Here is a 288,358-nt window from a genome sequence, read left to right on the forward strand (position 1 = left end):
AAAAAAAATGGACATCAATTTTGTTTGGGTGCAATGCCACATGACCATGCCATTGTCAGTTAAAGCGACGCAGTGCCGCATCGCAAAAAGTGCTCTGATCAGGAAGGGGTTAAAATCTTCCAGGACTGAAGTGGTTAAAGCAATTGCTTTGGCACAATCCTCTAATGATAGTTTACAAAACTTTAAGTGGAGATATAAAGCTTACTTTTTTTTAAAAATCGGTTTCATATTAGAGGTAAAGTGCAACTGCATTGCTAAAAAAAAAAATTATGTAAAATGTGATTCAAGACTTATTTTACATATATTTAACAGTAATTAAAACATTACATTGAAATAATGGGGGTCTTGATCTTCAGTACATTTCACCATTATTTTAATCTTCTGCACACAATACAAGCAACCCCAGTCTTATGCCCAAATTACAGCAGTAAACAGATGCACCTCCACAGTATTATGTGACAATTTTTACTTCTACTACCCTGGCACTGGGCAGCATGAATCAGCTATATAAAAAAAAAAAAATGCTACTATAAAATGGAACCAAAAATTTTAAACCAGGATTTAAAATAAAAATAAAGCCACTAAACTATCACAGAATTAATAAAGTTCATTGTGAATATGACTTAAGATTTTTTTTTTGTCTTTTTTACTATATACATAGCTGGTGTCTTACGTTACCTCATTGCATAACCCCATTTTAATTCAGGAAACTATTATAAATTGTAAAAAAAAAAAAAAAACACTTCATGGCACTTCTAAGCATTTACTGCCAGGTATATGTGGATAAACACATCTTTTTGCCTATGCCAACACTCCTTCTCCTCATATATGTCACAGGGTACAGGTTCAATTTACATGATGTAATAAGAAATCGCCTTACTATAATCAAGCAATTTCAATGAGGAATTATTAGAGAGAGTGCCTGTAAAGATTCAGGTATTTTGTTGTTTTATAACCTTCTCTCCTCTTGCAAACTTTAGAGTGTTTTGCTGGTTACACAGTTAGTAACTGGAAATGGTCAGGCAATTCTCCACATTTCTTTGCTGTGAATGCATGACAAAACCTGGTATGATTCATATGGTAATCCTACAATATGCTTCCTGCTCCCTCCTGAAAGAAGTCCCTTAAATGGGTCTAAAAGCTGGGGGATCGGGTGGTTCACTGGTTGGCTATCCAGGTCACAGCATGATCGGGATCCCATCCTGCCTGCATTCCTTTCAAAAACAGAGTCCAGGGGTGCGCAATGAGCAGTTTGCACAGCCATACCTAGCCTAGTGTGCATGTGTTACCTGGTGGGAGATCAAGGTTAGCTGAACCATTAGAGCACCTGCATTTCATAATTTATAATATTATATATATATATATATCTTTATCTGAGTTAATGCCCAATAGCAATGTCAATAATGATAAAAGATAGATCAAAGCAAAATAAAACCTGATAAGTGTTTTCTGTGCAGAAGTAACGCTGGAGAAAAAAAAAAAAATCTGCAGTGCCCCTTCAAAATCCCTTTTGTTCCCTATTTTAGGCAGTTTTCATAGTATTTAGGCCTTAGCTGCACTATGCTGTCTCTTATTCACATAGGATGCAAAGGTACCAAGTTATTTAATTTGTAAACAATTAAATAAACAAGGGTTTTCAGACATCTGCAAAAAAAATTGTGGTATACCATTAAGTTGGTCTTTGACCTACCCAATTACTGCTAACAATGCTCTGTCGCACTGATAGAGAAAATCAGGTAGAGGACATCCACTAATCTGGAGACATCATGATCTGGACAGATTTATTGTAAGGGAAATCACATTATATACAAGTGGTTTGCAAGAAACCATTTCTTCATAACAGCAAGCATTAGCACAAAGCAATGAAAAGAGGTCTCTAGCCATTAATGCAGTACAATGAATAAGAACATTTAAAGTCAGCATAACTATGTGCTATTATTGTAATTTTATTTAGGGAAGGGTAAACAAACAGTTCCTGAGTTCGCAACTAGACTGCAAACCACCAGCAAGATGTACAAAGTGACAATTTTAGGTCACCTGCTTACGTGGCCACATCTTTTTGATTGTCTCCAACACGCTCGTGGTGCCACAGAATGGCTTGACACACAGTGAAATCTATTCAGTCATAGTCTTGTACCACAGATAAGACTTAATGGTCATTACTATAGGATATTCAGATTTATTGGGCGCTGGAATAAAAACACACAAGTGGCAGTTCAAAGGTTTGCTCATGTGTCCATTCATAAACATACTGAACTGTAGATTAGCAAATGAAGCAAAAGGTGGATTTCATGGGTAAACATGAAAAAATACTTGCTCATATCAAGACTGTCAATAATATAAATGGCTATAGTCAGTAAGTCTTTGGGGTTGCTTAACAGTAAATTGTATACTAGGCATTTTGTTAACTGTTCCATTGAACACTGAAGGCTGTTGGTACACTCACCATAACAGCATAAACTTTTTTTCTTTATTGTATTTCTACACTACTATAGCTGTGCATATTTTTTCTTGTTTGGATGTTCTTGATAAACAGTTTCTCTGTGTTTCTTCTTAAAAAGGTTTCTTTGGTGCTTTACACAGTAAACAAAATAACCTCAATCTGCAATATAAATGGATAAAGATCCATCTTCAGCTAAGGTTTGATATCAGCTAGCATCAATCTGCTTCTAGTGCAGCTGTGGAACAGTTTACAGGACCTGGTAAACTGCAAGGATTAACTCATTACATACGTGGCACAGGAAGAAACTGATAAAAATCAAATACTTTTAGGCTAGTCAGATACTTGTGACCATCAGGCAGACAGGGATAAGGGTGAAATAGGGCCCATAAATGTAATGTCATAGACCCTTTTGCAGATTTAAGATACCTCGAATCCAACCAACAAATTCCAATAACCCAAAACTGCACTTTAGCAGCAGGAAGATCACTTTTGTTCAAACAACTTGTAGCACTATTTCTTTTAATAAGAAAGAAAAATTAACAAAACTTAAAATGGTTCAAATGACAATGATCTCCTTCAGTTTATAAATGTGGCCCCCCAGGGGCTCATGTAAATCTGGAAAGCCCCAAAGATTCTGGTGAGAGAAGGGATTGTTGCAGGGTCCTATCATCATTCAGAATAGTGCATGATTGATTCCACGTAGTTGCCTGGGAAAAGACCCGTCACGCCATTCATGACACCCTCATACCAGCCATCATCATTCTTCTTAATAACATATATGATAGCTCCTTCTTGAAAGGACAGCTCATCTTCTTTGTCCTTTGAATAATCGTAAATTGCCACAACTGGAAGAAAAAAGACAATATTAACAGGGTAAAGAGCAAACCTTGTATCAATGAGGAAATATTTAACGCTTGGCAGTTTGAAATATTTATCCATTTAAGCCCTTGTACACGCGGTCGGAAATTTTGACGGAAAAGGTCCGATCGGATTATATTGTCGTAAAAACCAATCGTGTGTGGGCTCGGACTTTTTCCGTCAGAAAGAAGGACCTCAACTTTTCCGACAACAAAATCCAATTGGACAAAGTGCCACGCATGCTCAGATCAAATTACAAGACCAAAGCTATTGGCTACTAGCCGCAACGTAGTCCCCTCGCAACATCACGTTCCGAACGATCGGATTTTCAGACAACTTTGTCCGACCGTGTGCATGCAACACCAGTTTCGGACAAAAAACTATGGATTTTGTTGTCGGAATGTCCGACCGTGTGTACAAGGGCTAAGACTTAGGTTTGCAAAAGAACATCTTTAGATTCAAAATCTTTAACTGGAAAAATAAACTAACAAGAGTTTCTCCCAAAGGCAACAATGCATCATATATTCCACATTAGTCGATCCAAAATGGTTAGATATAACACAGTATGAATAGACCACAAGATTGGGCACATATAAAGGCTTGTTTACTTCCAGTGTAGCAGGGATGGCTGTAAGAATAAATTGGTTACACCATTACCTTTCTCCAAGTAGTTTCTTGGTGCCCAAGGAGGGTCTTCCTCAGCATATGGGTCACTGTACTCTACTACTGCAGCTTCCTCCTCTTCATAATCTTCTGGAGGTGGGGGTGGGGGAGGAGATTCATCAAATACTGGTTCTTCTGCAGAGGGTGGTGGAGGTGGAGTTTCTGAAACTTAAAAACACAAAAACAAAATAATGCATGTTAAGGGACTCATTTATAACCTTAAGAAAACAAGATGGGAAGAAAAGTAATGCTGTTCATAATGACAAAGCATATTTTATCTTTTAATCCTTAAGAATGTGAAAATGAGAATATGATTGGTCATTGTAGGTATATTAAAATACCTGACTGACTTGTCTCTCTCCCCCCACCCCCCCTTCAGCTGCAAAGGTAGTCTAACAGGGATGTACAAATGGCATGGGAAAAAAAATGATACCCCTTTGGCAGGCATGCCTACAGTTGTGGCACAGGCTTTACAGGATTAAAACCGGCACCAAGCAGGCAAAATATTGCCTCTTTACTGCCTGTTCAAGGCTTCTGTAAAGCAATCCGCATGCGTAAACTTAGTCTTAAAGCGGTTCTAAAGTCAAAAAAGTTTTAATTTTTTTTAATTTTAGCTTAATGCATTCTTTGCATTAGGATCACAAACCCATCTGCATCTCTGCTCTTCCCTCTCTCAAGCTTGGTTGAGAATAGTGGGAGCCATTGGCTTCTGCTGCTGTCATTCATTTACAATACTGTGAAGAGGGAGTAGGGGCCCGGGCTTGACTGAGTGTCTATGGATACAAACAGCCCAGCTAAAGTCACACCCACCGCCATGTATACCATCATAGGAAGCAACTTCCTATAGGGCATATGGAGAAGAGGCAAAGTGGACAGTGTCAGTAGAGGTCTTCCCTTCACAGCCATACCTTACAATGTTAAATTACACAAATGGAACTGAAACTAACATGACACAGAAATAGAAATATATCTACTTAAATTATTGTGTTTCTGCCTTAAGAAAATGTAGAGTATCTTTGTATAACTATTCAGGTAAATATGAAATGCTGTATACAAATATTTTGTATACTTATTTTCAGCCATCAAGTAGATCTAAACTTGTATTTGTAAATTTACAAAAGCTCTTTTCTGCGTTGCGTGAAGGAAAATAAATAAATAAAAATGTTTACTTAGCTAAAAATTAGCTCAAAGCTGAAATGTACCCTCCTGTATTGCATGTTCATTTAATTAAAAAGAAAAATTGTATACATTGTAAAATAAAAAACAAAACCACAGTATAAAAACTTTTAATGGGAAACTGAATTCAAAATACAAAGACACATTTTACTTGCTTAGTAAAATGTAATTAAGTACTTAGTGTTATATATATATATATATATATGGGATTAGGGAAAGATATGAACAGCAGATACTTTTACATCTTTATTGTACTCTTTATTGAGTCTTTTAATAATTATCTTTTTGCTTTGGAGCGTAAACCATAATAAAAACAGCACCGTTATTGTACAGCACTATGGGACTTATTAACCTAGTAATAACAATAACATGGAAACTATTCTTTCTACAGGCAGTGTATCTAAACCAAAAAATAATAATTTAATAGTTTACAGTTTACTAATCCTTCGATGTGGTGGCTGCGTTATTTCGATCTGGTAATCCTGCATTTAACATGCCCATGTCCCTTTGTGGCTACACCCATTTCTTCACTGCATCTATGGAAGGAGCTATGGTTTTCACACAGGTTGGATTACAAATACATCTATCTGCTTTCATCTCCATTATGTGGTGGATTTATGAGACTAGTAGTAGTTTCTTTGCTTTTTTTGTCAATTCAAACAGTTACATAGACACTAGATTTCTGACAAAATCGACTTTTTTTCCTCTACCTGCTGAACATGTTCTTGGCATGAAAAGAGAAAATCAATGCCACAGCACATCTAAGGACTGGTAAGCTGCAATATAACAATTATTGTGTGAATAAATGTACAAGCACAGAAAACAAAGTATACATTAGGACTGCTAATGTTTTTCTACACATCTTGCTACAACAAAGTATCCCCTTTTATAAAACACAACAAATTAGACTCTAAGGCCAGCCATAGATGGAGTAATTTCTCAATTCCTCCATCAACACAGTCAGTATTGATGGAGGAATCTCTCCCGCGGAGCCACTGTTCTTCCAGCAAGAACACAGTGATTATTGCTAGCGGCTATAACGTCAGCTTGGGGACATTCAGTCTGCCCATGCATGGTTCAAATCTAGGTTGGTTCCTGGTGAGCCTGCCAAGATTCAAACCATCTAGTTTGAATCTTGGCTAAGTCCGGCTTAGGTAACTTAATTTTTTTTCTAAATAGTTGTACAGACTAAAAGTTTAGCAGGCTATCTACACACAAACTTACTGTTTTCTTGAACTCTCGCCACAAATCCCATCAGAGGTAACTGTGGAGTTACCTGTAGTATAGAAGGGGGAGGAGGAGGAGCATGTGATACTGTGAGGAAAGAGGACATCATTAGTATTCACAGCTTAAAGTGTGCTTATTACAAACGTTATTAAATTATATTTAACCCATCCAGACATTGGAATTGCATTATCTGGACTGCAAGAAAACTATTATAGTTAAAATATATATATTTAAAGAACATATACTTCTAAAATGATTTGTAGAGAAATAAACACAATATACTCAGTAGCACACAATGTGCAATTTCTGCAGTTTTCAAGCTGATGCAAATTTTCATCTAACCTAGCTTTTTAAAGTATCTAACTGTCCCATGGACTTGGTTATTAAATAGCAAATAGAGAGTGACATCACTCAAACAGGTATATTCAGTAAACATACAGAAAAACTGTCTCATTTGCCACAAACAGATTCCATGGGACAGAGCTTAGCAAGGCAGATAACTGGTGATCTGTGAACCAAGTAGTGCTCCTTCTGTTGCAGTCAGCAGCTAAGCTTTAACACTTTATACATCATAGGCACAGTGGTACAGGATCCACTCAAAAGTGAAAAGCATTCTACTACATATTCAACCTGCCTTCACTGAAATCCAGAAATTTTGGAATTCTTTATTAGTGAACGGGACATGCTGTATAAGGACAGTATGTCTGACCGTCGGTCTGTGGCAAATAATTGTACCATGCACATGCTGAGATTCCATGAACAGAAAAACCTGCCTACATTATTATCTCGTTGAAAAAGTTATTTGATGAATGAAGCACAACCCCCCCCGGCTGCTTTTTGGCCCATACACTTTTACAGGTGAAAACAAAAAAAGTGTACATTGATCTGTACAATTTCATCTATACCAATTGTTGTAGAGTTCATAGGAGCTCTTAAGTACAGCTCTCCACACTTTCAGAGGTCAGCCCTACAGCAATGGGTTTACGTTTTTTTTGTTGCCTTGTGTCATGTTGGGCATGTAATGCACCTTAAAACCACAAATTATGGTACTACTGCATTTTTACTTGCAGTACGCTGCCCACTTTAATGCTGCAGCATTATGAAGGAGTGTTCTCAAATGCCTCTTCAATGTATGAGTATCAACATGTGGTAAGGAACTACTGTGTATTGTGGTACAATTTGTTGGGAAAACCGTAGTTACGCTTTTTGTTCTGTTGTGTTGCAACGATGGCCCATTTAAGTGAATGGGCTGCCTTAACGCAATGCAATGTAAAGAGCAGCATAACGTGCATTAAGGTTTGTGCCTCTATGTACCGCACAATGTGAATGTGGCCTTAAACTCTCCTTTGCAGTTTGCAAGGCCGGACTGACAACCTCTGCAGGGCATTGTACATCAGCTGTGTGTTCCAGCTCCACACAGGTAGGTACATGTGATCAGGATGTACAGGAAGGAGTTGGGGCCTACTTTTGTTGCATCTGTGTGTGCTTTCCTTAACAATAGCTAAAAGCAGCTCCTGATGTGCAAGTTGCTGGAGGAATCTGCTTACCAAAGAGCAGGAGTAGAAGCAATCTGGGCTGGTAAGCAAACCTCTTTGGCACTGAAATGCAGCCAGCACATCGGGAGCTGCTGTCCGCTAGTTGTAAAGGACACAGCAGATGCATCATAAGTTCCTTTGTACCCAGCAGTTGGAATAACCTAGCCCAAGACACGTCAGGCAAAATACAAAGCCAGTGGTCCACGTTTTGGGCACCACGGCTCTATACATTTTAGTGACCTGTATTTTCTTCACCATGCTGTGTCTTTGGACTTGTTTCCAATAGGCCCATTAACTATGCAAGTTTGTATTGTAATATACAGGCGATACTCAAAAAATTTGAATATCGTGCAAAATTTCATTTATTTCACTAATGCAACTTAAAAGATAAAAATATATGAGAAAGACTCATTACATGCAAAGTAAGATAGTGCAAGCCGTGATTTGTCATAATTGTGATGATTATGGCTTACAGCTCATGCAAACCCCAAATCCACAATCTCAGAAAATTAGAATATTGTGAAAAGGTGCAATAGTCTAGGCTCAAAGTGTCCCATTCTAATCAGCCAATTAAGCCATAACACCTGCAAAGGGTTTCTGAGCCTTTAAATGGTCTCTCAGTCTGGTTCAGTAGGAATCACAATCATGGGAAAGACTGCCGACCTGAAAGTTGTGCAGAAAACCACCATTGACACCCTCCATAAGTAGGGGAAGCCTCAAAAGGTAATTGAAAAAGAAGCTGGATGTTACCAAAGTGCTGTATCAAAGCAAATTAATAGAAAGTTATGTGGAAGGGAAAATTGTGGAAGAAAAAAGTGCACAAGTAGCAGGGATGACCGCAGCCTGGAGATGATCGTCAGGAAAAGGCCATTCAAAAGTGTTGGGGCCTTTCACAAGGAGTGGACTGAGGCTGGAGTCAGTACATTAAGAGCAACCACACACAGACGAATCCTGGACATGGGCTTCAAATGTCGTATTCCTCTTCTCAAACCACTCCTGAACAACAAACAGCGTTAGAAGCGTCTTACCTGGCTAAAGTAAAACAGACTTGGTCTGTTGCTCAGTGGTCCAAAGTCCTCTTTTCTGATGAGAGCAAATTTTGAATATCATTTAGAAACAAAGGACCTAGAGTATGGAGATAGAATGGAGAGGAACACACTGCAAAATGCTTGAAGTCCAGTGTGAAGTTTCCACAGTCTGTGTTGGTTTGGGGAGCCATGTCATCTGCTGGTGTTGGTCCACTGTGCTTCATTAAGTCCAGGGTCAGCTCAGTCATCTACCAGGAGATTTTGGAGCACTTCATGCTTCCATCCACAGACGAGCTCTATGGGGATGCGGACTTAATTTTCCAGCAGGACTTGGCACCTGCCCACACTACCAAAAGCACCAAAACCTGGTTCAATGAGCAGGAGATTACTGTGCTTGATTGGCCAGCAAACTCGCCTGACCTGAACTCCATAGAGAATCTATGGGGCATCGCCAAGAGAAAGATGAGAGACATGAGACCAAACAATGCAGAAGAGCTGAAGGCTGCTATTGAAGCATCCTGCTCTTCCATAACACCTCAGCAGTGCCACAGGCTGATAGCTTCCATGCCACATCGCATTGAGGCAGTAATTTCTGCAAAAAGGGCCCAAACCAAGTACTGAGTACATATGCATGCTTATATTTTGCAGAGGTCTGATATTTTATTGATCGCATGTAACATTCTAGTTTTCTGAGAGTGTGGATTTGGGGTTTGGGGTTTTCGTGAGCTGTAAGCCATGATCACAATTATGACAAATCGCAGCTTGAACTAAGTCTCTCATATATTAGTTTCACCTTTTAAGTTGCATTCGTGAAATAAATTAACTTTTGCATGATATTCTATTTTTTTGAGTATCACCTGTATAAACCAAATTGAAAAGCCACAACATTGCAGGAAAATAATGTGTTGGTTGAAACCAGTGCCAACAGCTCCTGAGTCAATGACCCACAACCTGGATGCAAGTAGAGAGTTCAGACTTCACTGGTTGCATATACATTCCAGTTACGCAGAAATATTCAGATGTCAGAGTCTCTGGCATGCCTGCCAAGCAATTAGCATTTTCAGGACAGCATCCATATTTCTCTTGGCACAGATATTCTTTAAATGCAGTGCAAATACATGCATGGGCCATAAATAAATGTGGGAGTACAAGACTATAATAGGCTACAACCACACTGCCTATTCAGCAGGCACTTCCATCCTAAATGTTAAAATCATTTTGTTAATGAAGACATTAGTGCGAGGTCGTATTTAGTTCACTTACTGTGGAACTCCAAGCAAAAGATAGTTACTTTGGGGTTGATTTACTAAAGGCAAATCCACTGTGAACTACAAATGCACTTTGAAGGGCAGTCATTGTAGATCTGAGGGGAAGCTCTGCTGATTTATATCATCCAATGATGTGCCAGCAAAAATGCTGTTTATTTTCCTTGCATGCCCCCCTTCAGATCTACAGCGACTGCACTTCTAAGTACACTTGCAGTGCACAGTGGATTTGACTTTAGTAAATAAACTCCATAGTTAGTCGGGGTGAAAGATGACAAGTCCATATAGTTCCACCAATAAAAACAAATCATACAATCCAATCCCATGGCATATCGCCAATCCTATACCCACCATTGATTCAGAAAAAGGTGAAAAACCCCAGCAAAGCATGATCCAATTTTCTACAGGAGGGGAAAAAATCTTTCCTGATCCCTGGAGAGGCAAATTGGATATTTACTGGATGAACTTGTTAGTACCCAGTTAGATTCTGTACACTTAGGAAATAATCCAGCGTGAGCAATAATTCTAGTGCTAGACCTCCTCTAACTGTAAACAGGAAACCTGTAAAAAAAAAAAATGAAAGCGCTGCCTATGGGGATATTTAAGTACCGAAGTTTGGCACCATTAGACAAGTGTGCGTAATTTCAAAGCGTGACATATTAGGTATCTATTTACTCGGAGTAACATCATCTTTCACAATATGCAAAAAAAATTGGCCAACTTTCATGTTTTTTCCATTTGTTTCTTTAATGCATGACAGTTTTTTTTTTTTTTAAAACACGTTTGAAAAATGACTGTGCAAATACCGTGCTAGATAAAAAGTTGTAACGACCACCATTTTATTCCCTAGGGTCTCTGCTTAAAAAAAACAAAAAAAAAACAAAAAAAAACAACTTATATAATGTTTGGGGGTTCTAAATAATTTTCTAGCAAAAAAAAAAAAAAAAAAAAGATTTTTACATGTAGGAGCAAAAGTATCAGAATTGGCAAGGGTAGCAAGTGGTTAAACAGGTCTATACAGTACCTTGCAAAAGTATTCACCTCCCTTGGCTTTTTACCTATTTTGTTACATTACAGCCTTTAAAAGTTACATTTTTTTAATCTGAATTATATGTGATGGATCAGAACATAATAGTCTAAGTTGGTAAAGTAAAATTTGAAAAAGATATACATAAAACTATTTTTCAGAAATAAAAAACTGATAGTTGGCATGTGCGTATGTATTCACCCCCTTTGTTATCAAGCACATAAAAAGCTCTGGAGCAAGCAATTACCTTCAGAAGTCACATAATTCATGAAATGATGTCCACCTGTGTGCAATCCGAGTGTCACATGATATGTCATTACATATACACACCTTTTTTAAAAGACCCCAGAGGTTGCAGCACCTAAGAAAGAGGCATCACTAGCCAAACACTGCCAAGACGACCAAGGAACTCTCCAAACAAGGGATAATGTTGTTGAGAAGTACAAGTCAGTGTTAGGTTATAAAAAAAAATATCCAAATCTTTGGTCCATCAAGTCTATCATAACCAAATAGAAAGAACATTGCACAACAGCAAACCTGCCAAGAGACGGCCGCACACCAAAACTCACGGACTGGGCAAAGAGGGCATTAATCAGAGAGGCAGCACAGAGACCTAGGGTAACCCTGGAGGAGCTGCAGAGTTCCACAGCAGAGACTGGAGTATCTGTACATAGGATGACAATAAGCCATACGCTCCATAGAGTTTGGCTTTTTGGCAGAGCGGCCAGAAGAAAGCCAATACTTTCAGAAAATAAAATGGCATGTTTTGAGTTTGCGAAAATGCATGTGGGAGACTCCCACAATGTATGGAGGAAGGTGCTCTGATCTCATGAGACTAAAATTGAACTTTTTGGCCAAAGAAAAACGCTATGTCTGGCTCAAACCCAACATATCACATCACGCAAAGAACACCACATCACCACAGTGAACATGGTGGTGGCAGCATCATGCTGTGGGGATGTTTTTCAGCAGTCGGGACTGGGAAACTAGTCAGAGTTAAGGGAAAGATGGATGATGCTAAATACAGGGATATTCTTGAGCAAAACCTGTACCACTGTGTGCGATTTGAGGCTAGGATGGAGGTTCACCTTCCAGCAGGACAATGACCCCAAACACACTGCTAAAGCAACTTGCTGTTCACAATTGCAAACCATCCAACCTGAAGGAGCTGGAGTAGTTTTGCAGGGAGGAATGGGCAAAAATCCCAGTGCTGAGATGTGGCAAGAGACTTATCTAAAGTGATTTAGAGCTGTGATAGCCGCAAAAGGTGGCTCTACAAAGTATTGACTTTAGTGGGGGGAGAGTTAGGCACATAACTTTTTCTGTTATTTTGTCCTATTTGTTGTTTTCTTCACAATAAAAAAAATTTAAATCTTCAAAAGTTGTGGGCATGTTCTGTAAATTAACCCCTTCCCGCCGAGCGCACTTGGCTTCCGGGGAATATACCGGGATGATGCCCGCACCTGCAGGCATCATCCCGGTACCGTTTTTTACAGCGAGCGATTGGCTATACAGCCATAACAACCGAAGCGGCTAAAAGCCGCTCGGCTGTTATGCGGGAGGAGCAGGAGGGGACGTCCCTCCCGCCGCTATTACCGGTGCTGCCGCTCAATCGGGAGCACCGATTCACGATCCGAGGCCTCCGGCTGCTGGGCAGGGACTGGAATGAAGCTGTAATCGGCTTCGCTCCAGTCTCCTAATAGTAAACACGGAAGCAGCGTCATGATGTCACTTCCCGTTTACTCAGCTGCCAATGGCGCCAGTTTTAAAAAAATAAACAGTATTCAGAATTGCCGTTTTCAGCGATCTGAATAGTTTGAAGTGTAGAGGAGGGATTGGGGGTCTTTTGGACCCCCGATACCTCCATAGAGTGTACCTGTCACCACCTATTACTGTCACAAGGGATAGTTACATTCCTTGTGACAGCAATAAAAGTGATCAAATTTTTTATTTTTTTTTTAAACAATTTATTCATTTTAAGATAAAATAAAAATCATCTTTTTTTAAAAGCACCCGTCGTCCCCGCAAGCTCGCGAAGCAAAGAAAATGCATACGGAAGTCACGCCCGCATATGTAAACTGTGTTCAAATCACACATGTGAGGTATCGCCGCGATTGTCAGAGTGAGAGCAATAATTCTAGCACTAGACCTCCTCTGTAACGCTAAACTGGTAACCGTAAAAAAAATGTAAAGCGTCGCCTATTGAGATTTTTAGGTACCGTACTTTGTCGTCATTCCACGAGTGCGTGCAATTATAAAGTATGACATGTTTGGTATCTATTTACTCGGCGTAACATTATCTTTCACATTTTTAATTCATGAAAGTGTCCCTTTTCCCAAAAAGTTGCGTTTAAAACACCACTGCGCAAATACCGTGTGACATAAAATATTGCAACAATCGCCGTTTTATTCTCTAGAGTCTCTGATAAAAAAATATATATAATGTTTGGGGGTTCCAAGTAATTTTCTAGCAAAAAATATGGATTTCAACTTGTAAACTCCAAATGCCAAAAATAGGCTTAGTCATGAAAGGGTTAAATTATGCAAATCCATGTTAATTCCAGGTTGTGAGGCAATAAAACACGAAAAAAGCCAAGGGGGTGAATACTTTTGCAAGGCACTGTAGTTTCTTGGTAAAGACATTGATCCCTTTTTAAATATAGGCACCACATTGGCCCCACACCAATCCAGTGGTACCATTCCAGTCATTAAAGACTAAAAATTTGAAACAATGGCTTTAAAAATGAGAGCTCAATTATTTTAGGATCCGTGGGTGGAAGCCATAACTGTCTCAGCAGTGCCATTACTCCAGTCAATTACTGGGTAGTTAAAATCCCTTTATTATCACTATCTCAGTCCTAGCTATGCAGGGAGCTACATCTTCACCTCCTAATTAACACTGGGAGGTCTATAACAAACTCCAATGATAACCTTTGTAGTACACACACCCATGTACAGTCCCACCCATAATGCTTCATCTGTATCACACTCTCCACATTCGCTTTGAGATCACTTCTCACAGAGACAGGCACCACCATCCCTCTGTTTTACCCTGTCTTTCTGAAAGAAGGCATAGCCAGGAATATTAATAGCCTAGTCATGAAGAATGAAGCCAAGATTCAGCAATACCAATACATTAAATGTTAGATAAAGTGGGGTAGGGTTAAATGACACGTACAACTTTGCTACAGTTTACACCTGTATTTAGAGTGTAACATGCAGCATGTCACTGTTAAGCATCCCCTGCTCACCCCCTTTCCCCCTCTGCCCACACAGGCCTGTCACAGGATTCTGTAAATTAACTACAAGTCTCGTCCAACACTACGGCAAATCGGCTTGTAGTTTGAATGGGCTGCAAGCGCACTAAGCATGCTTATAATTTGTTCACTCTTAGCTTTATGCCCGTATCCCCTTACAAATTTGGAGGAAGAATGTAGGAGCCTGCCACTGCACCCTCAGTCTGCTATTTGAAGGTGCAAAGCTTTTTAGGCTCCTGTAAAAAACAACTTTTTTTCACCTGCAAAATCATGTGCATTTTTTAAAAAAATTTTTTACAAAAATGAACTACACTAATTTAAATTTTTATTTTATTTTATATGGCTCCTGTATACATGAATGAATGAGCGATACATACGAGTAGTATGTCCAGCTGTATGAGAGTAAAGTTCTAATTGCATACATACCCTCCATTAATTGAATGAGAAGAAAAGCACATGACTTGTTTATGTCTCTTTTCTCATAAGGGAGCGCGCTGCAATTGTGCTGATCAGCAGTTTATTCATTCTTCCTCTAGCTTTGTAACAAAGTCTATATGGAAAAACGGGTACAAGCCTAAAAGGAAGAATGTTAGGAGCCTGACATTGGACCTGTGATTGATCGAGGGATAAATGATTTTCAAGCACCTGTAAGAAAGAAAAATTCACTTGCAAAATCATGTGCGTTTATTATTTATTTTTAAACATGAACTTTGCTTTTAAAAAAAAAAAAGGACCCATTCACACTGGCCTGTACAGTAAAACAAATATTTACTGTGCAGGCAGCTGCCAGTTAAAAAGTGTTCTTTTAAGTACAACACACCGTTTACTTTTTCTTCCAACTTTTTTGCATTTTTAAAAGTTCTTAGCACTTCCATCTAGCAGCACTAGGATTATTGGTTACAGTCCCAAACACAGCACTACCTGCCTGAAGTTTGTATGTTCTCCCTGTGTCTGGGTGGGTTTCTTCCAAGTACTCCGGTTTCCTCCAGTTTCCTCCCACACTCCAAAGACATGCCGATAGATTAATTGGCTCAGGTCTAAACTGGCCCTAGTATGTGTATGTATGAATGTGGGTTAGGGACCTTAGATTTTAAGGGCTGCTGTAAAATGTACCATATATATGTAAAGCACTGCGTAAATTGATAACGCTGTACAAATACCTGAAGTAAAAAACAAAACAAAAAAAAAAAACAACAAACAATCTCTATGCACCGCAGCTTGGCTAAAGGGAGTAAAAAGAGACAGTACATGGAGACTTTGCAGTGCTCGGCACCTAGGGGCTCCATGGCAGTGTTAACAGGGCACAGAAACTGTGTGCCCTTGCAGTGACTGGCGTTGATCTGATGCAGGAAAACGTCAGTCACATGTAGTGTTAAAGCGGGAGTCCACCGGGACTCTGCGTTTTTTTTTTTTTTTTTTAAAAGCCAGCAGCTACAAATACTGCAGCTGCTGACTTTTAAAATAGTGACACTTACCTGTCCAGCGCGCCCGCGATGTCGGCACCCGAAGCCGATCGTCTGTTGGGTCCTGCCGCCGCCATCTTGGGTATGGGAATCAGGAAATGGAGCCTTTCGGCTTCATTTCCCGGTTCCCTACTGCACATGCGCGAATTGCGCTGCGCAATAAGGACGCTCCCCGCTGCCTCTGGAAGCTGTGTGTTTCCCAGCAGGCAGCGGGGCACTTGCGGGAAGGGGCGGGCACTTGCGGAAAGGGGCGTAAGTTACGCCCCTTTCTGCAGAGAGCTGTCCCGGAAGTGGGTGCAGTTACCTGGATTATCCAGGTAACTGCACCCCCCTCCCCCCTGAAAGGTGCCGATTGTGGCACCGGAGGGGGGGAGGGTTCCGATGAGCGGAAGGTCCACTTTAGGGTGGACCTCCGCTTTAACAAGTCCTAAAAGGGCTGTCAAAAAAAAAAAAAACACAAGAAGATAAAAAGGATGGTTTGAAACCTCCATCAGGTTCTTCTTGCCGTCCGTATCTCCTTCGGGAACATGTTGCTTCATTTTTCTTTTGTGCCAAATATTCCCTGGGAATATGTATAGCAGTAATAAGCTGAAAAATGTCTTAATTCTTGTTCACTCTATACACAGGTATAGTGCCTGGAACTCTACTTTTAAATAATATGATCTTCGCTGAAGTTTCAAAGAAAATAATCTGAAATATTTATCTACACTAACCTATACTCAGAAAAGTTTTTTCCCAATCCTTTGAGAAAGACTTTGGCAGTTTAATGCCTATAAAGGCATTAATCCACTATGTGGTACAAGAGTCTGCCCAGTTGGTCTCCCCTATATAAAACTAGTTGCCTGATGTATCAATTTAAAATACTATATGGATGTCTAAAATAAATAGATGGAATTATGCGATATTTGTGTCCATGACCTCCAGCTATCTACAACCTCCTGTTTGCTCCCTCCCAAGGTCTCTTGTCAGGGGTTGGTTATGATATAGCTTTCGAAAGCAGGCCATAGATCACTCGATTTTCTTTTGTGGTGGAAGCAAAGAAAGATATTGCTAGATTTTGCCATCAACACATTCAGCATTAATAGGGAAATTTTCGCTTTATGTGCAATAGCCGTCCATCCATCACATGTAGATGGATCAACTTGGGTGCAATCAGCCTGCCCATACATGGATTGAAATTCAGCCAGTTAAACTGAACCTCACTTGATTAAAACTGTTCTCCTTTCCCATTTCCTCCCCCAAACCCCCCACCCCACTAGACTGTAAAGCAGGGATCCGTGCTTCAGTACATTGGGATCTATGGAGAGTTCTGTGCTTTGGCACAGTTTTCACAAGTGAACTGTGCTCAGGGCCACCTCTTCAAAGTAGCCCCAGGCATAGTACATGTAACCGCTCCCAAGCATGGCTCAGAGGACTCGCACTACACAAATAAACCAGCCCAAGGGGGGAAATGTGCTTAGGACCAGTTGAAAGTGGCAGGGTAAGCGCACCATAAAAGAATCAGATAATGATTTCTTTGTTTTTGGATTCAACTTTTCTGTTTTGAATATCTGAAATGTAAATATTAAACATCCGTTCAAAGCATATTAAAACTGAGATCAGATCATAGTCAAGTTTAAAGTAATAGTAGTAGCAGTGAAATTCAGATTCAGTTAACAAACTGGTGGTACAAGTGGACGAATATTCAAAAGAATAAGGTTAAACTCTAGGTAGATATAAGAGGCCTAAATGAATGCAGCTCTGTAATCATTGACACATTAAGTATATTTTACAAATGAAATAATGGTGCGCACCTGAATTTGACCTGATCTCAGCCTCCTGCAGTCCATGTAAAGCAGTATTAAGGCCCATACACACGATCAGCCTTTTTGACAACAAACATGCAAATTAGCTGTTTTGGAGCAACATCCAACCACGTGTACTCTCCATCGGACAAACTTTTTCAGTTTTCATCGGACTTTTGTTGGCTGTGCGAATGGACAAACTTTTTGACAACATAAGTCTGATCGAGCAAAGTCCGATCGTGTGTACACAAAACCATCGGACACGCATGCTCAGAACCAATGCAAAAGATCAGACAATACAGAAGTTGACCAAAGGTGGCGCTGGAGTAATTGAACGTCCTCTTTTGAAGTGTCGTCAGTACGTTGAAACATCATTACGTTCGTGTTTGTTGCCTAAAAAGTCTGATTGTGTGTATGCAATACAAACTTACGGCCAACACCCTTTGTACAAAAGTTCACGGGAAAGTTTTTACAAAGTCCATCGTGTGTATGGGGCTTTAAGAGTGTAAGAGGAATTAGCAACACAATCAATGAATGTGCTGACAAGAAGCGTGCTAATTGGAAGAGAAAGCAGATTGAAAGAGAAAGGACTCATTACTGTGCGTTTCCCCTTTCATTGTCCAATCACAGGTTGGGGGCGGATCCAGGGTGACATGGGCTCAGAAGAAGCGAGTTGGATGTTGCTGGCCCTCTGAGGTCATCTTTGTGGCAGAAAAAGTAAAGTGGGGGGAATTTTCTTAACTAAAAAGGTGAATATTGCAGGAAAAGCTGGTTTTATTATTTTGCCTTTTGATGGACTTTTTTTGTTGTTTTTTTTTCTCCAGCTTATCATGATAGGCAATCTGATGCATTAGGCTCCTTTTACAAACCAAAGACAAGATCATTTCCAAACACAATTTTTCAGTTTACTAAAGTGTTCTAAGGAAATCTGTATGGAAAACAAACAACATTACTTTTCTCCACTGGGGCTAGACAATCCCTGAAAAAAACACCTCTTCAGAGAAGCCTATTGTACCCACACCTACCAACTGCATTTTTATTTTCTCCACTAGTTCATCCCCCACAGTTATTACCTTTTGTTTCAAATGACCCTCCCTTCTAAAAATTGTGAGCTCAAAACGAGCAGGCCCCTCTGATTCCACCTGTATTGAATCTGTACGGTCTGCCCTAATATTGTAATGCGCTGCTGAAACTGTTGGCACTATATCAATTCTGTATAATAATAACCACCACCAAGGAAGTGTTACTATCCATGTTAATACTTTAACCGCTTCAATAAATTTTCACTTTTCAACAGTGTCACAATTTGAATGACAATTGTGTCATGCAAACGCTGTATTCCAATAAATGTTTTATAATTTTCACACAGAGCTTTCTATTGGTGGTATTTAACCACTTCCCGACCGGCGCACGCTGATGTACGTCGGCAGAATGGCACGGGCAGGCATATTAACGTACAGGTACGTCCAATCTTAAATGCCGCCCCGCCATCGCGAGCATGCCGGTTGGGGCCCCCGTGAGTCCGGTTGCGGATCCCACAGACTCGATCGCCGCGGGCATACCCGCGATCGTCTCATGGGGTGGCTGAACTGGGAGATGCCGTTGTAAACAGCATCTCCCCGTTCTGCCTAGCAACAAGTGACGCTGATCTCTGCTCCATGTGATTGGAGCAGAGATCAGTGTTCACTAAAAGAAAGCCCAGCCCCCAACAGTTAGTAAAACGCCCCTAGGAACACTTAACCCCTACACTGCCACTGACTGGTTAACCCCTTCACTGCCAGTGTCATTTACACAGGAATCACTGCATTTGTATAGCAGTGATTGCTGTATAAATGACAATGGTCCCAAAAATGTGTCAAAAATGTCCGATGTGTCCGCCTTAATGTCGCAGTCACTATAAAAATCGCTGATCGCCGCCATTACTAGTAAAAAAAAAAAATAATAAAAAATGCCATAAAACTATCCCCTATTTTGTAAACGCTATAACTTTTGCACAAACCAATCAATAGTTGCTTATTGCGATTTTTTTTTTACCAAAAATATGTAGAAGAATACATATCGGCCTAAACTGCGGGAAAAAAATGTTTGTTTTTTTTTAAAGATATTTTTGGGGGATATTTATTATAACCAAAAGTAAAAAATAATGCGTTTTTTTTCAAAATTGTCGCTCTATTTTTGTTTATAGCGCAAAAAAATAAAAAAGCAGGGGTGATCAAATACCACCAAAAGAAAGCTCTATTTGTGGGAAAAAAAAAAGGACGTCAATTCTGTTTGGGAGCCACGTCGCACTACCGCGTAATTGTCAGTTAAAGCGACGCAGTGCCGAATCGCAAAAAGTGGTCTGGTCTTAAGCCAGCAAAATGGTCCAGTCTGTAAATGGTTAATCACTGCTGGGTTTATTTTTTTGCTAAAAAAAAAAAAAAAAAAAAAAAAAAAAGAAAAAAAGCTAAAACTTTTGAAAATAACGTTTTCGTTTGTCAGAAAATTTTGTAAATAAGTCGTTTTTCCCCCTTCACTGGTGTGTGCCGATGAGACGGCACTAATATGCAGCACTGATGGTCACTGATAGGTGGCATGGATATGCATCACTGATTGGCACTGTTGGGGCTGCACTGATCATCAAGGCACTGATCATCAAGGTACTGATGATCACTGCCCTGATTATCTGTACAGGTCGTCCCTGGGAGGAAATGCCGCTGATCGACTTTCCTCACATGGTCAGTGTGAGGCAAGGAGTGTTGATAACCGGCATTTCCTTGTGTACATGTGATCAGCTTTTGTCCCAAAAGAGAGCACCCCGCACACAGTCATTTGTCTATACGGTGGGCGGGAGGTGGTTAAAGTAGTAACATATTCACATTGTTGGAGGCCCTGGAGCACCAGGACAGTGGAAACACCCAAAAAATTATCAGATTTTGTAAAGCAAACACTCCGTGGTATTTTCGGAAAGGTATAGTGAGTCAGGTTTTTGGAAAATGCATGAAAGAATATGAAAATGCATTTTTTTTTTATAACAAAGTTGTCACTCAAGAAGAGATTTCTAACACATAGGCATACTTAGAATTATACCCCAAAATACGCTCTGCTACTTCTTCCAAGTATGGCGATACCACATTTGTGAGAATTTCACAGCCTAGTCATATACAGGGACACAAAATCCACACAAAGGAAGCACCCTGAGGCATCTTTAGGGGCAAAACGTATATATATCTAACTACCGATGATATTTTTGGGGGTCCTGGAGCACCAGGACAGTGGAAACACCTATAAAATAACCACATTTTGGAGAACAAACACCCCAAGGTATTTAAGAGACATGATGAGTCTAAGATTTTTTTTTTGCCACAAGTTTTTAGAAAATGGGGGGGACTTACATTTTTTTTTTTTTTTTACACAGTCTGCAATTTAAGAAGATCTTTATCACACACAGTATGGAAATACTTAGAATTATACCCCAAAACACATTCTGTTATTACTCCGGAGTATGGCAATACCACATGTGAGACTCATTACACTGTCTGAGCTGATTATCAGACATCGTATCTTGTGTATCACACAAATCAACCAGCATACTTGTTAAAATAAATACGGTATATCAGTTCAGTTAATATTTTTTGTGTGTGCATGTTTCTCACTAGACATGTTTATGCAACTGTACGGGGGATCAATGACCATTTTCCACTTATATATGTTTATGTTAACTGTATGACTTACCTAAGCATTTATTTGTACCAGACTTTGGTAATGCCAATGTACCATTATAAAATAGTTCTGCACATGTATGGGCAGCTTAACCACTTAAAGCATTTACTACCCCAACACTTCATATTCCCGATATGTACCATGTACGACACAGTATCCACTTTTCTTTGTATTGCTTCCTTTATGTGAAATCCCTGGTGTTCCAGCTAGTCCCCTACTTGAAAATGCAGAATCGCGTATATATACAGTATCTTATGAAAGCGAGTACAAATCTCAAACTTTTGTAAATATTTTATGTATTTTCATGTGATAACACTGAAGAAATGACACGTTGCTGCAATATAAAGAAGTGTATGCACAGCTTGTATAACAGTGTAAATTTGCTGTCCCCCCAAAATAGCTCAACACACAGCCATTAATGTCTAAACAGCTAGCAACAACAGTGAATACACCCCTAAGTGAAAATGAGTAAATTGGCCCCAATTAGCCATTTTCTCTCCCCGGTGTCATGTGACTCGTTAGTGTTACAAGGTTTCAGGTGTGAATGGGGAGCAGGTGTGTTAAATTTGGTGTTATCGCTCTCACTCTCTCATACTGGTCACTGGAAGTTCAATATGGCACCTCATGACAAAGAACTCTGAGAATCTGAAAAAAAGAATTGTTACTCAACATAAGGATGGCCTAGTCCAGGGGTGCTCAACCTGTGGCTCTCCAGCTGTTGCGGAACTACAAGTCCCATGAGGCATAGCAAGACTCCGACAGCCACAAGCATGACACCCAGAGGCAGAGGCATGATGGGACTTGTAGTTTTGCAACAGCTGGAGAGCCACAGGTTGAGCACCCCTGGCCTAGTCTATAAGAAGATTGCCAAGACCCTGAAACTGAGCTGAAGCACGTGGCCAAAACCACACAGCGGTTTGAGAGGACCAGTTACATTCAGAACAGGCCTCGCCATGGACAACCAAAGGAGCTGAGTGCATGTGTTCAGTGTCCTATCCAGAGGTTGGATTTGGGAAAATCGACCTATGAGTGCTGCCAGCATTGCTACAGAGGTTGAAGGGGTGGGGGTCAGCCTGTCAGTGCTCAGACCATATGCTGCACACTGCATCAAATTGATCTGCATGGTTGTTGTCCCAGAAGGAAGCCTCTTCTAAAGATGATGCACAAGAAAGCCCACAGTTTGCTAAAGACAAGCAGATTAAGGAAATAAATTACTGGAACCATGTCCTGTGGTCTAATGAAACCAAGACAAACTTATTTGGTTCAGATGGTGTCAAACATGTGTGGCAGCAACCAGGTGAGGGGTACAAAGACAAGTGTGTCTTGCCTACAGTCAAGCATGGTGGTGGGAGTGTCCTGATCTGGGGCTGAACGGCACTGCCAGCACTGGGGAGCTACAGTTAATAGAGGGAACCATGAATGTCAACATGTATTGTGACATACTGAAGCAGAGCATGAGCCACTCCCTTCACAGGCTGGGCCCCAGGGTAGTACTCCAACATGATAATAATGACACCAAACACACCTTCAAGATAACCACTGCCTTTCTAAAGAAGCTGAGGGTAAAGGTGATGGACTAGCCAAGTATGGCTCCAGACCTAAACCCTATTGAGCATCTGTGGGGTATCCTCAAATGAAAGGTGGAGGAGTGCAAGGTCTCCAACATCCACCAGCTCTGTGATGTCATCATGGAGGAGTGGAAGAGGACTCCAGCGGCAACCTGTGAAGCTCTGGTGAACTCCATGCCCAAGAGGGATAAGGCCAAGGTGGAAAATAATGGTGACAAAAAAGAAAAGGAGGGCGCACCGACCTAGTGCATTACCACTAATAGAGCTTTAGTGGTAATTAGTGGTATTAGTGGTAATGCACTAGGTCGGTGCGCCCCCCTTTTCTTTTTTGTTTCTTTTAGTATCTGAATACCCATTATTCTGAGGAGGGCTGCAACACGATAGACATTACTATGTGCAGCTGGCTACACCACATATTGAGGACCTTGACACCAGGGCGCAGGAGAGGTTTTTGCTTTTCTTTCTTGGAAAATAATGGTGGCCACACAAAATATTAACACTTTGGGCCCAATTTGGACATTTTCACTTCGGGGTGTACTCGCTTTTGTTGTCAGCGGTTTAGACATTAATGGCTGTGTGTTGTGTTATTTTGAAGGGGCAGCAAATTTACACTGTTATACAAGCTGTACACTCACTACTTTACATTGCAGCAAAGTATTATTTCTTCAGTGTTGTCACATAAAAAGATAATAAAATATTTTCAAAAATGTGAGGGGCATACTTCTGTGAGATACTGTACATGATTCTGCGCAGCCGACCCACACTGTAGCAGTAAAGTTACAGTGTGCGGTTGGCAAATGGTTACATTACACTGTTAGCATCTGGGCTTTCCTAATATGAATATTTTCGAGATAATGCCAACTAAAGGGCTCCACTGTCATACCAAGAATGATGCTTGCATGCTAAGGAAATGAGCAAGACAATAAAATGAGGAAATGTAAAAAGAATTTCAAAATGATCACGCTTTAGTAGAATGTATGAGGATAAGGACCAAAAGTGCAACTTTCGTTCTACAGTAAACTAGTGCAGAGTGGCTGTAAACTTTTACCCTCTGTTTATACCAGATATTATGCAACCAACAAGGTTTTGGTTTTTAAAAACTGCTATTTACATTTGGACTTCTGTACAGTTCTTTGAAAAAGTATTCACACCCCTTAAAATGTTCCACATTTTGTTATGTTACAACAAAAAAATGTAAATGTATTTTATTGGGATTTTATGTGACCAAAACAAAGTGGCACATAATTGTGAAGTAGTAGGAAAATGATAAATGGTTTTCAAAACATTTTAAAAATATTTGAAAAGTGTGGCGTGCATTTGTATTAAGCTCCCTTTGCTTTGAGATCCCCAACTAAGATTAAGTGGAACCAATTGCCTTTACAAGTCACCTAACTAGCCAATAGAGTCTACCTATTATAAACAGCTGTTCTGTGAAGCTCTCAGAGGTTTGTTAGAGAACTTTAGTTTAGTGAACAAACAGCATCATGAAGGCTAAGGAACAAACCAGACAGGTCCGAGATAAAGTCGTGGAGAAGTTTAAAGCAGGGTTAAGTTTTAAAAAAAATATTCCAACCTTTGAACATCTGAAAGAGTAATGTTCAATCCATCATACAAAAATAGAAAGAGTATGGCACAAGTGCAAACCTACCAAGACATGGCCGTCCACCTAAACTGACAGGCCGGGCAAGGAGAGCATTAATCAGAGAAGCAGCCAAGAGGCCCATGGTAACTCTAGAGGAGCTGCAGAGATCCAACAGCTCGGGTGGGAGAATCTGTCCACAGGACAACTGTCAGTCGTGCATTCCACAAATCTGGCCTTTATGGAACAGTGGCAAGAGGATAGCCATAAGAAGTCTTGTTTGCAGCTTGTGAGAAGCCATGTGGGGGACACAACAAACATGTGGAAGAAGGTGCTCTGGTCAGATGAGACCAAAATTGAACTTTTTGGTCTCAAAGCAAAACGCTATGTGTGGTAGAAGACTAACACTGCACATCACCCTGAACACACCATCCCCACCGTGAAATATGGTGGTGGTGGCAGCAGCATCATCATGTTGTGGGGATGTTTTCTTCAGCAGGGTCAGGGAAACTGATCAGAGTTGATGGGAAGATGAATGGAGTTAAATACAGGGCAATCTTAGAAGAAAGCCTGTTAGAATCTGCAAAAGACTTGAGAATGGGGTGGAGGTTCACTTTCCAGCAAGATAATGGCCCTAAACATACAACCAGAGCTACAATGGAATGGTTTAGATGAAAGCATATTCATGCGTTAGAGTGGCCCAGTCAAAGTCCACACCTAAATTCAATTGAGAATCTGTGGCAAGACAAGAAAATTACTGTTTAGATCCGCTCTCCATCCAATCTGACAGAGCTTGAGCTATTTTGCAAAGAAAAATGGGCAAAATGTTACCCTAGATTTGCAGCAAAAGGTAATTCTGTATTGACTCAGGGGAGCTAAATACAAATGCATGCCACACTTTTCAGATACTTGTAAAAAAAAAAAAAAAAAACATTTATCATTTTCCTTCCATTTTACAATTATGTGCCAATTTGTGTTGGTCCATCACAAAAAATTCCAATAAAAAACATTTACGTTTTTGGTTGTAACATGACAAAATGCAGAAAATGTCAAGGGGTATTAATACTTTTTCAAGGCCATGTACACTTTCAACCACACAGGGCTTTATTTAATGTGCTATAAAAAAAAAAATCACCATCAATGTGTCAAAACAAACAGTACTCCACCTCATGGCTCTTCTCTGCAGTGTCTGCTTAGGCCTCCTGCCTTGGTCCTCCAGACCGTGAAACACACAGTCCCCGTTTACTAAACGCTGAACCTTCCTCAACTCTTACTGTATCTCCTGCAGCTCTCTGCTGCTACAATCTCACAGGCTCAGCCTTTCACTGCCCCAGCATGGACAGTAGGGAGCAACATGCTCCCAACAGCTCCCTTGCACAGACTGACGCCCTCGGGAGGGTGGGCCCACTAACCTAGACTCCCAGCTCTAACATAAGCCCAGCACACACCTGGCTTATTTGTGTGCCTGTTTTATGCAAAACCTGGCCCAAACTGCCGAAACAAACAGTGGCACGGGCTTGCCTCTCTACAATGCCTGGAAGATATATGGCAAGGTGGCATGCACTTTTTGAGCTGGCTAAAAATGTGTGTGCATCATGGATTTGATTTACTATCGGCAAATAGGCTGTTCAGTCTGCAAGAGACTTTTCACCAGCTCTGTGTATGCGATAACAATTCACTTTGCAAAGAATACCCAATTGCGTGCAAGAAACCATATTATTGCTTGCACATGATTGAGTGATGGAAGTCAGAGTTTTACTTGTTCACTAAGCCAAGTGGAAAATTCCCTTTAGTAAATAAACCCCATGGCTCCACACAAGTATCTTTAAACACACTATCAGGTTTTACTGCTAGCAAGGGCTCCATTAAAAGATTTATTCCCACTTACTGTCCCAGTGACATCTAGAATCCCAGTTTTTTTTTGCTGCCCGTGTCCCTGTTGCAAGCGTTTCCTCACTTCCTGTCTGCTGAAATGGCGGTCACCATGACAGCAAGTGAAAGGAATCTCTCATGGAGCCTCAGACAGCAGTAAAACTGACAGGGGTTCTAAACCTTACCCATTGTATCCCAAACTATATATAAGAGTTTTGGCTGGACATACATTTTAAAATACCCTAGCCATGACTTGCACATGGTTGATGACACTTGGAGGACTGTAATGTTTGTGTTGCATTTGCACAATTTTAGGTAAAATTGATGGAAATGGGCTCCGACAAGCTGTCCAAATATTTTTATTAGAGAAAAGAGTTAAAAAAAATAAAAATAAGATAGGACGCCTATATTTGTTTGTAAATTTATTAGAATCATATGGGTCTTAATTGATTATGTGAATCTTTTCTTGACAGAGGTGAATGATAGCAAAATATGAACAATCCAAACATTGGTATTTCCAAACCATCACAGAGGCAAGCAAATGAACATGGGCTGAGGATTAGGAGTCACAAAATAGCAGCAATTTTAGCCTGCTTGGCTTACTTTTATGACGGACACTGCCTAAGTGTACTGTTAGGCAGAGGTGCATCTAACTGGAAGGTGGTCATTGTCAGTCTGGATAACTGGTTTGTACACTAGCACAACTTGTTCTTGGTAAGGACACATCTTACTTGCAGCAATAGCATCTGCAGATCAAAGTCTCTTAATGCAAGCCTAAAGCACACAATTAATGTGTACAGTTCCGGACATGGCAATCCACAGATGTTCCTCCGCCAATGCTCTTCACTGTGCTCCAGTACACTTCAGAACAAAAAGGCTCCATATGCCGAGCCCACATATACACTGTATGAACTTTGCAAACAAAAAATTTTGGACTTGTGCTGGTTCTGTTTTGCACTACCCATGATGAATAAACCCCATTAGAATTCCTTCACATCTTTTAACCAAAATGATAGCAAGAATAATAATAATTATAAATAGCCTTGAGGCTTCCAGTGGGGCCAAAATAACTTAGCTTCAGTCTAATGAAAATTCCGAATGTCGTTTACATGAGACACTGTTAAATCAATGAACGCAACCAACCAGCCAACTAATTCACTTTCTTCTTTTCATATTAGCAAATCTAATATGCTGACCAGGATTAGGTACCCTGAAAAATGCTGTGCCCCAGTAACCAACATAACAGGCAGCTTTGTTTCTAAGAGCCTTGTCATGACATATTATTTATGCCATTTAAAGAACAACTCAAGTCGTATTATTTTGTGAAGGAAAAAAAAAAAAAAAAAAAAAAAAAAAACACGGTTTCATGCATGTATTCCTTCATACAATCATATTAAACATATTAAACTCAATTATGTGGAGTCTGATGCATATAGAAGCCCACAGTTGAAATACGGCTTCTAGTGAGAGTACTTGCCCTGTAGGCTGGCAAGAGGCCACATAGCAAAGTCTGGCAGGTGACTCAAAAACATTTGTATTATTTTATAAACGTTTGGCAAGTGAGAACGTTATGTATATGTGCTTCCGCTGTCTATTTACCTGTTTGGTTACATATGGTCTCTACGACATCCTTTTCTGTCCTGATGATGCAGCGGGAGCGCTAACATAATGCATTCAAATTCCCCAAAATATTACTTTTACTGAAAAAGCATGATACCTTCTTTAATGCTACATTAAAAAACAATTTTTTAAGCCTCGCCATTCAAACTATTTAAAGTAAAACATTGTTCAATACTTGCATGGCATCAGCAGCCTTAACATATTATACTTCAAAAGAGGCTCAAAACCAGACTCAAATGTTAAAACCACCATAGCTGATGTCAGCAGGTTTTATAATGCATTTAATTATGGCAGGCAGCCTTCTGAATGTCAATATGCCATTTTCACACTCTGACAAAGCTGCCACTCTTGGGCAGTTTGGTTTCTGAGTACAGAGTGCAGAGCAATCCACGAGTGTCTGCACATGGATATTTAGTTACATATTTCCTGCATCATGTGCTTGACTTGCTGCATCAGCAATTGGCGATTTTATTTATCCATTACGTTTTGTGTTATCAGCAGAAAAAGCAGTTACATTTAAAGTGTGACTGTTGAAAATGTATTCTTAGAGATTACACTATAATTTCATAGGACTGGTCAATAAAGTGTACTGACCTAGCACTTTTTTCACCCTCACATTTCTTGCAATTGCTGGCTGCTTCATGTCCCTTTTGTTTACCAGTCTGACAAGCATTCCACAGAAAAGAACAGGTGGTCTATCTGTGAGCCAGAAAGTTAAGAGTAATATTAGAGAATTAAAGAGAGCTAGAGAGGGGTAAACAAATGTAGAGCAAGAATTAAGAAGCCAGACAGATATGTGGTGGATGGAGATCCTAGAATGCAGGAAAGCAAGAAAAAGGAAAGGGAATTGTTAAGTGTACAGATGTTTTGGCATATGTGAGACTGATTCACTGAAGTGTGTACGTCTGACATTTACAACACGGCAGTGTGCCCGGCCTTAAAAAATAGTTACTAAGACTTCTAAGAGCAAGCAAATGAAAAAGCATGGCCATTTTTTTTCTAAATGTTATCATTAAATTGTAATGGACAATCACACACCAGTGCATCAAGCCCAACAATTAGTAGCAAAGTCTATAGCAATGTGAGCAAGGTAATAATTATCTTTGATGTGGCTGACAGTGTAGCCTTGTAAGTATACGGTGGGTGTGGTTACAGATAATAAGCAGCCTGTCCCCATTTCAAACATTTGCTTGAAACTCCAGATGAAAGAAGGAAGGCTTATATGTTAAAGTATGCCAGCTTGTAAAAGAACCAGCCCTGCTACTCTACTCACTGAAGAGTACCCAAATATTCTACCATTACTATACAGTATTATATGGGCTATATAAACAATAAAAGATTTTGGTTGCTTTTACTGGTTTAGAACATTATGATCACATACTTGTTCCAACATACATATACAAGCAACATGAAAAAGATGCAAAAATGGCATGTGATGGCAGGCCACATTACTGTAGGCTTTGCTGTAGTCTTGAAATATAGTTCAGTGCATCTGTCTGGTATGCCTAAACGCACTTCCACTTGGTCTATAGTGATCAGCGAGCGTGGCAGCAGATCAACAAGGCAAGAGGTAAATGGGGGGGGGGGGGGGGTCGCAGTGCTCGGCATGCAGTTAGTGAGGACATTTATTATACGGACAGTGGTCTGGGAAAGGAATGCTTCACAGAGGGGAAAATATGGCAACACATTGGAATTGGGAACTCGATATACTGGCGTTGGTGCATCTTGGAATTGCGTGGATGCCTTATTTATACACATCATAACGTTTCTTGTTGTAGCTTAATTATTCTCAAGCTAATAAGCAGAAAGGTGAAAATATTTAGAGAATAAATAAATTCACCTGACCAACAGCTGGGGCTGTACCAAAACTAAAATGTGTGCGCAAGAATACTATGCCCTAGTTATGTATGGCTAAATACATAAGTGTATCCTTTCTGTACAGTCAACCTTATGTATCCGTTTTACATAAAACCCAAGGACAGAACGTTTAAGCATTGTTTGGCCAAGTGTATATTGACACATTCATTTATCAGAACCTCTGCAACATTAAAAGTACAAGAAACATGTTTTCAATATTGTAATACCTATATAGCAACAAAGACGGAGCCTCTTTTCAAGAAATAAAATGGAAGGCAAGTGTAAACAGTCCTAGTTCACAAAAGCTCAAAAAAATTCAACTAAAATGGACCTGTGGCTCAGTACTGCACAAAGTGCAGTGCAAGGATGTTCTAACAAAATATAATGCACTCTAAGTTTGAAAAGTATTTGCCACTTAATCCCAGATGTCTTGTACCTTAAGAAAATATACTGAAGCATATACAATTTAACTTAGCTGAGCAAGCTAAACATAAATAAAAATCCCCTAAAGATAATGTTCTGACAACTGCACAAGGGAAACAGTTATCAGGGAAGCAGTTGTTTCAAGAGACAATTGATATGGAAAGAAAATACATCTAACTTAAGGTAAAGAACACCTTTTCAGAAAAATGTTGAGATAATTTCTTCACAATTGGAACCTTTCGGGAGAGGACAGAATACCTGTCTTTGACAGGTATCCTGTTCCATGTCCAGGAGTCCGGGCCGTGGCCCATGACATCACCGCGGGGCTCTTTCCTCCTCCTCTTCTTGTCACTGGGCCATTAGGAGAGAGAAGCAGGGCCTAGCGCATGCGCAGTAGGTTTCCCGGCATGAAACTGTAAGGCTACACTGCCAAGTACCCGTACCCGCAATGGCGGCGCCAGCACCCAACAGCTGATTAAATCATCAGCTGCGGTGCTGAGATTGCGGGATTCCAGGACGGGTAAGTGTCCTATTGTTAAAAGCCAGCAGCTGTAGTATGGGTAGCTGCTGGCTTTTAATTTTTCATTTTTTGGGGCGGAACACCGTTTTAACAATAACTGGAGCTCTTCCACTTTCTGTAACAGTGCTCTGTGCTGTAATGCTGGATATATGAATATTTACCACAATACAGTAGCATCAAAAAAAAAAAAAAAAAACACACACAACATATAGATGGTAGGTATTTCCTGACCTCACTAAAACAGGATAACACAAGGTTGTCAATATTACGATTCCAAATCTGAAGACGTGGATTACTGTATCATTACCCGAGTAGAGATACAGGTTAGTTTAAAAAAAGTATGCTTGTCTAATCAGAAAAAAAAGCTGCGTCCAATCCTTTGGTACTGGAGGATGCAATGTCTTTAGTGCAGTCTTAATCTACGTTAACTTATTTCTCAAGATGCTGGTAAATGAGGGGTGCACAGAAACACATGTATATGAAAAGGACCAAGACATGCAGAGGAAAAGGAGAAAACATAAGCATCATGCTATCCTTCATTTGGATAGCATGCCTATTTATGTTTAAGCATTTTTATTAAGGTAAGGCAAAAGTGTGCATTATAAATTAGGTACAGAGAGCATGCCACCTCTGCATCAAAGAAACCTCAAGTGGGAGATGTTGTGCTATTCAGATGCAAGCATACCAACCAACATTGCCTAATCTCAAAAAACTGATAGCACACATTTTTACCTTCTATGACAAGTATATTTGGCACCACAAACATATAATTAAGCATAAGACCAAAGAATGCGAAAGCCCAAGCAAATGTTATACTGCACATTGATTACATTAATAATGTTAATAATGTAGATGAGAGAATACAGTAGAAAATATATTAACAAGCAAATAGAATACAAGCACATGACAAGTGAGTGAGATAAACCACAAATGCATTTTTTTCCCCTGTAGCGTAATATGCAGAAACCTTAGCGAGGGACAGTTAAAGGACACTGGCTAATGCTTGTATTTTCACTAGTCTCAAGATAAAAATGCATGAATATAGAGGCTGATGCTAACTGGCATATTACCCTAACCACCTAAAATTGTTCTTAAAGTGATTAAATGCAGAAACTTAGATAAAATGAATCAAATCAATGTAAAGTTAGGATGATTCATAAAAAAAAAAAAAAATGTAATAAAAAAAAAAAAAAGACAAATTATATGGCCCTGTAATCATTAACCTAAAACTATATATTTTAAATGCAAGCAGTGCAAATACTTGAATTTTGCCAAAGTACCTGATATCAGTCTCATACATTCCCTGTATAGCAGGGCTGGCAAGTGAGAGGAAGAAACCACAGTAAGATGGATCCAATCAGTTCATGTGCTGACAAAAGTATGCGCATAAGAGGAGAAAGTAGGGTAACAGATACGAGTTCACCGCTGCATGCTTCTCCTTTCACTGGCCAGCCACAGGATGACCTGGACTCACAGAAAGAGGGCTGAATGATGTTGACCATCAAACCGAAAACATCTAGGGTCAGAAATAAAAACTGTGTTGGAAATCTCTGGATTGACGGTAAATATTGCAGTAAAGCTGGTTTTGCCATTTTATCTTTAACAAGCTATTAATTGTTATCTGGTTGTGTGTGGCTGGAATTGTGATTTAACTACACCAGTACATTTTCTTCTTTACTGTCACAGGAAGTTATTAAAATTAATAACAAATAAAAACATTAGTTTGTACACACATTGACCTGGGACCTATAAATATATTTTACATTAAACCCTTTCACAGCCGATACAAGCAGCCTGTGGATACCAGCAGCAAGAATCAGCAGATTCTTGTCACAGGAATAACCAGGACATACAAATAGCAGCACCTGCTCAGCCTATTTAAACTAATGACAGGCTGACAGCGGCCACTGCTGCTCGCATGTAGCCACACACAGAGCAGTCACCTGCTGTTAGGGACAGATGTTCAAACCTGGATGCAGCTGACTGTGCATGGGCTTGGACAACCATAACCACAGCTATCCACTCTGTGTGCAGCTACATACAGATAGCAGCAGCCACCGTCGGCCTTAGCAGCTGCTGCTGTTCGCATGCCCTGGTTTTTCGAGCCGCAAGAATCTGCAAGTTGCACGTAACCAGCCATATATATGTGGCCTTAAAGCAGTATTAAACCCAAAAGCACACATTGATTATATTGCAGTTTACCAAGTCTTAGATGTGATGGCTGTATTAATTTTCTTTTTTGGCTTTTTTCTTCTATTTTCCTCTTTATGATCCAGCCAGTCAGTCTGTTTTTCAACAGAAAATCTCTCTTGCAGTTACAGGGACGAGACAGACCAGACAGCGGGGGTGGTTAAAATGATCAGGTTTTATGTATGTAAAACCTTTATACCAACAAAAAAAACTGCTCTAACTGATTTTAAAATATCAGCTGGAGTTCAGCTTAAATTTGTTACAGTATTTAAATCTACTAGTACTTTAACAATTCCCCTCCCCCCAAACTGACAAGGCTGCTGTCCAAATTCCCCCCCATGCTCATTCCTCCGGAGTGGTGTCAGGTGTGTTACTGGCCAGATCATCAGGCGAAAATGGGGGGGGGGGGGGGGGTCGGGGGGCATTTGGACAGCAGCAGCATTGTCAGTCAATAGGCAAAAAAAGTAAAAACACACACTTTTTGACTTTTCTGTTGATAAGGCTCACTCTGGTATGACATACGCTCCGACGTTGGGAGTATATGTGGCACATGTGCCATATGACCTGAGTAAATCAATAATTCCTTATGAGAGCCGTCCTAACTGCTGCGACACAAGTTGATCCGACTTTGAAAAAGGTTCCTGCAGTACTTTGGTCTGACTTTGGGTCTTACTCGGCCCATTGGATATCATTGAAGTTGGATCAAAGTCAGACCATCTTAACCCATCCAACTTTCGCATGTGACCTGTGCTTTGATGATCTTGAAGGGGAACCCCACATCAAAAATTTAAAAAATAAAAATAAATGGTCCCCCAAAATCCATACCAGACCCTTATCAGAGCACAAACAGAAGGAGAGCAGCGCCACCTAAGTGCAGCATTATTGCAGACACTCAGGACAGCCCCCACACATCGGTGTACGTCACAACCGGAAGTGACGTACACCGCTGTCTGATGCCGCGTACACACGATCAAAAGAAAAGTCCGGCAAACTCAAGTCCGCCAAACAATCCCCCCGTGTGTAGCCTCCGGCATACTTTTTTGACCCGAAAGTACGGCGGACTTAGAATGCCGTGTTGCACATCAATCTGCCCGCCGTACTCGCATTTCGGCGGACAATCCGGCCGTGTGTATGCCAGTCCGCCGTACTTTTGAAATGAGCAGACTTTTCCCGCCCGGAGAAAAGTCCGCTCATTTCGAGCGGGTCTCCAGGTAGGCGGGGCCCGCGAGGGAGACGTCGCAAAAAAATATCGGAGTGGGGGTCCCCCAAAGTCCACAACAGACCCTTGTCCGAGCACGCTACCCGGCCGGCCAGGAAAGGGGGGGCGAGCGAGCGCCCCCCCCCCCCGAGCCGTACCAGGCCGCGTGCCCTCAACATGGGGGGGTGCCTTGGGGAAGGGGGGCCATGCGGCCCCCCACCCCAAAGCACCTTGTCCCCATGTTGATGAGGATAAATAAAAGTACAAAAAAAAAAACGAGATAAAATACTTTATTGCACAGCTCCGGGGGTCTTCCGTCTTCGGGGGTCTTCTCGCCGGACTCCTCCGCTATCTTCTTGTAGCTCTTTTGCTAGCGGAGGAGTCCGGCTTTCTTCCTCGCCGCCGGCCTCTTCTCCCGACTTTGGGGGTCTTGTCCCCCTCTTCGGTTCTTCTGCCGGGCCACCGCGCCTTCTTATAGCTCTTTTACAGGCGGTGGCCCGGTCTTCTGTCGCCGCCGCCTTCCGTTCTTCTTCTTCTCCTTCTCCTGGAGAAGTTGACTCGACGCTCTCTCCGGCCACAATGCCAGGGACGCACTGCGCGGCCACTTATATAGGGACAAGGGGCGGTGTCACATGGCTTTATTTCACATGGGTTGGTGTCGCATGGTGACCCCGCCCCCTTACGATGTCACAGTCCCATGTGACATCAACCCATGTGACATAAAGCCATGTGACACCGCCCCTTGTCCCTATATAAGTGGCAGCGCAGGGCGTCCCTGGCATTGCGGCCGGAGAGATCGTCGAGGCAACATCTCCTGGAGAAGAAGAAGAAGAACGGAAGGCGGCAGCGGCGACAGAAGATCGGGCCACCGCCTGTAAAAGAGCTATAAGAAGGCGCGGTGGCCCGGCAGAAGAACCGAAGAGGGGGACAAGACCCCCGAAGTCGGGAGAAGAGGCCGGCGGCGAGGAAGAAAGCCGGACTCCTCCGCTAGCAAAAGAGCTACAAGAAGATAGCGGAGGAGTCCGGCGAGAAGACCCCCGAAGACGGAAGACCCCCGGAGCTGTGCAATAAAGTATTTTATCTCGTGTGTTGTGTTTTTTTTTTGTACTTTTATTTTACAGGTGAATGGGTACATTGTACCCCATACTCATTCACATAGGGTGGGGGGCCGGTATCCGGGGGCCCCCTTATTAAAAGGGGCTCCCGGATTCCGATAAGCCCCTCGCCCGCAGACCCCGACAACCAACGGCCAGGGTTGTCAGGAAGAGGCCCTTGTCCTCATCAACATGGGGACAAGGCGCTTTGGGGTGGGGGGCCGCGTGGCCCCCCCTTCCCCAAGGCACCCCCCATGTTGAGGGCACGCGGCCTGGTATGGCTCAGGAGGGGGGGCGCTCGCTCGCCCCCCTTTCCTGGCCGGCCGGGTAGCGTGTTCGGACAAGGGTCTGTTGTGGACTTGGGGGGGACCCCCACGCCGATTTTTTTCCGGCGTTGGGGGTTCCCCTTTAAGTCCATACCAGGCGGCGGGGCCAGCGATGTCTCCTTCACGGGCCCCGCCTACCTGGAGACGCACTCGAAATGAGAGGACTTTCCTCCGCGTGTGTGGGCGAGTCCGTTCATTTCGAAAGTACGGCGGACTTAGTACGCCGTATTAGTCCGCTGAAAAAGTGCCGTGTGTGGGCAAGTAGCCCGTTTGAAAATTCCGACGGACAGTCTGGCGGACGTCCGTCAGACTAAGTACGTCGGACAGACGGCTACGTGTGTACGCGGCTTGAGCCATCCTGAGTGTCTGAAAGCACTGGAAACCACTGGCGTCCCTGGATCCATCAGCTGCCTCTTCACCAGTGAGAAGATCATATTTCCCACGAGAGGATGAACCACATGCATAATAACCACACACATAATCCCACATGCACTGACATCTCATACATCTTGTGAGTTACCAATTGCCTTTTATGGAATAAAATGTCTTCATGCTGCACTTAGATGGCGCTGCTCTCTTTCTGTCCTTGCCTTCCACAGAGTTACTTCTAGCCTGTCATGAGCTGGCAGCGATCCACAGTCAGCTTATCTAAGAACCATCTAAGAACTGTCCTTGTGCCACAAATGTAACTCTCCACTCGATGTGAAAGAGTTCTAAATTACCCACTCTCCCTTTATTCAGCTCATCGAGCGCACAGGATCGAATGTACTTTTTTTTGTCTTATCCAAGCATGCAGCCCTGCAGGTCACGGTGTCACTGCCTGGGGAATGATGGGGCTGTGACTTCACAAAAGTGTAGTGTCTCCGTATAACATTACTGGATGGCCCTGTGTCTATAAAAGGACTGGCAGAGAGCGGAGCTCTCATAACTATGGGAGCTAGCATCGGGAGAAGACCTCAGCGGAGGAGGGAGAAGAACCGAAGAGGGGAGAAGACTTCAGCGGAGGAGGGAGAAGAACCGAAGAGGGGAGAAGACTTCAGCGGAGGAGGGAGAAGAACCGAAGAGGGGAGAAGACTTCAGCGGAGGAGGGAGAAGAACCGAAGAGGGGAGAAGACTTCAGCGCAGGAGGGAGAAGAACCGGCGAGGGGAGAAGACTTCAGCGGAGGAGGGAGAAGAACCGGCGAGGGGAGAAGACTTCAGCAGAGGAGGGAGAAGAACCGACGAGGGGAGAAGACTGCAGTGGAGGAGGGAGAAGAACCGGCGAGGGGAGAAGACATCACCCGAGGACAAGGCGCTTTGGGGTGGGGGGGGCTGCTCCCCCTCCCTTTCCTGACCCCCTGGGCTGTGTGCTCGGAAAAGGGTCTGGTATGGATTTTGGGGGGACCCCATGAAGTTTTTTTTATATTTTGGTGTGGGGGGATTCCCATTTAAAGCCTTACCAGACCAAAGGGTCTTGCATGGTCTTGAGGGGGACCCTATGCAATTGTTTCAATTTTGGCGTGGGGTTTCCCCTTAAGATTTATACCAGACTTAAAGTGGTTGTAAACCCTTACAAACCACTTTGACCTACAGGTAAGCCTAGATTAAGGCTTACCTGTAGGTCCAAGAAATATCTCCTAAACCTACACGGTTTAGAAGATATTTTCCAAAACACAGGCACCGCTGTCTACGGCTAAACATTTTAGTATTTACAATGATACTAAAAGTATGATTTTGGTACAAAGTATTTTTTTTAATTGAAACTAAGGGATAGAATATATATATTTAGAGATGTCTCAGTAGACTTCACATACACTACCAATAACGTAAATCATTTGTGGAATTTCAGTATTCATTTGTTGCCTTTGGCAGGGGCAGTGTAACATGCCCTACCATTCTATCCTGGAAAAAAAAAAACCTTACAAGCATGTTTATTGTATAAAGTGTATGGACATTTCTGTGCTTGCCACCAACAGTGTACACAATGTTGCAGAGACTGAACTATTTGTCATGTATCAAGTTTACCAGACTCAACAGAAGATAAAAGTGTCACTAAACCCAGGACCCTGCATTCACTATACCTGGTTTCCCACAGTACACAACATGGAAATTCATTCTTTTTAGTAACTACAAATGGCTAAATACCTTTTCTCACCAGCAGTATATAGCAGTCTTGTGACTACTATCAGTGTCTGGTTAAAGCTTGTAGGAGTTTTCACACTGCACTGGCTGTCCTATAAGGATCCAGGAATCCTGACCCTCTGTCTGGACAGTGCGGATTACCCTGTCCAGAATCACATGCACACTCCCAAGAAAAAAGAAAAACTACCTAGCAATACACACCAAACTGAGAATGTGCAGTCTGACTCCAGTAACTGTCTTATCTGGACCTGTTTTGCAGTACGTGGAAGAGGAGGAGGATCTGTGCATATAAGATAAAACAGCCCTTTTAGAAAATGCAGAGGATTAATCCCTTAGGCTTCACAGAGTATAATAAGCATGCTTTACTGCATATACACACTTATTTTACTGTTGTAGGTTTAGTAACACTAAGTTCCTTCTCTGCAACATGGTATCAGTCCTGCATAGAAGTAGGCGATTTATGTAGCGCCTGATTTATGGTGCGCCTGAGGCAGCGTAAGAAGACTTTGCATCTGTAAGATCCATGTTAAAAATGTGTGTTGGGTTGGTCCTATTGCCCACTACTGCCAAAAACATGTTATGGTTTATAACTGATCCCAGAAGGGGAAATAAAATAAAAAAAACACATTTTAAAAGGTTTTAAAAGCTCACATTTTTTACCTTCATGCAGTGAAGCACCTACTACTGTCAATCACAGCCAGCGAGCCAATGAGGAAATAGTGGGGGCAAGGCCGATCCATGGTCCGTGTGAATGGGCACACAGAGCAGGGACTGGAGAACGAGTCTTCTCAGGCGCCCCCCATAGCAAGCTGCTGGCTATGAGGGCAGGAAGGAGGGACCAGGAGCACTGGCTGAGGAACCTAGAAGAGAAGGATCAGGGTGGCTCTGTACAAAACCTTTGCACAGAGCAAATAAGTATGAGAAATTTGTTATCCAAGGCCCCTTTCACACTGGGGTGGTGGGTGCCTCGGCAGTAAAGTGCCGCTATTTTTAGCAGCACTTTACTGTAAATTTTGTATCGCTATTCTGCCGCTAGCGGGGCACTTTTACACCCCTAGCAGCCGAGAAGGGGTTAAAAGCACCTGCAAAACGCTGCAGCTTTGCCAGCAGTATTGCCGCGCTGCCGATTGATTTCAGTGGGGAGGAGTGGTATTACACACACCGCTCCAAAGATGCTGATAGCAGGACCTTTTTTTAGCTTCCTGCCAGCGCACCGCTCCAGTGTGAAAGCCCTCGGGCTTTCACATTGGAGAGACAGGAGCGGCTCTTTCAGGGCGCTTTGCAGTCGCTATTTTTAGCGCTGTAGCACCTGCAAAGCGCCCCAGTGTGAAAGTGGTTTCAAATTCAGTGTTTTTGAAAATAAATTGGTTTCACACTTATCGTCAAAGGCAGATTTTTCTTTAAAACGAATAGCGCAGCGAAATTGATGGTAAAGCGTCACTAAAAATAGCGGCGCTTTAACGCCGACGCACCAACCACCCCAGAATGAAGGGGGTCTAAGGGAGAGAGGGCAGGCTCGGGGGCTAAAGAGGTTTTGTATTTGTTGTAGTTATCCATATTGAAACATGAATAATATTGAGAATTGCAAATACATCTTCCATAAGGATTTTTATTTGTGTGCTTCAGATCACAAATATGATACTACACACATAAAACATTAAATGACTCTGCAGGAAAAAAATTACATTCTAGCAAACTATTTTAAATAAGTCTCCTTTAATTCTGTAAAGAAAAATAAAATCTGCCAATATATTTTTCACTTAATTTTATGGAGAAGAATCAGCACTGCAGATTATACTACGCCGTTAATGAGGCAGAAAGACTCCTGGCAGTTTCCAGTATGCGGATTATGTTACTGTGTGAAAGACGCACTAACAACATTGATATCGAATTATACTATGGTGCATAATGAAATATTACTTCTAGATATTTTAGTGCAGTGAAAATTTCTTCGCAATATCCAACCTGCCAATATACACAGCGAACAAAATTGGTCAAGGACCTACACTAATCAGCTAATTTGCAAATAGCATATCTCATGCTTGTTGGATGCATATTATAGCAGTATTAAACCCAAAAGCAAACATACTGCAGCTTACTAATTAGATGAGGTTGCTGCAATAGTTTTCATTTTCTAAGCTTTCTTTCTTTTAATTTTCAGCTGGTGAACTTGCCAGCATGGCTAGGTTCAAATTACCGCAGGCAAATGTTTTGCTCTTTAGCACACAAGTGTGGGTGCCATTCATTTTTAAAGGCTCCCCCGAAGCATCTGCGAACGTAATGGTGTTTTCTGCATGACAAACCATATGGTGCAGCGCTTTCAAGAGAAAAGGGGTCAGGGGACATCTTCTCCCATGTTTCTGTGGGTAGGGCAGCCCACTGAATTAAATGGGCTGTCCTACAGGCAGAGTGTAGCCACATGTGAGCTAAGCCTAAAGCGATTGTAAAAGAAAAAAAAAATTATGTTATACTTACCTGCTCTGTGCAAGGCTATTGCATAGAGCAGTCTCTTACCTCCTCTTCTGGGGTTCAAACACCCTACCAGACTGAGAATGTTGCTGTCCAAGTCTCCCAGTTGCTCATTCATCCAGAGAGTATAGGCACCCTAATATTGGAGGTGTGTTACTGATCAGATCAAGTGAAAACAGAGGGAGAAGCCTAAATAAAGAAAACCAATGTAACCACCCCATATAAAGGTTGTGGCGATTATTACATTTTTAGTTTTGGGTTGAATGTCGCTTTAAGTATCACTGTCTATGCAACCTAACATTATAAATTAATGTAGAATAACATTCCTGACCATGTACTCAAAAGCCATCTTTCAAAAGAAAAGTAAACGCACAAAGTCCATCAAACTAGGATTTTTATCCCTGATATCTCTGCCAAGTTTCAGCAGCTATTTGGAGTTGATAAAATCCTCATCTCTCAAAGCCGCTAACCAGGGTGTCCATGCAGGGATTATGCCTTTACAACTGGTTCATGGCAGATACAAATAGAAAAAAAAGGGCTAAGTTCCAATCTTGTACAGTTCTTGTTTATGCTAAATACATGTTCACTATGAGAACCATCCACCTCCCAGGCACAGGGCATCAACATGTGCACAGTACAACTAAACAGGTAACTTTTTTGTATCCAATTCAAGACCAGCCTAGCTGACCTAAATAAACAGAATTATTCAATAATCCAAACATTAAACAATAAAAAGACAGAATGCCCAAATCTGTGCTATAAAGGAGTTTATATTGAGGAGTGTGTGAAGAAAGCAACTGCCCTGGTTGCTGTGCAGAACACAAACGCATAGGTCTAGCCAGGAAAAAGTATTAGCATGCAGAGTAACATCTTAAAAGTATAAACATGCAAGAAAATTAAACAGGATTACAATATAAATAAAATAAATCTGAATAAAATATATTATGAGCTGATTCTAACAAGAACATGAAAGAACACTGGAGGATGTTGTAACTATCCATGATTGGTCAGAAATATGAAGCTGGGAACACAATTTTTCCCAACTGTACAACTGTATCTACTGCTCCAAAAAATATAGGTACCACCAATATAACTTAAATGAAAACGCACTGCACGCATTAGTAAAGCATTGTGAAAGGAAACTTATGCATGCCATTTGTTTTAATTCCTACTTTTTTTGTATATTCCCCTTTGTTTAAGATAAAAAGGTCTTCCCAGAAGCAAACCATATCTACACTATTTGACTCAATTTGCATTTGTGTTATCCCACCATATTTGTGATGAAACTCCTCCTATAAAGACTAAAGGTCATGTAGGTTGTTATAAAACAAGGTTTTTGATTTCTGCATAAAAAAAAAAAAAAAAAAAAAAGAAAGGATAAGAGATGTAGTGGGCTGCATGCAAATTTTTATGTATACATAATTTTATATAATCGGTCATAAAACAGAACTATAGAGGAATATAAAATGATGAGATCAATATATTGCCTTGTAAAAAATGTCACCTTTCCTTTACTTGGGTTGCTTATTATAAATGAGTGATTTTAAAATAGACCCTGAAATAGGACGGTAGAAAATCTTGAATATAAAAAAAAATGTTGGTTATGTCTCATTATAAAGAATATTTAAACATGATAAACAAAAATGTGTAAATGCAATAAATTGTCAGATACAAATTTGCTAGAAATCTGAATTGTTGGCAAGAAGAAAACAAGTGTGTATAGAATGATACCCTAATATAATTATTGAGGTTGTACCTAAACTACTACTTTGTACCAGAAAGTTTTGAAATATAAAATTAAAGTCCAAATAGGACTTGAAAATGTGTGCTGCTCTGTCCAAAGAGGACATGGGTAACACTCTATTGAGGTTAGATTGCTACAGCTTCACTTGTTTGTCATTGATTTCTTTCAATGACAACTGGAACAGCTGAGCTGGTCACAATCACAAGCAAATTTGAATTGCCTGAATGAATTTGGCTTGTCCAAATAACATGCAATATGTACTGCAATTAAAAATCAGTGGACAAGTTACTCAACCAGCTAACTGATCAGAAAGTTGCAAAAGCAGTTTAAAGTGCAAAATACGATTTAAATACATTAGCGTTTTAACAGAGAAAAAGGAGATTTGTTATCTCACAATACCTTATCCTTCTATGACTTGTTGCATTCAGCCTCTTACCTGGATTTTGGCTATAAAACGGCCCTCCGTTTATCTGATTTTGAAGATTTGGCTGTGAGGTCATAGATGGAGGACGACGATATGGAAGAGAACCTCCTATTGTTGGTGGTGTATGTCGGGACGCTGGTCTGTTCATACTGTAGAACTGAGCAGGGTTACCTAAACAAGCATAAGCAAACAAACGGAGTGAAAAATTACCTAAAACACAAGAACAATTTGCTTTAAATATTTTGCGCAGTTTGTTATTTCCACAAAAGCTACAAACACTGAAATTCTATAAAAGACTGTATGTAAATGTCAACTATAAGAGGCATAAATATGGAGTGGTATTGAGAGATTAATAAAGCTTTAAGAATAAAGCAATCAAGAAAAATAAGTATAAAATATTTAACCTATAGCCCTAAATACTAGCACATGTACAGAAAGACAAGTGGCTAAAATGGCCAAAAGAACAAAATACTTTTACTGTTTTAAAGTGTAATAGCTATTCTTTCATTTTGGATAGTGTGGAAGGGCTGGAATTTCTTTTTTGATGTTCTCCGCGCCCTTGCAGATATCTTTTTGTTTATAGATCATTGCCCCGAGATTGAGAAGTGAGGGAAAATCTGAAATTATGCTTTGTTACTTGGTCTGGAAAATCTTCCAAAGGGGACACTTGTTGTGGTGCCAGCTCAGAGGATTTCCTTTACTTTGGATAAATCTACTCTCACTTCCTGTGTCAGGACATGAAATGACTGAAAAAAACAAAAAACACCCCTACTGGACACAAGCAGCAAAAGAAAGTTTTTGGGTAATTTTAACCATGCTTTAAATGTTAAAAATTGACTTTAGATGTAATGTAAACCCAAAACTGAATCCCCCTACATATATTGCTCTAAAGCAATCAAACTGTATATACTGTATATTAAAAATGACGCTGTGGTTTTATTTATTTTTGCTACCAACTGCAAAAGAGTTGGGCTATGCTGCGCTGACAGTACCTTGAAGTGTCAAGCTGCTGTCCTTACAAAGCCAATACAAAAAAATGTAAAATAAAAAATGAAAAACAGCCAAATGGTTACTTAGTTTTGGTCAGGACAAGGAAGGGTTAAAGCCTCTGCAAATTTTTTTTATAGTTTTTTTGTGTATCCCCCATGGGGATATTTCCATTCTCTCCCTATCAGAGCAGGAACTGATGGGAAATCTCTCAACCGGTGGCACAAACAAAAACACAAAAAATACATTGTAGTGGGGGGAAGAGATAAACCACCAGTTTTTTTTTATTGCTGTTCAGACTATCTTCATCTGGTCATGACTGCTCCCCCTATTTCTTGTATGGGGGTCAAAGGCACAAGCAAATGGGAAAATTTTCCCAATGGGGTCATAGACAGGAATAAACACCTGGCAGATTTCTGAACTCTTCCCTTATCTAGCATATTCTCCAAGTGATTGTCTAGCATCACACAAGTCAACAATGTTTTTTTTGTGTGGTTTTATAGGCTTTTGTTTAAAATCCCATCTACTTCACACAGGAATTGTTTTTGAATGATTTTTCCAGCGACTTGGCAATACAATTTTTTTAGCCTGAGAAGTCAATAAAATGCTGAATACTAGATTTATAAAAGTCATCCTAATAAAAGGAAAAAAATGCTGCATAGAAAAATAATAATACACACCACTAGCTAAAGACTTTTAAATAACCATAGGACAATATTAATGTGGTAAAGCCATTGATATACCTTTGTCTGCTATGTTAAATGATTTTACAAAACCAGAAAACCACATTTACTTACATTGTTAAACTTGATTACACCATTCCTTTTGATAATATATACCAGTTTGTTTTGGCTCACGTTATTCGATGACTGAATCCAAGACATATCAAATATGTAGTAAAACAAATACAGTATATCCCAGATCTAGATGCACTCAAACAGCTTCAATACTTATTAAATGTACCATTGTCCGTACTTCTTAAAACTTTTTTTTTTTTTTTTTTTTTATGAACAGTCCAATAATAACACAAATGCAACACAATCAGTACTAGATTGATGAACGTTAGACTATTATACGTCCAACTGTGTAATGGTACTAAAGTATAAGCATTCACCTATTCACTCGTCCTCGTCAACATGACACCCCCCAATGTTGAGAGCTTGTGCCCCCCCCCTTTGGCCTGCAGGAAAAAAAAATGCTTTAATGTTGGCTCTTTAACATTGATGTAAACTGAACTCTAATGTATATTGAATCAGTTTTTTCTTTGAAAAAAACGTGACTGAGCGGATGTTTAACTTCTGGGCACAGGTATGCTGAATTATCTGCTAGGCCATCTTTCTTTTAACCACTTCAGCCCCAGAAGGATTCCCCCCTTCCTGACCAGGCCATTTTTTGCGATACGTCACTGTGTCGCTTTAACTGACAATTGTGTGGCCGTGCGACGGTATACCCAAACAAAATTAATATCCTTTTTTCCCCGTAGAACTTTCTTTTGGTGGTATTTGAACATCTCGTCATCAAAAATAAATAAAATCGCAATAAGCGTATATTGATTGGTTTGCGCAAAAGTTATAGTGTCTAAAAAATAGGGGGGAGATTTATGGATTTTTTATTTTTAATTATTTTTACTAGTAAGGGTGGTGATCAGCGATTTTTATTGTGGCTGCGACATTGCGGTGAACAGATCGGACACTTGATGCTTTTTTGGGACCAGTGACATTTATACAGCGATCAGAGCTAAAACTAGCCACCGATTACTGTATAAATGTCATTGGCAGGGAAGGGATTAACACTAGGGGGCGATCAAGGGGTGTTTTAACTGTGGGTGGATGGGACTGACTAGGGGAGGAGAGAGATCAGTGTTCCTACTTAGTAGGAACACACAATCCATCTCCTCTTCCCTGAGAGAACTGGGATTTGTGTGGAGCTCAATTTGTCATAATTATCCCAGTCAGTACTGTGAAAGCAGATCTAACCCTGTCTGCCCTAATGAAGGGTTAAAGGTGCAGAGGAAGTACTGTTTGCTGTGGATGTTAAGGACAACCTTGACACAGGCTCACTCTAACACTGTTGAAAATGCCTTGCAGTCAGCCACAATACGGAAAAAATTATATATATATATATATATATATATATATATATATATATATATATATATATATATATATATAGTATAATAATATATTATACCGTATTTATCGGCGTATAACACGTACCCCAAGTTTAGGAGGGAAGTTTAAGGAGAAAAACTTACATTTAAATGTCTATCACTGCAGCCTTAACAGTGTCCATCTGCAACCTTGTCCAGTGTCATTTGCAGCCTTGTCATTTTCAGCTTTGCCATTTAAAAATGGCGCCACCGAGAGGATGTTGACCCAGAGGATGTCCTGTGTATCTCGGTCGGGCATTCGGAAGTTCACAATTGGCGTACCCACGATTTTCCCCCAATTTTAAGGGGAATATCAGTGTGTGTGTGTGTGTGTGTGTGTGTGTGTGTGTGTGTGTGTGTGTGTGTGTGTGTGTGTGTGTGTGTGTGTGTGTGTGTGTGTGTGTGTGTGTGTGTGTGTGTGTGTGTGTGTGTTAGGCATTCTATGTGAATGGGGTTTTCTCACATTTGACTGCAAAAGTGAAAGTATGCTTAACCACTTTCAGACCGGACCAATTTGCTGGTCAAAGACCAGACCACTTTTTGCGATTCGGCACTGCGTCACTTTAACTGACATTTGCCCGGTCGTGCGACGTGGCTCCCAAACAAAATTGACGTCCTTTTTTTCCCACAAATAGAGCTTTCTTTTGGTGGTATTTGATCACCCCTGCGGTTTTTATTTTTTGCGCTATAAACAAAAATAGAGCGACAATTTTGAAAAAAACGCATTATTTTTTACTTTTTGTTATAATAAATATCCCCCAAAAATATATAAAAAAACATTTTTTTCCCTCAGTTTAGGCCGATACGTATTCTTCTACATATTTTTGGTAAAAAAAAAAATCGCAATAAGCGATAATTGATTGGTTTGCGCAAAAGTTATAGCGTTTACAAAATAGGGATAGTTTTATAGCATTTTTATTAATAATTTTTTATTTTTTTTACTACTAATGGCGGCGATCAGCGATTTTTATTGTGACTGCGACATTGTGGGGGACCCATCGGACATTTGACACATTTTTGGGACCATTGTCATTTATACAGTAATCACTGCTATATAAATGCAGTGATTCCTGTGTAAATGACACTGGCAGTGAAGGGGTTAACCAGTGGGTGGCAGTGTAGGGGTTAAGTGTTCCTAGGGGTGTGTTACTAACTGTGGGGGGGTTGGGCTTTCATTTAGTGAACACTGATCTCTGCTCCAATCACATGGAGCAGAGATCAGCATCCCTAGTTGCTAGGCAGAATGGAGAAATGCTGTTTACAATGGCACTTCTTCATTTGGCCGCTCCGTGAGACGATCGCGGGTATGCCCGCGGCGATCGAGTCCGCGGGTCCCGCTACCGGCCTCACGGAGGTCCCGACCAGCGTGGGAGCGCACCGCCGGCCGCGCGCTCCCGATGGCAGGGCGGCAAATTTAAAGGGACGTACATGTACGGCCATTTGCCTGCCTGTGCCATTCCGTCGACGTACATCGTCGTGCGCTGGTCGGCAAGTGGTTAAAGCACACCTTGCAATAGATCAAGAAATTGGACAGTTTTTGGCTATGGAAGAGAAAATTAAAGATGGATAATCTGGCATTACCGAATACTACCTTCTACGTCAGTGATGGCGAACCTTGGCACCCCAGATGTTTTGGAACTACATTTTCCATGATGCTCTGGCACTCTACAGTGTAGTGGAGCATCACGGGAAATGTAGTTCCAAAACATCTGGGGTGACAAGATTCACCATCACTGTTCTAGGTAATGGTTAGGTCACCCATTATGCACTGAACATATAGTGTGTTATTTTGGGTGAAAATGTTGAGATCATTTGTTGAACAAATATATTCTTCCATTAAAAGAGACCAAGTCACCAACTTTTAAAAAAAGCTGGTAAAATGCAAAGAAAAAAAAATTGAGTATTTTAACCAGTTCCCGACGTCGGCAGAATGGCACGTGCAGGCATATTGGCGTAAAGGTACGTCCAATCTTTAATGCCGCCCTGCCATCGCGAGCGCGCCGCTGGCGGGCCATGTGATTGGAGCAGAGATCAGTGTTCCCTAAATGAAAGCTCAGCCCCCAACAGTTAGTAACACACCCCTAGGAACACTTAACCCCTACGCTGCCACCCACTGGTTAACCCCTTCACTGCCATTTACACAGGAATCACTGCATTTGTATAGCAGTGATTGCTGTATAAGGGACAATGGTCCCAAAAATGTGTCAAAAATGTCCGATGTGTCCACCATAATGTAGCAGCCACAATAAAGATCGCTGATCGCCGCCATTACTAGTAAAAAAAAAAGAAAATATTAATAAAAATGCCATAAACTATCCCCTATTTTGTATAACTTTTGCGCAAACCAATCAATCGCTTATTGCGATTTTTTTACCAAAAATGTGTATTAGAATATGTATCGGCCCAAACTGAGGGAAAAAAAGTTTTTTTATATATTTTTGGGGGATATTTATTATAACAAAAAGTAAAAAATAATGCATTTTTTTTTTCAAAATTGTCGCTCTATTTTTGTTTATAGCGCAAAAAATTAAAACCGCAGGGGTGATCAAATACTACCAAAAGAAAGCTATTTGTGGGGGAAAAAAAAAGGACGTCAATTTTGTTTGGGAGCCACGTCGCGCAATTGTCAGTTAAAGCAACGCAGTGCCGAATTGCAAAAAGTGGTCTGGTCTTTGGTCAGCAAAATGGTTTGGGGCTGAAGTGGTTAAATGCTTATTTGCTGTGTTTTTCCATACCACAAATTATTGGTATTCAATTGCAATATGCCTTTGATCTTGCCTGAAAATGTGACTACTCCCATAAAATAAATTCCTCAGCACAGCTGCCTTCCTCAATGCAAGTCATAGCCCTCTCATCTTCTGGGAGTGTCTAATTACTATTATGGTGACTTATTGCCTTTTTTGGAGAAATTAATACATCTACCCACAAAGGGATTTTTTACCAAAAATTCTTTGGACCGATATATTTTTTTCTTTATTGTGATCAATCATCCAGGGCTGTGATTTAGCCCCATTTATGACTGACTGACCAATAATATTTAATAATTCTAATGATATATTAGAGTGGTGTGGACAGCACATCATTCCATTGTGGAGCTTGTACTTATATCCGTATTTACGGGAATACACTGCTCCCATTAGGAAATATATGCTACTTATTTTGTTTACAGGGGGCTTGGTTTATTTTTTTTACAGGTATTATAGGGGGTGCTCTCATTTAGGGGATGAAGGGGTCTGTGGATTGTGGACATTACCCCAGTTGTTCTCCCTGCAATTTTCGGGAGAAAGTTCATGGATTGTAATAGGTTGTCGGTTCTTATCGATATAGGGAAATATAGAACATTGGGGCATTGTTTCAGCTCCTCTCTGTTCTATATACAGGGAATAAACTGGAAATTTTGCTTGCTGTGACTTTTTATATTTTGCTCTTTTTAAGCAATAAATTGTACTGTAGTTAACTCTTTAGGGTGTGTATATATCTAATTTTTTAGTTTTTCTCTTGATTCAGTGTCTAATTACTGTCTGTGCTTGCCTAGCTTCTCTCCCTACATAAAACGTATGTAACTGCCAGAGGAGCAGCAAAGGCAAATGCTATAGTGTCATTTGAGTCACAGTTTAAAGCCTACAGACTATATCTATATCCTAGGCGGCAGTGCCCAGCAGCGGCCTCAGGGCTTTTGGATGTCTACACAAGTGAGGATTTTACATATAAATAACATTCATAAAATACAATAAATTAACATATAATATTATGGGAAGATGTTTGTTGAAATCAATGGTCTGGCAACAGGGCCTTTTTAGGTAATGTAAACACATTATTAAACATTTAATTTCACTGCACTGAAGTTTACAAATATTAGAGGTCAATACCACGTCACCACCACACTGTTAGATTCATCCACACACTCACCTGTAGAAGGAGCAGAGGAAACAGCAGGGGGAGTTGGAGAGGTGAAACCATCAGCAGGGGGTTGAGCTCCTGCAGCAGCATCTGGGGTAGTTGAGGAGGGCGGGGCAGTAGCAGGAGCATGAGGGATAGGGGCAGGTGTGGAGGTAACAGGGATGGGAGGAGTGCCAGCTGAGCCAGCAGGGGCTACGTGGAGAGAGGAAGATGTGAAGTTAATACAGAAAGCATGTTAGGTGGGAACAGAAATGCTTTCATGAAGCTTAGTGTTAGGAATTTAGTCAACAGATCTAGGTACTGCCATCATTCACAGCCAGCAGTGGATGGAATACATGCAAAGGAAAAGACCTGATTCCATATTTTTGGATATTTGTTTGAGAAAACATACAGTGACTCGTGAGCACCAATGATTATCATTACTAAAACAGGCACAGTTTTTTCCCCTGTAAAGGTTACCTTTATATCTATGAAGAAAACAGTGAATGCCATTCTACAGGATCAAATTATATACTACACAACTAAAATACAAAAATGAGCTAAAGATGTATGTAAACACAGCACACAAAAGTAAAATAAAAGCCTGGGTAATGCCAAATATCAATCCCATTTTAGGGATTTTGCAGAAAATACCAATGACATTGAAGATGACACTTGCATTGTGTTCGCCAAAGTCTATACCAAAAAGTTGCACTTTTGTATTTCATCACCAGCATAAATTTATGCTGAATAAAATGTAATACAGTTTACCTCACTGTAACCTAAAAGCACACAAGACCCTTTTCTGGCTGAATATATAGTTAAAGGGATTGTAAAGGTAAATTTTTTATTTTCTACATAGGTTCCTTTAAGCTAGGGCATTGTTGGTTCACTTACCTTTTCCTTTGATTTCCCTTCTAAATGTTTTTTTTCTTTGTCTGAATATCTCACTTCCTGTTTCTCCTCAGTAAACTTCTCACCATCATCCGAGCTGGTGGTTAGTCAGCCAGAACAGCTAACTGAACAGCTTACTGGGGTGAAACAGGAAGTGAGAAATTTAGACAAAGAAAACAAAGAAAAAAAACATTTAGAAGGGAAATCGAAGGAAAAGATAAGTGAACCAACAATGCACTAGCTTATAGGAACCTATGTAGAAAATAAAAAAATTACCTTTACAACCCCTTTAAGCTCTATTCATTGTTTTTTCCCCAAGGGCATAAAAAGGGATGCATAGTCCTAAAATCCCAACTGAATAGCTACACAACTAAATATACGCTACTTTGTGGAAGATAAAGCAGGATCAAATATACTAAGCTTCAGGTATTAGTAAGCCTCTTATTCTTAGCTAACAATTTGTAATATCATACGATGCCCTGTTAGGCAATAGCATTTAGCATGTCTTGGTGCTGCTGGATGTTATCTAGCTGGATAATTACTGCTACTGGCAACTACTTGGCATAATTCATTAATGATTACTGGACATGGGACTTCCGGCAGTGAAAATGCTCAAGTAACTGCTACTGGAGTGAACTGGGGATTTAATGGTGATTATTTCTTGGTGATTCTGCAACATTTTAAACATTATCACACTGGCTATATGAAACTGAATACTACATCTAACCGACTTTACTGGATCACTTTTTGAAACTGGGAGATTAAACGTTTTATATAGGAAAGCCGAATTTTTCCTGCAATTTATGCAGTGTCCCGCTTATTTACAGTCCTTATTTACTAATGTATGCTATACATTACTAGATGACCTAATATGTTGAAAATTAAATATTTCTTATAGGGGACCTAGACTCTTTGGCGTATGCAGGATCTAATGGATTTACAGTCCTTCTCCATCAATGTATAACTGCAAAACTAGTTTCCTCAAGAAAATAACTTATACTAACATTTTTTGATCTTTAAAAAGAGGTTTGCTCTTTTTAAATGTAAAGAATGTAAAGAACAAGGCACGTTCAAACACATATGGTGGGATTGCCCAAAAATAAGACCCTTTTGGGATAAGATAATTGAAAACATACATGATAACCGGAAAGAGGATTAGGAAATGTCCATGGGCTTGCCTGTTCCACGATACAGACATGGGAGTAAGGCAATACAAAGCCACTCTCATCCCTTATCTCTTGAATGCAGCCAAAGCCTTAATACCAAACCATTGGGGAGACCCCCAGGGGCCGACAATTCTTGAGTGGGTGCAGAGGGTGGAGCAGAGTAGACTGATTGAAGACTCGATCAATAAAACCCAGGAGCCAGAAAGTGAAATCCAAGGGAAATGGCAACAATGGCTGACATTCATAGAGAGTGGGAACTGCCATGTCTGATTAATAGGAGCAGGGAACAGGGGAGGAGGGCGAAGGACACGGGCGGAGAATGGGGGGCACAGCTCCGTCCGTTTTTTTTTTTTTTTTGTTATGCCCGAGGGGGGGGGGGGAGGAGGGGGGTTTTTAAAGGTACTAGGTAAGATGAGAGGTGTAAGGAGTTTGTATCTCTGTAATACCCTGTACGACTCCACTCTCAAGATTTGTATAATGATGTTTGAATAATGTACGAAAAATAAAAATAAAGAATATATAAAAAAATAAAAAGGTTTGCTAAAACAGGATAAAAAATGAACCAGGTACAAACACAACAATGTCATACAGCAATGGGTATGTTTACACAAATGATGTGCTTGAATCAGTAACAATATGATGCTCACAATATTTACTACATTGCATCGAGAACGCATGCAAGAATTTATGTATACAAAAAGTAAAATAGAAAAAAAAGCTACTCCGCACAGGAAAAGCATACAAAGCAGAGATCACTAGCATAGCATTTTGTTCATGAGGCAATTATTTTATTTTACTGTAATGCAAATATCACAAAACCGGAAAAGTAAAGAGATAATTGATTTTCTTTAAAACATACCTGGAAAGACACTGGGAGGAGAAGGAGTAGGGACAGCAATCGGGACACCAACACTACCACTTCCACTGTTCTCCCGACTGCTGCTCCGACTACTGGGATGACTTCCGCCACTACTGCCACTGCTGCTACAAGGAGCAAACAGAGAGCCAAAAACAAACAGTGATGCCCATTAATCAGTAAAACAGGACATTTTGCAAAACGACACCATTTACTAATAAACAATGTTTTTGAATACAGAGAGCCTGTTTGATATACAGCAGTGTACATGAAATATGCTATGGCCAGTCAATTCTTAGAACATTTTATTTATAAAAAAATTGAGACTAACAGTGAATTGTATAATACAAGAGGTAATTACTTTGTTTAATTTTGTATAAAGTTTTGTTAATTGGATGAAAACTGTGTTTATAAAAGTGTCCGTACAGTACAGTCCCACATAAAGAGGAACTGCAGTCTGCTCACATAATTTGTAATAAAAATGCTTTGCCATTCTGAAGCTTCCCTCCAACCACTTTACATCTTATTTTATATACTGTGATTCTGTACTTGCCAAATATGCTGCAGAAATCTCCCTCCACTGAGTCTGGCTGCAACCATCTTAACTGTAGGCAGCTGAAGCTGCTGCCTGTTCACTTTCTGGATTTACACAGACACACACCTCCAGCCCTGCAGCTCTCATTGGCCCTCTTATGACCTCCCTTTCTGGCAAACTCTCAACGGAGTGATCTGTGCATGATCTCATAAGCCTAGGCTTTTTACCAGACAAGTAACAAGTAGGAAGTGGGCTGTATAAGGTATTTACTGGCAGAAAAAAAATGTTACTAGCCAAACTTAAAACGACAAGGGCAGAAGAGTTAATAGATTGAAAGTTGAAAAATGACTGAAGGCCCAATTTAAGGGGGTTCCCTTGTTGTGCTATAAAAATTTTTTTTTAGTTTAGCTACCAGTTCTACATTTGCTATTATGGTTAAAAGTCGGCACATTTAAAAAATTAATACAAATAAAAACATAAGTGCAATATGCAGTAAAACATTATTATTATTGTATACTATATTTTAATCTCTCATCATTATAAGGCCATCAGAACCATGAAAAGATTATCCGATTGTTATGGCTCATCTAACTTTTCATATTGCCTTTAGATGATCATATTAATATTGTGATATGAACAGGGGGCACACCTTGAATAGCAAGTTTCAAAAATTAAAGTGAAGAAGTATTTTTATATTGTTTGTACAGGCTCAAAGTCTCTTTTGAGCAAAAAAAGTATGGTTCTGGAAAAAAAAAAAACGTATACGGCATTGAAACCACTGTACCAGTCAATACTTAAAGGATCGAGTGAGAATGGCCGACTGAGCACAGGAGCAATAATGATTGGCCATTTTCATTTTCCTCAATTACTAAGCTGGGATGGCATGCGCTTTCGATCCCCCCCCGCCCCTAGTGCATTCTCAGCATGCATGTAGAGAGAAAGCTAGGTGGTCTTTTTTTAAAGAAATTAGTGGGAAAAAACTGCCCTTGCATAAGATATACGATGGAAGATATTCTGCCCCTTTTTTGGTCAGAGACTGGGAACCTGGCACAACTGACCTGTTTCAATTGGTTTACCAATGGCCCCAGAGAAAATCAATCCACCAGAATATGATTAAGGTGTAACTAAAGACAAAACACTTAATTGCTGTCTTTGCCACCATTAGGGAGATTCACCCTCCCTATCTGTGCCATTTACTGTTATAATCGAAAGTGAAAGAAAACCCCACGTTTTGAGTAGACTTAAAGCAGAATTCCACCCTCAAGTGGAAGTTCCACTCATCGGAACCCTCCCCCCCTCCGGTGCCCCAATTGGCATCATTCAGGGGGGTGCAGATACCGGTTTAATACAGGTGTCTGCACCCACTTTCGTGAATAGCTAGCCGCAGATGCCTCCCCCCATTGTGCTCTGGGAAACACACAGTTCCCAGGACACAACGGGGAACAGTGGAGATGCAGTAGCTTGCGCATGTGCAGTAGGGAACCGGGCAGTGAAGCCGCAACTTTTCACTTCCCGATTCCCTGACAGAGGATGGCGGCGGGGGCAGCCGACAGACTAGCGATTGCTCGTCATCTACTGCTGTCATCGCTGGACCCTGGAACAGGTAAGTGTTCATTTATTAAAAGTCAGCAGATGCAGTATTTTGTAGCTGCTGACTTTTAATATTTTTTTTTCAGGTGGCCATCCTCTTTAAGAACAGTAATAGAGGGGAAATCTTCCAATGAGGACACCTGTTGGTGCCCCTGGGATTCCCTCACTTTAGAGGGATTTCCTCTCACTTCCTGTTTTGGCTATAGGACAGGAACTGAAGGGAGATTTCTGAAGGGGCAAAGATGGCGAAAAAAAAACAAAAAAAAAAAAACACAAAAACAAAACCTACAGGGAGTTAAAACCTTCCCTTCCTCATCTAAAATGAAAAAAATATTTCGCATTAGTTCTACTTTAAAACCATGATATTCTTTTTCAGGCAATTTTCTTTTGGTTATATAATGCAATACAAGTATAATCCTCAAGAGCAGCAAACCTTATTTCAGCTTTGGTCTGGGTCAATACAGTTTGGAAGTTATTGTTTTTCCCAATTTCATATTGTATAACAAACCTTGTTTAGGTACATTTAAAATCACTTAATCCACTATAAGCATATTGTGCAAAATTAAAAATGTAAAAGACATGTCTAACATCAACCTTGCCAAACATAAAAAATAAAAGCAAGTAAAAACATCTGTGCAGGAAACTAAAGAACATATCTGAGAGGGTTGGTACTACATGCTTTTGGGACAAGACACACAAAAGGACTGACCTCAATGTAAAAGACCTACATGGAATTGGGGGAGGGGATATAAAAAAAAAAAAAAAAAAAAAAAAAAAAAAATCACACACAAAAATGCTAAAACACCGGTCACAAACCAAATCTTCAAGCACAGGCAGTGCCAAATACTTTCTGATGCTCTGTAGTAGTGAAGAAGCTTGTAAAATGAAGGGGGTGTATATCTAGCAAAAAGCCCCATTTTCACAAGGGATGCCATCAAAAAGAATGGCAGTGGTTTTAAAAAAACTGAAATTAATGGATTATTTCCTTGTCTTTCTGAAAGTAGAAGAAAGAAACTAAATTTCAGTGGGTCAGGAGATTTTTTGTTGCCAATGAAACTACATCAACTTACAAAAACTGAAGTTAGTATACAATTTAGGTTGTGTAAAATTACACAGAAGAAAATGCCAGTGAGCTCCAATGTCCAATAATAAAAATAACGTTCTAATCAGGAAATTAAATGTGGCCCTTTTTCATCTTATTTAGGACTTAAAAACTTTAGCACTAACTCAAAACAGACTTCAGTAACCTGATAAAAATGTGGTGAGTTGTTTATAGGAAAACGCCAGCCACCATTTGGCACAATTGCTAATATAGCTTACATATACCTGTATGTGCGGTTCCTCTGGTTGACTGAAGCTGTTCTAACAGGGCTCTGTTGCTGTGAGGGAGCCATGTTACGTGTGGGGCTGGGAACATAGTCATTTGGAACGACAGGGGGACGCACAGGCTCCAGTGTGCGATAAGGTGAGTGTCGCCTTCAAGAAGAAAAACAAAAAGTAAAAAATAATACCTCTAGATGATATCCCGAAAATGTGGGACATTAGGATAAAACGTGTTACAGCACCACATCTCAATCTTGCGATGGGAGGGGTTTATGTGTAATCAAAACATCTTTTGAACAGCTTGGAAAACTGATGAAAAAGAATGTAGGCCTGACTCGAACCTCAATTAAGATTCACACGTTTCAACCCCTTCACTGCTAGAACATTTGCAGAGCATTGGTTGAGAACTTAGACCTCAGGCAACATTCAGGCATGTAATGCCACAAACAAAAAGGGATTTGCCACAGAGTGTAGTTCATGAAAATAAAAATGATGTAGACAAAAATGATCTGGGGAACTAGTTGTCAGCTGAAATAGGATAAGCATTGAAAAATTAATTATGTAGATGTGATCTTTCCAATGGGAAAGCTACAAAGGCTATTTACGTAATGTAATATATTGTATGCCTAGAAGACAGTGTAATCTGTCACAGTGGCAAAGCAGTATAATTAGTGCATAAAAGCATGTCCTTGGATTTGATTATTTTTTTTTATTTTTTTTTTTTAAGTAAGCCACTTCTATTATAAGGTGTTCGACTGCTTTCATAATTTAAGGCAGGAAATAAACAGGTATTCATAACTGGTTTCAAAAATAATAATTGTTCTTGTTAACATGCAGAAGATAAGCCTTCTGAGCGTGAAACATAGAACAATTGCTGTGGGGAATAATGACATGCATATACATAACACCGACAGAATTTAAAAATATTTGTGGGACAAAGACTTTGAATTTGAAATGTTTATGAAACATTTAAAAACATTTCCTTTGAAAAGATATAAAAACATATATATAGAGATCAGCTGAAAACTACTTAGGCAACATAACAGCCAGGAAGCCTTTAAGCTTAAGCAGGATACAATGCATCTGTGATGACTCCAGTAATCCCTGTACTAGGAGAGCAAAATAATTACCCAAGAGTTCCTTTGCCGGCTACTGGTGGACTAGGGGGCTTCTGGGTAGGCGGGGTGGTACGTGGCAATCCGCCCATCTTCATATTCTGTGTACTAACCTAAATAAAAATAAAATGGAAGACAATACTGCATTAGAATGGCAATGCCTATGGAGTTTGACAGTGTAAGAATTTGTTTCATAAACAGTGCAACACTTTGAAAACTGTATTTTAAAATGCTCGAGGAACAGATTCCGCAACTGAAAAGTACAATTTGAAAGAAGTTAGGCTCCATGCACACTCGCTTAAAAATCACTGCTTCTAGGAGTGGTGTTCTGCCTGTAGAAGCAGCTCAATGTTATCCTATGTGTCCATTCACATTAGGATGATTACAGGCATATTTTGAGCTCAACAAGGCAGGAAAAAAAAACTTCTGGTTTGTGTTTCTGATTGGAGCTTTCTGACAAAAAAACATTAAACTCTCCTAAACGCATCTAAACTTTATACAAAAAATGCTCTATATGATCAATTTTTTTGCCAAGGGAACTGTCATTATTTAAGCCCAGTGTCCATGGAGCCTTACAATATAAAATATGCACGCACATTGGGTGTTCAATTATGTTTACAAACATGCACAGAAAAATTTAAGTGAAGCAACAACATTGCTTTGTAAACCCCATTTTTTTTTTTTAAAAACAACAAACATGTCATATTTGCCTCCACTGTGCAGTTCATTTTGCACAGAGTGGCCCCTACCTGCGAGTGTCCACATTGGAAAAGGCTCTCCTAAAGGGGAGCCTTAGTGCAGGCGTGCCGAGTCCTGCATCTGTGTACATACACACAGAATGCAGGACTCGGCCCCGCCCCCACATAACTGAATTTGATGGGCAGTCAAGAGCCAAGACAATGGTCAGACAGAAAGAGCGCGTCTCCGCCGAGGGAAGGAACGGGCTCAGGTGAGTAAAACGAGGGAGCCGGTCAGTGTCAGAAGTTTTTTCACCTTAATGCATAGGATGCATTAAGGTGAAAAAACACAAGGGTTTACAACCCCTGCAACTTTTTCTGTGCATATTTCTAAACAATATCAAACACCAAATGTGCTTGCAAAATTTTTATGAGGTTTCTTTATTTACAGTACACCATTTGTTTAATCAATACAGCATTTTTCCGAAAAAAAAAATCAGCAGATCAAGACCACGCATACTCAGAAATGGCAGAATACATTACATAATTTCCGAAGTTGCATTCTGACGTAAGAAAAATTTTGTAACTTAATCTCTTTATTGTCGATAAAGGACTATAAAAAAATAAAATAAAAATATAGACTATATTCTCATCAAGTGTATGAGGTTTAAGATAACCTCTCTAAATCTAAATAAAAATAATAATCATAACAACTCAGATAGGCGGGTAACAATATTACTTACAAATCTTATTTGTGTGTAGATTAATATATTAAGACATTACTTGTCTATCACAGGACACTAAAACTTCACTAAAACAAGTACAAAAAGGTGACATTGGTCTCTACGCCATTTGTAAGATTGGTATTTAGCGCTTTTGTTACTGTACATGATGAATAAAGCTCTATAAAAAACACGAATATTCAAAACCAAAATTATTATTTTTCTTAATTTTGGATAGAGAACTTATATATTTCCCTTACTGTAGAAACAGATGAGTGGTACACGTCTCAACATTAGGGTTCTCGGTTATTATTGCAACAAGTGCCCCTACTGGAAGCCACCCTACTTCATTTTTACACAGTGAAATACAGAAATAAAAACCTGACAGGTCTTCTAAGCTTTCTCTACTCAGATCTTTAACAGCTCCTTTTTAACAAGAATTGTGAAACTTTATTATTCTGCTGCGTAATCTCACCAATAAGCTGAAATGCTTAATGATACCTGTTAACTTTACTTCTCTACCCATTTCAAAACTGCACCAACAACCCAGTACACATGACTGTGCCAAATGCAGCATACCAATCAGAATAACGCTGTGCTTACTGCAGAATACAGACTTCGAAGAAAAACTATTTTAAGAGAAAAATTATGCACTATTCAGTACAATTTAAAGTTTATCAAAACAATAGCTTATATGTATGGTATTGAATGTTTAAAATGTGGTATTTCCTAACTTTACTTCCAGGGTTACCCTGTGAACAAACCATTCTTATATCTTGTTTCATGTCTAAAATGGGACAAACACAAATGAGACATTTATATCATTGAGGCCACCACATTATTATTGTGTTTTTCCATTTCCTGTAATGGGGATAATGATGAAAGGAGTGTTTAGCAGCATCATTTATTAGCCTTCTGGATTATTTCCTTCCAGGATGACACAGAGGCAAATAACATTGCAGATTATTCATAAATCAATTAGTGTTTATTTAACATCTGAATAGTATTTATTTTCAAACCATATATCTTATTTCGGGTATGGTCTATACACTTAACATTTTAGACATTCACGTCTACACAGAGTCTTACCTTAAATCTAAGCAACCACTTTACGTATAAAATGAAGCACACAAGAAGAAAAGAAAGGCAGTTAAAATTCATCATGATTAGTAAGGAAAGAAAAAAATAAATCAGGAAAGCAATTTGCAATTTCAACATTGGTTAGCAAAACCTATACAACACAGAGTACTGATAAAACAAGATTTTTAGAATTACCACAAATTCCTTTTCTAGAAGTTCATTAAAGTGGTTGTTAAGCCACTATACACTTTTTATATAATCTTCTCCGTTTATTAATCCTGTGTGCCCACGTGTGCGTTTTATATAAAATAAAATGCTGTCTATGCCCGATTTCAGAGTGTTGTGACCAGCCGCCTCTCTCCATCTGACAGCTGCAGCGAGAGGGGCCTAGAATCCCCTGCTGATGTCAATCTTGAGAGGAAAGGAGGAGAGGCGGCCGTTCACATGAGCGCCAAACGGCGCTTTGACATAAGGTTTAGACGGCATTTTTTAAATAAAATGCACACAAAGTGGCACACAGGATTAGGAAACAGAGGATTATATAAAAATGTACAGTCCTTTGAAAAAGTATTCATACCCCTTGAAATCGTCCACATTTTGTCATGTTACAACCAAAACAAATGTATTTTATTGGGATTTTATGTGATAGACCAACACAAAGTGGCACATAAATGTGAAGTGGAAGGAAAATGATAAATGGTTTTCAATTTTTTTTACCAAAAAATATGTGAAAAGTGTGGCGTGCATTTGTATTCAGCCATAGTCAATACTTTGTAGAATCGCCTTTCCCTGAAATTACAGCTGCAAGCCTTTTTGGGTATTCTCTACCAGCTTTGCACATCTAGAAAGTGACATTTTGCCAGTTCTTTGAAAAATAGCTCAAATTGGATAGAGATGTGATCTCGGTGAGCATCTGTGATCAGTAATTTTAAAGTCTTACCACAGGTTCTCGATTGGATTTAGGTCTGGACTTTGACTGGGCAATTCTAAAACATGAATATGTTAGGATCTAAACCATTTTATTGTAGCTCTGTCTGTATGTTTAGTTGAGTCGTTGTCATGCTGGAAGGTGAACCCTCACCCCAGTCTCAAGCCTTTTGAAAACGAACAGGTTTTCTTCTAAGATTGCCCTGCATTTGGCTCCATCCATCTTCCCCAGCAACTCTGACCAGCTTCCCCTTCCCTGCTGAAGAAAAGCAACCCCACAACATACTGCTGGCATCATGTTTCACGGTGGGGATGGAGTGTCCAGGGTTATGTGCAGTGTTTTTTTCTACACATAACATTTTGCTTTTAGGCCAAAAAGTTCAATTTCAATTCAACAATGGCTTTTTTCTTGCCACTCTTCCATAAAGGCCAGATTTGAGAAGTGCATGACTAATAGTTGTCCTGTGGACAGATTCTCCCACCTGAGCTGTGGATCTCTGCAGTTCCTCAAGAGTTACCATGGGACTCTTGGCTGCTTCTCTGATTAATGCTCTCCTTACCTTGCCTGTCAGTTTAGATGGATGGCCATGTCTTGCTAGGTTTGCAGTTGTGCCATACTCTTTCCATTTTTGGATAATGGATTGAACAGTGTTCCGTGAGATGTTCATAGCTTGGGATTTTTTTTTTTTTTTTTATAACCTAACCCTGGTTTAAATTTCTCCACAACTTTATCCCTGACCTGTCCGGTGTGTTCCTTGGCCTTCCTGATGCGGTTTGTTCACCAAGGTTCCCCAACAAACCTCTGAGGGCTTCACAGAACAACTTTATTTATATGGAGATTAAGGCTGGTTTCACACCTCTGCGAATAGGATGTGGATTTTCTCCACATCCAATTCGCATAGCTGGAGAATGTGACTGGCTCTCTATGGAGCCGGTTCACATATCTCCGCAGCAGGTCCGGTGCGCTTTGCAGGAGAAACGTGCTTTTTTTGGGCCGTTTCAGGTCCGAATTCAGCCCAAAGTTTTGGCTGAAATAAGACCCGAAACTGTGAACCAGGTGATACCAGACCCCTGCTGTGCGACGGATCTGTCTTAGGTGTGAACCCAGCCTAAAATTACACAAGTGTATCCTTTTTACTAAATGACTTCTGAAGGCAATTGGTTTCACAAAATTTTAGTTACAGGTATCAGAGTAAAGGGGGCCAAATACAAAATGTACACCCCACTTTTCAGATATATATTTTTTTTAAATGTTGAAAACCATCATTTTACTTCCACTTCACAATTATGTGCCGCTTAGTGTTGGTCTATCACATAAAATCCCAATAAAATACATTTCCATTTTTTGGTTGGGACAATGCAAAATGTGGAAAATTTCAAGGGGTATGAATACTTTTTCAAGGCACTGTAAATGGTATTTTAGCTGCAGGAGTGGAGGTGTAGACACTGTCACTAGCTGACAGGCAGGGAGGGGAGAGAGCAGAGGAGAGCTGCGGATGACGAAGGCACATAAACTGATCATGGTGTCAGGGCTCAGCAGCTATGGTAAACCATGGTCAGCTTACAGGGGGGAGGGCAGAACCAGGCATTTCAGGTGATACAAGGGACCAAATGACAGACACTGTGCTGTATAACATGCTTTAAAGGAGCAGGATCTTTCTTTTTTTTTTAGGGTAACAAATGCTTTAAGGAATACAGGGTCAGAAGGAATTCATAACCTAAGGGTTATATTGCCATCTAAAGGAGTACTAAATGCTGGCAACCAAAAAGCTGCTTATCAGCTGGTATAAGCCCGTCTACTCCCAACATGCTTCAGTTTTGTGCAACACCATGAGTGATAATAAAACCCGAGTTCGTTAATGAACTCCAAGCAATTGATATTAAAGTAAAAAATCCTGTTTTCTTAATTGTTCAGTATTAAATCCAAAACCAAAGATGAATTACAATGGAGCAGCAGCATAAATTTTTTATTTTTTTTTCACTCTGTTTTTACCTGGTGATCTGGCCAGTAACGCAACTCAGGTATAAGACTTTTACACTGGGGTGCTTTTGAGGGGTTTTAGCGCTAAAAATAGCCTCTCAAGCCACCCAGGGTGAAACCCTGAGTCCTTTCACTCTCGGGTGGTGCACTTGCAGGACGAAAAAAAAAAAAAAAAAAAAAAAGTCCTGCAAGTAGCATCTTTGAGGCGGTACATGAGTGATGTATACTCTGAAATGAATGGGCAGCGGTGCCGAAGCACCTGCAAAGTGCTTCGGCAGCACCGCAACATGGACGCTATTAACTCCTTCTTTGGCCACTAGCGGGGAGTTAAAATCGCCTCACTAGTGCCTGAAAAGTGCTGCTAAAACTAGCGGCGCTTTACCACCAACGCCGACACCGCCCCAGTGTGAAAGGGGTCTTAGAATGGCTCTACTCCGGATGAAGATGCATAGCAGCATTGTCAGTCAAGGGCATCGTCAGTCTAGGGCAGAGGTAGGCAACCAGTAGCCCTCCTGCTTTTGTCAAACTACATTTCCCATGAGGCATTGTAAGCCTGGCAGTTACAATTACTCCTAGAGGCATGATGGGACTTTTAGTTCTGCAACAGCTGGAGGCCCCCAGGCTGCCTCCCCTAGTCTATGCGGAGGGAAATGTTAGTGCATTTAAATCTGCTAGTGAATCTAAACAATTGTGTCAAACGACACAGTTAACACTTTATAATCAAAAAGGTGGAAGAAAAAAACATACATACTGGTTAAGTTAAAAGGAAAAGACCACCTTATGGGGAAAGAAAACCCCAGGCCTCAATACAACCTTGTGCTTATTTGGAACAAGAGAGCAATCTCCACAAGAAAGTTGCTCACTTAAGGCCTCATGCACACGAGACGCTGTTAAATGCGTGTTCAGATGCAGTTGGACACTTTTTTCAACTGCCCCTGAACTCATTCAATGTTATCCTATGTGTCCATGCACACAGTCTCGTTTTTTGCCGTTTTTATGCAGTTGCGTTTAACCTTGTTTTTCCAGAAGCAAAAAAATGGGTTCAGATGCAAAACGTGGCTAAACGCGGCACACGCGTTTAGCTGCATTTGCGTTTATAAGCGTTTTTAAAGGAACCCAATTTTTTGGACCTGAAAACTCAGAAATATGATCTGAGAATGAATTTTTGCGACCCGACTTTGGGGGCCCATATCTTGGGGCCACTTATTGCCAGGAACCCTAAATTCGGTATGCAGACACTGTGGAACTAGCACTACAACATATACAAATTTGAGGTTCCTATCACCAAGTGACCCCTAGATAGGGGGCCCCAAAGTCGGGTCGCAAAATGTCATGCACTTTTCTGCATCAGAGAATGACATATTGCGACCAGACTTTGGGGGCCCATATCTTGGGGCCACTTATTGCCAAGAACCCCAAATTCGGTATGCAGACACTGGAACTAGCACTACAACATATCCAAATTTTAGGTTCCTATCACCAAGTGACCCCCCCGAGATAGGGGTCACTAGGGGTCACAAAATGTCATGCACTTTTCTGCATCAGAGAATGACATTTTGTAACCCGACTTGTCGGGGTAGGTACGCAGCTGCACATACATGTTTGTGAAATATCCAAAAGACATTCGCTGTCCCATCAACGGATGGGTCCAATATCGACGAGCTCCGAGTCTGCACCTCTCACGAAATTTGCGACGATGTTGCTGTCTCATCAAGAGCAACATCAGGAGCATTTCCTGACATATATTCAATATGGGATCCATTTCACAATATATACCACAGAAAGAGAGGCAAATGCAAGTGTACAACTGCTCTCTATGCTGCTGCTGCTGCTCACTCTGATCAAAATAGCAGGAATAGTTAAAAAAAACATGCTTTGAGAGCTTGGGGAGGGTCTACATGATGTTATCTTTATAAATGCTTATAAACGCAAACGCGGCTAAACACAGCTAAACGCGGCATGCAAACGCGGCAAAACGTTTCTAAACACGTATTTCAGCTTTTTTGAGCAGAGTTTTCCCCTGCGTCTCGTGTGCATGAGGCCCACAAAGGTGATGGCAATAATGAAAACAACCTTGTGGAAGAGTGCTGACAGAGGTATATCCCTGAAAGGTTTAAAAGTGTTGTCTTTGAAGAGACAACAGAACCAGGTTAAGATCTCATGTTACTGGTAGAGGTACAGGTGGAACCATGTGGGCAACACCCTGTAGAAAGGCTGACATCAAGAAATCAGAGGCAAGTGGTCTAGGAAAACGAATCACTGCAGCCAAGATTTGACCTTTGACAGAACTCAAGGTCAAATGTTAATCCAGACCTGATTGAATAAAGGTCAGGATGAGTCTCAAGCAATAATTCCTGAGAGATATATTTTCCCTGCCTCACCCCATGCAAAGTACACTTTCCGAGTGCAATGGTAATTTTGCAATAGGTGGCTTTTCTCGTTTGTAGGAGTGTAGGAATAATGGAATAAGATGAGCCTCAATCTCAGAACAGCAAGCAAAAAAAAAAAAGAAAAAGACCATGAAGCAAAGTGTAGTAATCTGGTTCTTGGTATAAAAAGAGTTCAAGAACTTGTTGATAAATCAGTCAAATGCCTTAATCAACCAAACCAGTGTCTTCCTTGGAAGGGCATAGGTGTGAGGCGCCTTTCACCCATCCAAGCTTTAAGCCATAACATTCAGTGAATTTATATTCAATCAGAACAGAAGGCAACTGCTTTAATTGCTCTGTAACAGCATTATCCTGAAACACAGGGTCACGTTAGTTGTTTATTATCCTAGTTCAGTTGGCTGCAGTTCGACATACTGAAGTTGCAGCGAGAGCTGGTTGTAGGGCTGGGTATGCAACATTATATAGAGAGCCTTTGGGAAAACACAGATGTTGGTTTAGGACAGACAGGAGGATCTACTACAGAAATGGCACACTTCTTTGCAAACTGCGCTGTACAGCGACCAAGGTGTTAAAGCAGGCAGTGAAGATTTTTATTTCCTCCTCACTACCTGCTTTACCCGTTTGACTCTGCACAAGCATGTAGTTGCAGAGTGCTTATAAAGTGGCTCTATTTATTTGAAGAGGTCACAACTTGTGAGTGGTAATGCCCACCGAAAGCGACAGAGAGCATCATTTCTGCTGCAGCAAGTGTACACGCTTGGCTGCTGCCTCTACAGCTAAAAGGGGTAGAGATTGGGGCAGTAAAACTGCAGCTCAACTGCAGGGTTTTACCACCCCCCAACCTCATGTGTGAATGAGCCTAAGCGCGTTGCCATTGAATGAAACTTAAGGCTCATTCACAAGTGCAGAAGGCACTGCTGCTCCTCTGAAAAGAGATTAGACCATGTTTGACAAGTGGCGAGACGGCGATATGTCACATCCTCAGCGCCCTATAATTGCAGTGAAATGCACACGATTGCGCCACAGTAGTACAGCAATTAGAGGTTTAAATTTGTTGTAAAGGTAGAGGTTTATCTTAATACATTCTTTACATTAAGATAAAAAAAAAAAAAAAAAAAAAAAAAACACACCTGTGTGCAGCAGCCCCCCTTATACTTACCTGAGATCTCTCTCAATCCAGCGATGTAGCATTAAATCCTCAAAATGCCGGGGACTCTCCCTTCTTCCTGGACGAGACACTTTAAAATCAGGCGTGGAGGTGGTGACATTGTGCCCTGTGATGTTTGACTTCTCCCGTGTTGTTCAGGTAGATCTCCACCTCTTTAACCGCCCCACATATGTACTGCGGGGTCACGGCTCCTACATGCAGAATCATGCACAAGTACTCGAATTTGCACTTCCAGGTCTGTGGTGCGCATCAGCAACCAGCTCCCGCTGTGATTGGACACAGTAGGAGCTTATCAGCAGGTCCGGTGGACCCACTGTTTGCTGGGACCCACCAATCATTTCTAACAGAGGCAGAACTGCGGTCTGCCTATATAAACAAGGGAGATTGCTGTTCTGTGACAAGGGAATACAGATCCTGTGTTTATGCTAAGCAGGAACACAGATCTCTGTCTTCCCACAGTACAAGCATCCCCCACACCTTTGGTCGCCCCTGATGTTAACACCTTCCCTGCCAGTGTCATTAGTACAGTGAGCATGCATATTTTTTAGCACTGATCACTGTATTGTTGTCACTGGTCCCTAAAAAGTCAGTTTGCGTCTATTTTGTCTGCTGCAATGTCGCAATCCGCTATAAGTTGCTGATCGTCATTACTAGTAAAAATAAAATAAAAATTCCATAACAATATCCCATAGTTTGTAGACCCTATAACTTTTGTGCAAACAAATCAATATACACTCCTTGGGGTTTTTTTTTTTTTTTTTACCAAAAACATGTAGCAGAATACCTAAACTGATGAAGAAATTAGTTTTTGTTTTTACATCTTTTTATTGGGTGTGTTTTAAAGCAGAAAGTAGAAAATATTGCTTTTTTTTCAAAATTTTCTTTTATTGTTTATAGCGCAATAAATAAAAACCGCAGAGGTGATCAAATGCCAACAAAAGAAAGCTCTATTTGTGGGGGGAATTTTTTATAATGCAGTGCCGTATCACAAAAAGTGCCTGGTCATGAAGGGGCGTAAACTAACCTTAAGAGGGATGGTCTCTCCAGACCTCTACAAACATTGTGTAAACTTATTTAAAAAAAATTTAAGCGGTATGTCAAAATGTGGACAGTTTCTCCAAAATCTTTTGAATTACTCTGTCAATATGTAAACAAAGATCTTAATTAACACTTTATCCACTTGGAGTATCTTGGTGCATGGTGGAAGTGGAAGGTGGTAGTGGGTGGGAGCAGCACACGTCTATTTTTGTAACAGGACCGACAAGCTTCAAGCTACACCTCTGAAGATATGGTTAACCACTTGCCTACCAGGCACCAAAATCCCCTTCCTGCCCAAGCCCTTTTTCAGCTTTCAGTGCTGTTGTACTTTGAATGACAATTGAAGTCATACAGAAATAGAGCTTTATTTTGGTGGTATTTAATCACTGCTGTTTTTTTTTATTTTTTACAAAAAAAGGACCAAAAATTTTGGAAAATAAATGTTTAAGTTTTTCTGTCAGTAAATTTTGTAACCAAGTAATTTTTCACCTTCACTGATGTGCACTGATGAGGCTGCACTGATGGGCATTATTAGGCTAAACTGGTGGGCATTGATGAGGAGGCACTAATATGCCTCACTTATGGGCACTGATGGGTTCTAATAGGCAGCACTGATTGTTGGTAGGGGTGCACAGAATGGGTTTTTGGTGCCGAAACCGATAACGAAAATGAAAAAATACACTAGGCCTAAAACCGAAACCGATACTGAAACAGCACCGATACAGAAACATTTAAAAAAAAATATTTTTATACAGGAGATGGTCAGAGACTGGGGACACGGTACAGGAGATGGTCAGAGACTGGGGACACGGTACAGGAGATGGTCAGAGACTGGGGACACGGTACAGGAGATGGTCAGAGACTGGGGACACGGTACAGGAGATGGTCAGAGACTGGGGACACGGTACAGGAGATGGTCAGAGACTGGGGACACGGTACAGGAGATGGTCAGAGACTGGGGACACGGTACAGGAGATGGTCAGAGACTGGGGACACGGTACAGGAGATGGTCAGAGACTGGGGACACGGTACAGGAGATGGTCAGAGACTGGGGACACGGTACAGGAGATGGTCAGAGACTGGGGACACGGTACAGGAGATGGTCAGAGACTGGGGACACGGTACAGGAGATGGTCAGAGACTGGGGACACGGTACAGGAGATGGTCAGAGACTGGGGACACGGAACAGGAGATGGTCAGAGGCAGAGGACACGGAACAGGAGATGGTCAGAGGCAGAGGACACGGTACAGGAGATGGTCAGAGACTGGGGACACGGAACAGGAGATGGTCAGAGACTGGGGACACGGTACAGGAGATGGTCAGAGACTGGGGACACAGTACAGGAGATGGTCAGAGGCAGAGGACACGGAACAGGAGATGGTCAGAGGCAGAGGACACGGAACAGGAGATGGTCAGAGGCAGAGGACACGGAACAGGAGATGGTCAGAGGCAGAGGACACGGAACAGGAGATGGTCAGAGGCAGAGGACACGGAACAGGAGATGGTCAGAGGCAGAGGACACGGAACAGGAGATGGTCAGACTGGGGACATGGTACAGGAGATGGTCAGACTGGGGACATGGTACAGGAGATGGTCAGAGACTGGGGACATGGTACAGGAGATGGTCAGAGACTGGGGACATGTCCCCTATTGCAGCCAGTATGCCTTTTCCCCATTTTGCAGCCACAGTGCCCCATTTTGCAGCTAGCCTGTGCAGGGAAGAGAGGAGAGCCGCCTCCGCCGCCTGTTTGATCACAGCGTCGGGAACATCACAGCTTTCATTTCAATAGCTGTGTGTTCCCGGCCGCGCCGTCACAAACAGCCCCTCCCCCTTGTCCGGGCACTTTGATAGACAGATCATCCGTCCAATCCTGCGGGTGATCTGTCTATCAAAGTGCCCGAACAAGGGGGAGGGGCTGTGTGTGCGACGGCGGCAGCCGGGAACACACAGCTATAGAAATGAAAGCTGTGATGTTCCCGATGCTGTGATCAAACAGGCGGCGGAGGCGGCTCTCCTGCGCTATAGGACACCCCCATGATGGGCGGCACCAGGGGCGGAGGGGCGGACCCCCGCCCCCCCACGCAGGCCATGCCCCATTTTCGGGCGTTTTTCTCTTGTGGCAAATTGCCGAAAAGGGCATTTTCGGCCGATATGTTTCGGCGGCCGAAATTTCGGTGCATCCCTAATGGTTGGCACTGGTAGACATTGATGGGTGGCACTGATGGGCATTGATGGACAGCAGTGATGGGCATTGATGATTGCCAGCATTGACTGGCATGGCTAATGGGCACCGATTGGTGGCACTTGTGAGCAGTGGGGGGCACTGTATTGTGACACGATATTTATTTATTGTAATCAGGGCACTGATGATCAGTGCCCTGATTAAATTCCTACATATCCCCCTGTGAGTAGATGCCGCTGATCGGCTCTCCTCTCCTCACACTCTGTCAGTATGAGGCGAGTTGTTGTTTACATGTGTGACCGGCTGTGATTGGAAACAGCCGATCACATGGTTAAAGAGCCGCAGACGCGGGTCTTTACACAGATTGGGGTCGCGCCATGTCCTAGCAACACAGCGCGGCCACCGTGCTGTGTGCCCCTCGCAGGTGCGTGAGAGAGGCCATTCTGGAACGCCGTCATATGACGGTGTCCCAGAACAAGAGCTGCCCTGCCATCATTTGACGGTGGGTGGGCAGCAAGCAGTTAATCACAGACCGTGAACATTGTGCTCAAGTACATTCTGTAAAATAGGCAGGAAGGCTTTTAAAGGGAGTTTAAATTCCTTCCCCCAAACACTTCTACAAGAGATAAAGTACCACATGCAATGCAAAATACCCTACATGAAAGAACAAGAAATTTGTAGCAAAAGCATAGAATTGTGAATATTAAAAAATAAATAAATAAAAAACACCATCTTAATGGAAGATAAATTGCTTTATAAAAACAGGATATTTCTTAAAGTATTTTTAAATAATTCTGCAAGTAAATTATTGTCCCTAATAAAAAGGTATTGCTTAACATTTTGCATCATTCCTTTTGCCTTCAAGACAACTTTTTTCCTATTAGGCTACAAGAATTAGGTAGAGCTATAAGCAGCAAAACTTTCCCGCTTGTCATACACTATAAACATGTTTGGTTGGCTCATAAGGATATAAGGAAATATTGTGGGAGGAGTATTTCCATACATCGATTGTGACTTCAGGATATGAATGTGATATAATTTAATACAAGCCCTTAAAATATAAAGGAGGCGGTCAACAGACTCCGATCTCAAATATCATTTACAGTCAGAAAAATCTCAAAAGAAGTTTTCCTATATATATAAAACTTTCTTAAAATTATAAAAAAATAAAATAAAAAAATAAAAAGTGCTTTCTATAAATGTATCCTTTAAAATGAACAGCGTATACAGTGCCTTGCAAAAGTGTTCAACCCCTTGGCTTTTTACCCATTTTGTTACATTACAGCCCTTAGTTCAATGTTTTTTTAATCTGAATTATATGTGATGGATCAGAACACAATAGTCTAAGTTGGTGAAGTAAAATTTGAAAGAGATATACATAAAACTATTTTTCATGAAAAAAAAAAAACAATAATAATCAGCATATGTGTATATATTCACCCCCTTTGTTATAAAGCCCATAAAAAAACTCAGGTGAAATGATGTAAACCTGTGTGCAATCTAAGTGTCACATGATCTATCATTACATATACACACACCTTTTCGAAAGGCCCCAGAGGCTGCAACACCTAAGCAAGCGGCACCACTAACCAAACACTGCCATGAAGACCAAAGACCTCGCCAAACAAGTAAGGGACAATGTTGTTGAGAAGTACAAGTCAGGGTTAGGTTATAAAAAAAAAAAAAAAAAATACCCAAATCTTTGACGATCTCTAGGAGCACCATCAAATCAATCATAATCAAATGGAAAGAACATGGCACAACAGCAAACTTGCCAAGAGACGGCCGCACACCAAAACTCACAGACCGGGCAAAGAGGGCATTTATGAGAAAGGCAGCACAGAGACCCAAGGTAACCCTGGAGGAGCCGCAGAGTTCCACAGCAGAGACTGGAGTATCTGTACATAGGACGACATTAAGCCATACACTCCATAGAGTTGGGCTTTATGGCAGAGTGGCCAGAAGAAAGCCATTACTTCCAGCAAAAAACAAAATACAACGTTCTGAGTTTGCGAAAAGGCATATGGGAGACTCCCAAAATGTAAGGAGGAAGGTGCTCTGGTCTGATTAGACTAAAATTTAACTTTTTGGCCATCAAAGAAAACGCGATATCTGTCGCAAACCCAACACATCACCCAAAGAACACCATCCCCACAGTGAAATATGGTGGTGGCAGCATCATGCTGTGGGGATGTTTTTCAGCAGCCAGGACTGGGAAACTGGTCAGGGTTGAGGGAAAGATGGATGGTGCTAAATACAGGGATATTCTTGAGCAAAACCTGTACCGCTCTGTGTGTAATTTGAGGCTAGGACAGAAGTTCACCTTCCAGCAGGACAATAACCCCAAACACACGGCTAAAGCAACACTTGAGTGGTTTAAAGGGAAAACATGTAAATGCGTTGGAATGACCTAGTCAAAGCCCAGACCCCAATCCAATAGAAAATCTGTGGTCAGACTCAAAGATTTCTGTTCACTATTGCAAACTGTCCAACTTGAAGGGGCTGGAGCAGTTTTGCAAGGAGGAATGGGCAAAAATCCCAGTGGTAACATGTGGCAAGCCACCTTTTGCAACTATGACAGCTCCAAATTGCTTTGGATAAGTCTCTATGACTTATCCAAAGCAATTTGGAGCGGTCATAGTTGCAAAAGGTGGCTCTACAAAGCATTGACTTTAGAGGGGCAAATAGTTATGCACATTGACTTTTTCTGTTATTTTGTCCTATTTGTTGTTTGCTTCACTATTAAAAAAATAAAAAAATAAATAGTCAAAGTTGTGGGTATGTTCTGTAAATTAAATTATGCAAGTCCTCAAACAATCCATCTTAAAGCGGAGGTCCACCCTAAAGTGGACCTTCCGCTCATCGGAACCCTCCCCCCCTCCGGCGCCACAATTGGCACCTTTGAGGGGGGAGGGGGGGTGCAGATACCTGTACAGTACAGGTATCTGCACCCACTTCCGGGATAGCTCTCTGCGGAAAGGGGCGTAGATTACGCCCCTTTCCGCAAGTGCCCGCACCTTTCCGCAAGTGCCCCGCTGCCTGCTGGGAAACACACAGATCCCAGAGGCAGCGGGGACCGTCCTTATTGCGCAGCGCGACTCGCGCATGCGCAGTAGGGAACCGGGAAATGAAGCCGAAAGGCTCCATTTCCTGATTCCCATACCCAAGATGGCGGCGGCAGCACCCGAGAGATGATCTAGAGATCGGCTTCGGGTGCCGACATCGCGGGCGCGCTGGACAGGTAAGTGTCACTATTTTAAAAGTCAGCAGCTGCTGGCTTTAAAAAAAAAAAAAAAAAAACGCGGAGTCCCGGCGGACTCCCGCTTTAATTCCAGGTTGTGAGAAAACAAAACACGAATAATGGCAGGGGGGGTGAATACTTTTGCAAGGCACTGTATACTGTGCAACAGATAAAATCTATGACTAAAGCGAACCAATAAATTAAAATATAAACCGCATTTGGCGTAGTGGGTAGCACTCTCGCCTAGCAGTAAATAGGGTCACTGGTTCGAATCCCAACCACAACACTACCTGCCTAGAGTTTGCATGTTTTCCCTGTGCTTGCATGGGTTTCCTCCGGGTACTCAGGTTTCCTCCCGCACTCTAAAGACATGCAGGTAGGTTAATTGGCTTCTGCCCAAAATTGGCCCTAGTATAAGAATTGGGACCTTGGATTGTGGGCTCCTTGAGGGTAGGGAGTGATGTGTGTGTGCAGGGATAGGGACAATTGTAGACACTCACTCAGGTTAAACTGGATGGACTGGTGTCTTTATTCAACCTTACTATGTAACTATGTAACTGGGATCTGAATCAACTGATTGTCAACTTGACTATTCAAACTACTTATCTTAATATCCAATTTTCATATTAGAGTCCTCAGTACCAAATTGGTTACTGCATCCATACATGAATAGTGTATACTGTAATAGGTACAGTTAGTATATGACAACTGAATTATTCTGCAATAAAGATCAAAGCCACGTTTATAGAAACATCAAATCCCCAGAGCATTAATATCACTATTCCTGAAATCATCGTACTGTGCACTTCAAATCAACATCTAAAAACACCAAGAACAACAAACAAAAATACAGGTTTATCAGTTCTCCCAAATAAATTCCAGTGTGCGGCAGTTATACACACGGTTTCTGCAGAAACCGTGTGTATAACAGTTTACATGTAAAATACCTTTCTTGGAGTACATCGTGGGACACAGAGCACCATAATCACTATGTGGGTATATAGGCAGCTTCAGGTGATGGACACTAGTATACCCAACACAGGAAGTTCACGCCCTATATAACCCCTCCTCCTGCCAGGAGTACCTCCGTTTTTGTAGCAAAGCAATATACCTAAATCCCAAAAGAGGGGAGGGACCACTGTGTCCAATGATGTACTGCAAGAAAGGGATTTTACAGGTAAGCTGTTATAAAAATCCTATTTTCTTTATCGTACATCATGGGACATAGAGCATCATAGTAATCACTATGTGGGACGTCCCATAGCAATGCTATTTGAGGGGAGGGAGAGACAACCTGTAGTGCACCCCTAGACTTGAGGACCTATACTGCTGCCTGCAGCACACTGCGTCCAAAGTTGATAGCCTCATGCCTTATTACATTCACCTGATAAAACTTAGTGAATGTACTGAAGACCAGGTTGCGGCCTTACAGATCTGAGTCATGGAGGCCTGGTGACGCACTGCCCAAGAAGCACTAACCACCCTGGTAGAGTGCGCTTTGACTTGAAAAGGTGGAATCTTACCCCTTAAATCACAAGTCTGAAGTATATCCTGCCGAATCCCCTTAGCAACAGTGGATTTCAACACTGCCTGTCCTTTTTTAGGACCCTCTGGCAGAACAAATAAGACATCAGTCTTCCGAATATGAGCAGTCGTCTTTAAATAGACTTTGACCGCTCTCACAACATCGAGACAATGTAGTGACTTCTCTTCCCAGGAACATGGTTTTGGAAAACCAAAGACCATGGCAGGACAATACATCTTTGTTCAGGTGGAAACCCGAGACCACTTTTGTCAAAAAATCGGGACGAGGGCATAACACCACTCTGTCCTCGTGAATAATCAAGTATGGCTCTTTACAAGAAAGAGCAGCCAACTCCGAAACCCTCCTTGCTGAGGATATAGCTCCCAAGAACACTAGCTTCCTTGCCATAACTAGGACTAAAGGAATATGATGTATCGGTTCAAATGGGCGTTTTTGTAACACTGACAAAACTAGGTTCAAATCCCAAGGGTTCAAAGGTGATTAAACTGGCAGATTAAGCATCATTCCTTGCATAAAACCCCAGACTAAAGAATGTGTAGCAAGCGGTCTTTGAAATAAGACCGATAAAGCTGAGACTTGGCCCTTAATCATACTAGGCCAACTTCATCTCTACCCCTAATTGTAGAAAGGCAAGAATTCTGCCTATGATATACCTCCGAGGGTGCCAACCCTTGGATTCACACCAGGAAATATAAGCCCAAGGGACCATTATTCCTCCATTGCCATCTTTACGATTTATGCATACCAGGAACTCCCGGGACATGCTGGGGCTACCAGAATTACCGGCTTTCTTTCCAGCTTGATCCTGCAAAGAAGTCGTGGCAGCAACTGCATAGGGGGGGAATGCTTAAATCAGTGAGAACTGATCCCACGGGGTCACCAACGCATCTGTTCTGCATGCGAGTGGATCCCCTGTCCTGGACACAAAGTTGACTAGCTTCATGTTGAATCTGGACACCAGAAGATTTATGTCCGGAGTCCCCCATCTTTGGCAAACAGCCCAAAAGATGTCTGGGTGAAGGGACCAGTCCCCTGGGAATAACTGCTGGCAACTCAAGTAGTCCGCCTTCCAGTTCTCTACTTCCGGAATGAAGACTGCTGATAGGCACAGAACATTCCTTCCTGCCCCAGTTAGAATATGGGAATGCGAGACTCTTGGTGCTCCATTGGTGATTGATATAGGCCACAGCTGTGGCATTGTCAGATTGGATCCTGACAGGACAATCCCGTAACCTGAAAGTCCAGGCCTTCAGAGCCAGACGCACTGCCTGAATCTCTAGGATGTTGAGGAGCAAGGCTCTTTCGGTTCTAGTACTGCTCCCGAGCCTGAAAAGGCTGGCATCTTTCATTACCACTTTCCAGATAACTGGGCTGAAGGATCTTCCTTTCAGCAGATTCTGGGTTAGTAACCACCAACTGAGGCTTTGGGACATCCTTGGGGACAGGCGCATTGGCAAGTCCAAAGCTTGAATCATTTTGTTCCAAGCAGACAGGATACTGTTTTGCAACAGTCTCGAATGGAACTGGGCATAGGGAACTGCTTTGAATGAAGCCACCATCTTTCCTAACAACCTCATGCAAAAGCGAATGGAGGGATCTCCTTTTGACCTGACCATCCATACCAGCTCTTATGGAGTTGATCTTTGCCTGAGGCAAGAACACCATTTTCGGGGCTGTTTCTACGATCAGACCGAAGTACTCCAGCCTTTTTAGCGGTTTGAAGGAAAACTCCTCTAGGTTGAGAATCCAACCCAGACTTTCTATGTAACTGGGTGTAATCCGCACTCTTTGCTTCAAACGAGCCACCAACTGGTCTATTAGCAATAGATCATCTAGGTACGCCAAGACTGTTATGCCCTGTGCCCTTAACCTAGCTAGAGGTGAGGCCAGGACTTTTGTAAACACCCGGGGTGCTGTAGCTAGCCCGAAGGGCAAGGCTCCAAACTGGAAATGCTGCCATTCTACCTCGAACCACAGAAATATTTTGTGAGCGGGAAATATAGGGACATGCAGATATGCATCCCTGATGTCGATAGATGCCACAAGTTCTCCTCCTAGTAGGATAGACACCACTGACCTGATCGACTCCATGCGAAAAGGAGCAGATCTTCCGGAACCGATTTAGACTCTTTAGATCCAGAAAGGGTCTGACATCTCCATTTAGTTTTGAATAAAACCCCAAACCTTGCTTTTCTATGGGGATTTATATGATCACCCCGAGCCAGTAATCGGTCTAGTGCCCAAAACAGAGATTGCCTTTTCTCTGGATCTTTGGGAACGTTTGACCTCAGAAAATGAGACGGTGGAAACTCCCGAAATTCTAGCATGTACCCTAGGGACACCATGGAGATGACCCATTTGTCCTGAATTTCCTCTTGCCAGACTTCTGAGTATTGCAGAAGTCTTCCCCCCACTCTGGCGAGGGGGGAACCCCTTCATGATGAGGCTTTGGAATTCTGCTTTGCAGGTTTCCAGCCCCAGGACTTTTGTGCCTGGGCCTGACCCTACGGCTTTCTTCTAGAGTCTGACGGCGGAGGCCGTCGCCACTGCCTAGAGGTGGATGCCCCGCCACAGGAGAAAGAGTCCGCTTAAATTAAGGGTGTTTACACTTTTTGACTGGCAAAAGAGTACTTTTCCCACTAGAAATCATTTGGATGTATTTGTTCAAATCATCCCCAAATAGCCAATCCCCATGAAAAGGAAAACCAGTCAGGAGCCTTTTGCATGGTGCTTCAGCTGACCAATTTTTTAACCACATGATCCTACGCATGTGTACTAGCGCAAGCACAAGGCGGGATGCCTGGTGAATAGAATCTTTCATGGTGTCTATGGCAAAACATAATGCCCTTGGCAGTTCAGCCAAATATCCAGGCTTGCTGTGCAGGAACCTCCTTAATTGTCTGTCTAAGCTGGTCCTTTAGGGACTGATAGATGCCTATTGCAGTGACTGCAGGCTGAGTAATGGCACCTGCCAAGGAAAAGGAGGATTTTACCAGGAATTCCAACCTTTTATCTGTTGGATCCTTAAGCATTTGTGCATTGTCTACTGGACAAGTTAGACTTTTATTCACACTGGAAATCGCAGTGTCAACTGCTGGTACATTCCATTTTTTGGTGAATTTCTCCTCCATGGGATAGAGTGCTGTGAATCTCTTTGGAGAGAGAAAATGTTTATCCAGGTGAACCCATTCAGCATAAATAAGCTGTTCTAGTAATGCATGGACAGGAAACGTATGCTAAGGCTATGAAGGTTTTAAGGAACCTTAAGAAGAAATAGAACTTTCAGCTGACTCAGTTAGGGGTAGCTAGAAAGTGCAACGAACCTCTCCTTAAGAGATTGTACCAGCAATTTCTCAGAGTAAATCGGTTTGCCTTTCCTCCTGATCACCTGAGGGTAACACCTCATCCTCTACCCATTATTCCCTTGGTAAAGGGTCTGAGGTGGGGAGAGGGATCTAACACGCTTCCTATCCTTTTGGATGGAGGATGCGATTAAAGCTGCTAAACTTCCTTCTAGGCCCTGCAGAGCGGAGGAAAATGCATCTTCAGTCACGTATACAGGGACTGAGAAGTGAGAAGCAGCTGCACCACCAATTAGTTCCAATGATTCACTCTGGCTTGCCATATCTGATATTTCAGGAGAGGATGACAGTGTGGAGGCACAGCTGGAATTCCCAGCGCCTGGGGGTGGGATTTTTGGTACCTTTGTGGCGCCTTTTTTGGGAGCCATAGTGCTGAGCACAAAAAGCAGAGGCACCAAGTAAATGCACAACTCACTGAGCAATAATCTAGCAAAAACAATGCCACTAAAAGTTCAGTTTTGGTGCGGAGTATAAATGTTATTTCCTGGAATGGAAATGCTTGAATGCATCCTTACATGCTCCCAGTGCTCCTGTGCCCCAGACTGCAGCAGCTGTTAGCTGAGAAGCATCTGTCTCTGTCCCCAGCGCCTGCGCTGAGTGCTCCTCGTCCCGCACACGGCAATGCGCCTTAAGCAACACCCCCGTCATTCAACGTGTCCGCCCTCTGTTTAAACTAGCTGTAGTTTGCGCACACGCGAATGGCATCAACACGCTGCTTTGATCAGTGGGGACCCAGCAAGAGGGGAATGGAGGGAGGGCTGGGGAGGCAGGATCTTTAAAAGTTATGAGCTTCTGTGGGGATAAGCGAACATAGGAAAGCCACCACCGCACCCCCCCCTAGGGGGAGGGCATGGGGGGAGTACAAACTACTATTGTACCTCCCTCCCCTAGGGGGAAAAAAAGAACATGCTGTTCTTTGCTGGATGAGGAATCCCCTGCTGGCTTGCTGAGACCACACACATGCTGTTTAGCTGGGACACTGAGCTGACTGAGAAGCAACGTACTAAGGTATGTGCATTTATGCCTAGTGGAGACTTGAAGGCATGACAACATTTTTACTCATGGAAGAAAAAACCCATAGGTGGACTTTTTACAGTTCCTAGGCTTCTTCCCTTACCTTTTCCTTGTTGCAGGATCCTGCTTTAACAGACAGATCCAAACTTCACCCATCACTGCGGGCTGCATTTAGCAAACCTTCAAGGACCGGGTCCCTTTTTAGAAGGGTTCCACTCCCCGCCAGGAAAAGCTTTAGGTAATGTAAGCATGACCAAAAAGCCCTGGGTCCCAGGGTCCAGCCCTGCAAAGAGGCGTTACAGGCAAAACCTTGTGCTTTGTATACGAGGCCCAGGTACCATCCACCTTGGCCTTAGTGGCACTTTGAATGGATCAGGTCTGTTTAGGCTATTTAAACCCAGCATGGATCCCTCCTGGAGCTCCTCAGAGCACACCTTCACTCGTGACCAATACCTTAGACATTGGCGAAAAAACTGAGATACTCCTGGTAGGAGGAGGGGGTAAACTTCCTGTATTGGGTATACCAGTGTCCATCACCTGAAGGTGCCTATATACCCACATAGTGATTACTATGGTGCTCTGTGTCCCATGATGTACGATGAAGAAAGTTTATAGAATAGTTTTTTTGGAGGTTTTTCAAAGTAAGTTTTATATATGAAACACCACACACCTAGCAAAACCATTAGTAAACAAATAAAACAGCCTCCATGATTAAGCCCTGTGGGCGGGTTGAAACATGTTGGGGGCGTGGCTTTGAATGAAGCTGGCTGAGACTGTTTAACCCGTTTACAAATGGCTTTGCTAGGTGCACAGGGTTTGGGACCTTAATCTATGCATATACACAGTATGTGTGGAGTCAGCACCCATCACAGAAAACAATGGATGGCCTTACAGGTGCTTGAGAGCAGGTCTTAATTTTTATAATGTTACTTTGATATATCGGGACCCAATGACCGGTTCATTGCAAAGACACTCCAATTCTTAGTTTATTGGAATATGAATTTGACAATAAAAATGTATGCAACACTATTACAGAGGTATTTATTAGTGCTCAAGTAAATCAAAGCTATAATATACGGTAAAAGCTGAAAAACAGATTATGGGGCCATAAGTGATTATGCATCCGGTTGTCTGTATTCTTCAACAGTATGCTTTATGCCCATATTCTAATCATCAATAAATCAGCATACTTCTTAATAACGTAAAAGAAATTCAACATACCTTCACCCCATGTCCAGTGTCATCAAGAAATGTGTAGTCAATAGGTTTACGTATATAACGGACTGGTCTCTCCAAATTGGCTGGAGCAATTATTTTGTGCGTTCTAGAAGTGTTTTTGTTCGTTGTCAAGATTCCAATCTCTCTTCTTGCAACTTTTTCTTTATGAATATCCACTGTCTAGAAATTATAGCAATGTAAACATAAAACAAACCACAAAAAACATTACATGGGTTGTTGATTACTAACCATAATTGTAAGGGCAAGCTTTAGTACCTACCGCCTAACAAATACTATAGTAAACACACATCAGTTAACTTAAACGGCACAATCTAACAGCATTTCTCAAACCTTTTTTTTAGTCAAGACACCCTTTAAAAGTAAGCAAAAGCTTGAGGCACCCCAGATGAATTACACCTTTTTTTTTAAAGGACAAAATTTGGCCCTCATTTGGTGGTATACATTGTATATCTCCGGACTTTTTTTTTAACCAGAAAAAATAAATATACACACACACACACACACACACACACACACACACACACTTTAAAAAAAAAAAAAAATTGTCACACTTACTTCCACTGTGCAGTTCATTTTGCACAGAGTGGCCCTGAATCTCCTCCTCTGCGGTCCCTCAGCAGCTTGGGTGGCTCCTCCACACACAGTGTCCACGTTGGAGAAGCAATCTCCTTGGTGGACAGCCTTACGGGCGCGCTCCCAAGTCCTGCATCTGTGTCCTTTTACGCATCATTGGCTTTGATTGACAGCAGAGGGAGCAAATGGCTGCGCTGCTATCAATCTATTCAATCAGGACACGAGACACCAGGTAGAGCTGGTGTGCTCTTCATGGCTGGTGAAAGATCAGGGTCAGGTAAGTAAAGCAGGGGCTCGGGGGGGGGGGGGGGCTGCAGCACCACAGAAGGTTTTTCACCTAAATGCATAAAATGCATTAAGGTGAAAAAACATGAGGGTTTACAACCCCTTTAAGCTGTATATTTTATGCCATTACAATAATGTAAGCAAACACATACGGGACATATAAAGACACTAAGATAGCAAATTTTCCAAGGATGAGGGATGCTCTCCAAGACTTAGACTGGGAGGGACTATTAGCATCAATGAACACAGAACAGAAATGGGAATTCTTCAAAAAGGCTATGTGAACACACTGCAAAAAAATGAAGGAATACCATCATCGTTTAAATGTTACAAAGAATATAACAGAATATGTCAAAAGGAAATAATGGACGCAAAAAATCAAAAACCAACAACAGATTGCAAAAGATAGTAAAACAAACCCCCCAAAAACGATTCAAATGTATTAATACTAAAAAGGTCAGGTCTGAGCATGTAGGCTCATTACAAAATAATCTGGAGCGAGTGACTGGGGACAAAGAGAAGGCATATTAAATAACTTCTTCAGCTCTGTGTAAACAAAAGGAGCATGAGGGAGCTTAAGACCATAATGGGGATGATATTGACACACCCCAAAATTATACTCAAAATGGATATGGTCCAGAAATATTTAGACAGAAAAAGGTGAATAAAGCACCTGGACCGCATGGCATACACCCACAGATCCTAAAAGAATTGAGCTTTTATTTCACAGCCATTGTTTTTAGGGACTCCTTAAGACTGGAATAATACCATGGGATTGGCATAAGGCCAAAGTGGTTCCTAGGCTGCGTACACATGGGCGGACTGTTCGCCCAACTTTGTCCGCTGAACAGTGTTTGGGCGGACAGTCCGCTCGTGTGTGGGCTTTCAGCGGACAGTTTCAGCGGACAGTTTGACGAACAAGGTTTTACGGAATTTCCGAAAAACTGTCCGCTGAAACCTTGTTTCAGCGAACAATCCGCTCGTGTGTAGGCTTGTCCGTCAAACTAAGTTCCGCGCATGCTCAGAAAGGATTTACACGCCGAAAGTTATAATGCAGTGTATAGGACGTCGTATTTTTCGTCCCGTCGTACGTGCCGTTCACGTCATCGCGCACGGTTTCAGCAAACTGTTCGTCCGTCGTGTGTGGCCATGTCCGTCCATGCTAATTTTGAGCGGACTGTTTGCCGAAACTGTTTGACGGACAAAGTTGGGCGAACAGTCCGCGCGTGTGTACGCGGCCCTATAGTTTAAAAGGAATCAAAGTTAGTAACTATACACCTGTTAGTTTAGCTGGTTCCTGACCGGCTTGTGTACATATACAGTGGCACAATGGCACCTCTGCACAAAACCCTGTATATATACACGGGGTTCCTTTAAGTGCAAGTACACTGATGTGTGTGGCTGGCGATCACGTGCACGAGTGCCAGCGCGGGGATTTGTGTGTGCTGGCTCACATCCATCCCCTACACCCCCTCGTCTCCCGTCCTCCCCGTCTACCCTCTTCATCCGTTCCCATTACCTTTACACATCTCCTTGTGTGCTTAAATTCCTTCCACATTTTCCACATCCTTCTATTTCCTCATCTCCAGTATATCTTAGATATCCCATATTGTAAAATATCTTTTTTTTTTTTTTTTTTTTTTTACACCAGCTTCTGATCATGGGACATTCCACTTCTTGCCACTGTCAGGGGATTAAACTTTTTGCTGTGTTCATCAGATGGGGTACCAATGTCCTATTATATTGCTTTATTGACATTTCTACCCCATGAAACAAACACCTCCATGGTTCCTCTGGTACCTCCATATTAGTAATCTCTTTTATCCCTTGCAACACCTCTCTCCAGAATTATTTAATTTTAGGACATGTCCATCATATGTGGGCCATGATTCCCACAGCATTGCATCCACGCCAGCAAAATCTTGATGTCTCACTCTGGTATTTGTGTGCCATCTCTGGTGTTATACACCAGCATGAAGTACATTTATAATTTCAATGGTATTCCCTTCTATTGCCGTGCTGTGTACCATTTTAATTATCTTTTCCAAATGTAAATCTTCTCGCTTTCCCAATTCTCTTTCCCATTTCACTACAAAAATAGCGGTACCTCCAACCCCTTAATTCCCATTAATATTTTATATATCCGTGAGATCCCATCCCTCAGTTGCTGCTGCACGAGCGCTCAAACTGCAATAGGTTCTCGTGAGATCTTAATTGGTTGCGGCAACGTAGATACAAAAAGTTTTAGCTGTGTGTACCGCCATTTATCCATCACCGTTAGTTCTTTTTTGTGTTTTAGTTTCTGTAGTGTATATATTTCCCCTTTTTCCATTATATCTTTTAATTGTGCATTTTCATATTTTTTTTATCCATTTCCCAAACCACTTCCCTTTCCTTGGTGCAAAACAAAAATAAAAAATTGCTTCTCTTAGTGGCATTAAATGTGAGTTAAACTCCCATTTTTCTTGTATGTGTATGTGATCCCAGATGGCAAAAACGGAGTTATTTGGTGTGTATTTTCACTTAATTCTCTAAATTGTGAGGGTATCCATATAAATGTTCCCCAGGGGTTCATTACTAATAATGTTTTCCAATTCCACCCATCTTTTTTCTTTGTTATTTTTTACCCATTGTAACACCCGTGAAGGCAATACTGCGTTATAGCAATTTTTTAAATCAGGCACCCCCATTCCTCCTTGGCATTTATCCCTATTCAAAACCAAGTAACTTGTCCCAGGCTTCTTTCTCTGCCAAATAAACCTTGATATGTTTTTTAAGGATTTAAAATAGGCCTGTGAGAGAGGGATTGGTAACATTTACATTTTATACAGGATCTTCGTCAAAATTACCATTTTAATTATATTTATTCTTCCTATCCAGGAGAGATACCTTGTTGCGGATTTATTTTTTTATTTCGTTCAGTAGCTGTATAAAATTTTCTTGGTACATTTGTCCCTATGCCCGATGCAATTTTTACTCCTAGGTATTTTAATTACTTTTCAGGGACAGCTCTTCCCGTTTCCTCACGTTGAAATTCAAAATTTCTAATTTAGAGGGATTCATTTTAAGATTTCTCCGTAAGACTTTAATAGCTTCATTAACCGGTTCCCGACCAGCGCACGACGATGTACGTCGACAGAATGGCACGGGCAGGCATATTGGCATACAGGTACGTCCAATCTTCAATGGCGCCCTGTGATCGGGAGTGCGCCGCCAGCCAGGCGCTCCCGCGCTGGTCGGGACCCCCGTGAGTCCAGTCACGGGACCCGCAGACTCGATCGCCGCGGGCATACCCCCGATCGTCTCACGGGACGGCTGAATGGAGGAAATGCCGTGTAAACAGCATTTCTCCATTCTGCCTAGCAACTAGTGACGCTGATCTCTGCTCCATGTGATTGGAGCAGAGATCAGTGTTCACTAAATGAAAGCCCAGCCCCCCACAGTTAGTTACACACCCCTAGGAACACTTAACCCCTACACTGCCACCCACTGGTTAACCCCTTGACTGCCAGTGTCATTTATACAGGAATCACTGCATTTATATAGCAGTGATTACTGTATGAATGACAATGGTCCCAAAAATGTGTCAAAAATGTCCGATGGGTCCCCCACAATGTCGCAGTCACAATAAAAATCGCTGATCGCCGCAATTACTAGTAAAAAATAAATAAAAGAAAATTAATAAAAATGCTATAAAACTATCCCTATTTTGTAAATGCTATAACTTTTGCGCAAACCAATCAATCGCTTATTGCGATTTTTTTTACCAAAAATATGTAGAAGAATACATATCGGCCTAAACTGAGGGGAAAAAAAATGTTTTTTATATATTTTTGGGGGATATTTATTATAACAAAAAGTAAAAAATGTGTTTTTTTCAAAATTGTCTCTATTTTTGTTTATAGCACAAAAAATAAAAACCGCAGGGGTGATCAAATACCACCAAAAGAAAGCTATTTGTGGGGAAAAAAAGGACGTCAATTTTGTTTGGGAGCCACATCGCACGACCGCGCAATTGTCAGTTAAAGCGACGCAGTGCCGAATCGCAAAAAGTGGTCTGGTCTTTGACCAGCAAAATGGTCCGGTCTGTAAGTGGTTAAGTTGGGTAATGTTATCCTAGGCCTATCTACATAAACCAAAAGGTCATCTGGGTATGCAGCCATTTTATGTTCTTCCTCTCCTATCTTAATTCCCTTTATATCTGGTTTCTTTCCAATTCTTGCTAGGAGTGATTCCAAGGACAAAACAAAGAGGGGACAGGGGCACCCCTGTCTTGTTTTAATTATGCATATCAAAAGGTAGCGATAATGTCCCATTGATGTTTACCCTGGCTGTGGGGTGGTTGTATAATGCCTTAATCGAATGGGTCCTCCTTGGGCCTATTCCCATTGCCTCCAGAGTACTCATCATAAATCCCCAGTCTACCCTATCAAATGCTTGTTCAGCGTCTAGATCTACTTTCTTTCATTATTTGAAGCAGCAGTACCCTTTTTACCACATTATCTCTCCCCTCCCTCTCTGGGATAAATCCAACTTGGTCAACATTCACCAAATCGTTCATTACTGCTTTCATCCTACCTGCCAACACTTTAGCAAATAGATTTGTGTCGGCATTTAGTAATGAAATAGGCCTATAACTTGAGCATATGGTGGCATCTTTTCTTTCCATTGGGATAATAGTAATTGCGGCTGCTAACGCTTCCCTTCTCATTTCCCAACTTGTACCTATCCCATTCATATATGAGCATAGTCTAGGCAGAGATTTCTTTAAACTTTTTAAATAGTATGTCGTAAGTCCATCTGGACCTGGCTTTTTCCCTGTTGCAGTGTTTTTTAGGGCTCGACTAATTTCTTCTTCTGTTATGGGTTCCTCAAGGGCCCCTGGTTTAACCTCTGGTATTACCTTTAATCAGAGGCGGCTCTCTAATTAGGCAAATTAGGCGATTGCCTAAGGCCCCGCAGTCTCAAGGGCCTCGCAATCGACTAATTTGCCTGTGATCAATGCGGTGGCAGCAAGTGCGGGGAGCGGGACAGTAGAGTCCTCTAGGTGGCGCAGTGGCTGGATGACAGACGGCATGAGGGCGGCATATCCATGTGGGACCCTCACCTGAGCTTCTCTCTTGTGCCGCTCACCAGACCTCTCCTCCGCACCTGCCTCCTATTTGGTTCTGGAGTGGGGGGGGTTGCTGAAAAACCACCCAGCTGGATAGTCCCACCATGAGTGTGAAGAGGGAGGAACTCTTATGCTGCCGACCAGAGGAAAGGTGAGTGCCCATGCCGTGCAGCCTTCCCTGTGTGCCTGAATAGGAGGAGCGGTGGGGAGACTGCACATAGATAGTGGAATTGATTTTTCCATATTACTCCATACAGCCGCTGAATGTCTGCAGGGAGGAGAGGTGATCATTCAGCGGTTGCATGGAGGAATATGGAAAAATCAATTCCACTATCTATGTGCAGTCTTCTCCACCACTCCTATCTAACTTTTTCTGCATCCCCCGTACTCTCCGGCCCCTCTGTGTACTCCCTGGCTCCGCCCCTCTGTTCTCCCTGGCTCAGCCCCTCCGTGCGCTCCCTGGCCCCGCCCCTCCTGCTATCCAGCCCCTCCATGTGCTCACTGGCTGCACCCCTCCTGCTCTCCAGCCCCTCCTTGTGCTCCCTGGCTCCGCCCCTTCTTGTACTCCCTTTCTCCACGCATCCTGCTCTTCACCCCCTCCCTTTGCTCCCTGGCTCCGCCCCTCCTGCTCTCCAGCCCCTCCTTGTGCTCACTGGCTCCGCCCCTTCTTGTGCTCCCTTTCTCCACGCCTCCTGCTCTTCAGCCCCTCCCTTTGCTCCCTGGCTCCTCCCCTCCTGCTCTCCAGCCCATTCTTGTCTTCGCTGGCTCCACCCCCATTTCGCTAGCACCCCCTGCTCTCCAATTCTTTCTGCCTCCCCTCTCAAGCTCCCCCCCAGCACTCTTCACCCCCCACCCTTAGCACTATCTGGCCCCCAGCACTCTCCACCCTACACCCCCTGCGGCTCTCTCTGGCCCCCAGCACTCTCCACCCCACACCCCCAGCACTCTCCACCCTCCACCCCCAGCACTCTCCACCCTCCACCCCCAGCACTCTCCGGCCCCCACCCCCCAGCACTCTCTGGCCCCCAGCACTCTCCCCCCCCACCCCCCAGTACTCTCTGGCCCCCAGCACTCCCTGCCCCCCACCCCCCAGCAATCTCTGGCCCCCACCCCCCAGCACTCTCTGGCCCCCAGCACTCTCTGCCCCCACCCCCAGTAATCTCTGGCCCCCACCCCCAGCACTCTCTGGCCCCCAGCACTCCCCGCCCCCCACCCCCCAGCAATCTCTGGCCCCCACCCACCAGCACTCTCTGGCCCCCAGCACTCTCTGGCCCCCAGCACTCCCCGCCCCCCACCCCCCAGCAATCTCTGGCCCCCACCCACCAGCACTCTCTGGCCCCCAGCACTCTCTGGCCCCCAGCACTCTCTGGCCCCACCCCCAGTAATCTCTGGCCCCCACCCCCAGCACTCTCTGCCCCCCACCCCCCAGTACTCTCTGGCCCCCAGCACTCTCCGCCCCCCACCCCGAGCATTCTCTGGCCCCCAGCACTCTCCGCCCCCCCACCCCAAGCATTCTCTGGCCCCCAGCACTCTCCGCCCCCCCACCCCGAGCATTCTCTGGCCCCCAGCACTCTTCGCCCCCCACCCCGAGCATTCTCTGGCCCCCAGCACTCTCCACCCCCCACCCCGAGCATTCTCTGGCCTACAGCACTCTCCGCCCCCCACCCCGAGCATTCTCTGGCCCCCAGCACTCTCTGCCCCCCAGCATTCTCTGGCCCCCAGCACCCTCCAGCCCCCACCCCCCAGCACTCTCCGGTCCCCACCCCCCAGCACTCTCCGGTCCCCACCCCCCAGCACTCTACAGCTTCTCCCTGCTCTTTGCCCCCCCCCCAGGGGCTACAGACAGGGACAGATCTCTAGATCTCTCTCACCCCCTTTCCTCACCCCCCCATTTCTCACTTCCCCCTCTCTCTCTCTTACCCCCTCTCTCCCCCTCTATCTTTCACTCCCTCCCCCCTCTCTCTTACCCCTCTCCCCCTCTCCCTCCCTCCCCCCTCTTTCTCTTACCCCCCTCTCCCTCCCCCTCTCACCACACTCCTCTCCCTTACCCCTTCCCACCCCTCTCTCTCTCCTTTCCCTCCCTCCCTTCTCTCCCATCCCTCCCTTCTCTCCCATCCCTCGCTCTCTCCCCTCCCTCGCTCTCTCCCTCCCTCGCTCTCTCCCTCCCTCGCTCTCTCCCCTCCCTCGCTCTCTCCCCTCCCTCGCTCTCTCCCCTCCCTCACTCCCTTCCCTCACTCCCTTCCCTCGCTCTCTCCCCTCTCTCACTCCCTTCCCTCGCTCTCTCCCCTCTCTCACTCCCTTCCCTCGCTCTCTCCCCTCTCTCACTCCCTTCCCTCGCTCTCTCCCCTCCCTCACTCACTCCCTTCCCTCGCTCTCTCCCCTCCCTCACTCCCTTCCCTCGCTCTCTCCCCTCCCTCACTCCCTTCCCTCGATCTCTCTCCCCTCTCTCACTCCCTTCCCTCGATCTCTCTCCCCTCTCTCACTCCCTTCCCTCCCTCACTCCCCTCCCTCGCTCTCTCCCCTCCCTCGCTCTCTCCCCTCCCTCGCTCTCTCCCCTCCCTCACTCCCTTCCCTCGCTCTCTCCCCTCTCTCACTCCCTTCCCTCGCTCTCTCCCCTCTCTCACTCCCTTCCCTCGCTCTCTCCCCTCTCTCACTCCCTTCCCTCCCTCACTCTCTCCCCTCCCTCGCTCTCTCCCCTCCCTCGCTCTCTCCCCTCCCTCGCTCTCTCCCCTCCCTCGCTCTCTCCCCTCCCTCGCTCCCTTCCCTCGCTCCCTTCCCTCGCTCTCTCCCCTCCCTCGCTCTCTCCCCTCCCTCACTCCCTTCCCTCCCTCACTCCCCTCCCTCACTCCCTTCCCTCGCTCTCTCCCCTCTCTCATTCCCTTCCCTCGCTCTCTCCCCTCTCTCATTCCCTTCCCTCGCTCTCTCCCCCTCTCTCACTCCCTTCCCTCGCTCTCTCCCCTCTCTCGCTCCCTTCCCTCGCTCTCTCCCCTCCCTCGCTCCCTTCCCTCGCTCTCTCCCCTCCCTCGCTCTCTCCCCTCCCTCACTCCCTTCCCTCGCTCTCTCCCCTCGCTCTCTCCCCTCCCTCGCTCTCTCCCCTCCCTCGCTCTCTCCCCTCCCTCGCTCTCTCCCTTCCCTCGCTCTCTCCCCTCTCTCACTCCCCTCCCTCGCTCCCTTCCCTCGCTCTCTCCCCTCCCTCGCTCCCTTCCCTCGCTCTCTCCCCTCCCTCGCTCCCTTCCCTCGCTCTCTCCCCTCCCTCGCTCTCTCCCCTCCCTCACTCCCTTCCCTCGCTCTCTCCCCTCGCTCTCTCCCCTCCCTCGCTCTCTCCCCTCCCTCGCTCTCTCCCCTCCCTCGCTCTCTCCCCTCCCTCGCTCTCTCCCTTCCCTCGCTCTCTCCCTTCCCTCGCTCTCTCCCCTCCCTCGCTCTCTCCCTTCCCTCGCTCTCTCCCCTCTCTCCCTTCCCTCGCTCTCTCCCCTCTCTCGCTCCCTTCCCTCGCTCTCTCCCCTCTCTCGCTCCCTTCCCTCGCTCTCTCCCCTCTCTCGCTCCCTTCCCTCGCTCCCTTCCCTCGCTCTCTCCCCTCCCTCGCTCTCTCCCCTCCCTCGCTCTCTCCCCTCCCTCGCTCTCTCCCCTCCCTCACTCCCTTCCCTCCCTCACTCCCCTCCCTCGCTCCCCTCCCTCGCTCCCTTCCCTCGCTCTCTCCCCTCCCTCGCTCCCTTCCCTCGCTCTCTCCCCTCCCTCGCTCCCTTCCCTCGCTCTCTCCCCTCTCTCGCTCCCTTCCCTCGCTCTCTCCCTCTCTCGCTCCCTTCCCTCGCTCTCTCCCCTCTCTCGCTCCCTTCCCTCGCTCTCTCCCCTCTCTCACTCCCTTCCCTCCCTCACTCCCTTCCCTCCCTCACTCCCCTCCCTCGCTCTCTCCCCTCCCTCCCTCACTCCCCTCCCTCGCTCTCTCCCCTCCCCTCGCTCTCTCCCCTCCCTCGCTCTCTCCCCTCCCTCGCTCTCTCCCCTCCCTCGCTCTCTCCCCTCCCTCACTCCCTTCCCTCGCTCTCTCCCCTCTCTCACTCCCTTCCCTCACTCCCTTCCCTCACTCCCTTCCCTCGCTCTCTCCCCTCTCTCGCTCCCTTCCCTCGCTCTCTCCCCTCCCTCGCTCCCTTCCCTCGCTCTCTCCCCTCCCTCACTCCCTTCCCTCGCTCTCTCCCCTCCCTCACTCCCTTCCCTCGCTCTCTCCCCTCCCTCACTCCCTTCCCTCGCTCTCTCCCCTCTCTCACTCCCTTCCCTCGCTCTCTCCCCTCTCTCACTCCCTTCCCTCGCTCCCTTCCCTCGCTCTCTCCCCTCCCTCGCTCTCTCCCTCCCTCACTCCCTTCCCTCGCTCTCTCCCCTCGCTCTCTCCCCTCCCTCGCTCTCTCCCCTCCCTCGCTCTCTCCCCTCCCTCGCTCTCTCCCCTCCCTCGCTCCCTTCCCTCCCTCGCTCCCTTCCCTCCCTCGCTCCCTTCCCTCACTCCCTTCCCTCGCTCTCTCCCCTCTCTCGCTCTCTCCCCTCCCTCGCTCCCTTCCCTCGCTCTCCCCTCCCTCGCTCTCTCCCCTCCCTCGCTCTCTCCCCTCCCTCACTCCCTTCCCTCGCTCTCTCCCTTCCCTCGCTCTCTCCCCTCGCTCTCTCCCCTCCCTCGCTCTCTCCCCCTCCCTCGCTCTCTCCCCTCCCTCGCTCTCTCCCCTCCCTCGCTCTCTCCCCTCCCTCACTCCCCTCCCTCACTCCCTTCCTCACTCCCTTCCCTCGCTCTCTCCCCTCTCTCGCTCCCTTCCCTCGCTCTCTCCCCTCCCTCGCTCCCTTCCCTCGCTCTCTCCCCTCCCTCGCTCTCTCCCCTCCCTCACTCCCTTCCCTCGCTCTCTCCCCTCCCTCGCTCCCTTCCCTCGCTCTCCCCCCTCTCTCACTCCCTTCCCTCGCTCTCTCCCTCCCTCGCTCCCCTCCCTCGCTCCCTTCCCTCGCTCTCTCCCCTCCCTCGCTCTCTCCCTCCCTCGCTCTCTCCCCTCCCTCGCTCTCTCCCCTCGCTCTCTCCCCTCCCTCGCTCTCTCCCCTCCCTCGCTCTCTCCCTCCCTCGCTCTCTCCCCTCCCTCGCTCTCTCCCCTCCCTCGCTCTCTCCCCTCCCTCGCTCTCTCCCTCCCTCACTCTCTCCCCTCCCTCACTCTCTCCCCTCCCTCACTCCCTTCCCTCGCTCTCTCCCCTCTCACTCCCTTCCCTCGCTCTCTCCCCTCTCTCACTCCCTTCCCTCGCTCTCTCCCCTCCCTCACTCCCTTCCCTCCCTCACTCCCTTCCCTCGCTCTCTCCCCTCTCTCACTCCCTTCCCTCGCTCTCTCCCCTCTCTCACTCCCTTCCCTCGCTCTCTCCCCTCCCTCACTCCCCTCCCTCGCTCTCACCCCTCCCTCGCTCTCACCCCTCCCTCGCTCTCACCCCTCCCTCGCTCTCACCCCTCCCTCTCTCCCTTCCCTCTATTCCCCTTCCCTTTCTTCTCTCCCTCCCTCTCTCCCTTCCTCTCTCCCTTCCCTCTCTCCCTTCCCTCTCTCCCTTCCTTCCCTCTCTCCCTTACCTCCCTCTCTCCCTTACCTCCCTCTCTCCCTTACCTCCCTCTCTCCCTTCCCTCCCCTTCCCTTCCCTCTCTATCTACCTTCCCTCCCTCTCTCCCTTCCTTCCCTCCCTCTCTCCCCTCCCTTCCTTCCCTCCCTCTCTCCCCTCCCTTCCTTCCCTCTCTCCCCTCCATTCCTTCCCTCTCTCCCCTCCCTTCCTTCCCTCTCTCCCCTCCCTTCCTTCCCTCTCCCCTTCCTTCCCTCTCCCTTCCCTTCCTTCCCTCTCTCTGTCCCTTCCTTCCCTCTCTCTGTCCCTTCCCTTCCTTCCCTCTCTCTGTCCCTTCCCTTCCTTCCCTCTCTCTGTCCCTTCCCTTCCTTCCCTCTCTCTGTCCCTTCCCTTCCTTCCCTCTCTCTGTCCCTTCCCTTCCTTCCCTCTCTCTGTCCCTTCCCTTCCTTCCCTCTCTCTGTCCCTCTCTCTGTCCCTTCCCTTCCGTCCCTCTCTCTCTTCCCTTCCTTCCTTTCCTCTCTCCCTCCCCCTCCCTCTCTCCCTCCCCCCTCCCTTCCTCTCTCCTCCCTTCCCTCCCTTCCTCTCTCCTCCCTTCCTCTCTCCTCCCTTCCTCTCTCCTCCTTCCCTCCCTTCCTCTCTCCTACCTTCCCTCCCTTCCTCTCTCCTACCTTCCCTCCCATCCTCTCTCCTACCTTCCCTCCCTTCCTCTCTTCCCCCTTCCCTTGCTCTCTTCCCCCTTCCCTCGCTCTCTCCTTCCCTCCCTCTCTCCTCCTCCCTCTCTCCTCCTCCCTCTCTCCTCCCTCCCTTCTCTTTCTCCTCTCTCCCCCTCCCTCCCTTCCCTCCCTCCCTTTTCTCCCTTCCTCCCTTCCCTTCCTTCCTCCCTCCCCTCCTTCCCTCTCTCCTCCTCCCCTCCTATCCCCCCTTCCCTCCCTCTCCATCCCTCCGTCTCTCCTCCCCACCCTCTCTCCTCCCTTCCCTCCCTCCCTCTATCCTCCCTTCCCTCCCTCCCTCTATCCTCCCTTCCATCCCTCCCTCTATCCTCCCTTCCATCCCTCCCTCTCTCCTCCCTTCCATCCCTCCCTCTCTCCTCCCTTCCATCCCTCCCTCTCTCCTCCCTTTCCTCCCTCTCTCCTCCCTTTCCTCCCTCTCTCCTCCCTTTCCTCCCTCTCTCCTCCCTTTCCTCCCTCTCTCCTCCCTTTCCTCCCTCTCTCCTCCCTTTCCTCCCCCTCTCCTCTCTTTCCTCCCCCTCTCCTCTCTTCCCTCCCCCTCTCCTCTCTTCCCTCCCCCTCTCTCCCTTCCCTCTTCCCCTCTTGCCCACCCTTTCTCTCCTCCCCCTCTCTCTCTCTCTCTCTCTCCTCCCTCTCTCACCCCCTCCCCTCCTCTTTCCACCACTCTCTCCCCCTTTTGTGCACCCTTTATCTACCCCTCTCTCACCCCCCTCTCCCCCTCTCACTCACAATGTCTTGCTCCCCTCCCCCTCTCTCTCTTTCCCACCCCCTATCTCTCACAATCTCTCTCTTCCCCTCCCCTCTCTCTCCTCTCCTCTCTGTCTCCCCTCCGCACTCTTGCTCCCCCTGCACTGTGCTGGGATCCCCCCGCTCTACTTCCTCTGCAGATATGGAATGGTTCAGTGACATCTCCTCCCCATTCTCCCAAGACACAGGACATTCTTAGAGGGGTTGCCACCTTGGTGGGCCCCAGATGTTTTAATGGCTGCATATGTCTGATGGGTGAGGAGGGTGCCCTGGAAGTGGTGCAGATGAACTTTTTGCTAGATCTGTGCATCTTTTTGCAGCCATTTTTATTGCTTGAATTTTTTTCCCATTATGGGCGTGATTGGGGCCTCATGTGTAAGTTTTGCCTAAGGCCTCACAAATCCTAGAGCCGCCTCTGCCTTTAATCTCGCATCTTTTAAGAAATCTTTTGTTTTCTTTTCTAACCTTCTCTAATTTAGAGACCCGCTTTCCCTTTTGTTTTACTGAGTACAGTTCCCCATAGTATTTCTGGAATAAACCTGCTATTTCCTTTGTTGTATATACCATTTCCCCAGTACTGTCCTGTATTTATGCAATTTGCTGATGTCGTCCTCTTTACCATATTTGCTAAATACTTCCCTGTCTTATTCCCCCATTGATACCTCGCCTTTTTAATTCTAAACACACATTTAACCATTTTTTTTTTTTGTGTATAATACAAAAAAGAAAAACCGCAGAGGTGATCAAATAGCACCAAAGGAAAGTTCTGTTTATGGGAAAAAAAGACACAAATTTCGTTTGGATACAGCATTGCATGACCGTGCAATTAGCAGTTAAAGCAACGCATTGTCAAATTGTAAAAAGTGCTCTGGTCAGGAAGGGGGTAAAACCTTCCGTGGCTGAATGGTTAACATCTATAGTTGGGAAGATACTGGAGAGTTTAATAAAAGACCACATACATGAGTTCTTGCTGGAAAAAAGTATTCTAACAGAAAGCATGGATTCATGAAACACAGAAGTTGTCAGACAAATCTAATTTCCCATATCTTATCAAATTGCGGGATATTACGTACAGTAGCAATTAAATAATCCATTCTTCAAATATCAGCTAGGAGTTCAAGTAACCTAGACCACGGTAGGGGTACATTGGATAGCCAGCAAAGTGGGATAATTCTCTCGACAGCAAAAAGGATGTAGGAAGTCAATCGTTTGACATATTTAGCAATACCAGTAAAGGGAAGACCCAGTAAGTAGTGTATTGGGTCAAGCGGGAGGTGCAGATCTACCACTTTCTGAATAGCATTACCTCATGCCAAAAGGGTTGTATCAGAGGACATTGCCAAAAAATATGGAGCAATAAGCCTACTTTAAGGCCACAGCGCCAGCACATCGCCGAGCTAGAGGGATCATATTTGTAAATGACCTCAGGGGTCTTGTACCAGAGCATCAGAATTTTAATGGATGTCTCCCTCTGCACCACACACTTAGAGGATTTAAAAGTGGAGGACCAGTTCTTATCCCACATCTGGGAGGTGATGGGCCTACATTGCAGTTGTGCCCATCTACACATGTATAAGTGGGTACCTTCAGTAAGAGGGGAAGATTCATGGAGAATGTCGTATGAAGAGGACGCCAAGTGTAATTGGTGTGGACATTGAGCACATAGGTATTCAAAAAGGTGTAGGTTTATTCAGGGGCAAGGGCGAGGACAGAGAGAGTGGAAGTAATATTTTTATTTATATTTGCAAATCAAGCGTATGTGTAGGGATGTCAAACTTTTCCCGAAGTGTATCAAAAGTATGTAACCTACAGGTGTCTGGGTGCACTAGTTTTCAGAGTTGGAACAGGGAAGCCTAAACCCATGGCATTATACGTCCTAAGGATAAACTGTCTGGTATAGACTGGTTGAATAATTTGGGGGGGGGAGACAATGCGAGGAGAGGAAGGATCTCTGAAGACATTTTTCATTGGGGCAGTGTACTTACATTTCAGAATGGGGTCCATGCATGAAGATTGAGACCACAGTAGGGAGCTTGGGTGGACCGGGTATATAGCCCCTTTCTCGATTTCCAAGCAACGATTAGGGGCCTGCAGGTTGGACCAGAGACGGCAGCTCGTAAATATGAAGCATAATAATATTTATTAATATCTGGTGCTCCCCCCCCCCCCCCCCCGATCTCAATGAGAAAACCACCAAGCTTGCTATACGGTGGGTTTTTCCATTCCAGATAAATTTAAGGAAACCCCTTTGAATGGCTTTGAGTTGAGGCAGGGGTATAGCGATTGGTAAGGTTTCAAAACTTTAATCCTAACCAAAAGAGAACGGGAATATTTAGTCCATTATTGGAGGGATCTGGTGATATCTTGGATCGGGTCGGTAGTTTGCAGGGCATAGAGAGGAATAAGTGGGAGTCAGTTGTATTCCTAAATATTTGAGGGAGGTAGAGCACCATCTGTAGTAGTATGTTTGTTCAAGCTGGGTCTGAAGAGCTGGGGGTATATGTAAAAGTAGGGCCTTTGTTTTTGTTGTGTTAACCTTATACCCCGATATGTCACTAAAGGAGGATAGCAGTTTATGCAGAGAGGGGAGTGATGTTAGTAAGAGTCAGCAAAATGTCACCTGCGAACAGTGACAACTTATATTCCCTCTATGAAATAAGTACTCCTGCGCTAAAAGGGAATGTAAGTGTTTAATGTAGGTGCTGCAACCACAGTAGGGGTCAAACTGTTACCCAAATAAGTGAAAAATTAAAATGGCAAGTGGTGTTGCGCTCCTAAAATTCTTCTCCGAAAAATCACAACATAATTGTCATATATCTGAGTGGCAATAACTATAAAAGAAAAAAAGAAAATTATATATTATAATTATATATAAATAATTATATATATATATATATATATATATATATATATATATATATATATATATATATATATATATATATATATATATATATATATATATATATATATATATATATTTATATATTTATATTTATTGTTCAGTTATGTCTTTTGCAATAAAGTGCTATTGTGCAAAATCTGGACAGATCTAATCCACAGTGTGCAAGATATATAATAAAAACAGACGTAAGCAGCAATCCAAATAAGTGCCAGTAAATATATGTGCAAATAAGCAAAATATATAAATACTAATCCACAATGTGCAAAAAATAAAAAACAAACGTAATCAGCAATCCAACTGAGTGCAAATAAATATATGATTAGTATTTATATATTCTTATCTTAAACTTTTAAGTAACCCGGTTTTTAAATGTAGAAAAGAACTTGAATGAGTAGTACACCTTGGCCTGAAGAAAAATATTTTAAACAAAAAAGAAGCCCAATACCTCATCCCAGAGTCATGTTGCACCCCGGTGATCCATTCTCTTCCCAAAATGCATAACAACAAGAACTCTCCACCGAGACAATTGTCAATGGAATAGACTCACTCACTGCTAGAATGGGTGCATACATAGACAACTTTCTACAACCCACTGTGAAAAAACACAAAGGCATATCTACGGGACACCAAACAAATATTACAGATTTTAGATGAATTACCTAATCACGAAGGACCTTGGGTTTTAGCAACTGCAGATGTGTCCTCACTTTATACCATCATTTTCCACCATCAAGCGTGTGAGGCCACGAAATGGGGCCTAAGGAAACATTCAGAACTATCTTGCTCACAGAGATAAACCTTATCAAATGCTTGGACTTCTGCTTAAAGAATAGTTACTTTTGGCTAAACAGTAATTACTATCACCAGAAGACAGGTGTGGCAATGGGCGCTAAATTTGCGCCTAGTGCAGGTTTATTTATGGCAAAATGGGAAGAAGAATACGTCTTTACAAACACACCACCTGAACTGGTAGTGTTTAAATGATACATTGAAAATATTTTTATTCTATGGAAAGGAGAAGGAGGTCATGTAAACTTTTTGGCAAATCTAAATAAAAATGATCGCAATATAACCCTGACGTGGGACATAAGCCAGAAACAAGCAACTTTCCTAGATTTGGATATTATTCAAGGCAGAAATACCCCGAGCACGAAAATGCACTTTAAAAACGTGGATAAAAAAAAACAGTTACCTACCTATGACAAGCTGCCATCATCTTAATTGGTTATTCAACATACCAAAGGGACAACTTATGAGACTACAAAGAAATTGTAGTAAAGAAGAGGATTTTCCTGACCAAGCCGACAAAATAGGCCACAGGTTCATAGAGAACGGTTACAAAAGTAACCTCATTAAAGATAAAAATCAGAGAAGTGAGCGAAATGGACCGCCAAGTACTAATCAAAGATAAAGAGAAGACAGACCCAAGGCCCAATAATGTACCAATTATACTAGATTACAATGCTCAATATAAAAAAGTGGAAAATATTATTAAAAAGCATTAGCAGAATGTGCCAAATGATATACAACTGAAATCTATCCTTCCTCTGGTACCAAAATTCATCTATAGACATGCCCCGACACTCAGACAAAATAGTCAAGAACATACCAGATCCACCTTCTAACGGATTTACGTTTTTCACAGGAAAGGGTTTTTACCCTTGTAAGCGATGCTTTGCCTGCGCCAAAACAAAAAAGCCAGTACAAAAAAAAGTGTTTGAATTTAGATCCACCAGCACTGGGAATACATACGAAATTAGTGATTTGCTGCAACACAGAAGGTGCAGTGTATGCATTGGAATGCAGTTGCAGATTACAGTATATTGGGCGCACTAAAAGACCCCTTAGGGTGAGGATTAAAGAACATGTACAAAACATCATAAAAGGCTTTGATAAGCATAGCGTCTCCAAGCATTTTGCCACACATCATTGAACCTCTCACATCTAAAATTTTGGGGGATTGAGCCATATAAAAAACATTGGCGAGGGGGACATAAGGTCAGGACCCTCAGCCGAACTGAATCAAAATTGATTTTTATTCTTGATACATTTACCCCCCCCGGGGCCTAAACAGAGGTTGACCTTAATTGCTTCATCAGTGATTTTTGAACTAAAAATTCTTATATACTTCTAAAATTTTAAAATTAAAAAATGTTTTCCTTTTTTTATACCTTCTCCATCTATTCACATCAGCCATTATCTCTAGCTATGAATTGACATCAAAAACTATAGATAGATATAGATATATTTTGTCTGAAATTAATTTCATATGTTGTCCATACCTGAGCAGCATTTCTGGAGTCTGTCCCTTATTTTTATCGCCATTTTTTTTTTATTTAATAATTTTTTTTATATAATTCTAAATATATTTTTCTAACATTTTATATAGTTATTCCCAACCATCTTTTTAAAATGTATTTCTTACATTTCCTTTTTCACACACACACACATATATTCTCTCTATCATGGTGGTCTATGCGCTGACACATGCTGACACTCCCAATATGACCAGCGTATATATCTTATATTAACCACCTTCAGACCGGACCATTTTGCTGGTAAATGACCAGAGGTCTTTTTACAATTTGGCACTGCGCTGCTTTAACTGGTAATTGCGCGGTCATGCAATGTTGTACCCAAACAAAATTTGCGTCCTTTTCTTCCCACAAATAGAGCTTTCTTTTGATGGTATTTGATTGCCTCTGCGATTTTTATTTTTTGCGATATAAACGTAAAAAGACCGCAAATTTTGAAAAAAAATGATATTTTCTACTTTTTGTTATTAGAAAAATCCAATAAACTCAATTTTAGTCATACATTTAGGCCAAAATGTATTCAGCCACATGTCTTTGGTAAAAAAAAAGTCAATAATTGTATATTTATTGGTTTGCGCAAAAGTTGTCACATCTACAAACTAAGGTACGTTTTCTGGAATTTACGCAGCTTTTAGTTTACGACTGCCTATCTCATTTCTTGAGGTGCTAAAATGGCAGGGCAGTACAAAACCCCCCCCAAATGACCCCATTTTGGAAAGTAGACACCCTAAGGAAATTGATAAGTGGCATGTTGAGCCCATTGAATATTTTATTTTTTTGCCTCAAGCGATTGAATAATGACAAAAAAAAATATTTTTTTTTTTTTTTACACAAAGTTGTCACTAAATGATATATTGCTCACACATGCTATGGGCATATGTGAAATGACACCCCAAAATAAATTCTGCTGCTTCTCCTGAGTACGGGGATACCACATATGTGGGACTTTTTGGGAGCCTAGCCGCGTACGGGGCCCCGAAAGCCAAGAACCGCCTTCAGGTTTTCTAAGGGCGTAAATATTTGACTTCACTCCTCACTACCTATTACAGTTTTGAAGGCCATAAAATGCCAAGATGGCACAAAACCCCCACAAATGACCCCATTTTAGAAAGTAGACACCCCAAGCTATTTGCTGAGAGGCATGTTGAGTCCATGGAATATTTTATATTTTGCCACAAGTTGCGGGAAAATTACAAACTTTTTTTTTTTTCCACAAAGTTGTCACTAAATGATATATTGCTCACGCATGCCATGGGCATATGTGAAATGACACCCCAAAATAAATTCTGCTGCTTCTCCCGAGTACGGGGATACCACATATGTGGGACTTTTTGGGAGCCTAGCCGCGTACGGGGCCCCGAAAACCAAGCACCGCCTTCAGGCTTTCTAAGGGCGTTACAGTTTTGAAGGCCATAAAATGCCAAGATGGCACAAACCCCCCCCAAATGACCCCATTTTGGAAAGTAGACACCCCTAAATTTAGGGGTACACTAGTGAGACTAGGTAATAAATGGCGGGTGCCCTGAAACTATAAAAAAAATAACTAACCAACCAGCGTCACCTGTAACAGTTATATGGTGATCACTGGTGAAAGGGTTAACTAGGGGGCAATCAGGGGGCTTTATGCGGTAGTATATGGGGGTCCCTGGTGCTATAAAAAGCTGTGGCGAACCTAAATACCTACCTGCCTAACTAGCGTCACCTGTGACACTAATACAGTGATCAGAAAAACGATCGCTTATTAGGCTGGGTTCACACTGGAGCGATGCGGGAACGCCACGAATCCGCGGCGGGTTCCCGCATCACATGCCTCCCGGCGGCAGTTCACACTGCCCTATGCGAACTGCTGGGAGTGTCAGTGAAATGTTAATGACACCCCCAGATCAGTTCGCATATTGCAGTGCGATCTGCAAACTCGGATCGCATGGTGTGAACACCCATGCGATCCGATTCTGCTGCGGACCAAAAAAAGGGTCCCGTGCGAGTTTGCGGCGGGTGCGGCGGGTGCGACACGAATTCAGCCATACTATCTGTATGGCTGAACTCGAATCGCACAAAGATCGGATGTGATTTGCACTGCAGTGCGGTGCGAATCACATCCGTTCTCATAAACCGCTGCAATGTGAACCCAGCCTTAGTGACACTGGCGACGGGGGGTGATCACGGGGTTAAACCTTTATTGGGGGGGTTAGGGGGGTACCTTAGAACTAAAGGGGGCTAACCCTAACTGCCCTAACAGTTATTACAGTCACAAATGACACCCGCCGGGTGATCAGGGGGTTAAACCTTTATTAGGTAATAAATGGCGGGTGCCCTGAAACTATAAAAAAATAACTAACCAACCAGCGTCACCTGTAACAGTTATATGGTGATCACTGGTGAAAGGGTTAACTAGGGGGCAATCAGGGGGCTTTATGCGGTAGTATATGGGGGGTCCCTGGCGCTATAAAAAGCTGCGGCGAACCTAAATACCTACCTGCCTAACTAGCGTCACCTGTGACACTAATACAGCGATCAGAAAAACGATCGCTTATTAGGCTGGGTTCACACTGGAGCGATGCGGGAACGCCATGAATCCGCGGCGGGTTCCCGCATCGCATGCCTCCCGGCGGCAGTTCACACTGCCCTATGCGAACTGCTGGGAGTGTCAGTGAAATGTTAATGACACCCCCAGATCAGTTCGCATATCGCAGTGCGATCTGCAAACTCGGATCGCATGGTGTGAACACCCATGCGATCCGATTCTGCTGCGGGCCAAAAAAAGGGTCCCGTGCGAATTTGAGGCGGGTGCGGCGGGTGCGACACGAATTCAGCCATACTATCTGTATGGCTGAACTCGAATCGCACAGAGATCGGATGTGATTTGCACTGCGGTGCGAATCACATTCGTTCTCATAAACCGCTGCAATGTGAACCCAGCCTTAGTGACACTGGCAACGGGGGGTGATCACGGGGTTAAACCTTTATTGGGGGGGTTAGGGGGGCACATTAGAACTAAAGGGGGCTAACCCTAACTGCCCTAACAGTTACTACAGTCACAAATGACACCAATGCAAAAAAAAAAGAAAAAAAAAAAGCAATTGGTGTCACTGTGACTGGGGGGGCAGGGGTAATTGGGGGGTGATCGGGGGTAAAGGGGGGGTGTGAGTGTGCCTGGCATGTTCTACTGTATGTGGGGTGTGTTGGTGCAACTCACCGAACCTCTCTCCTCGGTGCCGGAACGAAAACTACCGACACGGAGGAGAGAATACATCACTTCCTCTCCTGTGTTTACATTACAGGAGAGGAAGTGATGTCACCGGACATTTTCATTCGCCGGGAGCGATCGCGAGGGGGTGGCCATGAATGAATGGCCGTCCCCTCGTCCGGGATCACTCCCGAATGAATACCGACCGCCGCAGGCACCGGGCGGGGGCCCGATCGGGCCCCCGACCGGCGGGCAGGCAAGGACGTACATGTAAGCCCTTATGCCTGCCCGTGCCATTCTGCCGACGTACATCGGCGTGCGGCGGTTGGCAAGTGGTTAACCTTAGACCACTATAATATGGCCACAGCTGGACCATACTATTACCAATGTTCTTTCAAAGAAGAAAAAAATCCACAGCAAAATGGCCGCAATCGGAGCCCAGGCGACAATCCCTAGGAAAATGGCCGCTCCATTGGTTTGAATAGGGGCTTCAAGAAAATGGTCGACCAATAATAATATCATCCGGACCTATTTAAATACAATCTATTGCCCTCAAGCCTCATCCCAGTCTAAGTCACGTGTGTTGTGACGCAACGCGTAGGATAGCTTGAGGCAGACAGACACCGGAAGAGTTGGTCAGGTACGAACTCGGCGCTCGTTTTTACATTGCGTGATCTACACATGGAAATGTGAGTTCTCAATTATTTCATTAATAAAACTTCACCTTTGTTGTAAATATACTACACCATGGTGGGCTCTTTATCCCCCCCTTTTATATCCTGATACATTGAACATGTGAGTGTTCATAGATATCTAGTCAGCGGAAGGAAAAGGAAGGATCTCCTCTGGCTTTGCTTCAGACATAGTAGAGACGTGCAGGAATACTACAATCTGAAGGGATTAAAACTCCCCCTACCTCCTCTACATGCTGTTTGCCTTACAGCAGTAAGGTAATGATTTAGCACAGCCACGAGTGTCAGTAACACTGAAGACACGTACCGCACTTAAAAATCACACTGACACTGGATATTATTGTATTATCACTCAGTGTTCCTTTAAAACACTGATACACTTGCACAGTGGACCCTGAAGAGCTCCATATCTCACTTTGGACTTTATCTATGCCTTCCTTTTGGCATTTTTTTCTGCATATTTGCACATCTTTATTTGCACATTGGTTTTTGCACCGATTAGCATTTATATATTCTGCTTATTTGCACATATATTTATTTGCACTCAGTTGGATTGCTGACTACGTTTGTTCTTTATTTTTATTTTTTGCACATTGTGGATTAGTATTTATATATTTTGCTTATTTGCACATATATTTACTGGCACTTAGTTGGATTGCTGATTACATCTGTTTTTATTATATATCTTGCACACTGTATTAGATCTGTCCGGATTTTGCACAATAGCACTTTATTGCAAAAGACATAACTGAACATTATATTTTTTTATATTTATTGCCACTCAGATATATGACAATTATGTTATGATTTTCAGAGAAGAATTTTAGGAGCGCAACACCACTTACCATTTTAATTTTTAACTTATATTCCCTCTGTTGCATCACCACCCCTTGAACATCCAGGTGTAATCGGATGGCCTCAGCCTGGGGTCCTAGGCATAGAATAAAAAGCAGTGGGGAAAGAGGGTATCCCTGCCGAGTGCCATTAGTCATGGGGAAGCGAGGCGACAGAAAGGACGACATCTGGACTTGGGCTGCAACTCATGAATACAAAGCTTCTAATGCTTTAAAGAAAGGACCTCAGAATCCAAATGTTGACAAAGTGGAGAACATGTATGGCTAACTCAACCTGTTAAAAGGCTTTTTGGGCATCCAGGCTTAGGACAATGGCTGGGTGGGAAGATCTATTGAGGCGGTCTATTAAATCTATGGTGTAGCGCGTTTTCCCCCCTCTCCCCATGCCTAGCTGGGACAAAATCCACTTGGTCTTTATTAATTAGTTTAGGAATGAACTGGGATAGTCTGGATGCTAGAATTTTTGTAAATATTTTGTAGTCTGACTTTTATAGGGCTATGGACCTATAATTATCAGGAATGGAGGGATCTTTACTGGTTTTAGGGATAACGGAGATATGGGAGTGTGAGATCTACGAGTAGGGGGATTGTCCTTTAAATAAAGTACCATATAGATCTAACATATGGGGGGCCAGGATGTCTAAGAAGGTTTTTTACTAGGAATAAGGTAACCCATCAGGACCTGGTGACTTATGGAGTGGGAGAACTTTGATCGTGTTTGAAAGTTCCTCCATAGCTATAGCTGCATTTAATTTAACTAAATCTGAGGAGGACAGCTTTGTTAACACAAAATCTGAGATAAACCTATCAAAGTTTTCTTGAGTAAATTTAAAATGGTTTTCAGGGGTTAGGCCTTTGTATAGTTTACAGTAAAAGGTTTCAAAAGTCTTAGACATGGTTAGAGGGCAATGGGTCCTAGTTCCATCAGCTTGTAAAAGAAAGTCAGATAAGGAGTGGAAAGGTCGTGGACGTAATTTATTTACTAGCATCCTATGGGGCTTATTAGAGAATTCATAACATTTTTGTTTTGCCCATACCATGGATTTAGCGGTCTTACCTAGGGCTAAGGATTTTATTTGTTCCTGAAGGGATGTGACTTTGTGCAACTTTAACACTGTGACGCTCTGCACCCCTTAAGTCAGCCAACAAGGACTGCAGAAGTTTGTCCCTGTCTTTCTTCAGACGGGAGCCTTCCATGATACAAACACCACAAAAGTAGGCCTTGTGTAGATGAGTCCTGAACAGAGCCCACATTGAATTGGAATAATTCCTCCAACTCTTTCGCTAGTTTAGTTCAGGTAGCTTGTGACTGTAGGTGGTAATCGTTAAGACGCCATTGGCCTATCCTAGAAGAGATCTGGGACAAAATGTCATCCAACATGATAGGGGCATGGTCGGACCATGTGATGGGAGAGATGTCAGATTCAACACTATAGGGGATGAGTGGGGTAGAGGTAAAGAAATGGTCCAATCTGGAATACATTTTATGGGCCATGGAATAAAAGGTGAGTTTCTTAGTGGAGGGATGTTTAATCCTCCATGAATCAAACAATTGATGGGATCCAATACATTTGCAGAAAGAATTCGCTTGAGATGAGACCTTTCGTGGGGGGGGGGGGGGGGGGGGATATCCCAGAGAAGAGCCTGGCTATTTCTATTGGGGGAGATGACCAAATTGAAACCCCCACCAACAATCATGAACGTTTGGGAGTGGTAGTGGGGAGACTCAAAAATCTTGTTAAGAAAGTCAATCTGTCCAGAGTTAGGGGTGTATACATTAACCAAGGTAAAAGAAGAAAACATGTAGTCACACTCCAGGATAATAAACTTCCCGTGAGGATCAGTATGTGCTGTTTTGACCCTAATGGGGCAGGATTTTTTAATTAGAATCGCCACTTCAGCCCTACCCGTGGAATTAAAGGCAAGGTATGAGGATGGGAAGTATTTAGAAGCAAACTTCAGTGAACCCCCACCACGAAAGTGTGTCTCCTGGAGCATGACCACATCAGCCCCTGAAGACCTGAACTCTTTTAAAGCCAATCGCCGCTTTTGTATAGAGTTCAGGCCTTTTACATTAAAAGACAAAATATGCAACGCCATGTTGACACGTCAGCAATAATGGCTCAATTGAGCATATAAAACATAAAAGAGCATAAAATAAAATAATAAAAAAGTGATAAATATATGTAAGACACAGTAAACATACTTGTATGTGTGTAAAAAGCATGTAGACCTCAGTAGCAAAAATGTAACGCGTGACATTAACCTACAGATGATATGACACTTGTACGTGGACATACAGTCATATGAACCTAAAACAGGTACTGAAAAAAAAAAAAACATTAGAAAGACTGAGAAGCAGCTGCATCTCAGGAGGCCTTGGTAGGAGTCAAAAGGCCAAGTAGGGACACATGAGGGTCTCCAGCAGGGAACTCGGGAGGAGGGGGTCCTCCCACTCTCAATGTGAGTGTAATTAACGCGACAAAAGTAAGAGAAAGAAAACCTTTTATAATCAGTCAGAACATCAAAACTCCATGGGAATGGGAGCATTTACCTGGAAAAATAGGCTAACTCTAAACTGGAGTCCAGACCATAACGATAAATAGCCTAGAAAAAAAGAAAAGGAAAGAGCCAGGAATTATTCCCGGCACATCAAGGAGGGTGCTTGGAAAATGGGGAGCGTTAGGGTGTGGAGAAAGATTTTTGACTGACCCTTGGCCGGGGTCCAGATACGGTTGGGGGTAGAAGGTATTGGACAACCTGGTGCGAGGGAAGGTAGCAGGTCCTCATCAGGAAAAGGAAGGAGGTTCAAGCTTTTGATGAAGGCTTCCCCCTCTTGGAGATCTCGGAGACTGTATTGGGCTCCTTCTTTGGAAACAATGAGACGGAAGGGAAATTCCTAGTAGTACAAGTCTTGGTGGTGTCATAGGTGTGCTGTGATAGGGTGAAGATTTCTCAGTTTGGAGAAGGTGATGGAAGAAAGGTCACTAAATATCTGGATCTTTGCCCCCTTATATGTAATCTGGGACTTTTTGTGCGTTGCCAGGGTAAAGCCTCCTTACTGTCATAGAAGTGAAACCATACAATTACATCCCTGAGCCTAGCTCTGTCCGGAGGTTTAGAGCCTAAGGATCTGTGGGCCCTATCCAAACGCCAGTCAACATCCACCACCATGGTGGCCAGTGTGTTAAAAAGGCCCAGGAGATAGGGGCATAGAGTGTTGTCACCAAACATTTCAGGGATACCTCGAAAGCGCAGGCTTCGGCGCCTCTACCTGTTTTCTAAATCATCTTGCTGCAATTGCAGTTGAGTGTTTTAGGGTAGGGTTTTCTTCAAGAACCTGTACATAAATTCACCAGCTCATAAAATGTATTCTCCAATGCATCAGTGCGCTCACCTGTTTGGGCGGTTCCCCACCAGTTCCAGAGAGATCTTGCCCACCTCCGCTGCAATGTTACAGGTGTTTTGTTGCAAAAGGTTCTGCCACTTGTTATCCTCATCTAGTATGTCTGGGGTTAAAATAGTTTGAGAGGGGGAGGCTTAGTCTCAGGTATAGGTTTAGTGGCCGGCGCAGGATTACTGCCTCTCTGTCCCCAAGAAGCAGGTACATCGATGAAGGGATCAGCAGGGGAACTCGAAGCTGGGGATTGTGGCCTAGTAAAGCATCGTTCCATAACTGAGGAACGCTTAGAGGATTTAATTTATTCTCTGTGGAGAAGAGGGGATTAAGGGGGGAAGGATCAATGTGTATAAATACATAAGTGGTTCATATAGTGAACTTGGTGGTGAGTTCTTCACTTTAAAGCAGTTCTTCACCCTAAAGGGGAAGTTCCGCTAATCTGATCCCTCCCCCCTCCGGTGCCACAATCGGCACCTTTCAGGGGGGAGGGGGGTGCAGTTACCTGAAAAATCCAGGTAACTGCACCCACTTCCGGCCAGACCACCGCAGACGCCCCGCCCCCCCCCCCCCCCGTTGTGTTCTGGGAAACACACAGTTCCCAGAGACAGCGGGGGACCATAAGAGACGCGCAGCGCGACTCGCGCATGCGCAGTAGGGAACCGGGCAGTGAAGCTGTAATGCTTCACTTCCCAATTCCCTGACAGAGGATGGTGGTGGGGGCAGCAGCGAGACGAGCGATCGCTCGTCATCTGCCGCCGACATCGCTGGACCCTGGGACAGGTAAGTGTGATTTTATTAAAAGTCAGCAGCTGCAATATTAGTAGCTGCTGGCTTTTAATATTTTTATTTTAGGTGCAGAACCGCTTTAAGGTCATCACAGAGGACAATAGTGCACTCTTTACATCTGGAGGAAAAGAGATTTCATTGACAAATACCGATAGGCTTCTTCACATTAACAGCTGTAAAAAGTGGAATAGACTCCCTCAAGAGCTGGGTCTAGCCAGCTCAGTAGATTGTTTTAAGACAGACCTGGATTCTTTCCTAAATGTACATAATATAAATGGATACTAGCATTTATTATAGGTAAAATTGATCCAAGGAATATCCGATTGCCTCTAGGGGAATTGTTTCCCCTGCTGGAACAAATTGGATCATGCTTTGTTTTTTTTTTTCTTCGCCTTCCTCTGGATCAACTATGGGTATAGGATTGTGCAATTAATAATTATATATATACATACATACACACATACACACATACACACATACACACATACACACACAGTACCTTGCAAAAGTATTTATCCCCCTTGGCTTATTACCCATTTTGTTACATTACAGCCTTATGTTCAGTCGTCTAAGTTGGTGAAGTAAAATTAGAAAAATATATACATAAAACTATTTTTCAGAAACAAAAAACTGATTATTAGCAAATGCGTATATATTCACCCCCCTTTGTTATGAAGCCCATAATAAAGCTCTGGGTCAACCAATTACCTTCAGAAGTCACATAATTAGTGAAAGATGGCACAAAGGTGGACATCATAAGTGTCACATGATCTATCATTACATATACACACCTTTTTGAAAGGCCCCAGAGGCTGCAACACCTAAACAAGAGGCCCCACTAACCAAACTGCCATGAAGGTCAAGAAACTCTCCAAACAAGTAAGGGACAATGTTGTTGAGAAGTACAAGTCAGGGTTAGGTTATTAAAAAAATAAAAATGCAAATCTTTGACAATCTCTAGGAGCACCCTCAAATCAAAATTCACAGACCAGGCAAGGAGGGCATTAATCAGAGAGGCAGCACAAAGACCTATGGTAACCCTCGAGGAGCCGCAGAGTTCCACAGCAGAGACTGGAGTATCTGTACATAGGACAAAAATAAGCCACACGCTCCATAAAGTTGGGCTTTATGGCAGAGTGGCCAGAAGAACTCCATTGCTTTCAGCAAAAAACAAAATAGCTCATTGAGGGTTTGCGAAAAGGCATGTGGGAGACTCCCGAAATGTATGGAGAAAGGTGCTCTGGTCTGATTAGCCTAAAACTGAACTTTTTGGCCATCAAAGAAAACGCTATGTCTGGCGCAAACGCAACACATCACATCACCCAAAGAACACTATCCCCATCCACATAACATGGTGGTGGCAGCATCATGCTGTGGGGGGGTTTTACAGCAGTCGGGACTGGGAAACTGGTCAGAGTTGAGGGAAAGCTGGATGGTGCTAAATACAGGGATATTCTTGAGCAAAACCTGTACCACTGTGCAAATTGAGGCTAGGACGGAGGTCGACCGATATGGGTTTTTCTCTGGCCGATGCCGATATTTAGAAATCATGGCGGCCGATGGCTGATATATGATGCCGTTTTTTTGGGCCGATATGTTAGGCCGATTTTTTTACTTTATTTTTATTTTATTTTTTTATCCCCCTTCATCTCATCAAACCTAACAGACACCTTTCCCACTGGGGCGTTTTTTTAGGCGCTTTTAGGCTAAAAATAGCGCCTGTAAAGTGCCTGCAAAACGGCTCCCCTGCAGTCTGTGTGAAAGAGAGTGCTTTCACACTGATGCGATGCAAGCAGCACGTTTGGAGTGGTGTATACCGCTTCTCCACCACTCCTGCCCATTGATATTAATGGGCACCACTGCCCAAGCGCATGCAATGCGATTTGGCAGCAGTGCTTCACAGGCGCATTTAACCTCTTCTTCGGCCGCTAGCTAGGATTATATGCGCCCCACTAGCAGCTGAATAGCACCGCTAAAATGATGGTAAAGCACTGCTAAAACTAGCAACATTTTACCATCAACGCCTGCCCGCTCCAGTGTGCAAGCAGCCTATAAAATAAAAACAAGTACTCAAAACTTTTGGACGAAAAAAAAAAAAAAAAATGGACTAACTTTACTGTTTTAGTTTTTTTTTTTTTTTTTTAAATCATTAAGTGTATTTTTTTTCCCCCCCAAAAAAATGCATTTGAAAGACCTCTGCGCAAATGCCGTGTGACATAAAATGTTGCAACAACCGCTATTTTATTCCCTAGGATCTCTGCTAAAAAAATATATATACTTTTTGGGGGGTCTAAGTGATTTTCTGGCAGAAAATACAGGACATTTACTTGTAAGCAACAAGTGTCAGAAAAGATTTAGCCTTTAAATGGTTAAATTGAGAACTTCTACACACTAAGATGATTTCATTCATTCAAGTGTAAACATTGTATCTTTCTGTTCTTTTCTTGGCAGGCTGCCCAGAGAGGAGGAAAGACGTTTCTATGAAGACTCAGGCAACTTACACTGACTTCTATTACAGAAGTCATTTCCAAGTCCCGCTGTTCTAAATCTGCCTTTTTATCAGCTCAATCGGCCGACGCCGATTAATTAAAAAACGGCAAATATCGGCCGATATATCGGCCGGCCGATATATCGGTCGACCTCTAAGCAGGACAATGACCCCAAACAATTGAGTGGTTTAAGGGGAAAGATGTAAATGTGTTGGAATGGCCTAGGCAATCCAATAGAAAACCTGTGGTCAGACTTCGAGATTGCTGTTCACAAGCTCAAACCATCCAACTTGAAGGAGCTGCAGGTGATTTGGAAGGAGGAATGAGCAAAAATTCCAGTGGTAAGATTTGGCAAGCTCACAGAGACTTATCTAAAGTGCCTTGGAGCTGTGATAGCTGCAAAAGTTAGCTCTACAAAGTATTACTATTTGTTGTTTGCTTCACAATAAAAAAAAAAAAAAAAAAAAAAAAAAGCATCTTCCAAGTTGTGGGCAGGTTCTGTCAATTAAATGATGCAAATCCTCAAATAATCCATGTTGATTCCAGGTTGCGAGGCCAAGGAGGGGGGGGGGGGGGAGGAACTTTTGCAAGGCACTGTACAATATAATATATATATATATATATATACACACACACACACACACACACACACATACATATATACACACACACACAGTATCTCCCTCACATTATAATATATATTTATTTCATGTGACAACACTGAAGAAATGACACTTTGCTACAATGTAAAGTAGTGAGTGTACAGCTTGCATAAACAGTGTGAATTTGCTGTCTCCTAAAAATAACTGTTTTAATTAAAGAATTATCCTGCCAGAAATGCAGCCTCGTACACACGATCGGACTTGAAATTTTCCTGTGGATTTCTGTCCAAAGGGCGTTGGCCATGAACTTGTATTGCATACACACGGCAGGACTTTTTCAGCCAACTTTCACCAAATCACTTTTTTTCCTGCTCTTTACCGCCACCCTTTGGTCAACCTATTAGTATTGTTGTCTGATCTTTTGCATTGGTTCTGAGCATGCGTGTTTGTACTTTGGACTAAAGTCCGATGGTTTTCTGTACACACAGACTTTTCTCCGTTGGACTTTTGTTGCCGAAAAGTTTGTCTGTTTGCAGAACAAACTTTTGTCCAATGAAAACCAAAAAAGTTTGTCCGATGGACCGTACAAACGGTCGGATGTTGCCATAAAACAGCTAATTTGCATGTTTGCTGTCAAAAAGTCAGATCATGTGTACGAGGCTTTACAGGGGCAGCATTGTATGCTATGTATACAGGAAGCTGTGAGCCAAATGCATTTTTAGCAGGGTATTTTTAAGTACCTGTAAGATTTTTAAAGAGCGAAAACAGGGTGAAATATGCAGTTATTCGAGAGCTGTGCTGAACATGTCGATTTTAGATTTTTCACATATACAGTACAGAGTTCCTTTCATAGGAAAAGCTCCAAAAAGACATCTGGTATAACATTTAATACACCAGCTACCTGGCTCTTGCAATTTGTCCAATCCTGCAACATCCAACAATTTTCTTATAAATGTTGTCTCTTACCTGTGATATATGATTAATGGAGGATTCCATCCTTCTGAGCTGAGAAGCCTGAATATCCAGCATCTGAAGGACATTGTTGGCTAAGGTGTTAATAAGATATGCCACACTAGCTAAGGACTGTGTCGTATAGGCTTTGGTTTCTTCAAGGGCTCGTTGCTTATCTGCAGACTGAAAGTAAGAAAGTCAAATAAGTAAGTCATATTTACAAAATGTTCTTACCGGCGTGTCCAAGAAAAAATAAATAAATAAAAATAAAGAAGAGGCGGCACTCTGCCACTCTGTGCCACAGTTATTAGTCTTCTACAGCTCAGTTTAAACCAGCAAATATTTTACTGGACTTACAAAATGGCAACAGTTTGCACAACACTTTACAGTATAACTGGAGACAGTACAATATAAGACAGAGTAAGGAGGGACAATAGGGCCCTGAGAATGAGAGCTTACAATCTAAACAGGAGGTGCAATTGGTCCATAAAGTAATAAAACAGTTGGGGAGAAGTTGAAGAAAGAATAAAAAAAAAGTTCAGTTTGTTAGAGGGGGACAGGCTTTCCTGAGGAGATGCATTTCCAGGAATCACCTAAAGGAAGGCAGAGGAGACAAAAACCTGAGAGATTGGGAGATTGGGGAATGTTTCAGAGAATGAGAAAGGCTCTGGAACAGTCCTGGATATGAGCAGGAGAGAAGATGACGAGGAAGCAAGAGAGCAGGAGGTCATGAGAACAGCATTATGGTAGATAAACATCAGCCACATAAAAGTTTTTTTTACAAGTCTGTTAATATAAAAATCAGTAAAACAAAAAAAATGAGCAAAGTGTGCCATATGCGGCTCAAAAAATCGTTCCATTCCCACTGAACAGAAAAAAAAATTGTCTATGCCGGGTTGAAATATTTTGGTCAAGCAATGACCTACCAGATATAGGTCACCGTTCGAGGATTCTGAAAGCCACAGGTGGATGTCAGAATACAATAGCCAACAGTGCAGATGCCTCCATCCGTACTGTTTAGCAAGGATGGTAGACTTAAAGGGGTTGAAAACCCTCGTGTTTTTTTCACCTATCTGCCTGGGGTTCTCGGCTCGATTGGATAGATTGACAGCAGCGGATGCCAATGGCTGTGCGGCTGCCAATCAAATCCAATGACGCGGGCGCCAGGGCTGAGTCTGACATTGTGTATGGACTCAAATGCTGGACTTGGCAGCGTGCCCGCAAAGTAAACCCCTAGGGAAAGCGCTTCTCCCAGGGGGTCAACCAATGTGAGGAGCTGCCGGGGGACCCCAGAAGAAGGGGATCAGGGCCACACTGTGCAAAACAAACTGCAGAGTGGAGGCAAGCATGACAGGTTTGTTAAAAAAAAAAAAAAAAAAAAGGTTTACAATTACTTTAATATATACGTGTTGCCATACTCACAGGTCATTTTCTTCATAAAGCAGCCAAAGCAAAAAAGCCTGTCCTCTGCCAGCATGCTGTAGAGAATAACCCCGTAAGTACAAACAATAACAGAGGGGAATAGGTGGCAGTTTTAACGTCTGCTCTGCTTGTTACTCGTCCTATGGGTGTCTGTCCAGTTGCTGCTGTCAAAGTATTCATTTTTTATGGAGGTGGCTTTTTAAAGGGGGAATCACTGAAGATTTACAGTGGTTGTAAATCCACTTTGGAAAAAAAAAAAAACTAACACCTGCAAGATAAAGGCATAATGAGCTAGTATGCATAGCATACTAGCTCATTATGCAATAATCACCTGCGATCGACGCCCTCACGGTGGCCGTCATCACTCCCGGGGGTTACTTCCAGGTATCGCGGCTCGGGCGCTGTGATGAAGTCACTCCTGTGCATGCATACGTTAAAACTAAAGCAACGGCACATACACGTCGTTGCTTCAGTTTGTGACATTGGCACATGCAACTACAGGGAACTACAGGGAATATCTCCTAAAACCGTGCAGGTTTAGGAGATATCCTGGGTAGCTACAGGTAAGCCTTATTATAGGCTTACCTGTAGCACAAAGTGGTCTGTAAGGGTTTAAAACCACTTTAAAGATGATAGCTAAAAGTTAATTGGTTTCAATGCACATCTGTTCCACATTCTGTCTGCATCAGTATTAATAAATTCCCCTCACAGTAGTTTTCTCTTTCTTTAACCTGTGTTGCAGCATCCTGTGATATGTTGTAAAATGTTGCACTGTGTTTAACCTCTTGCCGACCAGCCGTGCACACTGCTGTAGGTGTACATCAGCCACTTTAAGAGGTATAGGGAACGAGCGCGCCAGAGCAATTGTGTGTGGCCAGTGTCCGCGATGTCCACCGGCGACCCACGATCGCTTCTGAAAGACAGAATGGGGATCTGTCAATGTAAACAGACAGATCCCCGTTCTGTCAAGGAAGTAGAGAGAGATCTGCTGTTCCTAGTGACCAGGAACAACGATCTCTCTACTCCCTCTCAGTCCACTCCCCACACAGTTAAAAACGCTTCTCTAGGGAACACTTAACCTCTTCCCTGCTAGTGACATTTATACAGTAATCAGTGGCTATTTATATGCACCGATCGCTGTATAAATGTCAATGGTCCCAAAAAAGGTGTCCGATCTGTCCACCGCAATGTTGCAGTCTGGCAAAAAAAAAAAAAAAGCCATTAATATATATCCTCTAGTTTGTAAATGCTCTAATTTTTGCACAAACCAATCAATACAATAAATATACACTTATTGCGATTTTCTTTTACAAAAAATATGTAGAAGAATACATATTGGCCTAAAGCAATGAAGAATTGTTTGGGGATATTTATTACAGCAAAAAGTAAAAAAATTATTTTTTATTTTTTTCATAATTGTCACTGTTGCATATAAACGCAAAAAAAAAATAAAAAAAAACGCAGGGGTGATCAAATACCACCAAAAGAAAGCTCTATATGGGGAAAAACAGGCATGAGTTTGTGTACAACATCGCATGACCACGCAATTTTCAGTAGTGCCATATCGCAAAAAATGGCCTGGTCACTAATGGGGCAAATCCTTCCGGGGCTGAAGTGGTTAAAAGCAGCATGCTTCATTTTTGCAACGTGTTGGTTTGAACTGAGCCTATTAGAAAGAACAAAATTCAGCTTTTTGTTACAATGGACCTGCATTGAGCAACACAGCCCAGCTCACATGGCACGAATGTGTTGTCTTTTCTAACAGTAGTGTCTCTCAGCTTCTCAGATTGGAAAGTTCTGGAAAGACTGAAAAGTTCTGTACATACACAGATTGGAAAGTTTTTTTAATTTATGCTACAGGATGAAGCAGTGGTGTTAGCTGCCCTAAATCCTGCATTTCAATAGGCTGCCTTACAAACTGCAAAGAAGCTAGCTCATGCACCTTTGTGAAACATTTTACCAATGAATGGCACAATATGTGTTTTTTGTGTGTTTGGTGAACACACACAAAACTGAGCTACACTAGTGTAAATGCACCCCAAGCCCCATTGTCCATGGCACCCCAAATATGGCAAGCAAGGTTTGTGCTTTTTATAGCAAAGTGTGCTGTCAAAAATGGGTGAAGCTCAAAAAGGTGCAGGTTAGTTTCACTGCCATGTTTTTCACTTGTAGCCAATTGAAATAAATAGGCTGTACTATGCATAAAGTGCGTCAACGTGCAATAAAAACTGCATATGCACGAAGCCTGAGAAGCTACATAATGTGAGTAGGGGCCAAGACAAATCAGGGTAAGCACTGCCATAGGTGAAAATCATTGCACCTGGACTTTGGTATTAAAAAGAGAATAAAAAAAGTATAAAAAAAAGTATATAATTACATGGCAAGATATTCAAACTGCTATTCTGATTGCAAACATCAGGTATTTTTACAGTTTTCTTTATAGAAATGCAGAGCAAAGACATTTCTAGAGGAGTCCACAGAGTAATTTTAGTTTTACATTGTCAGCAATTAGCTACTAAACAAATAGCAAGAAACAGCTTCTAAACGATCAGAAAAAATTTATAAACTCCAAGCACCCATTCACAGTTCCAAATCGCATGACGAATCGCATTCCATTGCTGGCAATGGGACCGTTCAGATCGATACTTTTTGCAGATTTCATTGCAACTTGCATAGACTTCTGTTAAATGAAGTCACAAGCCGCAATGAAATTGGCAGTGCAAATTGATCGGATGTGCGGCTTTGAAATCGCATTGAACTAGCGCAAATTCAAAGCTGCACCAGTGTGAACGGGAGCCAAAGATAACCAAATAAAGAAGACTAGAATAGTGACCTAAACGACCAGACAACTTTCGTTGTTTTTAGTACCATGAGACTGTGCCAAGACGCCCGCACTGACCATTTTTAGGGAAAAAAAGGATTGTTATCTTGAATCAATCAGCAAGGACTCTCATTTGCCCTAAAAAAGTCTGCCAGTGCAGACTCATCCTATCTTCAGAGGTATTACCATCAAACGCTATCAATTTTGGAATGTATGCTTAGGTAAACAAAACACCTAAAGCCCCATACACACAAGCAGAATGTCGGGAGGCATTTGCCGGTACAAAAAAATACTGGCCGACATTCTGCCTGCGTGCATGCTGGAAAACCAGCAGCAGGCCGACTCCCAATCAGTGCTCTCAGCCAATGGCAGAGAGCACTGATCAGAGTGTTCTGACAGGAGGCTGGGGGGTCACCCCTCTGTCAGAACACAACATCTCAGTGGTGGAAATTGCTGAACCAACCTCACATGGTTAGTACAGCGGCTTCCATCAGTTCCCAGGTTGAAAAAAAAAAAAAAAAAAAAAACCTGTAGTGTGCAACAGGCTTATCCACTTTCAGACCGGACCATTTTGCTGGTAAATGACCAGAGGTCTTTTTACAATTTGGCACTGCACTGCTTTAACTGGTAATTGCGCGGTCATGCAATGCTGTACCCAAACAAAATTAGCGTCCTTTTCTTCCCACAAATAGAGCTTTCTTTTGATGGTATTTGATTGCCTCTGCGATTTTTATTTTTTGCGATATAAATGGAAAAAGACCGCAAATTTTGAAAAAAAATGATATTTTCTACTTTTTGTTATTAGAAAAATCCAATAAACTCAATTTTAGTCATACATTTAGGCCAAAATGTATTCAGCCACATGTCTTTGGTAAAAAAAAAGTCAATAACTGTATATTTATTGGTTTGCGCAAAAGTTGTCACATCTACAAACTAAGGTACGTTTTCTGGAATTTACGCAGCTTTTAATTTACGACTGCCTATCTCATTTCTTGAGGTGCTAAAATGGCAGGGCAGTACAAAACCCCCCCAAATGACCCCATTTTGGAAAGTAGACCCCCTAAGGAAATTGATAAGTGGCATCTTGAGCCCATTGAATATTTTATTTTTTTGCCTCAAGCGATTGAATAATGACAAAAAAAAATTTTTTTTTTTTTTTTTTTACACAAAGTTGTCACTAATTGATATATTGCTCACACATGCCATGGGCATATGTGAAATGACACCCCAAAATAAATTCTGCTGCTTCTCCTGAGTACGGGGATACCACATATGTGGGACTTTTTGGGAGCCTAGCCGCGTACGGGGCCCCGAAAACCAAGCACCGCCTTCAGGCTTTCTAAGGGCGTTACAGTTTTGAAGGCCATAAAATGCCAAGATGGCACAAACGCCCCCCAAATGACCCCATTTTGGCAAGTAGACACCCCTAAATTTAGGGGTACACTAGTGAGACTAGGTAATAAATGGCGGGTGCCCTGAAACTATAAAAAAATAACTAACCAACCAGCGTCACCTGTAACAGTTATATGGTGATCACTGGTGAAAGGGTTAACTAGGGGGCAATCAGGGGGCTTTATGCGGTAGTATATGGGGATCCCTGGCGCTATAAAAAGTTGCGGCGAACCTAAATACCTACCTGCCTAACTAGCGTCACCTGTGACACCAATACAGCGATCAGAAAAATGATCGCTTATTAGGCTGGGTTCACACTGGAGCGATGCGGGAACGCCACGAATCCGCGGCGGGTTCCCGCATCGCATGCCTTCCGGCGGCAGTTCACACTGCCCTATGCGAACTGCTGGGAGTGTCAGTGAAATGTTAATGACACCCCCAGATCAGTTCGCATATCGCAGTGCGATCTGCAAACTCGTATCGCATGGTGTGAACACCCATGCGATCCGATTCTGCTGCGGACCAAAAAAAGGGTCCCGTGCGAATTTGCGGCGGGTGCGGCGCGAATTCAGCCATACTATCTGTATGGCTGAACTCGAATCGCACAGAGATCGGATGTGATTTGCACTGCAGTGCGGTGCGAATCACATTCGTTCTCATAAACCGCTGCAATGTGAACCCAGCCTTAGTGACACTGGCGACGGGGGGTGATCACGGGGTTAAACCTTTATTGGGGGGGTTAGGGGGGCACATTAGAACTAAAGGGGGCTAACCCTAACTGCCCTAACAGTTATTACAGTCACAAATGACACCAATGCAAAAAAAAAAATGCAATTGGTGTCACTGTGACTGGGGGGGCAGCGGTAATTGGGGGGGTGATCGGGGGGTAAAGGGGGGGTGTGAGTGTGCCTGGCATGTTCTACTGTACGTGTGGTGTGTTGGTGCAACTCACCGATCCTCTCTCCTCGGTGCCGGAACGAAAAATACCGACACGGAGGAGAGATCACATCACTTCCTCTCCTGTGAGGAGAGGAAGTGATGTCACGGAGCATTTCTATTCGTCGGGAGCGATCGCGAGGGGGTGGCCATGAATGAATGGCCGCCCCCTCATCCCGGATCGCTCCCGAACGAATGCCGACCGCCGCAGGCACCAATCGGGCCCCCCACCCGCGGGAAGGCAGGGACTTATATATACGCCCATATGCCTGCCCGTGCCATTCTGCCGACGTATATCGTCATGCGGCGGTCGGCAAGTGGTTAAAGTGGTTGTAAACCTTTACAAACCACTTTGACCTACAGGTAAGCCTAGATTAAGGCTTACCTGTAGGTCCAAGAAATATCTCCTAAACCTACATGGTTTAGGAGATATTTACTAAAAGACAGTCACATAATGCATTACCTTTGCAGGGAGACAAAGAGGAAGTAAACCCATCAGTGTTTACTTCCTGTTTAAGAAAGTCCATTTGTGCCTGAAGAAGAGTGCAATGATCAAAATCAGTCTGTAAATATAATTGAGGGGATCTTTTGGCAGCTGTGAATTTACCCCACTCACTAGTCCAGCAAAGTACTTCCTAGAGATTTTTTTTTTTTTAAAGCATGCCTTGCTTTCACATTATGAAGTCCACCCAAAAGGCAACAATTTAATGTTGCTTGGATAATGAAACATCTGATCAGTGATTCTGACTCAATGAATTCACTATGCCAACTTTTCTGCTTCATATTAACCAATGTGGTTAGAAAATGGAAAAAAGGATGTACAGGCTAAAGCCAGCCATAGACAGTCCAAATCTTGGCCGGTTCAGCAGGGATCAGCCAAGATTTAAAGTCATGCATGGGCAGGTTGAATGTACCAAAGTTCATTGACCGATCAACTTGGGTACAACCAGCCTGTCGGATTTTACATGCGATCAGAAGCTATTATAGGCGCTGGCAATCACTGGGTTCTCACGGCGGGGACAGCTTCTCCCTCCGAGAGAACACAATGGGTTTGCAGGAGTGATTACCTCAAACACAGACTGTGTGGGCTAATCCAAATATATATATATTATATTTTATTTTTTTTTTAAAGAAAAACTATGGACGCAAGGGAAGCTATTGGCTACTGGCTCATGGCTATTGAACTTCCTTTTTTAGTCCTGTCTTATGTCATCACGTTCAAAACGAAACGTTCGTTAAGTCCGTCGGAATTCCGCCGAAAGTCCGTCTGGAAGACCGTCGGACCTAGTCTGCAGGAAAGTCTGGTCGTGTGTACATAAGGGTGTAAATTTTTGACTGCCCATCACAGTTTTGGAGGCCATGGAATGCCCAGATGGTACACCCCCCCCCCCCCATGACCCAATTTTGGAAAGTAGACACCCCAAGCTATTTACTGAGCGGTATGGTGAGTATTTTGCAGACTTTGCTTTTTGTCACAAAGTTTTGAAAAATAAATAAATATTTTTTTCTTCACTTTCAAAAACAAATGAGAGCTGCAATGAGACTGGGCAAGGCTGCATTGATGGGCATTTAAATGTAAGTTTTTTTCCTTAAAAATTCCCTCCTAAATTTGGGGTGCGTGTTATATGCCAGCGCGTGTTATACACCGATAAATACGGCAACTCTGGGGAGAAATGTCGCCGGCCAGTGCTGTGTAATGGCACCTCAGCAGGGGCTTCGATCTCAGGTGAGCATTACAGAATGAGCTAGTATGCTACGCATACTAGCTCACTACGCCTTTATCTTGCAGGTATTTATTTTCCCGTGTGTTTACAACCACTTTAACCATTTAACAACCGGCCCATAGACGAATGACGGCTACAGCGTGGTTGCTTAACTCTGGGAGGAAGTTGCTTGGATAATGAAACATCTGATCAGTGATTCTGACTCAATGAATTCACTATGCCAACTTTTCTGCTTCATATTAACCAATGTGGTTAGAAAATGGAAAAAAGGATGTACAGGCTAAAGCCAGCCATAGACAGTCCAAATCTTGGCCGGTTCAGCAGGGATCAGACAAGATTTAAAGTCATGCATGGGCAGGTTGAATGTACCAAAGTTCATTGACCGATCAACTTGGGTACAACCAGCCTGTCGGATTTTACATGCGATCAGAAGCTATTATAGGCGCTGGCAATCACTGGGTTCTCACGGCGGGGACAGCTTCTCCCTCCGAGAGAACACAATGGGTTTGCAGGAGTGATTACCTCAAACACAGACTGTGTGGGCTAATCCAAATATATATATATTATATTTTATTTTTTTTTTAAAGAAAAACTATGGACGCAAGGGAAGCTATTGGCTACTGGCTACTGGCTATTGAACTTCCTTTTTTAGTCCTGTCTTATGTCATCACGTTCAAAACGAAACGTTCGTTAAGTCCGTCGGAATTCCGCCGAAAGTCCGTCTGGAAGACCGTCGGACCTAGTCTGCAGGAAAGTCTGGTCGTGTGTACATAAGGGTGTAAATTTTTGACTGCCCATCACAGTTTTGGAGGCCATGGAATGCCCAGATGGTACACCCCCCCCCCCCCCATGACCCAATTTTGGAAAGTAGACACCCCAAGCTATTTACTGAGCGGTATGGTGAGTATTTTGCAGACTTTGCTTTTTGTCACAAAGTTTTGAAAAATAAATAAATATTTTTTTCTTCACTTTCAAAAACAAATGAGAGCTGCACAATACTCCCCATGCCTCAGCAAATAGCTTGGGGTGTCTACTTTCCAAAAATGGGGTCATTTGGGGGGGGGGGGGGGGGGGTTGTGCCATCTTGCCATTTTATGGCCTTCGAAACTGTGATAGGTAGCAAGGAGTGAAATCAAAACTTTACGCCCTTTGAAAACCTGAAGGCGGCGATTGGTTTTTGGGGGCCCCCGTATGATAATGTATTTTGGGGTGTAATTCCACATATGACCATGGCATGTTTGAGCAATATATCATTTAGTGACAACTTTTGGCAATTATTTTTTTTGTCATTATTCAAAAACTTTTGCGCAAACCAATAAATATATACTTAATGACTTTTTTTTTATTACCAAAGACATGCTGCTGAATACATTTTGGCCTAAATGTATGACTAAAATTGAGTTTATGGGATTTTTTTTATAACAAAAACTAAAAAATATAATTTTGTTTCAAAATTCTGTCTTTTTCCGTTTATATCACAAAAAATAAAATCGCAGAGGCAATCAAATACAAATCAAAAGAAAGCTCTATTTGTGGGGAGGACACAAATTTTGTTTGGGTACAGCATTGCAAGACCGCGCAATTAGCAGTTAAAGCGACACAGTGCCAAATTGTAAAAAGTGCTCTGGTCAGGAAGGGGGTAAAACTTTCCGGGGCTGAAGTGGTTAAGGAGCATGCGACATGATACGTGCATATTTAGGGTGTAACATGCTCCTAGTGACCCACATCCCACCACCAGTGCTCCCTGAACCCTCAATCACAATTTTAACCACTTGCAGACCGGACCAATTTGCTGGTCAAAGACCAGACCCCTTTTTGCGATTCGGCACTGCGTCGCTTTAACTGACAATTGCGCGGTCGTGCGACGTGGCTCCCAAACAAAATTGACGTCCTTTTTTTCCCCACAAATAGAGCTTTCTTTTGGTGGTATTTGATCACCACTGCGGTTTTTATTTTTTGCGCTATAACCAAAAATAGAGCGACAATTTTGAAAAAAACGCATTATTTTTTACTTTTTGTTATAATAAATATCCCCCAAAAATATATAAAAAAACATTTTTTCCCTCAGTTTAGGCCGATACGTATTCTTCTACATATTTTTGGTAAAAAAAAAATCGCAATAAGCGATTATTGATTGGTTTGCGCAAAAGTTATAGCGTTTACAAAATAGGGATAGTTTTATAGCATTTTTATTAACAATTTTTTATTATTTTTTTTTACTAGTAATGGCGGCGATCAGCGATTTTTATTGTGACTGCGACATTGTGGGGGACCCATCGGTCATTTTTGGGACCATTGTCATTTATACAGTAATCACTGCTATATAAATGCAGTGATTCCTGTGTAAATGACACTGGCAGTCAAGGGGTTAACCAGTGGGTAGCAGTGTAGGGGTTAAGTGTTCCTAGGGGTGTGTTACTAACTGTGGGGGGGTTGGGCTTTCATTTAGTGAACACTGATCTCCGCTCCAATCACATGGAGCAGAGATCAGCGTCACTAGTTGCTAGGCAGAATGGAGAAATGTTGTTTACACAGCATTTCCTCCATTCGGCCGCTCCGTGAGACGATCGCGGGGATGCCCGCGGCGATCGAGTCCGCGGGTCCCGCGACCGGACTCACGGGGGTCCCGACCAGCGCGGGATGGCAGGGCGGCATTGAATATTGGACGTACCTGTGCGCCAATATGCCTGTGGTTAAAACAGCATGCTCACATGGCCACATCATTTATTCAGTTTCCTATGAATGACTACAAGCACCATTAGCAACTGCAGCGAACGGCTTGTAGTTCTCAAACTGTGAGGGTGCTCTCATAGTCCACTGATTCTTCCTGCCATTCAGTAATTATTATGTGTGCCGCCGAAAAAAAAGACTAAGCCGAATGTACTCAGCTAGGATCGGCTCTGTTCGGCTCCTCTCACAGTCACACCCAGTCCTGCCATTGGACCTGTGCCATGTCCATCATAGGAGCCGGGCCAAGGGGTGGGACTGCGAGAGGAGCAGAGAGGAGCTGAGATACACAGGACATCCGGCTCTGTGTATCTCAGTGGCACCAATTTTAAAAGATCATGCTGCAATGAGACTGGGCAAGGCTGCATTGATGGGCATTTAAATGTAAGTTTTTTTCCTTAAAAATTCCCTCCTAAATTTGGGGTGCGTGTTATATGCCAGCGCGTGTTATACACCGATAAATACGGCAACTCTGGGGAGAAATGTCGCCGGCCAGTGCTGTGTAATGGCACCTCAGCAGGGGCTTCGATCTCAGGTGAGCATTACAGAATGAGCTAGTATGCTACGCATACTAGCTCACTACGCCTTTATCTTGCAGGTATTTATTTTCCCGTGTGTTTACAACCACTTTAACCATTTAACAACCGGCCCATAGACGAATGACGGCTACAGCGTGGTTGCTTAACTCTGGGAGGAAGTACTATGACGCCCTCCCAGAATTCCGCTCGAGAACATCCGTGACCCGGTGGATCACTGTAAACTGCCTCTAATCTCGGAAGTTTACTGCATGCATCATTTGACGGAGCGATCACTTTTAAACAAACCGGCGTCATGTCATGACGTTGGTTCCTCCCTCCCCTCTCTGTACAGTGTGAGAGGGGAGAGATCGGCGACAGCAGCACTGTGGGCTAGATCTGTAGTGCCCACAGCGCTGCTCACTGACAATTAACCCTGCAATACCCTGCCAATACTCTGCAATACCCAGCAATGCCCTGCCAATACCCTCCAATACCCAGCAATGCCCAGCCAATACCCAGCAATACTCAGTGATACCCTGCAATATCCAGCCATACCCTGCAATATCCAGCCATACCCTGCAATACCCAGCCATGCTCGGCTGTACTCGGCCTCTGTATGTGGTCAGGTTGTGGAAGTCTAACACATGTGGTATCGCCGTACTCAGTAGGAGAATCTATTTTGGGGTGTCATTTTTGGTATGTACATGCTATGTTAGAAATATTGTATAAATGGACAACTTTGTGTTAAAAAAATCTAAATAAAATAAAAAAATGCATTTCCTGACAGACTCCATGGCAGCAACGTGTGGGTTAAGTCCCGCCTCCACTACCCTATAGGACACCACTCCCATAAATCTTTGCTCCCTGCCCATGGCCGTGTTCTTTTTTTTGTCCTCCTCCGTAGGACCAGACGTTATGGTCTTTCTACCTGAAGATTGCTCCCACACGGTTCCATTGTTGGTTTGGCCGAATTGCGACTGGATGGAATTGTCGCATGACTCCGTTAAGCCCTAGCTACTAGCGGGGTATGGAGTGGGCATTGGATATAAGCGCTGGAGGAAGCCAGGAACCTAGCCACTGGCAGGCAGGCTGCGCATTTGGTCGGATAGCCCAGCTAAATAGCAGGTGACCTATTTTGCCCTGAGAAGTCCGGTATGTTTTGTTCTTACCTTCGGCCTGGAGACGATCGTGTGGGAGCGGTAAGATTGTTCCTCTTTTTCATGGCAGCAGTTTGTGTTTGTTCCTTGCTTTTTTTCCTTCATTTCCGTTAGTTTTTTGTGTTTTCATGTATAAGGGTATAGGCATGGCGGCTGGATTAGCCTGCGTTCCAGCCGCCGCTCACTTCCTGGTTTTTCGTTAGATACGTTCGTTCTGCGCATGCGCGAGTGCGGCACAGGAACGAGGCTTGGTTCGCGCATGCGCGATAGCGGCAAAATGACGCTATTCGCGCATGCGCAGTAGCGGCGCACAGGATACGATGATGGCGTCACTAAGGCGCCCTATTTAAATATAGGAAATAGCCTGCAGGCTTTGGGATTGCTTGTAGGCTATTATATGACTTCCCCTTGTCCAGGATTTCTTCTGTGGAGGTAGGTGGCCTTCTGGGAAGAAGGAGGTGGGCGTGTGTGTATGGTGCTCTCAGCCTTACTTATATGTCTTTGCAGAATTTATGGAAACCCCTAGAGATATGGACTCACCTCTGCCTGTATTTGGCCAGCCCTCTCATAATAGGTACTGTCTGGGGGGGGGAGAGTAGGGGGGGGGGGGGTCCGGTATTAGTCAGTCTGTTATCTTTCCTTATCTGTATATCTCTTCTATCTCTGTCTTAGCCCATCTAGTTCAGAACAGCAACGCAGCTCAACGCACAGAGGAAGAGATTCTTCTAAGTCTTACCACCGGCATTCATATTCTAAGTCTAAACATCACGGCTCACCCTCAAGATCCGGGCGCCGTAGCGAGGATCGATCTCGCTCCTCCAGGGCTCATTCCAGCCGCTCAGTTATTAATACTTGCTGGGGATGCAGATCGCAAGTTCCTACTGGGAAATCCCTGTGTGACCTCTGCTTTTCCAAAGCCTCTAGTGAGAGAGGGGGTACGGACCAGCATCTAAGGTCCCTTGTGGAAAATGTGGTGAAGATTCCCTCAAAGGGATCGGTGCCAGTCAGACCCCTGTGCCTCAATCAGAGTCACCTCAGTCTCCAGTCAGGGAGTCGCTTGCTCAAGGGCTCTGGGAGGCCTCTCTAACAAGCCACCCTTCAGCTGCTGCATCAGACAGTGAATCTGAGGAAGATAGTCCCTGTGTGGGGTTTGACTTTGCCTTACTCTCCCCCTTGGTGAAGGCTATCAGAGAGGCTATCAGAGAGGCTGTGATCTTGGCTAATCCTTCCAAACAAAGGAAGTATTTCAAGCAACTTAAAAGGGAGCGTCTTAACTTTCCATTCCTGTCTGAACTTGGTGAGGTCATCACGGATGAATGGACTAAAGTTGAGAAAAAGAATAGTATGCTCTCAAAAGTCCTAAGGTTATATCCCTTTAAGGAGGATGAGGTCAAGTATCTGGTTTCAGCTCCTTTCGTGGATGCAGCGGTGATGAGACTAGTAAAACATGTAACCCTTCCATTGGAGGATACAGTTTCATTTAAGGATGCCTTAGATAGGCGGATTGATTCCGATTTAAAGAGAGTCTACCTCACTGCTGGTATGGCATGCAAGCCAGCTTTGGCTTTAGCGGCAATGTCCAAGGCCATGGAAGTCTGGACGGACAGAGTGGATGATACTCTCAGAAACATTTCGGATGAAGTCGCAAAAACTCTCCTATCCAGGAGTTACGGCTTGTATCGGCTTTTCTGGGGGAGGCTTCGATTGACATCATCCGCTTAGTGTCTCGGGTTATGCTTTCAGCTGTAACCGACAAACGGGCTCTTTGGCTCCGTCCCTGGCTGGCTGATCCAGCATCTAAAACGGGTGTGGTGCCGTATCCCTTTCGAGGGTTCTTCCCTTTTTGGGAATAAGTTGGATAATGCCATAACCCGGGCCTCTGGTGGGAAGTCGGCAGATAGGCCAGGTGGGGACTCATCTTCTACTTTTTCGGCATGTCTGGGCAGCCTCAGTCCAGGACTTCTGAACCGTCAGAACGGTCTCTTCAGGTCATTCTTGGACCTTCAGCAGGTCCCCAAGACTAAAGTAGGTTCCCACCTCCCTTCCGACCTCAGAAGAACCTGGTCAGCATTACAGCAACTTATGTTCCAGGAACACAGAACGTCCAAGCGGACTTCCTGTCTTGAGTCAATCTGAACAACAACGAATGGTCTCTTCACGAGGAAGTTTTCAGGCGGATTCTAACGTTGTGTTTCTCCCCAGAGGTTGACCTATTTGCCTCTCCTTGCAACAAGAAACTGGCAAGGTATTATTCCAGGTTTCGGGATCCTCAGGCTTACGAAGTGGTTGCACTGACGGATCGATGGCGGTTCAACAAAGCTTACGCCTTTCCTCCGATTCCTATTATTCTACAGTTCCTGCGGAGACTCAAATCAGAAGCAGTAGAGGTGATAGCTGTAATACCTTTTTGGCCCAACAGGCCATGGTTTCCGCTCCTAATGCTCCTCAGCGTCAGAGATCCGATTCCCTTACCTCTCAGACCCGATCTTCTATCCCAGGGCTCGAAGCTCCATCCCTGTCCGGCTCATCTATGTCTGAGGGTCTGGTTTTTGAGAGGGGAAGCTTAGAGGCTCTGGGTTGTCCCAAGGAGTCCTTTCCTACTCTCATGAGTGCAAGGAGGAAAAGTACCAACCAGGTGTATGAGAGGATTTGGTCTAGATTCACAAGTCACTTGTCTTCCAAGTCTTGCTCTAATGGTAATCTGACGGTTCAGGATGTTTTTGGGTTTCTTACAGTCCAGACTAGACATTCCCCTATCTGTCAGTGCTCTTCGTGTACAAGTCTCGGCAATTTCGGCCTTTTCTGGAGTATCCTGGGCTAAACATCCCTTGGTTCAGCAATTCTTTAAAGGAGCAATTAGACTTAGACCACAGAGGAAACCTAGATTCCCCAAGTGGATTTACCTTTGGTTCTCATCTTCTTCTCACAACTGGACAGAACACTTTCAATCAAAGAATTGTCCCTAATGACATCTTTTTTGGTAGCCATATCTTCAGCAAAGAGAGTCTCTGAGTTTCAGTCTTTAGGATCAAGGGATCCTTTCCTCACATTTTTTCCTGACAGAGTGGTCCTAGTGCCAATGCTGGGGTCGAATCCAAAGGTTACCTCAGTCTTCCACGAATTTCAGGATATTACTCTTCCTACCTTTAATTCGGCGGGAGTCAGGATCTTCATCCTCTCGACATGGGAATTATTCTGAAACGATACTTGGAGGCAACAGCTTCTTTCCGGCAATCGGATTATCTTTTTGTTCTTTTTCACGGTAAAAACAAAGGCCTTTGGGCTTTGGTCAGATCCATCGCCACGTGAGTGGTTCAGGCGATCCAGTGGGCTTTTAAAGAGAAGGGCTTGGCTCCTCCTGAGGCGGTTACGGCACATTCCATGAGAAGTCTCTCTACTTCTTGGGCAGCTTCACGTCATGTGGCTCCTGAGTTTATCTGCAAGGCTGCCTCTTGGTCATCCATTCATACATTTATGGCTCACTGTTGTGTCGAACCTACCAGTTTATCTTCCGTTGATTTTGGTTTAAAGGTGCTGTCGGTTGACAGTGTTACATACATTTTTTGTTCAGCATTTTTGCCCACCCGAGTGTGTTTGGCGAGTTATTTCCCACACGTTGCTGCCATGGAGTCTGTCAGGAAAACGGAAAATTCCTATCAAAATACTTACCGTAATTTTCCTTTCCTGATGGACTCCATGGCAGCAGGAGTTCCCTCCCAAAATGGCTGGAGTAGGCTAGTTACCGAACACGGCCATGGGCAGGGAGCAAAGATTTATGGGAGTGGTGTCCTATAGGGTAGTGGAGGCGGGACTTAACCTACACGTTGCTGCCATGGAGTCCATCAGGAAAGGAAAATTACGGTAAGTATTTTGATAGGAATTTTCCGTTTTTAACCACTTCCCGCCCACCATATGACGTCCTTGACTTTGTGCGGGGATATCTGAATGATGCCTGCAGCTACAGGCATCATTCAGATATCAGCTTTTTCAGCCGGCGATTCCCTACACCATAAGAATCATAGCAGCTGTTACGCTGCTTGATCGTTCTTACGAAAGTGCTTCTACCGACTCACCGCTACGATTGAAGACAGAATCTTTTTTTTTATTTTTGCAGGCTTCCCAGTCTAGAGGTGAGAGATGGGGTCTTATTGACCCTATATCTCACTGTAAAGAGGACCTGTCATGCCATATCCCTATTACATGGGATGTTTACATTCCTTGTAATAGGAATAAAAGTGATCAAAAAAATTTTTGGGGAAAAAAAAAAAGTGTCTAACTAAAATAAAGTAAAATGAACAAAAATAATTTTTTTTTTTAAAGCGCCCCTGTCCCCGTGTGCTCAAACGCAGAAGCGAACGCATACGTAAGTCCCGCCCACATATGAAAACAGTGTTCAAAGCACACACGTTAGGTATCACTGCCAACGTTAGTGCGAGAACAATAATTTTGGCCCTAGACCTCCTTTGTAACTCAAAACATGTAACGAGTAAAAAAAAAAATTAAAGCGTTGCCTATGGGGATTTTTAATTAGTGAAGTTTGGCGCCATTTCACGAGTGTGTGCAATTTTGAAGGGTGACATGTTAGGTATTTACTCGGCATAACTATCTTTCACATTATGCAAAAACATAGGGCTAACTTTACTGTTTTGTTTTTTTTAAAGCACAAAACTTTTTTTCCCCCAAAAAAAAGTGTTTGAAAAATTGCTGCGCAAATACCGTGCAAGATAAAAAAGTTGCAACGACCGCCATTGTATTCTCTAGGGTCTTTGCTAAAAAAACATATATAATGTTTTGGGGTTCTATGTAATTTTCAAGCAAATAAATTATGATTTTTACATGTAGGAGAGAAATGTCAGAATTGGCCTGGGTGTTCCAGAACGCCTGATGGTGCTTCCTGCATGTTGGGCCTCTGTATGTGGCCACGCTGTGTAAAAGTCTCACATGTGGTATCGCCATGGACGCACACTGTCTGCATGCAGGGTCAGTCAAAGGCTCTATTAGGATACAACTGCTCAGAGGAGTGGTTACAAAAGGAAAAGCAGTGGTGACGGGCAATCATTACATATCTGCCAGCCACTGCTATTTGCACACACTGTATGTATGCATGCATGCAGCATTTAGATGTGTCGGCTGCCCCTGTATGTGCACCCATGTGTGGCCTTAAAGGAGTTATATATATATAAAAAAATAAAAAATAAAAGACTGTAGCAGTCCCCCCAGCACCCCCCAATTACCTACCTGAGCTCCTCTCTCCAGAAATGTCTACGATCCCCTCAGCCATCCAATACACTCCTCCTCTCCGAGACAGAGCAGTGGCACTATTGGCTCCCGCGACTATCAAAGTCAGTCAGCCAATGAGGGGAGAGAGGAGGTGGGGCCAGGTTGGGTCTCCATGTCTGAATGGATACACCGAGCTCTGACTGAGCTTGGGTGGCAACCTGTAGCAAGCGGATGCCTGAGGGGCACTCAAAAGAGGGACGGAGCAGCAATGAGGGACTCAAGAGAAGATGAGGATTGGGGCTGCTCTGTGCAAGACCAACTGCACAGAGGAGGCAAGTATAACATGTTTGTAAAGGCTCGCTATAAAAACAACAAATCACTTTATTAAACATTTGTAGGAGACAACCCTATTGCAGCTGGGAAATGGTAAAGGCAAAAATATACACATACACACACACACACTAGAAGGTATCATTTCAAAACTAGCAACAAAGGTGGCCATAGAGTGACTGAAATTTGGCTGGTTCAGTAGGGAACAGCCAATTTTCAATATAAGTGTGAAGAGGACGAAGAAGAAGACGAAGAAGAGGACGAAGAAGAGGACGAAGAAGAGGACGAAGAAGAGGACGAAGAAGAGGACGAAGAAGAGGACGAAGAAACAATGGAATTTAAGCTTATAATAAAAAAAGCTGGCCTTAGAGTGTTGCTCAATACATTATGCTAATTAACAAACAGATCACAAATCAATGTCGCTTTTATTCATTCTAGAATTTTTTCACAAACTTGACAGAAATGTCTCAGTAATTTGGAAGCTGTAGAATGATCTTCACAAGACTGATTCTCTGACCCAGTCATACCACTGTTCAAAAGGCCATCAGTTTAGAGACAAATCTGAGACACGTAATGGCTACTAAATAGACTAATTTGCTGGCAAGCATCTCTAAGGGAATATCTCTTATGGGTTCAAAGAAAGTTTCTGCAGGACAGAGAGAACCAAAAATCAAGGTCCTAAGCACAGGGTGAAGCAATGGGGAACAAGAGAAACACCTTAAAGTGGAGGTCCACCCTAAAGTGGACCTTCTGCTCATCGGAACCCTCCCCCCCTCCGGCGCCACAATTGGCACCTTTCAGGGGGGAGGGGGGTGCAGGTACCTGTACAGTACAGGTATCTGCACCCACTTCCGGGATAGCTCTCTGCGGAAAGGGGCGTAGATTACGCCCGTTTCCGAAAGTCCCCCGCTGCCTGCTGGGAAACACAGATCCCAGAGGCAGCGGGTCCATCCTTATTGTGCAGCGCGACTCGCGCATGCGCAGTAGGGAACCAGGAAATGAAGCCGAAAGGCTCCACTTCCTGATTCCCATACCTAAGATGGCGGTGGCAGCACCCGAGAGACCGGCTTCGGGTGCCGACATCGCGGGCGCGCTGGACAGGTAAATGTCACTATTTTAAAAGTCAGCAGCTGCAGTATTTGTAGCTGCTGGCTTTTAAAAAACGCGGAGTCCCGGTGGACTCCCGCTTTAAATAAAAGTTTTATAAAGGGAGTGTGATGCCAACGGCCTTTAAAACAGGATAGATAAGGCCGATACCTGTCCTTTTAGTGCACCAACAGCTAGATTGTGGTCAATACCAGTTTGCAGAAAGGCCAGAATGCGAGCCGCATAGTAATATCTGGGACAGAACGGACTGCAGTTGCACCAAAGTAAGATTTTCAGTTAAGATTAAAGATCTTTCTGGTAGTGGCCTTTCTAGCTATAAGCAAGGTAGGAATCAGACTCTGATTTTAACCACTTCAGCCCTAGAAGGATTTGCCCCCTTCCTGACCAAGCTCCTTTTTTGGGAAACGGTACTGCGTCATTTTAACTGACAATTGTGTGGTTGTGCGACATTATACCCTAACAAAATTGACGTCCTTTATAATATTAATAATATATATATATATATATATATATATATATATATATATATATATATATATATATATATATATATATATATATATATATATATATATATATATATATATATATATATATACACACACACACACACACACACACACACACACACACACGATTTCTTCCTCAGTTTAAGCCGATATGTATTCTACATATTTTTAGTAGGAAAAAAAAAAAAAAAAAAAATCGCAATAAGCTTATATTGATTGGTTTGTGCAAACGTTATCGAGTCTACAAAATAGGGGGTAGATTTATGGCATTTTTATTATAATTTTTTTACATTTTTTATTAGCAATGGTGGCAATCTGCCATTTTTATCGTGACTGCAACATTGCGGAGGACAGATCAGATACTTTTGGGACCATTGGCATTTATACAGCGATCAGTGCTATAAAAATACACCGATTACTGTGAAAATGTGACTGGCAGGGAAGGGGTTAAACACTAGGGGGCGATCAAGGGTTTAGGCGTGTTCCCTGGGCGTGTGGGCTCACTAGAACATAACAGATCACTGCTCCCGATCACTGGGAGCAGTAGATCCCCGACATGTTGCTGGGCAGAACAGGGAAATGGCCCGTTTACATCTACATCTCTCCATCTCTCCATGTTACGATCACGGGCCACCGGTGGACAGAGTCCGTGGGACCCCCAGGCATGCTGCCGCAGCGGGCACGTGCCCGCTAGCCACCGATGACGTAGCAACATACGGGTATGTTTTGCGCACTCATGCTACTTTGCCGACGTATATCGGCAAGTGGTTAAACAGCCATGTTGGTAATACCAGAGATTGAAACAGGTTTGAATAGAGGGCCTTGAGATAACAGATTTGGCCTGCTGCGAAGAGGCCAGGGAGTCCTCTGCTAGAAGTCTGAATATGCCTGTGTACCAAGTTATTCTGAGCCAGTTCATTACCAGTAGAGATCACCACTTTTTTCTCGTTCTATTTTTTTGGCACTGGCGTTGCAGAATTTGCACTAGAGAGAAGGCATAAATTAGCCTGAACTGAGACAAGGATATAATTAGAGAACCTGAGGCCAGAAAAAAAAAATATATATATATCTCTCCTCCACTTGTACTGAGGGCTTTAGTATTGGTGGTATTTTCATGGTGGTGTTATTGTACAGTGCCTTGCAAAAGTATTCAACCCCCCTTGGCATTTTTTGTGTTTTGTTGCCTCACAACCTGGAATTAACATGGATTGCTTAAGGATTTGCATCATTTACATTTTTTTTTTTGTGAAGCAATCAAATAGGACAACATAAAGTCAATGTGGATAACTATTCCCCCCCCTTAAGTCAATACTTTGCCACATCTTACCACTGAGATTTTTGCCCATTCCTCCTTGCAAAACTGCTCCAGCTCCTTCAGGTTGGATGTTTTGCGCTTGTGAACAGAAATCTTTAAGTCTGACCACAGATTTTCTATTGGATTGAGGTCTGGGCTTTGACTAGGCCATTCCAACACATTAAACATGTTTCCCCTTAAACCACACAAGTGTTGCTTTAGCAGTGTGTTTGGGGTCATTGTCCAGCTGGAAGGTGAACCTCCGTCCTAGCCTCAAATCACACACAGAGTGGTACAGGTTTTGCTCAAGAATATCCCTGTATTTAGCACCATCAATCTTTACCTCAACTCTGACCAGTTTCCCAGTCCCGACTGCTGAAAAACATCCTCACAACATGATGCTGCCATCACCATGTTTCACTGTGGGGATGGTGTTCTTTGGGTGAGGTGTTGGGATTGCACCAGACATAGTGTTTTCTTTGATGGCCAAAAAGTTCAATTTTAGTCTAATCAGACCAGAGCACCTTCCATACATTGTGGGAGTCTCCCACATGCCTTTTCACAAAATCAAAATGTGCCATTTTGTTTGTTGCTGATAGTAATGGCTTTCTTCAGGCCAATCTGCCATAAAGCCCAACTCTATGGAGTGTACGACTTGTCGTCCTATGTACAGATACTCCAGTCTCTGCTGTGGAACGCTGCAGCTCCTCCAGGGTTAACTTAGGTCTCTGCTACCTCTCTGATTAATGCCCTCCTTGCCCAGTCTATGAGTTTTGGTGTGCGGCTGTCTCTCGACAGGTTTGCTGTTGTGCCATGTTCTTTCCATTTGGTTATGAAAGATTTGATGGTGCTCCTAGGGATAATCAAAGATTTGGATATTTTTTTTTCATAACTTAACCCTGACTTGTACTTAAAGTGGTTGTAAACCCTTACAAACCACTTTGACCTACAGGTAAGCCTAGATTAAGGCTTACCTGTAGGTCCAAGAAATATCTCCTAAACCTATACGGTTTAGGAGATATTTGCCCGAAGACAGGCACCGCTGTCTATGGCGCATGCCCCGTAGACAGCGGCGCGCAGGCGCACTGAGCGCGGCATTCTCAAAAACGGAGCTACCGCGCGTCGGCTGCCGTGCGTGTCGGCTCCCGTGCGCATGCGCGGGGGTGACGTCATCGCGGCTTCGCCGAATGACAGCGGCAGAGCTGCCAGACCCCACCAAGAAGATGGATGCTCCGGACTACAGGGGACAGCGGTGACTTCGCTGGCTCCTGTGTCAGGTAAGTGACACATAATGGGCTACTATGCGATGCATAGTAGTCCATTATGCTTTGCCTTTGCAGGGAATGAAAGAGGAAGTAAACTTATCAGGGTTTACTTCCACTTTAACATTGTCCCTTACTTCTTTGGAGAGTTCCTTGATCTTCATGGCAGTGTTTGGGTTAGTGGTACCTCTTGCTTAGGTGTTGCAGCCTCTGGGGCCTTTCAAAAAGGTGTGTATATGTAATGACAGATCATGTGAGACTTGGATTGCACACAGGTGGACATCATTTCACTAATTATCTGACTTCTGAAGGTAATTGGTTGCACCAGAGATTTTTATATGCTTCATAACAAAGGGGGTGAATATATACAGACATGCCAATTATCAGTTTATTTCTAAAAAAAAAAAAAATAGGATTTTCGTACTCACCGTAAAATCCTTTTCTCTGCAATTCACAGACTGACACAGCTCCTCTCTTAGTCATTGGGTTGTTATGCCACCTTTAGGAGAAGTCTAGGCATAACATGTTATGAAAAACATTGATCTTTTAGTTCCGCCCAAGGGGCAGTCCCTTAGGTAACAACCCCCCAGCCTGCCACGCGGCCATCAGTACGTCAAACAAAGAAAATTAGGAGGGGCGGGTGGCTGTGTCAGTCGGTGAATTACAGAGAAAAGGATTTTACGGTGAGTACAAAAATTCTATTTTCTCTTATATTCACCGACTGACAAAGCTCCTCTCTTAGCCATTGGGACGTACCCAAGCAGTGGCAAAATGAGGGGTGGGAAAACAGCATAAAAAAAAAAAAAAAAAAAAAAAAAAAAAAACACACAACAACAACAACTTCATCCACCATGGTAAGTACTAGGTAAGGAACTAGTATGAACTTTACCCACAAAACGATAGTGTATGGCAAAAACACCACAAAAAACAGGGTGCTTCTCAAACGGAGACCCTACCTTCAAACCGCATCAAAACTGCGGTAACAAATGCATAGTATTAACAGTATTAACGTAAAAAGGTACTGCGTTTTTACCCAAAAAAAAAAAACAGGAAGAAAAAAAAAAGAAGAAAATTGCATATGCAATTGCAACTATATGGCCACCTGAAAAAATTTGCGGCCAAAACAGGCATCAGCTGATGCACCGACATCTACCTTGTAGAACTTTGTAAAAATGTGAACAGACGACCAGGTCGCCGCTTTACACATTGAGCGACAGGTGCATGATGTCTGAAGGCCCAAGACATTCTGATTGCCCTTGTGGAGCGGGCCGTGACCGGAAAGGGGGGCACCCGCCCCTTCAAGGTGTAGGCTTGCACTACAATCTGTCTGATCCACCTGGAAATAGTGGCAGACGAGACCGCCATGCCTTTCTTTGGACCAGCCAACCGAAACAGTGAGTCTGACTTCTGGAAGGGAGCCGCAGCAGACAAATACACCGTCAACCACGTCCAGAAAATGGTGGGACACCTCCTTATGATGTGCCGGGCTTAGGACACAGAGATGGTAACACAATGTTTTCATTGATGTGAAACGCCGAGACCACTTTCAGCAGAAAAGAAGGTTTCGGACGCAACAACACCTTATCCTTGTGGATAACCAGATAGGGCGACTTTCAGGACAAGGTCGCCAGTTCCGATACCCTCCTGGCTGATGTGATGGGCACTAGAAAGACCACTTTCTGGGAAAGAGTCAGAGGGATCTCTCTGATATTTTCAAAAAGCGTTTTTTGCATCGCCGACAACACCAGATTCAGATCCCAACGGACGCACCGGAGGAACAACATGCCGGACCCCTTTGACAGAAGTACTCACTAGAGAGTGAGACGCCAGGGGTCGCTAAAAAAAGAAAGCCAAAGCTGATATTTGTCCTTTAATGGTGCTCAGGGCCAATTTCTGGTCTACTCCTTGCTGAAGAAACAGCAGGATCCTAGATATAGAAAAGGAGTGTGGATGCCATCCCTTCTCCTCACACATGGAGATGTAAGCCTTCCAGGTAAAATTATATAAACTTCCGAGAAGAAGATTTCCGTGCTCTCAACATAGTTGGGATCACAGAGTCTGACAGACCCCGGTTCCTCAACACCTGGCTCTCAATAAATCCGTTAAAGCCAGCGATGGTAAAGCAGGATGGAGAATCGGACCTTGAGACAGAAGGTCTTCTCGCAACCGCAGTCGCCAGGGAGCGTCTGCCACTAGGCGCACTAGGTCTGCGTACCAGGGACGCTGGAGCCAATCAGTATTACTGGGATCCCCTCGGCTTCCACTCTGCAAAGCCACCAGCGCGTCTGCCCACAGATCTCTTGTCCTGGACACGAATCTTGGCACCTTCCGATTGAGACGGGAGGCCAGAAGATCCCCGTCTGGGGTGCCCCACCGCAGCCACAGTAGCCTGAACACCTCCGGATGCAACGCCCATTCTCCTCGGTCCAGCATCTGGTGACTTAGATAGTCCGCCTGCCAGTTCTCCACTCCCGGGATGTAAATGGCCGACAGGGCCGGTACATGTCACTCTGCCCACTGAAGTATGTGAGCGACCTCCCATGCGGCAGCCAAGCTCCTCGTTCCTCCTTGGTGATCGACGTATGCCACAGCCGTGGCATTGTCTGACTGTATCCCGATTGGATGCCCTCGCAGTCTAATCGACCCTAATCAAGCAGATTAAATCGGCAACTTGGATTCCTCTGTCGACCAGAGGCCCCGAGTCGACTAAACTCCGATTACTCCACCCCAGCCGGATAGGTTGGCGTCCGTTGTGATCACCGTCCATTTCAGAGGTAGGAACAGCTTCCCGGTCTGAAGTACCAGGGACCTCAGCCACCAGATCAGGGAATCCCTGACTAACTGGCTCACCCGGATCCGTCGATCCAGGGACAACGGAGATTTGTCCCACTTTGGCAAAATCTTTCTGCAGAACTCTGGCGTGGCCCTTGGCATACGGTACTGCCTCGAAGGAGGCCACCATGAGTCCCAGGACTCGAATGCAGAAGTGCAGCGACGACCACTTACGGTTCATCAGCAGTTTTACCACGGCTCTGAGAGTCAGCAGCATGTCTGAAGGGAGAAACACTCTCGCTTCCATTGAGTCCAGCAGCAAGCCCAGGTACTCCAAATGCTGAGTTGGTACGATCACAGACTTTAGGTTCAACAGCCACCCAAATTCCTGCAGGGTCTGCATGGTGATCGCCACATGCTCCTCTAACTCTGAGGTAGAAGATGTTCTCAGGAAGAGATTGTCTAGGTAACCCACGATCACGATCCCGCATTGCCGTAGCAACGCCAAAACAGGAGCAAATACCTTGGTAAAGACTCGGGGGCTGATGCCACAAACTGGTAGTGGGCTTCCCCGAATGCAAATCACAGAAACTTTTGATGCCGGAGGCATATGGGTATGTGCAGGTACGCATTCTGGATGTCCAAGGATGCCAGGGAGTCCCCTTGATTGAGTGAGTGAACTGATTCTATTCTGAACCTCTGTACTTTCACAAAATAATTGAGGGCTTTTAGATCCAAGATTGGATGTACCCCTTCCTTCTTGGGAACTACAAACAGGTTTGAGTAGAACCCCTGGAAACGTTCCAATTCCGGAACAGGTACTATCACCCCACAATTCAGCAGGTCCCTTACCACCCCCAAGAGGGACTCCCGGCAAGCCGAGAGTACTGGTATGCTGGAGGGGAAGAATCTGTTTTGCAGCCAAGAGAAGAACTATCTTGTAGCCGGAGGAAATCCCCACCCGAGTTGCACGTGGGGGCAAACCTTCATGCGGTAGCACTTTTGCTCGTAGGCTTGCGGTTCCAGGGACACTTTTGTCCTTCAGACGTCGTCCTGTCGAGCTGGGGACATTTGGCCGAAGCTCCAGGTGGATGAAAAAGCCGCTTGTGAGCGGAAAATGAGGGCCCTTGCCTATGGCGTGGCTCCTTAGCCTTCCTGGCCTGTGGGAGTAGTGTACTCTTACCACCTGTAGCATTTTTAATAATGTCATCCAAAGAGCCGGTCGCCAAGGAAGGACAGATTCGTCAGGGCTTCTTGGATGCTTGGTCAGCCGACCAGCATTTTAACCAAATCAGGCACCTTAGCACCACTGCTGACACTGAAGCCCTGGATAACAGAGGGAGGGTATCCAGGGCCACGTCACAAACATACTTAAGGCCTTGCACTAGTTGGTCTGCTAGTTCCACGCAGACAGGAGAAACCTGTTCTCCCAATTCACGGTGCAACAGTTTTGCCCACTCAGTACGGGTGCCAGTACTGGTCACATGGTTGACCCCACAACCGAAAACAAGGAACAAGCCCTGCCTCGGCCTTCCTGTCCGTGGGATCCTTAAATGCAGGAGTTCCCTCTATCGGGATCGTGGTTACTTTGTTTAACCTGGATACTGGGGGGTCCATGACCCGAGGAGCCGACCACTTCTTGAGGAGGCTCTCCTCAAAGGGGTAACGCACCGCCATGTATTTGGGGTACGTTGCAGTCGACCCCATTTCTTGTAAATGAACTTGTCAAAATAAGTCAGATACGGGAACACCTTAGGTGAATGGGCTGGCTTACGGGACCCAAAAGGGAACGCTACATCAGCAGAGGGATCTGCTGGCCTCTGAATCTTCAGGGTGTCACGCACAGCTGTGACAAGTGCTCCAACAAGCGCTTTATCATGCACGGACCCGGACTCATCCTCACTGTCCGAATGGTCCTGGTCAGCGTCATCTGAAACGTCAGAGCAGGGGTCACCAGCTTCAGCAGGGCCCAAGTCTGTCAGAGCTCTCCCCAGAGGATTGGGGGGGGGGGGGGACATATAGCACATTTGCGCCCACGCACCACCTCCATCTTAGCAATGAACGAATTGAGGACCGCCGACAAAGCATCCAGGGGCGCTGCGCATTCCGCAGACGAACCGGTTGCAATTGCCTGGATTTCGGAGGAAGAAACAGTTTCTGAAGCCATGCTGACCCTACCCCATCTGCCACCTGAAGGGGACTTAAGACAGTGATGGTCCCACCCTCCTAACTGCTGAGGGGCTCTTTCCTGCAGGACTCCATGTCCAGCAAGTAGTGCCTGTGTTTTTCAGCTCCCAGGTGCAGAGGAATTTCCACTGTCATCCAAAGAAGCTGCTTATGGCGCTGAAACCGATCCGCAATGTGTCCAGGCTCAAAGAAAATGGCCACCAAGCGTCCAGCACAAGGACATAAAGCACTGGGAAAATGGACACCGGACTACAGGAAAGCATGCTGCTCCTAGAGACTGATGAAAAAAGTGCTCAGGCTTCAAGAAAATGTCCGCCGGCGTTCAGTATAAAAAGGACAAAATCACAGGGAAAATGGCCGCCAATTACAGGAGCGTAGGCTGTTCCTTGCCCTAGAGACTTATCCAAAGTGACTTGGAGCTGTGATCGCTGCAAAAGGTGGCTCTACAAAGTATTGACTTTAGGGGGGTGAATTGTTATGCACATTGAATTTGTTATTTTGTCCTATTTGTTGTTTTTGTCACAGTAAAAAAAAATAAAAAATCTTCAAAGTTGTGGGCATGTTCTCTAAATTAAATGATGCAAATCTTCAAACAAACCATGTTAATTCCAGGTCGTCAGGCAACAAAACATGAAAAATGCCAGGGGGGTGGGGGTGGGGGGATAATACTTTTGCAAGGCACTGCATCTTTCAGCAATGATTGTACCTTTCTAGTTTTGCAAGCTTCCCATTCCATAAGCACAATACACCAATAACAAACCAGAAGGTCACTCTCCTTTTTTGCCCCGAGGACATGGCATCCATGATTGCCAAAAAGAATGTAACATTTTGATTTGCCTGAATACAGAACATTTTTTTTCTTTGGCACAGACCATTTTAAACTAGCATTGGCGAATATCAGATGGCAGAATTTATGGATCATGTTTAGATATGGCTGCTTTGCATATTAGAACTTTAACTTCCATTTTTGGATGGCATGGCAAGCCGTGTTCACAGAGCGATTTCTGTAAGTATTCCTGAGTTTCGGCCTTGTCTCTTGCAAAGTTTTGATATTATGTACAGTAGATGATATATTTAAAGTCTTTGTCAAAAATAAAGTGTAAGCGCCCAACTTATATATGTGTGACTCTTAAAGTAATACAGACGTGTATGTGTACACCTGTGTGGCAAAATATATGTGAAATGACCCCAAGAAGAAAAATGGGGATAGTACTGTATTGAAACAATTAATAAGAAAAAAATAGTGACCTGTGAATATGTGCATAACACTAATTGGGGACTGTATAAATACTTATCCCGGTGAAAAAAGAAACAAAGCAAAAACCAGTCAATATAAACACATACAAATATGACTAATAACAGTGATAGAGTCCATGAAAAATATAAAGTCCATATAAAGATGTGCAGGATATCAATATCAACGTATTGTGATATCAACCAGGATTCTGTGGTGTTGTGACCAAAAAAGATAATTCACCCTGTGACGATCCCACCACCTTGTAGGGTACAGGCTTACCGGATCTGTATGACCCTAGCAGACATACGCCTCAGGGGTAAACCAGAGCTTGTAATCTCGGCCAAAGAAGTCCCAAAACTAGATGTTCCAATCGTGCCACATACGGTTCACACAAACGACTAGATGTAATCACCGTTTTTCATATACATGTACAACTCCGGCAACGGCTCAGGCATGGAAGATGAAGAAACAAGGCCAACATGGCATAATAACGTTTTTTAAAAAAAAATCCTTTAATAAAAAAATTACTCAAACTCACATTTCCAGGATGATCAATAAAGCATATCAGAGGAAAATTGGCAGTAGCGGAGTCCTCCCGACGCGTTTCGACCTACAGGTCATCATCTGGGGTGGGCTCCAACTACTGACATACTGCCTTATATAAGTATTTACACAATGAAGTGATGCCATTCCCCCATGTGTCACAATCATGCCCACTTCCGGTATATCCAAGATGGCGGACGGGCGTGCGTTCCACGCCTCCGTTTTTTGTGCGTTCCACCCATATGATTTTTGACATTTTTCCCAGCTAAAAAGTTCCCAATTTTAGCGTGTCAGCAGCCTTTAGCTTATTTCTAATTCTTTCTCCAATCGACTATTGCGCAGTATTGTTGTTATATATATTTAAAGTCTTTGCAGCTTTACGTTGAGGAACATTATTCTGAAATAGTTTGACAATTTTTAAATGCAGCTTTTTACAGACTGGTGAACCTCTGCCAATTTGACTCCAAGATGTCCTTTTTATACCCAATCATGTTTCTGACCTGTTGCCAATGAACCTCATTAGTTGAAAAATGTTCTTTGAGTTATTCCGTTAGTATCACTTTATTTTTCAGCTTTCTGTTGCCCTGACCAATATTCTGTTGAGAGGTGATGCTGCCATCAATTTCAAAGTTACCTTTTTTTTTTTTTAGTTAAAATGGTAAAATTTTTGGAGTTGAAAACATTTGATGTGGTTTTTATTGTGAATAAAATATGGATAAGATTTGCATTGTTTTTATGTCGATTTTACACAGCGTCCCAACTTTTTTGCAATTGGAGCTGTAATAAACTAAACTAGTGAAGCTGATTTCTCTGTGAAGGAGAGGTCCATCACCTTCAGACACTAGGACTCACAAAGTGGGGTAGAGCTATAGAGAAGGCACCCCCGGGGGGGGGGGGGGGGGTTGCATCCTCTAATGCTTTTCAGTGTCCAATCACCAGACGGTAGATGACTATAACCCATGGAGTATGAATAAGCTGACTGAGTCCTGTACTGTGGAATTAAAGTGGGTGTAAACCACTTAAAAAAAAAAAAAAAACCTGCAAGACAAAGGCATAATGCTATGCATACTAGCTCATTATGCAATACTCCCCTGAGATCTAAGCCCTCGCTGCGGTGCCCATACACAGCACCGGTGACATCATTCTGACGCTGATTGGGGCGGAGCCGCGATGACATCACTCCCGCGCATGCACGCAGTATCGGCACACTCACCGAAGCAATGGCACATACATGCCATTGCTTCAGTTCGTGTTAGTGCGCATTTGCCAATGATGTTGGCAAATACAGGGGATATCTCCTAAACCGTGCAGGTTTAGGAGATATCCTGGGTAGCTACAGTTAAGCCTTATTATAGGCTTTCCTGTAGCAAAAGAGTGGTCTGTAAGGGTTTACAACCAATTTAAGATGTACCTAAATTAGATAACAGAAATCTTTCAGGCTGAATGACAGCCAGCACCATTTAATTACCCAGATCCCAGGATGTCATGAATCCGCGTTCTGGAGCAGCATCAACGTACAGCCTGGGGACAGTGCAGCAAGATTTCCCCCTATCACCACTGGAGAAGAATAAGGACCAGTGAAGTCAAGTGTGTGTTTTTTGCATGGTATTTGGTGGTATGGGGGGGGGGGGGGGGGGCTGGACTTCGCTTTAATGCTGAGGCATGATTCAAGGTAATGCAGACAAACTCTTTAAGGCGTGTATTTACTAAAAAAAAAAAAAAATTAAATTGCATAGCAGTTCTTTATTCAAAGCGCTACTGTCTAAATGTGGAAAAGAGAATGTTATGAGATCATTTCTTGTGCTGGATGAATGTTTTGGAGGTATTTTATATGATATGCCCCACCAAATGCAGTGTTTTCTGCTTTAAAATCAATGAAAAAAATAAAAAAATAAAAAAAACGCAGCACACCAAATTGCCCAAAAGCATTCTTTTGTTTCCTTCTTGCCCTTGCACAGGGCAAATGTACACAGGCATTTTACATTCTGGAACTATCCCCATATCTCCAGCTTTTTAAGGGCCTATTCACACTAGGAACGGATTGCGAATCGCACAAGATCGCAAGGAGTGTTCCTGTGCGATACACATGCAGTTCTGTGCAGTGTAATTTCAGCCCATTACTGGATGTTACCGAGTCATCGCCTGTATCCCATTTTATACTTGGGTCCTAAGGGTTCAGTATTTTTTTCTGAAGCAGACAAACTGTACATGCAGGTCCTCTCAACTCAAAATAGAAAATTGTTCACTTAAAAAATGCTGAGAAAACAAAAATACATTGGGTTTTATATTTAGCATAAAAAGCGTGGTTATTTTTTCCAGCTATTCTTTCTATCCAAATAATGAAAACCAGTTGTCAATTTCCATTGTATTCAATAGACCTGCACAGGTATCCTGAATCACTGTTCAGCAATTCCCTTTACTAGAGAAACAAAAAGGCTTTTCTTCCTGCCTCGGGTCACTGAAAGCCATGTACAATAGATCTTTTCATGGGAAGATTTAACAGCTGTTGTTGGTACCATCCCTAAAAACTATTTGTAACTGCAGCATTAAAAACAATGCAGACAAGGCTTAAAATAGAAGGATTTTTTTTTTCCTCCATTCGCACTTACCTATGTGGATGCAACATCGGTCCGATGCTGCATCCCCCCGGGCCTCTGCACTGAGAACCGAGTGATTGAACACTGCTGTGGAGTGCCGAGCTGTGGAGGGGGAGGAGCAACTGTCTCAGAAAACACACATGGGTACAGACTACCAGCCCCACGCAGGAAGAGAAGGAGAAATTATATCATTTTTATTTATATATTTATATTCTTCTATACTGTGTATTTGTCTCCACCATTAAAAACCACCAAGTGTAATTTCTGTCTGTGGCTTAGTTCCTCTGCTATCAGCATAAATCACTTCTGACAAGTTTTCCTGACACCAAGTGAAAAAAGGAGATAGACCGCCAGCTGATTTAAAGCCTCAGCTCTGTCCCTGTGTGCTGTGTGAAGGGGGTGTGTGCCCTCCCTTCAATCTTCTGTCAGTTCTCCTCACTGAGCTCAGCAGAGTAACTTCAGTTCTCTGCCCCCATTTTTCTGACAGGTCAGACAAGCTTTATAAAATTCTGGACTTTTAACAGAAGAAAGGAAGACTGCAGATAAACAGGTGCAACTTGTGTAGCAGGATTTGTTTCATCTCTGTGTTATCACCTGAGGCCATTCACACAACGGGGTATATGTAAGGGTTTACAGCCACTTAAAGTTGTCCAAGCAAACTCCTGTATAATATATATATATACCTTTCCAAAGGAAATGTTGAAACACTACATACAAGCTATACGCCCAAAATATAATAAGCTCTCCCGTTTAAACAAAAACTGTCATGTAAATCCAATTTAAAATTCATTATAGGACTTCTGTCTAAACATATATATAGCATAAATTATACTACTTCCTGTATGGAAAGATTTAAGAAAATAAAAAAAGGAGGAGAGATATATTTTTCTTTTAATTCTGCTTTTCCACTAAACTTTTTCATCAAATGAATCTGTTCAAATAAAACGCGGGCACGCGCACGCGCACACACACACACACACACACACACACACACACAGCATGATATAAAATGTAATGTATACTAAAGTTATATAAAAAGGTGAACAAAAATAGAAGCCAACTTTATATTACTTCTAATGACAATGTGATTATTTAAACTTAAAGAGGAAGTAAACCCTGATGAGTTTACTTCCTCTTTTTCCCTGCAAAGGTAAAGCATAATGGACTACTATGCATTGCATAGTAGCTCATTATGTGTCACTTACCTGACACAGGAGCCAGCGAAGTCGCCGCTGTCCCCTGTAGTCCGCCGCATCCATCTTGCTGGTGGCGTCTCGCAGCTCCGACGAATGACAGCAGCGAAGCCGCGATGACGTCACTCCCGCGCATGCGCACGGGAGTCGCGTCTCGCAGCTCCGCCGCTGCCATTCGGCGAAGCCGCGATGACGTCACTCCCGCGCATGCGCACGGGAGTCGACAAATTAGGCAAATCCATTCTTGGACTTGCCGCATTTAGTGCGCCTGCGCCCCGCTGTCTCCAGCACATGCGCCGTAGACAGCGGTGCCCATTTTCGGGCAAATATCTCCTAAACCATATAGGTTTAGGAGATATTGCTTGGACCTACAGGTAAGCCTTAATCTAGGCTTACCTGTAGGTCAAAGTGGTTTGAAAGGGTTTACTTCCTCTTTAACTGTAACAACTTTAATGGAGATATTGCTCCTCCCAGCTAAATCACACAATCCTATTACATTTTTATATATTTAAATTGTCCTTTCATTCGTTTACGCTATCCTCAAGATGCATCACTTGTATGCGCCAGGACAATGTTGTATCATCACTGGTAACACCAGAATTATTGCACACCTAATATGACACAGAGGGCTTGGCTCTGCATTGTGATGGTTCACAGAAATGAAATGGCCATTTCAACAAGTTAGCCGCCACCCAACACACCATAAGTGCCTGCTTGCCCTGGAGGTACCAGGCCCATAAAAGCTAAGCAGTATTAAGGAGGGAATGTAAGATAGGTTGGGCCGACCTGAGTTATCTGCAGTGCACAATATTTACTTATCCATTAGGAAAGGCAGATTGAGTCTTTTCTACTGTCACTCATTGGAAATGCAGCTATAGGCATCATTCAGATATCTTTTAGAGCCGGCAATTCTGTGCACCATAAGAACAATCATAGCGGCAGTTCAGCCACTTGATCATTCTTACGGGTGGCGGGAGGGGGCCACGCCTGAATGGCGCCATTCCACAAGTGTGTGCAATTTTAAAGCATGACATGTTAGGTATCTGTTTACTTGGCGTAATATCTTTCACATTATACAAAAAAAAAAATTGGGCTAACTTCACCTTTTTGGTTATTTTTTAATTCATTACTCCTTAATAATCTTGATAGCACATGCATTTACAAGGGTACATACTTGTGTTTATTTGCATAATATTCGATTTTTGGAAGACTGGACTTCTTGTCATTATTTATGTTAGTATTACATGTGTACATATTTCCATTCTTCCACATAATTGTTTGTAGTTTTGTACACGTGCATAGAATCGTTGTCCAACAGTTGTTAATTAGGGACAAGCTTTCCATCATTAGAAAAAGCAAAAACATAAATCCACCTTTCTATAACTTATTTTTTGATTTTTTATTGAGAAGACAAAGTATATGATGTTACGGATACAAGCATTTAGGGTTTACCACACATTTGTTTTAATTTTTTATTATCCAGATAAGCTTTTGTATTTCCCATACGCTAGGTCTTAGCTATTTGTCCGCACTGTGTTTTGTCTTCACTGCTGTGTTATGTACAGTAGCCCTCTTCTACAATGCTATGATCATATTTTACATATTGTTTTTTATGGTGTTCTTCTGTGTTTTCCCGAAACAAAGGCAGTCGCCGTTACTCACTCTATACAATCTGAGCCCTCTGTGTGTGGGATAGGCTTGAGAAAGGAGCTTCCTTGCCCAAAACACATAAACCATGCTCACTTTCCAATGTATTATGTCATCCCGGAGCTCCACCCACTCCACACTTTCCTGTGTGGTTGATTATAGCTTTGGTGCAGGCATTCCTATCCTGAAGCCTAAACAGTTTCCTTCTATATAGCAGAAAGTGCAGCGCTAAAATACACCTACATATGGCACTAGGTGTGTACAAACAAAGTAGAATACAAGTGAAATCAATCTAAGTACATAAATAAAGAATAAGTGAAGTCAATCTAAATGCATAGATAACAATGACCAGAGTTCTAGTACTGATGGATAAATGAATGTCCACTAATAACAATCGAATTCATAAAAGTTCATAAAGATTCAAATTTTCACACAGTCCGAAGTGCTGCAGATTTTGCGACCGACTACAGAATAATCACTAGAAGAGGTGCATATTCTTACCGGATAGGTTGGACACAACTACCATATAGTAATGTGTCATAAAGGCTCAGAGAGGGTCCAATGGCCCAAGCCGCAGGATTCCCAGCCAGATGGTACATCTCCTCAGGGTTGACCGTCACGATCCTCAGTTCTCCGTAATCACCAATTCTGGAAATTGGATCGACTGTCCAGGTTCAGACGTCTGTAGAGCTTGATCCAGGAAGGCTCGATACAGGTTCACCATAGAGACGGAAAGCACAAAAAAAGTGCTTTGCATAGTGAAGTTCAACCACTAAAGGTTTATTGTAGAATAATATAAAGCGCACAAATGCATAAAAAAAAATCACGTGATACATGAAAGAAAGGCCAAAGCAATGTGGGGAGCAGAAAAATAGTGGTTGAACTTCACTATGCAAAGCGCTTTTTTGTGCTTTGCCTCTCTATGGTGAACCTGTATCGAGCCTTCCTGGATCAAGCTCTACAGAAGTCTGAGCCTCGACAGTCGATCCAATTTCCAGAATTGGCAATTACAGAGAACTGAGGATCGTGACGGTCAACCCTGAGGAGATATACCATCTGGCTGGGAATCCTGCCGCTTGGGCCATTGGACCCTCTCTGATCCTTTACGACACATTACTATATGGTAGTTGTGTCCAACCTATCCGATAAGAGTATTCACCTCTTCTAGTAATTATTTTGTAGTCGGTCGCAAAATCTGCTGTGTGAAAATTTGAATCTTTATGAATTTTTATGAATTCGATCGTTATTAGTGGACATTAATTTATCCATCAGTACTGGAACGCTGGTCATAGTTATCTATGCATTTAGATTGATTTCACTTGTATTCCACATTGTACACACCTAGTGCCATATATAGGTGTATTTTAGCTCTGCACTTTCTGATATATTGTATTGTAAACTTAGTTTGTTTGTGTGCCAGCAGCTGGTCTGTGTTCACTCACGGATAGTACTCTATTATTTGAATATTTGTAGTTTTCTCACTTAGCACTATAAAGGTAGCGCAGCGTTTCCCCTTTACACTTATTATTGAGTTTCCTTCTATGACTAAATACTTCCTGAATCATGACCCACAAGGTGCCGAGTCCTAAGGATGCTGGTCATCTAGAGGATATCTAGGAATACTGCACGGTTACATGATTATTAAATGTGAGTGCAATATGTTTTTTTTTTTTACATTTTAATTGTGATAATAAAACGCTAAACTAAAGCTGGCCATACACCTATAGATTATCTGCAGCTTTTCTATGGTTAGATGGAAAAAGTGCAACGGATTTCTCCATGTTCACTAAACTGTGTGGATGGAGGAATCTGCAGATAATCTATAGGTGTATGGCCAGCTTTAGAGTGTCACTCTCTAGGTTTCTTTTTTAATTTTTGTGCATGGACACATTAGGTTAACAGAGGGGCGTTTAGAAGCAGGAAAAACATCAAATGCCCTTAAAAGCGGCGTTTGATGCCTTGAGTGTATGTGGCCTTAAATGAATGGCCAGCTTAACAGTCTAAATTTCTGGTACGCAAGGTAAGGCGTTTTAAGTGTGAGACTGGAATATGAGCCCAATATAATTATTGTTGCAAATAAATCAATACTGTTCTCTGTCCTTGTCCAAGAAGCTTCACGGACAAGTAGCTGTGTAAATATAGATTACCTTCTTGCATCCATTTTATGAGGAAGAGAAGCATTCTTATATCTCCCTTTTCATGCAACATCTCTACCTGTTCAAATTTATATCTTAAAAAGGTAAGTAAAGTCTAGACTCTTTATTGCAGAAAGGACATGCAATGTCTATTCTGCACTAAAATAAACCTACCCATCTGCTCAGTGTCTTCTGTAGAATGTACAGAGTACATCCGTTACAGTGCTCATCCACCAGTTATCATCCCACACAGGTCAAATAAGATGGCCGAAGATTGGCACTCGAAAGAAAAGTGGCATAAAAATAAACACTTGCGTATGGTCACGCTGTATCATATTTGCATACTTATGATTATTCAATCAATCACTAAAATCCCATGAGCTCTAACATGTTAATATCATTTCAAGTAATCTCCCCTCATTTTAAATAGGTTTTCATTAAAAATAAATAACTGGTGCTCCTGTTATTAGGTGACAACTTTCTCCCAATTTTCTCCTATATTATCACCGTCACACAGTCTCCTAGTGGAGATTGCAAGCAATCGTGGTCCACCATCACTATCGGATAAAGCAATGACACGCAGCCTACACTGGGACAAATTCATGTAGACAGGAAGTGGCTAAAAAGGCTGGAGCAGCAGCAGAGAGATATAAAAAAAAGCAGTTTTGTGACTTCTATCAGTGATCTGTTCAGTAAAGCTTGTAAGAGGAGTTTTCATTCTGTTCTATGAGGCTGAGTGACCCCTGACCCTCTGTCTGGACAGTGCAAATGGGAAGGTGCAGGTGATCAGCACAGGGCCAAAGAAAAAACAATCTTTCTAGCAACACACACCCAACTGAGCATGTGCAGAGTGCCCCCATGGCTCAGTTCTATCAGCAGATGGATGGGGGACAGTGGAAGAAGGGGAGGATCAGAAAAGACAGGATCAAACAGCTATTTTACACAATGCAGAGGAATAACCCCTTAGGTACCACAGTGAGTATAACAAGCATGCTTTGCAGCATATACAGGCTGATTTTACTGTTGTGGGTTTAGTGAAACTTTAAGAAACCAAGTGCTTTATCAAACAAGGCCAAAATCATAAGTGCCCATTCACACTCGCTGCATTAAATGCATGTTAACATGCTTTATGTTATAGTAGCTCATTGTTTTGAATGCACTGCCTAAGGAACCACAATGGATGAAAAAAAATAACACACATGCAGCATTTCCAGCATTGTAATGCATTGCCACATGTTATGCTGTGCTTCAGTGCAAGTCAGTAAGAAGAGAAGTCGAGGCGTCATTAACAATGAATGCCACTGCAGCACACCAACACATGTAGTGTGTTTCGTGTATTTCAGTAATGTACGCATTATTGCAGCGCACTGATGTGATTGGGCCTGCAGGTTAAGGCTCCAGTCACTGCTCCCATAATGTAACCGGTATCATAGCTGCTCCATCCCCACCACCTCTTCAAGTTACCCAGACATTCCTCTTCGATCATCAATGATGTAACTCCTGCGGAGTCACACAGGATTTACAGTGCCTTGCGAAAGTATTCGGCCCCCTTGAACTTTTCAACCTTTTGCCACATTTCAGGCTTCAAACATAAAGATATAAAATTTTTATTTTTTGTGAAGAATCACCAACAAGTGGGACACAATTGTGAAGTGGAATGAAATCTATTGGATTTTTGAAACTTTTTTAACTAATAAAAAAATGAAAAGTGGGGTGTGCAAAATTATTCGGCCCCCTTGCGTTAATACTTTGTAGAGCCACCTTTTGCTGCGATTACAGCTGCAAGTTGCTTGGGGTATGTCTCTATCAGTTTTGCACATCGAGAGACTGAAATTCTTGCCCATTCTTCCTTGCAAAACAGCTCGAGCTCAGTGAGGTTGGATGGAGAGCGTTTGTGAACAGCAGTTTTCAGCTCCTTCCACAGATTCTCGATTGGATTCAGGTCTGGACTTTGACTTGGCCATTCTAACACCTGGATATGTTTGTTTGTGAACCATTCCTTTGTAGATTTTGCTGTATGTTTGGGATCATTGTCTTGTTGGAACATAAATCTCTGTCCCAGTTTCAGGTCTTTTGCAGACTCCAACAGGTTTTCATCCAGAATGGTCCTGTATTTGGCTGCATCCATCTTCCCCTCAATTTTAACCATCTTCCCTGTCCCTGCTGAAGAAAAGCAGGCCCAAACCATGATGCTGCCACCACCATGTTTGACAGTGGGGGATGGTGTGTTGAGGGTGATGAGCCGTGTTGCTTTTACGCCAAACATATTGCTTTGCATTGTGGGCAAAAAGTTCGATTTTGGTTTCATCTGACCAGAGCACCTTCTTCCACATGTTTGGTGTATCTCCCAGGTGGCTTGTGGCAAACTTTAGACGAGACTTTTTATGGATATCTTTGAGAAATGGCTTTCTTCTTGCCACTCTTCCATAAAGGCCAGATTTGTGCAGTGTACGGCTGATTGTTGTCCTATGGACAGACTCTCCCACCTCAGCTGTAGTTCTCTGCAGTTCATCCAGAGTGATCATGGGCCTCTTGGCTGCATCTCTGATCAGTCTTCTCCTTGTCTGAGCTGAAAGTTTAGAGGGACAGCCAGGTCTTGGTAGATTTGCAGTGGTCTGATACTCCTTCCATTTCAAAATGATCGCTTGCACAGTGCTCCTTGGGATGTTTAAAGCTTGGGAAATCTTTTTGTATCCAAATCCAGCTTTAAACTTCTCCACAACAGTATTACGGACCTGCCTGGTGTGTTCCTTGGTCTTCATGATGCTCTCTGCGCTTTCAACAGAACACTGAGACTATCACAGAGCAGGTGCATTTATACAGAGACTTGATTACACACAGGTGGATTCTATTTATCACCATCAGTCATTTAGGACAACATTGGATCATTCAAAGATCCTCGCTGAACTTCTGGAGTGAGTTTGCTGCACTGAAAGTAAAGGGGCCGAATAATTTTGCACGCACCACTTTTCAGTTTTTTATTTGCTAAAAAAGTTTAAAATATCCAATAGATTTCGTTCCACTTCACAATTGTGTCCCACTTGTTGGTGATTCTTCACAAAAAATAAAAATTTTATATCTTTATGTTTGAAGCCTGAAATGTGGCAAAAGGTTGAAAAGTTCAAGGGGGCCCGAATACTTTCACAAGGCACTGTATATCATCCCGGCATTTAAATCCATTTTCAGCATCTAGCAGATGACAGTAGCGAGCTGGCACTGTAGTTGCGCCTGCTCTGTGCAATGTACATAAAGTAAAGAACTGCTAGGAAGCAAGGGAAAAATTTTTGACAAAGGAAACTTTAAACATATCACTTTTGTCTAAGGGCCCTAAAAAGCGATTTTATGTCGAAGTGCAATGAAAAGCAATTTTTTTTATTATCTGATCCTCCGTTACCTAGCAGCTGGTGCTCTCCTCTACTGTCCTATGCTCCAGCAGTGGAGTGTGCCTCGTGTCATCACGTCCAAGGTAGGGTTATAGGCTCTGAAATGGTTTTGATGGAATCAGATGGCCTGCAACCACTGGAGAAGAGGCTTTGGGGACCAGTCTTACCACCTCCAAAGGGATTCTGTGGGAGCAGAGGACCCAGTAAGTAGAAGTTTTTTGAGGCCCTCTAGACACAAGAGCATTTGGGGCTGTCCCACTGCAAGGAAGCATTTTTCTCCCCAGTAAAAGCTTACTTGCATCATTTTTCTTTGCAATGAGTTTTTCCATTCAGCTTTAAATTACTTGATTTTTGTGTGCTTTTACCTTCAATTTCTTTAAGAGTCACTTTAATACAGATTAGCACATATTGATTTTTCTCTTCTCAATGTGCTCCATTACATTTTTATTGGAAATATTTTAATCGTTTTTGCATGCGCTTTCTAGAAAATAGTACATGTACCACTGCACTTCTGCTGCAGTCCTCCGTATTCTCCACACCCTCAACTACATTAGCTAGGTATTCTAAGAAAGCAATGAATACTATGAATCAACTAATACTCAAAAAAAAAAGTGAAATATACCAGAAATAATAAATATCCTTGGGAGGAAAACAAAACAAAAAAACAAAACAAAAAACTAAGAAGATGCTTCTCTTTTGAGGTCCCCCACTGGTGCTCTTGGCTCCTACCCCCCTACAGCAAGCCGTGATCCCGAGCTGGGTTGTGTGTCTCCACTGACACACAGCGCTGCTTTCCCCTCCCACAGACAAAACGGCAAGTGAGAAGAAATCCCTGCAAATTAGGGGAATTCCCCAGAACGTGTCTCCCCGTGAAAGATTTCACTTCTATTACTTTGCTGGGGACAACCTAATATTTAGGATTTTTTTACTTTCACTTTCAAAGAGAATGGTAAACAGCGATTAGAGAGGGCGAATCTCCATAAAAGGGACACAGACAGCAATGAAAACTGACAGGTGTTCGAATCCCCCTCCACTCTATCCAAAACCAAGAAAAAAAAAAAAGGAGGTTAAAACTTCAGCATTTACAGCCACTTTAAAATGCTGCAAGCTTCTATTGTATTTATATAGAAAGTTGACATGAAAGTTTTACATGGACTAAACTCTGCAGTAAACCAAAGATTGTTATGTACCAAGTAAGCTTTAAAAACCTTTATATTAAATGTATTTTATCAAAAGAGAAGAGACGGCGCCGCTCACTAACCTAGTGCATTTAGGATTGTAGATGAATGTGGCCTCAGCCAGAGTCACTCCAGCCACGTCACCTGACACGTTTCGTCCCACTCACAGGAGCTTGGTCACAGAAATAAAAGTGGACCTAATCTCTGTCAGTATGAACTATTTTTAATCCTTATGCTGCACGCATTAGTAAATCCATAGGAAGGTATATTAGATTTTCTGGTTTTAAACTTTAAACTCAATTTTCAGAGTATGTAACTAAATGAGCAGCCCCTGAGTTTTTAGTCTGTGGTACTCAGATTTAGTTCTGCTTTAAGAATACATTTTAGTTCAAAGTAGGATTGCACCAGTATTGGTACTAAGCATTGGCACATGCAAATTGCTCCAATACCTGAAACCGATACTTTCAGGCTCAGTTCTTTCAGCTGTCAGCGGGACTCCCCCCACTGACAGCTAAAATGTGCACACACAAAAAAAAAAAAAAGCTGGCAATTATTGCTTTTTTTAAAAGGGTACTACTGTTTAACCCCTTAATTTACTCGAATCACCCGCAAGTAGCTCCTTATTTCCTTCTCGTTTTAATTCATTTTCATGTTCTATTTTCTAAACTATTGAAGATTAAAATGTTTTTTGTTTGCTTTGTTCATTCATATTTTTATAGGTTTCACATAAAAAAAAATGTATTTCATTTGTATTTTCTGACAGCTAAAGTGTAAACAAAACAGTTGTGATATGTATCAGCGTGTACATATCAGCACTTATATATATATATATATATAATGGTATCAGCGCATCCAGGTCAACATACAACAATCCTGCACCCTCTCTCGTTCCCGATTGGCTGACAGCAGCAGGAGCCAATGATGCTGCTGCTTTGTCTCAGCTAATCAGCAGGAAGGGTCTTGGACGGCAGAGACATTCATGGGCATCACTGGAGATTGGGCTCCGGTAAGTATTAGAAGGGCTGAGGGGGGCTGCTGCACACAGAAGGCTTTTTATCTTCATGCACAGAATGCACAAAGAAAAAAATCTTCTGACTTTACTTAAGGAGTCAATCCATGCAAAACTGGTGGTTCAGTTTTGGTACAATGCTAGAGTCAAAGTTATACTAAACACACACACAGTTTAATTTACAAAATGTCCTTTTTCTTTCTGTATGTGGATGATGGCACCAATTATTTTATTAATAATAAACAAAAAAAACACATATCTAAGTACCTTTTTCCTAATCGATATACAGCTGTCACATGACGCAGCTCTTTCCCAGCCTGTCTGCAGGGAAACATAAGCAGGAGGAGCTTCTAGTTCTCTGCTGCTGGTTACATGTTCAAAATAAAAATTGATAAATGAGTAATATCAATAAAACTGTTTTAAATGGTCATACAGATATACATTTGAAATAAAATCTTTATTATTTTTTGGCAATAACATGGATTTCTGCCAGTTGCAGTCTCTCCCCTCCAGGCTGTGTCTTAGAATAAGAGGGACATGAAGCCTCATTAATCTACATGTAATATACTGGCCCCATTGTGTTTAGCTGGTTAGTGGGCATGGAGGAGAAGGGAGGGAGTGGGCTGTGCGATGTTGTCCCCACAGCAGCAAAATCCCTAGCTGAATTGGGGAATTGGACAGAAGGGGGAGATACAGAACAGCAGTATCAACCAGGTTTTGTGCAGAATACAGAAAACAAATCTCATAGTGACTGAGTATGAGCAGCATGTAATTCAGCAATGATAGTTTTTTACGATGTGGGTTTAGGCCCCCTTCACACTGCCACGACTTGAAAGTCACACGATTTTGCCACAATTTCAGGGAATGCCTGTGTAAACCTGAGATCTATGGACCTCAACTCGCATCTAAGTCGGACCAAAGTAGTACAGGGACTACTCTGAAGTCGCACAGATATTAATGGTTATCATTGGGAAACATGGTGTACGACTTGTCATGCGACTGATGTCCAAAGTTGCAGGAAAAGTGTGAAAGGGGACTTAGTGACTTAATACAACCTAAAAAATTATTGGGGTGAGGACAAGTTCTGCCTCACCCCGTTAAGTCCATGTGCACATTTAGCATGGGGCTACTGGGCTTGGTTACAGGCAGAGGGCACAGATATACCAGGACTGGGTAATGCACCGAGCTGTACTTACATTTAGTGAAGTATGCGCCCAGGGACTAAAACCAGGAAAGCGAGAATTTCGCTTTCTGGGCTTTAGTCGCTGGGTGTATACTGCCCTAAACAGAAGTACCACTGACTGCACCTCCCAGTCCTGTTCAGCCTCAGCAGCTGTCAGCAGAGCTGGACAGTATACTTGTGCCCTTCGCCTATGGCTATACACCCAGTGTGCATGAGGCCTACACATAACTGGAGGTACTGGAATACAAATGCGGTAAGAACACCCAAAAAATAAATGGACAGAAGAGGTCAGGGATTATGGCAGCTCTCTTTTGCAGTATCCAAGACATAAGAAACAAGGGGTTCTGTCAGACCACCAGGCTCCAATAAAATATCTTGGCTAAGTAAACACATACAACTGAAATGGATAAGAACTACAAACTAGTTCGAGGTTATCTGATTCCTTAACACAACCTCCGTATAAACTAGGGAACTATGCATTCATTTTTGGTGAAATGTACCCCAATAGTGTTATGTTTCTACCTTGGACTACCCCATGTAAAGCTGTGCTTTTTTTTTCCCCCCCAATATTGGTTTTCCTCAATTACATTTTCACTGTAGTCTAGAATATAGCTAGCTCTTAATCATGGAGCTGCTCCTAAATTTTAATGTATGAATATCACAGTGCTTATTAGAAAGACCCCTAAAATCCTATATTTAGTCTTCAACCACACAAGTTAACTTTTCACTGGTTCCTCCTACAGGAACATGAATCAATGCCTTCTCATAATAAAAGCACCTACCCCGCAGTGATAAAACACATTGTTAGGCACACAGTTAACCCCTTCCCAGCCAGTGTCATTAGTACAGTGATAGTACATATGTTTAGCACTAATCACTGTATTAGGGTCACTGGTCCCCAAAAAGTGTCAAACGTGTCAGTAAGCCCTGCTTCACATTGTAGCAATTTGGCATGCGATTTGACATGTCAAATCGCATGCCAAATCGGCAGCTATTGCCGGCAGTGGCACCATCCAAATCGGTGCGGTGCCGCACCGATTTTCAAAAGTAGTTTTTGTACTAGACATCTGTGCAGAAACTCGCAGAGGTCTCTGAAATTGCCCCCGAAGTCGGCACTGACATGCAGGAGTGAAATTGCGCGAGTTGAGCTGAACTCATACGATTTAATTCCTGCTATAAGTGTGAACCTGGGCTTAGTGTCAGATTTGTCCGCCGCAATATCGCAGTCCCACTATAAGTTGATGATGGCTGCCATTACTAGTAAAAAGTAAATTTAAAAAAAAATCCATAAATATATCCCATAGTTTGTAGATGCTATAATTTTTGCACAAACCAATCTATACACTTATTGGGATTTTACAAAAACATCTGTAGCATAATACATATTGGCCTAAATTGATGAAATTTGATTTTTTAATTTTTAATTTTATTGGATATGTTTTATAACAGAAAGAAAAAATGTTTTTCATTTGTGGGGAAAAAAAAACTAATTTTATTTGGTTACATTGTTGCATGACCACGCATTTGACAGTTAAAGTAGTTCAGTGCTGTATTTCAAAAATGACATGGTCGTGAAAGGGGGTAAATCTTCCGGAGCTCAGTTGGTTAATGTAAAACCCTGTCTCTGCATTTTCTTCCACCACTAACCGTTACCCGACACCACATGATCCAGCGCTGTCCCCACCAGAAGCCCAGCTCGTCTCTCTACCTCCTTTCACAGATGACAAAGGCAGCAGCAGGAGCCATTGGCTTCTGCTGTGGTCAAATCCTTTGATGAGGAAGCCGGGGTGTCAACAGATACACACAATGCAAGTCAGGAGGGAGTCCGCAGGTGGACCACCATAGGCTTCTAGCTATAGGATACCAGAGAAGCCAGGAGCACCAGTGGGGGGGACCTGAAAAGGGGAGGTTCGGGCCACTCTGCAATCAGACAAGCATACCATGTTTATTATTTTCATAAAAATTAAAAAATTAACCTTTACAATCACTTTAACGCTTCTCATTTGCAAATGATTAATAAAGAACAGCTAAACATGATATGCCACAGCATCCACTTTACTGTTTAAATCAATATATAGAAAATGATAATGGAAAGCACACCATTAATAAAATTAGTATTAAAGACAATTGCAATGAGAACAGCTTTCTTGGAGGTGAGAAGTTATTCAGATGGCAAAACACTAATGCTAAAACCACAAGACCACAAGGGAAATGTAAGAAACAAACCACAAATTCTGATTCACAAAACCTAGGCACTCCTTTAGCCAAGGGAAAATAAACACAGTCATGCCATACTATTTTATGAAAAGCCATTTATAATTTGCAATAATTAAACTGGGTGTGTAAATTCATCTGAAATGGGTGTTCCAACAGTAAGATCATGCTTCCTGTTCTTGAAACATTTAATATCAATACAAAATTAGGTACTGGTCTAACATACTGGATCATTCTAGCATACTGAGAAGCACGCCGGTAAAAAAAAGGTTAATGACATTAACACCCAAGCTTTACAGGCGTATAAAGCGTTGCAATAAAATGATGTTCTCCTCACATCAAAGCCAAAACACAGCATAATGATATTGTGACATTTAGGGCAAAGAAAAATGTTTCTTCATGAAAGTATCATTGTTTTCTACATACCTGCTTAGCAACAATGAGGTTTTGGTGTTCAGGAACAGAATCATCATGTAGCTACAAAGTGAAACATTGTCCTCAGTTGTCAAACATCCAATCACGTGTGGAGAAGAAAAAACCAACCTTCTCCCACACAGCACTGAATGTTTGAATTGAACATTCACTAGTCGCTTTGGGTAAATTGAACCCACATAGTGCTAAATCACACCAAGGTGGTCCTTAACAGTTGACATTTTTTTTTATTAACAGGTTAATCGCTGGACATCCATAAGGCCTTCGAGAGCATTGAGTGGCATTACCTCTGGGCGGTCATAAGCAAATTTGGTTTTGGTGAGGTATTTCTGTATTGGGTCCAGTTGTTAAACAGCTCACTGCAAGCAGTTATACAAGAGGCGGGACATATTTCTTTAGCGTTCCCCTTAGAGGGACCTGTCAGGGGTGCCCATTGTCTGCTCTCCTCGTTGCCATTGAGCCCACAGTGGCCTTGATTCGGGCTAACCCCTGTATCAGTAGCTTTCGGCATGGAGAGCTGCATGAAAAACGTATGCTCTACGTGGATGACACTGTGTTGCTTCTGGGCAATACTACTGACTCACTAAAGGAAGCAATGTTGGTGATTGCGGGCTTTGGAACATACTCGGGCCTAGTAATCAACCGGAAAAAATCCTCACACATGCCGATAGATGTAGCACCAAATAGTCTGGGGCATACAGTGGGGATCGAAAGTTTGGGGACCCCCCGGGTAAAAATGTATATTAATGTGCATAACAAAGCCAAGGAAAAATCAGCATTTGATCTTTGCAAATGAACATATAGACAAGCCTGAGGCATTTTGGAAACAAGTTCTGTCGACCGATGAGGTTAAAAAATAACTTATTGGCCGGAATGAGCAAAGGTACGTTTGGAGAAGAAAGGGCACAGAATTTAATGAAAAGAACCTCTGTCCAACTGTTAAGCATGGGGGTGGATCAATCATGCTTTGGGGTTGTATTGCAGCCAGTGGCATAGGGAACATTTCACGAGTAGAAGGAAAAATTGATTCAATAAAATTTCAGCCAATTTTGGATGGTAACTTGATGCCATCTGTGAAAAAGATGAAGTTAAAGAGAGGATGGCTTCTACAAATTGATAATGATCCTAAACACACCTCAAAATCCACGGGGGATTACATCAAGAGGCGTAAACTGAAGGTTTTGCCGAGGTCTTCACAATCTCCTGACCTCAACATTATTGAGAATCTATGGATAGACCTTAAAAGAGCAGTGCGTGACAGACAGCCCAGAAATCTCAAAGAACTGGAACACTTTTGTAAGGAAGAATGGACAAAGATACCTCAAACAAGAATTGAAAGACTCTTGGCTGGCTACAAAAAGCGTTTACAAGCTGTGATACTTGCCAAAGGGGGCAGTACAAGATATTAACACTGCAGGGTGCCCAAACTTTTGCAGACGCCATTTTTTTGTTTTCTGTCATTTTGAAAGTGTAAATGATGGAAATAAAATCTAACTTATTTTTACATATTATATTATAAGAATGTCTAATCTGATGCCATTTGGAGATCTTTCCATGGCTTCGTTATGCACATTAATACACATTTTTACCTGGGGTGCCCAAACTTTCAATCCCCACTGTACAGTACATGATGTGCCAGTGCCCTCCGGTTTTAAGTACCTTTCCCTCAATTTGTCACCCTTGATCAATAGAATTAGAGAGAGCCAAAGTCTGGGCGCGCCTTAAGATGTCCATGGTAGGCAGGGTGTATCTTATAAAAATGGTCTTCATGCCACAATTTCTTTACACTCTACATAACACCCCTATGGTGGTTCCCCTTAAAGTAGTCTGAATCATTAACTCCAACTTCAGGGCATTTCTATGACTACACAAGCCCCCGTGGGTTAAGTTGGAGCAATTGCAAAAGACCAAAGAGGCGGGGGGCCTGGCGCTGCCTAATCCGTGGATGATATTATGTAGCAGCCCAGCTGCAACATATTGCCCAGACCATGTCCCCAAAACAGGAACTGGGAGGGAGTAATATAGAAAATGATCCCACTAGGGCTCTTATGTGTCATGCCACAGGGTTTACTGATGTAGCTATGGGTTTGGAGGCCCTGGCCTATGCAAAATCCAACAAACAATTCCCCATGTATGTCCTCATACAAAAGGGCTGTAATAAACTTAGGCAGCTACAGGAGGTAGATGGGTTCGGGGTGGATAAAAAATGATTTGTATCACATTTATTTTAATAAAATGCTTTTGGAGTAAAAAATCTAAAAAAGAGTTTTCCATTTAAGATACATTAATAATTAAGATTATTCAGCATGAAATGGAGCAGGAGGCTGTATATTCTGTAATATTTACATTTTTAGTAAACTCATTCAATGAATCCAAGCTCTGCATGCTGAGATAACATGTACTACTATGATGCATTCACACAATTTCACAGTAACCATGAGATAAAACAAAGTTCAGGAAGATTCCTTTATCCCATGATTTTGCAAATCTATGTACACTACAAACTGTATGATTGAATCGGTTCTGATATTGCCATTTTACTAACCTGACAAGCTTATTATTCTAAATAGGAAACCTTCATTTTGTTTGCAAATATTATATCTACCAGCAAGAATAAGTCCTTATATTTAAAGAGCACCTATCATTTCAGATCCATCATGGCAATGCCTATTAGGAGGCATCCACTCGCCTGCTGCCGTCACGTCCCTCACCTTGTTACGCCACTGCCACATCACCAGCCGTCGTCCTATTAACCACTTACCACCCACCCACCATCAAATGACAGTATGGCTCTGGTTCTGTGTGGATGTCATATGACGGCCTCCCAAAAACGACCGATTTGTGTTGCTAGGACACGGCGCAATCCCAATCTGTATAAAGATCTGCAGCCCTTTAACCATGTGTCCAATCACGGAGATGCCAGTAATCGGCGCTCCTCGTCTCACACTGACAGAGTGTGAGGAGAGGAGAGCCGATCAGCTGCATCTCCTCTCAGGGGACAGCTAAGTATGTAATCAGGGCACTGATCATCAGTGTCCCGATTACAATTAAGTGCCCATGAGCACCAGCAATGTTTGCCCACCACTGCCAGCAGTGCCAACCAGGGCCCACAATTGCCAGCAATCAGTGGCCATTAGTGATGCCAGTCAGTGCCCACCAGTGCCATTTATCTGTGCTGTCTATCAGTGCCCATAAGTGTGGCATATTCGTGCCTCATCAGCGCCCATCAGTGAAGTAGAAAAATGACTTCTTTACAAAATTTACTGGTAGAAAGAAAAAAACATTTTTTCACCCATCTTCAAATTTTGAGGAAGAAATTAAAAACCCAGGAGTGATTAAATACCACCAAAAGAAAGCTCTATTTGTGTGAAGAAAATAACAATTTCACACGATTACAGTGTAGCATAACCGCGCAATTGTCAAAGTGTGACAGCGCTGAAAGCTGAAAAATGGCGTGGGCAGGAAGGGGGTGTAAGTGCCCAGTATTGAGGTGACTCAACAGCGGGTCAGAGGAAGATCTGCTGTGGGACAGAAATGACAGTTGCTCTTTAAAAATTATGATTCAAATCAAGTCTTTTTACTAATGATTTAAATTGTTTTCTTGTGAAAAAATAAATTGTTATTTAAATAGACTTGTTAAATCACATCCACCCGCTTCACGGCGTACATCTAGCCACATGGCTCAAAGAAATGCTTTGCTAAATGTTTTTATGCATTGAGCTGTTTGATTCAATTTACACTTTTATCAGGACCCCACTTGCTGCTACCACATTATTGCACAAGATCCCTCTTGCCACCACTGCACATAACCACCAATACACTTCAGTGCATTTCAGCTGGCACTGCACCGCTGCACTCACAAACACACTACGCTCACATCTGTTCTTGCAAACTCTGAACCTAGGTTTACTTTTGGTCTAGCAACAATTCGCAATTTGTCACAATGTAGCTATGTGCACTTCTGCAGCTGCACACTTCTTCACTAGCCAACATTGCAACGACAAGCTTTTCTGTACTGGCCAACATTGCAATGATGAGCACTTTTGCAGTTGCTGATACTGTACCAATTGACTTTTTTTTTTTTTTTAAGCACTGATACCACACCAAACACAAACTTCTGCACTAACCAACACGCCCTTTACACTCACCACAAATGCAGCAACACCCACCTTTGCACATGCCTCAATGATGTGCACTTTTGCACTCACCAACACTGTTCCAATGCACATTTTTGCACTTGCCAATACTGCACAAGCATGCACTTCTCTGGTCACCAACATGCATTGATGTGCAAATCTGACACTACACCTCTATGCATTTCTGCACTAGCCAAGCCTGCAGCCACATGCACTTCTGTCCTTGCCTACACAGCAAAAACAAGCTTTTCTGCACTCGCTGACACCCCACAGAGACACACGTTTTCACTCCCCAACATGGTACTGATGTGCACTTTTGCACTCTCCAATACCACAGTGATGAACCTTTTCAACTTGCCAGCAATATGCTGACACCACAATGCTGTGCTTTACTGTATTTGCCAACAATGCATTTTGGAACATGCTTACACAGCTGCCATGCCCACTTCTGCATTTTTTCTCACAGAAAAATATTGCAATAACACATTTTGCTATACACATTTATTCCCTTTGTGTGTATTGGAACAAAAATAAAAGGGAGGAAAAAAGCAAATTATACATAATGTCACACAAAATTCCAAAAATGGGCTGGTTAAAATTCTTGGTATCCTTTCAAAATTGTGGATAAATAAGAATGTTTCAAGCATGTGATGCTCCTTTAGGCCGGGTTCACACCACAGCGATGCGGGAACGCCGCGAATCCGCGGCGTTTTCCCGCATCGCACACCTCCCGCCGGCAGTTCACACTGCCCTATGCGGACGGCTGGGAGTGTCAATGATATGTTAATGACACCCCCAGATCCGTCCGCATATCGCAGTGCGATCTGCCGACTCGCACAGGAATCGGATCGCATGGTGTGAACCCCCATGCGATCCGATTCTGTTGCGGACCAAAAAAAGGGTCCCGTGCGAGTTTGCTGCGGGAGCGATGCAAATTCAGCCATACTATCTGTATGGCTGAACTCGCATCGCTACGGAGATCGGATGTGATTTGCACTGCAGTGCGGGTGCGAATCACATCCGGATCTCCCCCCGCAGCAGTGTGAACCCAGCCTTAAACACACCTAGGGCAAGTAACAGGTGTGGGCAATATAAAAATTACACCTGAAAGCAGATAAAAGGGAGAGAAGTTCACTTAGTCTTTGCATTTTGTGTGCCACACTAAGCATGGACAACAGAAAGAGGAGAAGAGTACTGTCTGAGGAACCAAAATTGTGGAAAAATATCAACAATTTCAAGGTTACAAGTCCATCTCTAGAGATCTAGATTTACCTTTATCCACAATGCGAAACATTAGCAAGAAGTTTGCAACCCATGACACTGTAGCTAATCTCTCTGGGCATGGACGGAGGAGAAAAATTGATGAAACGTTGCAAGGCAGGATAGTCAGGATGGTGGATAAGCAGCCCCAAACAAGTTCCAAAGAAATTCAAGCTGTCCTGGAGGCTCAGGGAGCATCAGTGTCGGCGCAAACTATCTGTCAACATTTAAATGAAACGCTATGGCCGGAGACCCAGGAGGACCCCACTCCTGACACAGAGACAAAAGAAGCAAGACTACAGTTTGCCAAAATGTACTTGAGTAAGCCAAAATCCTTCTGGGAAAACGTCTTAGCCCTTGTACACACGGTCAGAGATTCCGATTGAATGTGTCCAATCGGACCGTTTTTGTCAGCTATTCCGACTGTGTGTGGTCTGCATCGGACTGCACCAACTTTTCCAACTTGCCGGTAAAATTTTCCGACAAAATGCTCCGATCAGACATACTTCGATCATGTGTAGAGAATTCCGATCGGACAAAGTGCCACGCATGCTCAGATCAAATTCCTACACCAAAGCTATTGGCTACTAGCGTGAACGTAGTCCTGTCGTACACGAAATAACGTAATCACGTCGGATTTTCCGACAACTTTGTCCGACCGTGTGTATGCAACAGTTTCGGCCAAAATCCGATGGATTTGGTTGTCAGAATCTCCGACCGTGTGTACAAGGGCTTAGAGCTTTTTGGTGAAGCACATCATTCTACTGTTTACCGAAAATGGAATGAGGCCTACAAAGAAAAGAACACAGTGAAATATGGTGGAGGTTCAATGATGTTTTGGGGTTGTTTTGCTGCCTCTGGCACTGGGTACATTGAATGTGTGAAAGGCATCATGAAATCTGAGGATTACCAAAGGATTTTGGGTCGCACTGTAGAGCCCAGTGTCAGAAAGCTGGGTTTGCTTCCAAGATCTTGGGTCTTCCAACAGGACAATAACCCCAAACGTACGTCAAAAAGCACCCAGAAATGAATGGCAACAAAGCACTGGAGAGTTCTAAAGTGGCCAGCAATGAGTCCAGATCTAAATCCCATTGAACACCTGTGGAGAGATCTTAAAATTGCTGTTGGGAAAAGGTATCCTTCCAATAAGAGAGACCTGGAGCAGTTTGCAAAGGAAGAGTGGTCCAAAATTCCGGGTGAGAGGTGCAAGAAGCTTATTGATGGCTATAGGAAACTACGGATTTCAGTTATTTTTTTCCAAAGGGTGTGCAACCAAATATTAGGTTAAGGGTGCCAAGAATTTTGACCAGACCATTTTTTGGAGTTGTGTGACTTTATATCCAATTTACCTTTTTTCCTCACTTTTTTTGTTTTGTTCCAATACACACAAAGGGAATAAACATGTCTATAGCAAAACATGTGTTACTCACTTTTCTGTGAGAAATACTTGATTTTCTGGAAAAATTTCTGGTGTGCCAACAATTTCGGCCATGACTGTATGAATTACACAGGTTCTGTGGCTGATTAAAGTACCACCCACTTTTTATTAATCAAGTTATTAATGCCAATAATGTTATTTGTTTTTTGTCAGCTTACCTTGTCTTTGACCTGCTCAATTGCACTCTCCTTCTCCCACCCGCGGGTAATGACGTCATTTCCTAGCGGCGCACTGTCTCCTGGGAGCTTGGTGTCATATCTCCCAGGAGTCAGTGTGCACTGCGAGATTTTAAAACCAGAAGTGATACGTGACAGAAATGTTCATCTTCGTTGCCATCACAACAGGGAGGGCACTTTCAACGCCGATTGTGATGGTGACGTCAGAAGTTACGGTGCTGTGAGCTGCACATGCGCAAGAATGGGTGGTGCATGCTGGTGGGTCAGCTGCACCGTATCCCGGAAGATAGTGCTTGTGGGCTTCTCATGCCCACAAGCAATATGGAAAATGCCAGGAGAGAATATAAGATATCGTACGTTCGGCAATCGATCGGTGATCAATCCCTAAAACGTGAGCAATATAAGAGTTTTATAAATAAAAACTATATTCAACCCAACAAAAATTTTTTAGACAGTTGGAACGCCTCTTTAAAGGTGGTAATTAAACTCACTGCCTTATCTATATTAAATATCATAACCTGTGTAATTCATATGTTTTGGGGTTTAAAGTTTACACCCCTTTAATACCAGATAGAATATATACATGTACAAGCTATTAGAATCTGAGCACAAGTATACCTGTTGCATTGTAAGTTAGACCAGAACTTAGTGGCCCTCCCCGAAATTGTCTCTTTGCCCCATGTTGGCATTGTGTCCACAGCAGCATTTGATTTTTGTAGCACGGGTTGGGGACCAGCGATACAGTTGGCCAGCTTAAACATGTATTGCAAAATGTGTGTGGATTAAAAATCCGTTTTTTTATTTATTTATTTATTTATTTATTTATTTTTTATTGCAAAGTTTGCTAGAAAGGGTATATAGCATTGGGCAGAGGGTTCATCCAGAATTTGTAGGTTTTACATACTCATCTCGTTCAATGTATGAACACACTTTCACTAGCAATGCATTACTAAGCTTCATTAGCTGTGTCTTTTATAGCTGCCTGGGGTTTAGCTGTAACATAAATATTCAAAATGACTTTTTTTTTTAAAGGAGATGACATGGTAAAGCCTATAGGAGATGAGTGACCGGGATCACATCTCTGCATAAAGTGTATCACAACGCTGTCAGGACCCAATTGTGTTTATTTATACCCTGACAGCTGATAGCAGTATGTAAATATAAGGTGGACAATGGATTTGTAAACAAACATCCACAGGAACACAAACTTTCCATCAAAATGAAAAAAACTAAAAAAAAAAAAAAAAAAAACACACATCTTAGGATAGGGAGGAAAACTAAGCCAAACCCCCAATTCTACAGAGAGACGGAATGGGGGTGTAATGAGATCTCTGCATATCACAGCACAGCCACTGATGGAGAATATATATATATATATATTACATAGACCTGGTCTTTACGATTAGATTACAGTGATGATAGTAAAGGGTGAAGCCCTGTCAGTCCTGTCGGTGCAGGCAGAGATCAGTGATGATGAGATGCTGATGATGAGATGCAGGATGTGTAGGGATGTGTGATGGAGGGCTGTGATGATGGCTTGGTGTCTCCAGGTATAATTAGAAGCAGTCATGGAGCTTCATCTCCATTCACATGGTGTGATCCTGTGAGGGATGAGATTGGCCATACACCGAGCACATCAATGGGCTCCTGAATGAATGGGGCGCACAGGGTGATAACAAGCCCAGCACTGGCTCTATAGAAACCCCCATTCACCTCCTGGGTGACGGAAAGGTCAGTCGAGCGCCGAGCAGCAGCTCATCAATAGGACAAACATATCCGTCTGATTGCAGTGAGTGATGTCAGCCTAGGATATGAAGCCCGGGATGGTGGGAATACACAGGCAGCGGTGTGCTAAGTCCCCGGGGTCGTCGTGTGTATTCCACACACCCCCCATACACACACATATATGTACAGAGGGGGAGCCCCCATCTCTCACCCCCTCACACACCTGAATGTAGTTGTTCTCGCAGTAGTCCGCTACCCTCTCCAAATTGGTATAACTGTCGAGCAGGGCCCGCCGGCCGCCGGGGATCTCCTCCTCCAGCAGCATCTGCAGCTCCGCCATGTTTTTCCTCAGCACATTCTCCTCCTAGGAGCCCCGCTACACTGCGGAGGGAGAGCGAGGAAAAGGCAAACGCGGGAACGCGCGCTGTGTGAACAAAAAACCCAAAAGGCGCGCTCCCTCACACTCTCAGCAAGTGGGCATGTCCAGAGGAGCGCGCGCCCGGGCTCACAGTTGTGGTGGAAAGAAGCGCGCCTGCGCGGTGCGAATGGGCGGGTCTTGAGGGGGCGCGCGGTCTTGTCTTTTTTTTTGCTCGATCTCCGCTTCGTACGGTCTCCTAGCAACAGAGAGACACTGAGAGCGCTAGAAAGAGGGCACCATGGCGGTGACCCATAGCGCTCAGCTGGCACTCATTTAAAGGGAATGTCCTTCTTTTGGAAGCGTGTCTCTGTCAGACTTTTCGTTTTTCATCCCTGGTGTGCAGACCTCTATAAAAAAAAATCTTGTATTAAATTAGTGCAAGTGTTAGATCCTTTTCACACTGGGGAGGTTGTTGCATTTAAAGGAGAATCCCACCTTTTGCAAATAATAAATGCACCCATATTGCAAAACTCCAAAATGTGCAGTTATATATATTTTTTGCATTGGAGTCTGCAAAGCTTGGCAATCCGCGATCAGTGGATTATGGGTTCATTGCTCTGGATTCGGCAGACTTCTTCTATCCAGTCACTTAGCTGGGGAAAATATTAGGGAGTGGATTGGGCAGGGGGCTTCTGGGGGTTGATTATAGGGCCACCATGTTTCATGTTATAGCCTATGTAGCCAGGGCCGCCATTGGGGGGGGGGGGGCGCCCTTACATATGTAGATGGCCCGAGAGTCCCCAAGGGGACCGGCTCCAACCAACCAGTTGCTGCTCAGAGTGTCCTGCCCAAATACCCAGTCAGCCTCCCTGCTGCCACTCAGCAACACTGCAGGCTGTGCAGCAATCAGAGCTGTCCCTGAATATACGGTGGCTGACGGACCACCTCCAGCCCCGCTGGTCTCAGCTCTAGCGTTTGGTTGCTAGGACTGCCTATGTCCCAGCAACCAACCACACGCTTTCCCCACCCCCAGGCCCTAGCATTCTTCCTCTAAAAATATCCAGTCCCAGTGCCCAGGCTCCAGCTTACACCTGTCCTGTAGCCAACAGCTGCAATGAGAAGGAACAAATCTATTCCTGATGTCAGCTGGTGTCTTCACAATACCCCCGCCTCACTTTCACTACCCTTTAGGCTTTAGGGGCCCTTATGTAAGGACGCTTTAGGCACCCTGCTGTAAATGGGCTCTGGGGGACCCTGATATAAGGGAGGTGACTTTGGGGATCCTAATGATAGGGGGACTCTGATGTAAGGGGGAACTCTGGGGACCCTGATTTAAGGAGGGGGGCTCTGGGCGACCCTGATGTAAGGAGGGGCTATGAGGACCCAGGACCCTGATGTAAGGTGGGACTTTGGGGATCCTAATGTAAGATGGGACTTTGGGGACCCTAATGAAAGTGGGGTCTCTGATGTAAGGCTGATTTAAGAAAGGGGGAACTTTGAGGACCCTTATATAAGGGGGATGTGAACTCTGGGGACCCTGAGTCAATGAGAGGGGACTTTTGGGACCCTGATGTAAGGGGGGATGACTCTGGGGACACTAATAAAAGGAGGGGGGATTTGAGGGACACTAAGGAAAGGCATAAAGCCTGATGTAAGTGGAGCAGGCCCAAAGCTGGCGCAACTGAATATTCATCCCCCCTATTCCTGCACAGTCAGGCAACAGGCATTTCCAATGTGCACCCAAACACAAGAAATCAGTCCATGGGTCTGTTTTTGTTGTTTTATTACAGGGTCAAACTTAGGTAGGCTATAGAGATTATAGGATGCCCAACTTGATTTGAAGAACAATAGATGAGGACAAACTACTTCTCTATGTGCATAAAAATGAAGATCCTGGACTGTACTCCATCTGGAATATTTACAGTCTCTAAGGATCACAGGCAAAGTTCTTATCAAACCAGGAACTTTGAATCCCTTTTAATGAAATAGCACAACATCCCAAGCTGTATGCAGGAGTATTGTGTATCCTCAGTAGAACTTATCATAATTCTGATGCTTGTAGATACTACCAGCCCAACTGGCTGCTCTGAAGAAGTCCCCAGAACAAGGGATTGGGATTTAGCACAACGCTGTCCCTGGAAAGTATGCTACATCTGGCAGTCTTTTACCTTGTATGCCCCTGGGTGCGCTGAGCTACTCACACTGTCCCTTCCTGGTGCACTAGGCAAGACTTTTGTTCAGGCTTTCTACTGTCCAGATCCTCCCATGCCAGCCAGGGAGTCTTCTGCAGATGACCCAAAGGTAATTGAGATCCCTCTCTTAGGCTTACTCTCCTTCCTTTCCTCAGCTCCTGCCTGAAGGCAGAGACCCCAGACCCTGGGTACCCTCCCAGGCCACACGATAGCAAACTCAGCTCTCCATCTTCCACCTGACTCCCCATGTTGCTCAAGCTCCACCATATTTAAGGGTTGAACCATCCACCCTGCCAGTGCCTTCTGCCTGAGAATTATCCATATTCCCTCAAGTATGCAGTTTAGGACCTCCTACCCTCCGCCCACTAACTTCCAGAAGCTTCTCCGAGCTTCTAGAATGGGGGGGGGGGGGAGATACCAGAGACCTGCCCTGCAGAGCCCTTCAACCTGACCTGGTGTGACCCAACCCAATTACAGACTCACACAGCTACCATGAGTCAACAAAATACATTTGTCTACACTAGTTGCACACTAGAGGGTGCTACACCTAAATATATGTGTAATATGAAACATGGTAAGAAAGATGGACTAGTCCTTTGGCACACATACAATAGCGCACATCATGTTGTTTCATTGAGGCAGCCCATTCATTTGAATAGGCTGCATAACACTTCACAACACCAAAAATGATACCTACTGTATCTCTGCTACTATTTATCAAATCTATATTTCCAGTAAAATACACATTCAAATTCTTTTTCGTGCACCCAAACACAATATAATAGCTAGTTAATACTATTATTATTAATATTATAAAAGATTTATATAGCGCCAACAGTTTGCGCAGCGCTGTACAAAATAAAGGTAATAATAATAATAATAAATTTTATTTATAATGCACTTTCCATCAAAAGACCTCAAAGTGCTACATAATTACAATAAAAACAAACAAACCGCTTAATTTACAAAACATTTGCTAAAAAGAAAAGTCTTCAACCCCTTTTTAAAATTTTCAGTAGACTGAGAAACCCTCAGACTATCAGGCAAAGCATTCCACAGACGTGGGGCAGCAGCACAAAAGGCCCTATCTCCCATGGTTTTCAACCTAGTTTTTGGAACCTCTAAACAATTCAAATTAGTTGAGCGAAGGGAACGCGGTAGATTTTGCAATCTAAGAAGTTTCTTAAGATAAGGTGGAGCTTGTCCATGTATGCATTGATGCACAAGAAGAGAGACCTTATACTCAATCCTTGTAGAGACCGGCAGCCAATGAAGAGATTTTAAAATTGGAGTGATATGCTCATGCTTCCGCACTCTCATTAGGATCCTCGCTGCAGAGTTTTGAACGTATTGCAACCTCTGCATGCTCTTTCTCGGAATCCCAATGAGAAGTGCGTTGCAATAATCCAGCCTGGAGGAGACAAAGGCATGAATCAATCTTTCAGCATCGGAAAAAGAAAGGATAGGACGAAGTTTAGAGATATTACGAAGGTGGTAGAAAGAAGTCTTGCATACTTGATTTATATGAGCTTCAAAAGTGAGTTGGGAATCCATTTTTACACCAAGATTAGTGACAACAGACGAAACTGGAATTTTAGAGCCTGAAAAGGCAATACTTGTTATCAGCGATGATTTAATCTGGTGAGATGTTCCAATCATAATAAACTCAGTTTTGGAGCTATTTAGTTGCAAGAAATTTTGTTCCATCCACTCCTTTATCTCCTCCAGACAGGCGGTAAGGACTGATAGGGGTGACTGCACTGAAGGAGTTTCAGCTGCAGCTTTTACATAAAGCTGTGTATCATCAGCATAACAATGGAAAGAAATATTATAACGATTTATAATATGGCCCAAGGGAGTAAGATATAGAATAAATAAAATCGGGCCAAGCACTGACCCTTGGGGAACTCCGCAGGTAACCATATGCGGTTTAGATTTAAAATGACCCAATGTAGTTTGTTCAATCCTATCTGTAAGATATGACTCGAACCAACTGAAGGCTAAATTTTTTAGTCCAACATTATCACGAAGACTATCTAAAAGAATGCCATGATCGACAGTGTCGAACGCAGCTGACAAATCCAACATAATAAGTAAAGACGGAGAACCGGCATCAGATGACATAAGAAGATCATTTGTAACCCGAACAAGAGCGGTCTCCGTACTATGAGCAAAACGAAAGCCTGATTGAAATTTTTCAAAAAGGCTGTTATGCTTGAGATGATCCTGAAGATGACTTGCAACTGCTTTCTCAAGTACCTTAGATAAAAAGGGAAGATTAGAAATAGGCCTATAATTAGAAAGGACTTCCGGATCAAAAGTGGATTTTTTAAGCAGTGGTCTAATAACAGCACTTTTTAAAATGGAAGGAACATGGCCAGTTCGAAAAGAGTAATTAACAACAGCAGTAATCAATGGACTTAAAACTAAAACATACGTTTTTACCAGTGGAGTTGGAAAAGGATCCAAGGAACAGGTTGTGGGCTTCATTCGCTTAACAATACCCTGTACCTCTTCCAACGACACCTCTGGTAAATGATCCATTTGTCGTGGCACAAAACAGTTTAAATGGACAGTTTGAGCCAAAGGACCAGACAGAGAGGAACGGATATGATCAATCTTGGTAGACAGTACAATTGCAATACAGTTCAATGCAGAAGAAGTCCCTGCTCATGGAGTTTACAATCTAAAAAGGACTGGGAGGTGGTACAAAAGGTATATGTGGTGGATAAGCTAATGGTGGTGCTCAACATACAGTTTTTACATGGAGACAGGGTAGGCTTGTCTGACTAAATGACTTTTCAGGGATTGCCTAAAGACAGACAGTGTAGGAGATAACCTGATAGATTGGAGCATGGAGTCTCAGGGGATAGGAGAGGTTCTGGAGAAGTCCTGGAGGTGAGCATGGGTGGATGTGACAATTGAGTTAGAGGGCGATATGTCGAGATGAGGTTGGTGATGTACTGTAGCTGAGAGCAGTGCTGTGGTTGGCTTTATATGTTCTAGTTAGTATTTAGAATTGTATATATTGAGCTAATGGGAGCCAGTGGAGGGATTGGCAGTGTGGGGCAGCAGCCACAGATTGGTTAAGCTGGTCATACATGATGCTAAATCTGGCTGCTTCAGCAAGGACCAGACACATTTTGATCTGTGTATGGACACTGTGGTTGTACAGAAGCAAATTTACTGATCAACTTCTGTACAACCAACTTGTCAGGTAGGGGGAAATATTTAGACAGATTGAGTTTGAAGAAGTGGTGTGACATTTATACTGATATGTTGCTCAGGGGTAGTTTGAAGAGTAGAGAGCTAGAAATTGGTCTCATGAGCACAGTTGTGGTATTGGAAGCCATTGTATATATTGAGCTAATGGGAGCCAGTGGAGGGATTGGCAGTGTGGGGCAGCAGCCACAGATTGGTTAAGCTGGTCATACATGATGCTAAATCTGTCTGCTTCAGCAAGGACCAGACACATTTTGATCTGTGTATGGACACTGTGGTTGTACAGAAGCAAATTTACTGATCAACTTCTGTACAACCAACTTGTCAGGTAGGGGGAAATATTTAGACAGATTGAGTTTGAAGAAGTGGTGTGACATTTATACTGATATGTTGCTCAGGGGTAGTTTGAAGAGTAGAGAGTTAGAAATTGGTCTCATGAGCGCAGCAGTGGTATTGGAAGCCATGGGAGATTACCAACTGGTCCAAAAAAGAGCTATAGAGAGAGAATAAAGAGTGGGCAAGGACAAAGTCTTGGGGTACCCCAACAGAAAGAAGTGGACTGGTAGAGATAGAGGTGTAGGTGAAGCTGAATGTGCAATGAGATAGGTAGGAAGAGAACCAGGAAAGAGCAGTCACAGAGGCCAAGGGAGTGGAGTTTATTGAGTAGGAGTGGGTGGCTGGCTGCATCAAAGGCAGCAAAAAGGTCTATGATTATGAGTATAGAGTAGTGGCCACTGGTTTAAGCAGTTGATAGTGAGTTTTAGAAAGGCAGTTTCAGTGGAATGTTGTGGACAGAAGCCAAACTATAGGGGGGTCAAGAAGGTTGTTATCAGAGAGGTAGCAGCTCATATGGTTGTGGACAAGGTGCCCCACAAGTTTAGAGGCAAGCGGGAGCAGAGAGATGGGACTTAAGTTGTTCAAACAAGTGGGGTCCAGTGAAAGTTTTTCTAAGGATGGGGGTAACCAGTGCATGTATGGTATGGGCGGGAAAACTGCCACTGGAAAAATAGAGATAGAAGATGTGAGCTGGAGAGTGTAGAACGGAGCAGGAGGGGGGCATAGTAGTTGTTGTGAAGGGAGTTTGGCATTTTCTCCAGTGGTAATAGGGTCGAAGTAGGAAAGTATTGAGTGCGGTTGTGTTGGTAGTATGCCAATTGGAGTGGAAAACTGGGCAGTAGAGACCTCATCATGAATTGTATTTCTCTTCTTCTACTTCTTGTTTTTTAAATGGGGGTAGAAAAAAGTTGAAGAGGACTGAATGAGAAGGTTTTGGTGAGAATGACAAAATAAGTTTGGAGCTGGAGCTAGGAGTTGTATCTGAGAAAGGTAGATTTGTAGAGGATGACATTTTGCAGGGAGTTAGTTTTACACCACAGTCATTAAACAGCACAGCTATGTCTCTTGATATTTCTAGTGCCATCTATTTAGCAGGGTTGTAGTGGGCAACTCTTAGTTCTGCCCATTGAAAGGGGAGGAAGTGTTTCTGGGAAGATTGAGATTAGGTTGTTATACATAGAACTTGGCAGGTCCAGGCAGGACAGGGGTGAAGTTTTTTTCATAAAAGCAGTCAGTAGCAGAATGAAGAAGAGAAAGGTTGAAGTGGCAGAGATTTCTACGGGTAACCATTTGCTAGTTGGAGTCATGGGGAGTCAGAGACAGGGACAGATTGTGGTCAGAGAGAGCAAAAGGGGTGTTAGACAGGTTGCAGGGAGTACAGAAGTAAGAGAATACAAGGTTACAGTGGCGGCTGGTCAATAAGGGGTGCAGGGGCATTGCCCTTCCCCACCCAAAGATTGCCAAAGAAGAAAGCTTCTTTAACATATTAAAAACTGTTAGTCATATATATTATCATTTGTTAAAAAAATAAAATAAAATAAAAACTGTATTTCATTCATATGTGTGTGCAGAACGCCGGTCTAATGGGTGTCTTTTTGGTCCGTAAACTTTTGAAAAGCATGCGATTTGAGGCTGAGTTCTAATTGTCTTGTTTCAGATTGTCCTCTGCGCTCTCCCACTTTTAATTTTAGCGAATCAATATTCTTTTTATATTTTTTGTCTCATTTGATTGGACCATTCTCAACACGTAGGGCAGGGCTTTGAGCATCATTCCATCACTTCCAGCTTCTCATCCCATGGAACACAAGGTGTCCTGGGCATGCTGTGTATTGCATGCAATTGTTTTGTCTACATCCATTTAAGTTTTTGACTTTTAGTTTGTTTGCGCCCTCAAATTTTTTCAGCACCAGCACTGCATGGTTGAGTGTGTTGCCATCAGAGTGGATTACATCTAGTGGCATCAATACAGGGGTTCTGAAGGTGGATTATCACAATTGTGTGATAAGTATGGTGTCATTCCGGGAGTATGTGAGTGCATTATGTCATTTTATCATTACTTAATAAAGTCGTTTATTGCACTACTAGGGCATGCACTTCCATGGACTGCTGTTTTTTATTTTGATTGTCCACAGTCCTTGTTTTGGCAATTCAAGAGACAACTGCAAAGACCCTGATATATTGAAGGCTGCAACACTGGTTCACAGCCTTTTTGGCTGATCACACCTGAGTGCAAGAGTAGGATTAATCTTGATCTGGTTAATAAAAAATTAGATCTCTGTGATTGTGATTAAACAGCGGGTAAACATCCAACAGGGATTGGTACCACAGAAAAAACATGATCCTGATTGTTGTTTAAAATTTTCGTTATACTATTAACCGGTTCCCGACCGGCGCACGCCGATGTACGTCAGCAGAATGACATGGCTGGGCAAGTGGGCGTACCTGTACATTGCTTTGAATTTACGCAGTGCCACTGTGTGCACGCCGCCGTCGGCGTGCGCCCCCGGCCGGGAACTCCACGAGGCAGGTCGCGGGTCCCACGGACTCGATGTCCGCGGGTATACCGGCGATCGTCTCATGGAGCGGAAGAACGGGGAGATGCTAATGTAAACAAGCATCTCCCCGTTCTTCCCAGTGTCAGTGTCACTGATCATAGATCCCTGTGATTGGGAGCTATGATCAGTGGTGTGTCATAGCTAGCCCATCCCCCTACAATTAGAACACATCTCTAGGACACACTTAACCCCTATAGCGCCACCTAGTGTTAACCCCTTCACTGCCAGTCACATTTACACAGTAATCAATGCAATTTTAATTGCACTGATCGCTGTATAGATGTGAATGGTCCTAAAATCACACCAAAATTGTCCGACATGTCCGCCATAATGTAGCAGTCATGATAAAAATCGCATTACTAGTAAAAAAAAAAGTAATAAAAATGCCATAAAATGATTCCCTATTTTGTAGACGCTATAACTTTTGCGCAAACTAATCAATAAACGCTTATTATGATTTTTTTTTACCAAAAATATGTATAAGAATACCTTTCAGCCTAAACTAGGGAAAAAAACTTTTTTTTATATATTTTTGGGGGATATTTATTATAGCAAAAAGCAAAAAATAATGTGTTTTTTTTTCAAAATTGTCCCTATTTTTTTGTTTATAGCGCAAAAAATAAAAACCACAGAGGTGATCAAATACCACCAAAAGAAAGCTCTATTTGTGTTTAAAAAAAATGTCAATTTTGTTTGGGAGCCACGTCGCACGACCACGCATTTGTCAGTTAAAGCGACACAGTGCTGAATCACAAAAAGTGCTCTGATCTTTGGCCAGCAAAATGGTCCAGGACTTAAGTGGTTAACCACTAGGTGTCCGCGCTGTAGCCGAAAGGCGGCTGCAGCATGGATGCCAATTGCCGGGAGGCCGTCCCTGGATGTCCTTCTGTTTACTTCTGCGATGCGCGCTCCCACGGGCACGTGTCGGGGAAGTTCTGTGCCGGCCGTGTGCCTTGGACACAGCCAGTCACAGATCGCTGTAAATGGCCAATCACAGCGGCCGTTTACAGCGTGATCGGCGTGTCCAATGAGAGATGATCTCATATGTAAACATATGAGATTATCTCTCATCGCCGACTCTCCCTCCTCACACAGAGACAGGGTGTGAAGAGGGAGAGATGAACCGCTGCAGCGGTCAGTGAAAAAAAAAAATGAAAGTAAAGTGCCTTGTGTCCCCACTGCCATGTGTCCCCACTACCATGTGTCCCCACTGCCTTGTCTCCCCACTGCCACCTGTCAGTGCCATCTGTCCCCAGTGCCACGTATAAGTACCATCTGTCATCAGTGTCACATGTCATCAGTGCCACATATTAGTGGCATCTGTCATCAGTGCCATGTATCAGTGCCATCTGTCATCAGTGCCACCGGTCCATGTAACGTGCCATCTGTCATCAGTGCCACGTGCCATCAGTGCCACGTATTAGTGCCATCTGTCATTAGTGCCACGTCAGTGTCACGTGTCATTGTCCTGTTGCTCCAGGGCCTTCAAAAGTGTAATAGGAAGTCAACAATTTAGATGTGTAATTTATGCTCCTAAAACACGTGATGGTGCTGCCTGCATGTTGTGCTTCTCTATGTGGCCAGGCTGTGGAAAAGACCCACACATGTGGTATCGTAATACCCAGGAGGAGTAGCAGAATGTATTTTGGGGCATTATTTGTGGTATACACGTGCCATGTGAGAGAAATAACCTATTACAATGAAAATTTTGTGGGGAAAAAAAAAATTCTTCATTTTGCAAAGAATTGTGGGAAAAAAATGACAACATCAAAAACCTCACCATGCCTCTTACTAAATACCTTGGAATGTCTACTTTCCAAAAAGGGGTCATTTGGGGGGGTATTTGTACTTTCCTGGCTTGTTCGGGTCGCAAGAAATGAGATCCGTGAGGCCACCAGTACATCAGGTCTGATCAATATTTTTAGGATTTTCACCATAGCTTGTAGACTCTCTAACTTTCACAAAGACCAAATAATATCCACTAATTTGGGTTATTTTTACCAAAGATATGTAGCAGTATAAATTGTGGCCAAAATATATGAAGAAAAATTTATAATTTGCTAAATTTTATCACAGAAACAAAGAAAAGTGAGTTTTTTTCAAAATTTTCAGCCTTTTTTCGTTTATAGCGGAAAAAAAAAAAACCAGAGGTGATCAAATACGCTCTATTTGTATGAAAAAAAGGACAAAAAATTCATTTCGGTACAGTGTTGCATGACTGAGTAATTGTCATTCAAAGTGTGAGAGCGCTGAAAGCTGACAATTGGTCTGGTCACGAGGGGCGTTTAAGTGCCCAGTTGTCAAGTGGTTAAAAATAAAAAAAATTAAAGCTTTGAACCCTTTAATTTACTTGTGGCACGTGAAGAGTTACCAAATCACTTAAGTGGCCCACACTCTACAAAAGGTTGAGCACCCTGGCTTAGAGCTTCAGGGTTTTCCCAAACCTTGAGAGTAAGATGCCAAGGGTAGCCTTAAGGACTGTGACTGCTTTTACAGAGTCCCAGATAAACTGGCTGAAAGGCTGCTGCTGAAGGATTTTTGCTTGAGAATCTGTCCTGTATCTGTTTTGCATTTTGGAGTATCTTGTACCATCAACCCTCTCTCCTGTTCAAACACTGTAATAAATCTTCAGAAAGACAACACCTAGAACAGGGGTGTCAAACACAATTTAACTGCAGGCCACATCAGCATTATGGTTGCCCTCCAATGGCTGGTTGTATCTGTAAGACTAAATACATATAATATATCTACTTTTTATCATATTAAATATTTGCCTCTGCATTCGATTATTGCTGCATCTAGGAATGACATCTGATGTGCAAGCCTCCTTCTCAACTGGCATCGAATTTTACTATTCTCATAAAAATTAAAAAAACATTTGTCCAGAGCACCCCCCCCCCCCCCCCCGTTTCATTAGATGTCAAGAGTCCCCCACCCTTACTTACATCAGATTGCATCCCCCTTACATTGTGCTAATGCCAGGAAGAAGCCATGGGTGGAGCTGGGAGGCAGGAAGTGCAGGGTCTGGAGGAAGACCATAGGAGGTCTGGAGTTTGTTATTGCTGAGACTGGGGGAGGCGCAGACATGGGGAGTGCTGCAGCTGTACAGAGAGGCGCAGAATCTGTAGGAGGAGACCTGTTCTTTCTGCTGCCAACTGCTGAGACAGGGAATGGGGGCAGAGATGAGCCTCTCCATGGCTGCATGGAGCACCGGAAAAGTTCTGTTCTCCTTTCTGCTGTGAACTGCTGGGACAAGGTGGGGGCAGAGATAAGGGGGTTTCCGCAGCTGCAGGAGAGGTGTAAGGGCCATATGAGATGCCTGGCAGGCTGCATTCGGTCCACGGGCCTTGTGTTTTGACATGTGCTCTAGGCAAAGGCCCTATTCACATTGTCCAGGGACAAGCATCTCCAAACAGCTTCCCTACAACATTTTGCAGTGAAGAGCCCAGCTTCATAATGTGGTGTCCTCCAGCAGCATTTCTATCCAGGATCCTCTAGGCCAGTGATGGCGAACCTTGGCACCCCAGATGTTTTGGAACTACATTTCCCATGATGCTTCACTACACTGAAGAGTGCATGAGCATCATGGGAAATGTAGTTCCAAAACATCTGGGGTGCCAAGGTTCGCCATCACTGCTCTAGGCCCTCAACCTAGAGAAAACCCCACAAGAACAAAAAGCTGAGCAGACTTCCAAAACCTTTGTCTATTTCACAGCCACCTTCTGTGTTCCGCCAGAGATTGGTTGAGGTCTAATTAATATTCATATGAATATATGACTGACCCTCCCACTCTATTTCTGGAAGCTTCTTTCAGAGGCAGTCAGGAGCAATCAACCACCAGGCTTATGGATAGACCTGAAATGACTTGAAAAATAAATGACTGCTCTAATGAGTACAGCAGCCAAAACCTACATTTAGCCAGCCTAGGGCAGGGTACTACAATTGTTTTTTTTATGTGCCCTAGCGAAGGCTATTATTATGCAGTGCTGAAAATGGAACCTGTGGCAACACAGTGTCATGACTTTGCAGTAGTGTTCATGTCTGTTTGCTCACCTTTCTGTTGTGTTCAAGTTAGAGGCCAGTCGCTGTTCACTTGTATGCTTAAGTAATCTCCGCTCAAGCATGGCTCAAGCATGGCTCAACCCCAGCCTCTAACTAGGAAAACTATATTAACCTGTGCACTGCAAGCCAAGCCTTACTGATCAATATTGTGTGTTTGGCTTCCTGTGTGTTTCTTGCCATGTGCTCTAAGCCCTCTAAGTCAGAAAATCCGATCGTACATAACGTGATGACGTTATTTAATTATGACGGGACTACGTTCAGGCTAGTAGCCAATAGCTTTGGTCTAGGAATTTGATCTGAGCATGCGTGGCACTTTTTCTGATCGGAATTCTCTACATACAATTGGACAAAGTACGATCGGCTCATGTTGTCGTAAAGTTTTATAGCCCAGCTCTAAAACTTTGTCCGTCGGATATTCCGACGGAAACAGTCCGATGGAGCCCACACACAGTCGGATTATCCGACAGCACGGTCCGATCGGACATTTTCCGTCGTAATGATCCGACCATGTGTACAAGGGCTTAGTCTGTTTCTGTTCACCGATCTTGGCTTGATTGTTCTTTGAATATCACTGCCTGCTTGTTACACTGACCTTTGGAGTGTTCTTTCTCTAATGCTTGTCTGCTAGTTTCCCCAACCTTTGGCTTGTTTCCTGACTATCCCTTGTTGTCTTGGACTGCTGCTTCCTCTCTATCCTCCAGTAGCCTACCGTGAGCTGGAAGACCCTAGGGGCCATGACCTGCAGCCAGTTGCAGCTCAGTCCATCCCCACCACTAGAGGCTCTGGTGAACACCTGTTGGCTCTTAGACTCCACGCCCTGGGGAATCTTATGCTCTAGCTCCCAGTGGGATCTGTGTTGGTGCTCCGGTGGTCCTGCTTTCCTGAACTACCTAGAGCTCAGTCAGCAGTCAGCCATAGGGTCCACTACCTTAGCGGTGCACTCCTAACTCCAACAGTAAGCATCTGTCACTGGGCCTCAGGTGATCTGACACACAGGAACTTTTTTGTTCTTCCCTCCTGTAGCTCCTGGCCAGTAAACATGGAATTCCTGGAGCAGCCATGTACCAGTAGGCTAGACTTGTTTAGCTTATAGGAATGGCTCTTCACTCCAGGGTAGACATGTGCGCCGTCAATAAATTCATTTTGTTTCGCTCCGTTACGGTTCGTATTAGAATTAATTTGTATTTCGTAATTCGTGTCCAAAATTCAATTTCAATTCGTACGAAATACAAATTTTCGTTAGGTTCATTAACTTTTCATAACAATTACGAACATTCGTTATAATGAATTTAAAGGCAAAAATATATATACCTCAATATGACAGTCGATGCTGATGGTAGTTTGGTTTTTATCCGAAACACGAAATTCCGTTGAAGAATTTCCGATCCGAAATAAAAAAAATTCTTAGATGTGTTCACTTTTCGGTGCAAATTTCGTTACTGTGGAAACATGTGACTGTTGGTTGACCACTCAGAGGTTTTCTTCTGCTGCTGAGGCCTACAGGGCAGGCCCGATCATGTGACTTCCCTTTGTGGGTTAGTTAGTGTAGTGGAGCAGATCACATGATTATATGTCTGTGCATCTGAGCGAATATCTTTGCAATCCTTAGTTTTTCATTGTTCAGTTTAGTTTATATCTGTTGTAGTTTGCGAGTGTATCATCTGTTAGTGTTTTGTTTCTGGTTTTATTAGTTTTTTGGTTGGTTTTGAGAGATCTTCTTTTTTTTTTTCATTTCTTGTTTCATTTAGTTAATATTTTGTTATTTTCTGTTGGTATAATATTTATTTTTGTACATTTGGTGATTTTGGTCTTAGTTTGCTGCGATCAAAATCATATTTTTTTTGTCTACATTTTTCTAACTTTTAAAGGAAAAATGAGCAGCAAACAAGGCCAAAAAAGCAGTAAGAGTGCTGCTGGGAGAGGGAGAGCTATGAGCTGTGTACATGAGCAGCAGGTGGGACGTTCTGTCTCTGCGCCCTCTGAGCTCAGCTCACCTCCCATAAAGCTGAGGCGAATGGGAGTGAAGACTGCTGATGGTAAAGAGCCTGGCAAACAGCAGTCATTTGCATGTCGCCAGCTGTTCCAGGATTTACCTCCTAGAACCAGCAGCACAGTTCATAGCAAAAGTGGCGCTACCACCTCTGCCACTGCTGCTGGTAGCATGCTGCCCATTGGTACTCTTTATGGAAGAGGGCAGGCCAAAGGGGTTCCCAGTGCACATACATTTGTGCAGCCAAAGCTGGAGATCCTGGCCATGCAGCAGGAAACATGTCTGGAGGCCGAGGCTCATGATGATGTCACCACCACCATTGCTGCCAGTGCCATCACCATCAGCACTACAGGGAGCTTGATCAGCAAGGGGACAGACTTTACTGCTTCTAATGATCACTGTTCCCTTGGCAACGTGGAAGAGGTGGAAGCAGGCTTTCCTGACATTGTTGTAGACAAATTTAATTTCCAGCCCTCTACCCATGTTGGCACCTCCGACAGCCCAGAATGTATCTCCCCTCAGTCCCCACTATTTTTCTCTCCTGAAAAGACCCCTGCCCAAGTGCTTTCTAAGCCTCCAGCATCAGAATGGGCCAATGCAACCATTTAGGCCTCAATCCATCACAGCACCCAAAATACCTGGGATATTCAGGTCTCTTGCTCCTGCTCCTGCCGAACCTCAGGAAGAGAGTGTGACCACTGCAGTGGAAGAGATTCCATCAGGCAGTGTCATTGGTGGTGGCTGCCGTTCCAGCATTTGGCAGCATATTAAAATAATTGGTGTCGGTCAGAAGGCCAAATGCAATCACTGTGGCAGGGAGGTCAGCCGGGGCCGAGACATAGGGCATCTCAGTAATAGTGCATGAACCAGCACATGCGTGTGCACCACCACGCAGTGCTGTTAGGGGAGAAAAGTATTATGGCCACTCCTCAAAACACCAAAAGGGAAACCAATAGTGGCACCGCCACAGCCACCATAGCCACCATGAGTGCCAGCACCACCAGCCAGTATAAGGCAGAAAAGAATGCTGTTACCATTCCGCATCCAATCCATACCAGCCAGGCCACCCTGGAAGATTTTGGTGGCTTTCAGAGTAAGGGTATGTCTTGGGTGCAGGCACATAAAATAACACGCCTGATTGGCCAGCTCATTGCAGTTGAAGGAGCAACTTTCAACATGGTGGAAGGTGAGCCTTTCAAGCAATTGATGCAGGCTGTTGCACCACAGTACCGTGTGCCATCATCACGTAAAACCTTCAGCCAAACTGTGGTGCCAGCCTTATACAGGTCTTGTGCTGGGGTGCTCAAGGAGGAGATTGGAAGGACAGGTGGACAGGCAGTGCATCTGACCACTGACCTGTGGAGTGCGTGTAGTGCCCAGCACGCCTTCCTGTCCCTGACGGCACATTGGTGGCAGGCCAAGGTGTCCCATGATGTAGTTCAAACAGGCAGGTGACAAACAGGGGCACCGTTCCTTCCTCCTGCACACTGAGGTGGTTGATGAAAAGCACACAGCGGAAAAGATCCTGCAAGCCCTGCAGAAAATGTTGTTGCAGTGGTTTGGACAGGCATACAGCAACTACCGGATTGGCTATGTTGTCACTGATGGAGGCAGCAACATGGTCAAGGCTTTGTGGGTGTGCGCTGCTCAGCCCACCTTCTCTACCAGGTGGTAACTGACAGTTTTCGGTTGGTGGAGGCCATTTCTGGCAGGGATGGAAGGCTGTCCAAAGTGGTGGACTCTTGTCAGAAGATGGCTGGCCACTTCCATTGGAGTGTGAGGGACAGCCACCTCCTCAGGGTGGAACAGAGGAAGGCAGGCCTTCCAGAGCACTGCCTAAAACAGGATGTGGGGACTAGGTGGAATTCAACCCTAGCAATGCTGGAACGCATCCTTGAGCAGCAGATGGCCCTCCATGCCATGGCCTGTGACCATAACATTGGTATAGAGAGACCTTTAGGCAGGGAGGACTGGGCCATAATTGGGCAGATTGTGTCAGTCCTCAAACCTTTCCTCTCTGTCACAGAACACCTGAGCCGCGAAGATGCCAGCATTGGTCATGTGCTCCCACTCTTCAACCACCTTCAGAGCAAATTGGAGCGGTTCAAGCCGGCTGAGGAACCTTTGCCTGGTGGTGGCCCTCAACCTGATGTGTTGACTCTGCTAAACACATTTCTGATGGAGTTGGGCAGGTGCACATGGGAGTTGACCGCCTCTTGCCCAGAACTGATGCTGGCTGCCATGTGTGACCCTTGCATCAAGGGCAAAATGGCTGTGCAGTGTAGTGCTCTGACAACATGGCGGGACAGACTAATCGACAGGGTGAGTCAGAGGGAAAGGCAGATGGCAAGGCTGGGAGAGGAGGAAGAATATATTGAACACCCCCTCTCCCATGCATCATCCAGTGAAGTGAGCAGAGCTCCTGCCAGTGGAGCATCTTCTGTCTTGGCTGAGGCACTTGACACCCTAATGGGAACCTCCAGCATAGTGCGCCCCAAGAAACCCATATCAGCAAAGGAGGTTGTCATGTCCTATTTGTCAACCCCACCAGTGCACCCCAGATATTGCCAAGGAGCTACTGTCCTGCCCTCCGACAAGTGTCCAGAGTGAACGGGTGTTTTCTGTGACGGGAAACATCCTGTCACCCCAAAGATCCCAGTTGTCCCCCCAGCTAATGGAGCAGTTAGAATTTTTGAAAATCAATTTGCCAAAGTTGGGATACCCCTCCCTCACTCTGAACATTCCTTGAACTGACTGTCTGCAGCAGAGATGGCCATTTGGTCTTAGTTGGTCCCTGTCCCTCCCCACAATCCCTCCCCTCGCTTCTCATCTACCCCTATTTGCTTGTGACATCATCTGGGATGGATGAGAAGAGAGGAGGGGCCACCAGGGAGCAGCTGAGAGAGAACTTATTACACATGCTTCCTGCGCTACTCTGCATGCTGGCTGTTAAACGCTGTGCCCTGATGTTCCCCAATGTGCCCTGATGTTCCCCAATGTGCCTCAATGTCCTCCAATATGCCCTGATGTGGCCTGATGTGGCCCAGTGTGCTGCAATATGCTCTGATGTGCCCCAATGTGCCCTGATGTGCCCCAATGGGCTCCAATATGCCCTGATGTGCTCCAATGTGCCCTGATGTGCCTTAATGTGCCCTGATGTGCCCCCACCATTCTTCTCATTTACGCATATGACTGCTAGAACAGATAAAAAGCAAACAGAATCTGGAGTAGTTGCCCATGGCAACCAATCAGCTTCTCTTCAGTTCGTTCCGTTAAGATTTGAAAATGAAAGAGAGAAGCTAATTGTCTGCCATGCACCGCTGGTCCAGTTTTCGTCTGCTCCAGTTTCGATAGATCCCCCGCACTGTTTGGGGTCACCGGGGATGTGCACATGCATGGTAACACTAGACAATTTCCAGTGACCCCCACATCCCCGGTGACCCTGCACAGTGCGGGGGATCTATCAAAACTGGAGCAGGCAAAAACTGGAGCAGCTGTGAATGGCAGCCATGTGCTCATTATGAGGGGCTCCCACCATCCCTGTGCTGTGCTGACTTCCTCCTGGGGCTGTACCCCTGCTGTGCTCAGTATGTCAGCACAGCACAGGGATGGTGGAAGCCCCTCATAATGAGCACAGCAGGGGTACAGCCCCAGGAGGAAGTCAGCATAGCACAGGGATGGTAGGAGCCCCTCATAATAAGCATAATGAGTCGACGACAACTGCCATATTGAGAAAGGTATTTTTTCTTTTTTAAATTCATCATAACGAATGTTCGTAATTGTTACGAAAAGCTAATGAACCCAACGATCTGAAATTAGTAAACAAAAGTTTGTATTTTGTACAAAATTCGGAAGCATGGCAATTCGTATTTCGGATCCTCCCGAATGTATAGATTTAGGGAAATTTGTTTCGTAGGAATCAAAAATTCGTATGAATCGCACATGTCTACTCCAGGGCAGCTCAGCTTATATCGCCATTACAGTCCATGTGTGCCAAGATGATTGACATGTGCAGCAGTGAGGACATCCTGCACTGGCCAGTGAAGATGACCAAAGTATGACATCCAGCAGAAGATGCCAGCTCCGGTGAGGGATGGGGACCTTTGAGGGAAAAGTAAGTTTAGCACTGCTTTAATATTCTAAAGACCTTTAATGTATCTCATGCCTTCCTCTATACTAAAAGAAATCCACCCTTACCTCTGTGCTACCCACTATATGCAGATATGAACACAGATATAAGACATTCAAGTCTGACACCAATACTAAAAGACAATGACTGAGGTACACAGCCATTAACACAAACCCTATCTTGTGGGTCAAAATATGTTACCAAATTATAGCTAATAAACACAGTCTTGCAACCTGATATGGAGCAAGCGTATAGGGCCATTTTAGGATTCCAGGAATGTATTTTAATTTTCCTAATGACACAAACCTGCATCAGAAGCAGGGGCAGATTTTTTGTTGAAAATTCTTATTTGCGGTGTAAAAGAGGTCAGATTAGTTGTAGATAAGCCATGCACAGAAGTCCAATGACAATAAACATTCAGATACAGGTGCTAAGAACAGTTCTTTCCAGCTTTCACCAGCAAGCATCTCTATCATCCAGTTTATAACAAATTAAGCCCAATGTATACTGATTTCACATGGCTTCTCAACACCAGTCCTCAACCATCCTGCAGTATGTTGAAGGTTTCATTCAGCAATCACAGGGCAGCATGGTGGATTAGTGGTTAGCCCTGCTACCTTGCAGCACAAGAATCCATCTTCCAAATCCCAGGCAGGACACTCTCTGCAAGGAGTTGTATGTTCTCACTATGCTTGTATGTGTTTACTTAGGGTATTCAGGTTTCCTTCCACACTTCAAGGGCATGCCTAAAGTGGTATTGTACCCAAAAACAAAAATGTAATATATTGCAGCTTATCAATCATTAGATGTGTTGGCTGCATCAGTTTTCTTTTCTTAAGCCCCGTACACACGATCGGATTTTCTGTCAGGAAATGTTGGATGTCAGGCGGAAAATTCGACCGTGTGTATGCTCCATCGGATATATGTTGTCGGACTTTCCGCCAACAAATATTGGTAAGCATGTCTTCAAATTTTCCGCCAACAAATGTGTGTTGTCAGATTTTTCAATCGTGTGTACACAAGTCCGTCTGACAAAAGTCCAAAGTACAAACACGCATGCTCGGAAGCATAAGCAGTCGGTCTTGTAAACTAGTTGGTTCATGCCGGATGCCGGTAGGGACAAACAAAAACCGCTCCAGGCTTCTAATAGCACTTTGGTGGGAGACATTGTTCGTCTCCCTCCCTCACAGATGCCTCAGTCCCCTGGCTCCTGATGAGGATTGCAGGCTGCAGCTCCCCCACATTAGTTCTGGAGACAGGTATACTTGACAGACCTTTACTGAGAGAGAAAACATTTTTCGCTACCCCTCATCGAGCACTGTGATGAGAACTGGCCTAACGGTAAAGGGAACCAATCATCCATCATATGATACATCTCCTTACTAGCCACTCCTCTCCTTAGTAATCATGTCGGCCTACCTGCTTGTACAGACTAAGTCCTTATGTTCAAGGCTCTGATGAAGAGGTTATCCTCGAAACGCGTCAACCCAGTTTAAGCAATTTGCCCTTGTATGGGCATGTCTAACTTTTAACTTTTTAGTGTATATTCTGTAACCTAACTTTTATGACATGTAGTATTTATTTATAAGATTTTTTCTGTATGTATTTTACTGTACAAGAATAAACCGTATGACTTTGATGCAAACATTTGGTCACGCGCCTTACATCCACCTGCTCCACATGGTCTTGTAAACTAGCATTTGTAATGGAGAATTAACATTCGTGACATGACAAATTATGAAATCTCGAAATGCAGCGCACAGTCTCTTCTTCTTTAATGGGATAATAATGAAGTTGCTTTGCTGGTGATACTGATGGAGTTATTGCAAACTTTTTTCTAGTGATATCAAGAATAATATTATCATGGGTTTTTTTTTGTTCTTTTATTTGGGAAAGTTACCACAACACCATTATTCTGTAGTTTATAAGATCAAAGATACAACTATGTTGATGTCCCTTGTCAATTTTACATTGTATTTTTTAAAATGTAACTGCCTACTCCCAAACTGTCATTTGAAGTAAAATGCATAGCCAAGTATTATTCTCCACATTTTTTTTTATTGTGCATTAAAAAAAATAGACATTCTATCTGCCAATAGAACTTAACCAAAAAGTGCATTCTATGCGTCCAAAAATATAGAAAATATACCAAATCAAATCATCATCATCGTCAAATCAAATCATTATTCAACCAAAAAAAAAATTACAAAGCAATAACTCCAAGGCCAATAATAAATAACACGCTATCTCCTCCGATTCTGCAACATGTCTGGTTGACGAACGTTCATTCAGAAACAAAATGAAAAGCATGAAATGAAAAGCACGAAAAGAAAAGCATGAATGAACACTTACCAAACTTCTACTAACACAAAAAGAGCATAAAGAGCTGAAAAACCACGTAGTACATCTAGTACGTCACTACGTTCCTAATTGTTGGCCAACATTTGTGTGACCGTGTGTATGTAAGACAAGTTTGAGCCAACACTCTTCGGACAAAATTCCACGGTTTTGTTGACGGAAAGTCTGATCCTATGTAGGATACATTTGACTTTTTTCCCTCTGTTTTTACCTGGTGATCTGGCCAGTATTACACCTCCTGTATTAGTGAGGCACAAATTTGGAGGAAAGAGAACAAGAGACACAGAAGACAGCATCATTGATAGATATATTAACAAATTGAATCCAAACCCCAGCTCACATTTTATAAACAGTTACAGCAAACAAGGTTTTGCATGAATAAATAAAAGCTGATCATTAGGCATTCGCACCTGACCGTTGCAAAGTTGCGCATTTTTACAGCCATTTTGCTGTGTTTTTGCTGCGATTTTGTTCAGGTCACCAATGTAAAAGGCAGAAAAAACGCCTATAATCTGCTCCAAAGAAGCTCATATTCTTTTTTGAGTTTAGGGCGTTTTTCAGCTCTATGCTTCAAGTAACAAAATGTTCAGATGTGAACATGTGCCAATGAAATGAATGGGATTTTCCTTGCTGGGCGTTTTTCATGCTTTTTACGAGCGTTTTATGAGCTGAAAATGCTCAGGTGTGAATGCACCCTAAATTGCCCCTGCCAGGGTAAAGCCCCATACAAACTATCAGATTTTCTGCAGATTTTTGTCTTCAGATTTATCAAAACCATGTAGGGTAAGGGCCTGCCTGATTGCATATGTAGCACTAACCCCCGAAGGTGAGCCTGATTTAAATGGGCTTACCATTACCTTCTTCACCTTGTGCGTGTCTAGGGGTTTCCCGAACAAACTCTCTCAAGGTAGGGTTAGAGGGTTTAGGTAGGAAAAGTGCAGGTACTCTTAGTGCTAAGTCAGTAAAGAAAAACACATCTCTCATATCAGGAAATCCAGAGAATAGCCACTCACAGCTGGATCCTCACCCTTATTGGAAAGTCCTTTTCTCACCAGGTCTATTAGACAACAAGGTGTTTAAATCAAAACAAGTCTCTGCCACAGTCTTGGTGTAGAACACTTTAGTAAAACTGAAAGGTGTGGACAACTTGTAGAACCCTCATATGGTACCAGTGTCCTGCAGCCGGTCCGGCGATACCAACTTGTCCAGGCTCTTGTTGAGAAGCCAACCTCTCCCGAAGAGTCCTCCCCTGGAAACTTTCACAGTTGCTGAGCCTCTCCACTAACCGAGACGGCACCGGACCCCCTCCGAATTCTTCCTTCAGTTTCTTTACCTCGGGCTAGCCAGCCCCGAGGTTTGAAGTCGGGTGGATCCGCACCCCAGGCCATGGCAGTCCTGGGGGCTGGTCAGGAGGACCAGGACCAAACAGTCAGAAAACACTTCTGGACCATAACCCCGAAGCACATGACATCCGCACCTTAAGTACCCTCTCCCAGAAGGCACAGCAAGAGTGACACTCCCACTGGGCTGGTTCTGAGAGAGAATAACCTTAATGCATCCAACTAGACTATGTTCTAGACTCTGCCGTGATGACAGCGCCACCTATGGTCAGGCAGAACACCAGGCAGTCCAGGTAGACGGGTGCTGAGGTCTAAATTTAGAATAATTAAACCCAAAACCAAACTGCGGTTCAAGGGTAAGGTTAAATGACAAAACACATAGCTCATGCTCTTCAGGAGCCGGCACTACACATACAAATTGAAACTCTTAAGGTTTGACCTCATATTATATAGTTTTGGTAATTCTGAAGGTCTTTTGATTAAAATGCCATTTTAGTTTTAGTTGTACTTTAGCATTTTTTACTAAAATGTAATTTTAATTTTAGTCGTATTTTTAGTTATCTCAATTGTTTTAGTTTTAGTCAGATTAATTCAACTAAAATAGTATTAATTTAGTCGCTGAAAATATTTTAGTTGATTAAATTAATACTGCTAACAAGAGAATATAGTTCCCCATGGATTGAGTACTATCTTCCCGTAGATATCAACATATCTCTTGAAACCCGATTTACTGAAACGGCCTACTACTGTGCTAACAGATTACTGAGTTGAGCTCATCCCCTGGCATCCTCCTTCCTCCTTACCCTAGCATCTTTTCATTTTTCTTTTCCTTTTCTTTCTTTACTCTTGCTTCTGTTCCCTGTTGGTGTATGACCTTTACCTGACTTATAATGGCATAAATGTCCACAACAATTATTGAAGAGGTGATATCTCGATTATATTATCGTAGGCAGAAACAATAGAAAACAATTTATGTCTTAAATTGATACTAAAGGCTCAGTTTTTTTCCATAAAATAAAAAAGATGCTTATACTCACCCCCTCTGTTCATGCATATTGCACAGAGCAGTGGCTTACCTCTTCTTCTGGATCCCCGGGCTAGAGCTGTCCACTCTTCCTCTCCTGCGTGTGCCCCCATAGCAAGCCTTGTGCTAGAGGGGCACACATGCAGGCATGCTACTTAGCTGGGCTGTGTGTGTCCATAGACACACACAGTGCAGCTGGGCTACTCCTCCTACTCCCTCTTTACATGAGTTGACTGACAGCACCAGAAGCCAATGGATCCTGCTACTGCCTGTGTGTCTTGTGAGACGAGGAGGAGAGGAGACAGGGATGCCACCAGGCACAGCGCAGAATTGAGAGTGGTAAGTGTTTGGGGGGGGGGGGGGGGGGGCAGAATGGTTAGTAGAATTTTTTTTTTTACTTAATGCAGAGAATGCATTCAAGTGGAACTTTAGTCAGAAAATTAAGTTCTGATAGACCACTTCAGGATGTTCCTTTTGCAGATATAGCTATGTAAAACAGGCCCCTATATTGTTTAAAATCCAGTAAGGCCCTGTCTCACCCTACTGTGCACATGCTCAGCTGCTCTTTTGGCCACTACAGCTTTAAGATTTACTGTTGCTGAAGGGAGAATAAAGCAACAGGTATGACACCAGCTGTGTAAAGGAACACAGATTAGGAAGGGAGAAAAGAAAAGCAGTGAGAGGACAAACTCTGCTGCCAGGGAGACACAAAATAGGTAAACTTGCAAGGATATTGTCTTATCTCCATGATTCTCTCGCCTTTCTCCCTCATGGGCAGCCTGAAAATTTCACTACTGTAAAGCTTTCTTTAGCCTTCCGCTCTATCCAAGCCAAGGCACACAATCAAGGTTGGAAATGTACATATTTTAATTGAAGAAAGTGACATATAGTTTTTGAGACCAGGGGCAGAGTGACTGATCTGGGCTTCTACAAAATGGTGGCCTCCAGCAAGAAGAAACAAAGGCAATGGTGCAGGCAATTTACAGCACAAACCAATTTTGGTAGTATATTTATTTATGTGGATTGTATGTTATTTTGTTAAAGAACATTAATTGTTATCAAACTGTTATGGGTAAGGTTTCAACCTGTTAACTTTAGAACCAATTTAACCAGTTCCCAACCAGCCTCCACAGTTATACTGCCACAGGATAGCTCCCCTGGGTGAGCCGTCATAGCTGTACGTCGGCTATTTAAGACGCTGTAGGAGGCACACGCGCACCCGAAATGTGTCGCTGGAGCCAATGCGAGGGCACGGTGGGCGCGATGACCGCAGGGCACCCACGATCGCCCGTGACAGAGCGAGAACCGGGTTCTGTGTGTATAAACACACAAATCCCAGTTCTGTCAACGGAGGGGAGACCGGTCTCCTCCTCTAGTCATTCCCCCCCTCACCCCCCCAGTTAGAACTCACCTAGGGAACACAGTTAACCCATTGATCACCTGCCAGTGTTAACCCCTTCCCTGCCAGTGACATTTATACAGTAATCAGTGCATTTTTATAGCACTAATCACTGTATAAATGTCACTGGTCCCAAAAATTTGTCAAAGGTGTTCAATTTGTCTGCCGCAATATCGCAGTACCGCTAAAAATCCCAGATCGCCGCCATTACTAGTAAAAAAAATAATAATAATAAAAATGCCATAAATCTATCCCCTATTTTGTAGACGCTATAACTTTTGCACAAACCAATCAATATACGCTTGTGATTTTTTTTACCAGAAATATATAGAAGAATACATATCGGCCTAAACTGAGGGAAACATTTTTTTTTTTTAAATGGGGATATTTATTGCAGCAAAAAGTAAAAGATTTTGTGTTTTTTTCAAAATTGTCACTCTTCTTTTGTTTATAGCACGAAGAATAAAAGCCGCAGAAGTGATCAAATACCACTAAAAGAAAGCTCTATTTGTGGGGGAAAAAAGGACCTAAATTTTGTTTGGGTACAGCAGAGCAATTGTCAGTTAAAGTGACGCAGTGCTGTATCACAAAAAATGGCCTGGTCAGGAAGGGGGTAAATTCTTCTGGGGCTGAAGTGGTTAAATTTGCTTGTTTGACAGCTTGGTGCCTATGACCATGTTCATGTAACACATAAATGCCCCCTACCTATTCAGTTTTGTTTACAGCACTTAGGTACACAAGATAATCCAAACAGGTCAATAAGCATAGCCCGATTGCACTCTTGCATTGTAAGAAAGACATTGTCCTTCTCTGTAAAATTATCGAGCCATGTTACCAGTTGTAAAAATGAGAAATTGTCAAACTCTATGCACATTGCTTATCCTTAATAAAAAAAGTATTGAAACTGATAACAATATAGTTCATTATTAGGATATGTAAATCTATTTCAAATATGCATAACACAAGGCTGACCATTTAGAAATGATTGACACCCCAACAGTCCACTATTCCCGGCTTCTAGATGCATAGGGGTTGATTTAATAAAGGCAAATATGCTGTACACTTTGCAAGGAAAGTTGTACCTTGCAATGAAATTTGCAAGGCACAAATTTCCACTTTTCAAAAATGCCCAATCACATGCTTACACATGATTGGAGGATGGAAGTGAGCAGAGCTTCAGCTCATTTACTAAGCTCTGTGAAACCCATTAACAAAACACCCATTCAATAATAACATCGTACTTTTGTTGTTACCTGGGTTTCAGCTGCTCCACATGCTAGGAGAATGAGCAAGCCTCACAACAATTGTACTTAAACCAAAATGTGATTTTAGTATTTGTAAATGGCTATACTCAAGGGTTACCTAAATGACCCCTGCATGTGCGTCTCCAAGTGGGACTAATGCTCAGAGTGATAAGATATTGACACTGGGCACCTTTCCACTTCCAGCACGACCATGCAGACACTCGAAAACCTGCACTGTACAGTATTAACAAAACAATGCAACACAATGTAATTACTCAAAAGCTCCCCCTGTGGTGAAGTGCAGTCCTTTGTATGTAACAGCAATACTGCAAGGCCTTACAGTAAATAATATAGTCTCTTGTCTTCTTTCTTCATCTAGCCATTATACTGCAGTATTTGCATTCTATAGGCTTTGCAAATGGTAAGATAACATAAAATAGTGAACAACAGTAACTTCAATTATGCAATACACATATAACCTCCTTTCTTCAGAATGCACTGCGACCGTCAGTCAGTTCATAGTGAAGTTAGGCTTTGAGGCCTATCTGAGTACAGTCTGATTGGAAAGAACTGTTCAGTGGGACTGCAGATCTCAGCAGCACTGTAATGACTAATCTGTAGTGTGTTAGGTGCTTTATATAAGTTCTTGGCAACAGCCCTCTCACCACACCAGGCCTCCATTCCGGTGGTCTCAGCCCTGCTGCCAGCCAGTTCCATCACGCTGCACCACTCCACAAAATGACAGGGATCCTCGTTTGGTTCCGTCAGGTGCTCCGGATCCTCTGGCCAGATTACACCGCTGCTCCAGCACTGTAGTAAGAGCCTCTCCGGTGGTCTGCAGTTTTGTTCCGTGCCAAGCAGGCCGTGGCTCCTCCAAACACACACCCACAGATCCTTGCAGGCTGGCCATACGTCCCATCTAGAAGAGACAGAAAATGGCCACGCTGGGCCTTTTATTTGCTACCCAGCATGCAGTTCAGCCACCTGTGGGTAATTGAGCCTTTTCACAGAAATAATTACGTCACTTCCTGTATAGGCTTTTATGTGGAAATAAACAAGTCTCATTCACATTATGTGCCACTAGAGGGAGTCAAATAACAATTTAGTAGCATTGTCTTTTGACAAAAATTCCAGCACTACACAAATTCCTGTCCAAGCTGTAAATTCCCTTGCAAAGTTTACAGCCTATTTGCCTTTATTAAATTAAGTCCATAGAGTCTGAAGAGCACAAAATGATTGGCAAGAGACAACAGTTCTTTCCAGGAAAGATGGAGGTCTGAAAGCTCTCCTTATTTTGACAATAGAGTAAACAATACCAAATTAATTTTCTATTTGTGATAATGTTCCATGGGGTGTACTAACTAAATTATTCTACCTGTTTTCTAGTGTTGCCTTTAAATATAATTTGTACTTATGGACAAAAAGAATCTAGGTACACAGAGTGTCAAGCTATATTTCATTAATACAGAGCTAGAAGCGTGAATAAAAACTTGCTTCTCTACAACAAGTATCATAAAAATATTGAGTGTAATAGTGCTTGAATCTCCCTTTCTGTCATTGATTTATGTGCTTTATTTCTTTTATATTATGTAAAATAATTCTATAATTGTAGTATATTCTCCTCTGGTATAACACCACACTTCAGGCAGACCTTGAACTGAGTTATCTTTCACTGAACATTTAAAGTATATAAAGTCTTCTTTGTGTTGAAAGGCAGAACAATTGGACTCATCTTTGAAAACTGGAAAAAAGAAAAGAAGTCTATTTTGTAGAGGCCACTTAAACTATTTTTTTTTTTTGTTTTTCTAAACTGGCAACGAGCATATGGAGAAAGTAGGCATCTAACCACAACTAGTTTCACATGGTAAAGAAATAGTGCAGAACTCTAGTGCTCAAATAACACATGCAATTGAACTTTAGTAATCCATAAAGTAAAAAAGTGAAACATTAAACGTGATCGAACATAGTCCAGAAAAAATTTAAAATATCAATTTCATTGATCCCACAGCCATGATGGAAACAAAAGACTCCAAGAAAGACAGGTGACACCCTTCACTTTCATGCTCTGCTTACTGGACAGATTGTGACTCCCTAATTATAGTGGTCAACATGCGCTCCTATTACAAAGCCAATCCAGCGTCTCTGGCAGGTAGGGAGGTCCCTCCCAGAATGGCTGCCAAAACAGTTCTAGCAACCAGGCAGCGGCAGTGAAGGCTTACACACCCATTCCAGGATCTTCACTGGTTGGTGTGTCCTCTTTTACCAGCATTAACTGAAATTAAATGTTTCTGGTAACTGTTGATTAGTTCTGCTTGGAGGAATTATGGGGAAAGGTAGCTTTGGAATGGTCCCCGGGGGCTCATTTTCTCAGTCAGGAGCTGACTGGTTGCTGGAGTTGTTTTGTCACCATTCTGAGAGGGACCTCCCTGCCTGCTGGAAACACTGGATTGGCTTTGTAATAAGAGCGCATGTTGATCACTCTTATAAGGCAACACAGAATGGTGCACAAGAGGGTTCCGAAACACACTTAAAACAACTAAAAACAACGAAAAGTCTATAAAGTCCAGGAAGTATACTTATGCAGCATTAATGGCAGCTCCCTTGAGAGCAAAGCAGTCTCTAGAAGAAAAAATAGGAGAAAGCCAGGGTGCGCCAAAAACAAAGTGCAGCAGAAGATGCAACAAATGGTATATTTAATTAAAATCAGTCAAATGGCTACTTACACGTTTATAAAGATCAAGAGTCATATAACAGTAAAATACTGCGGTTACTCAGCTTGTCCCTGGTGGATGGTGGTATGTAGATGTTGACACGAGAGGAGAGGAGAGGAACAACCAGCTGGACAACCGGCTCGTCGTCTCTGAACCAGCATGGAACGCACTCGGAGTCGCATTGAAAGTGACGTCAGAACATGGAAATAACATTTCAAAGATCTGCTTCTTCGTCAGATCAAAATGGCTATTGATCTCGAGATCTGATGACGAAGCAGATGCTTTAAAACGTTATCTCTATGTTCTGAAGTCACTTGCGATGTGACTCCGAGTGCCTTCCATGCTGGTTCAGAAACGATGAGACAGATGTCAGGCCGGTTGTTCCTCTCCTCTCCTCTCATGTCAACATCTACACACCACCATCCACTGGGGACCCGCTGAGTAACCACAGTATTATATTGTTATATGCCTATTGATCTTTATAAAAGTGTGAGTAGCTATTTGGCTGATTTTAATTAAATATATGTAGCGGGGTCTCTTTAAGGACTATAAAACTACTGTTCCCAGAATCCCGCTGGTTCCCAGGATGTTTGGAGTTATGCCCCAGAGACTCATGGGGGAGGGCATATAAGGAGGGGGAGAGGCCTAGTTCTTTCTCTTTGGACACCCCCCCTCTCCTAGCAAGAGGAGGTTTGTGCTGAACTGCTGGAGGCACAAGGCCTGAAGCCTGGGCCTTGTGCTCTTTTCCAAAGAGCCCTCTGCCAGCCTAGCTGCACCTGAGAGACATTTTCTCATCCTTGCTGCGGTACATCAGAAGGATTGAAGACTCGGAGGTCAGTGGATTCCTGTTCCTAGACGAATTGGCGGAGGAAAACGGACTTGGACCTGTCCGGGTGGTGAGAGCTGTTTAAAGACAGATACTTTATCTTTATTATTCGTTTGGATTACAAAGTTGTTCTTCATGTGCACCACCGAAAGATTGCTAGCGAATATTGTTTCACTGGACTTCCATCTAGATCAGTCAGACCTGACTGCATAGGTAGATAGTGCTGGGTGTTAGTTTACCCATGCGGGGAAGTAGCTGAAAAAGGGCAGCGCTAGAGTTGCATAGCAATACTTTATTATGCTGATTACTCTGTTTATCTTTATTACTGGTTACTGCAGGGACCTGCTTATGTGTTGCAAACCAAATGTTCGATTCATGTTATTCCTTTTATAAAACAACAAGTAAAGTCAGTTATATACTTTCAAAGATTGTCTATGAGCTTGAGTTATCCACCCACGCACACACATATTTAGAGTATAAGTGATTTAAAGTGTATTGCTAGATACTAACTGTGCCAGAGTGGGTAGAGCAGATTGCCGGGGGGGATGGCGGAGCTGTGCTCAGGGCCCAAACCAAACTTGCGGCCCTCTTAAGTGAGGGTATCGCTATATATACTATTCGTTGCATCTTCTGCTTCACTTTGTTTTTGGTGCATCTTGCCTTTCTCTTTTATGGGGGTCACACTCTGTTCGGTAAGCAGAGCATGAGAGCGAAGGATGTCACCTGGCTTTCTTGGAGTCTCTTGTTTTCATCACAGCTGTTGGATCACGGAAAATTATGTTTTCTATTTTTTTTTCTGGGCTTTGTTTGATCTCTTTTAATATATTTTACTTTTTTTTGTACTTAGTTTACTAAAGTTCAATTCCATGTGTTATTTGAGTACTAGAGTGCTGCGCTATTGCTTTACCATATTAAAAGTGTTTTGTATCAGGACACTGTGCACAGCAGCTGCATAAATTTTTGCTCTAGCGTGGATCTACACCACATTTTATAACTAGTTTCATATATAATGCAGAGCACCCCATGAACCGTTAAACTTAGGGCATTCTATTATGCAAATACAAACTACAGTTTTTTTACTCAGTGCTCTAGCCTGCGCTCTCTGCCAATAAAGTCCAGTAAAACCCTGTGTTGCCAGGGGCAACAGCTGACAACTAACAGACAGATATAAGGCCAGAGCAAACAAAAATAGACAGTAGCAGAGTCAGCAGACTGATGGCCAGGTCAAGTGTAGACATAATCAAAGTTCCAGACAGGCAAGCAAAGCAATGATAGACAACAGCAGAAATAACAGGCTGGTCATAAGCACTGACATGCTAAGAACCAGCACAAGTCTAAAAATATGTAGGAATAATCCAAGACATGAACAGTCAGATAATAGTCAGAGACATACCTCTATTCAGATCATAAGCAAACATACAAACCTGTTGATCAGGGGTTGATTGAATTTCTGGCTTCATTTTAAAGTTCACTAATAAGGGCAGGTGTGCACAACAGAGACCTGAGCTACAGTGCTGAGGAGTGACCAGGAAAAGGAAAATATTTGAGGCACATTTTTACACTCTCCTGAGACCAGAACTTGCTTGATGCCTGTGGCATGTGTAAATTAGCTGGTTGAAGGTAAGTCTGACCATAGAAGGGCAGCTATCTTCCAGAGAATGAAGTATGGGGATATGCCCAGCTCTACTTACTGAGACTTGCTGCAGTTCTCACTAACTTTTACATCAAGGAGTGAAAAGTCACTGTGGATTGCAAGGAGATTTTCCAACAAGCTAGAAACTCGCCTTGTCTTATTGCAAGCCCCTTCTACTGCCTGCCCTCTCCATATCCAAAAAAGGGCCAATAAACTTAAATATGCTAAAATTCTGTCTATGGCAAGCATAACCTAATACAGTAAGTGCTTCTGTTGAGATAATGATATGGACACAATGGAGCTATGGGTGTGCCTTGGGTGCTAAAGGACCTTGTTCCAGCACCAATTGAATGAAAGACCAAACATTTTAATGAAAAGTATTTAAAAGATACATTTTCTTGTAATGAAACTTTCCTAATAGCTTAATCTATGAAGGATTCAGACTTCCTGCATTGTAATGCTTAAGGCCTCATGCACACGAGACGCAGTTAAACACGTGTTCAGATGCAGTTGGACACTTTTTTCAACTGCCCCTGAACTCATTCAATGTTATCCTATGTGTCCATGCACACAGTCTCGTTTTTTGCCGTTTTTATGCAGTTGTGTTTAACCTCGTTTTTCCAGAAGCAAAAAAATGGGTTCAGACGCAAAAATTTCCACGTTTCAGACGCAAAACGCGGCTAAACGCGGGTGCCGCGTTTTGCCGCGTTTTGCGTCTGAAACGTGGAAATTTTTGCGTCTGAACCCATTTTTTTGCTTCTGGAAAAACGAGGTTAAACACAACTGCATAAAAACGTTTGCGTTTATATGCGTTTTTAAAGGAACCCAATTTTTTGGACCTGAAAACTCAGAAATATGATCTGAGAATGACATTTTGTGACCCGACTTTGGGGGCCCATATCTTGGGGCCACTTATTGCCAGGAACCCCAAATTTGGTATGCAGACACCGTGGATCTAGCACTACAACATATCCAAATTTGGGGTTCCTATCACCAAGTGACCCCGAGATAGGGGGCCCCAAACTCGGGTCGCAAAATGTCATGCACTTTTCTGCATCAGAGATACATGGCCTCAAAGTCAACTGTGACCATCTGCGGCAATGTAATTTGGTCATTAGGGTTGGGTGTTATGGTAAGTGGTTATCCGTTAGGGTTATTGATTAGGATTAAGGGTTGGATTAGGGTTAGGGTTGTTTAGGGTTAGTGTAAGGGATAGTGTTAGCTGTTAGTGTTAGGCGTTAGGGTTAGTGGTTAGTGTTAGGGTTAGGATGAATGGTTAGGGTTAGGATTCTGGATATTTTAATAAGGCATTAAAAAATATTATACTACCATATACAGCAGCAAAGAATTAAAATAAATTAATCAGTACATATTTCACGATAAAAATATATTAAAAAATTGGCCAAATAAATGTAAAACAATTATAAAAAATCTAATTAACATAGATTTGCTTTTAAATAAAACAATTTGAAACTAGAAAAAATGAATAAAAGCATATATTAAGATTAAAAAATAAATAATTAACTATTTTAATATTGTTTTATATTAGAAATAATGAAAACATGTTAAAAATTGCCACAAGAAAAAATTAGATATTTAAAAAAATTGGATAATTTGCTATAAATAGACATTATTTAAAAATAAATAAAGGACAGATAAAGGACAGATATGAGATGGGATCCATTTCAAAATATATACCACAGAAAGAGAGGAAAATGCAAGTGTACAACTGCTCTCTATGCTGCTGCTGCTCACTCTGATCAAAATAGCAGAAATAGTTAAAAAAACATGCTTTGAGAGCTTGGAGAGGGTCTACATGATGTTATCTTTATAAACGCTTATAAACGCAAACGCGGCTGAATGCGCCTAAACGCGTCTAAACGCGGCATGCAAACACGGCAAAACGCGCGTTTCTAAACGCACGTTTCAGCTTTTTTTGAGCAGAGTTTTCACCTGCGTCTCGTGTGCATGAGGCCTTAATGTTTTTTTTTTACCTTAACCACTTGCCGACCAGCGCACGACGATGTACGTCGACAGAATGGCACGGATAGGCAAATGGGCGTACATGTACGTCCCTTTAAATTTGCCGCCCTGCCATCGGGAGCGCGCCGCCGGCGGCGCGCTCCCACGCTAGTCGGGACCTCCGTGAGTCCGGTCGCGGGACCCGCGGACTCGATCGCTGCGGGCATCCCTGCGATCGTCTCACGGAGCGGCCGAATGAAGAAATGCCGTTGTAAACAACATTTCTCCATTCTGCCTAGCAACTAGTGACGCTGATCTATGTGATTGGAGCAGAGATCAGTGTTCACTAAATGAAAGCCCAACCCCCCCACAGTTAGAAACACACCCCTAGGAACACTTAACCCCTACACTGCCACCCACTGGTTAACCCCTTCACTGCCAGTGTCATTTACACAGGAATCACTGCATTTATATAGTAGTGATTATTGTATAAATGACAATGGTCCCAAAATGTGTCAAAAATGTCCGATGGGTCCCCCACAATGTCGCAGTCACAATAAAAATCGCTGATCGCCGCCATTACTAGTAAAAATGATTAATAAAAATGCTATAAAAACTATCCCTATTTTGTAAACGCTATAACTTTTGTGCAAACCAATCAATAATCGCTTATTGCGATTTATTTATTTTTTTTACCAAAAATATGTAGAAGAATACGTATCGGCCTAAACTGAGGGAAAAAAATGTTTTTTTAAATATTTTTGGGGGATATTTATTATAACAAAAAGTAAAAAATAATGCGTTTTTTTCAAAATTGTCGCTCTATTTTTGTTTATAGCGCAAAAAATAAAAACCGCTGAGGTGATCAAATACCACCAAAAGAAAGCTCTATTTGTGGGAAAAAAAGAACGTCAATTTTGTTTGGGAGCCACGTCGCATGACCACGCAATTGTCAGTTAAAGCGACGCAGTGCCGAATCGCAAAAAGTGGTCTGGTCTTTGACCAGCAAAATGGTCCGGTCTGTAAGTGGTTAATGTATTCACAGCATTAATGTAAAAAAAACAACCCAGTACATATTTGTTACCCCAGGAGTTTTCTAGGATAGACCAGGGGCACCTCTTGGCACAGATTAAATGTTGAGGGCCTAGTAGGATATCATGGTGACCACTTTGGATAAATAAGTAACTAATAAAAAAGAATTGGTCTAAAAACTGTATTGTCATTTTATGATGACAAAATAAATATTAGATGGATTTTAAAATACATTTTACAATGTTCCATCTCCATATTTCAAAGGAGACCCAGGGCACACAGTGGAAGACATGGGACATATACAATGGCTCCCATGTTTTAGCAATGCCCCTGCTACCCCTATGTCCCTGATTACCTTCCTGCTGTCCTTGCGTTAAAACTTCTTTGTTCCACTGTAGACACTGAGGGTGCGGAGTAATGGGCCCCTGCTGCTGCCAGTCAAATGACTGAGTGGACAGGGAGTGGAGAGAGCAGGGCAGGGCTTGCCAGACGCTGTGTTTTTTCATGGCACACAGCTGAGCACAGGTGCAGAACAGTAGTTCTTGTGTCTCCTTAACCCCCAGCCAATTAGAGACACCCACAAAGAGGGAGCAAGTGGCAGTGGCTTTATGACCCCCAGGACAAGATAAAAGGGGAATTTGTATAAACAAAGACTAGGTGAGTTTGGATCTCATCTTCTAGAATTTAGAAGAAAAGAGGGCTCATCTTCAACAAATAATAATAAAATAATTATAATAGAAAAAACATTTAATAGTAATGGAGTCAATTGTGAAAGTCTCATGAAAATGTTAAATTGATTGGCAGGTTTCAACTGGAAATTATAAAGCTACAGTAATAATTGGGGTATCTACTTTTTGAATCTTCTCAATATATGTTACCTTCACTGTATTTTTTCTATATGTTTTCTGACATTGTGAGAATCCATGTGCTATATAGAAATTATCATTTTATATGGTTTCTAAGAACCAATGAATACATCAGGCATGAAGCACAACACAACATTTTTCTTTCCCAGTAATTGTTATTATATTTTTTGTAGAAATTAGATAACAGCAGGTGCACCTATACAGTTTGAATACAAATTATACAGGTAGTTTGTATGTAATTGAGGTAAAACATCATCAAACATATAGAAAATAGTGGACCAGGGGACAACACAATATCTTCTAGTTTTGAATTGCAAAAATACACTTAGCCTCTATGATCTAAAGATAAAGGAAACTTTTATGAAATTTGTAGACTAAATGAGAAACTCAGTTTAAAATTGCAGAACCAACTTTCTTGGTTTAGAAAATTAAAAATTTGGTCCGAGATGCGCATATATATATATATATATATATATATATATATATATATATATATATATATATATATATATACTGAACAAAAACAAATGTCAGGCAAGCTTAGCTTCTTTGTTGAGGTGAATAAACACCAAAGTGCACATCTGTGAGCACTTCTGTGTTCCGTGTTCAGTGCTGGGTGCCAAGGGACAGAAGATAAGGGACTCAGTGTTCCCAATCTCCATGTCTAGTACAAAGAAAAAACAACATAAGTTTGTTTAGAGCCCCTGTTGTTTTCTTATTGTGTACCTGTCAACCTTCCAATGACAGTAATAAAGTGAACTACAAAGAGTATAATGTTCAAGAAATAATAAAATAATCTTTTTGTGCCTCCCCTCTAGTTGGTTAAGCCCCACTTGTATAAAGTAGGTTTCTGGCAAAGTGTATAAAAGCATGTTGCCTTTACTAGAATCGACTATAGCAGTTTATGTCTGAATTGTTGAAATCACCCATATCAATGATTTTGTTGGCAGTCTTTACAATTTATGGAAGGGTTTGAACTTCAGCTGCGTTGCCTAAGTGAAGTGATTTACAACAAACCCCAATTAGTACTCTGCAGCTGTGTTAATTAACTGATACAGATGTCGTTGTTGCCTTCAGAAATGCTTATATTTAAAGCTGGCCTATGAAATGATTATTCAGACAAACCTTTATTTAGAATCCGTATAACATTTATTAAGATGCATCTTACATTTTCCTTACATTTTTTATTAGCTAGCACAAGCAGTCCTAATTGCCTGCTCTTACTAACCCCAACTCATTATTGTATACCCACTAACCCGTGCTCTCCTTTGCCACTTAATCCTAGTTTAAAATTACCTCTAACCTTCTGACCATTCTATCCCTCAGCACAAGTGGAGCCTTTCTATGATGGTGTAGCCACACCATAGCTTAGAACCTGTCGCATATTGAAAAGACAGTCATATTGTTGCATATTGAAAAGACTTGTTTCCATCCTTAAAGTCCCACAGTCCTGGGTGTAGCATGTAGCATCTACACTATTTCTAATAATTACTGCTTTGAAGGTCATGGATCTACAGTGCCTTGAAAAAGTATTCACACCCCTTGAAATTTTCCACATTTTGTCATGTTACAACCAAAAGCGTAAATGTATTTTATTAGGATTTTATGTGATAGACCAACACAAAGTGGTTCATAATTGTGAAATGGAAAGAAAATGATATATGGTTTTCCACATTTTTTACAAATAAATATGTGAAAAGTGTGGCGTGCATTTGTATTCAGCCCCCTTTACTCTGATACCCTAAGTAAAATCTAGTGAAGCCAATTGCCCTGAGAAGTCACCTAATTAGTAAATAGAATCCAGGTGAAATACAGCTGTTCTGTGAAGCCCTCAGAGGTTTGTTGGAGAATCCTAGTGAACAAACCGCATCATGAAGGCCAAGGAACACACCAGACAGGCCAGGGATAAAGTTGTGGAAAAGTCTAGGTTAGGTTATAAAAAAAAACATCCCAAGCTTTGAACATCTCACGAAGCAATGTTCAATCCATCATCCGAAAATGGAAAGAGTATGCTACAACTGCAAAGCTACTAAGACATGGCTGTCCACCTAAACTGACAGGCCCGGTAAGGACAGCAGTAATCAGAGAAGCAGCTAAAAGGCCCATGGTAACTCTGGAGAAGCTGCAGAAATCCAGAGCTCAATTAGGAGAATCTGTCCACAGGACAACTATTAGTACCCACTCCACAAATGTGGCCTTTATTGAAGAGTGGCAAGAAGAAAGCCATGAGAAGTCCCGTTTGTAATTTGCGAGAAGCCATGCGGGGGACACAGCAAGCATGTTACCTTCGTTAGAACGTTCGTCCTCCTTTCTCAGCACACCGAACGTACATACGACACAATCTCAAAGATTCCCCACCCCATCTCTTTTGTCGTAGTGGGAGAGGAGCATGGCAGAGACACAGCAGGTGTTCAGTATTACTAGTAGTAACGAGGAGGAGGAAAGCCCGGAGGCTGAAACTTCATGATCCAGGAGGAAGTTTAAGCCCTCCAATATGTCCTTTGATGAAATGGTGGAGATGGTGGAGATGGTCCACATATTGAAGAGGGCCGACTATGATGGGAAGCATAGACTGTACCCAAACCCAAATCTGCGAAAGGCCAAAATCATGACAAAAGTTGTGAAGAGTCTGCGCCGGAATTTTGGGATATGACGATCCAAAGGAGCAATATTGCTGGCCAGACCTCAAATTAAGGGAGCAGGATCAGTACAAAAAGATAAAGAAAATGCTTCAAAAAAGTAAGTACTTGTTGTGTGTTACTATTATGATTATTAACTTGCATGCTACTCCATGTGTTTTTCTTTACTGTTGTATAGTTTGAAATGGCTACTTTCATGTTCGTGGTCACAGACAGTAATCGTTTATAGGAAACATGTCTTTCGTTTGCCAACTAAATACAAGGTTTTTAGCTGATACAGGGTTAACTACATTTGGCCATGCTAATTTGTATTAAAATAAGTTAAGGACATTGTTGTCTAGATGTCTTTGAAACTAGAATGAATTGCAAACTTGATTCAGTGTAATGTAAGGAGAGGACACTCAGCAGCTGTTTACACATCTGGACTCAGGAGCACTAGTGTGGGACACCAGAGCACACTTTTTTGGGGTGACCCACACAGGTGCTCCAGTGGATACTTGGGGTGTCTCCATGTGTGAAACTTGTCCAAATAAGGTAAGTATTCCAGCTTGGTTAAAGCGGGAGTCCGCCGTTTTTTTTAAAAAAGCCAGCAGCTACAAATACTGCAGCTGCTGACTTTTAAAATAATGACACTTACCCGCCCAGCGCGCCTGCGATGTCGGCACCCGAAGCCGATCTCTCGATCGTCTCTCGGGTGCTGCCGCCGCCATCTTGGGTATGGGTATCAGGAGGTTGAGCCTTGCGGCTTCATTTCCTGGTTCCCTACTGCGCAATAAGGATGGTCCCCGCTGTCTCTGGGATCCGTGTGTTTCCCAGCAGACAGCGGGGGACCTTCAGAAAGGGGTGTCGATTCTGCGGAAAGGGGCGCAGCTTCTGCAGAATCTACGCCGGAAGTGGGTGCAGATACCTGTACTGTACAGGTACCTGCAACCCCCTCCCCCCTGAAAGGTGCCAATTGTGGCGCCGGAGGGGGGGAGGGTTCCAATGAGCGGAAGTTCCACTTTAGGGTGGAGCTCCGCTTTAAGGGAATTAATCATGTCTTCAACTTGGAACTCTGCCCAAACAGACAATTGTACCCCACTTTCAAGCAATGTTTCACGTTCATATTTCTGGCCACAAATATCTGTGTGCTAAGTGTATCTTTTGTTTCATTCTCATAGGGGAGAAAAGACTCAGTCCGTCTGAGGACACCAGCAACACCACACCTCAGGAAGAAGGGGAGCAGAGGATTGTGGTACCTCAGGATGTGGAGGAAGAAGAGGTGGAAGAAGTGCTCGAAATTGGCACCACAACAGGTCAGTGTCAGACACCATAGATTCAGGTAATAGATGTATGCCTGCATATTTATAATACATGGTGTGTATTTTTATTTTAGGTGAGGTGCAGGTGTGGAACCAAAATCAACTCATTTCAGCAGTGACAGTGCACAATGGTTTATCCTGGAAATAATGTGTTGTAGTCAGGATTTATGCCGTGTACACAAGACTGGACTTTTCGACGGACTAGGTCCGGCGGTCTTCCCAACGGACTTTTGGCAGAGTTCCGATGGACTTTCACAATGAACGGACTTGGCCACACACAATCACACCAAAGTCCAAAAGATTTGAACGTGATGACGTATGACCGGGCTAGAATAAGGAAGTTCATAGCCAGTAGCCAATAGCTTCCCTAGCGTCGGTTTTTGTCCGTCGGACTAGCATACACACGGGCGGATTTCTCGATAGAAACTGGGTCCGGCGGAGTTCCGGTGAAAAAATTTGAAACATGTTCTATTTCTAAAGTCCGTCAGATTTTTGGACAGCAAAGGTCCGATGGAGCTTGCACACGATTGAATTGTCTGACGGATTTGTTCCATCGAACCTTTGCTGTTGAAAAGTCTGGTCGTGTGTACGCGGTATTAGACCTTATCAAGGAAAAAACCAAGCAGATTGAACAAAGACTGAAGAGCATGACTGATGTACTAGGAAGAATCTACATCCTAAAAAGGTTACAGCTTTTTTTTTTTTTTTGTTTTTTATATATTATCTAAAATTTTAATACAGTTTAAAAGCCAGATTTGGAAGATGCACACAGTGTCAACGTGTGCTATCTCCCATCAGGGGATTTCAATGTACTAGTTTTGTGGGTGCAACCCTTTCCTCTCAACTCTAGTAGGTGAGGGGAAGTGGTTGCACCCCCAAAACACGTCCATTGATCCCCCCATGATGGGAGATAGCACATGTTGACATTAGGTATGGGATCAGAAAGGAAATCCCCATTTTGACTCAAAATTTGTGTGCATCTTCTAAATTTGGCTTTTACAGGGGTGACTTTACCCCATCTGATGAAGACAAGATCAAGACCTTTTTCACACTATAATGTCTGATATTGCCTTCTTTTTTCAATGTTGAACTTTGTTAGTTCCAGAGTTGTGTATGTTATGTTTGGAAACATGTCTGTTTCTGTATTTTTTCAAAAATTTCAAGGTAAAACTTTGAAAAAAAAGGATGTTTTTTTTTTACCACCAAATGTTTTATAATGTACATGTGAATGTGCATGGAGTAAAAGGCTTTTTACTCAACAATGTGTGGCTTCTTCTTCCAATGCTCAATAACACTTTTTGTATTAAGTTGGTGTTTACAGTGACAATGGGTGTTATTTAAATAATGTTAAAACCACTTGGCCCTACAAGTGCACTAGGAGAACCTAGGAGACAGATAAAAGAAACACATGCAGTAAATCCAAATCAAGATTTTATCATATCAATTTTTTTTTATTTTGAAAATATTTACAAATTAGCTGGAATAGCAATGGCCCCCCTACCTTAAAATATTCCACATATTTTTCATGCACTTCACGGGCACTTTGGGGGGGCAAGCCAGAACGGACATCTTCCAGGGCCTCCAGTGTTGGTTCCTGAAGTCCGGCCTCAGGCCCAACTGAGGCTATATAATTTGGAGCATTTCTTTTTAAAAGTTGTGCAGGATACAGCAGCATAAAACAATATGGTTCAGTTTGTACTCCGCCAGGTTTATTGCCATTAGAAATAGGCGGAACCGGCTGGCCATTATCCTCCATGACTTTTTGAACTCTGGCCAGTTGGTAATTAAAAACCCTCTTCACTGGGGTGAGGGTCCTCTGGGGGAATGGCCTCATTATGTGATTGGCCAGACCAAATGCTTCATCAGCAATAAAACCAAACGGAAGTCCTTAGATGTTCTCTTCTGCAGGTGGTAATCCTAAGCCACTGCTCTGGAGACGTCTGTAGAACTCAGTCTGGGCAAAGACTCCACCATCTGACATCCGGCCATTCTTCCCCACATCCACATAGAGAAACTCGTATGTCCCCAACACCACTGCCATCAACACGATACTATGAAACCCCTTATAGTTAAAATAGTATGACCATGAATGGGGTGGTGGGATGATGTGAACGTGCTTCCCATCTATTGCCCCTCTGCAGTTGGGAAAGTCCCAACGATGGGCAAAGTGGGATGTCACAGTCTGCCATTCCTGTGGTGTTGAAGGAAAAAGTGGAGTCAGAACGTTTTTTTTTTTTAATTTTGCACATAAACATCGCAAACAGATTAGACACAAACATTCTTGGCTAACATTAGTATAACATTGATTTTAATGCGTATTTAAAGACAAAAAAACTAAGATTCCTAAGCTAAGATTCCTAAACTAAGAAACTGAGATTCCTCGCCCTCTCTGATGGCCCATTGTCAAAATTTTAGGAGGTTTCTAAATGAGTTTGGGAGCCATAAAAAAGCCGTTGACACTCTGGATGAATTTAAGGACAATAACAGTTGTGCACATTAAGGGGTGTTTAGGGTAAAGCACTACAATGGAGCTGACAAAATACATTGTTAAGTGACTAGGCTAGATGGGTATGGGCCCAAGATAGCATGCTGGGGAGGTTAGTGAAGGCAAATATGCATGTAGGCCAAAAAAGGAGCATTAAAAGATCCCAGCATGCATGAGGACAAAAGGGACATTCACAGCATATTACAATGAGGGTAATTATGGAATGATGAAAGAAATACAAAACATTAGCATACATTAAATACAAATAATGTGATGTTAAAGCATACAACGTACTCTAATATAGTCCTTCTGCAGGACCTGAATAATAGCAGAACAGGTCTCTGGAATAATGATCCCCAGAGCCTGGGGGGAGATGCCTGTAGAGAACTTGAGGTCCTATAGACTTCTCCCCGTCGCCAAGTATGGCAAGGTGGCGACGAGCCTCTGCTCAGGAGTGATGGCTTGCCGCATGCAGGTGTCCTGCCTGCTAATATAAGGGGTGAGCAAAGCCAACAAACGGTGCAAAATGGGGTCCGTCATCTGGAGAAAATTCCTGAAATCATCAGGGTTATTGTCCTGGATCTCACGCAGCAGAGGCATATGAGAGAATTGGCCACACTGGAGTAACCAATTCCTGGTCCATGAACTCCTCCCCACCCTGTTCAAGGACTGGGCTTGGGTCAAAGTTAGAACCCCAACACCAAGCCCCCCACACAGCACAAACTCTACGATGAGTACATAACCACAACATGGCTTCAAAACGGTTGGTTGGTTAGAACGAACTAACCGAACGCACTGAAGAACAGCAAAGCCTGTGAAGAGCGAGCTGAAAATCAGTAACGAGCAGACAAGAACGCACTGAAAAACAGATACGAGCTGACTACACGCATTGAAAACCAGATAGAAACCCACAAGCACAAACTGAACAGCAGTAAAAGGATCGGAAAAAGTACGAGTCTGAAAAGTGCGAACCGTCTGTCACCAAATTTCTACTAACATGACATAAACACGAGATTAGCAGAAGGAGCCCAAAGGTTGGCGCACTGGGTATTGAACTTGCTTTTTATAGTCCCGTTGTATGTGTTGTACGTCACCGTGTTCTTCACGGTCGGCATTTGGTGTGACCGTGTGTATGCAAGACAGCTTGAGCAGAATCCAATCAGAATCCCGTCGGAAAAACCATCAGAGCTTTTTCCAACCAAAATTCCAATTGTGTGTACGTAGCATTAGAGTCTTAAGATTGGGAGGAAGGCTCACCTTCCAACAGGACAACCCTAAACATACAGCTAGAGCTACAATGGAATGGTTTAGATCAAAGCATATTCATTTGTTAGAATGGCCCTGTCAAAGTCCAGACCTAAATCCATTTGAGAATCTGTGGCAAGAATTGAAAATTGCTGTTCACAGACGCTCTCCATCCATTCTGACAGATCTTGAGATATTTTGCAAAGAAGAATAGGCAAAAATGTCACTCTCTAGATGTGCAAAGCAGGTAGAGACATCCTTAAAGACTTGCAGCTGTAATTGCAGTGAAAGGTGGTTCTACCAAGTATTTACTCAGGCGGGCTGAATACAAATGCACGCCACACTTTTCACATATTTATTTGTAAATAAAATGGTTAAGAAATTACATAGCAATAAATGGTTTTGCATATATTACTCATGGGCCTTTCAGGAAGGAAGGTGTTAATGGCCCATACATCTTTACCTTGATCTTTTAAATTCAGTGATCACGGGCATATTACAAATTCTTTTTGATTTTGACCAATACCTTCTTTTTTATTTTTTTGAAATGTCATTACAGAGATAGAAAGTTCAGCTGGGCATCGATTTTTTCTCTTTGATATTTTGTTAAGTTGACAACTCAAAATAAATTTTGAATGCAGTGACGAGTATGTCTCTCAGCATAAACTGCTCTGATGTCCAATTATAAAGATTTACAGTACATTCTGGCATATCAAGAAAGAATTTTGTGCAGCATAAATAATCCCATAGTTCTGTGTGACTTGGTGATAACCAGTGCACAGGACATGTAGATTGTGCCGTTTAAATTTTTTGGAGTGGAGTGAGTTTGTAATTGGAATTTTTCTTTTCCTTTTTTTCTTTTTTGATTGATTTTCAAAACATTTATTACTGACAAATCAAAACCTCAGTATAGCATTATGGTCACAAAGGGAAGTTCTGCTCCCTTTCATCACATATGTTAATCATGATTTATAACACTCTCGATATGAAGTAGCATTTACCCTAGTTTTACACATATGCGTTTTTTAGTGTGTTTTGCAGTTTGCAGAAACGCACTACAGTCCATTTAACATAGTTTCCTATGGTACAAGTTCACATCTATGCATTTTGCGGCTGGTGCATTTTTGAAAAGGGTCAGGGATTTTTTTCCCCGTGATTTGTGGGTAATAGAATTCAATGGAACCGCACCAGAAATGCAAGTGTTGTGTTTGTGATGCGATTTTTTTAATGTGTTTTGCATTTTTTATTTTTCTGTTTAAAACACTGCATATAGCTGATTAGTAAGGAGGCGTCCATAACAACCAATGAGTCATCAGCTCTCAGCGGGCTTCCCTGCTGAAAGCTGAATGTATAAAAAAAAAATGCTGGCAAAACAATTCGCCAAAAAAAATGGTGTGGGGTTCCCCCTAGGTCCACACCATGCCCTTCGGGTCTAGTATGGATTTGGAAAAAAATGGCGTTGGGTCCCTCCTAAATCTACACCAGACCCTTATCCGAGCATTCCCCCTGGTAGGTCAGGAAGGGGAGGGGACAAGCCAGTGCCCCCCTTCTGAACCATACCAGGCCACATGCCCTCAACATGGGGGGGGGGGGGGGGTGGGTGCCGGTTACTCACTAAAAAAAGAAAAAAAGCTGGTCTTGTCCTGAAGTTGTCTTCCTTCGTTGTGATGTCCCTGCTATCCGGCACCTCTTATATAGCCACGGGGCGTGGCCATCCAATGATGTCACCTGGAGAGCCCACCTCGTGGCTATATAAGTGGTGCAAGATAGTGGGGACATCTCAACGAAGGAAGATAGTTTCAGGACAACACTGGCTTTTTTTGTTTTTTTGTGGGTAACCAGTGGCGAGGAAGAAGACAGCGGCAGCGAGGAAGAAGACAGCAGGGGCAAGGAAGAAGACAGCGGTGGTGAGGAAAAAGACAACAGCGGTGAGGAGAAAGACAGCTCCTCCGGAAAAGACAGCACAAGAGGATGAGGACACTGGGAGATGACGGTTCTGGGAGAAGATGGTTCCGAGCTTCTTATTTAACCACTTGCCGACCGCCGCACGACGATATACGTCGGCAGAATGGCACGGGCAGGCATATGGGCGTATATATAAGTCCCTGCCTGCCCGCGGATGGGGGGCCCGATCGGGCCCCCCCCCGGTGCCTGCGGCGGTCGGCATTCCTTCGAGAGCGATCCGGGATGAGGGGGCGGCCATTCATTCATGGCCACCCCCTCGCGATCGCTCTCGACGAATGGAAATCCCCCGTGACATCACTTCCTCTCCTGTAATGTAAACACAGGAGAGGAAGTGATGTATTCTCTCCTCCGTGTCGGTATTTTTCGTTCCGACACGGAGGAGAGCGGATCGGTGAGTTGCACCAACACTCTACACACACAGTAGAACATGCCAGGCACACTCACACCCCCCCTTTACCCCCCGATCACCCCCCCAATTACCCCTGCCCCCCAGTCACAGTGACACCAATGTCATTTTTTTTTTTTTTTTTTTTTTTTTTTGCATTGGTGTCATTTGTGACTGTAATAACTGTTAGGGCAGTTAGAGTTAGCCCCCTTTAGTTCTAATGTACCCCCCTAACCCCCCCAATAAAGGTTTAACCCCGTGATCACCCCCCGTCGCCAGTGTCACTAAGGCTGGGTTCACATTGCAGCGGTTTATGAGAACGAATGTGATTCGCACCGCACTGCAGTGCAAATCACATCCGATCTCTGTGCGATTCGAGTTCAGCCATTTGCCGCACCCGCCGCACCCGCCACACCCGCCGCACCCGCCGCACCCGCCACAAATTCGCACGGGACCCTTTTTTTGGCCCGCAGCAGAATCGGATCGCATGGGTGTTCACACCATGCGATCCGAGTTTGCAGATCGCACTGCGATATGCGAACTGATCTGGGGGTGTCAGTAACATTTCACTGACACTCCCAGCAGTTCGCATAGGGCAGTGTGAACTGCCGCCGGGAGGCATGCGATGCGGGAACCCGCCGCGGATTTGCGGCGTTTCCGCATCGCTCCAGTGTGAACCCAGCCTAATAAGCGATCATTTTTCTGATCGCCGTATTAGTGTCACAGGTGACGCTAGTTAGGCAGGTAGGTATTTAGGTTCGCCGCAGCTTTTTATAGCGCCAGGGACCCCCATATACTACCGCATAAAGCCCCCTGATTGCCCCCTAGTTAACCCTTTCACCTGTGATCACCATATAACTGTTACAGGTGACGTCGGTTGGTTAGTTATTTTTTTATAGTTTCAGGGCACCCGCCATTTATTACCTAATAAAGGTTTAACCCCCTGATCACCCGGCGGGTGTCATTTGTGACTAATAACTGTTAGGGCAGTTAGGGTTAGCCCCCTTTAGTTCTAAGGTACCCCCCTAACCCCCCCAATAAAGGTTTAACCCCGTGATCACCCCCCGTCGCCAGTGTCACTAAGGCTGGGTTCACATTGCAGCGGTTTGAGAACGGATGTGATTCGCACCGCACTGCAGTGCAAATCACATCCGATCTCTGTGCGATTCGAGTTCAGCCATTCGCCGCACCCGCCGCACCCGCCACACCCGCCGCAAATTCGCACGGGACCCTTTTTTTGGCCCGCAGCAGAATCGGATCGCATGGGTGTTCACACCATGCGATCCGAGTTTGCAGATCGCACTGCGATATGCGAACTGATCTGGGGGTGTCAGTAACATTTCACTGACACTCCCAGCAGTTCGCATAGGGCAGTGTGAACTGCCGCCGGGAGGCATGCGATGCGGGAACCCGCCGCGGATTTGCGGCGTTTCCGCATCGCTCCAGTGTGAACCCAGCCTAATAAGCGATCATTTTTCTGATCGCCGTATTAGTGTCACAGGTGACGCTAGTTAGGCAGGTAGGTATTTAGGTTCGCCGCAGCTTTTTATAGCGCCAGGGACCCCCATATACTACCGCATAAAGCCCCCTGATTGCCCCCTAGTTAACCCTTTCACCTGTGATCACCATATAACTGTTACAGGTGACGCCGGTTGGTTAGTTATTTTTTTATAGTTTCAGGGCACCCGCCATTTATTACCTAATAAAGGTTTAACCCCCTGATCACCCGGCGGGTGTCATTTGTGACTAATAACTGTTAGGGCAGTTAGGGTTAGCCCCCTTTAGTTCTAAGGTACCCCCCTAACCCCCCCAATAAAGGTTTAACCCCGTGATCACCCCCCGTCGCCAGTGTCACTAAGGCTGGGTTCACATTGCAGCGGTTTGAGAACGGATGTGATTCGCACCGCACTGCAGTGCAAATCACACCTGATCTCTGTGCGATTCGAGTTCAGCCATTCGCCGCACCCGCCGCACCCGCCACACCCGCCGCAAATTCGCACGGGACCCTTTTTTTGGCCCGCAGCAGAATCGGATCGCATGGGTGTTCACACCATGCGATCCGAGTTTGCAGATCGCACTGCGATATGCGAACTGATCTGGGGGTGTCAGTAACATTTCACTGACACTCCCAGCAGTTCGCATAGGGCAGTGTGAACTGCCGCCGGGAGGCATGCGATGCGGGAACCCGCCGCGCATTCGTGGCGTTCCCGCATCGCTCCAGTGTGAACCCAGCCTAATAAGCGATCGTTTTTCTGATCGCTGTATTAGTGTCACAGGTGACGCTAGTTAGGCAGGTAGGTATTTAGGTTCGCCGCAGCTTTTTATAGCGCCAGGGACCCCCATATACTACCGCATAAAGCCCCCTGATTGCCCCCTAGTTAACCCTTTCACCAGTGATCACCATATAACTGTTACAGGTGACGCTGGTTGGTTAGTTATTTTTTTATAGTTTCAGGGCACCCGCCATTTATTACCTAGTCTCACTAGTGTACCCCTAAATTTAGGGGTGTCTACTTTCCAAAATGGGGTCATTTGGGGGGGGTTTGTGCCATCTTGGCATTTTATGGCCTTCAAAACTGTAACGCCCTTAGAAAGCCTGAAGGCGGTGCTTGGTTTTCGGGGCCCCGTACGCGGCTAGGCTCCCAAAAAGTCCCACATATGTGGTATCCCCGTACTCAGGAGAAGCAGCAGAATTTATTTTGGGGTGTCATTTCACATATACCCATGGCATGCGTGAGCAATATATCATTTAGTGACAACTTTGTGAAAAAAAAAAAAAAAAAAAAAGTTTGTAATTTTCCCGCAACTTGTGGCAAAATATAAAATATTCCATGGACTCAACATGCCTCTCAGCAAATAGCTTGGGGTGTCTACTTTCTAAAATGGGGTCATTTGTGGGGGTTTTGTGCCATCTTGGCATTTTATGGCCTTCAAAACTGTAATAGGTAGTGAGAAGTGAACTCAAAAATTTACGCCCTTAGAAAGCCTGAAGGCGGTGCTTGGTTTTCGGGGCCCCGTACGCGGCTAGGCTCCCAAAAAGTCCCACATATGTGGTATCCCCGTACTCAGGAGAAGCAGCAGAATTTATTTTGGGGTGTCATTTCACATACGCCCATAGCATGTGTGAGCAATATATCATTTAGTGACAACTTTGTGTAAAAAAAAAAAAAAAAATTTTTTTTTGTCATTATTCAATCGCTTGAGGCAAAAAAATAAAATATTCAATGGGCTCAACATGCCTCTTATCAATTTCCTTAGGGGGTCTACTTTCCAAAATGGGGTCATTTGGGGGGGTTTTGTACTGCCCTGCCATTTTAGCACCTCAAGAAATGAGATAGGCAGTCGTAAACTAAAAGCTGCGTAAATTCCAGAAAACGTACCTTAGTTTGTAGATGTGACAACTTTTGCGCAAACCAATAAATATACAATTATTGACTTTTTTTTTTACCAAAGACATGTGGCTGAATACATTTTGGCCTAAATGTATGACTAAAATTGAGTTTATTGGATTTTTCTAATAACAAAAAGTAGAAAATATCATTTTTTTTCAAAATTTGCGGTCTTTTTACGTTTATATCGCAAAAAATAAAAATCGCAGAGGCAATCAAATACCATCAAAAGAAAGCTCTATTTGTGGGAAGAAAAGGACGCAAATTTTGTTTGGGTACAACATTGCATGACCGCGCAATTACCAGTTAAAGCTGCGCAGTGCCAAAGTGTAAAAAGACCTCTGGTCATTTACCAGCAAAATGGTCCGGTCTGAAAGTGGTTAATAAAGGACTTGTCAAAAACTGGCTCTTATATTTTGTTAACATTTCACATTTTTTTGCAGAGGTATGCTCAATACCTCAATCCCCGCACATTTCATGCACCTCATTCAAATCGCACCCCCTTGCAATCTGCAGTGGGTGTCAGTGCTATCTTAAAGTGGGTGTAACCCCCCCAAAAAAACAAATGCTGCGTACACACGATCAGATTTTCCGACAACAAATGTTCGATGGGAGCTTGTTGTGGGAAATTTCGACCGTGTGTAGGCTCCATCAGAAATTTTTTGCCGGAATTTCCGACAACAAAAAATTGAGAGTTGGATCTCAAATTTTCCCGACAACAAAATTCCGACGCACAAAATTCCACGCATTCTCTGAATCAAGAACGAGACGGAAGCGCTGGGTCTGGTAAAACTTAGATAGCACGTTCGTCAGCTACACATTTTGTAATTTTTCATTGCAGCGCATTCTCTTCTTTATAATGCTAAAATAATCAAGTTGTTTTGCAGCTGATATTCACACAGAGTTCTGGCAAACTGATTTCTTCATTATTTCTTGTGATCTCATGAATACATTTTTTTGTTTTTTCGCCAGATGTACAGAATAATGTTTTTAATTTTTGTTTATAGTAATCTACTTTTTTTTGGACATCCAAGATCTCCTTTTATTTTTTTCTAGTGATCTCCATAATCTTTTTTTTCCATTTTGTGTGTCAAGTTACCACAACACCATTGTTATATTGTATTTTTTAACCTCAAGGAGCTTGTTTGGTGTTGGTGTCCCTTGTTAATTTGACATTGTCTTTTTGAAATGTACCTGCCTACTCACAAACAAACTGTCCTTTTTTAATTATAACACATAGCCAATGATTTAATAAAAAATATATACATTTATTAGGGGTCATAACATAATAAAAAGGAAGGCAACGCTGGATAAACTGGTGACATTAGCAAAGCATTTGTACCCCAGGGCATACATCAGCTATTTGACAGGCAAAATTGGGAGCCTGAGGAGTCAATTTAATACAGAGCACAATCCGGTCCAGGACTCTGAGAGATCAGGAACAGCAGCAGATGACATATATGTCCCCAGGCTGTGGTCCTACAACAGCCTGTGTCTTTTGCCAGACCAGACCGAACCCAGGCCATCACTTTCTTGTCTTCCTTACATGTTTGCTTCCACACTTGCCTCCAGGCTGTGACTCTGGTGTTGGAGTTGTAGCAGGAGGTGCAGGAGGAGGAGGATGGTCCAACTCACACATGTGGGTTTTGTTTGTGATTTCGCCCCTCAAGCTCTTATTTAGGGTCATATATATCAGTTACTCACAAAAGAGGCATTGGCCCACCTCCATTTCCTGCATTTTGTTAGCAGCCATGCAGGCATAGGCCTCCAGAAGACTGGTGGGGGTTCTGAGGGCCGCAGAAGCCTGCCGAATAAACCCACGTGCTGACTTTTCTATGCTCCCCTTCCTGGGCTTTTTTTGTTTAAAGTGGAGGGGAGGGACCTGGGATTCGGTCAGGCTACTGGGCACGGCCACCTCCTGGCTGCCACTTACCCCCACCACCTCCTGGCTGCCACTTTCCCCTGCCACCTCATGGCTGCCACTTTCTACATCCTCCTCCTGGCTGAGGATTTCCTGTGTATGAAAAAGAGACAGAGTTTTAGATTATTGTTCATCAATCACACACAATTTTGATAAATATGTTGACTCAAGCTAGGCTCTTCCACATGTTCTTCCTGGGTGGAAGGCCCAGGATGGACGTTGGAAGCCTCAGCTGGGGTGGAAGGAAGAGTGGAAGGAAGGGATGAGAGCGATGGCCTGATTTCAGTCTGGTCTGACAGAAGTTGAAGTCTGTCGTAGTACCACAGCCTGGGTACATAAATGTAATCTGCTCCTGATCTCTGGGAATTCTGGACCTTCTTACGCTCTCTATTATGTGCTCCTCATGCCACCAATTTTGTACTTCAAATAGTTGATGTCTGTCATGGGGATCTGCGGCTTCACAAATTCCAGCAATTTATCCAGCGCTACCTTCCTCTTTAGTCGGTTTATATAAAAGGGGTGTTTTGTCTGCCACAGACAGGGTAGCTCTCTGCACAAATCAATGAATTGGGGGAGGAAATCATGATCGTTGAATTGATCCATTTTCTCTGCAAGACACAACACAAGACAAAGCCTAATGTCAGGCTAAACTCATATAATCTTGTCCCAATCTAGGCCTCAATCATTAAGAAGTATAGGCCACTGATGCCCCAAGTTAAAATTTTAACTTCGTTAGAACGATCAGTGCTTCCGCTACTCCGTCCTCACAGATCGTACGTACAATGCATGCGTGTTATGTTTTATATACACTGCGCATGCGTAAAACTCCTTCCACCCCTGACCTTCTTTATAGTATATTCCCCACCCCTTGTCTTTTTCGGCGCAGTGGGAGAGCACATGGCAGTGAGACAACAGGTGCATGCAGAAGAAAGCAGCAACGACGAAAGCCCGGAGCCACAAATATCCCGATCCTGGAGGAGATTTAAAGCCTTTAATATTTCCTTGGGTGAGATGGTGGAGATGGTGGAAATCTTGAAGAGGGCTGACTATGACAGGAAGCATGGACCTTTCCCAAACCCAAATGTCAGAAAGGCCAAGATCATGACTAAAGTTGTAAAAAGTCTGCAGAAGAATTTTGGGGTATGGCGAGCGAAGGATCATCTGAGGAAACGATAGTCAGACCTCAAATTGAGGGAGCAGGATCAGTACAGAAGAATCAAGAGAGTGCTGCAAAAAAGTAAGTATTTTGGCATGTGTCATTCTTCTTATTACGTTTGTGCTCATCCATGTGTTTTTCTTTACTGTTGTACAGTTTAACATTTTCAGGTTCGTGGGCACAGTAATAAATCGTAGTAAACAGCGTTCGTTCGCACACTAATACAATTTTTTTGCCAGGTGCAGGTTAACTACATTTGTTCAGGCCTAATTTTATTAAAAGAATTTTAATACATTATTGTCTAGATGGTTTTGTAACTAGAATGAAATGCAAACTTGATTCAGTGTAAGGAGAGGACACTCAACAGCTGTTTACACATCTGGACGCAGGAGCACTAGTGTGGGACACTAGAACAAACTTTTAGGGTGTCCCACACAGGTGCTCCAGTGGATACTAGGGGTGTCTCCATGTGTGAAACTTTACCCAAAAAGGTAAGTATTCAGCTTTAATAAAGGGAAAAAATAATGTCTTCTGTTTGGAACTCTGCCAAAACTGACAATTGTACGACACTTCAAGCAATGTTTCATGTTCCTATTTCTTGCCTCAAATATCTGTGTGCTAAGTATACCTTTATTTTATTCACATAGGGGAGAAAAGAGTCAGGACCTCAGAGGACACCAGGGACTCCCAACCTCCTAAAGCAGGGGAGATTCCAAAAACCACAACCTGAGGATGTGGAGGAAGGAGAGGTTTATGAAGTGGGCGAAATAGTGACCACAACAGGTGAGTGTCTGAGAACACAGCTTCAGGTAATCGATGTATGCCTGCATATTTATAATACATGTTTTTTTTTTCCTGTTAGGTGATGTGGATGTTGTAGAAGAAGATCAGGGAAGACATCACTAATGTTGAACAAAGACTCAAAAACCTCAATGATGTATTAGGCAGAATATAAAACACACCAACATTTTTGAATTTTTTGATTTTTATTATAACTTTTCCAAAAAATGTTGAAAGCCAAATTTTGAAGATGCACACAGTGTGTCAACATGTGCTATATGCCATCACAGGATATCAAGGTGCACGTTTTTGTGGGTGCAACCCCTTTACTCGCAAATAACATAGCTGGGAGGAAGGGGTTGTACCCCCGAAACACGTCCATTGATCCCCCATGATGGGAGTTAGCACATGTTGACATTGGGCATGGGATCAGGAGGGAAATCCCCATTTTGACTCTCAATTTGTGTGCATCTTCAAAATTTGGCTTTCACAGGGGTGACATCACCCCATCTGATTAAGGCAATATCAACACAGTTTGGACATACCAATGTCTGATATTGCCTTCAATTTATCAAGGTTGAACTTTGTAAGTTCCTGAGTTATTGTTTTATGTTTTGAAAAACATGCCTGTTTACCACAAAAAAGGATATTTCTACTGTCCCAAAAAAAAATCTTTCGAAAAATACGTTGGTTTGTTCAAAAACCCTTTTCTACGCGCACATGTGAATGTGCACAGAGTAAAAAATGTTCTACTCAACAATGTGTGCCTTCTTCTTTTAATGCTCAATAGCAGTTTTTTGCTTAAGTTGGTGTTTACAGTGACAATGGGGGTTATTTACTAAAGGCAAATCCACTTTGCTTTATAATTTGCATCAATCAGGCCATTATCATCACACCAAAAAATTAATTTGGGGTGCTTAAAATGCTGAATATTATTATCATTAATGCATTACATACATTAATAACAAAAAGAAGATGTGTGTGTAGCAGAACCACAACACAAATAATAGTTAGCGGAAGAAGAGATTGTCACCTCATGTATCAAAGAAATTACATTGGAACTATTGAAGAAAATGGACAAAAAAAAAAGCCCATTGGAGAACCTAGGAGACAGCTAAGAGAAACACAAGCAGTACATCAAAGGAAATATTTTTCCTTTTTAAATACAAATGAATTTTAAAAATACATGTATTTAAATACATATAATGTGATTTTAAAGGATAAAACTTACTCTAATATGATCCTTCTGCAGGACCTGAATGATGGCAGAACAGGTCTCTGAAATAATGATTCACAGAGCCTGGGGGGAGATGCCTGTCAAGAACTTGATGTCCTGCAGACTTCTCCCCATCGCCAAGTACCACAAGATGGCAACGAGCCCCTGCTCGGGAATGATGGCTGGCAGGTGTCCTGCTTGGTAATATAAGGGATAGCAAAGCCAGCAGAAGGTGAAAAACGTGGTCCATCATCCGGAAATAATTCCTGAAATCATCAGGATTATTCTCACGGATCTCCCGCAACAAAGGCATATGAGAGAATTGGTCACGCTGGAGCAACCATTACTTTGGCCATGAACTCCTCCTCGCCCTGTTCATGGACTGGACTTGGGTCAAAGTAAGAACCCCAACACCAAGCCCCTGCACAGGACTAGTGATGGGCGAACTTCCGACAGGACGTTTCACGAACGCGGACCGCGAACGTGGCCGATAGTTCGCGAACCGGAACGTTTGCGGCGGGCCCCATTGACTTCAATGGGAGGCAAACTTCGCCAACCTACAGGTCAAATTTGCAGCCACAAAATAATTAATAGCTGTGCAAACATAGTCCCACCACATGGCCAATGACATAACACATGTATGAGGTGAATCTGGGATCGACAACTACAAGCATTCTTTTTTTATATGGGAAATTGTTGTGACAATTCAGGACTGTGGAGCGCATTAAGGCAATGGAGGAGAGGGAAGGTCAGGGACCAGGGTAGGCAAAGAAGAGGGTGCAGGAGATGATCACCAGCAGCGTGACATACAGCAATGACACCTGCACCGTGATAGAGTCATCTGACAACAGCACCGTGATAGAGAGCACTGACATCAGCAGCATGACATAAAGCACTAACACCAGCACCGTGATATACAGCACTGACAGCAGCACCGCGATAGAGAGCACTGACATCAGCAGTGTGACATAAAGCACTAACACCAGCACCGTGATATACAGCACTGACAGCAGCACCGTGATAGAGAGCACTGACATCAGCAGCGTGACATACAGCAATGACACCTGCACCGTGATAGAGTCATCTGACAACAGCACCGTGATAGAGAGCACTGACATTAGCAGCGTGACATAAAGCACTAACACCAGCACCGTGATATACAGCACTGACAGCAGCACCGTGATAAAGAGTACTGACATCAGCACCGTGATATACAGCACTGACACCTGCACCGTAAGCAGCCCCAGGAGGAAGTCAGCATAGCACAGGGATGGTGGGAGCCCCTCATATTGAGCATAGCACAGGGATGGTGGGAGCCCCTCATAATGAGCATAGCACAGGGATGGTGGGAGCCCCTCATAATGAGCATATCACAGGGATGGTAGGAGCCCCTCATAATAAGCAGCCCCAGGAGGATGTCAGCATAGCACAGGGATGGTGGGAGCCCCTCATAATAAGCAGCCCCAGGAGGATGTCAGCATAGCACAGGGATGGTGGGAGCCCCTCATAATAAGCAGCCCCAGGAGGAAGTCAGCACAGCACAGGGATGGTGGGAGCCCCTCATAATGAGCATAGCACAGGGATGGTGGAGCACTTCAAAATATGCACAGCAAAGGTACAGCCCCAGGAGGAAGTCAGCACAGCACAGGGATGGTGGGAGCCCCTCATAATATGCACAGCAGAGGTACAGCCCCAGGAGGATGTCAGCACAGCACAAGGATGGTGGGAGCCCCTCATAATAAGCAGCCCCAGTAGAAATATGACACCGCTCAACCTCTTCAAAGAGGAGGGTACGGGCATATAGTACGGTGTGCTTTTTTTGGACAAGGAAGTGAGCCAAATGAAGAAAGAAGGTCTCTGTGCTCGATTAAAAAAATTGTTTATAGACATATACATGGACTACTGGTCACATGTGTTGAATTCCTTCGAGATCCATGCCTCATTCATTTTTAGAAATGTGAGGTAGTTAACACTGTCGTGAGCTAGGCGAGTACACTTATCGGTCACGATCCCCCCTGCTGCGCTGAACGTCCTTTCGGACAGGACACTGGATGAGGGGCAAGCCAACAGTTCAATTGCAAATTGGGCAAGCTCTGGCCACAGGTCAAGCCTGCCCACCCAGTAGTCCAGGGGTTCATCACTCCTCAGAGCGTCCACATCGGCCGTTAACCCGATGTAGTCGGACACCTGATGCTGGATCCGGATGACACCTGTCGATGGGTCGGCTGAAAGAATGACCTCATATCCGAAGTCACCAACACATCTTCAAACCAGCCTCTTCTTGCAGGCGCTGTTGGATTGGTACCCGCAACTCCTCTGGGAGTGGGAATTGCTCCTCTGCCAGCGCACGCAAAAGCAGAATGCAGCATTTCTCGAAGCAAGGCCTGGAAGTGCTCCATTCTGCAAGCCCTCTGTGACGGCGGTAACATTTCCGCCATTTTGTGTTTGTACCGGGGCTCTAAGTACGTTGCCACCCAGTACTGGTCCTTGACCCTTATGGTTTTTATACGGGGGTCCCTATTAAAACACTGGAGTATGAAGGCCCCCATTTGCACTAAACTGGAAGCGGTGTGGTGGCCTGGCTCCTGCTCATCATCCAGGATAATGTCGTCCTCTTCATTCTCCTCTCCCCATCCACGCACAACAGGGATCCCAGAAAGGTTTAAAGCATGCTCTTCTTGCTCCTCCTCATCCGCCCCGGCACCAGCCTCCTCTGACTCCTCTTCAGACTCCTGTTGTTGACTTGTCTCAGATAGAGTAGCCCCCCCTGGGAATTCATCCAGCATTGCGACTTCCTCATCTTCCCGCTCCTGCTCCTCCACAGCTTGATCAATGACACGACGCAATGCACGCTCCATAAAGAAGGCATAAGGTACCATGTCACTGATGGCGCCATGGCTGCCACTGACCAGTTTGGTGATCTCCTCAAATGGGCGCAGAAGTCTGCATGCGTCGTGCATGAGCAGCCACTGGCGCGGTGAAAAAAAAACCAGCTCCCCAGAACCGGTTCTGCCGCAGAGTTCATACAGGTAGACGTTACCTGCACGTTTCTGCTGGAGCAGCCTATCAAGCATATAGAAGGTTGAGTTCCATCGCGTCGGGCAATCGCAAATAAGACAGACTGACCGGCAGAATGTGTCGCCACTGAATGTCAGCAAGGTGAGCCATGGCCGTGTAAGATCTTCTGAAATGGGCCGAGATTTTCCTTGCCTGTCGCAAGATGTCCTGGACCCCAGGGTATTTGACAAGGAATCGCTGCACGACCAAGTTTAAGACGTGGACCATGCATGGCACGTGCGTGATTTTGCCCTGTTTCAATGCGCTAAGCAGATTGGCACCGTTGTCACACACCACTTTACCAACTGTCAAATTAAGCGGTGTTAGCCACTGATCTGCCTGTGAACGCAAAGCTGAAAGGAGTGCCGGGCCAGTGTGGCTCTTGGCTTCCAGGCACAACAGACGCAGCACGGCATGGCAACGTCTCACCTGGCATGTCGAATAGGTTCTGGGGAGCTTGGGTGGCGCAGCGGAAGAGACGCTAGCAGCGGAAAAGGAGGAGTCACCCGAGGAGGAGAGGGAGGAGGATGGAGTAGGAGGAGGAGGCGAAGAAGAGTCAGGCCTGCATGCAATCCGTGGCGGTAAAACCAAATCTACACGGGTGCCATGGGTTACATGCTTGACGGCCGTCAGAAGGTTCACCCAGTGGGCAGTAAAAGTGATATACCTTCCCTGCCCGTGTTTGCTAGACCACGTGTCTGTGGTCAGATGTATCTTGGCACCGACACTGTGTGCCAGAGATACATTCACTTGCCGCTGAACATGGCCATATAGCTCTGGGATGCCCTTCTGTGAGAAATACTTCCTTCCTGGGACCTTCCATTGTGGTGTTCCAATGGCCACAAATTTGCGAAAGGCCTCCGAGTCCACCAGTTTATATGGCAGTAGTTGGCGGGCTATCAGTTCTGACAAGCCAGCCGTCAACCGTTGGGCAAGAGGGTTATCCGGCGTCATCATTTTTTTTACGCTCAAACATTAGGCCCACGGAAGCCTGCCTTTTTGCAGAAAAACGTGAGCTTGGCCTGATGGAAGGTGGAGTGGAGGACAATTGTGAGGAGAGAGGAGAAGGAGAAGTAGAAGACGAAGCTGGACGGTGAGAGCCTGCATTGTGGCTTTGTGTGTTCCGTTGCTCCCACTCGGCTCGGTGATGGCTGCTCATGTGCCTTTTTAAGGCGGTTGTCCCTAGGTGGGTGTTGGGCTTACCGCGACTAATGCGTTGACTGCAAAGATTGCAGATGGACACGTTAAAAAAAAGCGCACACTGCGGAGCCATGTGCCGGTGTCCTGGGAGTGCCAGATGTGACCGTACATGGTCGATGACTCGCTCCTGCTTTGTCCCTCCTGTGCAATGTAAGTTATTCCTGCTTCTCCTCCCTATCTGCTGGTCCATATCTCCCTCTGAACTCCCCTCCTCTTCCTCTCTTGTGGGCACCCACGTGACATCACTAGACACGTCATCATCAACGTCACCTTCCCCACCGCTATCAGTAGAGATCTTGGAGTAGGCAGCAACACCGGGGACCAACCTCCTCCTTGGGCTGATCTGGGTACTGTCGTCAGACTGCTGAGTAGCGGTTGTTGCTACCTCCTCTTCCTGATCCAATGCCAAGAGTGGCTGCGCATTAGAAATGTCCTCTTGATATGGATCGGAAAATAATTCCTGTGACTCAAGCGGAAGGTATGTGGTGGTGGTGGTGGTGGTGTTGTTGGTGGTAGTGTCTTTGGGGGTGCACATAGCAGAGAGTGAAGAAGAGGGTGCAGATCGAGAGGATGAGGAGGGTGCAGAAGAGTAAGGCTGAGCGAGCCACTCAACCAAGTCTGGTGCGTCCTTTAAAGTAATTGAACGCACCTTCTGCAACTTCCCACTTTGGCTCAAGCCTGTTGCTCCTGCCCTACCCCTACCACCCCTGCGGAAGGGCCTGCCTCTTCCTCTGCCTGTCATTTTTTAAATGACCCTGTGACAAAACTCTCAGTCCCTATACCGATGAAGCACCTCAACTCTATGTATTGTGGACCTATACCAGTCCTTATAGAATGGCAGACTGTACTTCACTCAACCCTATGTACTGTAGTACCCTATACCTTACCAGTCCTTATAAGGACCTTTGTGGAACAAGTAGGTTATGTGTGAGTGATTAGCAGACTGTACGTCAGTCCCTATACCGATGAAGGACTGCTGCAGTATAGGGCAGCGGTCAGCAGTAGTGCACCTCAACCCTATGTATTGTGGACCTATACCAGTCCTTATAGAATGGCAGACTGTACCTCACTCAACCCTATGTACTGTAGTACCCTATACCTTACCAGTCCTTATAAGGACCTTTGTGGAACAAGTAGATTGTGTGTGAGTGATTAGCAGACTGTACGTCAGTCCCTATACCGATGAAGGACTGCTGCAGTATAGGGCAGCGGTCAGCAGTAGTGCACCTCAACCCTATGTATTGTGGACCTATACCAGTCCTTATAGAATGGCAGACTGTACCTCACTTAACCCTATGTACTGTAGTACCCTATACCTTACCAGTCCTTATAAGGACCTTTGTGGAACAAGTAGGTTGTGTGTGAGTGATTAGCAGACTGTACGTCAGTCCCTATACCGATGAAGGACTGCTGCAGTATAGGGCAGCGGTCAGCAGTAGTGCACCTCAACCCTATGTATTGTGGACCTATACCAGTCCTTATAGAATGGCAGACTGTACCTCACTCAACCCTATGTACTGTAGTACCCTATACCTTACCAGTCCTTATAAGGACCTTTGTGGAACAAGTAGGTTGTGTGTGAGTGATTAGCAGACTGTATGTCAGTCCCTATACTGATGAAGGACTGCTGCAGTATAGGGCAGCGGTCAGCAGTAGTGCACCTCAACCCTATGTATTGTGGACCTATACCAGTCCTTATAGAATGGCAGACTGTGCCTCACTCAACCCTATGTACTGTAGTACCCTATACCTTACCAGTCCTTATAAGGACCTTTGTGGAACAAGTAGGTTGTGTGTGAGTGATTAGCAGATTGTACGTCAGTCCCTATACTGATGAAGGACTGCTGTAGTATAGGGCAGCGGTCAGCAGTAGTGCACCTCAACCCTATGTATTGTGGACCTATACCAGTCCTTATAGAATGGCAGACTGTACTTCACTCAACCCTATGTACTGTAGTACCCTATACCTTACCAGTCCTTATAAGGACCTTTTGTGGAACAAGTAGGTTGTGTGTGAGTGGTTAGCAGACTGTACGTCAGTCCATATACCGATGAAGGACTGCTGCAGTATAGGGCAGCGGTCAGCAGTAGTGCACCTCAACCCTATGTATTGTGGACCTATACCAGTCCTTATAGAATGGCAGACTGTACCTCACTTCACCGTACTTACACGATTTATCATATGGTATAAAGACATCCATACGTATTTATTTACAATAATTCTTGGCACTGGCACTTTATGCGATTTCCTAGTCACAACCAAGTCTTTTTCACATAATTTGTTTTTAGTGACTTTTTTTATGTATATTGGTTTTTACTTATGGTGTAGTAGATATTTCCATAGATTTATTCACCGTTTAGCACTGGCACTTTTTATGCGATTTTTTGTTAATCGCATCAAGAATCACTATTTATTTTGCTGACTGCTTTATGTATTATGTTATTTACACTGTGACGTAGAAGATACTCACACGGACTTATTCACATTTCAGCATTATTATTTCATACTATTCTGCCAACTCTGGCCTCCTATATATCACCCTTCTAGTTTGGGCGATAGTACACCTATTTCCAATTATTGTGATGCTTATAGAATCTACTGATTTTTCAGGCTAATATCTCCCAACCCAGTACTGCGCAACACTACCTCCTATATTTCGCTATCCTTAATAGGGGTTCAAGTACCCCATTTCCAGTGTATGCAGCGGTACAAAAACTAGATCCTTGTTTTTCCTGATTAGGCGCAGGAATAACCCCTTTACACTTATTCTGATACTCACCTTGATCCATTCTTGCAGCCATCATGGATGTTTTTACATTTTTAGATAAAAGACAGGTTAACCTGGGAGAGGTTTTTAATGTAACTACACCTACCAATAAAAGCAGTGACCTTGAAAGCCTAATGAGGAAATTAGGACATAACATGGAGAAGAAGGTTAGTCTATGGTGGGACATTACCACCTTTGAACAATATCTCAAAGATGGGATTGTCCCCAGACGCCTGAGATGGGATGTCATACCAAACGACGGACTGACAGATCAGGAATCAATCGATGATTGGTTCAAATTTTTTAATGGGAAAGGTTTAGAACTTTTAATGTTCCTACTCGATAGAAAGAAGAAAAAACAAAAAATAGTAGATGAGATCATCCTGGGAGTAAAGGAAGAACTGGAAGCATATAAGGATACTGCGGAATTTATAGCCCTAACAACACAATTGAACAAAGACCTCACAAAAAAAGATAGAGAAGTTCAACAAAGAAAGAGCAAAAAATATAATAGAGACATGAACGATTTTAAAACCGATCGAGCCTTCAAATGGCAAAGCCAAGTGGGACACCTAGACCCAATTTCAACCTACTCAACTCCAGAAAAATCAGTAAGAGTGCAGTCGGAACACACTAATATACGAGGAAACCAAAAAAACCAAAACCAAACCAGGCCATATGACACATACGAACGAACCAGACCTGACACAATGAGAAATGATGATAGACAAGGCAACCAGTACCAACAAACCCCCCGAAAAAACGATAGAGGATATACACCTTACAAAAACGAGAAGAGACCCTATTACCAAGATAGGACACCCCGAAATGGTTGGAAAAAACCTTTCTGGAAGAATAATAGGAGGAACAACGGACCAAGGCCTTATTATGACAATAGAAATCATCATCAACAAAGAGACAATAGAGGACCATACAACGATAACAGAGGGCGTCCCTACGATACACAAGCACCAAGGGGAAGAAGCCCCTATAGACAACATGAAAGAAGAGAAGGTGAATACCAGAATCCTCCCCCTCAAACATCATACCGTACATACGAAACAAGCCCGATCCCAACATATAATTATTACGCACCCTTGGAGCAAAGATGGGAAGACGACAGAGCGGACAGACATAGGCAATCCGACATGGAATACGAGAGGTCTTTTTTAGAGAGGAGCCGCGAGAACGACCCATCAAGGAGGAACGAAAATCTGAGAAACCAAAGAAGAACACCAGAAAGAGAGGATGCAGAGGGGGGAAGAGATCACAAAAGAAAAAGAGAGTGAAGGGCGAAGGTATTTTTAACCTTAGCGGACAACCCCTCTCTCATGAAGAAATAGGGGTTCTCGATAAAGGTCTAAAATATGCACCCACAAAAAATCTCGATAAATTTCAAACTTATATCGGAATCCAGAAATTTGTGAGGAAACTAAATATTAAAAAATACTTGATCAGCAATTCATGTAAACCGAAGACCACAAGATCTACTGATGAAATGACACAGCACTTTAAGAAATAAATCAATTTTTAATCCAGTAACTAAAGATAATAAACCTATAGAAGTTTTTAAACGTATCGTTCTTGAGGAGGTGAAAGAACTGAAAATAAAGAAGCGTGATGAACCAAAACATATCAAAAGCGGCATTCGGAAACTAACAAAAAGGAAAGACCTGGTCATACGACCAGCGGATAAAGGTGGGGGTATCGTAATACTGTCTAAAAACCAATATAATATAAGTATGAATTCTCTACTTGAAGATAATGACACATACTGTATGTCCGACTATTGAGCAATCCAGTCTTCAAATGCAGGAAAGCACTCGAACAAGTGGTACATCTGGGCCTAAAGAAGGATATACTCAACAAGAAAGAAGCCAAATACCTAATACCCGAACACCAATCATCTATTTTCTGCCAAAAATCCACAAAGACAAAGAAAATCCACCCCCCAGACCAATAGTGAATGGTATTGACTCTTTGACAGCGAGAATGGGGCAATATATTGATTATTACCTACAGCCGGCCGAACAGAAGACACGGGCATACCTCAGAGACACCAAGCACATATTGCAAATCATAGACGACATACCAATAGACGAGGGACCTTGGTGGTTAGCTACAGCGGATGTAGCCTCACTCTACACAATAATTTTGCACCACCAAGCTTGTGAGGCAACTAAATGGGGATTACGGAAATATACAGACCTACTGTGCCCCCAGAGAAAATTCCTTATAAAATGTCTCGATTTCTGCTTGAAAAACAGCTACTTCTGGTACAATAAAAATTATTACCATCAAAAAACGGGCGTAGCCATGGGGGCAAAATTCGCCCCAAGCGTCGCAGGCCTTTTTATGGCACAATGGGAGGAAGAGGAAATATTCAACAATCCCCCAAATGAATTACACACATACCGAAGATACATCGATGATGTTATTATACTGTGGAAGGGCGAACGATCAAGACTGATCACCTTTTTGGAGAAGTTAAATACGAACAAGAGGAACATAAAACTATCGTGGGAGATAAGTAATGAATCCATCACTTTTTTAGATTTGAAAATAATACAAGATAATAAAAAACTTATCTCAAAAACACACTTCAAGAGTGTAGACCGCAATAGTTACCTACCATTAGAAAGTTGCCATCATAAGGATTGGCTATATAACATACCAAAAGGCCAACTTATGCGCCTGAGACGCAATTGTACACAAGAAGAACATTTTCGGGAACAAGCTAAAAACATGAAACAAAAATTCATAGAAAAAGGCTATGAGGAAGAATTCATCAACAAGAAAATATCAGAAGTAGCAAGCCTAAATCGTAAAGACCTCATAAAAAACAAATCCCATAACGAGACATTACAGGATAACGTTCCGATTATTTTGGACTTCAATGTGCAGTTTAAACAGGTGGAAAAAATCATCAAACGCAATTGGGAGATACTATGCTCAGATATATGTCTAAAAGACATTTTGCCTACTCGTCCAAAATTTGTATATAGGCGAGCCCCTACCATCAGGGACAAAATAGTGAAGAATATCCCAGATCCACCAAGTAGAGGACTCACCTTCTTCACGGGAAAAGGATTTTTTCCCTGCAAGCGATGCTACGCATGTACTAAAACACAACGCCCTAACGAGAAGAGAAAAGAGTTCACTTCTACTAGTACAGGTAACAGCTATGACATTAAAGAGTTTATCTGTTGCAATACCATCGGGGTGGTATACGCATTAGAATGCAGCTGTGGTCTTCAGTATATAGGCCGCACAAAGAGACCACTGAAAGTACGTGTCAAAGAACACATAAAGAACATACTACAAGGGATTTGATAAACACAGTTTATCCAGGCACTTTGCATTACACCACAATAAAGATCCCTCCCAACTCAAATTCTGGGGCATCGAGCCCTATGTTAAACATTGGAGAGGAGGGCACAAAGTAAGGACCCTCAGCCAAATCGAGTCCAAATGGATATTTACACTAGACACATTCACGCCAAAGGGACTCAATGTGGAATTTGACCTGAATTGCTTCATTAGCGACTTTTAATCACCTCTCAATTTTGAACGATCGCTTCCCTTCTTTCAAACTTTTTTAAACTTTTTCGTAACGTTCCATACATTTTCATATATATCCTATTCATTTTATATTTCACTACTGCCTTTTATACATTTCTAACCTTAGCTGCCCCTACTCTTCCCTCTCCTCTTAAACGATCTTTATCCTAGATTCTGATTATTTGCATGTTGTATAACCACCGAGGTATATCTAAGCACAATAACAACATGCATAGGCACACATATATGTATGAGCACTGTGGTGGGTGTACACATATACAGGTATTTTATTGATATATTTTAATTCCTGTGGTTATTGCCCTATATATGCTCATTTAAAACTTTGTTTGCTCTGAACGTCATTTCCGGCAGCAATGGGAATCACTTCCCTCGTTTTTTATTCCATTTTCAATTTTTTCCATTTTTAATCTTATATTTTTTCCACATGCTTCATTTTAATCCCCCATTTTTTCTAAATTTACCATTCGGACTAAACTATCATCACCTTACGTTCATAAATAATAAGGCCTTGCAAATTATTTTAGTCTAAATCTATCCGTTATTTTAAATAAGTACGTTTTTTACAGATAAATAAATAAATTAATATTTTTTTATATTTTTATGCATATTTCGATACATATATTTTTTCTAGTATTTATATTTAGTATTGTTTTTATATGGACATATATTTTTATTTTTTAGATTTAATATTAGCGATTGCCCATTATATATGGCATGCACTACTTTTCTCCATATAGATATATATTTTAATAATACCAGTGATTGTTTACTCCAAACTTGCCAAACATAAATTAAAACAAATATACAGAAGGGTCATCGTTCTTTAATTAACGATTGCCCGTTTAACTTATAGCCCATACTGTATATTTTATATACATTCCATTGTCTCTAATTACAATCAGGCACGTTGTCTGCTTAGGAGGCGGCGACACCCATACAGCGACGCCCCGCTGGTGGGTTCCGCTGAAGACACCTCCCAAAAAATGGCCACGTATCTATCTCTGGCCATATGACATAGTAAACAGCGTGTAACAACCAAAAAGATGGCCGCCTACATACTTCCGGCGACAATTTAAACCGCAAAATGGCCGCCGACATAGTAAACATGATGTAACAACCAAAAAGATGGCCACCGGCACACTTCCGGCGACAATGTAAACCGCAAAATGGCCGCTGGGACACTTCCGGGTCTTCCCCAAAATGGCCACCGAATAAGCAATCATTGTCTCTATTTAAAGACACTTCCCTGAACACTAGTCATCCCCTGATGAAGTCACGTGACCGTGACGAACGCGCGTCGGGACGCTACCGGAAGTGACGCAATCGAGCTCGAGGCTCGTTTATACCCTACATACAAGCTCTATATGTTTGTGAGTACTTAATTCATTGTATTTAAATAAAATTCAAACTTTGTTCAAAACTATTACACTATGGGGCTCCCCTCTTCCTTATCTGTTTAACCCTCACATAATATCCACCGCTGAGGCAACCTAACACCCCCCCCCCCATGCTGAGTACCGCTGAGCGTCCATTTGAGGAGATCAACACGGCGCAATAGGCAGGAGACGCCAGGTTTTTGGGGCCATAAGAACAGGACCTCGAGGGATAAGGACTATCAGGAACCCTGAGGATACATATGTCAAACGCTGTTACCTTACAGCTGTAAGGTAAGGGGACATCCATACCCTGAGCACACAGGACCACGTGGGATATAGTCACCATCACCAATACCACCACCGATTGCATCGTTACCTTATAGTGCACACAAATCCCGATACCAGCACCATATGCGTTTTTGTTGCATGCGATTTTGGATATAATCGCCACCAGTTGTTGCACATCTTGAATGGACACAAACCTGATATATGTGATTGTGTAACTTCTTTAACTATGTTTATTGGTTGATATAGCTTTCAAATCACTGTGCACACTCACTGTGATTATTTTTATAGAGATTTCATCTCTTTGTTTTTTTCGTTATACGTTTTCATTTCTGTTTTTTTTGTTTATGTCGTACAATTATATGTGTTCACCGTACTTACACGATTTATCATATGGTATAAAGACATCCATACGTATTTATTTACAATAATTCTTGGCACTGGCACTTTATGCGATTTCCTAGTCACAACCAAGTCTTTTTCACATAATTTGTTTTTAGTGACTTTTTTATGTATATTGGTTTTTACTTATGGTGTAGTAGATATTTCCATAGATTTATTCACCGTTTAGCACTGGCACTTTTTATGCGATTTTTTGTTAATCGCATCAAGAATCACTATTTATTTTGCTGACTGCTTTATGTATTATGTTATTTACACTGTGACGTAGAAGATACTCACACGGACTTATTCACATTTCAGCATTATTATTTCATACTATTCTGCCAACTCTGGCCTCCTATATATCACCCTTCTAGTTTGGGCGATAGTACACCTATTTCCAATTATTGTGATGCTTATAGAATCTACAGATTTTTCAGGCTAATATCTCCCAACCCAGTACTGCGCAACACTACCTCCTATATTTTACTGTAGTACCCTATACCTTACCAGTCCTTATAAGGACCTTTGTGGAACAAGTAGGTTGTGTGTGAGGGATTAGCAGACTGTACGTCAGTCCCTATACCGATGAAGGACTGCTGCAGTATAGGGCAGCGGTCAGCAGTAGTGCACCTCAACCCTATGTATTGTGGACCTATACCAGTCCTTATAGAATGGCAGACTGTACCTCACTCAACCCTATGTACTATAGCACCCTACACCAGGTTATTAACAGTCCTTATAAGGAGCTTTGTGGAACAAGTAGGTTGTGAATGATTAGCAGACTGCAGCAGAAGGGCAGCAGTCAAGTATAATATTCTTTCTATATTTGGAAGAAAGAATATTATACATGTACAAGCCTATTACCATACCCCTGATACCAGTCCTGAAAAGAACCTTTGTGGACCTAATATACTAACAGCTACTGATTAAACTGACCCTCACTGCCTCACACACTGCTTCCTGCCTGTCCCTATATAAACTGACAAAACAGAGGCTACTGGAACAATAACTGGAATAGCACTTTTGTGGACCTGATAGTAACAGCTAATGACTAAACTGACTGTCCCTGCAGCAGACACACCGTCCTGTCCCTTTCTCTAAACTGACAAAAGACACTCAGGCTGCTGCAACAATCAGTAGCACAGCAAACCTATATACACCTAACACCTATACCAGTCCTGAAAATAACTTTTGTGTACCAAATAGCTAGCGATTTGGGTCACTGCAATCTCTCCCTGCTCCACACAGCAACCTCTCCCTATAGTGACAGAAGAAAGAATGTAAAATGGCCGCCGGATCGGGTCTATTTATAATTTAGGGGGAATGTCCAAGTGTCCATGTGCTGTAATGTCTCAATTGGCTGTCCTGTACCCCATGATGGATGTGTCATCATAGGTCAAAGTTCTTTTACACAGTAAACACGGAAGTCCGCCGGGCGAATGGCGCCAATAGTCTGCCGAACGGGCGGACCGCGAACAGCCGAAATTCGCCGCAAAATGACCGCCGGGCGAACCGTTCCGCCATCACTACACAGGACGAACTGTAAGATGAGTACGTACCCGCAACATGGCTTCAAAACTGTCAGCTGGTGAGAACGAACTAACAGAAAGCACTGAAAATCAGAAAACTGGAAGCAAAATGACTACACACACTGAAGAACAGATACAAACTCACAAGCACAAACTGAAGAGCAGTAGCGAACTGAAAAGCACGAGGCTGAAAATCACAAATCGTCTCTCACCAAACTTCTAGTAACACGAGATTAGCAGAAGGAGCACAAAGGGTGGCGCACTGGCTATTGAACTTCCTGTTTATAGTGCCGTCATACGTGTTGTACGTCAGCTCGTTCTTGATTATCGGAATTTCCGACAACATTTGTGCTACCATGTGTATGCAAGACAAGCTTGAGCCTACATCCGCAGGAAAAAAAATCCCAAGATTTCGTTGTCGGAATGTCCGATCGTCTGTACGCAGCAAAAGACATAGTGAGCTAGTATAGCACTTTGGCTGGCGACATCACTCCTGGAGTTACTTCCGGGTATCGCAGTGTCCAGCACTGTAATTGGCTGGAGCCGCAATGACGTCACCCCCGTGCATGTGCATGGGAGCCGCCGGTAATGGCACACTAGCTGAAGCAACGGTACGGATGTGCTATTCCTTCAGTGCGCATGTGCCAATGACGTTGGCACATGCAGATACAGGGGATATCTCCTAAATCATGCAGGTTTAGGAGATATCCTGGGTAGCTACAGATAAGACTTATTATAGGCTTATCTGTAGCAAAAAGTGGTTGTAAAGGGTTTACAACCACTTTAACAACACCCCAAGCTAAGGTTGCAAAACACAATGTGTTTGCCTGCACCAGATCACATTCATAAAACGACCATGCATGCATGACTTTGGTGTGATTTGAGCCCATTCAAAATGAATGGGCCTTGACTGCACCACAATCAACACAGTAAGCCTGGTTTCACACTATACTTTGCATGTAAATTGCACAGGAACTGCATCGCATTCCCATGCAATTCACATGTGATTCTGTATGGTGTTATTTGAGCCCATTTTGAATGAGCTGAATCGCACCACATCGCACCAAAGAAGTGTAGGCACCATTTTTTGAAAACCGACCATGCAATCTGGTTCAGACAAACACTGCGTTTGTGTCCTTCTTTTGGGGAGTTGTTAACTTTGAATTGACACCTGCAGCAGATCAAAAACACAGTGTGATTGCAATGCAGTGCGGAAACGCACAGGGAGCACAGCGTTTCCTGTACCACATATGTATGTACCAGGGGTAAAACAGGGCCAATGCATGCCACTGAGGGAAGCAAAAAGTCCAGCCTGGCTCTGGCATTGGCAGACATGTTGTGGTGCCAACTGATGAATCAGTAAGACAGTGAGCACCACAACAAGCTTGCCAGTGTCAAGCTGGACTGTCAGTAATACAAGCAATAGAAAACTTAGCTTAGCCTCAGTCAACTGTCAGTAACACAAGCAATGCAAAATTTAGCTCAGCCAGCCTCAATCACATACTTTGTCAGTTGCAGCACAGAATCATAGACAGTCTCTCACTGACTCACAATTACCTAGTATGAACAGTAGAATGTCAGCAACAGCACAGCAGTCTGAGCAGTGGTAGGTTTGAGGACACTCTCTGAGACTAGGCAAGAGAGAAAGAGGGACATACCAGGACAAGACAGCAGCAGTTAATCCATGTGGGGAGGCTGGCAGCTACACAGCACTTTAAATGCACTCTGCGCTCCAGGGCCCAGGCAAGCTCCTCTCCCAAGCCCAAGGTGAGAGTGGCACTGCAAGTCAACGGGAGTACATGATGTGCAGTGGGCAGGACTACATGCACCACCAGCACCCACTGTGCTGCCTGATGATAGATCTGTCAGCCTTCAGCCCAAGCCCGATAGACCGGCCTGGCGGTGTACCCCAACATGCGTGCAGGTATGCCTAATGATCTATTGTACTTGCTGCAGCAGCATTATTACACTCTGTGTGCCACTGACTGCAGTGCTGCCTGTCGCTGGTGCCATGTGCGACTACAGAGCTGGGACAACATGCATTTCATTTTGGCCCTGGGGGGGTTGAACCCCTTATCTTCGCCCCTGACTGTGTGTTCCCTGGGGGTGTTCTTACTGTATGGGGATAGGACTGACTAGGAGAGGAGACAGATCGTGTTTACTTAGTAGGAACACACGATCTGTCTCCTCTCCTCTGACAGGACAGGGATTTGTGTGTGTGGGAGCTGTGCTGGCTTCTGTGCATGCGATCACGATTGCCTGCCACTCGCATCGTGCCCCCTACTGTGCAGCAGCCCGCACGCGCACCCTCTGGTGGCTTTTAAAGGGAAACCCGTATATGTATAGGATTTCGCCCAGGAGAGCCATTGTGCCGCAGTAAATCTGCGGGAACTAAGCATTTAGAAAATGAGGCAAGGAAAGGTTCTGGACAGCTGCTCTCTGGAATATAGCCTTTATTGTAAAATATCAAAAATACAAGCCACAGCAGAAAATGGGACAAACGTCCAGACGCATTTCACACTTAACAGTGCTCATTCATTAGCTATGAATAAGCACTGTTAAGTGTGAAACGCGTCAGCTCGTTTATCCCATTTTCTGCTGTGGCTTGTATTTTTAATATTTTACAATAAAGGCTATATTCCGGAGTGCAGCTGTCCAGAACCTTTCTGTGCCTCATTTCCCTTGTGACCTGGATGGAACTTTTTGGTGCCATTGATTTTGGATACTAAAACTGGGACTTGTGGTGCACTGTTGTGGTTTGTCAAGTTTGAAAAAGATTTTGTATTGAATAAAAGCCTTGTGAAAAAAACAAAGCTCTCCTTTATTTATATAAATGCCTCTTACAGTATACTAGGGATAAGGTAGTAATAACATTTATTGACCCATCAGCTAAAAACAATATTGCTATCCCTGCAAAAGATGCAGTTATTACATTTTGGGCTTTTGCACAATATGCAATTTATTTGTTATATTTGATATGGTTAATACATGAATGCTAGAGGGCTATACAGTAGATGAGGAGTAATATATTTAGCTGCATAAGGGCAAACTTCTAATTCCATACAGACATTTGATCATTGGGCAGCATAGTGGCTAAGTGGTTAGCACTTCCACCTAGCAGCGCTACTCTGCCAAGAGTTTGCATATTCTCCATGTGCCTGCGTGGGCTTCTTCCCACCAGTGGTGGCTTTTTTTGGGGGACGTTCAAACAATCCACCCAATGCCACCACCCCCAGTCAGTGACCAACCCCTCACTTACCCCATCTAGGATGCGGGCATCGCTTCCTCCAGGCGGTGTCTCCTCCTCCTGGTGCTTCACAGAGGCTTCCCCTGTGTCTCTTTCCTCCTCCTTCTTGGGGGCCAATGGGATCGCTTCTCCTCTCTGCCAATCGAGTGACGGGACCCGGAACCCAATTCCTGATTGGCCAGGAGGGGAATCAAGAAGACAATAGCGAATATTAATTCAATATTGTCACACAACTGGGTGGCATTTTGAAGTTTATTAGAGCCTCTGGCTCTAATCACGTGCTTCTAAAAAAGAAAAAAAAGAAAAAAGAAAACCCCATTGAAATCCATGTGTCTGGTGATGCATGAATTAGGGAGCGACGCCCCTGCGCCCCACATTACAGACCCCCACTGCCTCCCACACGCTAAAGACATGCTGCTAGGTTAATAAGAACCTGCCTAAATTGGTTCTAGTATGTGTATGTGTATGTATGAATGTGAGTTAAGGACCTCTGGATTATAAGGTCCTCAAAGGCAGGGACTGATGTGAATGTGCAATATTAATGTGTAGCAATGTGTAAATTGACAGTGCTATATAAGTACCTGTCATATATAAATGGTGTAGAGTGTCTAATTTATAGGATTCAGATTAAAAGGATATGTGGCCTCAAGATTATTTACAAGTGCAATTTTCTTTCCACAATATAAGGGCAAATTAACTGGTGAGTGTGTTTTCATTTTTGGGTGGAGGGAGTTGCCTGGCATGTTGAGTTGAATTAATATAAGACACAAAAAAATATTGAATTGTTGAGAAGACGTTATTTGAATTGATTGTTTTACACTTTTCCATGTATATATGTGATGTGGAATTAATAAAAGATTTATTGAAACAACTTTATTTGTTTACATTTTTCTATATGTTTATTATATTTATTTTATTTCACAATTGTCATAGAGATGGGTGATTCATTGATTGCTTTATTTATCCTAAGTTCTACAGTGTTTAAAATAAGTTTCTTTAACTTGGTGAAATTATAGCTAGCAGCAGCACTAAAGGTATTTTGTTGACCCTTTTTAGCGCAGAGATCACACATTTACATGGAAGGATATGCCAATGCTCCGTGGTGCCTGTTTACTAAGGTTAGATCGCTTAGGGTACACAGAGGGATAATGCTGAGATTGTCTGATAATGTTATTTTACATTTTTTAGCTGTTTATACATGTTTAACCACTTGGGATCCGCGCTATTGCCAAATGACGGCATTAGCGCGGATCTACTTTTCCGGGACTACGTCTATTGACGTCGTCCCGGGTACGAGCGGCCTGCGCGCGCCCTGAGGGGGGTCCATGAGACTCGCCTGATCACCGATCCGTGCAAGGGGTCGATCCCGACCCCTTATCACGTGATCAGCTGTCAGCCAATGACAGCTGATCATGTGATAGAACAGAGCCGGTAATCGGCTATTATTCCTCCTCGCGCTGATAGCGCGAGGAGAGAAAAAAAAAGCCGATCACCGGCGGCCGTGATCGGGACAACAGTCCCGATCACGGCCAGCAATACAGCTGACCACCTGCCCCCTGCCAGTGCCCACCTGCCCACCGCAGTGCCATCCTGAATAAAAGTAAGTGCCCCCCATCAGTGCCACCCAGCAGTGCCCATAGTGCCCACAGTGCCACCCACAGTGCCACCCACAGTGCCATCCAGCAGTGCCACCAACAGTGCCACCCACAGTGCCCACAATGTGCCTCAAAGGTGCTGCACCCCAGTGCCGCCCATCAGTGCCCAGCAGTGCCGCCCATCAGTGCCCAGCAGTGCCGCCCATCAGTGCCCAGCAGTGCCACCTATCAGAGCCACCTATCAGTGCCCATCAGTCCCATCTATCAGTGGTACCTATCAGTGCCCATCCGTGCCACCCATCCATGCCATCTTATCTGTGCCCATCTTTGCCCATCAGTGCCGCCTTATCTGTGCCCATCGGTGCCGCCTTATCTGTGCCTATTAGTGCCGCCTTAACTATGCCTATCAGTGCCCACCAGTGCAGCCTATCAGTGCCCACCAATGCAGCCTATCAGTGCCCACCAATGCAGCCCATCAGTGCCCACCAATGCAGCCATCAGTGCCGCCTAATCAGCGCACTTCAATGAAGGAGAAAAATTACCCGTTTGCAAAATTTTATAACAAACTATTAAAACGTGATTTTTTTTTTTTTTTTTGCATCTTTTTTTGTTTGTTTAGCAAAAAATAAAACTCCGAGCTGTAACTAAATACCACCAAAAGAAAGCTCTATTTGTGGGAAAAAAATGATAAAAATTTCATTTGGGTACAGTGTTGTATGCCCGCGCAATTGTCATTCAAAGTGCATCAGCGCTGAAAGCTGAAAATTGGTCTGGGACTGAGGGGGGTTTAAGTGCCCAGTAAGCAAGTGGTTAAAGTGACACCAAGCATTAAAAAAATATTCCCTTTAAGTATGAATGGAAGTAGCTTCCATTGCTTTCAGTCTCCTCCAGATCATCAGATTTCTTTTTGCTGCTGCTGTGATCTGACTTTCTGTTAGAGGGTGGCTATGGTCATTCCCCATGGTCCCACTGTATGTAGAAATGTATCCTCTCTTGCTCACTCCCAGGCTCAATTAGGGAATATGGACTACGAACTATGGGAATTACAGCGTGCACTGATCAGTGCATATGACTGCAATTAGCATGCACTGCTCATTCCAAACAGATGGAAGTGGAGAAAGGATATTACAAGGTAGGAAAAATGTCCACTAGTGACTTTTTTCAGCCAAATGTATAAAGTTTTATGTATTAAGCCCTGCAAGCAATCTAGTGTTGGTAGGTCTATTAGCCTTAAGGCCCTGTTCACATATTGTGTTGTGGGAACACCGATTGCTGCTCGAAAGTTTAAAAGAGCAATTCACAAGTGTTTCTGTGTGCCATGAGTTCTAGTAGTTGTAGTTGTAGAAACGCAAAAGAAATGTAAGTACAGAGTGCTTGGAATTGCAGTTCTACAGAAGAGGTAGGAATCCTAGTATGGAGTGCTGGAAGTTGTAGTTGTAATTCTAAAGAAGACGTAGATATACAAGCGAGAAGGGGTGGGCGTTGTAGGCCTATATTATTATTATTATTTAGGATTTATATAGCACCAACAGTTTGCGCAGCGCTTTACAACACAAGGGCAGACAGTACACTTCCAATACAAATCAATACAGGAGGGCTCAGATGGCCCTGCTCGTTAGAGCTTACTATCTAGAAGGGAGGGTCAAGTGAAACAAAAGGTAATAACTGTGGGAGCTGAGCTAAATGAGAAAATGTAAATACAGTTGTTAGGTGTGGTTAGGGTAGGCTTCTCTGAAGCGAAGGATTTTCAGGGATTATCTAAAAGCTAATATAGTAGGAGATAAGCGGACAGATTGGGGTAAGGCATTCCAAAGGATTGGAGAGGCTCTGAAAAAGTCCTGAAGGTGAACATGGGAGGAGATGATGAGGGAGTTAGAGAACAGGAGGTCTTGAGAGAAATGAAGAGAACAAGTAGGGTGGTATTTAGAGACTAGGCAAGTGATGTAGCTGGGGGCTAAATTGTAGATGGCTTTGTAAGTAGTTGTTACCATTTTGAATTTAATTAGTTCTGTGAGCGGAAGCCAGTGGAGGGATTGACAGAGAGGAGTAGCAGACACAGAGCGATTGGTAATGTGGATGAGCCTTGCAACAGCAGTCATGATGGATTGAAGTGGTGATAGACTATGTAGAGGTAAGCCAATGAGAAGGGAGTTGCAATAGTGGAGGCAACAGATGACCAGCAAGTGAATTAAGAGCTTTATGTCATTGGTTAGAAAGGGGTGTATTTTGGAGATGTTGCGTTGGTTGAGGCGGCGAGATTTGGACAGTGATTGGATGTGGAGCTTAAAGGAGAGTTGAGTCCAGGACTACACCTAGAACCTTGGCATGTGGGGATGGGTTTATAGTTGTGCCTTCGATTTTCACAGAGAGATAAAGGGAAAGGACACATGGGGAAGGAAGATTTATAAGTTCAGCTTTGGATAGATTGAGTTTGAGGAAGTGGTGTGACATCCAGACTGATATATCTGATAGTAAATTAGTGATATGTGAGGAGACAGAGGGAGTGAGTTGAGTTGTAGAGAAATACATTTGGGTGTCATCAGCATAGAGGTGGTAATGGAAGCCATGGGAGGCTATCAGCTGACCCAAGAAGGAGGTGTAGATTGAAAATAGGAGAGGTTCAAGAACAGAACCTTGAGGGACTCCAACAGAGACCAACAGAGAAAAGAAGAGGAGAGGAGGAAGAAGAGTTGTAAGAAATGCTAAAGGTGCGGTTGGACAAGTAGGAAGAGAACCAGCATAGAGTACAGTCACAGAGATCAAAGGAGTTTTTTTTGAGGAGGAGGGGGTGGTCAACCGTATCAAAGGCAGCAGATCCAGGAGTAGAAGTACACAATAGTGTCGATTGGTTTTGGCCATTAGTAGATTGTTAGTTTTAGGAGAGCAGTTTCTGTGGAGAGTTGAGGATGAAATCCAGACTGAAGGGGATCGAGAAGGCTATTATCTGCAAGGTGGATGGTCAGTCAGTTGTAGACCAGACGTTCAAGGGGTTTGGATAAGTAGGGGAGCAAGGAGATGGGGTGTAGGTTATTAAGATTGGATGGGTCCAGTGAGAGCTTTTTAAGTATGGGGCTGACAAGTGCATGTTTTAGAGAGTTGGGGAAGATGCCAGAAGAGAGGGAGAGATTGAAGATGTGGGTTAGAGAGTGTAGAATAGAACCAGAGGGTGAATGTAGCATTTGCGAGGGAACAGGATCCTGAGGGCAAGTGGTAAGGTGGACATTAGCAAGTAGTTTAGCAACCTTGTCTATAGTGGTGGGGTTGAAAGAGGGAAGTAATGATTGTACCTGTGGGCATGAAGTGTAAAGCGTGGGAGGTATCTGAACAGTAGAGATCTCCTCGCAAATTGTATCAATCTTCTTTGAAGTGATTGGCGATCTCCTGGGCAGTGAGTGAGTTGGCGGGTGGAGGCAGTGCAGGACGAAGTAGAGAGTTGATGGGGAGAGGATGATAAGTTGCTAATGAGAGTGATAAAATAAGTCAGCTTGGCAGTGAGGAGGCTGGAATTGTATTTTTGGAGGGCAGATTTATATTGGTTGAAACCTTTCTGAGACTTAGTCTTGCGCCACAGGCACTTATGAATATGACTATGTTTTTTCAGACTTCTAGTATCATCTGTTTGCCACGGCTGAAGGCGTTGGGGGGCTGATTCTGTGTGTGGTGAGGGGGACCAGTGAGTCCAGTGAAGCTAGAAGTGAAAAGTTTTAGACAGAAGTGGCTAGGTCGGTGCAGGATAGGGGTGAGATTTTGTCATAGAGGTCATCGGAAGCAGAGTAGAGAAGAGAAGGGTTGAGATGATGTAGGTTTCTGTGGGTAACTTTTAGGTGGTTGGAGGGAGAGGAGGTGGAGGAGAGGGGGAGAATGAATTTAATAAGGTAGTGATCAGAGAGAGGGAATGGATAGTTAGAGAGGTTGCATGGAGTGCAAAGGTAAGAGAAAACTAGGTCAACGGTATTGCCTTCAGAGTGAGTAGGAGCATGTCTTCACTGCTTCAGGACAAAGGAGGAGGTTAGGCTGAGTAGTTTGGAAGTGGCAGGAGTGTTGAAGTCACCCAGAATGATTATGGGGATTTCAGAAGAAAGAAACTAGGGTAGTCAGGCAGAGAAGTCATCAAGAAAGGTTGATACTGGTCCAAAGGGCCTGTAGATCACAGCTATCCTTAGAGAAACTGGAGTGAAAAGAATGCAGTGTGTTTTGAAAGAGGAGTGTGACAGAGAGGGAGCTGGTTGAAGTACCTGAAAAGTGCTATGTGGGCCTAGAAGGATTTCAACACCTCCTTTACATCTACTGGATCTGGGGGAATGAGTACAGAGAGAACCACCATGGGATAGGGCAGCAGAAGACACAGTGTGCGGATTCAGGAAGCCAGGTTTCAATAAAGAGGTCATGGAGAGAGGTGAGTTTGTTACAGACAGAGTGGGAATTCCAAAGGGCACAAGAGAAAAGGAGTCTGGTCTTGGGAAGAAGAGAAATGGGAACTAAATTGTGTTGATTGCAGCTGCTGCCAGAGGTTGCAGGGTGATGGGTGCATGGGGTACAGTTAAATAATGGAGGCTCAGGGTTTGGGGATATATCTCCACAGGTTAGGAGAAGCAGGAGGGTGAAGGAGGTAATATGGGAGTGGGATTTATATGAAGGGACATACCCCAGGGTCCTGGAGATTTTTTGTGTGTGGATTTACAATTAGCAGGAGTTGGTGGGTGCAGTAATAAGGAGAGGACAGAAGTGAGTGTGATATATATATATGCTGTGGGGGGGGGGGGGGGAGGGGTGAAGGAGAGATAGTTTAAGGATAGAGGACAGAGCTGTCAAAAGGAGTGGTAGAGTGCATGTTACAAAAAGAGCTGAAGGGGTAAACAAGGTCACCTGTTTTCTGTGTAGTGTTTTTCAAAGTATTTTCTTGGGTTCATTTGCTGAAGTGCATTTGCTGAAGTGCAGAGTCAGAAGTGCTCCTACTTATAAAAATAACCCCACTTTGAGAAAGAGCCCCAGTTGCAATTGTGCCCCCTGCAAATGCTTCCCCCAAAAGATGCTTATATTTATACTGATAGGAATGGAGATGGGTGCATTTCAATTATCAATCAAGAGGTAATAAAGGTTTGATGGTTAAAAGTGCAAAATTCTCACTTCAGAAACAGTCTAGCAAGAGGGCATTAAAGTTAATGGGCCATAATTTATGGTAAGACAAGGGAGATAATAAAGCAATGTAATGTGGACAGGTCTATAGACAGTTAAGCAAAAATAACATACCAGTATTATTAAATAGACATAAGCAAAAGCAGAGAGCAATGTTTCAGTTTTTGGGTGGAGATGTTTCAGCAACACATACCTTTGTTCCTTCAGGCGGCTTGGCTGGGCTCACTCTCTCTGCTCCACGCTGCTTCCCTCCCTTATTTCTTCTTTTGCGCGCCAGATGGCGCAGTTCAATAGATAGAGGAAAGATGCCATTGGTGTATACCATGGGTGAACAGAACATTCCATCTACAATGCTTCTTTTCTTTTTCACATTTTTTTTCACCATTCAACGCAAGTTCAATTTTCACCATGTACAATGCTTGGCAAGTAAAAATAGCATAGCAGTAGTTTTTATGCAGAGTGGATTTTGATATAGCTACAGTCCCTTCCCCACAAACCTCATCTGCAGAGTCCTGTTCCCCTAAGGGTAAATTTAAAAAGTTGAATAGTGGGATTGCAGGAGGTCACACTGAACAAGTGCAATGGCTACCTTTGCTGAAACCATTGCTAAAAAGACTCGGGGATGAGAGACATTTCAGAAAACATGACAGTGCTTCACAGGTGCAAGACAAGCAATACAAACACTTCCAACAGCAGATCAGTGCTGCATCACAAGCTCAGCATTTCCCAGACTTTAAAAAAAAAGGTCGCTAATCATTTGAATCATCTTCAATGATTTATTTTCTTAACAGTGATTTCTCCTATCATCATTGTACGTACCCAGCTAATTGATCACAAAGGCTCTTTTTATACATTTTTGTAAAAAGACACTAACAAGTACTATATAGGGATGAGCTTCGTGTTCGAGTCGAACGTACGTTCGACTCGAACATTGGCTGTTCGTCCGTTCAGCGAAGTCCAAACATTTTGGTCCGTTCGCGCCAAATTCGTGTGGCGCTCACGGCCCACAATGCACTGCGATGGCGCAGTGCATTGCTGGCTCATGATTGGCCAAGCATGCACTGTGACCCCGCATGCTTGGCCAATCGCAGCGCCAGCAGCGAGGAGAGCCATGATTGGCCACAGGCAGGATGCCTGTGGCCAATCATAGCTCAGGCTGTGTAGTGCACGCCCCACACTATATAAGGCCGCCAGCGCGGCGGCCTTGTGCAGTGTGTTGGCGTCTGAAGCAGTGGGTGTTCTGTGTACCTTCAACACAGTACACACCGATCGTTTTTGGCCGATTTTCGATCTTGCTGTTGTGTAGTGGTTATTGTCTGCGTGCCCTGACCGCAGTATACACCGCTATATTCACCTCACCTATATAGCTAGTGATCTATCTGTTATAATAGAGCTTGCAGTCAGTAGTGTTAGGAGATAGTGCGTGCTGTCTGCGTGCTCTGTACCCAGTACATACCGCTATATCCACCTACATAGCTGTTCTCTATTTGAGCCCACTTGCCATCTGCAGGAGTTATTGGAAGTTGTGTGTGCCTCCAGCACAGCATAGTATACATCTGTATATACCCCTTTATCTCTGGTGTTCTCTGGTTATTGTCTGCATGCCCTGACCGCAGTATACACCGCTATATTCACCTCACCTATATAGCTAGTGATCTATCTGTTATAATAGAGCTTGCAGTCAGTAGTGTTAGGAGATAGTGCGTGCTGTCTGCGTGCTCTGTACCCAGTACATACCGCTATATCCACCTACATAGCTGTTCTCTATTTGAGCCCACTTGCCATCTGCAGGAGTTATTGGAAGTTGTGTGTGCCTCCAGCACAGCACAGTATACATCTGTATATACCCCTTTATCTCTGGTGTTCTATAATAAAGGCATCTGCAGGAGTTAGTGGGTGTTGTGTGCCTCTAGCACAATATACACTACCCAACTGTTTTTTTACCCAACTCCCTTCAGGCCATTACCATGTCTGGAAGGCCAGCAAGGAGAGGCAGACAGGCGCGAGCCGATAAAAGAGGGCAAGCAGGCTCTGTGTCTAGAGACAACAGTGCTGGTCGTGGACGCGGTGCATTGTCATCAGCACGTGGCCATGGGACACGCTTGTCCTTCTTTTCGGCAGCTGGACATGTTGAACCGCAACATGCCAACGACTTGGTAGAGTGGATGACCAAGCCCTCTTCATCCTCCTCATCCTCTCTCACCCAGTCTCAGGGTACTAGCAAAGCAGCTGCCAACGCATCGTCTTCCCTCCTCTCAATGTCATCATCAGTGACTCCTTCCCTAGACCCACCACGTCCTCCTGAGGAGTCTCCTGAACTCTTTGAGCACAGTGTTGGGTACATGCTCCAGGAGGATGCCCAGTGTTTTGTGGGCTCTGATGATGACACTCAGCTAGAGGAAGGCAGTAGCGTGAGCGCAGAGAGAGGGGATGCTCAAGAAGGACAGCAATCTGACAGTCATGTTCCACAAGCTGCAGCATACTGCCAGGTTTGCTACAGCGATGAAGAGGGAGGGGATGATGAGGGCACTGACTCCACGTGGGTGCCTGGAAGGAGAGAGGAGGAGGAGGCACATGTCCAACGAGGCAGGATGCCCTCCGGGGGCCAGCTTAGGGGCAGCACACCGACTGAATCACACCGCAGAGCTCCGCCTGTGCAGAGCGCTGCCTCTGCGCGTTATTCTAAAAGTTCTTTGGTGTGGGCCTTTTTTGAGACGAGTGCATCAGATCGCACTGCTGCTATTTGCAACATATGTCTCAAGTGTTTCTCACGTGGTCAAAACATCAGCCGCTTGGGCACCACATGCTTGACCAGACATATGTTGACCTGCCATGCAGCTCGTTGGCAAGCGTACCTCAAAGACCCACACCAAAGAACAAAGCGGACCTCTCCTTGCTCCTCATCAGCTGGCATCTCCAACCCCACTAGACCTTCAGTCCTCTCTGAAACCTGCTCTGAGAGGAATGAAGGTGTAGAATTAGGTGTGTCACAGCCAAGTGCTTCCGGGAACTCTGCTAGCGGTACACCGATTATAGCAGGCAAATGTCCCTGCCCCAGCTGCTGGACCGGCGAAAGAAGTTCACTCCCAGCCATCCACATGCCCAGCGGTTGAATGCTAGCTTGGCTAAATTGCTAGCACTTCAACTGCTGCCTTTTCAGTTGGTAGACTCGGCCCCCTTCCGTGAGTTTGTACAATGTGCGGTTAATCAGTGGCAGGTCCCCAAACGCCACTTTTTCTCACGGAAGGCGATTCCGGCTCTCTACCGGCATGTGGAAGGCAATGTCCTTGCCTCGCTGGACAGGGCGGTCAGCGGTAAGGTGCATATTACCGCTGACTCATGGTCCAGCAGGCATGGACAGGGACGTTACCTGTCTTTCACGGCCCATTGGGTCACTCTTCTGGCAGCTGGAAAGGATGCAGGACAAGGTGCAGTAGTGTTGGAGGTTGTTCCGCCACCAAGCCTCCAAAATGCTACTATTGGTTGTGACACACCTCTCTCCTCCACCCCCTCCTCTTCTTCTTCCTCCATGGCCTCTTCCAGTGCTCTGTCCTCAGAACCAGCGGTGCTTCGTAGGCGTTCCAGGGGCTACGCAAGTATGCAGGCAAAACGATGCCATGCCATGCTTGCGCTGGTTTGTTTGGGGGACAGGAGCCACACTGGGGCGGATGTTTTGTCAGCTCTGCAGGGGCAGGCCGAGAGGTCGTTGATGCCACGCCAGCTTAAGCCAGGAATGGTGGTTTGTGACAATGGCACCAACCTCCTCTCCGCCCTCCGACAGGGACAACTGACCCATGTGCCCTGTGTAGCTCACGTCCTTAACCTGGTGGTGCAGCGGTTCTTGGGCAGGTACCCCGGCTTACAGGATGTCCTGAAGCAGGCCAGGAAAGTCTGTGTGCATTTCCGCCGATCATTTAATGCCTGTGCTCGGCTGGCTGAGCTCCAAAAGGAGTTGAACCTGCCCAAGAACCGCCTTATATGTGACATGCCCACCAGATGGAACTCAACGTTGGCCATGCTGCAGCGGCTGCACACGCAGCAGAGGGCCATCAATGAGTACCTGTGCGACTACGGCACCAGGACAGGGTCAGGGGAGCTTGGTTTTTTCTCACCACGCCAGTGGGGCATGATCAGGGATGCATGCACTGTCCTGTCACCGTTTGAGGAGGCCACAAGGATGGTGAGCAGTGACAGTGCATGCATCAGTGACACTGTACCTCTTGTCCACCTCTTGGAGCATACGCTGCGTGGAATAATGGACAGGGCACTTGAGGCAGAACAGAGGCAGGAAGAGGAGGACTTCCTTGCCCCTCAAGGCCCCCTTTATCCAGACAGTGTTCCTGCTGTGCCACCCATCACACAGGAAGAGGATGAGGAGGAGGAAGAGGAGGAGGAGGATGATTGTGTCAGCATGGAGGTGGAGGCTGGCACTCAGCATCAGCAGCAGCAGCAGCAGTCTTGTAGGGATGATTTACAGTCCCAAGAAACACGTGGACTTGTACGTGGCTGGGAGGAGGTAGCTGCGGATCATGTTGTCCTTAGTGACCCAGAGGACTCCGGACCGAATGCCTCAGCTAACCTACGCTGCATGGCCTCCCTGATCCTGCAAAGCCTGCGGAAGGATCCTCGTATTCTTCGGATCAAGGAGAGGGACCATTACTGGCTGGCCACTCTCCTTGATCCACGGTACAAGGGTAAGGTTGCCGACCTTATCTTGCCATCGCAGAGGGAGCAGAGGATGAGACATCTCCGGGAGGCCTTGCAGAAAGGTCTGTGCAACGCATTCCCAGAGACTGGGAGGTTACAAACTCCTGGTCCTGGACAACGTGTTGCTGAGGCATCGGTCAGAAGGAGCGGTGGAGAAGGTGGCCGTCTGACTGATGCTTTCAGACAATTTTTTAGTCCGCAGCCCCAAGGTATGATCGGTTCCAGCACCCATCGCCAGCGTCTGATTTACATGGTGCAGGAATACCTAGGGGCAAGGTCAGACTTGGACACCTTTCCCACCGAAAATCCTCTGGCTTACTGGGTCTTGAGGATGGATCACTGGCCAGAGCTTGCACAGTATGCAATTGAGCTACTGGCCTGTCCTGCATCCAGCGTTCTTTCGGAACGCACCTTCAGTGCTGCTGGTGGCTTTGTTACCGATCACAGGGTGCGCCTGTCCACCGAATCAGTTGATCGACTGACCTTCATCAAGATGAATCAGTCTTGGATCACCCACAGCTACCAAGCACCTGAAGCTGATGTAACAGAATAATTTTTTTTGAAATATCACATCCCTTCAAGACTGCCTATGCTGATGCTGAGTGACTGTCCTGTTATGTTGATTGTCTATCCTCTTCCTCCTCCGCTGATATGTTGGAAGAACATTTCTGGTTCTGGTTGATGACATTGGCCCAATTTTTCTGCCCCTGTTTAACAGGGGCGTTTAAGTACAATATTTGATGCAATGCTTTGCAGCAGGGCTAATTCCTGCAATCAAACAAGAGTATATGGGAGAGGTTGCAGTGTGGTGGCACCAGCACCAGTGCCTAAGGCCCAATTTTTCTGCCCCTGTTTAACAGGGGCGTTTAATTACAATTTTTGATGCAATGCTTTGCAGCAGGGCTAATTCCTGCATTAAAACTAGAGTATATGGCAGAGGTTGCAGTGTGGTGGCACCAGCACCAGTGCCTAAGGCCCAATTTTTCTGCCCCTGTTTAACAGGGGCGTTTAAGTACAATTTTTGATGCAATGCTTTGCAGCAGGGCTAATTCCTGCAATAAAACTAGAGTATATGGAAGAGGTTGCAGTGTGGTGGCACCAGCAGCAGTGCCTAAGGCCAAATTTTTCTGCCCCTGTTTAACAGGGGCGTTTAATTACAATTTTTGATGCAATGCTTTGCAGCAGGGCTAATTCCTGCAATAAAACTAGAGTATATGGCAGAGGTTGCAGTGTGGTGGCACCCAGGGGAGGGCTGGCAGCCTTAGGCCTGGGGGGCAAGTCTAGTCAAGTGGCCCATTAATCCACGAATCAGCTCACCATCAACAGTGCCCATCAATGCAGCCTCACCAATGCCCATCAATGAAGCCTCACCAATGCCCATCAATGAAGCCTTACCAATGCCCATCAATGCAGCCCCACCAATGCCCATCAATGCAGCCTTACTAGTGTCTATCAATGCAGCCTCACCAGTGCCCATCAGCTCAGCCTTGTCAGTACCCATCAATGCAGTCTGTTCAGTGCATGGGGATTAGAGAGAGAAAAGCTGCTGGATAACACAGAGCGGTGATCTCCCGCTTACCCAGTGCGGCTTCTGTCATACGAAGTCCTGCCTCCTGGACCAGGTTCTATGATAGATGTCACCAGTGTGCTCTTTATCATAGGCCATCCTTGGCTTCCTGGTGGTACACTAAAGGTACACGTCACCGAGGAGCCGATGCACGTACCCGGTTGCTGTGATGTCTGCCGGGCACCCGCAATCGCTCATGACAGAGTAGGAATGTGGATCTGTGTGTGTAAATACACAGATCCACATCCTGTCAGGAGAGAGGAGACAGATCGTATGTTCCTAGTATATAGGATTGGTCTCCTCGCTAGTCAGTCCCATCTCCCCCACAGTTAGAATCACTCCCTAGGTAACACATTTAACCCCTTGATTGCCCCCTAGTGTTAACCCCTTCCCTGCCAGTGATATACAGTAATCAGTGCATTTTTATAGCACTGATCGCTGTATAAAAGTCACTGGTCCCAAAATAGTGTCAAAAGTGTCCGATCTGTCCACCATTGCGGTCACAGTCACAATAAAAATTGCTGCATTACTAGTAAAAAGAAAAAAATTATAAAAATTCCATAAATCAATAATCTATTTTGTAGACGCTATAACTTATTACTTCTTATCGCAATTTTTTTAACCAAAAATATGTAGAAAATTACACATCAGCCTAAACTGTTAAGGCTTAAGTTGGCATATTATAGCAAAAAGTAAAAAATATTGTGTTTTTTTTAACCAGTTCCAGACCAGCACACGCCAATATACGTCGGCACAATGGCACAGGCAGGCATATTGGCGTACAGGTACGTCCAATCTGGTCGGGACCCCTGTGAGTCCGGTCGCGGGTCCCGCGGACTCTATCGCTGCGGGCATACCCACGATCGCCCCCCCGGGCGGCTGAACGGAGAGATGCCATTGTAAACAGCATCTCCCCGTTCTGCCTAGCAACAAGTGACGCTGATCTCTGCTCCATGTGATTGGAGCAGAGATCAGTGTTCACTAAATGAAAGCCCAGCCCCCCACAGTTAGTAACACACCCTTAGGAACACTTAACCCCTACTCTGCCACCCACTGGTTAACCCCTTCACTGCCAGTGTCATTTACACAGGAATCACTGCATTTGTATAGCAGTGATTGCTGTATAAATGACAATGGTCCCAAAAATGTCCAATGTGTCCGCCGTAATGTCGCAGTCACAATAAAAATCACTGATCGCCGCCATTACTAGTAAAAAAAAAAATATTAAAAAATGCCATAAAACTATCCCCTATTTTGTAAACGCTACAACTTTTGTGCAAACCAATCAATAATCGCTTATTGCGATTTTTTTTTACCAAAAATATGTAGAACAATACGTATCGGCCTAAACTGAGGGAAAAAATGTTTTTTTTAATAGATTTTTGGGGGATATTTATTATAACAAAAAGTAAAAAATAATGCGTTTTTTTCAAAATTGTCGCTCTATTTTTGTTTATAGCGCAAAAAATAAAAATCGCAGGGGTGATCAAATACCACCAAAAGAAAGCTCTATTTGTGGGAAAAAAAGGACGTCAATTTTGTTTGGGAGCCACGTCGCACGACCGCGCAATTGTCAGTTAAAGCGTCGCAGTGCCGAATCGCAAAAAGTGGTCTGGTCTTTGGCCAGTAAAATGGTCCAGGGCTGAAGTGGTTAAAGTTGGCACTCTTTTTGTTTAAAGTGCAAATAATAAAAACCGCAGAGGTGATGTCACCAAATACCACCAAAAGAAAGCTCTATTTGTGGGGAAAAATTAATTTGGGTACAATGTTGCATGACCGCACAATGAAAACTGACCTGGGCAGGAAGGGATGAAAATGCCCAGTATTAAAGTGGTAAATTAATGAAAGTGTATTTCTTCCAAAAAAAATTGTATTTGAAAAACAGCTACATAAATACAGTGTGACATAAAATATTGCAACAATTGCCATTTTATTCTCTAGGGTCTCTGCTAAAAAAAAATAAAAAAATAATAATAATAATATATATATATATATATATATATATATATATATATATATATATATATATATATATATATATATATATATATATATAATGCTTGGGGGTTCTAAGTAATTTTCTAACAAAAGATTTGTTACTTGTAAACAAGTGTCAAAAAAGGTTTAGGCATGAAGGGGTTAATAATATCAGCTTCCCCCCTCCGTTCACGTCTCCACCTCTGAGTCTCCCAAGGGTCTCCTCGATTAAGTACCTTGGGGTGCAGGTGACCAGGTCGCTCACAGACTACACACTCCTTAACATTGAACCTCTATGTACCCTGATCAAGACTAAGACACAGAATTGGGCCAGACTACCACTGGGGGTTATGGGACGCATTAATTTGGTTAAAATGATACTTTTACCAAAGATACTCTATCTCGTGTGGCATGCCCCCCTATATATACCACAAAAAATTTTCAAAACGATTGAGTCTATTCTTAACTCATTTATATGGGGACACAGCAGACATAAATTATCCTGGAAGCTCCTGAAAAACCCGGCAACGCTGGGAGGAGCTGCTCTTCCAGACTTTCAGGAGTACTACCTTGCCTCACACCTATCCCATTTTTATTATTTCGATAAAAGCGAACTACAACGATATCAGGCACTAATCTGTGGGCATCCTGACAATCCAGCCCACACCCCCCTTCAGGCAGTACTCAGGGCCCCCTTGACGGGTTGCTCCCCCCGTCATAACGCAGACATGCTGACACATCACCGGAGGGTGTGGGGGGTGGCACTGAAAAAACTTGGGATCCCACGGGTCCACTCCCACACGCCTCTCTGGTTCAACATGCACCTACCTGAACTGCTGTCCATTCCAGATCCTGTGGTGTGGATACGCCATGGGATCTTATATATTTATCAGGTCATGACTAATATGGGAATAAAAACGTTTCAAATGCTCAAAGACCAATTTTCCCTCCCTAACTGTCTCCTTTTTAGATACCTGCAGCTCCGCCATGCCATACAAACCCAATTTATTAGCTCTAACCCATCCTTGGCAGTCCCCTCTATAGTAGATACAGTTACGGGTACTGAGCCAGCTAAATTAATCTCCACCTTGTACTCCGCTATCCGTCTCCCTGGTGTCATGGCCTTGGCCTATGCTGCTAAGGCCGGATGGGAGGTGGACGTTGGGCTTATTGCGGATGAGGATTGGGATGACATTCTGGGGGATGTGAAATATGTATCCCCCCGGCTGTCAGATCGCCTCACGCAGCTGTATATCATACACAGGACATATCTAACTCCCCAGAAGATAGCACGTTTCAAGCCCATGTACAATCCGGGATGCCGTCAATGTGGTCATACCCCGGGCTCCCTTTATCACCTTCTATGGACCTGTCCCACTATTCAAGCATACTGGATGCAAGTGATACGATTCCTGCACGACCAGATGGGTTCACCTGCTACCCTAGACCCCAAAATGTGCCTGCTCGGTCTGATGCCTAGCTTAGAAGCTGATAAATCTCTTTGCACCTTTTTGCATGAGACCCTATTCCTGGCAAGGAAAGCGGTGGCTAGAAGGTGGATGCAGGCCCTGCCCCCCCTCAATCCAGTGTTGGAAAAAATAGGTAAATGATACTCTTCCATATAAGAAGCTGATTTATGTGCATAGGGGGTGTTCATCTAAATACGAAAAGGTCTGGGGTAGATGGTTGGCAGATGGTGAAACGTGTACTTGATATACTCACCCTTCATCTTCTCCTTTCCCTCCCCCCTTTTTCTTTTTTTTTTTTTCTCCTCTCCCCTCCCTCTCTGTCTCTCCCTTCTTCCTTTGTTTTTTTTTATATATACATATATACTATGTGATGGCTCTACCTCTTGTGGGTAGTTTGTTTTATGCTACACGGTTACTGTAATGTATCTATATATGTGCTATTGTTTTGGCCATGTTGGCCTCCGTCAATTTATGTACCAAGCATTCGTACCTCAATAAAGTTGGCTTTTTCAAGTAAAAAAAAAAAAAATATCAGCTGCCAGCTTGAAACAATGGCAAAGAAGTGAGAAATCTTCATAGTGTAAGACTTTTCTTTTTAATAAAAAAAACACATTCACCAAAAAACTTACATTATCTGTGCTCTGTCCTCAGGATCAGCCTCATGGGGTGACAGTCTGCTCCCCCGCAGCCTCTCGTTTGTTCTCTTCCTGTTGTCAAGCTAGGGAATTGTTTGCACCCAGGAATTGCTATCAGGCCACCGGGACTACATGTCCCATGAAGCTTTGCAGCTGCTGGAGGCTCTGATGGGCTCCCTCCCTCTACCAATGAGGAAGCAGGGGAGGGAACAGAGTGGGCGGACGCTCACACAAGCTGCAGTGTTCGGAGGAGAGGAGGAGGAGAGGAGGGGGGGAATCCCCCACACGAGCTGACAGGTTGGCTCTCACTCCACTGTCAAAGGGTTAGTGTGAGCGCGACCGACGGGAGGTGCAGGAACAGAGCGGCCTCCACTACATAAGTGAGTGTGAGTGCCTCTTGAGTTTCCACGCCCCTCCCTCTGCCTCAGCTTGTAGCCCCTGTCCTGACCCGAAAAAAATAAAATAAAATCGTGAGCGGTGGCCTTCGGCCGTTTTGCATATATTGTTAATGCAGCCTAGGGGGAAATTGCCACCCTGCCCCCCGGCCCAGCCCGCCCCTGGTGGCACCAGCACCAGTGCCTAAGGCCCAATTTTTCTGCCCCTGTTTAACAGGGGCGTTTAATTACAATTTTTGATGCAATGCTTTGCAGCAGGGCTAATTCCTGCAATAAAACTAGAGTATATGGCAGAGGTTGCAGTGTGGTGGCACCAGCACCAGTGCCTAAGGCCCAATTTTTCTGCCCCTGTTTAACAGGGGCGTTTAATTACAATTTTTGATGCAATGCTTTGCAGCAGGGCTAATTCCTGCAATAAAACTAGAGTATATGGCAGAGGTTGCAGTGTGGTGGCACCAGCACCAGTGCCTAAGGCCCAATTTTTCTGCCCCTGTTTAACAGGGGCGTTTAATTACAATTTTTGATGCAATGCTTTGCAGCAGGGCTAATTCCTGCATTAAAACTAGAGTATATGGAAGAGGTTGCAGTGTGGTGGCACCAGCAGCAGTGCCTAAGGCCAAATTTTTCTGCCCCTGTTTAACAGGGACATGTAATTACAATTCTTGATATAATATTTCACAGGAGGGCCCCTTCCTGTGCCCACCCAGAGTAACGGTGAGGACTTATAGTGTTGTGGCACCAGCACCACAACCACCAAAGGTCAATTTTTCTACCACTGTTCAACAATGGCATGTAATTACAATTCTTGATATAATCGTTCACAGCAGGGCGCTCCAGCGCCCACCAAGAGTCACTTTGAGGGCTTACAATGTTGTGGCAAAACCAACACCTTGTTCCGCCATTTCTGCAGAGCATATAGGGCAGGCCCCTACTTTCAAACATCCAACTTACAAACATCTCCTACTTGCAAACGGAAGGAGACAACAGCAAGTGAGATGAAAAAAGATGGACGACAAAACAAATTATACAGGGGTGATAACCCTTCCCTATGTTTTCCAAAAAGCTTAAAAATAGTTTTTTGGACTGGAGCTACACTTTAAAAATGTACCAGTTGAAAATTACAAACAGATTCAACTTAACACAACAAACCTACACAGTCCCTGTCTTGTTTGCACCGCCTGTATACTGCTGTTCTGAGTATATAGGGCCTGGGGGCCACACGCATTTCCTTTTTTTAATATGGGTACAGGGTTCCCCTTAATATGCGTACAAGACCCAAATAGGCTGGTAATGGGCAGGGAGGGCTACCCATGCCATTTTTCTCAATGATTTTCAACCATATTGCAGGAACCAGATATAACATTAAAACCGCAAGCAGTTTTAAATGGTGTTATTTCCGTTTAATGTCATTTTGTGCAGGGACTGTTCTAAACACGGGAAACACGTGGCACTTCACAGGCATACTACAGACACCCCCCAGGCACCATATTTAAAGGAATATTTCATTTTTTTTTTCACTTTAATCGTCATTAAAATCAGTGCTCCCGCCAAAACGGCCATTTTTAAAACATTTTAGGCATTGACCCATGTCCCCTGGGGCAGGAGCCAGGTCCCCAAACCCTTTTTAGGACAGTATCTTGCATATTAGCCGTTAAAATTAGCACTTTTCATTTCGAACGTTTGAGTCCCATAGACTTCAATGGGGTTCTAACGTTCGTACGAATTTGGGGTCCGTTCGAAAGTTCTGGTGCGAACCGAACCGAGGGGTGTTCGGCTCATCCCTAGTACTGTATATGGACTCTGATATGTTCTATTGCCTTCTTTTAACTGATCCACTGGAATACTAATGTATATGGTGTGCTACTCCCTCCAATCGTAAATAAAATCTATATACAGTGACAAATGTCACTGCTGAAAATTAACTTCAGATCAAGTAAACCACAGATGAAAATGCAGCTCTTCTCAAGACTCACCTATAATGTTCAAGTGCACATATGGTACAGCGTGTCTTCGGGGTGTCATATTCATTGTGTATAGGTTGGAGACTCAAATTGCCATTATATTTATCTTCATCCATGCCTCAAGGAAACCTGACAGGTGGGAAACACATTTTTTGAATTTTTTTTACTCCTTTTCAGAAATTCTAGTTGCCTACCTGCCATGCTATCTCTATGGGGTTGATTTTCTGATTTCCTAAAGGAAAATAGACTACTGACTTTGGAGGAAAGGACATTTTCACCAGAGCTTAGTACTGAGCTAAGTTCTTAAGCTGACAATGCTTACCGTGACCTAAAATCCCAATCAGAATTTTCTGCACTGCCCCCACCCTTAGCTCTTTTTAGGGGATGTTCTGTGGACCAGCTGAGAAGAACTCAGGTAAGACTGACAACACAGCTTAGTATTTCAGTACAACTATATAATCAGCTCAAACAGGCAGTTAGTAGCATACATATAGTTACACAGACCTATACTCTGTTACATAGTTAGTCAGGTTGAAAAAAAAACACAAGTCCATCTAGTTCAACGTATAAAAGGGAAAAAGGAATGAAAATATATATATATATTATATATATACGGTATATATATATATATATATATATATATATATATATATATATATACAATCCCATATACACAATCCTATACCCACAGTTGATCCAGAGGAAGGCAAACAAAAACCTCAGAAAAGCATGATCTAATTTTCTCCAGCAGGGGAAAATATTCCTTCCTTAATCCCCAAGGTCAATCAGATATTCCCTGGATCAACTTTACCTATAAATGTTAGTATCTAGTTATAATATATATAGTTAGGAAAGAATAGAGTCCTTTATAATAAACTCATCTACTGAGCTGGCCAGAACCAGCTCTTGGGGGAGTCTATTCCACATTTTCACAGCTCTTACTGTGAAGAAATCTTTCCATATTTGGAGATTACATCTCATTTGCTCTAGATGTAAAGAGTGTCCCCTTGTCCTCTGTGATGACCCTAAAGTGAATAACTTAACACCAAGTTTACTATATGGATGTATTTGTACATGTTGTTCATATCCCTCTTTAATCTCTTCAAGAGAAAATAAATTCAGTTTCTCTAATTTTTCCTCACACTGAGCTCCTCAATGCCTCTTATCAGTTTAGTTGTACTCTGCACCTTCTCCAGTTCCCTGATATCCTTTTTGTGAACTGGTGCCCAAAACTGAACTGCATATTCCAGATGAAGTCTTACTAATGATTTGTACAGGGGCAAAATGATATCCCTCTCTTAATACAAGAAAGCCACAGTGTCATGAAAATCGCATGAAGAGATTGTCCTCCAGGTCTTCTGATTTACGATCGTCGCGGGTACGCACGATCGTACGAACGCCCTTACGTTCGTACACAGGTGCGCGTGCGCGGGCACGTGCGCGGTCGCGTGCGTGCGTCCGTGTTGGCGCCAAACGGCCTATTTAAACTAGCCTCTTGCCAATAGTCTTTGCTGTCTGCTCTACAGCGTTATACCTGTGAGACCTGATCCGTATTGTTTGTTCCTGTTTGACCCGGCCTGCCTGTGACCCATCTGCTATCCGCCTGCACCCGACCCCGGCTTGTTGTGACGATTCTCCTGCCTGTTCCCTTGTACTTCGTTCCTGTCTGATATCCGATCCGGCTTGCTTTGACCATCCGTCTGCTAAAGGTGAACCTGCTTATACTGAACTGTGTCATCTGCTGCAAGTAACCTGCTTATACTGAACTGTGTCATCTGCTGCAAGTAACCTGCTTATACTGAACTGTGTCATCTGCTGCAAGTAACCTGCTTATACTGAACTGTGTCATCTGCTGCAAGTAACCTGCTTATACTGAACTGTGTCATCTGCTGCAAGTAACCTGCTTGTATTGAACTGTTCCCCTGCTGTAGGTGCCTGCTCATATTGAACTGCTTATCTGCTGCAAGTACCTGCTTATATTGCGCTGTTTGTCTGCTTCAAGCCACTTGTCATATTGCACTGTTCATCTGCTTCAAGTCACCTGTCTTATTGAACTGTTCACCTGCTGCAAGTGCCTGCTCATATTGAACTGTTTATCTGCTGCGAGTACTTGTGTATATTGCACTGTTCACCTGCTACAAGTTGCCTGCTTCCCTGCACTGCTTATCACCAAGTTACCTGCTCCATTGAACTGTGTTATCTGCTATAAACTACCTGCTGATCCATTCACTGTGATTACCTGCTCCACTGAACTTCACCTACCCATCCTACCCATCTGTTGATCCTGCACCCTGTACCCCTCCTTACTCCTGTGTTCCCTGTTACATTGCCAGGAAACCGGTAGTGGGAGTCGTAAGGGAGGCCTCTCTCCGCAATCCGGGCTCGCTACTAGAAGGTACGTGACAGTAGCAGACAGCCAATGTCTGAGCCCGAGCGGGGAGCCTCCGCCATGGAAGAACTTTGTCAACACCTGGCAGGACTTTCTGAGGCAGTTAAGGGCCTTCAGTAAGGCTACACCCGGCTGGAAGAACGGGTAATTGCTCTTTCCAACCCCTCCGGATCCTTGGGGGCCCCTCAACCATCAGTTTCTTCAGCTGAAGCAGGTCCAACACCTACAGTTGTGATGTTACCACTAGAACCTAAAGTTCCCACACCCGAGCGATTTTCTGGGAATCGCAGTGGCTTCAGGGCCTTCCGCAACTCCTGCGAATTATATTTCGCCCTCCAACCACGGACCTTCTCTTTAGAGGCTACCAAGGTGGGTTTTGTGGTATCTTTACTCTCTGGAGACCCCCAGACCTGGGCCCACCGCCTGTTAGAACACAAGGACGCAGCGTTGGCTAATCTTACTACCTTTTTTGCAATGGCTCAATTATACGAAGATCCCCAACTTTCAGCAACTGCAGAAACCGCCTTGCGGACCCTCCAGCAGGGACGAAGGGCGGTGGAAGATTATGTGGCCGAGTTCAGGCGATGGGGCGCGGATACGAACTGGAATGATGCTGCCCTTCGTCATCAGTTCCGCATGGGACTCTCTGATTCTTTGAAAGATGAGCTTGCTAGAGTCGGTGTTCCACAGACCTTAAACGCACTAATTGACTTGGCGATACAGATCGATCGTCGTCTGAGAGAGAGGAGAGCTGAGAGGGCCACTGGTTTCTCTCGTCCAACCTGGATGCTTCCAAAGGCCCCAAGCCATTTACATCCAGCACCTGCCGCCCGACCCCCGTCTGACACACCTGAGCCTATGCAACTTGGAGTCTTGCGGCCATCTCTTACCCCCGAAGAACGTCAACGTCGGCGGAATAACAATTTATGTCTCTATTGCGGGGAATCTGGACATTACGTCAGGAACTGTCCTATTAAACTTCGTAAGTGTCCATCCATGCCTCCTGATCTCCCAGACTCTTTAATAAAGTTTTCATCTCACCTTATCATTTCTGTCTCCTTTCAGTTCCCAGGAAAGACTTTACAGACACCCGCCATTATTGATTCCGGGGCATGCAGCTGTTTTATTGATTCATCCTTTGCTGCCCAACATCAGATTCCTCTTCTACCTAAGACCCGTGGACTCTCTATTCATTTGGCCGATGGCTCCGCTATTAAATCTGGTCCTGTAACTCGAGAAACTGCACCTCTACCTACTGTTATCTCTGGTTCGCATCGAGAACTTCTCCGGATGGACATTATCACCTCCCCTCTTTTTCCTGTAATCCTTGGGATGCCCTGGCTACAGGCCCACAATCCAACCATAAATTGGGCTACAGGAGAAATTACCTTTTCTTCACCTTATTGCCAGAAGTTCTGTGGTTCATCCAGTTTTCTGAGACCAGCAACTTTATTATCTATTGACTCAGAGATCGATTTACGTCAAGCCATTCCCGAAGTCTACCATGAATTTCTGGACGTGTTCAGTAAACAAAAGGCAGAGGTGCTCCCGCCCCACCGAGCTTATGACTGCCCCATTGAGTTACTTCCTGGAGCCAAAATTCCGTTTGGAAGGGTTTTCCCCTTAACAGAGGTAGAGCAGGAGAAACTCAAAGAATACCTCGAAGAAAATTTAAAGAAGGGGTTCATTCGCCCGTCTACGTCCCCAGCAGGTGCAGGTATTTTTTTGGAAGGGTTTTCCCCTTAACAGAGGTAGAGCAGGAGAAACTCAAAGAATACCTCGAAGAAAATTTAAAGAAGGGGTTCATTCGCCCGTCTACGTCCCCAGCAGGTGCAGGTATTTTTTTTGTCGAGAAAAAGGACCACACTCTCCGACCCTGCGTGGACTACCGTGAATTAAACAACATCACTATAAAGAACCGGTACCCTCTCCCTCTATTTCCAGAGTTATTCCAAAGACTGGAAATTGCTACGGTTTTCACTAAACTCGATCTCCGCGGGGCTTACAACTTGATCCGTATCAAGGCCGGAGATGAGTGGAAGACTGCTTTCCGTACCCGATTCGGACACTTTGAGTATTTGGTGATGCCCTTCGGTTTGTGTAATGCCCCCGCCACTTTCCAATACTTTATCAATGATGTGCTCCGGGACTTTCTGGACTTATTCGCTGTCGTTTACTTAGATGATATTTTGATTTTTTCTTCCTCCCTTGAAGCCCATCGCAAGCACATCAAAAGCGTGTTGGGTTGGCTCCGCCAACACGGACTATATGCAAAAGCAGACAAGTGTTTGTTCGAACAGGAAAGTATACCATTCTTGGGGCTGATCATCTCTAGTAAGGGTATAAAAATGGACCCCCAGAAGATTGCTGCAATTTTGGACTGGCCGACTCCTGTAGACAGGAAAGGAATCCAACGTTTTATTGGATTCGCTTACTTCTATCGCAAATTTATTAAAGGTTTCTCAGCTATTGTTGCACCCATCACACAACTAACTAGACAAGGAACCCGTTTTCATTGGACCTCTGAAGCTCAAGAAGCATTCGAGACTCTCAAGGGACTTTTCACCTCCGCTCCTATTTTAAGACATCCAGATTCCTCCCTTGCATCCGAAATCGCCGTAGGAGCTATATTATCCCAAAGACAAGGAACTAAGGCCCTGCTTCATCCTGTGGCTTTCTTTTCGCGTAAGTTATCAGCAGCCGAGAAAAATTACGATGTTGGAGACCGGGAGCTGTTGGCGATTAAATCTGCATTAGAAGAATGGCGTTATTTGTTGGAAGGAGCTTCTCATCCAATTCTAATATTTACTGATCACAAAAACCTGGAGTACTTAAGATCTGCAAAAAGACTAAAACCAAGACAAGCCAGGTGGGCACTCTTCTTCTCCCGGTTCTCTTTCCATGTGACGTATCGCCAAGGGTCTAAGAATATAAAACCAGATGCCTTGTCACGGATGTTCCACAAGTCCCAGGAAAATTCTCCTCCAGATACCATTCTCGCTCCTGGGAATTTCCTTCTGCTTCAGGAAGATCTTCTCTCCCGGCTTAGACAAGCCTCCATGGGACAAAGACCTTTTTCAGAACCAGAACTACAAACCAGAGGTGGGTTACTGTGGTATAAAGACAAGATCTACATCCCCGAAACTCTGCGGGTATCTGTTCTAGAGCTGTGTCATGACCACGCACTCGCCGGACATTTTGGTATCACTAGAACCATTGATTTGGTACAGCGTACTTTTTGGTGGCCTCAGTTACGGGAGGATTGCAGGAAATACGTGAACACCTGCACTACGTGCATTAGAAGTAAGAACTGTAAAACTAAGGCCTGGGGCCTCCTTAAACCGTTGTCTGTTCCGGACAGGCCATGGAAAATGCTGTCTCTAGACTTCATTGTTGAATTGCCTCCGGCAGACGATCATACCACTATCTTTGTGGTGGTCGATAGTCTGTCAAAGATGGCACATTTTATTCCCATGAAGGGTACCCCTTCAGCCTCTGAAACTGCACAAGTGTTTATCAAGGAAATAATTAGGCTCCATGGGGTACCAGCCAATATAGTTTTGGATCGAGGAGTACAGTTCACCTCTCGATTCTGGAAGTCCCTCTGCAAGGCCTTGAATATTGAGCTATCTTTCTCATCCGCCTATCATCCTCAGTCCAATGGGCATACTGAGAGGACGAACCAAACTCTCGAACAATATTTACGCTGTTTTTCCTCTTTTGCACAAGATGATTGGATCTCCCTGCTTCCAGTAGCTGAATTTGCATATAATAATTCTCTCCATTCCGCCACCAAACAGACACCCTTTTTTGCCAATTATGGCTTCCACCCTTCATTTTTACCCAACTCCCTTCCTGAATGTTCAGTACCAGCGGTCCAGGAAAAGATGAACTTTTTCTCAACCAACAACAAACTTCTGCAAGAAACAATGACTAGAACTCAAGAGCACAACAAGGCAACCTTTGACAAGAAGAGACGAGGGGAGTTAGTACTGGTACCTGGTGATTTGGTGTGGCTATCCACGGTAAACTTGAAGATGGCGTGTCCTTCAAGGAAACTAGGTCCCAAGTTTTTAGGACCTTTCTCAGTCAAAAGGAAGATTAACGAAGTTGCTTTTGAACTAGAACTTCCAGACTCACTAAAGGTTCATCCGGTATTCCATGTATCCTTATTGAAACCTTTCACCCCCAATCCATTTCCTAACCGAAAAACCACTCCTCCTGATCCGATCTTGGTTGTAGGTGAAGAAGAATTTGAAATAGAAGCCATCCTAAAATTCAGAAGAAGAGGAAACCAGAACCAGTTCTTAATCAAATGGAAAGGATATGGCCCTGAAGAGAACTCCTGGGAGCCCGAGGACAACATTCATGCGAAAAACTTGATTCAATCCTTTAAAAGGGCCCATCCGGAAAAGTTTGCCCGAAAGGGCATCCGGAGGCTGCCCCTTGGGAGGGGGCAATGTCATGAAAATCGCATGAAGAGATTGTCCTCCAGGTCTTCTGATTTACGATCGTCGCGGGTACGCACGATCGTACGAACGCCCTTACGTTCGTACACAGGTGCGCGTGCGCGGGCACATGCGCGGTCGCGTGCGTGCGTCCGTGTTGGCGCCAAACGGTCTATTTAAACTAGCCTCTTGCCAATAGTCTTTGCTGTCTGCTCTACAGCGTTATACCTGTGAGACCTGATCCATATTGTTTGTTCCTGTTTGACCTGGCCTGCCTGTGACCCATCTGCTATCCGCCTGCACCCGACCCCGGCTTGTTGTGACGATTCTCCTGCCTGTTCCCTTGTACTTCGTTCCTGTCTGATATCCGATCCGGCTTGCTTTGACCATCCGTCTGCTAAAGGTGAACCTGCTTATACTGAACTGTGTCATCTGCTGCAAGTAACCTGCTTATACTGAACTGTGTCATCTGCTGCAAGTAACCTGCTTATACTGAACTGTGTCATCTGCTGCAAGTAACCTGCTTATACTGAACTGTGTCATCTGCTGCAAGTAACCTGCTTATACTGAACTGTGTCATCTGCTGCAAGTAACCTGCTTGTATTGAACTGTTCACCTGCTGTAGGTGCCTGCTCATATTGAACTGCTTATCTGCTGCAAGTACCTGCTTATATTGCGCTGTTTGTCTGCTTCAAGCCACTTGTCATATTGCACTGTTCATCTGCTTCAAGTCACCTGTCTTATTGAACTGTTCACCTGCTGCAAGTGCCTGCTCATATTGAACTGTTTATCTGCTGCAAGTACTTGTGTATATTGCACTGTTCACCTGCTACAAGTTGCCTGCTTCCCTGCACTGCTTATCACCAAGTTACCTGCTCCATTGAACTGTGTTATCTGCTATAAACTACCTGCTGATCCATTCACTGTGATTACCTGCTCCACTGAACTTCACCTACCCATCCTACCCATCTGTTGATCCTGCCAGGCACATGTACCCCTCCTTACTCCTGTGTTCCCTGTTACATTGCCAGGAAACCGGTAGTGGGAGTCGTAAGGGAGGCCTCTCTCCGCAATCCGGGCTCGCTACTAGAAGGTACATGACACACAGCTTGGCATTGCACATTATTATTAAGCCTATGATCTACCAAAATACCCAGCTCCTTCTCTACCATTGATTCCCCCAGCTGTACTCCCCCTAGAAAGTATGATGTATGCATATTCTTAGCCTCCAAGTGCATAACTTTACATTTATCAACATTAAACTCATTTGCAACATAGTTCACAGGTCGGCTTTTAAGTTGGAGACATCCTGTAAGGACGTTATTCCACTGCATAGCTTGGTGTCATCTACAAACACTGATATGGTACTTTGAATTCCAGCCCCTATATCATTTATAAAAATATAAAAAAATAAGGGTCCCAACATTGAACCAACAACACTGATAACCTTAGACCAGTCAGAGTATGAATCATTAACCACTACTCTCTGAATTCTGTCTTTTAGGCAGTTTTCTATCCTCTAACAAATAGATTTTTCCAAACCTGTAGTACTTTACCTTACACATTAGTCGTGTGTGGGGAACTGTGTCAAACACTTTTACAAAATCCAAGTATACTACGTCCACAGCCACCCCTTTGTTCAAGGTTCCGATTACCTCCTCATAAAAAGAAATCAGATTTGTCAGAAAACTTCTCTTTCATGAATCCATGCTGTCTGTTGCTTAAAATACTTGTTTCCAGCAAGAACTCATCTATGTGGTCTTTTCTTAAACTCTCCAGTATCTTCCAAACTATAGAAGTTAAACTAACATGTCTATAGTTACTTGGTAAAGACTTTGATACCTTTTTAAAAAAAAGGCACCATATTGGCCTCACGCTAATCCGAGGTACTATTCTAGTCATTAAGGAGTCCCTAAAAATTAGAAACAAAGGGTTTAAAAAGACAGAGCTCAATTCTTTTAGGATTCCATGGGTGGATACAATTTGGTCTAGGTGCTTTATTCATCTTTATTCTGTCTAAATATTTCTGGACCATATCAAATTTGAGCCATTGTGCATCATTTGGGGCTGTGTCATTACCACCTCATTATGGACATTAGCTCCCCCATGCTGAGAGAGCTGAAGAAGGTATTTAATAAATCTGCCTTCTCTTTGTCCCCAGTCACCCATTCCAGATTATTTTGTAATGGGCCTACATGCTCAGACCTGACCTTTTTACTATTGATATATGTAACGGAACGTCCCCCACACTCCACTTGAGTGCTTCCGTCAGTATTCCTCCCAGTCTTATTCTAGATATCAGATATTCCAACCGCTCCCAAGCACAAAACAAGATGAGACTTGTTTCACTGCTGACATGGACTGTTTTATTAGAACCAGAACCAGAATACAAGTCTTTTTATACACTTTTAACACAAGAGGTTAGATAATGAGGTAGGACTTCTCCTGGATACTCCCCCCCTCCCCTATAGCAACAACTTAACAGACTATATAATTAACATATTAATTAAGACAGCACTTAAGGCAGCTCAGGTGACCAGACAGTCCGTCACCAGAGGTCAATGTGATCAGTTCTTTCAATGACCATCTATTGTCCAGAATTAACAACCAAGAATAGTCATTGAGCAAATCCAAGGAAACCTTCTCATAATTGCAGAGTTGATGACATCAGCATCTAACAGTATATGTCCCAACAGTATGTCACTATTGCTAATATGGCATATACATATCCAGAATCTGTGTGTCTTGGGGGGGACATGGACCTGAATCCAAAGTAACACCACCTCAGGGGTCCCCAGGCATACAGCTAACAAAGAGAATATTCCCCCAAATACCAAGGACCATAATCGCAACACAAGAGGCTGGCATTCAGTCCTCTCCAAAATCCTCTTGTCATGGTTATGCAGTGATCTTCCTGTGTTTGCTTACCTCCCCTCATGTCTTCAGACTAAGAGGCCAGCCACTTCCTCCTGGTGGTTTTTATAACCTCTCCTCTAAGCATGGCTCCACCCCAAGCCCTATCAGGGAGCCCTATATTAACCTGTGCACTGCAGGCCATCAGTGCTGATCAACCATTGTGTATTCCTTTGTGTGTTAGTTTCCTGTTTCATGCCGTGTGCTCTTCTACTGTTTTCCGTTACCGACTTTGGCGTGTTTTGACTATCCCTGTTTGCCTGTGATCCTGACCTTTTGGCGTGTCCCCGACTATCCTTGTCTGCTTGTGGCCCCGACCTTGGCTTTGTCCCTCACCATCCCTATCCTCCTGTTGCCTACTGTGGGTGTGAGCTGGGGGACCCCGGGGTCGTGACCTGAAGCCAGTTGCAGCCAAGTCCATCCTCACCACCACAGGCGCTGGTGAACACCTGCTGGCTCTTAGACTCCGCGCCCCAGGGAATCTTACGCTCTAACCCCAGTGGGATCTGTACCCCGTCTGCAGCAGTCAGCCGTAGGGTCCACATACTTGCGGTGCACTCCTGATCCTACGGTGTGCACCTGTCACCTCACCTCAAGGTGACCTGACACCTCTGTCTTGGTCTGTCACAATATATTTGAACAATTTTTTGAAGTTTGTCCTACTATCTTTTTCAATCTGTCGTTCATTTTGAATTTTTTGTGCCCTTGATTTCCTTTTTAACAAATTCTGTTATATTCTTTGTAACATTTAAATGATGATACTGTTCCTTAATTTTCCCATAGGAATATACTTTGCCGTGAGTTCACATACCGTCTTTTTCAAGAATTCCTATTTCTGTTCAGTGTTCATCAATGCTAATATTCCCTCCCAGTCTAGTCTTGGAGAGCAGCCCTCATCCTTGGAAAATGTGTTTTTATATTTCCAGTGTGAGCTTGTTGCCTACAGCTAACATTAAATTAAATAATATTATGGTCACTGCTACCCAGATGTTCTTTCATAGAACATTAGTAATAAGCTTTGCATTTTTTTATGATTACCAGGTCCAACAGAGCATCATTCCTAAATGGGGCCTCTATGAACTGTACCATAAAATTGTTTTGTAATAGGTTTATACATTTTTGTCCTTAAACTGTCCCAGAAGTGCAATTACTCCAGTCAATCTTCACTTAGTTAAAATCCCCCATTAGTATAACTGCCCCAGCCCTTGCAGCCCTTTCTATCTGTGCAAGGATCTGAGTCTCTATCTCCTCTTTAACACTAGTTGGCCTATAACAAACTCAAATTATTACTTTTGAAGTACACACACCCATGTACAGTTCCACCCATAATGCTTCAGCCTCCTCACATTCTCCATCAACTAGGTCCTCTTTCACATTCGCTTTGAGATCACTTCTCACATAGAAACAGACACCACCACCCCTCCGTTTTACCCTGTCTTGCAGAAAGAGAGCATAGCCAGGAATATTAATAACCCAGTCATGTAAAGAATGAAGCCAAAATTCAGTAATACCAATTAAATCATAGTTCTCTTCTTGCACCAAAGCTTCCAATTCACCTATTTTGCTTGGCAGACTTCTGGCATTGGTGAACATACACTTTAATTCATTGTCACATTTTGCACACGTATTTTGCTTATTTTTCTTGTTGAACAAATAGTACAATTTCCAATGGTTGTTTGTAACATAGGAACCTTCTTATCCTCTTCTATAGCTCTCCCCTCATCTTTCCCCATTCCACCTACCAATAGGGACTGACCCCTGTCTGACCTGTCTGCCCCATTGTAATCTAATTCACCCTCTCCCTCAATCCTAGTTTAAATACACCTCCAGCCTTCCCAGTAACCTCTCCCCCAGAACAACAGACCCCCTTCTATTTAGGTGCAAACCATCTTTAGCATATAGGTTGTACTCCAATGAAAAGTCAACCCAGTACTCAACATCAGGGATCTCCAAACCAAGGTCATCTAGCTGCTACAGAACTACACATCCCACGAGGCATCGTAAAACTGACATTAACAGACATGACTAAGCATGATGGGAATTGTAGTTCCTGAATAACTGGAGGGCCATAGTTTGGAGACCCCTGCTCGACATGATGGTAGAATCAAGAGGTATTTTTCTCCAGGAGGATTGTGCATGTTTTATACAGGTATACAAAATATGAGTTTTCTTCAGACATACCTGTCCTGAAAAAGTTTCATGGTCTAAAAACGTCATGAGAATAAAACATCCTTTTTTACTTAACCAGTTGCCGCCACACACCGATATACGCACAATGCCAGCGGTGGGGAATAGGGCGTATCTGTACGTCCCCTTTAAGAGTTGGGGATAGCAGGCACGCACTGACGCATACAGCATAACCGTGCCCGCAGGACTGGCGATCGTATCATGGAGCCACAGAACAGGGAAGTGCCTATGTAAACAAGGCCTTTCCTCGTTCTGCCTTGTGACATGACAGAGATCACTGCTCCCTGTCATCGTGAGCAGTGATCGCTATCATGTGAGTTGAAGCCTATCCCCCCACAGATAGAATCACTCCCTAGGACACACTTAACCCCTCGATCGCCCCCTAGTGGTTAATCCCTTCCCTTCCAGTGCCATTTACACAGTAATCAGTGCATTTTTAAAGCCCTGATCGCTGTATAAATGACAATGGCCCCAAAATAGTGTCAAAAGTGTCCAATGTGTCCGCCATAATGTCGCAGTCATGATAAAAACTGCAGATCGCTGCCATTACTAATAAAAATAAAGAATAAAAATGCCATAAAACTATCCCCTATTTTGTAGACACTATAACTTTTGTGCAAACCAATCAATATTGTTTTTTTTATATATTTTAGGGGGATATATATTATAGCAAAAAGTAAAAAAGAATGCGTTTTTTTTTTCAAAATTGTCACTCTTTTTTTGTTTATAGCGCAAAAAATGAAAACCTACCAAAGAAATCTCTATTTGTGGGAAAAAAAGGACGTCAATTTTGTTTGGGTGCAATGTCGTATGACCGCGCAATTTTCATTTAAAGCGACGCAGTGCTGAATCACAAAAAGTGCTCTGGTCAGGAAGGGAGTAAAATCTTCCGGGGCTTAAGCAGTTAAATCGTATTTCCACTTTTGCAGTCAAATTTGAGAAATCATCAACATGCCTAAAAAGATAAATAAATAAACCATACTTTTTAGTTGTTTCTTAGAAGAAGAAAAAAAGGTGCCATGGCTTACTGCAAGGTTTTTGAACAATGTCAGAGTGAGTTTGCCCCAGATCTGTCCTCATTAACATACAAAGCAAGAAGCCCAGCCTCTAAATCTCTAACCCTTTGTTAGGCAAGACAATGGACAATGTAACAATATAAATATGCTGAAAAATTAAGATCTGTCTTCAATGTTAGAGTAAGTTTGCCCCAAATCTGTGCTCATTAACATACAAATCAATATAAGGAAATGATTACGGACGGCTGTACTTCCAAAAATCCTTTTATTGGAGCTTCATATGGTTGGCAGATGGAGCAGGGGACAAAGAGGTAGACGCATTTCACGCAAATGTTAGCGCTTAGTGATCTGGTAATGACTAAGCACTAACATCTGCATGAAAAGAGTCTACCTCTTGTCATATGAAGCTTCAATAAAAGTATTTTTGGAAGTACAGCAGTAGGGATGAGCCGAACACCCCCCGGTTCGGTTCGCACCAGAACTTGCGAACGACCCCCGCGTTCGGTACGAACGTTAGAACCCCATTGAAGTCTATGGGACTCGAACGTTCGAATTGGAAAGTGCTAATTTTAACGGCTAATATGCAAGATAGTGTGCTAAAAAGGGTTTGGCGACCTGCCTCCTGCCTCAGGGGACATGGGTCACTGCAAAAAAAAGTTTTAAAAACTACCGTTTTGGCGGGAGCAGTGATTTTAATGACGATTAAAGTGAAAAAAAAAAGTGAAATATTCCTTTAAATATGGTGCCTGGGGGGTGTCTATAGTATGCCTGTGAAGTGCCACGTGTTTCCCGTGTTTAGAACAGTCCCTGCACAAAATGACATTAAACGGAAATAACACCATTTAAAACTGCTTGCGGTTTTAATGTTATATCTGGTTCCTGCAATATGGTTGAAAATCATTGAGAAAAATGGCATGGGTAGCCCTCCCTGCCCATTACCAGCCTATTTGGGTCTTGTACACATATTAAGGGGAACCCCGTACCCATATTAAAAAAAGGAAATGCGTGTGGCCCCCAGGCCCTATATACTCAGAACAGCAGTATACAGGCGGTGCAAACAAGACAGGGACTGTGTAGGTTTGTTGTGTTAAGTTGAATCTGTTTGTCATTTTCAACCGGTACATTTTTAAAGTGTAGCTCCAGTCAAAAAAAATATCTTTAAGCTTTTTGGAAAACATAGGGAAGGGTTATCACCCCTGTATAATTTTGTTTTGTCGTCCATCTTTTTTCATCTCACTTGCTGCTGTCTCCTTGCGTTTGCAAGTAGGAGATGTTTGTAAGTTGGATGTTTGAAAGTAGGGGCCTGCCCTATATTATAGCGGTATGTACTGGGTACAGAGCATGCAGACAGCACGCACTATCTCCTAACACTACTGACTGCAAGCTCTATTATTAACCACTTGTTAGCCCAATGTTTGCATAAAGTGAAAGATGAAGTTATGCTGAGTAAATAGATATCAAACATGTCACTCTTCAAAATTGCACATGCCCGTGGAATGGCGCCAAACGTCGCTACTTAAAAAATCCCCATAGGCGACGCTTTAAATATTTTTTTACTGGTTACATGTTTTGAGTTGCAGAGGAGGTCTAGGACTAGAATTATTGCTCTCGCTCTAACATTCTCGGCGATACCTCACATGTGTGGCACATGCGAGCACATGGGGACATGGGCGCTTTAATTTTTATTTTATTTTTTTATTGTTCATTTTACTTTATTTTAGTTTGACATTTTTTTTTCCCAAAAATATATTTTTGATCACTTTTATTCCTATTACAAGAAATGTAAACATCCCTTGTAATAGGAATATGGGATGACAGGTCCTCTTTACAGTGAAATCTGGGGGGTCAATATGACCCCACATCTCACCTCTAGGCTGGGAAGCCTGAAATAAAAAATTAAAAAAAAGATTCTGGCTTTGATCGTACTGGCGAGTTGGTAGAAGCACCAGAGGGCGGTGAGGGGTGGGGGGCGTCTATGGCTGGGTACTTCAGGGTATCACCGAGTATGGCTGGGTATCTCTGAGTATGGCTGGGTATGGCAATTTATGGCAGGGTATTACAGAGTATTAGCGGGGTATTGGCGGGGTACTACAGAGTAATAGCAGGGTACTGCAGAGTATTGGGGGTACTGCAGAGTAATGGCGGGTACTGCAGAGTATTGGGGGGTACTGCAGAGTAATGGGGGTTACTGCAGAGTAATGGGGTGTACTGCAGATTAATGGCGGGGTACTGCAGAGTAATGGCAGGGTACTGCAGAGTATTGGGGGGTACTGCAGAGTAATGGGGGTTACTGCAGAGTAATGGGGGGTACTGAAGAGTAATGGCAGCGTACTGCAGAGTAATGGCAGGGTACTGCACTGCAGAGTAATGGCAGGGTACTGCACTGCAGAGTAATGGCAGGGTACTGCACTGCAGAGTAATGGCGGGGTACTGCACTGCAGAGTAATGGCGGGGTACTGCACTGCAGAGTAATGGCGGGGTACTGCAGAGTAATGGCGGGGTACTGCAGAGTAATGGCAGGGTACTGCACTGCAGAGTAATGGCGGGGTACTGCACTGCAGAGTAATGGCGGGGTACTGCAGAGTAATGGCGGGGTACTGCAGAGTAATGGCAGGGTACTGCACTGCAGAGTAATGGCGGGGTACTGCACTGCAGAGTAATGGCGGGGTACTGCAGAGTAATGGCGGGGTACTGCAGAGTAATGGCAGGGTACTGCAGAGTATGCACTGGTATTGCAGAGTATTGGCAGGGAATTGAGGGGTTAAATTCGGTGAGCAGCGATGTGGGCACTGCAGATGCAGCCCACATCGCTGCTGACACCGATCTCTTTCCCCTCCGCTGTACCGATCGGTACAGAAAGGGGAGGGAGGAACAGGCGTCATAACATGACGCCGGTTTGTTTCCAAGTGATCACTCCGTCATTTGACGGAGCAATCACGTGGTAAACGGCCGCTATGAGCGGCCGTTTACCGTGATGCGCCGGGTCCTATGGACCCGGCGGTCACGGGTGCTCTCGAGTGCGCACACCTCGGGGCACGCGAGAGCAGAATTCTGGGAGGCCGTTAATTAACGGCCTCTCTGAGTTAAACAACCGCCCTGAAGCCGTTAATCGGCAATGGGCAGTTGTTAAGTGGTTAAAGCTAGATCACTAGCTATATAGGTGAGGTGAATATAGTGGTGTATACTGCAGTCAGGGCACAGACAACAACCACTACACAGCAGCAAGATAGGAAATCAGCCAAAAACGATTGGTGTGTACTGTGTTGAAGGTACACAGAACACCCACTGCTTCAGATGCAAAGTAACACACTACAGGAGGCCGCCTTAAAGGCGGCCTTATATAGTGTGGGGCGTGCACTACACAGTCTGAGCTATGATTGGCCACAGGCAGGATGCCTGTGGCCAATCATGGCTCTCCTCGCTGCCGGCGCTGCGATTGGCCAAGCATGCGGGGTCACAGTGCATGCTTGGCCAATCATCGGACAGCAATGCACTGCGCCAACGCAGTGCATTGTGGTCCGCGCGCGCGTCACTCGAATTTTGACGCGAACGGCCAAAACGTTCGGAATTCGCCGAACGCACGAACAGCCAATGTTCGAGTCGAACGTACGTTCGACTCGAACACGAAGCTCATCCCTATACAGCAGTCTGGAATCATTTCCTTATGTTACAAAGAATGCGAGGTGGGCTAGTACCTGACTAGTGTGTATGGGGATTAACCAGAGACTCACTCACCTGGAGCGGCTTTTTGTTTCATTGAACATACAAATCAAGAAGCCTATTCTCTAAATTTCTAACTCTTTGTTAGGACAGACAGTGGTCAAATCTAGCTCTCATGTACCTTGCAGCTAAGCCTGACGTGCAGAAGGAGGGCTCGTGTACACCTCTGACTCGGGGAACACTGATGTTGCAACAGTGGGCGCGATAGCATGGTGAGGTATGAGTTCCTGTGTCCCTGGGCTGGTAGACAGCAGGCAGCAGTAGACAGTGGCTGATAGCAGGTGCAGGGAAACTAGTGGACTGCCGTAGAGGAAGCTCCAGTGGGAGCTAGGCAGGTGCAAGTAGGGCAGATAAATAATTGGATGCATGGTCAGACAAGCCAAGTCAACAACAGACGGTCAGATACAAGCATAGGCTGCAGGCAAATAAATGTTAGGGTACAGACAGAGGTTGGAAACACAAGATCAGGTAGATGGGCAGAAGCCAGAGCAAAGTCCAAAGACAAGCCAAGGTCAGAGCAATTAGCGTTAAAGCATAATCGGGAGCAAGCTGGGTCAAACACAGAAGTCAGCAAATTCAGATACAGGAACGCAAGTACAGCTGCATATTCGACAGCAATAGACTAGTGCAGCTGCTGCACTTATATAGGCCATTTGGCACCAGTGTCAATAGTGTCAATAGCGAATGTGCATGCACACACGCACCCATTCGCATGAAGATGTGCATGCGCAGGTGCCCAGCAAGACGGGGGCCAACAGGGCCATGCTTGTGCACTTGCATTCACCTTGGAACTTCAGCTGCGCTATGGCCAGCATGTTTCTGACACCAGCTATGCCACAAAATAAAGATCTGCCTGTGCAGTACAGACAGGGTTAATTAAGGCAAACACAACTGTCAAGCCCCTTTGTAGACAAAGAACTAGAAGGATTGTGTCTTGCTGGAGGTTCCAGAAAAAGCGTCTCAGCAAAAAAGGGAAATAGAAATGCAACTAATACAAAGTAGGTGTTATTACAATTTGGCTAAAAAAGTGGAAATACACTTTAAGGCATCTCCTTATATCTGGAAAGTGTTAAGAAGCCATCGAGAATTTGGGAAGTCCAAAAATAACTGTTGCTTAACGGCCATACAAAAATTAAATGCATCAAAGAAAAACCGTTGTAACAGCATATGTTGGGCACATCAAAGTCAAAAAAAATTCTAAGAATACACCAGTTTGCTTCAGGATTAGTGATGGACGAACGTTTCGCCCGGCGGTCGTTTCGCGGCGAATTTCCGACATTCGCGGTCCGCACGTTCGAACGCCTTTTTCCGTCGTTCGCCGCGGCGGACTTACGTGTTTAATGTATACAAGAACTTTAACCTTTGGTGACACGTTTATCATGTGATACAGGACAGCCAATTGAGACATGACAGCACATGGACACTTGGACATTCCCCCTAACCTATAAATACACCCGATCCGGTGGCCATTTTACATTCTTTCTTCTGTTACGATAGGGACAGGTTCCTGTGTGGAGTAGGGAGAGATAAACCACTAGCTATTTGGTACACAAAAGTTCTTTTCAGGACTGGTATAGGTGTTAGGTGTTGATAGGTTTGCTGTGCTGCTGATTCTTGCAGCAGCCTGAGTGTCTTTTGTTAGTTTAGAGAAAGGGAAAGGACGGTGTATGCTACAGGGACAGCCAGATTAGTCTTTCATCATCATCATCATCATCATCATCATTAGCTGTTACTATCAAGGTCCACAAAAGAGCTGTTCCAGTAACCACTAATCGTTCTCTTTTTTTGCCAATTTGTATAGGGACAGGAAGGAAGCAGTGTTGTCAGGCAGTGAGGGTAATTTTAAAGACTTGCTGTTATTATTAGTTCCACAAAGGTTCTTTTCAGGACTGGTATCAGTGGTACAGTAATAGGCTTGTACATGTATAATATTCTTTCTTCCAAATATAGAAAGGATATTATACTTGACTGCTGCCCTTCTGCTGCAGTCTGCTAAACATTCACAACTCACTTGTTCCACAAAAGTTCTTATAAGGACTGGTAACTTGGTATAGGGTGCTACGGTACATAGGCTTGAGTGCGGTACAGTCTGCTGTTCTGTAAGGACCGCTATCGGTCCACAATAGATAGGGTTGACGTGCACCACTGCTGACCGCTGCCCTATACTGCAGCAGTCCTTCAGCGGTATAGGGACTGACGTACAGTCTGCTAATCACTAACACACAACCTGCTTGTTCCACAAAAGTTCTTATAAGGACTGGTAACTTGGTATAGGGTGCTACGGTACATAGGCTTGAGTGCGGTACAGTCTGCTGTTCTGTAAGGACCGCTATCGGTCCACAATAGATAGGGTTGACGTGCACCACTGCTGACCGCTGCCCTATACTGCAGCAGTCCTTCAGCGGTATAGGGACTGACGTACAGTCTGCTAATCACTAACACACAACCTGCTTGTTCCACAAAAGTTCTTATAAGGACTGGTAACTTGGTATAGGGTGCTACGGTACATAGGCTTGAGTGCGGTACAGTCTGCTGTTCTGTAAGGACCGCTATCGGTCCACAATAGATAGGGTTGACGTGCACCACTGCTGACCGCTGCCCTATACTGCAGCAGTCCTTCAGCGGTATAGGGACTGACGTACAGTCTGCTAAACACTAATACACAACCTGCTTGGTCCACAAAAGTTCTTATAAGGACTGGTAACTTGGTATAGGGTGCTACGGTACATAGGCTTGAGTGCGGTACAGTCTGCTGTTCTGTAAGGACCGCTATAGGTCCACAATAGATAGGGTTGACGTGCACCACTGCTGACCGCTCACCTATACTGCAGCAGTCCTTCAGCGGTATAGGGACTGACGTACAGTCTGCTAATCACTAACACACAACCTGCTTGTTCCACAAAAGTTCTTATAAGGACTGGTAACTTGGTATAGGGTGCTACGGTACATAGGCTTGAGTGCGGTACAGTCTGCTGTTCTGTAAGGACCGCTATCGGTCCACAATAGATAGGGTTGACGTGCACCACTGCTGACCGCTGCCCTATACTGCAGCAGTCCTTCAGCGGTATAGGGACTGACGTACAGTCTGCTAAACACTAATACACAACCTGCTTGGTCCACAAAAGTTCTTATAAGGACTGGTAACTTGGTATAGGGTGCTACGGTACATAGGCTTGAGTGCGGTACAGTCTGCTGTTCTGTAAGGACCGCTATCGGTCCACAATAGATAGGGTTGACGTGCACCACTGCTGACTGCTGCCCTATACTGCAGCAGTCCTTCAGCGGTATAGGGACTGACGTACAGTCTGCTAAACACTAATACACAACCTGCTTGGTCCACAAAAGTTCTTATAAGGACTGGTAACTTGGTATAGGGTGCTACGGTACATAGGCTTGAGTGCGGTACAGTCTGCTGTTCTGTAAGGACCGCTATCGGTCCACAATAGATAGGGTTGACGTGCACCACTGCTGACTGCTGCCCTATACTGCAGCAGTCCTTCATCGGTATAGGGACTAAGAGTTTTGTCACAGGGTCATTTAAAAAATGACAGGCAGAGGAAGAGGCAGGCCCTTCCGCAGGGGTGGTAGGGGTAGGGCAGGAGCAACAGGCTTGAGCCAAAGTGGGAAGTTGCAGAAGGTGCGTTCAATTACTTTAAAGGATGCACCAGACTTGGTTGAGTGGCTCGCTCAGCCTTACTCTTCTGCACCCTCCTCATCCTCTCGATCTGCACCCTCTTCTTCACTCTCTGCTATGTGCACCCCCAAAGACACTACCACCAACAACACGACCACCACCACCACCACCACATACCTTCCGCTTGAGTCACTGGAATTATTTTCCGATCCATATCAAGAGGACATTTCTGATGCGCAGCCACTCTTGGTATTGGATCAGGAAGAGGAGGTAGCAACAAGCGCTACTCAGCAGTCTGACGACAGTACCCAGATCAGCCCAAGGAGGAGGTTGGTCCCCGGTGTTGCTGCCTACTCCGAGATCTCTACTTATAGCGGTGGGGAAGGTGACGTTGATGATGACGTGTCTAGTGATGTCACGTGGGTGCCCACAAGAGAGGAAGAGGAGGGGAGTTCAGAGGGAGATATGGACCAGCAGATAGGGAGGAGAAGCAGGAATAACTTACATTGCACAGGAGGGACAAAGCAGACTGCAAATGTATCAGGAGCGAGTCATCGACCATGTACGGTCACATCTGGCGCTCCCAGGACACCGGCACATGGCTCCGCAGTGTGGGCTTTTTTTAACGTGTCCGCTGCTGACAATAGCGTTGCCATCTGCAATCTTTGCAGTCAACGCGTTAGTCGCGGTAAGCCCAATACTCACCTAGGGACGACCGCCTTAAGAAGGCACATGAGCAGCCATCACCGAGCCCAGTGGGAGCAACGGAACACACAAAGCCACACTGCAGGCTCTCACCGTCCAGCCTCGTCTTCTACTTCTCCTTCTCCTCTCTCCTCACAATTGTCCTCCACTCCACCTTCCATCACGCCAAGCTCACATTTTTCTGCAAAAAGGCAGGCTTCCGTGGGCCTAATGTTTGAGCGTAAAAAAATGATGACGCCGGATAACCCTCTTGCCCAACGGTTGGCGGCTGGCTTGTCAGAACTCATAGCCCGCCAACTACTGCCATATAAACTGGTGGACTCGGAGGCCTTTCGCAAATTTGTGGCCATTGGAACACCACAATGGAAGGTCCCAGGAAGGAAGTATTTCTCAGAGAAGGGCATCCCAGAGCTATATGGCCATGTTCAGCGGCAAGTGAATGTATCTCTGGCACACAGTGTCGGTGCCAAGATACATCTGACCACAGACACGTGGTCTAGCAAACACGGGCAGGGAAGGTATATCAGTTTTACTGCCCACTGGGTGAACCTTCTGACGGCCGTCAAGCATGTAACCCGTGGCACCCGTGTAGATTTGGTTTTACCGCCACGGATTGCATGCAGGCCTGACTCTTCTTCTCCTCCTCCTACTCCATCCTCCTCCCTCTCCTCCTCAGCTGCCTCCTCCTTTTCCGCTGCTAGCGTCTCTTCCGCTGCACCGCCCAAGCTCCCCAGAACCTATTCCACATGCCAGGTGAGACGTTGCCATGCCGTGCTGCGTCTGTTGTGCCTGGAAGCAAAGAGCCACACTGGCCCGGCACTCCTTTCAGCTTTGCGTTCACAGGCAGATGAGTGGCTAACACCGCTCAATTTGACAGTTGGTAAAGTGGTGTGTGACAACGGTGCCAATCTGCTTAGCGCATTGAAACAGGGCAAAATCACGCACGTGCCGTGCATGGCACACGTCTTAAACTTGGTCGTGCAGCGATTCCTTGTCAAATACCCTGGGGTCCAGGACATCTTGCGGCAGGCAAGGAAAATCTCGGCCCATTTCAGAAGATCTTACACGGCCATGGCTCGCCTTGCTGACATTCAGCGGCGACACCATCTGCCGGTCAGACGTCTTATTTGCGATTGCCCGACGCGATGGAACTCAACCTTCTATATGCTTGATAGGCTGCTCCAGCAGAAACGTGCAGTTAACGTCTACCTGTATGAACTCTGCGAAAGAAACGGTTCTGGGGAGCTGGGTTTTTTTTCACCGCGCCAGTGGCTGCTCATGCGCGACACATGCAGACTTCTGCGGCCATTTGAGGAGATCACCAAACTGGTCAGTCGCAGCCATGGCGCCATCAGTGACATGGTACCTTATGCCTTCTTTCTGGAGCGTGCATTGCGTCGTGTCATTGATCAGGCTGTGGAGGAGCAGGAGCGGGAAGATGAGGAAGTCGCAATGCTGGATGAATTCCCAGGGGGGGCTACTCTATCTGAGACAAGTCAACAACAGGAGTCTGATGAGGAGTCAGAGGAGGATGGTGCCGGGGCGGATGAGCAGGAGCAAGAAGAGCATGCTTTAAACCTTTCTGGGATCCCTGTTGTGCGAGGATGGGGAGAGGAGAATGAAGAGGACGACATTATCCTGGATGATGAGCAGGAGCCAGGCCACCACACCGCTTCCACTTTAGTGCAAATGGGGGCCTTCATGCTCCAGTGTTTTAATAGGGACCCCCGTATAAAAAGCATGAGGGTCAAGGACCAGTACTGGGTGGCAACGTACTTAGACCCCCGGTACAAACACAAAATGGCGGAAATGTTACCGCCGTCGCAGAGGGCTGTCAGAATGCAGCACTTCCAGGCCTTGCTTCGAGAAATGCTGCATTCTGCTTTTGCGTGCGCTGGCAGAGGAGCAATTCCCACTCCCAGAGAAGGATTTGCGGGTACCAATCCAACAGCGCCTGCAAGAAGAGGCCGGTTTGAAGATGTGTTGGTGACTTCGGATATGAGGTCATTCTTTCAGCCGACCCATCGACAGGTGTCATCCGGATCCAGCATCAGGGAACGCCTAGACCGTCAGGTGTCCGACTACATTGGGTTAACGGCCGATGTGGACGCTCTGAGGAGTGATGAACCCCTAGACTACTGGGTGGGCAGGCTTGACCTCTGGCCAGAGCTTGCCCAATTTGCAATCGAACTGTTGGCTTGCCCCTCATCCAGTGTCCTGTCCGAAAGGACGTTCAGCGCAGCAGGGGGGATTGTGACCGATAAGCGTACTCGCCTAGCTCACGACAGTGTTAACTACCTCACATTTCTAAAAATGAATGAGGCATGGATCTCGGAGGAATTCAACACATGTGACCAGTAGACCATGTATATGTCTATAAACTATTTTTTTAATCAAGCACACAGACCTTCTTAATTCATTTGGCTCACTTCCTTGACCCAAAAAAGCACACCGTACTATATGCCCCTACCCTCCTCTTTGAAGAGGTTGAGCGGTGTCATATTTCTACTGGGGCTGCTTATGATATCCCTGTGCTGTGCTGACTTCCTCCTGGGGGTTCTTATTATGAAGGGATCACACTATCCCTGTGCTGTGCTGACTTCCTCCTGGGGGTTCTTATTATGAGGGGATCACACCATCCCTGTGCTGTGCTGACTTCCTCCTGGGGCTGCTTACGGTGCTGCTGTCAGTGCTGTATGTCACGGTGCTGCTGTCAGCGCTGTATGTCACGGTGCTGCTGTCAGCGCTGTATGTCACGGTGCTGCTGTCAGCGCTGTATGTCACGGTGCTGCTGTCAGCGCTGTATGTCACGGTGCTGCTGTCAGCGCTGTATGTCACGGTGCTGCTGTCAGCGCTGTATGTCACGGTGCTGCTGTCAGCGCTGTATGTCACGGTGCTGCTGTCAGCGCTGTATGTCACGGTGCTGCTGTCAGCGCTGTATGTCACGGTGCTGCTGTCAGCGCTGTATGTCACGGTGCTGCTGTCAGTGCTCTGTATTACGGTGCTGCTGTCAGATGCCTCTATCACGGTGCATGTGTCATTCCGGTATGTCACGCTGCTGGTGATCATCTCCTGCACCCTCTTCTTTGCCTACCCTGGTCCCTGACCTTCCCTCTCCTCCATTGCCTTCATTAGCTCCATAGTCCTGAATTGTTAGAACAATTTCCCAAATAAAATAAAAATGCTTGTAGTTATCGATCCCAAATTCACCTCATACATGTATTATGTCATTGTCCAGATGGTGGGACTACGTTTTACCCCCTAATAATTACCACGTGGCCGCAAATTCGACATGAAGGTTTGCAAAGTTCGCCTCCCATTGAAGTCAATGGGGCCCGCGGCGAACGTTCGGTTTCGCGAACGTTTGAGTCCGTTCGCATTTCGCTTTCGCGAAACGTCCCGTCGGAAGTTCGTCCATCACTATTCAGGATGGTGGGTTACAATATGATTTCTATATATGATGTACCGTATATACCATTATAATTGTTTAAAATCATTCACACAGACAGTCTCAAAATATTGTCCATTTTGCCAACATAGGCCGTGCAGCTTTCATAGATCAATAATATGGGCCTATTGGGTTTGTTCAGGCTATTCTGCTTTTTGTTCTTTCATTTAAGTCAGTACAAATCTTCAGTCATAGAAGAGTAGCCCAACTATTACTAAGGACCCGCAGTGGTTCAAAAAGCATAATACTTGGCCTTCATACTGTTTAAGTCATTTAAATGAAATAAATTAGATTTATTTTGGTTTGCTGCTGATCACTGCTGATGGAGGTTTTTAGGCTGCAGTGGTTCACCTGCTTAATGTCAAGAGCAACTTTAACCCTTTCATGACTAAGCCTATTTTTGGAATTTGGTGTTTACAAGTTAAAATCCATATTTTTTGCTAGAAAATTACTTGGAACCCCCAAACATTATATATATTTTTTTAGCAGAGACTCTAGAGAATAAAACGGCGATTGTTGAAATATTTTATGTCACACGATATTTGCGCAGTGGTGTTTTAAACGCAACTTTTTGGGAAAAGGGACACTTTCATGAATAAAAAAAAAAACAAAACAGTAAAATTAGCCCAATTTTTTTGCGTAATGTGAAAGATAATGTTACGCCGAGTAAATAGATACCAAACATGTCACACTTTATAATTGCGCGCACTTGTAGATTGATGACAAAGTACGGTACCTAAAAATCTCAATAGGCGACGCTTTAAAATTTTTTTACGGTTACCAGGTTAGCGTTACAGAGAAGGTCTAGTGCTAGAATTATTGCTCTCGCTCTGACGATCGCGGCGATACCTCACATGTGTAATTTGAACACCGTTTACATACGCGGGCACGACTTCCGTATGCGTTTTCTTTGCTTCGCGATCTCGCGGGGACGGCGGGCGCTTTAAAAAAAAATTTTTTTATTTTTTTATTTATTTTATTTATTTTAAAATTACTAAATTGTTAAAAAAAAAAAAAAATGATCACTTTTATTGCTGTCACAAGGAATGTAAACATCCCTTGTGACAGTAATAGGTGGTGACAGGTCCTCTTTATGGAGGGATCGGGGGTCTAAAAGACCCCCCACCCCTCCTTTACACTTCAATGTATTCAGATCGCCGAAAACGGCGATTCTGAATACCGGATATTTTTTTAAAACCGGCGCCATTGGCAGCCGAGTAAACGGGAAGTGACGTCATGACGTCGCTTCCGTGTTTACGAGGAGGAGACTGGAACGAAGCCGATTACGGCTTCGTTCCAGTTCCTCCGCAGCAGCCGGAGGCGTCGGATCTCTGATCAGTGCTCCCGATCGAGCGGGAGCACCGGTAACAGCGGCGAGAGGCGGCGGGAGGGGGGGACGTCCCCTCCCGCTCCTCCGGCATAACAGCCGAGCGGCTTTTAGCCGCATCGGTTGTTATGCCTGGATAGCCAATCGCCTGCTGCAAAAAACGGTACCGGGGTGATGCCTGCAGGTGCGGGCATCATCCCGGTATAACCCCCGGAAGCCGAGTACGCATATCTGCGTACGCTCGGCGGGAAAGGGTTAAACATAATACCCTTCACTGTATTATAGTTTAAAGTATAACTAAAGGCAAAACTTTTTTAGTTTAAGATAGTGGACAGGGGTTAGAACGCTTGTCAGTTTTTAATTGCTGTCTGTCCCCCCGTTAAGGAGATTCATCCTCTCTATTTGTCCTGTTTACCATTATCATTGAAGCTGGGTTCACACTAGTGCAAATTGGATGCAGTTTCCCCACATCCGATTCTCATGACAGGAAATTGTGACCGGCTTTCTGTGGAGCCGGTTCACATATCTCCAGGGTGGCTGTGGAGCAAGGTCCTGTGCGTGTTCTGGTCCATTTCCGGTCTGAATTCAGGCAAAAATTTGTCCCTGATTCATCCCTGAAATGGATAACAGGGATGCTCCAGACCCCTGCTGCGAGCCACATCCGGCAACAGTGTGAACTCAGCCTGAAAATGAAAGTAAAGGAAAATCGCTAATTTTGGGTCGTCCTCAGAAAAGTAATAGAAGCAAGGAATTCCCTTAATTTTCAGGGATTTCCTCTTCCTGTTTGGCTATGGGACAGGAAGTGAAGGGAAACAGATGGGGAAAAAAATTAAATCTGACAGGGTAACCCTCCCTTGCCCTATAGTTCCACTTTAATATTACAAATTCACTGCTACAACCAGCGGTTAAATCATATAATAAAGCAATACACTTTGTAACACTTTGTACTACACAGAAATGGCATATATGCTAAACATCATCTCAGTATGGTAGAGCAACAGAAGAATATAAAAAATATAAATATAAAAAATAAAGAATTCCAACGGGGAATGTGAGGGACCCCTTCACATTTGTTGCAGGTGTGCAGACCTGGGAACTCAGACAAAAAGATCTCATTACCAGAGTCCCCAGAGACCAATGAAAACCTAAAGAGATTAGTGAATCGATTTGCTCATCTCTAAAGTGATTTAACTGTCTTGTATATAACCAAGAACTGAAAAAAACAGTTTTTAGATTGACCAATGCGTTAGGCTAAATCACATCTACGACAGTCTTTTTAATTTCTCATTTTTAGTGCTAACATATTACGCACCACTGTACAGAGAACATGGAACCAATCATGTCAGTCCCTATTCCCCAAATGAACTCACAGTCCAAATTTCCCATCCTACTGAGGGAATTTTTTTGAGGTAGCTGATAAACCTATTACTGTAGTTTAAGAATGTTGGAGGAATGTATTCCATGTAGATACAGTAGTGTCCCAGGCAGAATTTAAACAAGGTATCAGCTGCATGGAAAAAGTGCTAACCACCTAGCTACCCTGCTATCCATGGGGCTATCAATCGTTTTAAAGCAATAATAATGCTTAGCTTGAAACATCTTTCAGTGTAGCATTAACTCATTTGTCTTTTGAATGTATAAAGCTGCCTACATTTGAATCCTCTTAAAGATGATCTCCAGCTTTGCTGTCATTTTAAATAGTTTCTATTGTATAATCTGTATGTAGCCTTAGCTACATATAGTATACAGCCTTGTGCTCTGGGTGTGAAACCTTCCAGTCTCACACCTGGAACAAAATAGAGTCGGGCTGAGCAACGCTCAGTCATTCATCGGCAGCTTTGTATTCTATGAATGAATAAAAAGCTTCTTCTGATTGGCTGAGGTGGAGACATCACGATTTCTGCCTAAGCCAATCGGAGGAGGATTTGTATTCATTCAAAGAAGTTGGTATGAGGTGGGAAGGTCTTGTCTAACACTAAGAAAACAAGGCTGTATACTTTAAGTAGCTGAGGCTACATACAATGTATACAATATGCCCAGCGGGTGCACCGAAAATAGTTAATTTGGGATAGCTTGGCTCAAACAAACTACAACCCTACAATCCCTACAGCCCTAATTCCAAAAAAGTTGGGACACAGTGTAAAATCATTATTAAAACAGAAAGCAATGATTTCTTAGATATAAACTCATATTTTATTCACATTAGAAAATAGAAAAAAAAATCAAAAGATTAAACTGAGAAAATTTACCATTTTAAGAAAAAATATGTTAATTTTAAAATTGATGCCAGCAACACATGTCAAAAAAGTTAGGACAGGGCCCCTTTTACCATGGTGTAGCTTCCCCTCTTTTTTTAACAACACTTTGTAAACATCTGGGAACTGAGACCAGTTGCTGGAGTTTTGGGAGATGAATGTTATCCCATTTTTACTTGCTATAGGATTCTAACTGCCCAACAGTCCTGGGTCTTCTTTGTCATATTTTTTTGTTTCAAGATGCTCTAAATATTTTCAATTCGAGAAAGGAGCAGGGCTCTTCTACTATTAAAGTGGAAGTAAACTCCCCTATCGTTTTCAGCTAAGGAAGCTGCCATCTTTGCCTGTTTAATCTTCAACTGCTATGGTGCTGCACATGTGATTCGTTATGACACCAGCCATTGGATGGTTTGATAGTTTGGCTGAGAGCACAGCCAATGTGCAGTTAGCATTCCCGGCATGCCTTTTTTTTTTAACTGTTTAAATCGATGGGTTTACTTCCACTTTAAGCCATTCGGTTTAGCATTGTCATGCTGCAATATGCAAGGCCTTCCTTGAAAAAAACATTGAATGGGATGGATGGGAGCCTATGCTACTCTAAAACCTGAATATTTCAGCATTGGTGATTTCTTTCCAGACGTGCAAGCTACCCGTTTAATATGCACTAATGCAGGGCTCAAAATTTTGAATCCTGAGCTACAATCCAGGATTTAAGGGTTACTCGCCACCAGTTGTCCCACCCAATCCCTACCCCGCCCCTAATTTTTTGCATCCTCCCCTGTGCCCATCATTGCAGCGTGACCAGTACCCAGCATTGCAGCCTCACCTGTGTCTATCATTGCAGCCTCACCTGTGTCCATTATTGCAGTCTCACCTGTGCAGAGGAAGAGGAGGTGGCCTGATTATCACAGAGCAAGAGAGCGTGGAGGAAGAGGAGACCTGGCCGGATCACAGAGTGGGGATTGCATTTAAATTGCCTCCGATCATGGTATCACACAGTCCCGCCTCCTGACCCGTCGCCTGTGAGAGACAGAACACATCCACACCAGCATTGGACAGGTGTTCTGTCTGTCACAGGCACTGGTTCAGGAGGCAGAACTGTGTGTGATCGCGAGCGGAGGCAAATCAAGTGTAAGCTGTTACAGCTGCAATCCCCGCTCTGTGATCCGGCCAGCTCTCCTCTTCCTCCACGTTCTCTTCCCCTGTGAAGATCCGGCTGCCCTCTCTCTTTCTCCATGCTCTCTTTCCCTGGGCGAACTTCTCCCATTCGACCCGCCTGCTGGCAGTGCTCCCCCCCCCCGTTCCCAGGCAGCCCACGGTCGCCAGCCATCATTTTCCACTCACAAAATGCGAGTAGGTGAATGGAAAATTTGAGAGCTGCACTAATGCATCCCCATACCATCACCATCACCAAAATAAATCATTACACACCAAACCGCAGTCTTCGATCAGCCAACAAAAACCTCCTCCTCGTGCCCAAAGCCCGGTATAAATCCAAGGGTGATCGGAGATTCGCTGTCCAAGGGCCTCTGCTATGGAATGCTCTACCAATCAACATCCGCCTGGAAGAAAATCACCTGGCTTTTAGGAAAAAACTCAAGACCTTCCTCTTTTAGCAGATGATCAAAGCTCGCCACAGCGCCTAGAGGCGATTCAGTTCGCATTGTGCGCTATATAAGTATTTCATTCATTCATTCATTCATCACAGATGCAGGCTTTTTGAACTGAGCGCTGATAACAAGATCCCTTCCTTTAGTCCAAACAAAGCTGTGCCTATAATTGCCGAAAATTTTTTAGATTTCCATTCATCTGACAGTTTTCCACTTTGCAACAAACCATTTTAACCACTTGAGACCCGCACTACGTCTATTGACGTCATGGGGTTTCGCTGGTTATATCTAAATGATGCCTGAGGCCACAGACATCATTCAGATATTGCAGTTTTCAGCCGGCGATTCCCTACACCATAAGAATGATCATAGCGGCTGTTCCGCCGCTTGATCGTTCTTACGGGCGGCGGGAGGGGACGCCCCCCCCTCCCGCCACCCTCCGGTGCTTCTACCGACTCAACGTTTCCCTCGGTGAGTCGGTCACAGGATCCGCCGCCCCCAGCAAGTGATCATAGAGATTTCCGGCGGACTAGATTGTCCCCGGAGTCTCTATGATCATTCGGAGGCCGGGCACGATGTTATGACGTCACGCCCGGCCTCGGTATTCAAATTAACGGCGCCGATCTGGCTAGGAAGCCATGATCGTTTTTTTTTTTTTTTTTATTCTTCCCAGCCTAGAGGTGAGATATGGGGTCTTATTGACCCCATATTTCACTGTAAATAGGTCCGATCGTGCCATATTCCTATTATGTTTACATTCCTTGTAATAGGAATAAAAGTCATCAATTTTTTTTTTTTTTAAGTGTAAAACTAAAAAAATAAAAATAAAATTAACATTAAAAAAAAAAAAAAAATTTTTTTAAAGCGCCCCTGTCCCCGTGAGCTCGCACACAGAAGCGAACGCATACGTAAGTCCCGCCCACATATGAAAACGGTGTTCAAACCACACATGTGAGGTATCGCCGCGAACGTTAGAGCGAGAGCAATAATTCTAGCCCTAGACCTCCTCTGTAACCCAAAATATGTCCCCTAAAAGTTATGCTCAGGGCAGCTGCTTTGGACTCCACAACAATGACTGAGACGAGGGCAGCTGCCCCTTTTGCTCCACATTAAAGTCAACCCTGTCCCAGCCGGTGTATTGGCCTGGAGCATGTTAAAACACTCGTATATCTGCAGCATGGTTAAAATCGAAATCCCCAGCAAGTGCCTGGGGATTTAAATTTTACTGTGCCCTCCCCCCCAATCCCGGCGCCCTAGGGCAACTACCTAACCTGCCTTACACACTGTCCATTTTATCTTGTTATTTTTGTCTGGAGTTCTGCTGTTGTTATATCTACCATGTAGGGGCCAGAACTGCGGTGGACTATTTCCTTGTCAATTTTGACATCTATTAAATATAGTCCCTGGCATTACTGTCAGAGCAAAGGCCATATTATGGTTATAAATTGGTGTTTGAGAATTTTATTTTACATATCCATCATTGCCTGTAAGCATTGTATGTAAAATACCACAAACAATTTTTTGAAGAACCATATCTGGTCTACAATATGCCACTTGGATAATTCTAGTCTGTGCTTCATGCCCCTGACAATGTTTGTGTTTGCTGTAACTCGCACTGGTTTGAGAGAAAAAAAAACAGCAGTTCCACTAGGATGAATGACCTTAATTTGCAGATACATTCTATATCTGTAATGCATATTTGTTCTTACAGATTAAATGTTGTTATCTTTGTACTGAAACTTTCTTTTATCAGCAGTGAAGCAATAATGCATTAGAAAATGAATTTACAATTGAAGCTTTCAAATACTTTTTTTAATGGTGTCAGCTTAAAGGTATTTTTGTGAGCCATATTAACTGCTTGCAAAAATAGAAAGGTATAGCACATGGATATACTTTTTTTTTTGCCCTTATAAGTCAGATAACTGAGTCATCGTGAGAACCATATGGAGCAATGTATCAGATATAGAAGTCAATTTGTCTATCAGAGATCTATATTAGAAACTATGAAACTATAAATTATGGGTGCTGGGAAAATATCAGATTAGCTTTATCAAAAAGTTGATTAAAAAAACTTGACATAAAAGTCACTCAGTAAAACTATTATCAGTCTATAGCTAACAGAATGGTCAATAATGGTACAGCCATTATCATTCGAACCCGCCAAACTTACACCAATATAATATAGCTCATTTGTAAAAGATACTTTTACTTTGCTATTAATGTTTTTTGCACCTGTATGTTATCTAAAGACCATAGCTGGATTTACCCTAGTAGAGTTTCAAACTAAATTTGTACAAAAATGATTAGGGAAATTTGGGTGAACATTCTCAGTACATTCCAATGTCATTCGATAGTAGTTCAAGAACTCATTTGCTTTTAACACTTGATTTTAGAATGAATGGACTTAACCAAGCGATGATCACATACACTGTTAGAAAGTCATACATACAAGAACATTTTTCCATCCTGCTTCTTTGATTTTTGTTGTCACTGTGGTTGAAAATGAACATCAATTTGACCACACTAATTATTAGAAAAATTAACAAACTTTCTTACAATAAAAAAGTCAAAC

The 288,358-nt window shown here is 43.7% G+C and overlaps 1 protein-coding gene across 31 annotated transcripts; it reads right to left on the bottom strand.

Moving 5' to 3' along the window:
- Window positions 1-1,767: 1,767 nt before the first annotated feature.
- Window positions 1,768-166,030, bottom strand: ABI2 (abl interactor 2). Of its 31 annotated transcripts, none has more exons than XM_077448541.1 (13): window positions 165,767-166,028; window positions 110,695-110,862; window positions 79,479-79,655; window positions 59,416-59,433; window positions 56,943-57,040; window positions 55,816-55,965; window positions 52,368-52,489; window positions 49,479-49,661; window positions 42,446-42,604; window positions 28,662-28,766; window positions 6,365-6,454; window positions 3,959-4,132; window positions 1,768-3,288 (listed from the first exon to the last, which is right to left on the bottom strand). In XM_077448541.1, exons 1-13 carry the CDS (start codon window positions 165,881-165,883, stop codon window positions 3,113-3,115), a joined length of 1,737 nt encoding a protein of 578 aa, XP_077304667.1. In that variant the 5' UTR covers window positions 165,884-166,028; the 3' UTR covers window positions 1,768-3,112. The 31 variants fall into 31 exon arrangements, with proteins under 31 accessions (XP_077304667.1, XP_077304666.1, XP_077304681.1 ...); XM_077448540.1 differs by having other exon boundaries at window positions 52,368-52,492; window positions 165,767-166,026; XM_077448555.1 differs by lacking the exon at window positions 165,767-166,028 and adding an exon at window positions 153,247-153,313 and having other exon boundaries at window positions 52,368-52,492.
- Between the last annotated feature and the right edge of the window lie 122,328 nt (window positions 166,031-288,358).

Source organism: Lithobates pipiens, unplaced genomic scaffold (assembly GCF_037356315.1).
Source record: "Lithobates pipiens isolate NorthernLeopardFrog02 unplaced genomic scaffold, aLitPip1_a1.2 Scaffold_22, whole genome shotgun sequence".
NCBI lineage: Eukaryota > Metazoa > Chordata > Amphibia > Anura > Ranidae > Lithobates > Lithobates pipiens.

What these genes read in the sequence shown, in the direction of transcription:
- ABI2 (XM_077448540.1), bottom strand. Translation starts at nt 165,883, where the DNA reads ATGGCGGAGCTGCAGATGCTGCTGGAGGAGGAGATCCCCGGCGGCCGG. An exon ending in CCATTAATCATATATCACAG is followed by an intron (nt 79,656 to 110,694) that starts GTAAGAGACAAC and finishes TATAATTTCTAG; the next exon opens with ACAGTGGATATTCATAAAGA. An exon ending in GTTTTATAGCCAAAATCCAG is followed by an intron (nt 28,767 to 42,445) that starts GTAAGAGGCTGA and finishes TCTGGCTCACAG; the next exon opens with ATAGACCACCTGTTCTTTTC.